The sequence below is a fragment of the Phalacrocorax carbo genome, chromosome 16 (genome assembly GCF_963921805.1).
Source record: "Phalacrocorax carbo chromosome 16, bPhaCar2.1, whole genome shotgun sequence".
NCBI classification, from domain to species: domain Eukaryota; kingdom Metazoa; phylum Chordata; class Aves; order Suliformes; family Phalacrocoracidae; genus Phalacrocorax; species Phalacrocorax carbo.
The window spans coordinates 11,544,666-11,826,489 of record NC_087528.1 but is presented as its reverse complement, the minus strand read 5'-3'; the positions used below and the strand labels follow the sequence as shown (position 1 = coordinate 11,826,489).

The window sequence follows — 281,824 nt, the reverse complement described above, 5'->3', positions numbered from 1 at the left end:
GCCCTGGCAAACTCCAAATGGATTTTCAGTTATTTTTAGAAGTCAAAATATTCTGTCTTTTTTTTGCTCACGTCACATGGGCCCTTCCACGTGGGTTTTTAGCTGCCCCGTCCCTACTGTTTTAGGTTTTTGGGGCAGAAAGGTCTCCCTGACTGCTCCTGGAGGGATCCCAAAGCCTTGCAGCAGCCTGCTTCTCTACAAAAGCCCTTGTAAGAAAATCAGCAGAAAGAGGGACAAGGTACCAATGGTTTTGGGTCCATATGAAGCAGTTTGGGCTCGCTGTAGGTCCCAGCCCCACAAAGTGCCAAAGCCCATCCGTGCTCTTCTCTCCTGAGCTGAGGCCGAGCGGCATTCAGCTGCTAAAGGTTTAGCCCACGACTTCTACCTTTCCCTTTTTTTTCTCCATGCTTGACAAGAGGTAGTACGCGGACACTACATTTTGGGTCTTTTGGTTTAATTTATTCTATAGAATATGAAAATAAACTTAAAGTTTTGTCAAGCAGTTCAAGAAGACAAATGCAAAGTTTCGTCATCCCTGGGAGTTATTTCTTGTTAAACTTCTTGTCTGCTGACCTGGACTCACAAATTCCAGGGTGATTTGTTTGTTTTCTCTATTTCGTTACTAAAATATGATATAATAATGCTTTTTTTGTTGTTGTTGCATTAGAGTCATCCACCTTTCAAAAAACCTGCTGTAGCAATGAGCGTTGCACTGAAATGCTATCGGTGATCAGGCAGGCGGCCTCAGGCTCAGCCTGAGCTCGCCTGCAGAGGAGGGAATTTTCCACCAGATTGAAACTTTGCAGCTCAAATTAGTCCCCACAGCTGTTTCTTTTCCTGTTGTTCGAGTGATTCCTTTGTATTGTTTAGCTGCCATGGAAAAAACGGTGTCAGTCACCAGGAGGCTGTTCACCCCTCTGCCAAAATCCCAGTCACTACATCACCTCACCGAGCAAAGTTCCCCACTTGCAGGCACCCAAGCCAAGATTTCAGAGCAATCCGTGGGAAGAGCGGGGACGGGATGGGATGGGACGGGGTAAACAAGTGAGTCACAGTAACCTCCTGACCTCAGCCCCAGTGGGTCTCAGCCATGGGGCTCCTGGTGCGGCCGTGGGGCTGCCCATCCAGCCACAACAACCCTCTCCCCCCAAAACCCTTTTTGCTGAGTGCGTTTGCGGTGCTGGTGGAGGCAGGAGCCCCCTCTGGCTCCCAGCTGCGTGGGGCAGGGGGGGGAAAAATCAAAATATTGAAACAGAGCAGTCCCAGGGCTGTGGGAGGTTCATTGCCAGACACTTTTTGGTGATTTGAGAGAGATTTGGTGTGTACATGTAAGCAAATGCGCTGCGCATCCCCCAGACCCGGCTGGGATGAGCCCCGCCGGCGGCGCTGAGCATCCCTGGCCCGACACCTGCGAACTGCCCCACTACGTGGCCAAGAAAAGGTGCAAGTGTGGCGTTCCTGGCTGTTTCCATCAGCCCTGCCCAAAAGCAATCCTGGCTCCCGGCCATTCATCCTGCACTGGGTGCTGGGGGATGCTGCCTTACCAGTGCTCTGGAGAGCGTCACAATTCCGGCTCCTCGCAGCGAATCCCATTTAATGCCCTCTGCTGAGGGTCTCCTTCCACTGCAGGGACTAGCATGAAATCAAACCTCCTCCCTCTTTTCCTCCAGCCCTCTCCTCCGGGAGAAATCGCACCCTTTGCTGGGAACTGGCTTGTGACCGGCTCGCTCGGCGAAGGGCTGCAAGCGCTCTCGACCAGAGGTGTGGTGGCTGAGCCAGTGCCAGATGTGCTTCTGTGCAGCCAGATGTGCTGGTGCTCAGAGCAAGATGCTCAAAAGCATCAGGGGAGCCCTGAGGGGGGGCAGAGAGCCCGGGGAAGTGTTAACACCACACCTGCAACAACCGTGACACCTTGGGTTGATGTTCCCCCAAAACCCAAGTAGAGCCCCAAAATATTGCAGAAAAAATGTTGTTTGTTTTTTTTTTTTCCCCAGGACCGGCCCATTTTCCATCAGAGAGGAGTTTGATGGAAAATTATCACCTAACCTAAACCCAACATGTACCTGACCAGCTGTGCGTGCCCCGAGCCTGGGCTCCCTCGGTTTCTGTTTACAAGAACATCCCCTCTTGGGTCACTGCACTGGTAAGCACGGCAGCGACAAGACGAGCAATGACCTGTCGGTGACACGCAAGGTTTTGCCGGGACGGTGACATCTCCTTCTGTCGCGTGCCACCAAAAGGGAGCACCAAGCAAAAAGTGACCCAGCAACGTGGGGAGAGCAGAGCCGCTCTCTCCCCCGGCACGCCTGCAGGGTTTTGCAATGTTTCCACCACCCCGTGTCAGGTCTTTGAGATCCGTGTTACAACACGCCGGGGCCAGGTACGCGCTTGGACGGGACAAACCTGCATTTACATGTCACTGACCTCCTGGGGAGCGGCGGGGGGACACGCAGGGCACGACCCCGGGGTGTGGGAAGGGCTGTGCCTATATAGAGGCGAGGATGGGCAGAGGCAGCCGGCGTTGGCTCCTCTCTGCTCACTGCTCGGTTGTGATTTTCTCCCCGGAGGGGGAATTTCTTGATTTTTTCGCTCCTCGGTGGCACAGGGCGAGGATGGATGCTGCATTGGCCGGGGTGCTCGTTACCCTCCTCCTCTCCATCTTGTGGTTCCTGGTCTGGAGAACAGACAGGAAGAGAAACCGGCTGCCTCCGGGACCGGCCCCGTGGCCCATTCTGGGCAACCTATGGCAAAAGGATGTCCTGCCCATCTACAGGACCTATGAGAAGGTAAGAGAGGAGCTGGTGGTGCCGGACCCACTCCCAGCCCCAGCACGGCAGCAGGAGCAAAAGCGGGAATGACCCGTGTCAAAATAAAAGGGGAGCTGTGCAGGTGGCTCTTTTCCCACCTTTCTTTTCTCTTGCTCCCTCCCTCTTCTCTTGCTCTGCCAGAATTGCCTAAATCCCTGCTGCTGGGAGCACCATGAATACTGCTATTGAAGTCTTCCTCCTCCTGTAAGGGACCCATGGTGCTGACGCTAATCCCTCTCCAGGCTGCGGCACTGCTGCCATCCAGAGATGCTTCCTGGAGATGATGCTTTGAACCCCCAAAATAGCAGGGGAACCAGAAACCCCCCAGGGACAGGGCTGGGGTGGGAGCGGGGCAAGGACACCGGTGTCGGGGGAGGCGCTTCCTGCTCGTGCATTTGCCAGCGCTGTGGCCACAAGACCTGCTTTAAAGTTAAACTAATGACTGGGGTGCGGGACCCTCATTCACGGCAGCTTTTCTGTCCTCCCACAGCTGAGCAGCACGTACGGCCCCATCTTCACCATCTGGCTGGGGCTGAAGCCGGTGGTGGTGCTCTGTGGGTACGAAGTGGTGAGGGATGCTCTGCTGGGCCACTCTGAGGAGTTTGGAGGGAGACCTGAAATACCCCTTCTGATGCAGCTATCGAAAGACTACGGTAGGCATCTGGATTTCTTCTAGGCACTTTATTGCTTCCTGGGTGAGCAGAAAGTCCCCAGCTGCAGCTGGCCATGCTCATGTCTGGTGAAGGACTCAACACCCAAGACCTCAAAAACCCATTTCCCACTCTCCAAGTCCCTCCAACTATTAAGCCTCTTGTCCAAGGACAATATTAATTCCAATTGGCCAGTTCCAGCTTTTTTCTGAGTTTCTGTAGAGATTCTCAGCCTTTCAAGGACACTGTGGACACAGCAAGGTCATTCCCTGGCTTATTGCCCTGTTGCTCCTCAGCCAGGCTCAGAGCAGGTCCCCTGTTCCCGGGGAGGAGCGGCAGGGTGGGCAGGTGAGCGGTCTCCACTGCCTCCCCCCAGGTTTCATCTCCAACAACGAGAAGAAGTGGCGGGAGCTGCGGAGGTTCACGCTCAGCACCCTGCGGGACTTCGGGATGGGGAAGAGCTCCATGTCGCAGCGGGTGCAGCAGGAGGCCCAGCACCTCGTGAAGATGCTGGCAAAACTCGAAGGTGACCTGAGGCCTGTCCACCCTGGCCCCCGGGGCAGGCGAAGGGCACACAACAGCCTCATGGGACACATGTGGTCCCCAGAGCTGTTTGCAATGGCTGGTGTGGATGATCCTTGTAGAGACAGGGCTTAGACCTAGCTCCATCGCACCCAGAGAGAGCTGCAGGGGTATGATATAGTCATGGCTTAAAGGCCAGGGTGGGAGATCCTGCTCCTGAACTGGTGCACGTGGTGGGGACCACAGAGGAACGTTTCATGCCCAAAGAACAGACATAGAAAAGTGCAAGGCATTGAGAACGCAAGAAAAACATCCTGCTCTGGTGACACAGGGGTTATCAGGGTGATGTTCTCCTCTCTGACAAAACCGAGCTGCTGCCGGTGCCACCGCCTCTTCTGGGGCTTCCTGAACATAAGTGGAGATGGAGGCTTGGTCGTACGGTGGCTCCTCTGCCTCTGATGTGCGGCACTGGCGAGGGGCCGGTCGCCGCAGGGAGGGGCTCTGCAGCCCCTCGGGTCACCGGGACGAGTCAGCAGGAGCCCAGCGCCCCTGGAGGTGCCTCAGCCCCAGCCAGCGCTCAGAGCTCAAGGGACAGGGGCTCCAAGTGGGAGGAAGGGCATTTTCTGTGTCAAAGCAGATAAATAACCGTTGACTTTTTGATGCCTTTCTTGCCTCTTCTGCGGCTGCAGGAAACGCCTTTGAGCCGCTGACAATGTTCAGACACGCAGCTGCCAACGTGATCTGCTCCGTTGTCTTTGGGAGCCGTTACAGCTACAACGACACGGCCTTTCTGGAGCTACTGAACGTGATCGGGAATTACACCAGCTTCTTCCTCTCCCCCATCGCCCTGGTAGGAGTCCTTGCTGTGCTCAGTGCCCACATGTCTGGCACACTCAGGCAGCCGAGGGATGCTCCTTGGCTTTGGGTCACTCCTTGGCTTTGATGGGACAGCATGGTTTCGAGGGAAGGTGCGGGAGGCTCCATCCAGGCACCTGAGCCCTCCTGTGCCTTCTCCATCTACAGGTGTACAACTCCTTCCCCAACATCATACACCACCTCCCGGGGCCACACAGGAAAGCCCTGGCCGAGTGCGAGAAGCTGAAGGACTACATCCAAGAAAAAGTTGACCTTCACAAGCTGACGCTGGATCCCAGCTGCCCCCGGGACTACATCGACTGTTTCCTTATGAAAGCGGAGAAGGTAGAGGTGGTGCAAAGCAGGGCGAGGGCTGCCCTCCAGACCCGGCTGCAGCCTGGAAAATCACCCAGATGATACTGAGTCCCCTCCCCACTGCACCCTTGCAGGACAAGAGCAGCCCGGAGAACATGTACAGCAGCGAAGACTTGGTCATGTCAGTATTCAACCTCTTTGGTGCCGGGACAGTGACCACTAGCAACACCATGGTCTTCTTCCTCTTGATCCTGGCAAAATACCCCCATATTCAAGGTAAGGGCAGCAAAATGTGACTGCTCTTTGTGCTGAGGAAGTCACGGTGCAGCAAAGGCGCAGAGTCCCAGCCCTGTAGGGTCCCTCTTTGGGGGAGACCACAATCATCCTGCATGGGTCACCCAAGGGTGAGAGCCTTTAGACCGAGATACACACAGGCCAGAGGGATTCGGGTACGTGCTCCCTTCTCCCCATCCCTGCCTGTGCCGATGGCCCCGGACTGGCCCATGAGAGATGCCTTAACCTGCCTGACCCGGGAAGGTATGCGGACAGAGGCCCTATTTCTGGTCTCTACGAGGGGTTACACTGGGTTGGTCCCTCTCTGCGAGGTCATCCTTAGGCTCTAGGACAGGTGCCCATGGAGGGCAGTGAGAAATCACGGGGGTGGCTCCGCACAGCAAGCACCACAGCTCCACGCCTGCCTTTTCCCCAGCCAAGATCCAAGAGGAGATTGACGCGGTGGTGGGCACCGGCCGCGCTCCCAGCACGGAGGACAAGCTGAGGATGCCATACAGCAACGCGGTGATCCATGAGCTGCAGCGCTTCCAGAAGACCCGTGTTGAGAACTTCCCGCGGATGACAACACAGGACGTCGTGTTCAGGGGCCACACCATTCCCAAGGTAGGCGTCGTGGCCCTGGACTCTCTGTGTCCCCAAGGGGAGGGGTGGCAGCAGGGCTTGAATGAGATTCACCTTTGCCCCTGGACTGTTTGTTCGCTCCTGAAGGTCCTGGGTCTTTCCCAATCCTCAGTGGGGGTAGATGTCGATAACCTTTTAGCAGAGCAGAGGGACATGAATGCTGCCGCCAGTTCTGCCCACACGCCTGTGTCCCTTGCCTGTCCTGGAAAACACCTCTTTCCACCAGGCTTGCTGGGGCTGGGAGCCTGAGCTCGCCCCGGCGCGGGGCCAAGCCAGCCCCCACCTCCTCGGCAGACCTGGGGATGGTCACCGGTCCAGGTTCTACCTCAAGCATTTTGTACAGCACCCACCTTGAAGGAACACCTCCTTCCTTGGGACTTTGCGCAGCAAGAGGGGTTTTAACATAAATCAATAGGAATAACTCCATAATTTCTGTCTCAGGAGCTGCACAGAGACTGGCAGGACCATGGGGACAGTGGAAACCTCGGTAGTTGTCCGTGCCTGGCCCAGAGCCATCGCTCCGGGCTGCCTCCCCACAGGCATCGGGGTGTGCACCCAGCCTCCCCCTGCGCCCCCCAGCTGCTCCTCACTTGCTCATTCAGCTCAGCAGAGCCCCGTGCCGTGACACCGATGTTGTCCCCCCCGCTCCCTCTCTCCTGCAGGACACAACTGTTATTCCGGTATTTGCTTCCGTGCATATGGATCCAACCCAGTGGGAGAACCCCAAAGAAATCCACCCGGGCCACTTCTTGGATGAGAAAAGCGAGTTCAGGAAGCGCGAAGCCTTCATGGCTTTCTCGGCAGGTCAGTGCTCAGCCCTGCACAGCGCCTTTGCCGGCACCTGCCTGCAGCGGCTGCGCCCCGGGGACCGCCGGCTCGAGTATCAGCTGGCGCCAACGTTATGCCCTGAAATGAGCCTTCTCGCTATCCTTTTATGCCCTTTTTTCCCCCCAAACACTGGCTGAAGCCATCCCCCCTTGCTCACCGTCCCCTTTCTGTGCCCCCAGGGAAGCGGGTGTGCCCAGGAGAGGCGCTGGCCCGCATCGAGCTCTTCCTTTTCCTCACCACGCTGCTGCAGAGCTTCACCTTCCATCTCGCCAGCAAGTACAAGGAGATGGATTTATTCTCCCTGTGGTTCGAGATAGAGAAGAGGGCGATACCGGGCAAATTCTTTGCTATTCCGCGTCCAGTGTCCTCTTAAGCCGAGACCAGCGGGGAGAAGGAAGGGCTCTTCCAGGCGCCTTCGCTTCTGAAATGACAGCAAGCCACGCGACCGTGAATGCTACGGCAGCAGCCACCAAGCAGGAGGGTCGCTTTGAGCTTCGAGCTTCTCCTCAGAGAACTGCCGGGCATCTCTGCCACCAGCTCCCCGGGCAACCTGCTCCCAACCCTTCCCCTCCACATCCCAGTAACATGAGGAAGACAGCACTGGTTTTCCTCCCCCCATATCTATATGCTCTGACTGAGCCTCCAGCTCCTTGTGGCAGGGCTGCCTGTGACTCTCCCCGGGCTGAGCTGGGCGCTCCCTCACTTTGGTGAGAGATTAATCGCGCTTCTGCAATAAAAATCCCCATTGTGACTGGATGCTGGTGTTTATAAGGACACTCACGGTGCCTCTTGTCGTAAGGGCGGTGATGCTCAGGCTTCCCTGCCCTCACAGGTGGTGTGTGAGCCAGCCACAGCCAGGTGACGAGCGCCTGATACTTCTGCTTCCCTGCTTTGACCCCCCTCTGTACCCTCCCGCATTACAAGGAGCCTGCGGCGCTGCAAACCGCACTCGCTCCCATCCCGCATCCCACTGCACGGGGAAGGAACCCTTGGGAACAACCTTTAGGCCACCAAAACGTGAAAAGACGATGCGCAGGGGGAACTGTGCTGTAGGAGAGGGGTGCTGTGCTTGGGAAGTGAGAAGGATTTTGCCACCAAAGTCACTGCTGCCTTCTCGGGGTGCTCAATATGCCTCTGTGCTTGCACTGCTTTAACCCCCCCGCATGAAGAGGGATTTCCTTGCTAGACCCCAGGCACACTCCAGCCTTTATTCCAAAACATTGGGACTTTAAAGGGTTTTTTCGTTAGCTACCTGTGCAAGGAAAAATGACACAGACACATGCCCACCCTGCCTGGCCTCAGCAACGGCCTGGGCTCCTCCTACGCCGGCGGGCAGGTGTGGGACACACTGCCTGCACAGCCAGTATGCTTCCCACTGCGTCCAGCTCTACCCAGTGCAAACCGCCCAGGCGCAGGACTTCAGCTCCACGTCTGTTCCCGGGGTATCTTCATCTTTCCCAGGTTTTTGTGCGTCCCAGGACAGCTTGAGCCAGGAAAACATTCCGTTTGGTTTAGCTGATTTGCCTCCGCGGCTTTAATCTTCTAATGAATCTTACACATCTCAGGAATTTATTGCTTGTTTCAAAACACGAACTGCCATGGCTCTGGCCGTGGGGAGGGCTCCCCGGGCAGGCAGCCCTGCCCCAGGGATGGGCAGAGCCACCCGAGCTCCAGCAGTGGCAAAATGGTTTGAGCTGGAGAAGCACAGGTTTCCAGTGAAAGGGCTGAGCCGCAGCACAGAAGAGCTGTAGCTCAGGAGGACTATGTGGGATGGTAAAGGAGATTAAAAAAAAGTAATACCCAGCTTGCTATCTCAGCTGCTGGACTGAGCTGCTCTGAGGCCCTTCACAGCAATATTTACCTCTAGCAAACAGCTCTGTGTACTCGTGTGCAGCTGGTAAAGTAACTCTGGGGGTTCCCTGAGAGGAGCTGGCAGCGTGGGACGTGCTCCCGGCCCGCCGGTCCCCCCTGCGCAGGGGCGTTAGGCTTGTCTCAGCGGGTGTTGTCTCAGCGGCGGGGCTTGGGGTCTCTGTGAAGGCCGGGGCCAGAGGCGGGGAGGCAATGGGGGTTATATGGGGATCTCAGGGATGGTTTTGGTGGGTGTTGCCTTGTTGGGGTGCTTGTACCTCCTTGCAAGCATGGAGAGGCGGGTGGCAGGGAGCCTGCCCTGCGGAGAGCCCTCCAGAGCCCTCCTGGAGGAGAAAGCGGAGGTGTTCAGAGTTTTTTTCACCCTGGGACAGCGGTTTCTCCGTGGTGGGTGCTGCCATCCCAAATGGACCACCTTGCAAGGAAAGATTATTTCCTCGATACCACCTGGTACCTAGGAAGGGAGGTGAGAGGAGCTTCTTTGGGCATAGGGAGTGAAGTGCATCTCTGTGAGGGGCTGCAACCTCTGCAGAGGGGAGCTCCAAGCTATGGCTTAATTTAATAAGCAAGCACACAGAGGCAGCCCATAGCAGGGTTTGGAACTGGTGAGCAGGGGTGAATTTGCTCTTTGTAGCAGGAAAACAACCCTGCAGCGGAGAAGAATGGCTGAGACTGGAGCCCTGCTTTTCTCTGCTTTTCTCTGCCAAAGGGTTGCATTAAAATCCCACATGGGGTTGTGCGTGGGACGGCGGCCTGGGTGCCCGAGCCTGCAGGGCTGCCGGCTTCGCACAGCGTGCTTGAAACCACTGCACCGGCAGCACCGAAGCCTCCGCAGGGCAGAGCGTCGTGTTCCCATCCAGCGCTTTTTCCACTCCTGCCTGCAAGTGAAAGACCCAAACGGGCACAGGGAGAGCCCCAAACCCGCCGTGCACAGAGCGAGACCCAGGGACGCGGCCCTGCTGCCCCAATGCCCTTGTGTCTCTGCACGGGATGAGGGGGGCACGGGTTTATTGTTCCCTGCCCGTTCTGCTGCTTTCCAACCCGGGCTTGTCTGCAACGCTCTCTCTTCTTGTCAGAAGGGTTTGGGGTTTTATGACCTAGTTAATCCTCCTACCTTCTCCTAAGTGATGGATGAACCAACATTTACTCTTATTCTACATGCATTTTTCACTCATTAGATGCTAAAGGAGGTCTTTTTTTCAACCTGGGGAAGCTTGGGACTCAGGAAACTGAGTAAAAATGTGCGTTTGACTGAAACAAGCTGATTGTGAAGCATCTTTGCAATTGCACAATCCCTTCCCAAACATCCCCTGGATCAGCACTGTCCGGCTTACATTTATTGCCTTTGGGCTTCCGAGTCTAACAACCGAGCCCTGCGGCATCCAAAGGGCAGCGCTGCTCCCGCTGCCCCCCCCTCCGCTTTGCTCCCCAGCCGGCCTGCGCCGCGGGGGCCCTGCGCCGGCGCCGCCCTGCGCGCGCGGCTATTAGCAGCAATACGGCAGGGCGGCCGGAGGTTTACGGTAGCCGGTGTCTCCTAGCAGCCCCGACGCGGCGGGGATGGGCGGGCGGCGCAGGGAGGGGGGAGGGCAGGTAAGCGGGGCCGGGGCTCGGGGGTCCCCGGGGCCGGGGCAGGGGCCGCCCCGGGCAGCGCCGGCTGTGCCAGGGACACGGGTGTCTGCGCCCGGGCGTGGGGATGCGGGGACACGGAGCAGGTCTTCGGGGGATGCGGGGACACGGAGCAGGTCTTCGGGGGATGCTTCATCTGCTCTTTATCAGGCGGGAAACAGGGGACCAAAAACTCCCCGCGTAGGGCAGTCAGGCCTGCGGGGTTTGATGCCCGGGGCGCCGAAGCCGCGGTGGATTTCCCTTCGGTGCCTTTTGAGGGTGTCGGCGTGGGGAAGGCGGATGCTCAGGCTCCCTTGAGCTCCAAAAATCCTCCCGGTTTCCCCCAGCTGAGACCTGCAAGGTGGCCGGGGTTACCACGAACTGGAGGTCACTGTGCACCAGGCAGGCGGGTGTCAGCCCCGAGCAGGGTGCGTGGCCTTTGACAGCACCCTTCGTGCAGGGCCGGTGGTGGAGAGGAACCGCACGCAGCCCTTGCCGGTGTTCTTGCTGGCCTGGGGAATGAGCTTTTGTTTGCAGAGCGGTAGGGCTGATATTATCAGCTGTTTGTGAGCATATCTCATGTCCCTGGGGAATGTGGAGTCACCCTCCGGCTGCCCCGGAGACCAAGATCTGCCTCTGAGCTTTGCTGGCCATGCTCTGGCCAGCCCGCAGGCAGGGGAAAGCCCAGGCTGCCAGAGCTGCCTCGGGTACAAGCGCTGCTGTGCAGGGGTGATGCTCAGGTCGAGGTAACATTACCCAGGTTCCTTTCGGCCACCTGCAGCAGCTCCTGATGCTCCTGCTCTGGCTGTTCCCCTCTCCGGCAGGTATTTTATTGCACATGGCAAAATTCCCCATGCAGGCGGTGCAAAGGGTAACTGCTGAAAGAAACCACCCAGCCAGCATAACCGTTAACTGTAGCTTTATTCGCCTTGTGCTATTAACCTTCTGGTTAATACTGCAAATCTGGTATCGTTTAGGCCTCTGATCCTTCCAGCTGTAGGAAACGAGTGGGCAAAGCTGGGGCGAGCACAGGCCGTGAGGGAATGGGGTGTTCTGGCAGCCAGAGACGGGGCCAGATAGGACTCGGACCCGGCAGCTTTGTCCAGACCCAGCATCAGCCTCCCAGGGCCAGCTCTGCCTCGGTGCCAGCCCGTGTGTGTGCACCAGCCTGCAGGAACCCCGCAAGAGAGGTGATCGTTAAAGGGAAGAGGAACAGAGCTTCTAATGGAGTATAGCTGACAACAGCGTAATGAAAAAACTTCCTCGTGAATTCTTCTGGGCAATGCATCTCAGGAGCGGTGGTTGTGAGTTGAATATTTTAAGTAATGAAAACGATACTAAAGAAAGTGCTGAAGGGATTAATTCTGCTAGCTAGAAGGGATAGAATATATAACATAGCATAATTTATTTATTAGATACTTAATATACTATTCTAACTACTGCAATCCCCTAATTCAGCCCTGAGATGCCCACTCTAAGGTTTGACCCTTTGCTAAATTCTTCCAGAGGAAGACGTGGATGGATCATCTGCTGAATTCCCAAGCAGCTTCAGAGGAGACAGCTGTCCTCAGCCCAGTGCCCGGACTCGACTTCCACTATGGTCTGCGAGCACTTCTGCAGCTCTTAAAAGTAAAACCTCACCTGTAAGAACTGGCCAGCTTAGTATGATGGGTACCACTACCCGAGTATTTAATCCTGGGGGGAAAAATGTCTATGGTGCTTCATAGCAGGGCGCTAACAGCTGGCACTGCCTAGGAGCAGTTCTCTTCTCGGTCGTTCTGAGGTAAAACCATGGCAGACCATGGCAATAGTTAGCTGGAAAGTTCAGAGTGCCGTGCGAGAGGAGGCGATGCCCTTCAACAGACGCTTGTCTTCGCTCCGAGTCGCTTCCCAGGGTTGCCGGGGTGCAGACAGCATGCTCTTAGCGAAGGGAGGAAAGACAGCGTCTTCCCTTCTGCCGATCGAGATGTTGTTCTGCCACTGTAAGGTCTTCCATCAGCACAACCTGAACTCCAAAGCATAGCACTGTGGCTGGTGGCGCACCTAAAAGGAAGGAAAGCCTTACACCGTGGGGGCGGCTGAAGTTTGGCAAAGATGCTAGAGGCGTACGCGGACACCAGCAGAACCCACTAACGCGAGAAGGGCATTAGCTGTGTTTGCCCTTCCGTGATCTCGGGGACAACAGAGAAATTTGTCCCCCTTTCTTTCCTTCTGTAACCTCATAACCCAAGTCATATTTTTACTGAAGAAAATCTAATGGCTAAAGGAAGAGAAGGTTTTCCGTTCTTTTCAGGAAAGAGGTGCTATATCCTTGGCATGGGGTGGTTTATGTATTCCCCCTCAGGGTCTGGGCCAGCCACCCGCCCATGCTGGTGATTGCTGTACACAGAGCTGGAGGAGGTCAAGTACCTTGTGTTTGTAAAGAGAAAACTGTCACACGGCGTCCCCACCAAGCTCACCCACGGTCGCCCGTGGCCCCTCGGATCACCTGAACTTCCCAGCTGTGAAAAGCCCTCGCCACCCTTCGGGGCAGCGGTGAGCGGGAAGAGTTGTCCTCCTCTTGCCCTCAGACCCCGCTGGTGTGAACTGTCCTGCAAGGCCCTGAGGGTCTTCAGCATTCTCCTTTGAATGGTGCAGTAGCGAAGGGATTAGCAGGGGAGTCAGCCTAAGACCACCCAACTCCTGCAGTGCGTTGCTAACAACAGTACCGCTAATAGCCACTGAAGCTCAAGCACGTGCAGGACCGTGGATTCCCCTGTCTTCTAGGTGGTCGTCCAGCAGCAATGTGCTCCTGGCCCCAGGACACCGAGTGCCTCCTCCAGGAGGGTCCCGCTGCAGAGGACAACTCGCCTGCCATGTCCTCAGCCGATCAGGATGTCACTGCGGTCCCTGCACCGCTCCAGTCACCCTCTAATGTCAACCAGTCCAAGGACTTCATTCGCTGCCTGCCACCTCACCTGTCCATGTACATCCTGGGTAAAGCTGCCCTGATCTCCCGAAGCGGCTTCCCGTAGGGGCAGGGAATGGTCTCTAGTGGGTCTAGGGGTTTGCCAATCTGTCCCTTTAATTCCCCAGGGCTTTTGAATCAGAAATCCCTCAACGCATGTGCTGCCGTGAGTACATGCTGGGCTTTTCTGGCCAAAGAAGTCAAGAGGGAACGTCTGTGTCAAAGCGTAGTACAGGAGAAGATCCTGTATTTGCAGGTATGATGTCCGGGCTTCTGTCACCATTATGCACTTTAAAAAGAGAGTGTTTTTCTGCTACCGCCCAAGCCATTAGACGGAGGTGCCTTTACTGGAGGCCACCTCCCAGCTTCGCTCCGTTCTTTCTTCCTCCATCCGCAGAGCTAAGCCAGGTTAGATGTTTATACGGGCACAGGTGAGCACAACAAAGTAGTCTTTACTGACCTTTACAGAGCCTGCAACTCTAAAAATGGATCAAAACATTCTTATAATCAAGAAGCTGGGGCAGGGTCTGGAGCACAAGTGTGCTGGGGGGCGGCTGAGGGGGCTGGGGGGGTTTAGCCTGGAGAAGAGGGGGCTGAGGGGAGCCCTTCTCGCTCTCTGCAGCTGCCTGAGAGGGGCTGGAGTGAGGGGGGGGCTGGTCTCTGCTCCCAAGTCACCAGTGACAGGACGAGAGGGAATGGCCTCAGGCTGCGTCAGGGGAGGTTTAGGTTGGGTATTAGGGAAAATGCCTTCCCTGCCAGAGGGGTCAGGCCCTGGCACAGGCTGCCCAGAGAGGTGGGGGAGTCACCGTCCCTGGAGGTGTCCAAAAACCCTGTAGATGTGTCACTTCAGGGCATGGTTTAGGAGGCCTGGGGGTGTTGGGTTGGCGGTTGGAGTTGATGATCCCAGAGGTCTTTTCCAACCTTAATGATTCTATGAAAACAGCATTTGGTCACAAATGCAAATACTGGACTTCCAGGAGCCAGAGGAAATTGGGCAGAGCTACAGTGGTTCCCTGAGGCAGCTGGAACAACGAGCTTTATTTGCTCCACACAGGGGGATGGGAATGCTGGGTTTCTTTGTGAGAAGTCAGAGCTGGGAGTTGGGACACAGTAAAGCAGAACGTCTAGGAAAGGCTTGTCCTGGTTAGTACAGACCTGCCATAGGCACAGATATAGACAAGCTAAGTATAAAGGTAAAACCCCAAAGAGATAGTTAGGAGTCTTGGCATGCTTTGATTTGTGAAGAGAGCATGGAAATCTCAGCTCTGTGCTGAGCATTCAAAGGAGGCTTAATGGAAGGTTTCACATAGGAAAAATGAATCTTAGATATTGATAAAGACGTTTGAAAGCCTCTTATCTCAGTGGGTCACCTGAGCGCTCACCAAAGATGAGATGCGCTTTGAAATTTTTTTCCTGTTGAAATGGAAAAGTTTTGCAGCTTATTAAAAGCTTAAGACTAGAGTTTGGAGGAAAAAAAAGCAATTATTTCTCACAAGAAGTTAAGTCTTATACCAACAAAGTGGCAAATGCAAGCCAGGTCTCTTAAACAACAACAGAAAGCCAGTGTGCGCAGCTCAGCTTCGCACGTAACTTCAGCACCCCATGGAGCTGCTGAAGCACCAACATGCGAGCAGCATCCTTTGTGCGCGTGCGCTCTGCAGTGACTGTGTTGCCTCTGCTGGTTTATTCCAGAGGTTGTGCCCTAGAGGAGCGGTTTCAAACTATGCTAAAACAGTCAATGTGACAATTCCGCAGTTAAATGAAGAGGGAGATGTCATTGAAGTGAAAGACCACAACCTGGGGGGTAAAACAAAGGTATGTTGGAAGCTGTTTGCCTTCCATGGATCCTGCATTTCAGCATTTCGGGAGGAAGGAGGGCACGGTGGTCTTGGAAGACAGGACTGAATTCAGGGTTGCTTTGCTCTTCTCCCACTCCTGCTTCTTGCTTGCACCCTTGTGAGCAATCCATTAGGACCAATGCTTGCTCAGCCCCTTCTTGCGTGGCAGGGAGCCTGCATCCCTGGGCTCCTGCCTGGGCCTACTGTGCCCCCCCAGTCGCATGAACAGCCGTGAGGCCAGAGGTGCTGGCAAGGCTGGGCAGCATCACGAGGACATGGCCCTTTTTCCAAAGAATAAAGGGTGCAGCTGTCAGGTCTTCCATTTTTGCCACAGACCATGGCACGGGAACAACCCTCATTTCTGCCCTAACTGGGAAGTTCCTGCACTCTGGGTGTTCCTTACCAGCACCTTCTGTCTCTGTTGATCTCATCGCTATAGTAGGGACCAAGCTGATACATTTAATGCTATGGAATAATGCTGCATTCCCCCCTCCCTGACTTGTATTTCCCTCTTTCTCTTTCCCCCCTCCCTGACTTATATTTCCCTCTTTCTCTTTCCATCGGGAGGAGGAAGACAACCTACAGGCAGCCTATCATGATCTTCAAACTGACATGATTCGGTTGGAAGAGAGAAATGTCTTCTGTGGCTCCTACAATATTCGTGTCCTCACAGACCAGTGAGTAGACTGCCCGGCTCTAGGGCCAAACAGGGGCTTCCAAAAACCTGTCCTGTTCCTTGCAATCCTTCCATGGGAACGTATGGCTGCAGAAGGGTCTCTCAGCATCAGTGTTAAGAAAACCTTAGTGTCAAATCCAGTTATTTATAAAGACACGAAGGTAGGCTATTGTTAAAGACGTAAGGGTTGGTGATCCACAGGGTATCGCAAGGGATATGGAGCCTGGAGGAGCCCTCTCCCCTCCTTAAGCTTACCCTCCAGACACAAAAGTGCTGTGCAGAGCTAGGGACCTTGGCTGTGGTGGCCTGCAAAGGATTCCGCTGCTTAGGCGTGTTGCCCATCAGATTGCTCAGTGAGGACCATTAAGTGTCAGAGAAATGCCTGTCGCAGTCTCACGACCTGTTGTACCTTGTCAGCGGGCTAAAGCTCATGTCAGTCACTGTTCCTTATCCAGATTAGACCGAAGCAGAATAATCCATTACAGTGGTGGAAACTTGGTAGCCATTGGCTCTGCAGACCGAAAAGTGAGGCTTCTTGGTGTGTCGGGAATGAAAGAAGTGGCACCTCTGCTTTCTGGCCATGCTGGGAGCATCAAAGCACTGTTCCTCAATGAGAAGAAAGGGTTCGTTCTCAGCGCAAGCTTTGATCTGAGCATCAGGTGAGCAGCACAGGGACTGGGCCCTGGGATACCAGCTCCTGGGCACATCCAGGAATAATGAAACTTTAATCCTTCCACCCCAATCTTTAGGAATCCTCCTTCCTGTAATTTTCATTAGAGTAATGAAGGAAAGTAGGTAAGGAAACACATTCCCTACTCACATAGGTCACCTGCTGTTTCTCAGTTTCACCCAGTACTGAATGATAAAATAGGAAGATAAGTGATACACAGGTTTTCCTACAGCATCTTAAAACACCAGATATGTTTCCCGTAGGCACTTGCAGTGAGATTCTGGCCTTGCTAAGGTTCAGGGAGGCTGGGTTTCTCCGTGACATTTTAGAAGGCCTGTTGTGCTAAGCAGGCTCAACACTCTGGTACCTGCTGTAGAGCTGCTCCCTTCCAGGTACGGCACCCTGAAACAAGGCGTGCAGATGGTCAGCTCTTGCATCTTATTTATCACTAAATCTCAAAAGTATCATGATGAGGGGTGGAAAGCTAAACAGCAGGTTGTCTGGCTCTGGTATGGCAATAGAGCCATTATGAAGGGCAGCTTTTAACAAAAAAAAGGAGTTTATACCGACTCAGGCTCTGTCCTCCCTGCTCTTCCCACTCCAAAAGGGCTGTTTGTTTAAGGGCAGGCTTGAGTTCTCTAGATAAAGTCAACAGAAATCGTCATCTTGGCACCGCTCAGTAAAGAAACAACCTTATCTGTAAAGTTCGACATTTTAAGGTTAATTGAAGGTACCTATGCCAAAGGTTAAATCCAGCCACATGTTTCCAGGCAGTTCGGCGGTAGAAGAACAAAGTGTATGGGTAAAACTTTAATACTAAGCCTGACTGGATAGTTCCAAATCCTCTGATGCCTTTGTGGAATGACCCCCGATTTTAACCTAGTGTGTATAGGAGAAGAGCTGGGCCTGTTAAGTAGGAAATGATGAATCAGGTGAATAAGCCACCAAGTTAATCACTCTATTCCCTTTTCTGTCCATCCTTTGTAGATGCTGGAATATATACAGCGGTGCTTGTATGAAAATCTTTAACGGTCACCGTGGGACAATCACCTGCTTGGATTTACATGAAGAACAGTTTGTGTCAGGAGCCAGAGATGGGATGGTGAAAGGTGAGAGCCAAGACGAGCAGCTTCCCCAGCAAAGGCAAACAGTAGGGAGCAATGGGCAGAGTACTTGGGAGCTGGGATGAACGTGACACGTGCAGAGTGTGAGCATGAAAGTAAGTCTAGAAATCAGAGGGTGAATTTTAGCGTCTCACATTTTTTGCTTCCAGAACAGCCTCAGCTATGGACACATGCACACACAAGGTCTCTGTGCCGTTGAATAAATTCTCATTATTTCTGTTTTTGTTCCATTTTAATGGCTTTGTCACTACAGGGCCTGACAAACTCTTGGGAAAGTGGTATCAACTTCCAGCTTTGCCAGAGGTTTCCCTATTAGCTTACAGACTAAGGATGAAAAAGATGGGCTATTGTCTGGACTTTGCGTTTAAAATTTTGCCATGCAATTGTACTTTTTAAGTCAACACTTGGCTCCATGCAGAGCTGCAGGTACAAGGTGCAACGTAATTCCAACAGTATTCTTTAATTTATGTTGTACTCAGCAAAATTTATCATTGCAGCACATGTATTTTTAATGTTTCTCCTTAATAGTGTGGAACCTGGCGAGCGGAAAATGTCTCAAGACCCTGAAACACAACAGCGTTGTTTGGGTAGTTAAAATGGATGGCAGCCGTGTTGTCAGTGGGTGTGACCGAGGGCTGGTGAAAGTCTGGTGTGCTGCTACAGGCACCCTGATCAAAGTAAGTTTCTTCTTAAGTGGATAATTTTGTGTTAAATGGTCAAAAGTCTTCTGTGCTAGTTCATCATAGCTTTTTGCTTTTGCCAAAGACTTTCTAAAAAAAAAAAAAGCCCCAAACCTGAAATAAGTCTAAACTAATACAAGAAATTGCAAAATTATTTGTAAGCAAATAATAAAAAAACTGATTTGCAAACGACTGTCAATTTTGACCCAGGGTTTGATTTGCCTTGCCTAATCCCCATCATCACTTGTTCCCTGTAGATACATTCATTTCTGCTCCTGTAGAAACATTCAGACCCTGGGAAGAGGGTGGAAGGGCCCGACTAACACCTCTTGGGTTGGAGGTATCATCTATTAGCCTAAAATATGGAACTCGCTCTCAGAACCACTAACAGTTTATAAAGCTGAAGCAGCTGGATAGCCGCTCTGCAATTTAAAGATTGAAGCCAGAGTCTGCTAATTACCTTGGCAGGTGTCCAGAATTAGTATTAGTCCACATCTGAGAGGAGTGAAGCTCTTTCCACCTGTGGGGAAGAGAGTTGCAAATTGAGGTGCATCTCAGATGCAAGATAGCCCAGCTCTGGCTGGGCAACGTTTGCGATTGCCCTTTCCGCTACAGTCTCTTCTTCTCTGCTCTCTTCTCTCCTGGCTGAACGTTCCACAGATGACAAAGGTCTCGGTGTGGTAACGTCTATTTAGCGCATGTAATTAAGGTGGAAAATGGATGTTAATTCCATGCCAGTAGCTTATCATCAGCAACAAGCCCAGAATATTTCTTGTAAGTGACTATAAAACTAACACAGTGATCTATAGGGTGCATTGGTATATTATAATAATACTTGATAAAACTACAACATAGTATATGAGGATGGTATGGTGAATGCCATAAGATATCTTGGCATATTTACATCCAGATTGCTGACAGCGTCACACCTCTCTTACCTTGCAGACATTAGAGGGGCACCAAGGCCCCGTTAAGTGCTTGTCCTTTGATCAGTGGCACCTCATCACAGGAAGCACTGATGGATACGCCCTGGGATGGAGCATGCTGGGAAACCTCAAGAGATGCCTGATAGCTTTCCGCCACCCAAAGTAGGAATCGGATGTGTTTCGAGTTGTATTCAACAGTCCACTAAACCTGTAAAGACAATGTCTCCCTTATAGAAACACAAAATGCCTTAATTATGTCTTAGGATCTGAAATATCCCCACCTTCAACAATCTTAATCTTTAAAACTATGTCAGGCACTACGTGGCCACAACCAGTTAAGGCCTGTAACAACCTAAAATGCAAATAGGCAGCCATGTGCTCCCCAACCAGGATGACTTCAGACTGACAGTGCATAGTCCAATATTTCAAGGATCCCAACCCATACGCAAGAGGGTTTCATGCCACCTGGTCAAGAAAAGATACTGTCTGTGTCAGATGTGGCTGAGTTACAGCCACATAAGTATTTATGTACGACCTTATTTTCTAATACTTTAATTGCTTATTAGAACTGTGCAAACTGTAGCATCATATGGTTTTCCTTTTTGTTTCCTAGACAATAACAATGAAATTTAAAATGCAGCAGATGGCCATAACCGCACTGGCTGCTCTGAGGGTGAACTGGGTTGGTTTGTTTGGACACGGAGTGATTATGAAGGCCCTTTCTGTATCTCAGTGAGCTGCTTTGTTTTGCCTGTTGTTGGAGGCAGACCTTTGCATCTCCTCCAAGACAGTGAGGTGGCTGATCAAGTCTCCCTGTGAAAGCATGATGAATGTACCAACACTGCCATGTCGTGTTTTCAGGGAAGTTCTGTCTTTGGAGTTCCTCTATCTGAGAGTCATCAGCGGCTGCGCCGATGGAAAGATTCGTATATTTAACTACCTGACTGGAAGCTGCCTAAAAGTGTTGATGGGCAACAGCAGAGGGGACCCTGTGTCATCTTTTTACGTAGCAGAAAACAGGTCCGTGACAACAGCTGCAATTAGCCACTGAAACAAATTAGGTAGCTTACATTGTAATGGAAATAACTGTGTATTTTTCCTTCTAGTGCCCTTCTCACAAGTAAGTTTTAAAGGTCTCTAGTGCTTATTGACTGCTTCAATAACTTGTTTCTGTTAACAATGGCTGAAAATAGATTTGCTTAGTTATTCAGCAGTCCAAAATTTCCTGTTTCTGTACAACTTAAGATACAGACCCAACTGTAAATCTGCATTCAGGACCCGAATTTCTTAAGAGGTTGGAGAATCAAGGTCTGACAAAGCCCTTACCTGTTCCCTGACCTGTCTTCTTACAAAAGCCAATCATAGAAAATCCTTCCCGGTTCCTTCACTTCTGCCTCCCTAAACAAAAGGTAGTTCCCAGCTTCTCCATAGCAGTAGCTAGAAGAGTGGTGTCTTATCAATTCTGTTTTGGTCACAACTCTAAAATACAGCAATATAAGGGCTGCTGTGAAGAAAACTAACTCCATCCCAACCAGACCCAGTACACCCCTCCAATTTAGGTTTACACGTCCCTAACGACATGGTATCTCCAGCTTCTTTTGGCATTGCACTGATCTAGCTCAGCCCACCATTGGCAATATTCAGCCTAATTATTTTAAAACTGATTTTGCCACAGAGCTGAATGAAAAGAGCCCCACACATACGGAGCATGAGTTAAAATGTACAGCATCTGGTTGATGGGACTAAGTGCTCCGGCTTCCTTAAACAAGTGATGGTTATCTTGGATCTGCTTAAACGCCTCGGGTTTTGTATTGCACGGAGGCAAATGGGCCCCTTAGGTACTAACCGGGGTGTTCATGGTATCTGTGCTTTCACCAGCTTTCCCTTCCCTTCTCCAGGATGGTGATCAACTCACCCACTAGTCTGTTGATGCTCCAGTTTGAGGATGTCAGGTGGGACTATACCTTAGACGCTGACCGAGAGATGGCGGGGAAGGAGAAACAGCGCAAGGAGACGGCAAGCAGAACATCGCTCCACCTTCAGCCGTCGGAACGCCGCGACCTCAGCCAGATGCATCGACCTGCTCTGGAGACACGAGGTGCTGACCAGCTCATGCTGTCCCGTTGGATCCAGTCACTGAAAGGCTGGGGAGCGTCCCAAGGTACACACGGCCCCTGCAATATGGCAGCATCATTTTCTGAAATGAGTTAGAAATAGTTTCAAGTACCTACTGCCTTCATCTGAATCGCTATACAGACTCTCTGCTTTTTTTTAAAGTGCACTCTGGTAGATGTGCTGTTGCATTTCAATAGCTTTCTCATTTCCAGGCTTTTGTAAAACCTTTGTACCTGTTTAGAAAGGTTTGTTATAAATTCAACGCATTTGTCAAGACAGGCACTGCCACTTTCTAACTGAGTAATAGAGAAATCAGTGGTATTATTCACATTCTTACAGCTGGTGTGCACAGAAACATGCCACTGATTCAGTGCTTGAATTATTTATTAGAAAATACTCTAGAAAGTCATAGGACACCTGCATTCAGGATCTGCCATCACTGGGAAATGCAATTGCACATAAGCAGGCACCTTTTAAATTGTAACATTGTGATGTTATTTTTTTTCTAAGTCAGCAGCTTGGGGTGGGCTTCTTTTTATTTTCTATTAAGGTTGGAAAAGACCTCTCGGATCATCAAGTGCAACCTCCAACCCAACACCCCCAGGCCTCCTAAACCATGCCCTGAAGTGACACGTCTACATGTGTTTTGATCACCCCCAGGGACGGTGACTCCCCCACCTCTCTGGGCAGCCTGTGCCAGGGCCCGACCGCTCTGGCAGGGAAGGCATTTTCCCTCATCTCCAACCTAAACCTGCCCTGACGCAGCTTGAGGCCGTTCCCTCTCATCCCATCACTGGTGACTTGGGAGCAGAGACCAGCCCCCCCCTCACTCCAGCCCCTCTCAGGCAGCTGCAGAGAGCGAGAAGGGCTCCCCTCAGCCCCCTCTTCTCCAGGCTAAACCCCCCCAGCCCCCTCAGCCGCCCCCCAGCACACTTGTGCTCCAGACCCTGCCCCAGCCCCGCTGCCCTTCTCTGGACACGCTCCAGCACCTCAATATCCATGTATCACAAATCTTCCAGCTCTACAACCAAACTGTGTATTGCAGATGAACGCATGGGCTAAGAAAGTTTTCATGCTTTTAAGGCCATCAGACGTTAACCTCCTTGATGCAGCTCTGTTTGGTGAAAGATCTACAGTTTGTAGAAGCAGGAGACAAATAGGGAGTGCAATATATTTTAATTTTATGGCAAAAAGTATGGGTTGTGTGTACGTACTTAAATTAAAAAAAATCAATATTTGCTGTCATCTTTGAATTCTGTGAGGTCTTCTGCTAATCAAGTTCCTTTGGATTATTTCTAATACCTAGCCCTTTAGAAGCTGTGATAAGAGGCAAAACAGTAACCAAAGACTTGAAATCCCACCAGTTATGAAGATTTTACTTAATAAAAAAAAAGTTTAACACCAGTGAAGTTTAGAGGTGACTTTTTCTTCTGTTTTCTAGCTCTCTGCTATGAAACGATGAAATCAGCAGCTTGCCAGGAACAGCAGCCTGTTCTCGAGATGGAAAAGGCTTTTCGTATTCAGGCAGAGCAGCAGAAAAAGCTTTTCATTCCTGGCATCAAACAACCCCATGCCTCTGCCTCGGGAAAGTCAGCAAGAGCGCATTCTGCAAGAATCCCAGCAGACACTGGTAAGGACTCTTCACAGCTAGGCAGGACAGTAAATCTTCAAACAAATGCACCTGAGATAACTGAGTGGACAAAACCAAAGGTAAGGATCTCTACAAGCCGGGCTCATTCTGGATGAAAGTGGTAAAAGAGGTCACTTGCAGAGCCTGTGATGGCTGGAGAAGCTGCTTTAGATCAACCAAATAAACAGGACAAGTGATCAGCTCTAGCTATAAAGCCTAGTTCTCTGGTATCTAGGGGTTTTTTACAGTATCCTTATTCTGGTTTTTGATTTCTTTAATAGGTGTAGGAGAACCGCGCACAAAATTTGTTCAAGTAGTTGCTATTTAACCAATAGCAGTAACTCAGAAAACTGTTTGAAAAAAATTACATGTAAATTGTCTCAGCCAGCAGCGCCGTGGTGACCTGAAATGTGAAAACGAGACGGTACTGAGATCACAGACATAGTCTGTGGCCATACGGCATTTTTCTCAAGTTAATTTTTTGCAGTTTATTGTTATTCAGAATGTGTTGGGATCTTAAACTTTAAGACATACTCTGAAACCTTACTTCAGAAGAGCTGTACCAATTGAAAGCCTCTAACCCCAAAATCCTGCTGTTTGTAACTAAGATGCAGGGTCACACGTATGTGCAGGTGAAGCGGTTCTGGGTTCTGAGAATGAGGAACAAGCAGTAATTTTAATTACTTTGTTTTGCTGCATTCTGCCTTTCTGCACTGTAACTTAATGTTCTCTGAAATACATTTCCAGAGGGCTGAAGTTTCAGTTAACCCGTCTGGAAAAACAGAACTGTATTGCAAAGCAACGACACGCGAACAGCATGATGTTGCAAAGCAAAGCGACAGATGAATCACTATGGCAAGACCATGGGACTGAGTGTCTTACACAGTCTGTGTCATAATCCCCACCTAGCTCTTAGTCACGGCATAATCGCGCAGCCCATCCTGATGTGTCTGTCATACAGCACAGGTCGCTGCCGACATCCCTCGAGGCAGCAAAGCCAGGCTATGAAGCACGTCTTATGATTTCCAGTTCAAAAGCAGCTCTGAGTAGAAATGGTTCCAAGTGCTTCTCAGGCGTGGGCCACTTCAAAGATTTCTACCAGGAACTGACTTATCTTGAAGCCTTTTCCCAAAGCACAAGCTGTAGGACAAGAACGGGGTGCATGGGAAGAGGTGGTGGGGAACCTCACTCCTTTTAGAAACCATACTTTCAAGCAAGGTGGATACCAAACCATCCACACACAAATACAATGGGTGTCACAGAATCTCACTTTAGTTTGACCCGTACAGGCTACGGCAAGGAAGGTTTCTCGGTTAACAGCAGAGGGAATCCTGTCTCGGTTGGCAGTGTCGCTGGTGAGGCCAAGAATGAGCAAACTGAAATGGCCGCCATTGGCTTGTGGCTTCCTACGCTGCCTGTTCTGTGGACAAACGTGGGCTGTCCGTATGGCTGTCGATCCAGCAGCCGTCCTTGGTCCTCCTCAGAGTACCACCCTGCCAACAACGATCGCAAAAACTATCCGTGACTTCAACTGTGTTTTATTTTTTGGAAACAGATGGCAAATCTGAACGCGGCCCTTCTCTCTGTGCGCCTGAACATCCTGATGGGGCAGAAGCCACTTTGCAGCATGAAAAGAGAAGAGGTCCAAGCTGTCCCATGTCCCCATACAAGTTCCTCCTAACGGTCAGCACACTGCAGAACACCTGCAAGGCAGTCCCAGTCAGCTCCAGTATTAAGCACACTGCGAGGGTCAGGGAAGCATGGGAACATCCATGTGAACATCATCAGCGCCGCCCTGGAAAGGTACCAACGCACAAACCCCCCTTTCTGCAACGCAGAAAGGATCAGACAGTCCAGCTCCAACATATAAGATCACACTGTGACTCTCTGACTGTGAAAAGGATTTCTATACCCTTTGAAACCAAAATGCTGCAGCTCAAGCTGAAAAACTCTTTGCATGGACCCACTGTGAATTCCTCCATTCCTGCTCCCTCTGTTGTACGTCCCAAGACTTGCTGTGGTTTGCTGCGAGAAAAGAAAGCTCACAGTGGTCATGATAAAGTCATTCTTCTCCCTGAAGATGGGGTTCAGCTTATCGATCCCTTTACAGCTTCTTCTGAACTGATCAAATCAACGTGTGTGATGATTGCACGAATGAAAAATGAAGCGGTTTCCAGGAGAAAAGAGCCTTTTTGTCCGTATGCTGCAGACCCTTCCCGGAGCAACAGCGGGTTTAGGCTTCTGACAGGAGGACAGAAGGAGGTTTATGAGGCGGCTACTGTAGCTCAGTATCAGGCACACCAGACAAAGCTCATGGAGGATCAGCAAAGAGCACGCAAGAGGGCCTGGTTAAGGAAAATTAAAGGCCTGCCTATAGACTCTTTTACTGGGGAGGGAAAAACAGCTGCTCCTGAACTTGGGCTTAATGCATTTATCTGAAATAATCCTTTAGTCCAACAACCAGCCAGCATCCGAGGATTCTGGTGTCCAGCTGAGTCTGCCATGTCAAGATCCCTGTGGTTTCTAACTATAAAAGACATCTCCACTGTGAGTTTTTCTAAGAGCTATTATTGGTATATTCAGCTATTTCTCAAGGCAATGAATGGACTGAGTCCTCTCCTGGATTTATCTTGCCAGACCTGCTGTTACTGCAGACGCAGCACTGTTTGACACTAATTTAGCTCAACATATGGCTCAACTGTGTATGAATAATAAAAAAATCTTATTAGAGTTGATGTGGATTGGTTGGAGTTTATAAGCTGAAGAAGTGTGGACTGAAAGCAGGTGGTGATCAGTTGCATGAAGTCTAGTTGGAGGCCATTAACTAGCCATGTAGCCCATGGGTCAATACTGGGTCTGATTTTAACATGTTCATTAATTAACGGCCTGGACGATGGGGCAAGGTGTGCCCTCAGCAAGCTGGCAGATGGCACCCAGCTGGGAGCAGTGGCTGATGCGCCCGAGGGTCGCGCTGCCACCCAGAGGGACCTGGAGAGGCTGGAGAATGGGCTGAGAGAGACCTGGCGAAGTCCAGCGAGGGGCAGTGCCAAGTCCTGCCCTGGGGAGGAGCAGCCCCGGGACATGCCGGGGCCACCCAGCTGGGGAGCAGCTAAAAATTTTTTTTGTATTAAATTAAAAATAAAGGCAATGGTTTCCATTTCTCTGGTTTTGCGGATAAAGTGCCTAAACGTGCTTGATTTCCACTAACGCTCAGGACTTCAATTGGCTTGAGTTGGGAAGACAAAAACCTCTCCGGTTGTCCAGCTTTGAGTACCAGGGTCAGCGTGCCAGGAATCTCTCACTCTCTAGCCTCAGAGGCTCGAGGCAGGACGCTCCTGCCCGCGGTCACGTCAGGGGTCCTCTCAGCGGCAGTTCTGGTTTGAGATGAAAGTCTGTGAAACTCCCCACACAGTAGAGTGGTGATCAGTTTTGGTTTGCTTATTTGAATGTCATCTTCAACTTCTGAACCCTGTGATTAAGCCAGACCTTGCTAACAGTGAAAAACAATAGTTGTTCCCCAAAGAATAATAATGCACAGGTAATAAAACCTAAGTGTCCATGTAAAAGTAGGAGGAAGCCAGAACCTAGTGAAGGTGTGGGAGCTGGACTGCTGTCATTCAGATTTGAGATTTGCTGCTGAAATGGCGCGTGGGCTGGGGATGGGCGAGGGTGGGAGGTCGGCAGTTGGCCTCACTGCAGCACGTCTGGGCTGTGATCACCAAAAAACAGGAATAAAACTCCTTAGCGCTGGGCGTATTAAAGAGCAGGCCTTGGTTTATTCGGCGCTGGGTGCACGGGGGATCTCTCCAGCCAGCGTGCACTCCTACTGGAGTTCATTTTTGACATTTATACATGACAGTTAACACATCATGCCTATCTAATACATAATCATTGACCTGACTGAGCATCCTGTTCTTCCATTGGTCTGCATCCTCTCCGCTTAAATTTAAAGCTACAGTGATTTTAATTCACTGCACATACTCAAACAGAGTGTTTGTGTGTGGGTCAGTCCTTTTGTCCCTCAATTGAGTCAGCAGTCGCTACCTCCCCCCACCAGGATTACCTTTCCCCAGCTCACTGGTTTCACTGTTTCATGGTTGTGGCATCCCTCGATCGTCCTGGCAGGAGAATGTTTCTTTCTGTTATTGGTCTTTGAAGTTTCTCAGCTCCTGAACCTTGAATTCCTTTCACAAGTTGCTCACTGAATCGTTTGTGTGTTTGGTTTGGATTAATAATGGCTCAAGCTGCAAGTTTAACCCTTGAGTTACAACGATGACACATGGATTAGAGTTGCCTGAGGTGGCTTTGCCCGATGTGAGTTTTGCGACACGAAGCTGCAAGGATTTCACACTTAGCCACGGGATGGCACTTTCTCACAAGAAATCTGGCCTAAGTGCAGCTGCAGCCAGAGGCCTTTCAGCCAGCCTGGGCGTGCTGCGGGCAGCACTGGCGCTGTCAGGATGTGAGGCACCCACAAGCAGAGATAAAGCCAGACAGAGCGGTGGCGAGATAGTTTCGATAGAGTTTTGTTTAACCAGGTGCCGTTAGGGTTGTACTTGTCATCCACAAAGCATAGCTCATATTAGCTGATGCGATGGTACCATACCGACGTCACAGCGTTCCGTCTGTATAGCTCAACAGGCGTTTCTGAACAAAACGTGCTTTGGTTATAGCCAGAAGTGTTGGTATTTTGGCAGAGGAATGGTGCCTGGTGCTTCACACGGCGACCAGAAAAGGAGTAAGAGAGTATTAGAAAGAGGCAAGAGCGAAGATATAAAAAGTAAATTTTTTTAATGTAGCATTGTATTTGTCATAGAATTTATCAGTAATAGCTTTGGGTTTCCTGTGAAACAGTATGCTGACTTAAGTGAGCATTGCAAGTTACTCGTTAACTAGGTAAACTAAATAGATTTGTTAATACTGTCTTTAAATGGATGTGAAAACAAAACCGTGTGCAGGCAGCATTGAAGTGAAAGGATGTTCTACTTGCTCATGGCTGGATGACGCACCATGAGATTAGATCGTGTATATCAGACCTAAGATAGCAGTGAGTCTAATAATTCTACATCTGCCCTTTCTAAATGAAAAAAAAATAATATTAAAGATATATGAGAAAGACCGCTAAACAGCCAGGTCCCTACATGATGAACATTAAGCCTTCTGACTTGCTGCATAATACGCTTATTTCTATGGTGCCTCCCTGCTGTGGTTTATCAGGTGTTACAGAGAAACGAAGTGTTAATTTGAATCCAGCACAGTTTTTGAGGAAGTCATGAGAGGGAGGGCTGGGTCACTCTCGGCACTCGCAGGTACCGGAGCTCTGCATTAGCGAGCGGGGATATTAACCCCAGAGCACGGGTGAATCTGAGCCCCGGGTTACAGTCTGCATGTCTGGGGACCTTCCCTGTAGCCGCAGCTCCACGCCTTGGTTTTCCTCCTGGATGGCTCCAGCTGTGGGTTCTAGGGCCCAGGCTGCATTTTGAGGACAGCATACCCAAAAGCCTGATGATTCGCTGCCCCCCACAGCAGGTACCAGTGGGTGGTGGGTGGAAATGCCCAGAGGGATGAAGGGGCTTCGTCCAACACCAATGTCTGAACAAGGTGAAAGCAGCAGAGACCTGCTCCCAGCTTGGAGAGCATCCTGTCCCCGGTACGGGGCAGCACCTCGGGGTCATCTGGGAGGAAGTGCTGCGTGTGAAAATGCTGTATTGATCACAAAATCATCAAGCATAAAGAACTATTATTGTTTTCTTTTTTGTTTTGTCCTCAAAGCAAATGTTTGGCCATATGCTTTAAAAAAAAAAAAAGGAAAAAAACCAAACAGGTGACTGTTCCCTGCAGAGGTATCTCAGTAGAATTTTTGGTTGACCTTTTTTTGGTTTGTTTTACTTTTTGATAATTTAACGCAAAGGTTATGCAGTGGCACTGCGTATCTTCAGAGTTCCCAAGAAATTTGTGTTTCTCCACCAATAACAACATATTAACAGCGCAGCAGCAACACTGATGGTAATATCTGTAACATCTCTTATGCCGCACCGTGAGCAGGTTTTGGATTTTTGCAGAGAAACCACAGGGAAGATCGTCCAACGAGAATGCATCGCTGGTACCAGCACTTCATATGTTCCACACTGTTGCTTTAGATGATATTTTTAACTAACAACCAGGGACTGTTGCCGTTAACATGTGCTAGTGCCGACAGCAAGCTTGCACGGGCTCCCCTTCCTTGCTCTCCCCTCTCCCACCGGTGTGTGGGAGACGTGAAGCAGATGAGGTCGCAAAACAGCTCCAAGTACTCCTGGGTCAGCCCAGTCAGAGGCTTTTTTGTCCTTAAAAAGCTCTGAATTTCTGCATCTTTGCTTTGATGTATGACTTGCTATAGAGATCATAGTCCTACAGGTCTGAAATATCTTTTAAGGTGTGTGATACACCAAAGGATGAGCCAGTCCCAAAAATAACTAAACTAAACACTTAGTCCTTCAAGAACACAGCAGCTGCTTGATCCACCCGGTAAGCGGTTACAGCTGGAACTGGCTATGGTGAGAGCGACCCAGAATGGGAGATACCTTTTTTGCTTCAAATAGGATCAAGATCCTTCAAAAGGTAGCAAGTAATAAAACACTGTTGTGGCGCACTGCAAGGCAATCTCTTTGTTGCGCTTGCCAAGAGAGGGGAGAACTGGACGGAATAACCCTATAGTTAACTTTGTCGTCTTCCTTTATAAACAAAGTGGGAGTTCACTCATTCCTTCCCTAACGCCCGTTTTCTGCCTCAATTGTTTGTGTACGCAGCCCGTTGGGCAGCGTGTTTCAGAGGAGCTGCGTGCAGACGGTTTCCCTGGAGCGTGAGCGAGCTTGCAGCTGCTGACAGCGCCTTGGGTTTCGCTCCTCGCGTCCGCGCCCGCCCGCCGCTGCGATGAGCGCGTTACGATCAGGGCGCCGCCAACTTGCGCTTTTTTCCCTGCACGCTTCGTGCCTTTCCGTAGACTCTGAGAATTGAAACGTAAAGCTTTCCCTTTGTTTTCAGTGTAGCTGCTCAGTCTTTTGTACGTTCTAAAGACACTGATCTGAGTGTTATTCCAGTTTGAGAATTTTCTATCACGTTTTCTAGACATCCAGGTGTTTGGTGGGGTTTTTTTTTTTTGACTTGTGACTGGAGCAGAGATGTTTTATTACTGAGCCGCTCAGGACAAGGCGCTGCGAAGGGCGACCACCTCACTGCGAGAGCCGTCAGGCCCTGGCACAGGCTGCCCAGGGAGGTGGGGGAGTCACCGTCCCTGGGGGTGTTAAAAAACCGTGTAACATGGCACTTCAGGGCATGGTTTCGGAGGCCGGGGGGGGGTTGGGTTGGGGGTTGGACTTGATCTCAGATGGATTTTCCAACTTCAGTGCTTCTATGAGCTCTTGCCGGTGCATACGGGCAGCTCTTGCCGGAGGTACCAGCTAGCGTCGGTCGACACAGACGCCCACCAGCCCCGCGTGAATGAAGAGGGTGGCTAAAACCCCCAAAGCTGGCTTTGTACCGCCGCGTGCCCCTCAGCGCGTGCTTTCCAGGTACGTTACAGACCAGCAGAAGCCACTTTTCCCCTTAAAGCTCTCCCTCCGACCGACTCCACCTGACACCGAGCCCGGCTCTCACGCGTTGGCGCCCCACGGCGCTGGCGCGGCTGACAGGGGAGCGCCCCGGGGACGAGCCCCCCTCCGGGGGTACCTGAGGGCCGAGGAAGGGACCGACCCCCGCCCCCGCTCCCCTCAGCCCGCCCCGCTCCCCTCGGCCGCCCCCCTCGGCCGCCCCCGCCGCCAACGGCTGCAACGGTCGCCGCGCCTCGCACCGCCCCCTGACATCATCGGGGTGGGGTCGGGGGGGGGGGAAGCGCGCGGCCACGTCTCTCGCCCTGCCCCGCCCGGCGCGCACGCGCAGTTGGGAGGGAGGCGGGGTGTAGGCGGGGCCGCGCGGCGCGCGCCGGGATTGGCTCCGCGGAGGTGACGTGTCGCGGCAGGCGGAAGTGAGGGACGCCGGCCATGTTACGGCAGGTGAGGGGGCTCCGGCGGGGCGGGCCTGGGGGCAGCGCGGGGGCCCGGCCCGGGGGAGAGGGGGGACCCAGGCGGACACGGACACGAGTCACCCGGCCGGGGCCGGGGCCGGGGCCGGGGCCGGGACGCGGGGTGTGCCGTACCGCGGCCCCCAGCCGTGCCGGCGCAGCGGCGCGGGGCTGCGCTGGGCTCGGGGCGCGGGGCCGCGGGGCTCGGGCAGGCCTGGCGCTGTTGGTGTGGCGGTTGGGCAGGGCCCGAGCAGGGGGTGCCCCGTCTGTGCAACGGCCTTCTCGCCCCGTCGCCAGTACGTTCACTACAATGCAGGAGGGTGCGAGCCTGCTGTCCAGCATAGGGATAGCTTCAGCACAAAGCAATAAGTTCTCTGAGAGGATCTCGGAGGACCCTGGGCTAGGCTGCGGAGCTGAGTTAGCTTGAGATAAGCTGACCGTATCGCTCTCTGCAGCTGCCTGAAAGGAGGCTGCAGGGAGGTGGGGGTTGGTCTCTTCTCCCAAGTAACAAGCGATAGAATGAGAAAAAAAGGCCTCAAGCTGCATCAGGGGAAGTTTAGGTTGGGTATTAGGGAAAATGTCTTCACTGACAGAGTGGTTGGGCCCTGGCACAGGCTGCCCAGGGAGGTGGAGGAGTCTCTGTCCCTTGGGGGGTTCAAAAACTTGTAGACATGGCACTTCAGGGCATGGTTTAGGAGGCCTGGGGGTGTTGGGTTGGCGGTTGGACTTGATCATCTTAGAGGACTTTTCCAACCTGATTTATTATATGATTCTAAGTGCCTGGGTGCAGAAATAAGCCTTGGGCTCATACTGTGGGTTTATGTAGGTTTCACAAAGCACAAATCAAAACATGTAATAGAACAGAATCCAATTACTGCATTGTTTTATTTTCAGTGTGACTAAATCTTGACATCCTTCCCAAATTTGTTTTGATCTTAGGGTGCTGTCATAGTATCCTGGGTAATCAAAACCATCCCTGCTCGAAGTTGAGAACAGATTCTTTTTTCTCAAACAACTCTGCATCTGTTCCCCACTTTAGGACAGCAATGATGACATTGAGGACGTGTCTCTCTTTGATGCAGATGATGATGTATCGAGGAGATCAAAAAAGTCAAAAATAAGGTCAGTGGCTGTAGAGACAGTTTCTAGATGGAAGCCTGAGGAAGGAAGGGCTGCTGTATTTCTTCAAAATATGTAACAGCAAATACCTTTTCTATTTGGTGGGACGTGAGGCAGGATAACTTCGGGATAACTGAGAGTGCCAGTTCCGGAAAGCTAGCTGAAACCGGCAGATCTGTGCCTTCATGCCTCTGGGTGCCCTCACATTTAACATTTGTTTGTCTTTCTATGTGTAAGGGATCTATGCTGACACAGTGACTCTGTAACGGGAGGTTCTCACCGTGTTGAGTGTTGGTTCCGAGCTAGTCCATTACCTCTTCCCCAGCCTTTGCTCTCGAGTGCGTTTGGTGCTGCCCTGCTGTCTGCCACGTCCTGGTGCAGGTGGTCCAGCTGCCTCCTTCTGCCCAAACTCCTGCCGCAGAGCAGCGTCCGCACACAGGTGCTGTGGTGGCCCTGGCTCTGTACTGCATGTTTCTGACCTGGAAACTGCAGAAATCAGAAAGAAGGGCAAGTCTGCGGTGTTGAGAAACATGATCTTCCCTTCAGAGGTATTTCCTCTGTCAGAACCTTTTTAAATTTACCCCATAAAAAGTGCCTTACACTGAACGCTAGGTAAAACTCCCTGTCCCCTTCCACTCTAAATTCTGTCTGCACAGGGGATATCACTGCACGCAGGACGTGTCTTCCTTATGATGGGCTTCTAGTCAGTTTATTTCCCGTACTTTCGGCAGTTGTTGCGCACTGGGTTTGTGTTACGATGCTGATCTTTATCCTGTGAGCTGGCGGGAGATCGCCTTGGCAATGTCATTTCTCTGCAATTGCTTCAGTCTTGTCTGAAAGAGCTGTGACTGTACTGTACTTCATTCCAGGCACCCAGTGGCATCATTTTTCCACTTATTCTTCCGAGTCAGTGCGATAGTTGTCTATCTGCTCTGTGAGCTCTTAACTAGCAGCTTTATTGCCTGCATGGTGACAATTATCCTCCTCTTGTCGTGTGACTTTTGGGCTGTAAAGGTAAGTTCCTCTTACGCTTTTTGTTATTTTTGTCTTACCATGTAAGAACAATTGAAGAGTGTGATATTCATGTCACAGAAAAAGTAACAACTTTATGCTTTTTCAACAAAATGATACCCAAGATACCCTCAAGTACTGTGATATATTGCAAGGTGCTAATGAAATAATAACTCTTAAGTCTCTGTGTACCTGGCTTCTTTTTGAAAATCGAATGGAGAACATACATTAGACTTTCTGTTAAGATATCAGAGGCTTTGTTATCAGATCACTTTCGAATCACCAGAAATATGCCTCACTTTACATTATTATGGTAATTTGTTATTTTATTGGTCATATCAGAAGATAGATTGTTGGGGACATAAGAGCCATGTAATCTTGTTTTCTTAAACGTGAGGCAAATGAGCACCACTGAAAACAACAACCCAAACAGCTGAACTTTGGCAAATGGTTTCTTTCATTGCTTTTCTTCTATTTCAGAATGTCACAGGGCGACTGATGGTTGGCCTTCGCTGGTGGAACCAGGTGGATGATGATGGCAGGAGTCACTGGGTATTTGAAGCCAGGAAGGTAAATTTCTTTTTTTTTTTTTTCCCCTTGCTTTTTTTCTTCTAATTGTTCCTGTTTTATGAAACCCCTCTTCATTGGCAGTTGTGCTTGTGATGGTAGATTGCAAAATGTAGACATTTACTTCCAGCCACAGATCTGTAACCATGGGCCTGTTTCATGCAGGCTGCAGAATGAGCTTTCACATTGTTGAATGATGTAAAAATTCTCATGATGTATTGGCCTGGCTTAATGTCGGTAACCTAAAAGTTCCACATAAAATGCAGTAAAGGTTCCCACGTCACGTCAGTAACCTACAAGTTTTCTGGTATGAACTTGGAGCAGCTGATGTAGCTTTTATCTCCTGTAGAAAACTATTGGAAGTAGGAAGAATCACATAGCATTCGCCATGGCTATTGCTTTGTGTTCCTGGTGGCTCCTGCTGCCTCTCCAGTACCCATCTGTCACCTCTCAACATGCCACGTATTTACCCTTTTGGTCCCTATCTCTTATCTCTGCTTGTGTGGAGCTAACGGTGTGCAGACCTGGAGTGAGGTGGAGATTGTTTCCTAGATCATGTGGGAGGCCTGCGGTGGTGTAAGGACTTGAACCTAAACCTTTCTCCAGCTGAGTTTGTGCACTCACTACAGGCCTATTCTTTCTCAAAACCGTGCTAGTTTAGAAAAGCTAGAACATGCTGGGGAAGGGGCAAGGGTAGCCGAACTGCTGGCGATACTGTAAATTTACCCATAAATTGTTCACCCAGTCTAGAATTTTTAACTGTTACAGGAAGAAGTGAGTGCTTGCCTGGGATCTTCTGCTCTGTAAAGACTTCATAAAATCAGCAGTGTGGTGTGAATCTGTGTGTGTACAGAAAAAAATTACCCTACTTTGATGCCTAAAAGTATCAATATTTAGTTCTGCCAGTGCTAGGATTAGTGAAATTCTGCTTGTCTGTGCAGTGATTTAGAGGCGGAAAACATTACCTCTTTGGTTTTACCTCTTTGGTTGTTTCTAAGCTTTGTAACTGAACCATGCAGTAAATGGCATGTTTCCCAAACTTAACCTTTTAGCCCCAAACGTTCCAATAGGATTTGATGCTGCTGCCTCCAGTGTTTCCGATAGAAGATTGACAAAAGGGTCCCTTAAATGGAAACATCTTCTGTGGCAGAAAGATCTTTGTTGTAGAAATTGATCTTGAAAGCACCTAGTACTTTTGTGTGGAGGCAAAAACCAGGGAGACTGTAGACTCTGGACTGTTTTTAATGACAAAGCGATCTATACAATGAGCAGCCTGTTAATCTCCATTTCCTTTCTGTTTCCAGGTATCAGCACAAGGAAGTAAAACCTCATCAGAAGCAGAGTCCCGAATTTTCTGGTTAGGTCTAATTACCTGTCCGATGATCTGGGTGATATTTGCTTTCAGCGCTCTCTTTTCTTTCAAAGTGAAATGGCTGGTGAGTCGACTCCCTCAGCTCAGGAACAGATCCTGCGTGCTACACGTGAGGTGGTGTAAATGAGTGACTTTATTTTCCTGTGTCTTAGGCAGTGGTTGTGATGGGAGTGGTGCTTCAGGGAGCCAACCTTTATGGTTATATCAGGTGTAAAGTTGGCAGCAGAAAGAACTTGACGAGCATGGCGACCAACTATCTTGGAAAGCAGTTCTTGCGGCAGGTAAGACCAGGGTTTTGGAAACCCTCTGGTTTTATTTCTTCTGTCCCTAAACTCCCTTCCTGCCTAGGCATGAAAGGAAAGGTTGAAACAGTTGTTACTTAGAGTTCCGCAGTGGGACCCTTCACACCTTACTTCCTTGTGAATTTGAGCCCCCTTAGTTAAGTCACAGAGTAACTTGCTAATTGTTGGCATCAAGTTCCATTTGCAGCATGTCATGAGCTCGTCTTATTTGCTGGTGCTGTGGACAAGTGCTGTAGAAGTTCCTGGAATATAGCTGGTATATTGGAAATAAGGAACGCAAAGTGGTCACAGAGCAAAATAACTTTTGATAAACTCTGCTGCTCTTGGATAACGCATTGCTAAATTACTCGTTTTGTTGCACTGCTTTGTCTTCAAGTTGCAGTAGCCATAAAACCACGCGTCTGGAGGGATGTTGCACTGGTCTTTGTGCTTCAGTGCACAGCTGCGGCCGAAAGGGCTGCCCGCTGCCTTCTATATTTTTTTCTTACTTCCAACCAGCTCTTCTCAACAGGCCCTTTTCTGCCCCAGCGCTGGGTTTTCTTCCTTCCGTAGGTGCCTGCAGCATAGAGGCACAACCACCCCCTGTTCCACTTCCAGGCTGTCGTCTAACTTCTGCTTTTACCAAAGGGTTTTCTGACTGTGGCTGGCTGTATTATGCAGGTGATGCTGGGGGCAGGTGGTTTGGCTGCCACAGGTTCACAAACGTTTGGCTGGAATTATTGTCATTGGTGTGATCAGAAGCTCAAACATTGGCAAACCTTTCCTGGCAATCTGTGCTGGGAGTGTCCTCTTCTGCAGCTCGATTTGCTTCTGAATGCTTTTACCACTGCAGTGGTTAAACCAAAGGCCCCAGACCAGTCTCAGTCTCTGGCAGAAATCAATGTCTTGCCCCAGAACCATGGCAGTGAGTCTCACAGTTCTCCTGTACTCCTTTTCTTCTGTTTTTCTTTCTTGCCTTCTGCAGACTGTGGCTAAAGAGGACCAAACTGCATCGTGAGGATGGGGGAAACCTCAAGCCAGACCGGATTCACAGTAGTGAACAACAGAGAATGTTGCCCTGACCATGAGATCTGGGAGCTGCGTACATGAGGTGTGAACTAAAAGAAGTAAATAAATTGTGCAAGACTTCAGGTTAACACTCCTAGCAACTTATATTTGATTTTCCACTGGCAGTTTGTATTTAAGTCCTTTCTTTAGTTTGATTAATTAGAATTAATTTGCCTAAACTTTAAATTAAAAAATATCCTAGGTGGCTCTCATACAGGTATAGAACTACTGGATGAATTAAGAGAAAATTGCTGGACGTACTTCTTCAGGAAACCCATGCACAAGCTGAGCCCTCTGTTACCCAGGAGCTCCCCCAGTTCCTCTGGCAGTGGGTGCCTCAGGTAGTTTCAGTTGTGGACGTTGCTGCGTTTTGTTCTTGGAGGTCGTTGCTGCTTGTTACGAAGTTTAGATAGCGCTGATTTGGCTCCGCATCTCTCATTCTGGGATTTGAATGGCACTGAGGTGGTTGCAGTGACAGACATCTAAAGGAAATGTTGCTGTTGGCTTAGTGGGAAGATGATTGAAGTCTCGTGGAAACTGCAGAAAGTGACTTCTGAGGAGCTCCGGTCTTTTATTTATCTGAAGTGTTCTTGGAGGTGTCAGGAACATCTTAAATGCCTGGATTTATGGGAAGTCTCTCCTCCATCTGTAGGCCTGCATCGGTCCGGAGAGCGTAGCTAGAGTAAAACCAGTTTTCGAGGAGGGTGGGAGGCACGGTTTCAGAGGCGGTGAATGGGAGAGCAGCTGGTGTCTGACTGATGCTGTTGAAGCGATGCCACCTGCCGTCGTGTCGGCGCTGCAGCGCGCGTTCGGTGCCGCGGGTCTGTCTCGCTGGCCGGGAGCGTGTAGGGTGATGTGGTCTGCAGTTTCCTCACCAGCCCCTGGGCATGGGGTCGCAGGGAACGGGACCGATGGGTCTACCTTTTTTGAATCCCTGCGGTGTGCTGTCCTTAAGCCGTGCTCCCCCGGGAGTCAGTGGGCTGGAAAAAGCCTTCCGTAGGATCGCGAAATGCTGGCTTGCAGGGTTCATTTAGATGGCAGAAAGTGGTGTGTTTTGTGTGAAAAGCTGTGTGAAAGGGGTCAGTTCCTTCTTGTCATGTAATTCTGTTCAAGGCAGATTGTGCTTTCCCAGCGGCGGATATTGTAAACTTCAGATGAGGTGCTTTAATTTAAAGAATGTGGTTTCTTTTTGAATAATGGGTATTGTAAATTGTGGGATTGCATTAACATGATTCCTCTCCCTGTACTGTAGCAATACTTGGGAGCTGTACATTTGTTTAACTCTTTGGATTGATACCTTCCTTTTGTAAATATGTATTTATAAAATCTTGAAATTAAAATAATGCTTTGTTTAACCAGACCAGATAGCCCTTCTGTGATTTGTGGCTGAGCTCTCTTTATATGCTGTGTTCTTGTAATGTAGTTTTAACAGGGGTTACTTGTCAAGTTAGACGGTGCTGTTGGGCGAGCTCTGGCACAGTTCCTTTCACCCAGGGGTCTCAGACAGCTTTCCGTGCACACACACTTTCTTTGTAGGTGTGCTGGAGTAGTTATCACACGGAGCTGAAGTAATTGTCACTCTGTAAGGCTCAGAAGGAGCGGCTGCTTCTGAGGGGGCTTGGGGGGCCCCTCTGCCCAGGTCACTGGCTCGCTCCTGGCTGGTGGCAGCCTGCTGCCGTAAATGCTTGTGCCACCACGTAGCGGGAGCTTCTAGTCCCTCCTTATGTGGAAGGAATGATATATTTCTAAAGAATGAATGTAAACAGGCAAAATGAAGTCAGTTGTTGAAGTAAAGGCGCTTCGGCAGCCACGCGGGGACACGCAGCCGCGGTGGCTGGCCCGTACGGCGCGATGGAAGGGAAATCCTTTCTGCTCCAGGCCAACAAGCCCCCAGTTCACAGGGACAGCACTGACCCCGGCACAGCTCCAGCCACGAGGTACTTGTTTGAAAATGTGTTGAAAGTTTTGGACCTAATGTTTATTCTCCTGCTGCCAAAGCTTCCCCCAAACTGCTGGAAAATAGAGAGTGCTTTTCTGGAAGTTGCAGTTTATTTAATCGACGACAGAGGCATTTATTACTACATGCCTTTAAATATAGCCCCCTTTGGCTTATTTTTAGCCTTTTGGCGAACGTTCAGTCTTCTGGCTTCTTGAAGCTGGCATTTTATTGCGTTTTTCCACAGCATGGATCGGAACCAAATTTCTTATCGCTGCTCCAGTTGTGTGTGAGTCTCGTTTGAGTTTTACTCGCTGGGGTTTCCTGTGAAGCAGGAAGTGGGAGGCGCCACAGAATGGGGAAATTCTCTGAATGTGCTTTTTTTCAACGAGCAATCCACACTAAGCCAGTTTCCTGAGCATTAGCTGTGTAACCGTGGCCCCACCTAAGACCTCCAGGCCTGGGCAGTGGCTGGACTTTCAGGGTTTACAGAAGCAGAAATACTCCAAGAGCAATAATAATATTAAAATACTGTTTGCTCTGAAATAGCAAAGTAAGCCTCGGATGTTGCAAGCACAGCTGAAAGGCGGGTTTGAAATCATCCTCATTTTACAGGCAGAGCCAGTTTGAGTCCTTGGGGCTTAGTGTCTTGGGCCAGTGGGGGGCTTGCTTGCAGACATGGGGACAGAACAGGCCGCGGGGGACATTTGCTGTCTGCTTTGGGTTGCGTGAGGCCCCATCCTTCCCACGTGTCCTAGGGCTGAGCTCCTCCCTTGCTCGTTGGCCGCAGCAGGGACCTGGCCGCTGCCGCAGACCAGCCTCGGTTTGTCGCCTGCCGCAGTGCGGGGCTGTGCAGCCAGCTGGGTGCTGGAGTTCCCAGGGAAGGTGCCTGGTTTCGGGGCCAGCAGCAATGTTTTTTTGAGCCCCGTGCTTTAACATGTTATTGTGATGCATCCAGATATTCTCAAAACACAAAAGCTTTAGATGCAGTTTTGCCCCGTGGGGCGCATCTCCCCTTCCCTCTGTGCTACGGCCCTGCCCCGGGAGAGATCCACAGGGAGGGAGGGATGCTGAGTGCGCACAGACAACATGGCCCCGGGCACTTGGAGCCTGCCTGTCTTCTCCTCCAGAGACTTCTTGGAAGTTTGCCGGGCCCGGAGGGCTGCAGGGAAAGGTCTATTGTAGTTGCTTGGCAGAGGCCACAGTCAGCCCTGCTCATACGGGACAGGACATCCCCGCTGGTATTTCCTAAACAAAAAGCTGCAGTGACTAATGGAGAGTGACCTTTGGGGAGACCAAAGGGAATGGGGATGTGGGTGAGGAGGGTGGATGTTGGCCAGGACCCAGCGCTGCTTCCAGGGCTCCTGGCAGGAAGGAATTTCTCGTTTGCCTCCTGCCTTTCCATGCAAACAGCCCCGCTTTGGGAGCAGGCAAACCACCCTGCGAACCCACAGCAAACCGAGAGCCTCCCCACCGCCCTGATAAGGCAGGCAAAGGGTAGAGAGAAAGGAAACGCTATTTCTGTTTTACTGATAGTGGCATTTTTATACCACGGAGGACACGTGGGCCCATCATTATCTGCCTGCATGTGCCGAAAGCAAACCGGGTGTGTTGTATGCGATTCTGGTTCCTTCCTATCCTCCCCGGTGCCAGCGTGTGGCTCGGGGCAGCTGACATCGGGGACACGCTGCGCTGGTTTCCGCCACTCAGCCACAGGCTGCAGCGCTCAGCTGCTTGAATTTCACTCCTGTTTCTCAGGGGGAGGCATCGTCTTCAGGTGCTGCTGTGGGGACAGCCTCTTCCTTGGCTCGCAGAGATATGTGTGCTCCCAGCTGCAAGAAAGGCTCTCTGGGTCAGACTGAACCCATCAAACCCAAGGTTTGGCTCAGGCAGTAGCTAATTCCACGTGCCTTGCAAAGACTGTATGGAAATGGCATGCTCGCAGCCGTGCTTCCAGGAGCACCTGTTGTCCCTCCGCAGGTTTGTGGCTCCCTCCACCACCTGACTGGTTTTGCTACCATTAATTTGACCGATTCCTTTCTGAGCCCATGCAGACTTCTGTTACTTGCAGTGTTCTGCGGCAGAGAGCTCCACAGACTTAACACTGGCTGTGGAAAGATGCTTCACATCTCATTTGTGTGGAACCTGCCTCCACCCTAATTTGGTGCCCGTCTGGTGAGGGAAGGTAAGGCCAGGGGTGTTCTGTGTTCGCCACCACACACGGCGGAGAGGCGCTGGGTTTTGCATTGAGCGTGGGGTTTGAAATCCCCGGACAGACTGAAACCACTGTTGGGGTCCTGCTGGATCAGCTTGCTGAAGATCCAGGGTCTCCCCTCTCAGAAGTCACCAGCTCATGCTGCAGTGCCCAGAGCAGTTACCGTCCTCCAGGACAGGGGCTACAGTCTGCCAGGATGCGTCCCAGCAAGGCCAGACTTTACTGGGGTAAAGATGTCCAGGAGGACATGGTGGCTTCGTGTCCAAGAGGACCCTTGTAACGAGATGGTTGACCTGTTGGACCTCAAGGGAAGATCCGGGATGTGGGGAGATGTGGAATTCCTAGCTCTTCCAAGTATCTTTGTTTCTTTTCTTATCCCAGCAGGGCTGAGGATGACTCAAATGCTCTGCAAGGACCAGAGGGTGCTTTGATGCCCAGCAAGGAAAGCGAGCCAGTGCGAGAAGGAGCAAGAAAGCGTGGGGTTGAGACACTAATTTTAATGCATTTACATGTTTGGGCTAACCCCAGCTCTGTGCCTGACACTTCACTGGGGCAAGCAGCGCAAGGATACACGTCGTTTTCTGAGGATACTCGGAAAGGCTGGCAGGGGTTGGCCCCATTTCTCAGGATGAGTAGTGAGGAGCAAAACCAATGCAAATGCACCGAGCCTCGCACAGTGGCCCGGCCACGCGGGGCTGAGCAGCTCCATCGCAGGGCAGCAGCCGGCCCTGGACAGGCAGCGGGGCAGCACGAGACAAGACAGGGTGTTTCTTACAGTGGATGGGCTGTGGCTTCCCGGGGGTGATGGCAAAGGACAGGAGCGTCCCTGGGGCGTGGAGCTCCCGGGGCCACCGCTGCCAGCCTCCCCATGTGCTGCCCAGCATTCGCAGGGTGAAATGAACCCTGGGGTGACTGCAGGCACCCGGTCCCTGCCGCACCCTCCTCCCCCACGTGCCGCATTTGCAGTCAGAATTGGGTACCTGTCTGAGCCCAGGCGCAGCTTCCACTAGTCTTTATAGCAGGAGGGTTTCCTTAGAGGGGCAGGTTCCTGCAAGCCCAGGGCTTTGCGTGTCTCTGTTGCAAAGTCCTGCACTCCTGGGGTTTCGATCTTTAATGATGCACCAGTGAGATGAAAGAGCAGGGTCTCTGCTGGGCACGTTTTATGCTGCCGACAAGCAGCAGGTCTGTGGGGACTGTGCACAGAGTTGGCCAAGTTCAAATCTGTGAAAAACGCGTTTGTTTTGACTCTCCTAAAGACATGATCCTACAGCGGTTAGCATTACAGCTGTCTCCTGGGCTTTCAGAGCATAGTGAAACATCCAATGAGCAGTTTTTGTATCCACAGGTAAAAGCAGAAGGGTTTTTCTGTGTTGTCCTGCTTCCTTTCTGTTTCCTTATGAATGAACTCCACACACTTCAAGGGCCAGCGGTCAGCACGCCAGCACAAGCCTGCAATACCCGGCTGGTGGGTACGGCTTAAATCCCAGCGGTTTCTGCAGCCCCAGAGATGGGGTGGATGGTTGGGCTCCCTGTAACTCAGCCTGGGAAGGGAAGGATCTGGCTTTCCTAGGAGATACTTAAAGAGGAGAAGGAGGAGACAGTATTTAAAGCACAGAAAGCAAACTGTAGTGCCGCGCAAGGTAGAAATGGGCAGCAGGGATGATTGTAGGCAGGGAAGCTTAGGGCCGTAGGGTATAGGCTGTGGAGCTATAGCCATATAGCTCGTGTCACGCTACTGAATTATCTGTTGCGTGGAGGAGCTGTATCTACTTCAGATAGCGGGGTTGGGTCATATTCAGATGGCCACCCTGCGTCATGCCAACGGTCACCGTAACGTGAAATCCAGTTTCTGACCCTGCCTGACGATGCAGATGCCAAGGAAACAGTGATATAAAATAACGATGCCACTCTTGCACCTGCTTAAAGTCTGGCAGTGGGTGGAGCAGGACCTCAAAGGCTGTATCTGCATCGTTGTTTCTAAGTGCTATGAACTTGTCTCAGGACTTAGTGGCATCCAAACCCTCCCGTGGCGATGAACATACAGAAATGATGTGTTCCCAGGGAACCCGTCTGGTGACCTTCCCCTGGTACGAAAACTCCTATTTTGTTCCTGTCATTTGTTACGGATTTTTTCACAAACTATTAATTTGTAAATTATCTATGTGGCTAGTAATGCCAGATCATCTCATCCCCCAGTTGCTTGCTACACATTTCAAAGAGCTTTAATCTTTGCCAGCAGGGACTCCCCTCGCCAAAAGCCACGCTGACGCTCTTCAGCTGTTTCTTATCTCTGTGAATCCCAGTCTGCAGAAGCCCAAATAGTTTGCTCAATGTAGGAGTTGGATTTTCTGGCCTGTTGTTCCTCATACTCCTCCCAGTATCCTTAAAAACCCCCCAAAACCCCACTATGAGACTTGCCACCTTCCACCCATCTGGCAGCAGGAGAAGCAGTTGGTTTGCCTGGGGAGTAGTGGCTCCGTGGGTTCATCCCTGAACCCTTTGGGCTCCTCCTGGAAACCTCCTTGGCCTGCTGGTTTATTCTTTGTGCTAAAAGCTTGCGCAAACCTCCTTCGATGTAGTTCATTTTGGGTGAGTTCTGTAGATTTTCTTTTTTCTCAATCACAAAGCGATGTGTAAACAGCTCCATGGTAACCACTGGAGTACATGAGTCATTTAGCTTTTCTGCCACAGGACATACTCACTTGCTCTTCCCTACTGTTATGTTTCCAGATTAAAGGAGGGTTTAGTTGTTGAGGCAGTTACTCACAGTTTCCTTCGGAGTGTACCAATGTTGGGTCCCGCCCTTTTTTGATGGTTTTTGACTTCTTCCCCGTTAGATAGATCCTCTACACCTGCGGGACCTTCCACGCTTGTCATCTGCCCCCTCCCGCTGTAAGGTTTAAAAGTCCATATTCCTTTTAACGAGTGACTGGATTATATTTTGCTTTTGTTGGAGCCCTCCCTCACATCTGGACCTTGTTTCAGAAGGAATTTGAATCGCCCACCGAAACTGCCTCTGGTCTCGGGAAGTTTCACGCCTGCTTCCCAGTATCCGAGAGCCCACCGGGCTGGAGGTGCCCAAACCCACCTGCGGGCAGAGGCCCCGACCCAAAACCTCACCTAAAATCTCTTTGGATGAGGAAAAAAGTCACGCCCTTTTGCACAACCCCTGCGTATGTGAGCCCTTGATCTCTCATGTTTTAAATTGCAGGGTCGTGCCCAGAAGTTTGGTTTAATTAGGGTCTGGACCGGAGAGAGGAGGGGATGGGGACTTTGCTTGGATCCTGCTCCGTCCCCAGCTCAGAGCAGACCAGTGCCGGTGGGGCCCGGCCGGTAGCCGGGGTGGGAGAGCGGCACGGATCCGGTTGCAGGTTGGGGGACCTGGCGCTGGCACCTGGTGCCGTGCCTTCATCCGGCACCACAAGCCACGCTCGGGTCGGTCCCCCAGAGCTCTTGCCGCCAGCGGGACACCCCGAATCCCGCTGCTCCCGGCTGCTGCCAGGGCAACAGCAGAACAGGAGGACGAGGCAGGATCTCTAACATCCCTGGGGGCTTTTTTCTCTCTGTTTGTGGCTGGGTGAGGAGCGCGGCGTCCCCCGGGGCGCTGCCACGCTGGGCAGCCTTCAGGGGATGTTAAACCAGCCTCTTTGTTAGCACCTGGCCAGTGATCCCCTGGGCAAAACCTCTTCATCCCCCACGGCCCTTGGGTTTAAGGGCAACATCAGCAAACATCTGGAGCAGCGCGGCTGGGCTGACCTTGCCATCGGGTCCCTCCAGCCCAGCCAGCCTCTGTGTGATGCAGACTTCAGTCCATCCCTCGCCGGTCTAAACCCGTACAGCGGCAGAGGGAGCTCTTAGGCCTTTTTTTTTTTTTTTTTTAATTAAATACATTTTTTTTAAAAATGGAGCAAAGAAAGTTTTCTGGAAGGGCGTGTTGGAAACGCCTCGGAGGATCAGTTCTGCGTTGGGAGAAGCGCCAGGAGCAACCTGCCAGCCCGGCGCATCCCGTGCGAGCAAGGGACTGCAGTGGGAAGGGTGTGTCCTCCCCGGGCGTCACCCCCGGCCGCCCATCCTCCCGAGCCTCACAGAGGGGTGACAAAGGGGAAAACAATAACCGAAACCACCTCTCCTTCCATCCCCGCTCCCTCTAGCTTGCTGGGGCTGAGCGGGGATATAACGGGAACATGATTTCACCACCCTGATGTTACGGGGCGGTGTGAGCAACCACTTGAGTTGGAAAAAGTAAGTAAAAAGCAAACTTATTCCCAGCTGGGTGTGTGTGTGGGACCGGCCGGCTGGGTTGTCTCCTCACATAGACCCGGTTCTGGGGAATAAACTGAAATTATTGCTCCCTAGGAAGCGGTTCAGCCCTGCGCCCAGCAGCAGGTGCCCGTGGGTCGGGGGGCACCTTGCACCCCGCCGCACCCCTCTGGGTCCGGCACCGCTCGCGGGGCCGCGGGCTGGGGGTTCCCTGGAGCAGCACCATGGCGTGTGCTGGCCTTGGGGTGAAGGGGTGGACATCCCCGCCAGCTGCCCCCCCCCCTCGTTACCTCGGAGCGTGGCCTCTTGCTCTGGATCCGGGGGATCATCCTATTTGCGAGCGCCTTGGAGAGGATTTGAACGGGGGCCCCTAAAGCCGAGCGGAGCTGCCCCACGTCCACCAGCGTCCAGTGCTCTGGCACCTGCTGAGCTTAGCAAAACTAAATGGTCGTGGCGTAGTTTTGCTCCCAGAAACCAGAAGGGAGTTTTAGCATCGGTTTTAGTGGGAGCTGCCAAGTTTAATTGTTGGACATCACAATAACAATCGTGTCTACTGCTCCCAGGCTCGACCACCTCTCTTCAGTGCTTTGAAGCAGCAGGTAAATGCCTTCCCTGCCGTTCGCGTGACGGCGCTTTGGGACCTCGGGGCCTCGGGGCACGGGGGAACCTGGCACCAGCAGCTGCCAGGTCACAGCCCCCAGACCAGGAAGGTGCAGCAGCACCGTGCGGGTGCACTTAACCCGGTCCAGTACAAAGCAAAACAGATCAACCCCCATTTTTTTGTGGTGGATTCAGCTTTTCTTTGCATGGGCGGGGATGGGGAAGGTGATGCCGTGATCCGTGCACAGATCCACGGTGATGAGGGGTAGCGAAGAGCCGGGTGAGCCCCTCTCACCCCTCACAGCGCGTGCCACGTGCCAGCCCCCCACTGCCACGCTGCTGTGGGGTGCAACGCTGCGCCCCAGCACGTCTGTCCCAGCGCAATGGCTTTCCTCATCTGACAGCCACAGGGCTGTGGTGTCTTTTCGCAGCACAGCCCCGAGCCCATGTCCCCGGAGCCCTTGGGAAGGCCCTTGGAGAGGAGCCGGCTCCCTCAGGTCCTTCCCGAGCCTCCCACTCGCAGCGCTGGGCCTGGCTGGTTTTGGTGGTGGGTGAGGAATAGCCTTTGCTGCTCAGTGACATTTCAGTGCAGAGCCACGCTTTCGAACCCGCCACCGCTCATCAGCCCTGCATGTCCCCCTGCCGTGGCCGGTTCCTACCATGAGCTCCCAGACCCATCGTGACCTGCTTTTGCTGTTGCTCCTCATCCCTCATGCTCGGGGCAAACGGTTCAGCCCCTCTCCTCGGGTGGTCTCGTCGAGAGACGTCAAGTACAAACATCCCCAGTGTAATTTTTGGCAACGTCAAGGTTTCTGGCTTCAGATATATCAACGGGACTTGTCATTACGTTTAGCTGCTCTCCCCTACCCTCGCTCCCACAAGACCTTGAAGAGCTCTGTCATGATTTTAGGATATCCACAAAACAACCGACCTGTTATCCAGGCCTTGGATTTCACTTTTCCAAGGCAGGACCGCAGTTTGAGCCCCGCAGCTTCGGCCGGCTGACATCCCCATCCATGCAGAGCCCCGCAGCACCCTCATCCTCACCTCCACCAGCTCCGTGACCCACGTGTGTCTCGTGGCTGCTGCTCGCTCAGGTCTCTCTCCAGGCGTGGGGCCACAGTGGGGGGTGTGTGTAACACAGGGGTTGGGCTCCGTAGGGTTTGGGGGTTTATATTTTTCCTAAAAGTAGCAAGAAATTATTTCCTTTCCCCGGTGACCTGTTGCCGTCACCGCACAGGAATGGCTGTGGACACCAGCGCTGGTGAAAACAGCGGTACCCTGCCTTTCTCCCACCACTGCAGCAACGGCGGTGAACCCTGAATTCTTGGTCTTCAGCCCTGAGTTTGAGGTCTCTTTTTTTAGCAAGCATGACTCTACATTAACTGCAGAGGACTTTGCAAGCTTCCCATCGGATTCACGTCAGCGCCACAGGCAGCTTGCTGCCCGTCCCACAGCTCGCTGGCCTTGCCGAGCATCGGCGCTATCGGGTGCTTGCACCGACGTTATGTGGAGCCTTGGGTACGGGTCTGGAGCCACCTGGGAGACCTGGCGGGCGAGCAGGGGAGGAGCTGCGAGCTCTGCGCTGGGTTGATGCGCTTGCTGGCACAGAGCTATGGCGGCTGGAGGGCAGCCTGCGACCTTCTCCGTCCCAAATCCCCGTGTGCTGGGATCCCCGCTGCCATGTCTTCACCAGCACCTTGACCACCAGGTGATGACCGTCAGGGACAGCCCCAACCTAGAGCTGCTTTAGCTGCTGCAGGCACCGAGGTGGAAGCTGCAGAAGGGGCTGAGACCTGGAGCTCAACGGACATGTCCGACAGGCCAACCTGCAGGGCCGTAGGACAACAGTGGCAAAAGAGGGAAAACTAATTCTCTTCTCAAAGCTCAAGGAAGGCCGTTCTGCACCCAGATTTTCAGTGCTTATTGGCACTGTGGTAGTGCCTACCAGCCCCAGCCCTGAGCAATGCATGGGGCACCCCGCAAACTCTGGCAGTAAAGATGGCTCGTGGCCAGAGCAGAAAGTGGTTCTTGATTACTTGGACAGGAGGAAGGAGCCCTGCAAGGGTTGCAGTTCACAGGACTTTCTTTTTGCGATATTGGTTTGTATCCACGTTAAAACTTCAGTCTCTCTTTCCCCAGGGTTGTTGTTCTTCCTGGAAATAGGTGGCTTCATGGCTTGACAAGGATCACGGCGGCTTTTTCTCTAGAAGAGATGATGACTAGGGAGCTCAGGCATGTCCCACCTGTCTGCCTCCCCCAAAACTCACAGCAGCATCAGCTATTCTCTGCTTGCAGCTTGATTCCCTTTGTGTGTATAGTTGCAGTGGCCAGGCACCCTGCTTTTTACCCTCAAATGAGTGAGATCCTTTCATAGAGAAAATCAGAGCCCCATACCAGAGCCAAACACACCATGTTATTGAACCCTTGAAATTAAAAGTGTCTCAAGCATTAAACTCACCCAGCTGAACTATAAATCAAGCCTCTGCTTTCAGGCAAACCAAGCTTGCATACTTACGAATCACCCCCTCCTTGCTTAATGTAGTAAGGACATCTTAAAATGAATGTACTCAAGTCAAAAAGTGCATTAAAAATGAGAGTCCAAATGACTAAGGAAGGATTTTACATCTGCATCCAAGTTTGCAAGCAAATATGGGCATTTGTAGGAAGAGCAGTCATCCTCCAAATATTTCTGCAAAAAAAAACATAAAAAGAAAGCCCAGGCGGGGAATGACTAATGTGAGCGGGCAGGAACAGGCTGATCCACGCAACCGCCCGGGCAGGGAGCCCGCGAGGAGTTTGGCTGTAGCTGCCTGGCTCCACCTTGACCTATGCAAATCTGGTTGGGTGAAGGCAGATTTCTTCGGAAACAAAAATTTCCCTGCTTTCTGATGGCCCTTCGCCAACCAAAGCCCTCGGAGAGGAAAGCACGCAGCAGCCCAGCGCCGCGGCCGTGCTTGGGCTCAAAGGGCTTGTGCTGTGCTGGGGACTCTGACAGTCGGTGGGATGGCAAACGGAGGGTGTCCTCTGCTTCGAAATCACCAAGTCTGCCTTTTTTTTTTTTCCTGCTGAGAAAGTCCTTATAAAATACTGGCTGCGCTCAGGACGCTCTGGCAGCGGTAAGCAGGAGAAATAAACTTCCTGCCCTTTCTCTGCAGCAAGGTGTCCAGGGGCTGGGATCTCGGGGGGGGGCTGGCACCCCAGGGCAGTCCCGAGCCGAGCGCACCCCTGTGTACTCCCCCGTGAGAGCAGGAGAGAGAGGTTTCATGTCAGAGCAGCACAGCACGCCTGTGCCTAACCTGGCGGGTTGCAAAGCCTTTGACGTATCGATGCACGGGGGGGACGTGAACCCAGTCCAGACGGAGATTTGCTAGCTCGGAAACTCTTCGTTGCAGGCAGCGCTTGGGTAACGCCGCCGGTGGCAGAGGGCAGGGCTGCCCAGCGATTTGCGTGTGTCTCGTGCGTGCACCGTGCCAAAGCGGGACGTGCCAAACGCTGGCCACGGTGACCGGCTGTCCCGCTCCGGCGGCGGCTCAGCCCCGTGCTCGCTCCCCTCCCTGCCCGCACACCGCCCGGCTGGGGCTCGCTCCCTGCATAACTGCTCCCAGGGAAAGACGGTTTGGGAAGAGGTCCACATCTCTGTCCTGGATGCTGAAGTTTGGAAGGTGGAGTACACAGTGTGTGCGTGCCCACGTGGGGCTTGCGCAGCCAGGCAGAGGGCACCCCGCAGAGTGCTGCTGTCCCCCCAAGGCAGGAGCTTCCCGGCGGCGTGCAGAGCCTTGCAGCACTTGCTAGAAGCCTCTTTATTCATCTCCTCCTGGCTTTTGTGGCAGCTGTGATACCTGGCGCCTATGGGTGGACACCCTCAGGCACGCAAGGACACAGCAACAGCCCCGAACACCCCGCGACGGGGAAGCCCAAGCAGATGGCACCGATGCCCGGTGCTGGACACGCACAGGTGCACCAAGGCACAGCGGGGCACTAAAAAGCGTGGATCCCCGCTGGGGCACAGGGCGTGCACCCCCCACCCCCCACATCCTCCCTGCCTCGGGGTGCATCACACGCGTGCACACACACACACGTGCACACACACACGCGTGCACACACACACACACACGTGCACACACACACACGCGCGTGTTCTCCACGGCCGCACAGTTATTTTTTTGCTCGGCCGGGGCTGCTGCAAATTCTTGAACCAAAGGCGAGGTGTGGGCTGTCAGCGGACCCTCGGGGAGGTGGAACAGCCTCCAGCTGCAGGGGATGAGCTCAGCACCAGCCGGGCTGAGTGAGCCTCCACCTTCTGCGAGCCCTGGAAGGCGGGATGGAGGTTGCTGTCATTCTCATCAGGCAGTTTTTCAACTTCAAATGACTTTCACTCCGTTCCTCGCCCGCTCAGCCCCTGGGTGCTGCCAAATGAGAGGGGTTTTGTGGCCATGCCCTGTGCAGCTCTCATGGATTTTGTAAGGATTTAATGGATTTTTGAACTTCAGCGACTGCTTAACTTTGGCTCAGTGATACCCAAAGGTGCGGAGACACTGGAATCTTACAAGCCCCCGCTAGGGTGGATAATTGCAGCCCACCTCTGCCTCCTGAGCACCCTCCTCCTGGCCTGGGAGCACCCTCAGACCAAGATGTGAACTCTGCAGCTCAGGTCTCTCCTAGTCTAAATATGTATTTGAAGGAAATTCCAGCTCAGACCCCTCCTGGCAAAGCTCTCCAGCTCTGCTCTTGTGGTTTGAGCACACAGGACCTCTGACTTACAGCTGCAAATATCTTGTAGTTATACAAGAGGAAGCAGCATAGCTAATGTGCATGGGAATTATCCCATGTCCTAAAACTTTGCCGGGTCTGGAAGCCATCTGTGTGACCCTTCCCGGGGTCAGAGGTGAGACATTCCGTTTTTCCTGTGTCATTCGAAATAAAAAGCAAAATATTGGCTGGTGCTCGCAGCCCTGCGAGACACTAAGTACGTGTGTCAGGACGCTGCGACCTCTTTTCTTTAAACTCGATTTAACAACGCAAAAGTATGTCCAGTGAGCAGCCGCCGAGTCCTGCGGACACACGGCTGGGGATGTGTCACGGTCCTTCAAGGAAAGGGCAAAAGAAAATGAGCACAACTGAAGGGCTGAAACCTTGCAAGTCTGTAGGACGCAACAGCTGCAAGGGGGGAAAGGAACGATCTCGGTGTCTGGAGAGAATTTAAGATGCAGGACACGGATGCAAAACCATTGACGTGCTGGCTGGACGCTTAACGGCAGTAGGATGTGCAAGTTATTGCAATTCATGACAATTCAACTGGTAGTTGAACAGTATCAGTCATTAGCCACCGGAGTGGCTGGTTTAAATTAACTGATCTAAAATTGAATCATTTAATTTAAAAGAACCCATTGCAGGTGAAGTCAAGCCCGCCTAATTCTGACCCTACGGGCTGCCCACGAGCATCTCTTAGGACGCCCACCCGCAGGGGAGACCTGAGGAGTCACAGCACCCCAGGAGCAGATGGGTTTGAGATGTCCAACTCAGGGCAAGACGAACCGCCTCCCAGAGAGCCTGTTTCTCCTCAGTGACAATAGAATAGAATAGGATATTACTTTTAATATTTAATTACTCGAGGCAGAGCTGCGCGTCTCTTCGCTGCGCCTCTCCTTCCCACCAACCCGCGCACGCACCCCGGGGACGTGCCGGTGAACCAGGGCACGTCCCGACTTCCCAAGAAAGGTCCTTGCTCTGCTCCCTGCAAGTGGGGTCTTTGGGGCAAGGCCTGGCTGGCTGCGGACTTCCACGATGAGGGGGGTCGTCGTGGGCTTGTTGTGTCGAAGGTCATTGTGGGCTTGCTGTGTTGGACCAGTGCCAAAGACTCTGAGCTGGAGCCTTTTGCCCTGGGAGCTGCCCGAACACGGAGCGAAAGGACAGACTTGGCCGCGATGTACAAGACAGAAGATGAGGAGCTGACATGACCGTGGGTGGAAGCAGTAAGGCCGTGCCAACCGTCATGGGTGGCAAAGCTCCTCGCCTGTGACGATGGGTGCTGGGGTCCTTGTTTAAGGCTCCCAAACTTTCTCCCAGCCCATCCTTCGGAGGAGTCACTGCCAAAGTGGGGTGGCGAGTCCCAAACTGGTGCTTTCCTCCCCCAGAGTAAAAAATCCAAGCCATGAATCAAGAGAGGGGAGGTGGGTCTGGGCCAGCCTCGTGCTAGGACTTTTCCTACGGGGAATAAATGAGGCAGTGCAAGGAGGAGAGGAGGAAATCACCTTGGAGAGGCGGCTTGTTTACCGCAGCTCATGCTGGTCCCAGACAGGAAAAATGGCCCTTGACTTCCCCCGTCCCCTGGCAAACCAGGAGGTTGTTTTGATGTGTCGGGAGAGGTGCTGGGGGCTGTCTGAAGCGCTCATTGAGAGACATGCGTTTCCATCATTCCCATTGCACCGAACGGCCAGGGGTGACTCAGATTTCCTGGAGATGCTCTTATCTCGTCCTGCCCAGCACTTGCTCGGCAGCGAGGGTGAAATAGCAGCCCCTGGAAAGGCTGCCCTCTGCCCTTTCACAGGCTGCTGGAGGTTTCCTGGCTCTGCGGCTCCCACACCCGCCAAGAGCTGGAAAACCCTGGCACCCGCCATCAGATCCCCGGCTTCCCAGGAGGGCTGGGGTCCGCTGCGGCGCACCCAGGGCTGCTCTGCCCGGTGGGTGCTGGGAGGCTCAGTGCAGGTCTGCATCCCCAGCTCAGCTTTGCCAAGCAAGGAAAGGCCATGTTGAGTTGGGCTTGGCTAAATAATCCCGCACAGTCCTTGGCAAACCCCTCCGAAAGCTACGGGACGCTTACGCGCGTGTGTCACGACACGGACAGCTCTGGGATCACTTTTAATCAAAGTTCAATGAAGGCAGAGCTGGGAGTGCAGGGCAGGCACCGGGCGGCTCTCGCGGCTCTGGCAGGGATGGGCCGTTTTGCTCTTTACCTTTGCGTTCATGTCATTCACCTGTTCTGAGCTCCCGATTCCAGGTTTCCACCCTTTGCTTTTTAATGGCCCAATTAACAAGATACCCCGCTTGGAGCCCGCAGCCACCAGCCTCACCCGGTGTCACTTCTCGCCGTGGCACGTGGCGGCCATGGCCACCCGGCGCCGCTCTTGCCTGGACACCGCGTTTGCTGCCTTCCAAGGCTGTCTTTTCCTTTGGGGAAAAAAAGCTGAAGGAAGAGAGAAAAAGTTTAACTTTTTGTCCCAAACACCCAAAATATGGTGTGCTTATTTTTCCCAGCAGTTTTGTTTGTTCTTCTGAATCTTGGTGGGGTTTGAAGAGACATGGGAGGGGAATAAGACAGTTCGGATGGTTGATGAGAGGGAACGGGATGTGCAAGAACAAATTCAGGTCTCCAGTACTACCTGGCAGCATTAGAAAGTTGTCTTACCTGGTTTCTTATTGGAAATGCACTGGGGATCTCGATGCAGTCTCGGCTCTCTGCATCACACAGTGATGGGCATCTTGGCCTCTGCAATACATCCAAATCCCTCATCTTCCTGTTCCAGCCTTTAAATGATGTGTTTTGTCCCATCTCTGTATTCTTATTTCAGTATTGCCCTGCCACCCACATCTCCGTGCTGCTCTGCAAAGTTCGTCTACAGGAAAATGTGGAAATCAATCCTTTGGCTGAGCCAAGTGGCATTTGCGTGCCTTTTAACCAGGCAGAGGAGGAGGAAGGTGGGTGATGGCTGGAGGGAAAGGGATTTTTTAGGACTATGGATATTATCAGCTGGATTCCTTTGACTTGCAGCTTTCTCTGATCGTGAGACAACATCTCCAGGCTTTAACCATGGCTTCAGTATTGACCCTTTCTAAGGGACTAGGCTGCCTCCGCTCCCTGCCTCAGTTTCCCCAAGCAGGCCTACAAGTGTATCTGTCTCGCCCGAGTATTCGCACAAGGACAGCGTCGTGCTGTACGCATTGCCGCTGTGCTTTCCCTCCGTGCGGTAAGTCTGGACCACACCAGCATCCCAGCACCTTTTCCTTGCCGGGTGAGACGGCTCTGACACGCTGCTGAGCCCGAGAAGCGAGCAGGGACCCAGCCTGCGTGATGAATGACTCGGAGGTGCCTCTACAGGCATTTCCCTGCCGGATCCCTCTCACTGTGCACAGAATTAGCACCTCTGACTATAAATAATAAATCCTGGAACTTGTTATGTCTCCCTCGCGCATTGCAAAGGCATCTGGAAAGGGCCACAGCCCAGGTGAGAAAGGGTCAGGCTGCGTGATGGATCAGGCTTGAGGGGACAGGGTTTAGCGTAAATGATGCGGCGGAGCTTGGCCAGGACGGGCCGGATCTGTGTCACACCAGCGGTGGCTTTGGCTTCCTGCCCTGCCGGAGGCCAGCCTGGTGCTGTAACGGGTCGGATTGTCTTCTTGTTGGTTTTTTCAGACCAAGGCTGAAGTGCCTTTTCCCAGGGCGGGGACGGGGGCTGCCAGGGGAAGTGATTATTCATTTCCAGGAACATTTGAACCCAAGAAAGCTCCTGGAAGCCTCCTTAGTGTTTGATGTCAATGTGTTTCCTCAGTTCCATGACTCCTGCATCCGAAGGGGCCGGCGGGCCCTTCTGCATCACTGCCTGGTGCCACTGGGCTGCTGGGGCAGCTCCAGGCTGGGCTGATCACCTGGAATAGCACGGGACAACGTCACTCTCCAAAAGCGGCCAGAGGCAGGTGGTGGCAGAGCTGCATGACGCCACCTCCGCAAGGACGGGCTCTCCCAGGGCAGGGACTGCTCGAGCTAGAGATGGTTTCAAGGAGTGGAGATAAATAACGTGGATGGACAGCTCTCCTCTGCGCGCCTCCGCTCCTCCTTACACCAGCACAAACTCAGCAGCCGCAATACCTGAGCCAAGGTGTGTCATAGTTTAACTGCACACTGAAAGAAACCTTCTTTTTGCTTATTCTGGACCTGCATCCTCCTACTTTCATTAATACAACCTTGCAGGACTGAGCCCTGGTTTTATCTGCCATCACATCTCCCCTCCACGGGCTCCCTTGGTTGCTCCTAACGAGAGCTGTTCCCTTCAGCCACCCCTCTGCTACCGCCTCTCTGGGATGGGGCACCAGTACCCACAGCGCAGCTGACTCATGGCTTTGCCAGATGCAATAACATCGTCTGATCCTCCAATTCCTCCTCTTTCCCTTTCTCCTCTGATTTGGGGGGATGTGGGTGCACCCACCAGCCCTCCTTCCCTCTGTCCCTGCTCCTCCCAGTACAGGGCTGGGACAGACTGGGGCTGGGACAGCAAAAGAAGTGACCTCAGCACTGAAACTCTTGGCTCAGCAGGGCTCTGCCTGTTGTGTGTTCCCCAAACGCCTCGTTATTTATAGTGCTTCGTGACAACAGTTACCGGCGGTACCAAAGAGGCTGGGATGCAGGAGTGCCCGGGTTCCCTGCTGCTGGCCGGGGACAGGGATGGAGGTGCCAGAACATGCCCGGGTGCAGCCGGAGGGGATGGGGATGACTTGCTTAGACCCAAAACACTGCCTGTCCCGCGAGAGGGGCTGCTCCGGGGCGGCAACCGGCCCCCTCCCAGCGTTGTTTCATGTGGAATTGCTGGGCTTGGGTGAATTGGCTGGTTTCTGCCTGCTGTCTTTCTCCCCATCTCGCCCCACCTCCTACCTCAGTTCCTTCCAGCTCCCACCCTCTGCCTCCGCCGCAGGCGTTCCCCTCCTGCTATCTGACTGCAGTCCTCAAGCTTATGATTATTAAAATCTGCTGCTAAATAAGATGAAGATGTGCCCTGCCTCCTCCCCAGCCGGCCAAAACTTCACCCTTCACTTGAGGACACAGAGGGGTGGCACCGCTTCCTCCGGGGGCCCAGGGGTGGCCCCCGCGGGAGGGGAGGCTGGCGGGGAGGAGGCAGCATCCCTGTGTCGGACGCAGGATGAGCCCCGGCACCGCCAGCTCCTGCCCCCTGGGAGAGCCCCGGGGCGGGTGGGGGGAGCCGGTGATGCCTGCACAGCTCTGCCTGCGCGGGTGGTCAGCCCACCCCTCCCTTTCGTGGACAGGCCGCCCTCTGAGGCTCTCGTGGCCCGGGATGCACCATTACACACTTAGCAAACTCCTCTCCTTCTTGCCAGAGGTATTACTTAACCCAGACATACCATGAGCATCCAAATCCCTTTCCCATGTGCAATCGGGTAAGGAATTACACCCAGCTTCCCGCAGGGAGTCCTCACCCACCTGCTGCAGGTGAAAATCAACTGCCTGCCATGTGAGCTCCGCGTTTCAGTTAGAAAACACCTGTTTTGTGCCTAAAGGCATTTGCGGCAGGGCCTGACCTGGCAGGACATCACAGGCAGTGTGTGGGGCTGCAGGGGGAAGCGGTCCCCTCCCGGTCCCCTCCCCACCAGGCAGGGCCCAGCAGAGGGGAAGCACAGCAGCTCTGGGCTGGGAGCACGCAGATTCAGGGCACTGCACTGGGGAAGGAGGATTAGGGGTGGGCTGAAGCCCCCGTAACTCCCTGGTGATCGGGCTCTTGCCCAGCCTCCTCCCACAGACTGTTTCTTCTTGTCCTGCAGTTTATCCTAAGAAGCAAACTGGAAGCTCTGGGAGGAATCACAAGCTCCCCAAAGCTTTGTGTAGAAAATATTGATGAGGTCAGCCCCTTCTTCCTCCTGCTATTGCAAAACTCTTCCCTCTGTGGCTCTTCAGTATAACGCGCAGATGCAGGATTTGTCATGAAATCCACCTCTTGCTTCAGCAGGCTGGAGCTCCTGGTGCCTGGCTGGGTATTTTTAAAACATACAGAGATAAAACAAAATATTTAGAAGTCCTGTAGGTCTATGCCAGCTGCTACGCAGACAGCACCAAGTCGCGTACACAGGTGATGCTCTGCGGCTGTGCCGGCACGTGGCACTGCTTTGTACCCTCGGTGCCCAGTTTGCCGGGGTTGCAAAGATATATTAAATGCAGCAGCTGAGCTGTAATTTAATGGTTAAGGCCAGCAGCCAGCTTTTAGAGGAGCTAGCATCAGCTCCTTGTGCTTATAGAACCGAAGTCTTATCCCAGCGTCGAAACACAGCAGGGAAGTGCATCAGCTTTGCTTCTCTGTGTTGTCCTGGTTATTGTGGTTTTATTGCACCACTGTCAGCAAATTCCCCGGTGTACCCGGCCCTTTCACCTTCTTCCCCTACATTTGCCTCTCAGTAAAATAAGAATAATATCCCCTTCTTTCACTTGCTGCTTGATATGTGTACCTGGAGTATAAATTCCCCGCACGGGAATCGCCTAGCTCCAGGTGGTTAATTTGATAACAACCACGCGTGGATACGAAAGCCGCAGGCAGTACCCCCCCCCACCCCCGTAACCCCCATCGCCGACCCCTCGGCCATCGCAGGGGCCGAGCGCGGGTGTCGTCGCCCTGCCCGCAGCTGCCCGGGGAGAGGCCAAGGGGAAGGGGCTGCCCCTGCAACCCCCTGCCATGTCGGTCTCCTGTAACCTGCTGGTGAGGTGTTGGAAGGGGGCACTGAAGATGCTTCCTCTGGCGGGGCAGAGGAGGGGGGGAGGCTCAGCTGGAGCCAGGTGAGCTCTCACTGGCGCTTCTGCCTGTTAAAGCGGCAGTGATGCCCAGCTGGGCACCCGGTGCTGCTTCCTAATGCATCTCTGCGCGGGACGCGGCTTCCCCCAATGCGGCTGAATCGTCCAAAAAAATAAAATAGCCCAAAAAAGCATAAGACCTTCCCTGGGGTCGGGCTCAGTGCAGGCCCTGGCTTTCACCTGCAGCAAGGGATGCTCAGCAGCAAGCTCGTCCCGGGGACAGTGGTGACGCCCGGCAGCACCGCAGCAAGCGACAGCACGTCGTCCAAGTCGAGCAGACACCAGCAGCTCCGTCGGCGGCTTGTGAAGGGGTTTTATGCTGGGAGTCACAGCTGCTCTTCCTGGCACAGACACGGCCCAAGACGAAGCAGGAGATCTTAGCAGCTGTGGTAGCATTTCCCAGCAGCAATCCTTCCCCAGCTAAAGGCAGGCTTTGACGCTGCCAGTAAGCAAGAGCCACTGGGAGGGCAAGAAGGTATTTAAAGGGTTTTTCTTCGTGTAAAATAAATTTCTCCCCTTTCTCTCTCTCTTTTTTTTTATTGAAGGTCATGACATCAACTGCCAGCCAAAGCACCTACGATTCATGAAATATCTGAGCCAAAATTTGCTTTTTATTCTGGTGTCTAATGAACAGGTTCTGGTTAATGCTGGGTTTAACGGGAATCCCGCGTTTCTGTGAGCCAAAGAAATGAGCTGGGTCAGCGCTGCATGGAGCAGCATCAGTCCCTGGGCACAGCCTCCAAAAATGAGAACGTTTTGGGTTTTTAGGGTTTCTTTTTATGTTTTTGAATCTCAGAAGCATTTCTGGCTGTACCATATCTGATGAACCAAGCCTGTTTGGTCCGAGTGGCTTAACATATGTTCCTGCTATTAATTAAACTTCCCAATCTGTCAGCAAAATAGCGTGTTTGCTGGATGGAGTGAGGGATTAATTCCAGCTCTTTGGACACCCAGGCGGGTGCGATAACCACTGGATAGACTAATCTGCATTCCCGTGGGGCAATGGGTGCCATAGGCTGGTGATCGGCTCTCATGTGTGCATGGGGCCAGCTGTTGTTTTAGGCATTTAATTGGTGTTTCTTTCAGAGAGCTGGATGGAGGTATTTTCTTCATGCTGTGGGAGGGATAGAATCATAGAATCACAGATTCATTAAGGTTGGAAAAGGCCTCTCGGATCATCAACTCCAACTGCCAACCCAACACCCCCAGGCCTCCTAAACCATGGCCCCAAGTGCCACGTCTACACGGTGTTTGAACCCCCCAGGGACGGTGACTCCCCCACCTCTCGGGGCAGCCTGTGCCAGGGCCTGACCGCTCTGGCACTGAAGAAATTTTTCCTTATATCCAACCTAAACCTCCCCTGACGCAGCTTGAGGCCGTTCCCTCTCTATCACTAGTAAACATCAATTGAACTGCATGTGCAACATAGGCTGCAGGGACAGAGCCCTGGAGGGAGCAGCACCAAAAAGTGACCAGGAGGAGTTTTTCTAGCCAAGATATGAAGTTATAGCATCACAGAATGCCCTGAGCTGGGAGGGACCCACAAGGACCATCGAGTCCAACCCCTGTCCCTCCATAGGACACCCCAAATTCACACCGTGGCTCTGAGGGCCTTGGCCAAGTGCTTCTGGAACATCGCCAGGCTGGTGCCGTGATGCCTCCCTGGGGGGCCTGTGCCAGGGCTCCACCACCCTCTGGGGGAAGGACCTTTCCCTAATGCCCAGCCTAACCCTCCCCTGGCACATCTCCCTGCCGTTCCCTCGGGCCCTGGCGTTGGGCACCAGAGAGCAGAGACCAGCCCTGCCCCTCCTCCTCCCCTCGGGAGGGAGCTGCAGAGGCCATGAGGCTGCCCTCGGCCTCCTCTGCTCCAGCTGAACAAACCCAGGGGCTTCAGCCGCTCCTCGCACGGTTTCCCCTCTAAACCCTTTCCCAACTCCAGCCTCCTCTGGACACTCTATAGCAGCTTCATACCCTCAATGTCCTGCAGCGCCCAACCCTGCCCGCAGCGCTCGGGGTGAGGCCGCCCCAGTTTCTGGAGAGTTGGCGCGGGAGGAGGATGGTGATATGGTACCACTGCCATCACAGCAGCGCCTGTAGGACTTGCATCAACTGCCCAGAAAAAGGCCTGCCCTTGTGGGTAGGTAGCCAGGGGACAAAGAAACATCTGGAGAGACAGATGAGCCCGTACAAGGGCCGTGCACGAGACAACAGGAATGACTGGACACACCCAGGCTGATTTTAGGCTTTTTCCCTAAGGCAACAAGCTCTGTGTAAGTGCACTGAGTGCCTGCCTCTCCCAGGTAGCTCTCAAACCAGCTGACTGATTCAGCTGAAACTCATCAGAGAAGGAGAAATTCCCCATGACATTTAAAAGCCCCCTCCCAGAGGGTGTGGTGGGGTGTCTGAGGCAGGGTTCAGGTAGTGGTACTGGTGGAGCAGGTGGCTTTGGGGTTAAAAACACCTCTAGCAGCTGGGCTGAATTTCTAGCTCTCATCTTATTGGGTGCTTGAGGTGCTTTATGCTGTAATAAGCACCTAGCGACAGCCAGATCTGTTCCTGAGGGTGTTCTGAGCTTGTGTGGCTGCCCCATCTCTGCTCCTCGCTTGGCTGCTGCATCCAAGTACGGGGGGCTGGGAAAGTGGTGCCAGGGCTGGGGAGGTGGGGCTGGGAGGAGTGAGAATGGGGATGGGTGAGGTTGGGACTGGGAGGGGAAAGCAGGGGACAGGGAAGGACCCCTCGAGAGGGGATGATGAGCTGAGGCTGGGGGAATTGGCAGCACAGGGAGAGAGTGGGTGTTGAAAAGGAAAAACAAGGGCTGTCTGCAAACCCTGCCTGTATCTGCTGCGCAGCTCCCGGCGTTTGCAAAGGAGTCCCATGCTTTATTCACCGGGGTTTATTGATGAAGCGAAACCAAGTGGCCTGGGTAAGGGAGAGGGTTGTGGGAAAGCGTGTGCAGCAGCGTAGCTGGAGCTGAGCTGCCCTGTGTACGGGCAGCGCCGGGAGGATGGGGCTGAAGCTTGTCTCATCAACTCTAATGCTAGTGTTCGCTTTAAAATGCATGACTTTGCAACCTGCCCAATGCCATTCAAAAGCAGTGAGCTCTGTGTGAAGTGCCCGATACCCAAAGCCAGATGCAAATCCTCTGTCAGGCTCGCCCTGGCTCCGGGGGCTTTCGGAGCAATCTGAAGCCGGGTGGTGCCTGGAGCGGCAGAGAAAGGCCCGACCTTGACATCTCTATAGTAACCCAGTGTTTGTTGGCAGCAGAGCAGCATCCTGCAGTCTGCTGCTGGCCTGGGTGTCCTTGAGAAAGAAAGAATACGGGAGGAAAAAAAGGTGTTTTGGCCACTTAGCATCATGTGATATTATTTTTTTGTTTTGTACCCAGACTATACTGTGAGAAAAATGGATGCCTTTTTAAAAGAAATCCTTGAGCCTTCAGAGCAGGATGCATTTGACCACTTGACGCGGATGGAAACACCTTCTATCAACACCTTCAGGAGCCTGGGCACAGGTAAGGGCTGCTGGGGTGCCCTGTGCCAGGGAGATGGGCAGGCTCCTGCTGGCCGCTGCCGAGGGCAGGGTTAAATTGGAGAAAGCTGGAGGATGCCCGCTGCGCGCATCTCCTGTGTGGGCACTTCCCTCGTGCTGCTTTCCTGCAAAAACTCCGGGGTTTCTTATTTATAAGCTTGTGGCCGCGTCGTGCTAAATTTGAACATTTAATATTATGTTTGAACTTGGTTAGTTCTGCTGGGCACTCTCGGGTCAGCGCTCGCTGTGCGTGTCCTCCAGGGCTGGGGGAAGCCTTCAATGCACGCTGGATCTTTGCAGCTCGTAGCGAAGTCAGGAGTGACCTCCTCAGGAAATGCGTGATGTATTCTCTGAAATATCTGAAAATACCAGGGTTTGGTTATGGGCAGCTCAGCAGAAAACAGGGAGACTCATCTGAGTGGCTTGTGGCAGGTTGTTTCCCCAGGTGTAAACCCCCTCCTCGCTGCTCCGCAGTAATTGGGTGTGATTAGTGGCTAATTACAGCCTTAATGGCTCGTTTCAGGCCGGCTGTTGCAGGCTTCATTGCCTGTGCGATGTCACGCTGGTGGTGGGGGCCAGGGGGGACGTATTTGCAGCAGGTAACATAACAATGATTTTCTGTGGGGCTTGGTGTGGTACATGTAACGTGAACCTTGCCTTCGTGTTTTAACCACAGCACCCCTGTGGGCGCGTAATGTGCGCGCTTGCAGGTAGGAAGCAAGCAACAAGTGATGCTTGAATGTGTAGAATAATTCCTGGTGTCTTGCGTTTCCCTGGATCTCGTCTACCTTTCTTGCAGGTACGTGTTTACATGTACCTGGGGCATCGCTACCTGCACTTGTGGTTTTACCTGGGTGTGAGAATGTGCCTGAGCACAGCAGCTTCTGGGGCTGCGCGTCTGGCTGTTGGTTTTGATGTGCGGGTAGGGGAGGGGTGTCCCTATAGTTAAGGGGGTGCCTGATGCTGCAGGTGACCCCTGCAGTGTGATCTCTGCTAGACCAGTGGCTCGCTCGCTCTCAGGACCTTCCTAGCCATCTCTCTGGGTAGCGAGTCCCTTGTGTATGCGTGACCCCCCACTGTGTGCGTGCAGCCCCCGCAAGCCAAGTCCAAAAGCAGGACCGCTGCCCTGCTTGTTTTCCAAGCAGGGGTTTGCAGCACAAGGGCATTTCCAGCTGGCGAGGTTGATATTTTGGATTAAAAAGCTAGGTGCTATTTTCTCTGCCTGCAGGCTAATGGGTGTGTAATAGCTCTGTATAGCTCTCATTAATTCATAAATAGCCAGGGAATATTTTTGTATGGGTCTTTCAAATAAAGTCTCAAAATTATACAGACAAAACCCCCTACGAAACAGCAGGATAAATGGTGCTTAGATAGATCATGATTGTCGCCTTGGCACAAGGAGCTGGCTTGATGCCCGTGTGTCGTGGTGAGAGCGAGCTCCTCTGTGTCACCTCTGTGGTATTTCTGCGTGTGCTCTGTGGGGATAGATACCCTGAGGAAGGCAAATCGCTCCGGGAGGTGTAGTCAGCTCTTGGGTACCTGTTGGTGGCTCATGTGGGCTGCAGGTGACGTGTGCCCAGGTGGTGTGCTGTGCTGAGATCCCTCCTGGCCAGCTGGCAAGGCTTGCCATCTCTGGGACGCTCCTGTGGTCCCTGCAGCGGCCCAGGCCACCAGCGATGGTGTGGGAAGCCCCAGGGATGCTGAGCCTGTGTGGCTGCTGCCAAGCCAAAGCCACTGCAACTGGCTGACTGCATGATCCTTGCCCGGTGGTTTGGGTGTCCCCACCTTGCTCCACTGGGCCCTGGGCGGTGAGAAACTTGCCATCCTGGTGGGCCTCAGTTATTCTTCATCAGCACTAGTGGGTGACTCGCAGCCCTGTGGGCTCCCCCAGGCTGGGGCTCAGGGAGGGTTCGGGCTGTCCTGAAGCCAGACAGCTTTCCGAGGTACAGCCCTGCTCCAGACCTCTGGAGGCGGGTGGGACTGGCTCCCTGTTGACCACTTACTATTTCCCCTGGTTCTTTCAGCCCTGTCCATGCATCAGCCTGCAGGTATTTCTGTTGCCACCCAGGTGGAAGGGTTATAACAACACTGTCTGCTGTGCTCAGGCTGTGGATTACAGAAATGCTGCTGTGGGGAAAGGATGCTCTTTATGGCTCTGCTAGTTTTCACTTGGTGAGGTTGAGCTGCTTTACAGCCCTGCTTTATGGGTGGGGATTGCTGCTGTTCCGCTTGTAGCTTTTATTTTGTAGATTTGCTTCTTCCCAAGGGATGAGGTGTGTTTCGTAGGGAGTTGCTTTTTACTCTGCTCCACCAAATTTTGCTGGGGTCACTGGTCAGCAGTGTTGGAGGAGACAAATGGCATGTGCTGTATGGAGGCAGACAGGCAGATGTATATGTTATGCACTTGGGGCCCTGCCCAGGGGAACATGGAAAGCAGATGTTGGATCGGTGACCTGCTGGATAAGACATGGACCCTCGCTTCCTCCTGTGCCTCTGTGGTCTGGCTTTGACAGAGCCAGAGTTAGTAACTCTGGAGGCTTGGGCGAGTGCAGCACAGCCCTGGCCGATGGGGCTGGAAGGAGTGCCTGCTCATTTAAAAGGGTGTATAGGAGAAAAACAGACACACAAGTCATATTAAATAGGAAATGGAGCATGATCAAGAAATTGCGATGCTCTGACTTCTTTTCCTCATTTTTAAGGTAGCCTGGAGGCTGCTTTAAGCTATCCTGGGGTAACTGTGGGCCAGCTGGAGGTAGCTGGGGTGTTGGGTGCTCCTCTGATAGTCTGTCCTACCCATCCCCACTCACTCATTACACACGACTTGAGGCCAACACTGGTTATCTGGATTTAAGAGGTAGGTTCTGGTCCTTCTCCATCTACCCTATAGGGCTGGATAAAAGCTTGAACTTTGAATAAAAGTTGAACTTCAGACCCAAATAAAGACCCAAATGGATGAGATCCTTGGCTGGGCTCCACAAACATGCTAAGTTCTGCTAACAAAGGAGCCGGAGACATCTGACTATTTTCCCTTTGTGATGCCCTCTGCTGTGTCACCCACCACCTGCTCCCTAGACCACGATAGCTGAGCGGTGAGGCTGGTGTCTTGCTCAGGACTATGAACGAGGGCCGTAACTGAACGCTCCAGGGCCATGGCACAGCCCGGGCTGCCGTGTCCCCGCGTGCCCTGGCAGTGTTTCTGCGGCTGTGTGCGGTGTGTAGCGGCTGCTTTGCACGCAGGACAGCCGCGCCTGCTGTTGCCGCTGCCCCGAGCGTCCTGGGTGTGCTTGTGCCAGGGCAAATAAGCAGTGCTGGCCCCGGGGTGTGCCAAAACGGGAGCGCAGCCCAAGCCCGCTCCGGAGTACAGGGAAATGGCGCTGGGCTCCTCGCGTCTGGACTGCCTTCGTTTGCTGACTTCAGGGTGTGAATATAACGGGAGGAGGAGCTGGTAAAACTGGGCAAAAGAATCTTTCCCTACCCAAAACATGAAATTTAGTGATTCTAAGCGTGCTGGGACCTCGGGCATGTTTACAGCCCGGCTGGGTTGGTGCTGGTGCCGGGCAGCGAGGGCTCCCGCGCTGGCTCCGAAGGCTGCTGCTGTCCCTGCCTCCGCAGGGTGTGACATTCCTCCCAGCTCTGGCTCCTGGCTGCGGCTGGGATGTGGCAAAGGAACCGTTTGCTGCAGGGTAGGGAGGTGTCTGTGTGAGCCTGCTGGTTTTCTGCAGCCTGAAGCTTCTTTGCTCCTAAAAATATATAATTAAGGAATTAATTGTATTCTCTCTTGCCCGTGGGCTCTGCTTGCTGTTAAAATTACAAAGGGGTTTGATAATGCGTGGTTGGAGACAGGAGACCAAAAAAATTGTTACAGGGGAGGCGTGACCGGTTTTTTTGAGAAGGAAAACTTCATAGTACTGGAGTGATTTTTCCTTTTGGAGTGAGGAACAGCACTATTGTGAAATACATGCTGGAGAGGATGTTTCGAGGGACTTGTGCCTTTCCTGCTCTAGGCCATGTGTGCAGCTGGAACAACTTCAGCCCTGGCTGACTTTCAGGACAAATTAGGAAAACTAATTGGATCCAAATGCCCTGATTTAGTCCCTTTAAATATGGAATATCTGAAGTCCAATGGGTGATTTGGGGAGTTAAATGCCTCTTGTATAAGGCTGAGTCCCACAGGTGAGGGACGGGACATGGCTGAGGGTTCAGAAGGGACTTAACTCTGGCAGCCCAGCATCTCCGAGGGGGCTTAACCTTTTGCTAAGGAAACTCCAACCCAGGGTGCGTCATGGTTGGCAACACAAACCTCTGGATGCTTTTGGTGACAGTGGTCTGTACTTTGATTTGAGGGTGCCTCCTTTTTGGTTTTTTTTTTTGCAATCAACCTGCTTTATAAAGTGTTTATGCAAAACATCCTTTTCCTACCAGCCCAGAGAAAAGGCAGCCTTGCGGGGCAGTAGCTATAGCAACTCCTTGGGTTTGTTTTTTGGCTTTTACCCTCTTACTTTGCACCTGCGGGGAGATTGTCTTCTGCTTCTCACTTTCATTTTCTGTGAAACGGAGATAATGGCAGAAGGGCTCCCTCGCAAGCGGAGGATGTTGTAGGGCTGAACAGAGCCCTGTGGAGGGCTGAGCTGTTCTCCAGGGGCAGCCACGCAGAAATTCAAAGTAAGAGCTTCTTGATCACAACTTAGGGAAAAAAATGCTGTAAGTGATTAATTCAGTGATGAGCGCTCACATTTCTGAAGAAACTTGTGTTACTGGTGTCCAGGCTTTCGGTGTTGGTTTCCCTTGGAAATCATATCAAACGCTTCCTTGCAGGGATGTGTGAGGAACACAGGAAACTTGCAGGCAAATACCTTGGGGATACTTGTAGAAAATCAGTGTGCATCTTTTTAACTGTGAATGAGGCCTCCACATCAGTCAATGTGAGAGCACGTGTGTCCTGCTGGGACATCTGTCCAGCTGAGCAGCTGCCTGGTGGCCCCGTCACACCAGATGGGTCCAGGGCTGAGTCCTGCCAAGGGAGCAGCCTGTCTGCAGCAACTCCTCTGCAGGAAAGGATTAACAGATTCCCTGGCAGTTGCTCGAGAAACAGCCACAAAGCTCTTCAGATCATTTCAGATGTGCTCCTTATTTGTTCTGTGCTGCTGGCTGGCTCTCGCAGTGCGTCCTCCAAGTCTATGTGTACGTCTGGGGAGTGTGTGAGCACGCTCGGCTCTATCCCTGATCTCCTTCTCGGCTAGATTAATCTCATGACCTTCATACTTAAATCTCTTTTTTTTTCTCCCCTTACCCATGTGTTTCCACAGCTTTCAGAAAGTTGCTGCCATCTAAAGGGCACAAAAACGTTGCTCTACAGGCTGTGAAACTGGAGGTGGTGTGCGCTACCGGAGTCGGTGTGTCCTGGTTCACAGAAGCCTGTGAAGGTTTCTTTGGGATTAGATACGATCTTTGTGCTCTTCTGATAAATCTCCAGCTTGTGGTTAAAACTAGTCCTGAGTGGCATTGAATTAGTAAGGAACTGCCTGAAAGCCCGACCGTGTGTCACTAAAGCGATTGGGCGTTTAGCCATTGGCTTTGCAGAACACCATGATCAAGTGTGCCTTGGGTTTGTTCATGGGATCAGAGCTGTGAAGGATGGTCCTCAGGGCTGGGCTTCAAGTGAGTCTTGGTCAAAGCCAGAACTGGTCTCTAGGAGAGCAGGGGATCCACCGATAACAGGAGACTCTGTATTTGTGGAGGATAATGTGATTTCTACAGCTTTGTGTGCATAGCTACCAAGATAAAGGCAAGAGAAAGGTAAGAGGCTCCAGCAGACCTTGTGTCCCAAGAAAGCGTTTGGTTTTTTCAAGGCTTGTTTGTAGGGCTCGGCGCGGGCTGTTTTCAGTTTTGATGAGATGTGATCTAAAAATGGGAAGAATTTCCTACGCTGAGTGAAACTGTTGGCTGACAGAGTTATCCCAGATGGCAGAAATGGAAAGAGTCCCACAAGTGATGACATTAGTCATCTGACTCTTTCCCTGACTGCTTCATTTGTTAAAACTGATTTCCCGGCTCGGGGTTGCAAAGACAAGGTTTGGTTAGAGAAGGGCTGCTCAAACACAGAAGCCGGTTTGCCTGGGGGAGGAAGGGGTCCTTCTGCTCTCTTCCCATGACGTTCTCGACAGATACATGTGCCTGTATTTTTGCCTTTTAAGATAAAGAAGTTCTATGGTGTGCAGCACCCGTCAGCTCTGGCAGGGGCTTGCGAACAAGTATGAAAATGAAGTCATCAAGAAAGTGCTTTAAGTGACCTCAGTCACTTGGGCCATTCCAGGAAGCTCCCTAAAGATGCAATACCCACCATACCTCAGCAACCACAACTACTTGAGGGATTTTCTTTCCTGGACTTGTAAAACACTTATCCTCATGTGCAGACTGCTGCTCCGACAGAAGCGTTGCAGACTCTGGCGGGGGGAAGCTGTGGTGGGGTGTATGGGGGAAGTAAAAACAGAAGCAAGAATCTGCTGCAGCCAAACCACTTCAGAAAGTCTTTTTGAGTAAATAAGACAATCCATGTGGATAAATTAATCAACCCATGTCTTGCTGCTTATATGCATCGGCCCCTTCCTGAGTTATATTTGGTGGCATGTCTGTGCAGGGTTTCCTTTTATGCCCTTGCTTTTGTTGTGCTCTTGTTTGTTGTTTAGGAGCGAGGGATCAGGGAGCTCTGTCTCTACCAGCCCTGGGTTCCCTAAGGGCGGGCTGGGGGGATGTTCTCTTCCCCTGGAAGATTAATTGTACGAACACGGTATTTCTGTTCTCAAGGCTAATTTAGCTGGATACTGAACATGCCCGCCTCGCATTTTTAGCATGGCAGGCGGGTGTCACAGCCTTGCAGCATCTTCCTGCTAAGAACAGATGCTATTTCAGCCCGTGGCTCACGTTGCACGCCGCATCCAGAACAACTCGTGGACAGAAAAGCGTGTGCACACGCCCTGCTCCTCCTGAACGGCATCTCCAGGGAATGCGGGGCGCGTCGTGGATGCGTGGCTGGGCTTTTAGAACATGCACGTTTAAGGAAGTTGGGTGGTGAGATGAGCTTGTCCATCCACTCCTGCTCAATTTCAAAGGGCCAGGTTGCTCGTGAAAGGCTGGGGTTTGCAACCCTGGGTCTAGCAAAGCCAAAAGCAGGTCTTGGACCTGGAGCAAGGATTTTTGCCTACAAAGCAGTTCTGCTGGCTTGGAGGTGTGGAGGTATTTAGGCAGTGACACCTCCTGTGGGTCTCCAGCTGGAGTGAAGTGCTGCTCAGTGGGAGGCAGTCTGGGGCCATGTGAAACCCCAGCCAGGGGCAAAGGCATGTCGGGACGAGCCTGGGCCCATGCGGCACCCTGTGGCAGGAACACTGTGCTCAAGGCATGGTGTCGCGTCTCAGGCTGGCAGGGCAGCCCGATTGCTAATCAGTGGAGCTGCTGGGAAACGTTTTCCTGTGCTAAGGAGAAATTAATGACAAAATGAAGAGTGCAAATTTTCCATTTTGAGAGATTGTTTTAAAAGAAAGGCAGATTCTTCTGTTCCCTTGCCTGATTTTTTTGAGGCAAAGTGGATGTCTTCCCCTTGGAGTTTTTTCATCTTGTCAAAAAGTTAACAACTCTGAAAAGCAGATTTATTCCAGCAAAATAGTTTCTAGCTGAAGCTTCCTTCCAACTAATTTTCAGCCAGCTCAACTCATTGCTGTTGAGATAGGATGCTGCCTGATCTGAGTGCCTTTGTGCAAAAGTCTTTTTTTTTTTTTTCTGTGATTAGAGTGGGATGTTAAAGCAGAAGAGCCTCCATCCTCAGAGTTATTTGAAACCTGACCAGACAACCCTGAGCAACCTGCTGCAGCTGACTCTGCTGTGAGGATGTGGGTTGGAGTAGATGATCTCCAGAGGTGCCTCCAGCCTCAGCAGTTCCCGGAGCCGCTAAAAATAAAGCAAAGTGATTTAAGACTTAGGGACTGCCCCATGAAAGGGAAGCATTGGAAACCACAGAGGCTTGACCTCTTGCTCAGTGAAATTCCTTCTGACCACCGCTGGAGATAGCGGCTTGCAAGCACAGCTCCTTTCCAAAGTGGTCTGGAAGAAGTGGACCATCCTGTGGCAAGGTCGGATGTGCAGGAGAGGTTGGGGTCTGTTGGCTGTATGTAGCTCTTTGGAGAAAGAGCTTCCAGGATGGTGAGGCAGGCAAGAGAGGAGAAGGGATGGATGAAAGCTTTGACTCCTGCTTCTAGCCATGGGAGGGGCAGAGAGGCTGATTTCTGTGGCTGTCTCAGTCTTCCAGGAGATCCATGGAAGAGTAGCTCCATCCCTATCCTCACCTGCTGGAAACTCCACGGCTATGTGAGGTTCCTTCCCTTTTGGGATGAATTCATCTGGCAAAGCCCTGACCAGCAGGGAGGTTGCTTGCAGCTGGTCCCCATGCTGCAGCTCAGAGCACCGTCTGGGGGTGCCAGACTGGCCCTGGTGGTGCAGGACCCCAGAGCACTTCATGCTGCCGCCTTCAGCGCCGTGCCCTGACGGTGTGCGAGCAGCAGCCAACGCTGCCAAAGGGCTGCTGCTGGCTGGCACGGCTGGAGGCGTTCCCGCAGCCCCTCTGGGAGCGGGCAGGTATCGCTCTGGCTCTCAGCCCAGGCTGCTAGGTGAGGAAGGAGGCGTCTTCGGTGTTAACTTTTGATCTGCTCTTCTCTGCTCAGCGTGCAGAGAGCTGGCTGAGGAACCGCTCGCAGTCAGAAATGGGGATGCCTATTTAAATGGGTGTTGAAGAGGGTTTCCCCAGCAGCCACTCGCAAGCTGTTAGTGGGGACTTGCCAGGGCAATATTGGAGTTGCTGCTGAACCGTTCAGTGTGAATGGCTTGAGCTCTCCCCATCAAGCTCTGGGAGCTCCGCTGGGCTTATCAAGCCAAACCTGGAGTCTGGGTCCAAGCCACCCTGGGAGTCTTGCACCGTCTTTTCTAGATTGTGCCACACACGTGCTGTGTTTTGTGAGTCACGTTATAGCATGCCTTAGTAAAGGGGAAAATATGTGGCTTCCCCGAGTCATCTGCTTCCTCTCAAACTCTGTTGGGACTACAGATCGCAAAATAGGGAGGGAGGAGAAAGCGGGAGCCCAGAGCATCCTCCTTGTTCCTGTGGGGTGCCTGAAAAATCGCAAGCCCAGCAACGCTCAGGTTAACATGATGGCTGTTTCGCATGACAAAAAGGCACCACTGAACAGCTGGGTGGACCCTTTGGCATTGCCAGATACTTCTGTGTGTGCTTCGCAGATGTGGAATACACGTGATCCCTCGCAGGAGTTTTTCACGGGAAAGGTGGTCTGGATTTAATTGGCCAGATAGAGCTGACCGTGGTTGTGGCATTAGATAACCGAGTGAGCATCAGTAGAAATTACACTTCAGCAGTTAATGTTGGCTGCTAGCAGGATCTTGCCTATCAAGTTAAGTTTACTGCAGAGGCTAATAGCATAGTAATTAAGGTAAAACAAATATTAGCTTGAAGCTGTGCCTGTAACTTGAATCACATAGCTCTGCTTTTGATGTGAGGCTTGATTGGAAAACCTTATGTTTAATTTGTGTTGCATTAGACTGATGGCAGCTGGTTGTGTGGGCTGAGCGTGAGCCAGATCTGCTGCTGCTGTAAAGCTCTGGCTCCACTAATGCAGTGCTGATTTATGCTGGGTGAGGATCTGGGCCAAGTCTCTTTGCTGTGTTGCTATAACTTGTATTGTTCAAGCATTTGCTGGCCCGGTGTTTGGGGGCAACCAAATAGTAAGAGGGTGTGAGAAGGGAGAAAATACTTCTTGTTTCTTCTCCTGTGGGGCAGTATGTTTGTTTTTTTTCCTGTGATAGACAGGCCTGACTGTAAACGAGGCCAGATCTGTGCCTGGATTTGAGATTTTGTTATACTTCAGCATCTTCCTGTACCTGAATCTGCGTTAAATGTGGGAGAAAATGCCTAGGGCAGAGAAAATGCCTGCCTTCACCATAGCCAAAATGTACTGGGTTGTCCCACGGGGCACAGAGGCAGAGATGCTCTGGGTGGGCAGCTGCCAGGGAAGGAGGTAGAAAGGACCTCTGGGAGCAGCAGTGTATACCCTGGGGCTTGCTGCCCTCCTACACAGCAGCAGTTTCATCTCTTCTATTTTCTACCTGGGAAACACAGACTATATCAGCTCTAATTATTCCTGAGACTCTCCTTATGCAGCCTGCCTGCTTGCGTGACAGCCTCTTCAGCCTCGGCAGAGCCAGGCTTTGCACAACCATGACTAAACCAGAGGTTTGCAAACATCCTTCTGAGCCTGAGCTTTTTCTCTGGATGAGGGTGGACTTCAGGACAACATCCTAGTCTTCAACCCCATCTTGGCTTTACGCTCAGCCTCCAGATTCAGAGCACGACCCCTGAGGTTGGCGCATCCCCGTGGCACATCCTGGACTTCAGCTCAGCTACGTGTTGTGCGCGTGGTGTGGCTCTTCTGGGGGCAGCGATGCGGGTTCGGTGCGTGACCCCGTTCGCCTGCTGTTGGATGATGACACCGAGTGGGCTGCTGCAGAGTATTTCGGCCGTGGTGATTGAGATGCCAGCCTGGAGAGCTGCCGGGGAGGTGCCCACCTCTACCTGAGTTTTGGCTTTTTGGCTTGTCTTGTGTCAGGTTTTGCCTGGGGCTTCATGCCTGTGGAAAGAGGGCAAGTGGTATGTTGAGGAGGGGAAGCCCTTGCTGAGAAAATCCTCTTTCCCTCATGTGTTAGGCCTTAACCTGAGCGCAGTGCCTTCACAGCACTTTTCTGCTGTGGGAATAATGTGAACTTTTGACCCTTTCTGACTAATATTGAAAGCTGCTATCCCTCCCTGCCCCTACTGCCAGCCTGCTTTCTCTCCCTTCACTCTTGTGATTTCTTCTGATCCCAAACCCAGTCCCCATGGTTACTCCGCACACAGCGAGGTGTTTTAACCACCAGCGCTGGGTTTTTACTGCTTGTACGAGTACCAGCGGTGGTGGAGCTGTGGCACGATGCCTGGTGCATGCACTGCATGTTTCAGCTTCCCTGAAGCAAACTAACGCCATACACTTGTGCCCCCTGTGCAAGGGGAGCCCTGCGACGTGGCTGTGACAGCAGGAAGCTCAGTGTTTGCCGCCGAAATATTGACCTGATTAATTGGGGAAGGTTTGCAGGAGTCTGCACTGCTAGGTCAGAGCTGCCGGCGTCTTGTACACAAGCTGTGCTCGGGGCAGGCAGCCTTGGTGGGACAGGACCCACGTCTCTGCTCTGGTTACCCTGAGGTGTGTGTAAGCCCTGCAAAAGACACTGGGTGTGTCTGCTGGAGAAATCTGGGTGGAAGATGTTGCATTGAACTGGTCATCTTGCGGTGAAAATTGACCATCCTTTCTGGGACGAACTGGCTGCTGTCTTAGGAAAATGAGTACTACAAAAAATACGGTCATTACCTGTGCCTTGGTAGCACTAAGACTATTTAGCTTTGATATTCCTCACTGTCAGACAGCTGAGGCAGAAACAACAGGGACCAAGAAAGCTTGCAATGACTTCTGTCAGCTTGTTGCTGATTAAAAAAAAAGAGTGAAATTTGGGGCTGGGGAGGTGGGAGGTGAGCAACTTTCTCTGGAAAGCTTTCCAAGGCATGGCCTTTGGAGGTCAGAAATAAGGCACCCCTCGAGAGTGGTCACAGGGTGGCCTTACTTTTCAGTGTGTCCCTTGTCACCACGTGTCCCGGTGCTCTCCCTGCTCTGGCACCTCTGGCTTACCAGCCAGAACACTTGGGAAGGTGCCATGGCATTCCTGGGGGATTAATCTGGAGGCAACATGAGAAAGCATAACTCTGTGACTTGAAAGCCACACACCCCTTGGATTTATGGTGGGGTTTCCAGCAAACCTACCACAGGTGCGTCCTGTGCAGGTGTCATAACATGTTGGCGGAGGAAAGCAATGCAGGAGAACTACGAAAGCTCCAGCTCTCATGTACGTTGTCCTGTACATAAGGAATAGCATCTCTGACTTCTCTGGGAAGGTTTATATGGGTGAAGTTACACGCGCGATTAAGGTTTTCGGAAGATCCGACTCACAAGGAGGTTTGCTGCGTTGCTTAGTCAGCGTGAGCTGTGGGAGGCTTGCAAGAGTCATTAAAACAGAAGCTGCACTAAAATAACTCCCCAGGCCGCTCGCTTCCAGGCAAAATCACGCTGAGTCACAAAGCGTAGCTCAAACTATATGGTCTCTACAAATGTAGCTTTTCATAAACGCGTGAGGTATCCTGGCTTTTCTTCATTCTCTAGGGTAGGGCATCCTGTAGAGCAACCCCTCGGAAGCCCTAGCTGTGACTCAAGGTGTACAGCTCTACTGCAGTGTGTTTATTTTTGTTTACAATTTTAGAGTAAAATTACAATTCTACAATGTTACAATTACAATTTGTTTACAATTCTGATGTTTACAAACATCAGAATTAGTGGGAGGTGTGAGACTGCAACATATCGGATAACACTGGGGTGCTTTTTGCACAATTTGGGTTAAGTGGAAACTTTGATAGCAAGCCCCCAGCCTGGGGGGGTTGGGGTCAGCTGTGCGAGATCTGAGGAGTGGCAGGTGGGGAAATGCAGCTGGGCAGGGTGCTGGGGCAGGTTTGTCACTGTGGCCTCGGGAAATGGCCTGGTTCAGGTGCCTGAGCTTGCTGCGGGGTGAGGATGGTGGTGGCTCTTCCCTGGGAGAGCCGGGAGGTGTGGGAGGGTGCGGATCCTCCCCTGAGGCAGCCCACCTCAGCGCTGAGTTGTCAGCTGGGGTCTCCTCCCAGGTCAAGCCCGCTGCGTTGGTCCAACCAGGGGCGGAAGGAGACTGGAGAGAAGCCTGGATGGAGAAGAAAACAATGATGGTCCTCTCTTTCTGTAGAGGTTTTGAAGACGCTTCTGGCCACCAGTGCTTTGAGAGCTCCGGAGCAGCACTCGCTGCTGTCTCAGCAGTAGCTGTCTCCGCTTTGCAGCGGTCAGAGCTAACTTTCTCTGGCCAACATCTGGTCCAGGCAGCTCCTCTGGAAGGTGCAGCGGGAGGTCAGATGTGGGGACGTGATGCTGGCTGCATCCCTTTCCCTGCCGCAAACAGCTGTGCCTGAATGTTGGGCACCGGGTGGGCTCCTGCTCTGCCTCTTAGTGAAAGTGTGTTACCACGGATTTGTCTTTGAAAGCAAATTTCATAGGTTTTCTTTAAAAGATGTGTTTGGGAAGCAAAAAATCAGACTTGATAGCACAAAGGTGCCGTGTGACAATTGTATTTGTAAACGTGCTCATGAATGCTTAGGTACGTACACACGAAGGGTCGATAACACTGCCAGCTGTTCTAAAAGTCCACTTCTGGTAAAGGTTTTGGTGGTGGAGAATATTGCCCGGCTTTCCTGTTTGGCCACTGAGGCTCAGCGTGCAGGAGCAGCGTTCCCAAACGGGCACTGTGCATATTCACGGACCTTTGTAGAGCTTGCTGTTCCAGCCGTTTGCATTACGATAATTAGGCAGGCTGTGTGCTGGCCTAGGCAGCTGTGGGCGCTGCTGCATGGTAGCCTGGTATTACAGCATGCAGAAGATGAATCCGAATTCCTCGCAGCCCTGAGCTTTGTACAGTTTGCACAAGCAAGCAATGAGTGGGTGCTGTATTGCAGGGGTGTTGCATTTTGGGTGGAGGTTAAATACTGCAGTCCTGCAGGCTTTGAGTATCTGGCACCCTTCCCTAGTGCACAGCTTGTCCTGAAAAAGGCGCTGAAGGCAAATAAACCTGGAAAAAGAGGTTATTCACTCTTTGTTTGGGGCTGCAAAGGGTTAACCGCTGTCTGAGCTCATAGACCAGTGTTATGGAAGTTGAGCAATCTGGGATTTATTAGGGGAAACTCAAACTGGGAATTAAGAGAGCTCCAACCAGTAAGAAAGCTTTCTCAGAGGTCTGAAGCGAGCTTTCTTTAAGCTAAGCACTGATTTGAAGTGGCAATGCCAGAATTTCTTTCAGGGGCCTCCGGGAAGCGAAGGACGAACAGGCTGATCTGTTTGAACCATCCCACCAGCTTTGCATGTAACTTCTTTATTGCTCTGTTGTGTCTCCCTTGCCAGGGCTGACAAAGTGCCCATTGTTCGCCCCGGCACCGCTTCCTCCTCCGCAGCTGGTGGAGGCTGCAGCCGCTGCCTCATCGTGATCTCGCTCCCGGTGGACAAGGAGGTTAAATCCTCCCCGAGGATGCACGGGTGTGAAACCGGCTGGGGAGATGGCTTATGGCCAGAGGTTGGGGACCAGAAAGGGCTCCTCTCGCTTCCCGGAGGAGGTGGCTTGTCTCTGCATCTGAGCTTATTTTCAGAGGTGATCAAGAGTTAAAAGTGAATGGGTGTCCACGGGGGGGGAAAAAAGCCTCTGAGCTGGGAGAAATAAAGCACATGGAGCTGTGGAACATGCAGCTGGGGAGGGCTGGGTGGGTTTTGCCCACCAAACTGGCAAGAGGGGCACAGTTGCTTGGTGCCAGCGTGGCGGGGACCGGCTGCCTCTAGAACGCCTCTATCAGACGTGGCTGCAGATGCGCTCTGTATTTTTTGCTTTCCTCCCCCGGAGTCTCACAGTTAACTGGGAAAATATTATTCTGCCAACTCCTCTGCTCCCCCCCCCCCCCGCCCCGACGGGAGGTCCGTGTGCCCTCCTGCCAGCGGGAGCAGGGCTGTTCCGCCGCCGGCACAAAGCTGTGCTGTTCCCGCGATCTGCCCTGCCCGTGCTCGGTCTGATTACGCACTCCCTGCTGGCACCGGGGTGGGGGGGTCACGCTCCGCACTTGCTGCGGGAGAATGGTGTTATTTTCCATGTGTCTTCAGCCTTTTGTACCAGGGCTGTCCTAAAATGACCTCACTGCCCTGGCCGTGTGCTATATATGTTCAGGAAGGGGAAAATGTGGCAGATCTCCAAATGAACTTGGAAGGTCTCTGTTTCTCCCCTTGCCGCTCAGTGGGCGAGGTGGGGAAATGCCTGTAAACAGCAGGAATTGCAACATGCACTGGTGTTAATGGGATTTTCATCCTAAGAACAGTGGCTGCTGGGTCAGGGTTGGGCTCACCGGGCGTTTTCCCCGCGCAGAGGCGTTGCCTTCTTGGTGGTGATGGATGTCGGCTCTCTTCCCTGTCCCAAGCGCTTTCCAGCAGCACCTACGGCAGTTTGGCTGCCTGCAGAGGACCAGCTCTTCCCATCTGTGGGCAGAAAGTGCCTTGGGGGGGGCGTGAAGAGCTTCAGGATGAGCAGTGTGGTGGGGTCTGTGCCAAACTCTTACAGTCTTTGAGTGGCAGTGGCTCACAGAGGGTCAGGTAGCACCAGGAACATCCATGCACCTTTATGAACTTGGAGAAATCTCTGTGCTTTTGCCCAGACGAGACGGAAAAGAGCTCTGCTGTGTTGTATAGGCACCCTGTCCGCATTTGCCTGTGTCTTTGGCTGCTTGTTCCTGGGCTGGCCCAAGCCCTGTGGGTGCTGGTGCAGCAAACATTTGGGGGCCAAACCGTGTTGTATAAAAATCCAACCAAGGGAGCGCTGGGAGGGGCCCTCAGCCCTGTTGGGAACAGCACCCACGAAGCAGCAGCGTGTGTATCCTGGTCCTTGCTGGGACAGTGGTGCATGGAGGGGGACCTGGGCTGGCCTGGAGGCTGCTGCGAGCTCGATGGCCCTCTCAGGGATGGCTGAAGCTGGAGACTTTTGTGGGATGATGAGCCAAGGCAGCCTGTCCTGGCTCCCAGGCTGCGGTCTGAAACGTGGTATATCAGCTGGGTGCAAGATGATGGACTGAAGACTCGCTACAAAGTGGGTCTGGGAGCTGCAGTCCCCTTTTCAAAGGGGGATGCATTCAGCAAATGGCTTCGTGCTGTACTGGAGGCACCACAAAGTGCGGGGGCAGCTGTGTGAGCCCTGGTGGGGCATCGCCGGGCTTTGCCCCTCCGGCTGCTGCAGTAAGAGCTGCTTGGGGGCAAAGGGGTTGGGGGGGTGGCAGCAGCAGGGCAGGAGGCAGATGCAGAGCCACACATGAACACCTTGTCCTTTGCATCCTATTTCATCTGTTGCTCTGGAGCGCGGGCCATCGCGTCTCCCAGGAGAAAAAAATGCCCAGAAATTCCACAGACCCTTCAATATCGTTTCTGTTTAACAGCGAGACAGAAAAGGTCCCTTTGTGTGAGGGCTGAAAGAAATAGCCCAGTCCCACAGCCTCCCCGAAATCTTAATGTCAACTATTTGCCTCCTCGTGTTTTCACATAAACAAGCACTTTCTCCTGAATATCTGTGCTCTGGCTGTTCCCCCGGCGCGGTGTTGCCCCTGCGCGGTGGTGCCCGCGGCACAGACCAGGCTTGCGCGGGCGGTGGGACGCAGGACCGGCTAGGGGGGACGTGGGCCAGAGAGCAGCAAGAAAGGGGGCGAAATCTGGGTTTGGAAAGAAATGAACAGTTTGAGCTGATTTTAATTCAAGCGGTTGCCGCTTACCCGGTAGCAAGGGGCAAGCTCTTGCTTACAGATCTGAGCACAACCACAGGGAAGCTGGTAAGCTATCCCTGTTCGCACCAGCCTGGCCCAGTATCGTGTTCTGCTCTTGCCAGGGCAGTACCCATCCTGCTTTAGGGTCAGATGTTCCCCTGGTTTAAGTGACTATCAAATGAATAGCACTACGCAAATCGCAGCAGCTGAGAAACTGCCCCTTCTATTTTAATTGCTGTTTGCATATACACCCTGGAACATCTCGGGTGTGACGCTGAAGACCTCTATCCTGCAGTCTACCTTTTTTTTCTATCATGTTCCCTTCCCCTTTATAAGAAGTAAAATTAGAAGTAAAAAAAAAAAGGCTATAATGTTGTGTCTCAAAGTAAAAATGACTTAGTCTCTCAAACACGAGCGCCAGCAGCGTTCCTGTGGTTATTGTTCGTTCAGCTGTGCTGCAGACGTGTGCGGCTCGGCGTTCCTGTTCTCGGCCGCTTAACCTGATATATCCCTGGGCGCTTTGTGAAACACGTCCCGTGGAAGTCAGGGGATGCAGTGCCTGCAAACTGCTGCTGCTGGGGAAGCCCTGATTTTTTTTTCTCTCGTGTCCCGCTGTCAGTTTTCAAAACTTGGGACTTCTGTGGGTGGAAGCTGGTCCTGGTAACTGAATGGGGACCCTGGGCTTAGGGCAGTGCTTGCTAAGGCAGCTCTGCAGAGAAGAGAGGTGAGGTGGCAAGGTGATGTGATCCATGTGGGTTCACGCCTTGCCTCTTCATCTCAGCACCTTTGGAAGAATTTGGGGTGATGTGGTAGTACCTGCTGGCCTGGGGCAGGATCTTGGCTAACTGCTCTTGGGCCATCATAGGTTACCCCATGGTTCAACTTCCAGTGGATCCAAAGCCCCTTGGAGGCCGTGGATGGGTGCCCATCAACTCCACCTGGTGTCAGATCAAGCCCACCCTGGAATAAGCAAAAAAAACCCACCACGTGCCAAGTTATTTGTTTCTTCTCTTGGCTTTTCACTGTGGCCCTAGCACCCAGGCAGGGGTTCTCCCCTTCCCTGGGATCTGTCATGGGGATCCTGAGTTCCCAAATCTGCCTTGCTGCCTCTTCTGTTGATCTCTTCCTCCTCCAGCCCTCTCAGGGCCAGTGATCATCTTTTTCCATCTTTATCTCACAGCTTCCCAATTCATATGTGCGGGGAGGAGTTTGGGTTGGAAGCAGTTCATGGAGCATTTCAAACAGTAAAATCAGATGAATGAATGAATAAAGGGTAGTTTTGTTGCTCTTATCCTTTCATCAGCTTTATTTGGTTCCCAGCAGTTCATTTTGCAATTGCTGTTCCATCTGGCTTCTTGCTGAGGGTCACATTAAAATCCTGCTGGAGACAAGAACAACCTGCTGTTCAGTTGTGTAGGACTAGTAACGTCTGAAGCTGACTTGCCTCAGAGTAGCACTCGTTTCTGTTCATGTTGCTTAAACTAAGAGGTTGAAAAACCTTGGGGAGAGGAGCCTTGGAGGTGGGAAATCCCTGTCCTAAGCATCCCCCAGGAATGCAGGCTAAGCTAAGTTTGTTAAATACAGCACTAAGATATGCCCAATGGTGTTTGCCAGCTTTCTTGGAGGGATAGATGTGGTTCTCCCAGGACATGGGGAAGAGGAAGGGACATCAGCTGCTGATGTCTTCCCAGCTTAGATGAGCAGGTTTTGGTGTTATATTTCTATTTGGCTGTAGAAAAAGAGAAGTTCCAGTTCAACCGAAAAACGCCGTTTCAGTGGAAGACGCCGTGATCTCCATCCCCAGCCCACAGCAAGCAAGACCCCTCGCACTGACCTGGGTGAGCTGGGGACTGGCCTTGTGCTGCAGGAACGCGTGTGCCTGCAAGCTGCTCGGCAGGGATGTGCTGCACGGCTTCCCGTGTCCAGAGGGAGGCAAGTGCTCTGTCTTCTCCCTTCCCCGCTCCAGCCTTCGGAGATGTCAGGTCCTGCAGGCCAGCGTACCCCGGCCAAGAATGTGGGAAGCACATGGCCAAAGCCGAATGAATGGAAAGCAGAGGTTGGGGGCCCAGAGCTGGCAGCAGGGGCTGCCTTAAAAACAAGTGAAAGAACAGAGAGAAAATAAAGTTCTGATTATTGTCAACTTTCAAAAACACAAAATAAAAGCTTATTATTTCAGAGTTCCCTTTGCAGCATGTAATTTCATTTCCCCCCATTTGCCTTTACTACTTGCTCTGGGCACTGTCAGAACAACTTGATTTATAAGCAACAGCTTTGGCTATTTTTCAGGCGAGTCTCTCTAAATATAAGAGTGTGAAAACTGTCCCGCTGCCAGCAGCTCTCTTAGAATTAAAGCTCACATGAGTTGTAGCATGAAGCAAAGTGCTGGGTGCTTTACGACTTAAATGTCTTTCATAAAAAGCAACCCTCCCTCCTTTCTCTTGGGATAATTCTTCCCTTTATTACACAGAATACTTAACCTGTAGTTGGAGAAAATAAAATAAACCAAGCAGTGGCTGTTACCTTACTGCTTCCCGGCTCCCGGCTCCCTCGCGTACTGTCAGTAGAGAGTTGTAGATCACGAGGGAGATGTTTATTGACCAAGGGTTTTAGCAACAGAGCTTTGTCTGAGGTTTTCTTCCCACCCTGAGAGGTCAAGAAAATGAGCAAAATGAAGCATAACGCAGCGGCGGGCAGACAGCATAGCCTGCTTCTTTGAAGTGAATGGATAATAATGTCTGAAAACTGGGGAAAGCCTTAATTGACAGCCTGAATAAAACTTAGCATGTGCTTTAATGTTCTGGTTAATAAGAAAAGCTGTGTTAGCTGCATGATGTTACTTTGGTGTGTCTGTCTGTGAGCACAGCCTCCCTTTTTTGCCTGTGGAAGCGCCTGGCTTTGGTGCTGCTTTTTTGGGTGCAGCTAGAAAGAAATTTGGACCTCTGACTGCCGATGTCTCGAAGCTCAGAAGCGTGATTTGGATTTAAAGTTGGCCACGTGTCCCCATTCTCACAGGCATCATAGTTCTTGTCGGTGACTTCTGTGCTACAGTTCTGGTATTGCCCACTTTCATTCAGTGTCTGAAAAGGATCATTGTTTGAGGGAGAGGTCTTTTTCAGCTCCAGCCTCTGCAGGGTGCTGCTCTGGTATGCAAATAACCCGAGTTTGGTTAAAGAGCCTGGTCAGACTGAGCAGGCTGGGGGCTCGTGCCGCAGAGCCAGCGGGACATGACTTGAGTGGGTCCGTGGCTCTGGTCTGGCTGCTGCAGATCCAGCAAAGCTGGACAGAGGTGGCCACTTCTTGTGTGCAAAGGAAGACTTTTCTTTTGATTTTTGGACTGAATGTATTTGCAGATGCCAGCATGCGCCTCAGAAATGCTGCTTCTCTGTGGTGCTTGTAGGTGAAGGTGGTGAGTCCTTGTATGGCCATGGGGAAGGTATGAGAAACTGCCCTCCTCTGCCATCCTGTGTTCTGGTGTTGAACTATGGCAGCTGCCACCCACGCCCAAGCCCAGAGAGGGCTCTTGGCTTTCACACTCGGCCACAGGTTGACCCAGAGGGTCTGGAGGACAGCGTGCAGTGAATTCCCTCCGCGGTAACTTGAAGGATATAGAAAATAGCTGCAGCGGTGGCCCTATGTATGTGGTATGTGGGCACTCAGGGGCAGGGTCTTTGTGCTGGGGAGAAGACTGGAAACAGACCTCTGGATCTTAAATTCCCAGATGCTGGTAAAGCTTAGGAGGATTTCCAAAGATTAGGACTGGAGTACCCCTGTGAAGTGGCCTGGCTGACTCTCCAGAGCAGGTTGGAGAGGTTTTAACGTTGAAGGGTTTGTAAAGGCGATAAATTTCTAGGAAGAATAGTCACAGACTCGCAGAATGGCGGGGGCTGGCAGGGCCCCCTGGAGCTCACCCCGTCCCACCCCTGCTGGAGCAGGCACCCCCAGAGCAGGGGCACAGGGCCGCGTCCAGGCGGGGGGTGAATGTCTCCAGGGAAGGGACCCCACAGCCTCTCTGGGCAGCCTGTGCCCCTGCTCTGGCACCCGCACAGGGAAGGGGTTATTTCTCATATTTAAGTGGAACTTCCCATGTTCCACCTTGTGCCCGTGGCCCCTTGGCCTGGCGTTGGGCACCACTGAAAAGTCTGAGTCACAGGTATAAAATCAGCATCTTTGTAAAGCACGTACTGTATATACATGTCTTGAACCTAAGGCTGTCCTCAGATAAACTCCACTTGACATTAAGATGAAAGTCTGGCCAGGTATGAAGTTGGGAAACTGCAATCTGATCTGAAGCTGCATTTGCCTTGCAAGCCCTAACAGGTTAACCCTACCTGTTGTAGGGGGCGGCAGGGCTTTACTCACCTGGAATAGATGGCGTGCTGCTTGGCCCCCATCCTAAAGGCGGCTGGCTGCTCGGCACGGAGACCCTCGTGCTGCATAGCTGGTCGCAGGCTGCTGCCGCCTGCCAGGCGGGTGGGCGCTGCTGGAGGGTTGCCCATTGCTCAGGAGAGTTAAGTCAGTCTCCTGAATTATTCTGTTCGGATACTGTTCCGTTGATGACAGATTACAAAAAAAAAAAATAATTTTGATCAATGCTGCTTTTGTGGATGGGGCTTTCAAAAATGCTCACTCCCACTGAAGTCAATGGGGGATTTCTGGGTTGGATGAGTTTTATTTCAGGAGGAAAAAGTTAAGCTAACACAGGGTATTTTTACAGTCCTGTTCTAGGTATTACATCCTTCAAGGCCCTCTTTTGAAAGCTGCCAGGTGGGAGATTTTTTCTTGATCTTATATTCCAGGGCTGGCACTTTCAGCAAAGGCGCATGAAGTTCAACAGTGCAAAACTGAGTTTTTCAGCAATGTCCGTGTGCTGCGCGGGCCTGGCTCTCATTCCGGAGCTCTCAGCTCTCCCGAAGGAAAGGCAATACTAAGCTGGCTTTATAGTTGCACCTGGGCAGGTGAGGTGCCCCGATGGCCTTGGTCTCATAATTGTTGTTTTTAGCCATTTTCTGATCTTGCTACTTCAGCCAGGTTCTGTCTTTGTATTTGGCTGCTTATCCTAGGGAAGGGAATAAGTGAGTTCAGGCACGTACCGAGTTTGAGACCCCACAACAGCACAGGATGGGATGTGGATGGAGACCGTCACACACCTTGGTCGCTGCTTCTCACAGTGCACGTTCTGCCAAGGATGGACAGCAGGAGCAGGTGGGGAGGAGCACGAGGCGGGAGCAGAGGTGGGAGTGTCTGGTTTTGGTGGGGGGCAGGCCTGGCACTCGTGGCTGCGGGGAGCAGCCGGGCTGGTGGCTGTACTTTCCATGAGGAACCGTGATTTCCAGTGGTTAGTCTGGAGGTGGCCATGCAGCTGGGCCGATGGCTTGTGACAGCGGAGCGGGAAGACGCGTGCTTTGTCTCGGCCGCATCGGGTGGTGCGTGGCAGGCCAGACCTGACGCTGAGCTGGTCTCTGCTCTCGGGGTATGCTGTGTTAGGGACAGATTTGTTACTGGAAACCACAGTCTGGAGGGCATGTGAAAATCCCACTCTGGTGCTCCTTGGTGCGTGCCGCTGAGATCCCGAGCTGGCGTCAGGGTGGGAGGGGAGTGGGTTGGAGGACTTGCTATTGGAGCCGTTCGTGAGCAGATATCGCTGTGTGGACGGCTTCAGATAAACCCTCGGCAGGGTTTGCAGAGGTAAGGGCAGGCAGTAATCCTGTCACTGCAGTGGGAGGGAAGTAGACCCCGTTCTGCTCTGGAAAGCCTTCACCAGGACGATCCTGGAGACAGGTTTCGCTAGCACGTGCGTATGAAGCAAGGGAGCCGATAAGGCTAGAGGATTCCCAGGGGGGTTGCAGAGCCTTTTCTCCCTGGGCTCTGAAATCACTCCCAGGCCAGTAGCCAAGCACAAGCTGTAAATAACAAATGGTGGCTGATGATGCCATCTCATTTTGCTCTGAGATGTTGTCAGCTCCAGGCTTTCCCTTGGCATCTTCTCTCCAGTGCTTTGCATTCCCATCTTCAGCTCCCGGTGCTGTCGTGGCGTCCGGCTGTCACGTTCCTGGTATGAACTTGGTGTGAAGGAATCACTTCTGTGGTGGCCTCCACAGGGTCGTAATGCAGGAAAAGCTGACGGATCCAGGCTCTGTGGTCAGGGTGGTGTTTGTGTCTTCTCTCCCTGGGGTTCCCTGGTCATTGCTGGTTTGGGAAGGGCTAGAGATAAGGTCAGAGGAGAAACGTCTGGGATTTGCATCAGCCTCTGTCTCAGCGCTCCAACATGGACAGCTTCAAAGGCAGCTCTTGTGGCCGTATCTGAGGTTTTTTGCACCCAAGCACCCAGAGCTACACAGGAAAATTCAGCTAGAGGGTATCCAAACTTTATCCTGTCAACAAACGTTCCCGCCTCATCAAATATCCAAACTGGGGTTGCTGTCCATCACATGGCTTTTTTTTTTTTTCCCCTCACCATTTAGGAAATTCTAACCCCTTTTATTACCCTGTGAGCTGATGCTGTAGCAATTAAGCAACACAGCTGAGCCCAAGGCCCTTCTGAAACCCCAGCCCTCGTGAATATCACATAAGCAGCAGTATTTATCCAGGATCAAAATAATACTGTGCAAACACTGAAATATTAGGCGACACTCCTAGCGCATGCCCGTGTCCTCCTGCCCTGAACCCACGAGCTTTAGCTAGCCTCTTCACACCAGAAATGCTTTGGGCTGGGACCATCTGGCTCGGTGCAGCAAAGGTAAATGTTCCAATGAAAACACCAGGCGTGCAAGGGAGAGGAGCGGGCTGGGGCCGTGTCTCAGCACAGTAACCTTCTCCTTCCCGATTCCACCGCCTTGTCGTACTCGTTCCTTGCCTTCTCACTGCGCGTTGCAAATCAATTTGCACAACCAGTTGCGCAATAGTTCGGGCGAGGGACTCGGCTGGATCTTTCCGTTTGCTCTGCAAAACACGCGGCACGTTTTCCACATACAGGCATGAAACGAACGGCTCACCATCTCCCGGCGGCATGGTCCTCGCTCATGTGAAGCTCGCGTATGCTTTGTTGGGAGCTGGTGCTGCCGCTTTGGCCGCGGCCCTCGCTGTCACCCTCCCCGACCCCCCTGGCACCCATCTCGCAGTTGTTTGGGTCCGGCCTGGGAACGGACGGCGAGGTTTCGCTGCGCCTCCGGGGCGCATGCCGTTCTTTCCACGGGCTTTGTTACTGCTGGATTAAATCCTCAGCTCAGCCCCGTGTGGTGGCTGGGTGCCCGGGTTTCACTCAGTGTGTTTATTCGTTTTACAAGGACCTGAGCTACAGCCTATGAAAGTGGGGAAAAGGGCTGCAGATCAGCTCTCTTTGTGCCTCATTAGTGTTTTTCGGTGCCTGATCTTGCTAGTTTTATCCCCTGGGCCGCAGCCCTTTAGCCTGCATGTTCACGTGCTGGCCGTCGTGCCGCTGAGCCCCCGCGGTCGCTGCTCAGAGCAACTCCCGCTTCCTCCTGCCGAGGCCGGGGGTGCCACGCTGCCCACCCCAGCTGCTGGGGGACGGGCTCAGCCAGAATTCCCTAGTCATCAGGAACACTTGGAAAACAGTTGAATTGTCCTTTAACAGTTTTTTTTTTTTTTTTTAACCCTCTCGGAGTGGTTTTTGCTGCGCATTAGCCTGGCGAGCTAAATTGTAAAACAGTTTGGTAACAGGGGTTAAAAACTCCAAATCGTGAGTCAGAACAGGCGTTCGAAGAGACATGGACTATCTCAGCTTGTCAAAATAAACACTGTGTTTAAGCACAGAGCGTGCCGCTGTCTGAAAGCTCGTGATTTAAAACAAGAAGCTTTTTCTTTTGGTTTGACTTTCCCGGGATCGTAAAGCCGAGCGGGTACGGCGTAGGTATGGAGCGGCCTGACTCTACAGCAACGCGATCGCAGTGAAGCTTTTTTGGTATGGAAACTTTTTTTTTTTTTTCCCCTCCTTTCTGAAAACATGTCGGGCTGTTTCTATTTATAAACTTCGGGAAGAGCCTGGGCTGGCTGTTGGCCGATCGTCCCCCTCCGCTGCTGCCCTGCCGCCAGGCCAGCGCTTCACGGGCTCGTCCTGGCTGCGCCTGCTGACGTCTCCCTCCCAGCGAGCACGGCCGGCTGTTTCTGGAGAGCACGGTTCACGCAGGGGAAGCGAGCAAAGCCCTGACGCCCGCCCTCGGGATGGGATGAAACCCAGTTATTGCGAGCGGGCGTCAGCCGGAGCGCCGAGGGGCCGGGCAGGGGGAGCGCGGGGAAGGCAGAGCTCCGCACCCGCCGCGCTCCTGCAGCGCGAGCGGCACCACGGCTTACGTAAAAGCAAATTCCTGATGCTTTGCACGCCCGGAGCCCGTCTGGCACCAGCCGCAGTGTGGACGGTGGCTGTGGGGCAGGTCCCTGGGCTTGAGAGCCTGTGGGATGCAGCTCGGTGCAGAAGCCACTGCAAATACACTTTTCCTCCCCCCTCCTGTCCCTGCAACTTTAGGAGAAGATAATCTGAAGCAGCATGTTTCTTTAAATGCTCTCATTTCTCTAACACTCAAAGTCGGAGCTCTAAGCTTTTTGTTTTTAATTTCCACCAGGAGCTCGTGGTGGGACGTCGGGAGAAATACATGCGGCTCTGTCCCTGCACGTCCCCATCTCTGAACTCGCAGAGTTGGCACGCTTCTCTGATGAGGGCCCTGGGTATCGCAGCTGAACGGGACAGCCCTAACAAACCCCGGCGTGTTTTTGTTCTGGGTGTTTCCCTGCTACGCATCAGAGCTTAGTCACAAAGAACTGACCCTCGGCAGGGCAGGGGAGGAGAAAAGAGGCAGAATTATTCCCAATCTGAAAAAGAAAATAGTGCACAATGAGAGCTAAGGACTAGGCTTTCCACCTACACCTGGCTGATTTAGGAACAGGGAGGTGTTTGTGATGCGGGCAGGCTTGTAAATCCCACCTGAAGCAGCTTGGCTGAGCCTGGGGAGGGGTGACCAAGGGCTGCTCTGCCCTCCAGGGACATCTGGTGAACAGGGCTATGGAGGTGACAAGTATTTATTGGCATCTACTTTGTCACGTGTGAAATGGTTCATAAAGTATCTCAGGAATAAGGTTTAGCATAATTTAATGGGACAGGCTTTCTACATCTGTAAACTAATTAGCCCTGCTCTTTAATAGGACCATGTTCCTCCTCTGCTGCCCTCCACAGCAGCCGCTTCTTGTCCTTGTTCTGAGGGCAGCTGCGTCACCCCACCTCCTCTCCTTAGGACTGCTGCGTCCACCATGCACAGGGGACTCTCAAACTCTAAATATGGATGCCTGGTTGCAGGATGGTTGCTCCGTCTCCGTTCTTCCTTCCCTTCTTGCCTGCAGGCTGCCATTCAGAGCCTGCTGCAGACCAGATTTAAATATGCTGCAGCATGAAAGTTTGTCCCTTTGACAGCGAAGGGCCTTTAGGGGGGAGCCTCCATCAGCAGGGCTGTCCTACCATCTTGTCCTAGCTGTTCGTGCTAAGCAAGATTGTGTTTTACTACTTCGACTACCTAGTCATAGTTACGTTAACTGTTGTACAAGGCAAAGGTAGTGAAAAGCAAAATGCCTGAGCCAGAAAACTCTGCTTTTATGCTATATAACTCTTAAAGGACTAATGACATCTAAGTGAAAACCAGCTGGTTTTATTGAAAAGCCTTGTATCTAAACCTAACACTAATTCTTCCCACGATCTGTTTGAATGCATCTTCCTTTTCTGCATGACTTTTTTCTTGAAATTTCTGCCTTGAAGTTTCCCTCGGACAGACATCTTCCCAAGTAGGTTCAGTCTAACCCCTCCAGCCATTTCTACCAACCTTGTGGCTTTGTTTGAGGTGCAAGACAGACTTGAGCGAGGAATGGGTTTTGAGTGGAATGATGAGACTGGAAAGATCTTCAGTGCGAACTTGTCCTGCCGTGTGCTATCTTGGCCATTGGTCAGTGCTGCAGAAATGAGAAATGCTGATTTCAGCCCCTGGCCCTGTTCCCCCTCCCCGTGTAATATGGACCTTCTGCAGCTCCTCCTTGGTCAGTGCAATCACACCCTGGGCTCAAGTATAGAAATAAAGGCACAAAGGCTAGAAATGATGGACGTAATCTGTATTTCTTGCATGGGTTATTTGAATCTTGATGTGGAGTAGCTTCCTGGTATGGCACTGCTGTCCCTTAGTGCTGCCTGGCCCTCCATGGCCATAGCAAAGCTGTCACTGGTCCCAGCCATGGCCTTTGGCTCCAAAGAGCATCCTTGGTGTCACCAACGGCATCCATCTTTCTTAACGCTTCCCAGAGAGGGAAGAAGCCGGGGGGTAACCGGCTGCCCTCTCATGGTGTCTGTTTCTTGGGTTCCAGAGCACGCCCTGCCCTCGGCCACCATTGGTCTGCCCGGGCACCTCATCGGGTGCCACCGCCCGCGGCCTGCCTACACCACTCACACGGCCCCCGTGGTCAAGATGCTCGTTGAGCAGGATGAGCGGAGAAAGGCTGCATCCAACCACCCAGCAGAGCCAGAGCCAGACAGCGAGCCTCAAGAAGCTGCTTTTGAGGAGGAAACCCAAGTGCTGTCAAAGCTGAGCAGAGGTAGCAGCACCTCCAGGACTGGGAAGGACTCTGAAGGAACGTCCGTGGCTGAGAGCAGCTCGCCATCGCCAAATGTTTGCAATAGGGTTATTTTCGCAAGAAAACCTCCCTTACGTGTCCTACCATGTAGTTCCCTGGCACGTTCCAGCAAGAAGAAATGATCTGTCTGCAGCTAGAAGCAAAGCAAAGCAAAAGATGCTCTCAAGTGTTTTCCAGAGTGCATTAAACTACAAATGCTACAGCATTTAACTTGTTGACTCTTTTCCTAAAAGCCCCCATTAGAATGAAAGCAGACAAGCACAAAAGGTGTTCTGTTTTGTCCTTATCTGCTCTCAGGTCTGGGGAAAACCATAACCTCTTCCCAGTGAACTTGCTTCACAGGCATCGCTAGCTGTTTGCTGCTTTGCTTCTTGCGAATGCCCCACCGAGGGAGCAGCGCGGAGGCTCGGTGTGGAGATGCGGGTGCCCGCGCGCCCACGCAGCCCGGCACACGCACCGGGCCCGGTCCTCGGCTCTCCTGCGTCTTGCGACCCCGCTGGCATCGGTGCTGAGCGCCAGCAGCCGTCGCGGGGATCTGGCTGAGGGCGATGGCCTCCGGGGACTCCCTGTGCCTCTGCGACTACTCGAGACGTTGGGTGACTGGAGGAAAAGTGCACCGAGAATCAGCGTCCCCTCTCCTTGAAGCCCCGTGTTGCTGAAGGAGCGTGGGCAGGCAGGGAAAGGAGTTCACAAGCAAATGCTCACTGTACTTTTATGCCTTTCCCCCCGGCCTGTCTGTCCTTAGGGTGTGAGGTCTGTTCAAGTGGCATTTACTGGACTCTGTGTACGGAGATATATATATAGAATCATAGAACCACAGAGTGGTTTGGGTTGGGAGGGACCTTTAGAGCCCATCCAGCCCAACCCCCTGCAGCGAGCAGGGACATCCCCAACCCGATCAGGTCGCTCAGAGCCCCGACCAGCCTGGCCTGGGATGTCTCTAGGGCTGGGGCATCGACCACCTCTCGGGGCAACCTGGGCCAGGGTTTCACCAACATCATCATAACAATTTTTTTCCTTATATCCAGTCTATACCCTTATATCCAGCATATATCTGTGCATGTGACACTTCCATGCGCGCAAGTCAACTGAACGCAGTGCAGCACCAAAGCTGAACAGTCAGCTGGTAGATGAGCTGCTACTCCTTTCTCACTTTTACAGATGCTAAGGTCACAATTGTTGAGGGAGACACAATTTTTTTTTCTTTTCTTCTTTGCAAGTCCTTATGTGACACTGGAAAGCATATACTTAGGGTCTCCAGCTGCTGGTGCATGCCAGCTCAGACCCTAGGTGCTGAGGAATATTGCCAGGTTTTATTAAAACCATTTGCAAAGGCATGACCTCGTTCTTTGGCTACAGAGGTAGAATCCAGCTTTCTAGGACCACCTTCCTTCATCCAGACCCTCCAACTGGTGCAGTGGAGCCTGCAGGCGCCTCTGACAGCGTGTCCGTCTGTACAGAAGGTCCATCCTGTGCATTGAGCAAGGCAGCGTGCCAACTGGGCAAAATGCTGAGCGACCGCTCATTTAAGGGCTCCCCCAGCCTGCCTGCCTGAGAGGTGGCTCCTCCATCACAGGCGCTGGCATGGAGAGCATCTGCAAGGGAGCAGGAGGCTCTGGAGAGGTGGGTCGGAGGGTGCCCAGTTTAGCCGGGTGTGCTGGTACCGGCAGCGTGCTCACCTGCCGGCAGGGCGCTGCTGGGGGCGACACGTTTCTCTGGGGTTTCTAACTCTGGCAAATACAGCTGGGAGGCTTTTTTTCTGTCATGAAGACGGGAGAAGATCACCTTCCTGTGGGGGTGATCTCTTCTAAGTTCAGATTCTACTTCTGCAGGGACTGAACTGGTGTCAGATCATTTCAACATTTAATTCATTTGTATTACCCTGTGTTTACCTCATGATGGTGAGAAAAAAATGTCAAATTTTTTTCCATCAAAATTAAATTTGCTTGAGGAAGCCATTTGCCCTGGGAGACTTTGCTGAAGTTATAAACAACTTATATCAGGAGTATTTGCTGCTGTGTCCAGTGCGCTGTTCCCAACTGCTGCTGTCAGCTCATGGGATTTTGGCCGAGACGGGGCCAGCGCCACTTGTCAGCTGAATGCTTTGGGAAACAGTATTGGGCCTCTGCAGGAAAAAAAAAATAAAAAATGGAAAGAATTAGAAAATGCAACAAAAAAGAGGAATTACCGCTTTCTATGGATGTATAAATAAGTTTGTTCCCTGCCCTATTTTGAGTCGCGGGTTACTCGTGTCCCTCGTGCCTGCGAACGCACGGCCGCGGCACGTCACGAGCCCCGTGTTTAGCAGCGTGTCTCGCCTGCCAACCCGCAGCTTTGGTCACGAGCCACGGAACTGGGAAGAAATAAATAAGCCTTGGTTTCCAGATCTTCCCTCGGACTTTTCTGTTTGTTGTTGAGGGATCCTGGAAAAGGGAGGCGGTGATGTCATGTCCTTGCTTCCCTCCCTTGCTGACGCAGTGACTACAGAAATAGTTGGGACCCCCACCGGGGCTGAGTGTTTCCTGACGGTGGCTGGGGGGGCACCGTCCTCCTGCACCCCCTTGGCATCCAGCCTCCTGTGCGGGGGGCTGCGGGGGCCACCATCCATAGGGGGAGTTGATATTTAATAGCCTCGATGTAGGTGGTTGACACTAGGATGGCGTCGCGTGGAAGCAAGTGGAAGAGGTGTCAGATGTGCTGCGAACCACTGTTCAAAGCTTCTCGGGGCTACTGGTTTGCTCTGCAATCGCGTTCCCAGCGAAGGGGCAGGGTAAGGCACTGATTTCTCTCTAGGTCCGCTGTAGGCTGGCTCTGCCTGTGCCAGAGGATGCTGAAGCAGGCGTGAATTGTATGTGCTTGCACAGCCTGGGGATGGTGAGAAGGAAAACACCCACCTACTTCTGGCTGCGCAGGCCTTTACCAGGGCTGGGATCTTGTTCATACCTCTGTGTTAAACCATTTTCGCTATTACACCTCCTCCCTCGGGGAATGGCCTTCTCTTTCTGCAAGTGAAAGACCAGAGTTATTTATAGGTGGTTCTGCGGTGAGAAATGCTATAGGAAAAGGTTGAAATCATCCCTAGAGGGCCAGAAACGGTAGCTGAGGTGACGGAGGGAACATTTTTGTTTTTCTTTTGTATGTGCAAGTATTTGCATGTGTGCTCAAATGTGTTAAAGCGTTCAGTGCGGGAAGGTGTCCCAGGGCATCCTTGCAACAGCGTCTTTCCGGGGGGGGAACCCTGTCCCACGGTCAGGTCGAGGACTGGCGGAGGCGTTGTGGGCTGCTCTTTGCTCTCCTGTTTTCCTCACTAGAGACATGAGCTGTTCTGGCTTTTTTTTTGGTCTCAGTTTCTCTGCAGCGGGGATGGTAATATGTACTTGGATTGGGTTGTGCATTGGAGTTCAGGTGAGTTAAAGGTGCCTTGAAAATGTTCTGGCAGTACAGCTTTCTGTGGCAAGATGGCCAGAGGTGTAAATATTTCAAGGAATTCAATGATTTTATTAAAAATGGTTGAAAGCACATCATGTGTTGAAGTGCTGCTTCTCCATAACGAATTAGCGTAAAATGGAAACAGGCAAAACCAAGTGCTGTAAAAAGCACTTATAGGAAAAAAAGGGGGGGGGGGATGACCCAAAAGAAAAGAAAACAAAAAAAAAAAAACCAGCCAAAAAACCCCCAAGCATGCTGGCATTTGTAATTCTTAAAATGTGTTTTTCAGTAACTCCATTTTATGGGAAATATTGACTTTTCTGTTGTTGTCCCTGAGGACAAAAGGGACATCTCCAGAGCTGCAAATTCACAGAACGGTAATTCTATGGTTCATCTTGTACTGCCCACTGGCATCAATAAAATACTTCAAGGGCTGTGTTGGGCTCCAGCTGCCATCCACCGCTACGACTGCGGAGCCCCAAGGCGCGGCGCCGGCGAGCCCAGGGCTGCCGTGGAGAGGGTGTAGGTGGCACTGGGGGTACCGCGAGGGCTCCTCGCGTTGGTGAGCCCTCTTCTCCAGACACGCATCTGGCGAGGCTGAAACCCAGAAAGCAGCGGTGTCCTGGGCCCTGCCCTTGGTCCGTGGCCTGGCGCCGGAGAGCCGGGTAGGAAGAAGCCTGCTGCGTGGCGCAGGCGCAGCGGCGGGGATCCCTGCCCACGTGCAGAGCGCTAGAGCAGGGCAGCGGCGTAACGTCGGATGTGGCACAGGGAACGTCGGCGGTCTGAGGATGGGAGGAGACGTAGGGTGTCTCTTGCTGCGGTGGGGTGGAATTGACCCCCCTGCTTTTGTCAGCAGATGTAGCAGCACCTACTTCGTTATTATAACGTACGACTGGGGGCCTAGAGCTAATTGCAGCTCTAAATGACTTTTATTATGCTGTGGTTGCTCGTTGCCTGCTGCATTGAAACCAGATGGTCAGGTCATTAAATAGATATAAGCCAGGTGCTGACTGCCTTATTTAAGCAAAATATGAACTGATTTCCTGCAGGAGTGAGTGTGCTCATATATATGCCAGCACCCAAGAGCGGGACGAGAAGGCTGGCGAGAATGGTGGCCATTGTGGCCTGGGGACCCGTGGTGAGGCTTTTAGTGTTGCTTTGGGACTCAGCTGATGGATTGACTGGATGCAAAGCTGCTGAGGGCCCGGGGGTAGCTGCTGTGCTCCAGAGCTGTTCCCCTGGCCGTGTGACAAGAGTGTTGCTATAGGTTTAGAAAAGCGTCTCTGGACGAGCCACCTGCCTTGCTGAAAGGCCAGCGTGGCACAAAGGTGACAAACCCTCAGCAGCATGTGATGCTGATTCTGGGAGGATACTGCGGTCTAGTCCCTAGATGAGGCCTGTGGGGTGTCTCTGTGCCTCTAGCCCAGTATTTTAACCTCAGAAGCAGAGCTTTTTGTTGGAGAATTTATCACCGAGAACCTTTCATCTGAGTGCTTTATCACTACCGGCTCTACCAGCAGGTAGAAATTAGAGTTGGCTGTGAACAGAGCTGGGAGCTGCCCAGCTAACACCAAGGTGTTCCCGAAACAGTGTTTCTCAACAATTTTGTGTCTGCATTCACCACTTGACTCATCTGTCATCCGGCAGCAGCCTGTGCCAGCACAGCTCCAGGCAGGGAAGTGCTCGCTGCTGTTACCCTCTGCAAGTGCTCGTGGTTGAGCCCTGGAGGGACTGAGCTGCTGCCAGCAACTGCACTTAGTAGTTCCTGGCTTGTGCCAAGCACTGCCAGCAGTGCTCGACCTGTCCTCGCCATCCTGCGCAGGTGGAGGGGGGATGCTGCAGCCACCAAGGTGATGAAGCTGCCGGTGCCCGCTCCTCTCCGATCTTTTTGCAGCTCTTCGTGAAGCCTGTGGCAAGCGCCACGGGTGTCACAGCCTGCTCCAAACTGCCTTATTCTCACAGAGATGTGGATTTTTTTTTTCCCTTAGAGGCAGCTTGGGGTGGCTTTTGTGGGGTTATATGAAACTGAGGGGGAGATTGGAGAGAACTACTTGCTATTTGGCTGGCAACGTTGCGCCTGGGTACCTGGAAGCCTCTTGCAGTAGTATCAGACCTCAGGTGAGCCTAGGGCAAAGCCGTGACAGCCTGGACTCGGGCTTTGCTCAGTCATGCTTATTGGAATAAAAGAGCAGTGGAAAACCTGCCATTTTCATGCAAGAATTCCCCCTCCCTAAGCGCTGCTCTGTCTGTTCTCCCAGGCTACAAAGATGCTTTTTTTTCTTTCCTTTCCCCAGCATTTATGCTGGGTGCAGTTGTGCTGCTCGGGGTCTCGGGAATGACTCTGTCTCAGTAGGAGCTTGGTATGATGTCAATGTTTCAAGTGGGTGAAGCAGAGGAGGCAAAAATAGACATTTAGACATTTTTCCAGTTATGCGTTTTTGAAAAGGAATATTTATAGCTCGGTGCATAAACACAAGCTCTCTTTGTGAATCCACTACCAACTGCAACGCAGTGCTCAGCCAGCACATTACCCCCCGGACCCTCACGCTCTCAGGCTCGGGACTGATCTAGGCAGCTTTGGCCCCCTCGCAGCAGGCAGCCTCCGTCTCCCCATTCCACAGCGCAGCGCTGGAAGCGTTTTCCAGTCTAGGCATGAAGCACCTGCGAGGACCTCGGGGTGCCAGGGGCCTGGCTCCCTTGCAGCAAGCTGTCCTGGCTCATCTCCAGAGTGTGGGTGCCGCACACGGGAGTCTGAGCCGCAGTTTGGTGATGAACTCTGAAAGCATAACGAGGCCTGCGATCGGGATCATTTCATCAGGTCACTCATGGGTGGGTGCCGAAGGTTCAAATCACTGCATTTCACTTTACCTCTGTTTCCCCTTCTATGGGGATTTGGATAATGGCCTTTAACACACAGTTTAAAGTGCTTTCAGGCTTTTTCACAGCAATGCTACCAGAACCACCTCTCAGGGTCTGATCTTCCTTGCAAGGAGTTTTGGGTCTCGGTTCACGTCACGTGGTGTTAAAGCTTGCTAAGTACTATTTTCTCCACTATTTCAGCAAGAATGGAAGGTCACATGTATGTGGCAGCTGGAGAGGTGTTCAGAGTCCAGTGCTGGCTCTTCAAAAACTGTATTTTTGAAGAAGGCTGTCCTGCTGCCACTCTGCAAGAAGTGCTGGCTATTTTTGGCAACGCTCCTCATTGCGCTCTGCAATCTGAACCGCAGAGAGATGGTGCCCTGAAGGGCTTCATCGTGTGTTCCTCGCCAGAGTGGCTGGGGTTTACATGTTGGCATCTATGGACCTGTTGTGGTACTTTGAGTAGCAGCTTGGTGGAAGATAACACTGACTTCTGTGGGAGTAAAACCCCCAGGTCTTTGTGATATGAAAAAGAGGCGTGGGCAGAAAGGTGGGGTTCGTAATACCTAGATGCTCTGGGAGTCTCTGCAGGTGGATGGTATTCAGTGCCTTGCAGGATCAGGCTCCTACGGTCCGGGGGGAGGTTTAACTTTTGCACCTTAGAGCCTTAAAGGCAGGAAAAATAACCCTGATGAGCAACAGGCTGAAAGCCTGGCACGCTCTGTCGCGCTCTCCATGGCACACAGCTCCGAGGGTGTGCCTCCGAAACATTGCCAGAGATCTTGATCTCACCTCAAACCTTTTCATCAGTCCTTGGTCCCATCTCTGGCCTGCTCGCCAAGCTGCTTGAGTGGAACAATAAACCCCATTCCTATGGCTTGTCTCACACTGCCTAGTTATGTGCCAGCTCATCAGGTTCCCCACGCGGCGCCCGCGGGCCTGTTGCAAGCTCCGCGGTGGGCGCTGCCTTCCTCGCTCGTGCATCCCTGCCCCAGCAGCGAGCGCCTCTGCTGCATCAGCAATGGCATTTTCATTCCTCCCCTGCAAGTCTGCAAAGGTTTAGTACGCCAGCCCTCTTTGGATCTCCCAAACTGCTCAGGCCTGAGCCCTCCATCAAGCTGTAAGCTCTGCGTGCAGGGAGACTGTCTGGGTGGGTCACAGATGTTTATTTGTAGTCCGTGGGTGCCAAGGGGTAGCTTGGAAATGCAGTTCCGCTCCCAAAACCCGTCTGCTCTGGTGAAACCATCACTTCTATGGGGATTTTGCTGCATTCCTGCTTGTATTCAGGTTCAAAGCTCATCTGGATATTGTAGCTTGGATGGGGATCATGCGAAGGAGAGCCCAGACGTTGTAATTCCAGTCTTTCCACGCTGATCATTCCTCCGTTTCTTCTCTCCCCCTGGTCTCCCTATCTCCGTCTTTCAGCCGAGCTGCTTGTTAATGCAGCGAGGGCAGAAGCAAAGCTTAAAGGCTGGAGGAGATTTCCCTGGCTCAGATGTAAGGGTGAATCTCTACACCTCGTTCTCCCAAAACTCTGAGGATAGCCACTTTAGTCCTTGTCTTCAGTGGGTGGCATCTGCTTCTTCAAGTCCAACCTTGCTCCTGCAGTGGGAACTCTGGGTGTGTAATTTGGGTTGAACATGGGATTTTTCCACTTTTCTTGTAACGGAAATTTCTTACTAGTGAAATGAAACTGTTAGATGCTTTTTTTGAAGTTTTCTTAATGCACAGTAGATGCTTTCTTAGAGGTGTTACAGTTTCTTGTTAGAAATCTGAAAACCACAAACTGATTTTGGTTTGGTTTTGACCACAGATTTTCAGTTTTTAAATAGATAAATATTTTTTATTGGGGAAGAACTCTCCCCAAGGAGCCTGGGGGAGGAGAGCTAGACTTTCCTCTAGATCTTTAGCTGTCTGGTGTGAGACCCTGCATTACCCATTTAGGAAGAAAAGCATTGAAAATAAGTAACGCTGCCTCTAGAAAATGCAGATCATCTGTTGAGCCGAAGGAGCACAGGCTGTGAGCCTGTTCCAGAACGGCAGTCCTTGCTCAGGGGAAAGCTCCCCCTCCAGTACTATTGCCTTTTTTTTTCTTTTTTAATTAAATAGCGATGATGAGGGTAATGTGTGAGCAGGTTCAGCTGAAGATTTGTGGCAAGCCTTGTTTGGAGGAGTGCACATATGGCTGTCCAGGGCAGAGCTGCAGAAGGGTCTGCCTGCCCCACAGCCCTCTCCTTTACAGCAGATGTAACACTTGCTCTGCTGGAGCAGGGGAGACGGGTTCTGCTCTCGTGGCAAAGCTAGGGATGAAGAGGCTGGTTTGGTACAATGCAGTAGCATCCTCCGAGATGGGGTGTGCTGGTGGGACCAGTCCCTTGCTCCCTGCAGTGTGCAGCAGTGGGGAGCTGCTGTAGCGGGGCCGGAGCTTAAACCACTGATGGGTTTTGGAGCTTAAAAACACCAGTGGGGAGAGGGAGGAGGCCATCAGGTCACTCAGTCCTTGTCTGCAGAGGTGGGACCAGCTGCCCTCATTGGGAACTGCAGCCCCTCCTCTCCCCATCCACCCCTATGCTCTCTGCTTGACTGCACTGACTGCATGGCTGGGGCTAGTGGGGGCTGCACGTGCATGAAGAAGAGTGGTGGCAGATATATTTCAGCCCATGGTCCTCTCCATATATGACAGATTACTCTTTACCGTCATCAGGAGCCAGAATCAGTCCTGTTGCTCTCCAGACACGTCTCCCTAAATGCCAGTGAGATACCAAAGCTCTGATAGAGGATGGCACAAAAGGCAGCAGCTGAGAAAAGTCTTTTGATTTGCAGTCAGGGTTGATAATTCTTGCAGGACTCCTACTCTGGGCGGGGGGAATGGTTGTGCCCAGACCTCACACGAGGACCCGCCAGCCTCTTGGTAGGGTGTATGGAAGGCCACTCTGCTGAAGCTCTTCTGTGGTCAAAAGATCCCCCCCTTGCCGCTGGCATCCTGGGCTCCCTTTGAGCAGCCTCAGTAAGTAGATGGCATTCCAGCCACGCACAGAAATTGTCGCTGAAGGCAGCCAGAAGACTAGGGACTTTGTCAAATAAGTCTGCCATTGCATCTTACGCTTGGTGCTGCGGAGTCGAAAAGAGCTCATCATACGTTACTTCTGTGCAAGATGCTTTGTCCCTTCGTGGCCTTCCCCTAAGGCTTCTCCTTGTTTGTTTGAATATGTCGAACATCCAAATGTTTATGAAATGCTTTTAAAAAGAGCAAATGGTGATCTTGCCTGCAAAATTCAACAGGGGTAGCAAGACATCCAGGTCCTTCTTAGAAGCTGCTGCCTGAAGGCATGCCAGGGGGTTTAAAGGCAACAAACCCTGCCACTCTCAATATACAGCCCTGCCCTGCGAGCTCAGTAAATTCATCAAAACATGGTATAAACTCCGCTGGGGAGCTGCCAGCCCCGTGTAGGTGGCTGCGGTAGCAGAGCTTCTGTGCACCGGGGTCTCTGCATCCGCACGCCAAGGCGAAGCGTGTGGGTCCGCGCTGCTGCCGGCACCCTCGGGCAGCAGCAACCGCTGCTAGCAATGACCCGGACTGAGACTTTCTTCTCTTAAAGGGGTCGTACTTGAATTTAGGGTGCTTTATAGCAGAGTGACAGCCAAGGCAAGCCCTGCTCTGATGCTCACCATGTCACTCTCTGTTTTCCTTCCAGCTATGCCCGGATCCATCAGCATATTTCCTGGAAGATGCTGTAGCAATTAAATTGCCATTGATCTCTCTGAGCTGGAAGCAGGCTCTGCTATTAGCTGAGGCTGTTAGCAGGGCCATGGGGAGCTCAGCATGTTAGAGCTGAAAAATATGCTCGGGGAACAGAAACTCTCTGTGGCTGCCCCAGCCGGTCTGGGCTGCTGGCCAGACTCCTTCGGGTGGATTAATGGCAAAGTACAATGATGATAACGAGAGCTATCCTTTCCAATGGAGAGCTAATCCGCAGTGAGCAGGGCTCTAGACTTGCTGATTCACTCTCTAATGGATAAACAGGGATGCTTTGCACACACTCCAGTGTCGAGATGGAGCAGGGTGTGCAGGGAAAGGTGCTGCTGTGAAAAGCCGGGCAGTGTGTGGTGGGGCCAGGTGGCCGTGTGTCAGCACTGCCGCTAGAAGCTCTCCTCCCTGAAGGACCTGACAGTGTAACGATGCAGAAATGATAGGGTGAGTGTCATATGCCTGGATGATGTAGGAGTTAGAGGAGGTTTGTTGTAATGCTGGCCTTGAAACCAGATAACAGCAGTTGTGGTGTTTTGCCTGCCTGCACAATGCTGTGATTGGAAATCATAGAATCACGGAATGCCCTGAGCTGGAGGGGACCCACAAGGACCATCGAGCCCAGCTCCTGTCCCCGCACAGGACACCCCAAATTCACACCGTGTCTCTGAGGGCCGTGTCCAAGCGCTTCTGGAATATCGCCAGGCTGGTGCCGCGATGCCTCCCTGGGGAGCCTGTGCCAGGGCCCCACCACCCTCTGGGGGAAGAACCTTTCCCTAATGCCCAGCCTAACCCTCCCCTGGCACATCTCCCTGCCATTCCCTCGGGGCCTGGCGTTGGTCACCAGAGAGCAGAGACCAGCCCTGCCCCTCCTCCTCCCCTCGGGAGGGAGCTGCAGAGCGCCATGAGGGCTGCCCTCGGCCTCCTCTGCTCCAGCTGAACAAACCAAGGGGCTTCAGCCGCTCCTCGCACGGTTTCCCCTCTAAACCCTTCCCCAGCTCCGGCCTCCTCGGGAGGGTGGCACTTCTCTCAAAGTGCCATCCCCTTGGGAAGCGGGAGCGAGCAGGGGTCTCGGCGCTCCCTGGGGAGCAGAGGTTATTGCTTGCTTTGACCATTATGGGAAAGGCTTGCTGAATCCAGTGTGTGATGCTCCGTTTTGCAGAGGGCTTTGGCTGTAGCTTGGCACGGAGCAGCGCACCCTGCTTGCACAGGCTGGTCCGAGTGGGCCCCTGAAGACCCTCTAGTCACCGGGACAGGGAGGTTTTGTAGCGAGTTTGGTGCTTGCAGCCATGCAAACTCTGTTTTCCCCATAATGATGCAGTAGGGCAGATGAAGATCCATGCTTTCCCCTGTCTTTTAAAACTGATTTCCACCTCTGAAAGAGCTTTTGTGGGGAAGGCAGGCAGCTGAGGAATCTGAGTCTGTTCCTGCCCCTGCAACAGAGCCAGCTCTTGGATCTGGTGTGAGCGTAGCTGGGCTGAGATGAACCCACCTTTGTGGAGGTGGGTGGCATTTTGGCCTGTCCCTGGTGCAAGAGTCTTCGCTGGGCCGTGAGCAGACGCAGCGGTTTGGTGCCTCCTGGGAAAATGGTCAGGCCCGAACTGAGGGAAGGACCATTGCTCTGGGGCTCGGTGTGAAACCACAAGGTACCCCAAAGCCTGAGACACATCCTGGGTGTCGCTCCTAACTCCTCGTCTCTATGGTATTTGGAGTGATATTGGCACAGGAGCGTAACATCTAACAAAATGCAATTTTTAACCTAAATATCTGTTTTATGGGGCAAAGCCAAACCAGTTGTAATTAAAGCTGAAGCTCAGTGGGACACTCCTCACCGCAGATGGCCATTACTCCTCTAGTGACGTTCCTGGTGTGGTCGCGCTCGGCTTGGCCGTGCAGAACAGCTCTAGGTCTCGCTTGCCTTTGTGCTGACTTTACCCTTAAACAGCCCCTTCCACCCCGCTCGGCCTGTGGGCGGGCGGGCAGGGCTGGCAGGCAGACAGGGCAGCATTTTCTCCAGCCGGGGACTGAGAGGTAGGTTTTGAAGTAGGTGGAGGGTGAGTTTTGATGCAGAAGTGAACTTCGCTCCAAAATTTGGCCAGAGTCTTTGCTTCCAGCACCGCAAACGAGGCAGATCAATTATTCTGAAACAGAAGGTAAAAATTATGGGTTTGATCCTTTCAGTATAGCTCCCCTGGCTTTGTTCCAGCCTCTCGGTTTGCACTGCAGCTGATGCACTCCATGCTGCGGACTCCCTCCGGGATTAAAAGCATCCTGCTGTAGAGCAAGGGGGTTGTGGCTGACGTGTTTGTTTTGGTGTCAGACCCCCTTGGGCCTGACCCTGCAGCCTGGCTCACGTTAAGGCTGAGCTCCCCCAGCCCCGTGGGTTGGGCTGGGGTCTGCTTGCTTGGCTCACATGGAGAACTAGGGATGTCCCAGGCTGGGGAAATCAAGGTTGCTGCATGTTAATGCTCTTAAGATGTTGGCTATAGAGTCAGTAAACCCTAGCTGTAGCCTTTTGAAACTGAGAAAAGAGCAGAGGTGGGTGGAGGAAGAACCAGAGCCTGTGGTTAAGGACAGGACAGAAGAGGAAAACCCGTGTTTAACCCTTCCTTGGCTGCATTTGTCTTGTGAAAGCAGCTCGGTTGCTCCCTGCTCTTACGCTGACATAAATGAACCTTGTTGAAGAAAACAAAGAGATACTGAGGGCTGAGAATTATTTAACAAAAGATGAAAGTGCAGAGACAAACCACATCTCCACAAGGGAAATGCCTCAATTTCTTGAGGCTGCCAGCACCTCTCGGGGCTCAGGGCAGCAGCAGGCGAGGGCTGGGGTGGAAGGTGAGCGAGGGCGTGGAACTTGCCGTTTCCGAGCCTGAGACCTGCAGACGCAGGGACGGAAGGAGGCACTTGCAGCATTGGTCTTTCGTGGCCTCGAGTACTGGCGTGATCTGGGTCGTGACCCACGCGGTGGAGGTTGGTGTGGGGCTGAGCCCCAGGCCAGCTCAGCAGTCAGCCTCTGCCTGTGTACCTGGGATCAACAGGGGGCCAGGCAACAGGTAGAATTTAAGATATCTATATTTAATTTTTAATTTTCTTTTATTACTTCCCCCCAGCCCAAAGAAACTCCTTTTACGTGGTGCGTCTTAGGCCAAGATGCGCAGACCGTGCTATCGAACAGACGCCTGGTGGGAGCTACGCAAAGTTTCCTTTCGATGCCCCAAGACACACCAAGTTAATGCATGTGGGAAATGCTCATTTCTGACGGTCACAGCAGCCCTTGGTGCCTCTCCTACCTGTTTTTCTGCCAGCATTTACACTGCATTTGTAGCTGTGGGGATTTCTTTTTTGAAGTTGTGGAAATAGGCCCATGTGCAGGGTGCAGCTCCCCAGCAGTGGGATGAGGCTCTGGGACTGCTGGATCTGGCCTTGCTGGGTGACCTTGATGGGTGGTGTGAAGCAGGAGCTGTCATGCCTCTCTCTTCCCACTCTTTCCTTTGGCCAACGCTGCTCAACAGCAGTGCCAGCACGAGAGTTGGGAAGCGAGGAGCACCTGGGAATCAAACCTTATATCCCTTCAGAGCAATACCTGTAGAGTTTGTGATTCATAAAGCTGATACTAAATTCATTGCAACAGCTCAGCTACTCCTAGAAGCCTCAGTTGCTCCCACGGGTGCCCCTATTGCCACAGGCAGGAGTCCTGGGCTCTCCAGGGCAGCCCCTAACACTGCTGTCCCTCTCCGGCCTGGACGCGTCCCTGAGTTCTTTTCTCTCCTGCAGTTCCCTGCTGCTCTCCCAGACGGTCTTTCGCTCTTCCTCTTTTGTTTTCATACCGATCCCTCCATCTCACCGCCCTCAGCCTTGCCCCCAAGCCTGTGCTCGTGCTCCCACAGCTCTGCAGGTGCTGGTGGTGCTCCTAGGAGCAACTCGGTCACAGATCTGAGTGCTAAGATGCCCAGTGCACTGTGGTCCCCAGGCTCTGCACCCCAGGACAGGGACTAGGGCTACGTAGGAAGAGATTTTTTCCCAACTACTGTATTTCCTGACAACTCAGTTTCTTTTCCTGCAGCAGGAAAGGCTGAGACTGGTCCAAGTTTTTCTGATGAAGAAGCAAAGCCAAGAAGTAGAGAGGGAGCCCTGGCTGGGAGGGACAGTCCTACAGTGAACTTCTGCCCCCGATTCCACTGCAGGGAGGAGAAACCTTTCTTCAAAGTTATGTCAGAAGAGGGACGTGCTGAGAAGTTTCACTTCTTCAAACAGCCAGGTTTTGGATAACTTCCAAATGAGTTCTGGTGATGAATAAGCGCTTTTGCCCTGGAAAACTCTTCCTCCCCCTCCCTGTAGCAGCACAGTCCTCCAAGACTAATGGCCGCATTGCCGGGATTCCAGGCGAGCCACCTCGCCTTCCCTCCCCATCCCTCCCGTGCACCGTTGCCCGGGGCTGACGCAGCTTTTCTTTGGGACAGAGGTTTACCGGGGGCTATGGGTACCTCACCCCGGGCAGGAGGATGCTCCGCAAGCTCCCAGCCAAAAGCCGCTGCATGTTTTCTAACATCTCTCTTGGTGGGGCTGCACCTCTGGTCTTGTGGCTGGTGACCAGCTGGGGTCATGCTGAGTGCAGCTTCTTTTATAATTTGACTGAGGTCATCTTAGACAGGGTTGTGTTGCCTGATCCTTTCCTTTGTGGCAAACCAGGGGTTTCCCGTTGATGTTGGCGAGGGTGTGGGTATCCCAACAGCATCAAGACCAGTAACGCCTGCCCAGGGCTTTTCCATGACCCTCCAGGATGACTGAATGTCTCTCCCATAAGCAAACTCTGGCCATTAAGGAGGCATTTCAAAGGAGGCTCTCAGCCTCCCGTTTGCAGCGTCCCACTCTGCTGTTGCCCAGGCATGACACCAATGTACTTGCAGAAACTTTGCTAGTACTGGCTGATTTTTAAGGCTGTTGGTGTTTCCTGGGCCTTTTGGGCTCCAGCTCTCTGCCTTTCCTCTCATCTCCTTCACTTTTGTCTCTTTATTTTTATATTTTTTTTGCATCTGAGGTCTAAAAGGGTGACTCCCAGCTGAAGGAAGTGTCCAAGGACATAATCCAGGCCTTTAGAAAAAGCAGTCTTTAAACATCTACGTGCAACTTCCCCTGTAATGGGCATTGCATTAAGAGGCAGGGTAAAGCAGAATATCCATAGAGCAATATAGCTCTAATCATACAGAGGCTAAAAATGGGCAGGAAAACACTCCCAGGGAGTCGGTCCCCGCCACAAGTCCCAGCAGATAATTGGTTTTTTGTGGCATGCCTTGAACATTAATGTTAAGGGATATTTTGGACTGAGAACTGGGAACCGATCCCAGCGTGCCGTAGCCTTCATGAGAACTCCTGGCAAGCGCTCGCTGCTCTTGAACACAAAATATTTGCAAGTCCTGCTGAGCTGCCTTCCTGCGGGGAGGATGCCGGGCTGCGTGCGTGGATGCGTCCCTCTCTGCCGGGCTGGACGGGGCTCGACGAGCACCCAGCCCACGCGGTTCATTCACTGTAGGGTCGTGGAGCCGAACGCCGGAGGTTTTGTCTCTGAAATGCAATCTCCTTATGAAACAGGGTTTCTGCGGTGGGGGATCGGTTTTCCTGCTGCGACCTGCTAAATGGCGGGGTTTGATCTATGTGGTGGGCTGGGGAGCGGGCTGTGAGTGGGAAAAGGGGCACATGGCATGGACTTAGCAAGTGCCTCCTCTGTCCTCGCCCTGGTTGAGGTTCTGCTTTGGTGAAGAGATTTCTGCACTAAACATACTGGACTCACGCTTTGTATGAATTTGAAAGAAAAATGTGTGTCTAAATCCTAAGAACAGGCTCCTTGGTGCCTAAACCCCTTCTGAAAGTGGGTCTGGGGTTCTTCTGTCGTTGCTGAGGTGACTTCTTTCCCTTTCCTTTGGCTGTCCGCAAGTCTTCGGTGGCTCCGCAGAGAGGGAGAGCAGGTGCCTCTTCTCTGAGACAGGAAAAAATGACTCATCTTCAGGAGGGGTTGGAGCTGGGGAGGAATGCCCCACTTGGATGTTGGGAATTTTTTAAACCTGATCTGACACAAGGAACCCAGTTTTGGCCAGCGGTTGGATCCAAACAGAGGCTCTGTCTGAGGAACTGTCCCCGAGAGCATCCCTGGTTTTGCTCAGTGGAAAATTCATTAGAAACATGGTTGATGAATGAGGCTCTGTTACAACACAAACGTTCCAGAAAGCCCCAAAGCCCCGTTGGCTTATATAGGTTATACAGGATTTCATGATGCTACATGAACACCCAAGAGGGGCAAGGCGAGTGAGCAAGCTGGTGGGTGGTGCTGCCGGCACGTAGCTGCCGAGTGCGGCTCTGCGCAGCCTTTGCTGTTTTTCCTGTTACCCTTTTAGACTTCCTGAAGCGCTCGTTGCGGTGGCAGCAAGGGCAGTTCGGGCTGCAGGGCTTGTGAATGGGCACTCGGGTAAGGAACGGGAGGGCGGGCGAGCCTGGGCGGGCTGCGCACACGTAGCGCAGGCAGGTGTTGTGCTGCCTCCACCGCGGCCTCCGCCCGCGGCCTCCCTGCTCTTCCCATCCCAGGCTGCTCCCAGCAGCTCCTCCGATGCGTGGGGCGGGGGATCCATCCACTTTGTTTCTCACTTTGGGCTTTGACCTTATGCCTCCACAGTTTTGCTTTCAGATTCCAACCAACTTGGATACATTTTTTTTTTCCAGGCTTTTTTTTTCCCCCAAAGTTCCCTCATGTTAAGGGGAACAGCGTCTGGAGTATGAATTCTTTGCTTTCCCAAACTATTAGCTTCATATTGACTTAAGTACAAATATGCTCTCTGCAATCCAATGTAAAGCTCTGCGGAGCCAACAGCTCCTTCAAAACACTTTGCGGTGTTAAAATGAAGGGCCGGACCCTCGATGCTCGTGAGCAGCCACTCAAGCGCACGATCCCGGAGCTGCTGAACACAAGCCCAGTGTCGGAATAGGTCATCAGGGCTGCTTGTGTAGTTGCACTCACCAGCTGAGCGAGGCTGACGCATCAACTGGAACAGAGCATGAGACGTGAAGCCCCTTTTCCTCGAGGCGGTGGGCTCTGCGTCGCGCCGGGGGCTGCCTGGGGCCGTGTCAGCCTGGTTTGCTGATGGCAGGTTTGGGTTTCTGCGCTTGGCTGCTCTCGGCAGCGTCTGCCTCTGGCCCCGGCCGCGCTGAGCACGCTGGTCACATTACCCCAACCTTCTCACGTTACAGGGCTTTTTTTCACTGGAAGCTATAAAAAGCCTGTAGTGAAATTAAAACCACAACGTAGCTCCTGACTTTGCCGGAGGGATGTTTCTTTTCCTTTATAAATGGAGCGGAGGATGAGGAGAAGGGGTGTGTGCGGCGGTGCACAGAGTCCGTGTGTGTGCATAGGAAGGCTGCTGGGGCTGTGTCTGTCCATGTCTGACTCCCGCTTTCTCACCACCAACTCCCCAGGGAACCACATCTCCTTGCTTAGCAAAGTGCCAAAAGTTAGGCGAGACAAATCTGGACCACTGAGTCATTTAGGACCAAACTTCAAGTGGCACATAAACGGAGACCCTCAGAGGGACTCCAGGGTGGATATTCCCCAGCCGTGATTCCCTGGGCATGAGGCACTGCTGGTCCAGATTTGCCTGCATCTGCAGGATATTTATGGGCAGAAGGGACCCCTGCCTTTGTGGCACGGTTTGTCACAACTTCTGTAGCTCCTGATGCCTCCCTCTTTCCCCTCCCCTCTGCTCATGTTTGTCCATCGCGGAGGTAAGCGCAGATGCACGTGTTCGTGTGGAAGGCGACGCAGAGCCCTCGGGACTCCCCAGCCCCTGACTGTGAGAGCCCCCTGCCATGGTGAGCTGGGCTGGGGGCGGCAGGCACGCTATTAATAAGGCAGAGCATGTAAGGAAGAGGGAGGATGTGGAGTGAGGTTCGTTATTGGAAATAGCAATGGAGAATATAGGAATATACGTCATGTCTGCCAAAGAGTGGTGCGATGCCTTGCTGAGTCCCATGAATTCCCGCGTCTTTCAATTAGTGGCATCTCTTGGAAATGAGCCAAGAAAACCTGTGAAGTTGAATTGTTGGAAAAGTTTACTAGGATTTTTTTTTTTTTACACCTTTGGAAAATGTCAATTTCTTTAAATCTCTGTGACGTGGAAACATTTTTGTCCAGGTTTCTGAGTTTGAGTAGACTGTCAGAGAGGGAGGGATGGACCCCCAGACTGGCCCTGGGACAGGAGCTGCGCCCAGGCGTAGACAGCTCTGTGTCCTTTGAGCTGAGGTCTGCCATCCTCGCGAGATGTCCACACTGCCGTTAGCTGTTCCTGGGAGAAGGTGTGAAAAGGATGAAAGATGTCCCAGATTTTACAAAAAAAAAAAGCCCTGGAACAAAACCAACCCTGGGAACCTCCATTTGTTCCCACAAATTACTGTTTCTTAAGCTGTAAGAGCTGCAACACCATGAGATGTCCAGGCTCTGGAGAGAAAGACTCCTGGTCTACACTGCTGGGGAAAGATGGGGATTGCCCAAGTAGGAGAGTCTCCTGGACCAGCCTGGCTGGCTCATGGGTAACGCCCTGCCCCAAGGGGTGCTGCAGCATCCTCTCATCTTCTCGTTGTCTTGGCCTCTGCGTCTCTGTGGGCTGGCAGGACATGGAGGGGCTATGGCGGCACGTTTTTCTCACTTCTCCTTTGCAGACCCTCTTCGGTACCTCCTTTGCCCAGCTGTGACCTGTCGGTGGTGGCATGTATCCCTCCGCTCACCCGCTGCCCGGAGCACGCTGTACTTTGCTTGCACCTGTTGTTCCAGCTGTGTCCTGCCAGCACCACCCAAGGCACAGCGTTGTGAATCACCACCCGGCCCGTTGCGTGAATGAATTTAACCGTCGCCATCCATCGCAGGGAGAGGTGACCTTTGAGGAGGCTTTGTGGGTGCCCTGCGGGGAATGGCATGCCCTGCTGACACGCCGGCACGCGCTGTGCCTTCTGGCTTCGAACCCCTGGACACCTCCGGGAGCTCTTGCTGGCCCCGGCCTCTCCGTTCCCGTTGCTGCAAGCGTGGCAGAGGGAAACCTTGTGTCTGGTAGCGCAGAATTTATCTGTGCATCCTGCATGGGGCCAGGGCCAGCTGGGGCGAGAGATTTTGGTGCAAGCTGTCTGCTGGGAAATGCAGAACGCTGTGCATCTTGTGCGTTTCTGCACAGGCTTTTCACTCAGAAACAATTCCCAGCCTTGCTAAGCCATGTGTCTCTTTTCCACAGAAAGCTAGAAGTCTGCAGCAGAGATCTTGTGACAGTAATTTGCCTCCAGCTTGGCCGTGGTTACATCTTCTGACCACCACCAGCTGTAGTGCCATTGCTTGCTCCTGCATGAACCTGCCTTCAGGCCTGTCTCCTCTGTTAGCAAACACCACCACAGGCTGGAGGCCATTGGTCTGAAACTGGTCCCTAAACCAGAGGGAATGTGGGAAATTCAGGTGACAATCAGATGGAAATGACAGCAACCAAATGTTGAAGAAATATGGGTATCACTTGGTACAGCTGGGTTGTGCAGCAACGTGCTGCGTAGGACTGGCTGGGCTTCCAGATGGAAAACCTGGGTAATGCATGGGATGCAATAATTTATTTAGACAAAAAAACTGGTTCTTCAAGATGGACACGGGGAATAGGGTAGGTGCTGCCCACCTTTTTCTCCTTTTGTCTTGAAGCCAAAGGCTTCAAAGGCTGCTTCCACACAAGCTGAGCCCCTGGTTAGCAATAATGGCAGTTACAGCTCTTATAAAATACGGTATACCTGCACTCACATTCATGTATTTGATTTTTCTACTTCTAAAGAGGGGGACGAGAAGTGAATAACACGCACTATGAAAGCTCTTGTTTCTTGGTGAGTTTGGAGAGACTGGAAGACGTAACATGAATGCAAATGTGTGGCTTTTGATCGTAAGGCCAATCGGTGTGGATGCAGCCCTCGGAAAAGTCTGGGGTGGAAGTGAAAGGTACTCTCTTAATTTAAATACCAATGCTTTTCAGTTGCAATTTAGAGTTTGGAAAGAGTCTCTATTTTCAGTAGTCTGAAGGTGAGGACATTGTTGTCTCCAGGGTTGTGGGACTTCCAGTGGGCAGGTTGTGCTTCTGGGGCCGTTCTTGGTGCTGGAGAGATCCAACCTTCTCTGAGTCGTGTTTTTTCTTTCCATCCCATCGCTTTCAGGCTCTGTTTTTTGCTTAGGACTTGGCTGATCTGGGGAAGGGGTGTAGAGATGGGCAGAGAGGAGCTGAAGGACAGGGTCAGAGCCTCAGAAGGTGAGACCCACCTTCTTATTAGTGTCTTTTCACTTGTGGCACCCAAGGGCTTGTTGTCCCACTACGTTCCACAAAACTTTTCCATCTGGTTTCTCTTTCTTTTTTCCTATAAAAAGTTTTGAGGAGGTTGGATGGAAATATCCCAGCATGGTATGGGGGGTCTGGAGAAGCCCCCAGATGATTCCAGGGAGCTCCAAGTCGCAGGTGTTTGGAGAGCCATTACTGAACCAGTTCCTCAGCATGGAGCTAGGGGGAGGTACCGGCTTTCAGATGAGATAATATCAAACTCCTTGTGACCCTTAAAAATTCTAAGATGCTTTTTGCAAGAATAGAGGTGTTAAGACCATTTTTATGGCTAAAGGCTTGTACACCTTCCTAGTAATTTTGGTCCCAGCTATCGGCGTCCTGTTGCATTATAACGTTTGCCACTTCTTCCCCAGAGATGTCTGTGCTTTCTTTAGCATTGTGTGGTTGTTGCAGGAGAGATACTATATTCAGTACCTTTCAAGCAATTCAGGAGCCTTTGGGATGAGAGGCATTAATTATGTAAATGGCAGCGGTGGGGGATTTTCATGGACAGGAGCAAGTGATTCACTGAGGAGTTCCCTTCTGTATCTCCCACACGTGCTGCTCTGGTTCCTGCTCTGTCTTCCTTATGTCAAGTGAAAGGGTTGGTCTGACAGCAAAGAGGTTTGGAAAAAGAGCCGTCTTGGCGGGAACTCCTGCACTGGTGCAGGATGGAGGAGCCGTACCTGGCTCTGTGCTCTCTGCCCGGCCCGACTGGCAGGCAGGGAAGGCACGTCGTGGCAGCCAGAGATGCCTGTAGGCAACTCCTCCCAATCCTGTTGTGGCCCTCTGAGCAGATAAGGGCAAGCAGATGCAGAAGTGAGATGATTTTCTTGCCCCAAAACATGCTGTAAGTCCAGGATTCCCTCTAGAAATGCAAAATCTTTTGCTTTTGCCCCAGTGCAGCTTTGTTTTCATCTCTGCAGGAGAACAAGTGTTTAAAACCATTAGCACAAAGCATTTAGAAGATATCGCCATGAACTATAGAACTGACACTTAATACGTTAGTTCCATCATCCCACTGTTGAAACGAAAGCATCTCCAAACTGGTGTTGTATTGCTGTTATAACATTTGAGCCCCAGCTGCTCTGACCACCTTGCTCCTGCAGACAGCTAGTTTTGATGAGTGAGTGTTTCTCTGCAAGCGCTGGGATGCGAGGAAGTCACTCGAGTGTGCTGGCAGCGCGAAATGGACCACGAGCTCCCACGGGGGCTGCGCGGGTGTGGGATGCGCCGGGCTGGAGCACCGATGCTGGGGGAGGAGCTGCTGGAAGCGGGTGCGATGGGAGAGGTGGCCACAGCACGCTTGGCTGAGCGGGGGGGGGCAGCCCTGAAGACCACGACTCAATGTGCAGTCACCCTGGGACTCCCCCACCCTGGTATATTTTTGCTGTTATTTCCTCTTTCCCCTGGTAAAACTCATTTTCCTCCAGAAACTGGCATTTCACCACGCATGTGTTTCTAATCACATGCATGCGATGAGGAAGAAAACCAGAGGTGTTATGTGTGACTGCCTAATTCATGGGCCCCTTTTTTTTTTTTTTCCTGTGGGGCTGCTGCTCCACACCTAAGGCTTCTTGGCTTTAATTTCTGTCTTTCATGAATCAGGTCTCAGGGGAGGAAACTGTTGGATAATACAACCATTTGTTTTGGCAGTAGCCTGCGGGTGCCGGCCCTCCAGCCTTCCTGAATATGTACTCAGATGTGCACTGCTCAGCCCAAAGGGTCGGCAGGGCCTTGATCTTTAACCTTAATAAAAAGCCGGTCAAAATAACAATAAGCAAAGGAACGAGCTCGCTGGTGTTCACTGCGCTCTGCCAGCTCTGAAAAGCAGACAGGGACCAGCACCGAACTGCCTCCCCCAAGGGAGACCTTGTCTCCAAAGTTGGGGTTCCTCATGCCTCGAGGTCTACCACTGCCTAACCCCACAGCCAGGACGTGGTGTTTGGCCTCTGCTCAGGAGGGACCCTGTGCCCACGGGCTGCCTGCACCGCCTTGCGATGCCCGGAGAGGTGGGGGAGTCACCATCCCTGGCGGGGTTCAAAGAACATGTAGACGTGGCACTTCAGGGCATGGTTTAGGAGGCCTGGGGGGGTTGGGTCGGTGGTTGGACTTGATGATCCCAGAGGGCCTTCCCAACCTTAATGATTGTGTGATTCTATGCTGATCATTTCTTGGTAGCAAACAGAAAACACTGTAATTTGTCATGACCCCCAGTTCATTACAAAGCCGGGTCCTGTCTGTGTGGATAGGATCAAATCCTTTTGTAAGCAGTTGTCGTTGTTATTGATCTAAGTGCTGTTATCACAGCATCTGACAGCAGAAGCCTGTAACAGGGTCCTTTCCCCAACCCCTGACATTGTACGAGGCTGCCCCGTGACTTTGGGATGCCCAAGGACAACGAGCTGTAAGAGGAAAGTATTTCACCTACCCAACAATCTGAGAACGGAAATCTCCTCCAGAGAAACCCCACCTCTCCTAGCTTCCTCTGCCCTGCACACTGCAAAAATAACACACCGGAGCTTTATTAAAGACATTCAGGGTCCCCATCCTTAATCTTCTTGTAGCCCTTTGTGGGGTGGATGCGGCATCTCCCGCGCTCCTACCCCGCAGCACCAGCGGTGGGGGTCACAGGGACAACTCGCACTTGTTTCAAGAAGCAGAGCTCTGTCAGTACGAGCTGGGAGTCTCCCCGAGATGCTGCATGACTAGGGGCTTTTATAACACTGCTCACACCTCAAGACAGTCTTTTAGGGCTAATGAACTAAAGGTAAAATATTTAGGCGCTTCCTTCCCAGGCAGGGTGCCTGCAGGGAGCGCCCAGGCCCTGCGCTGCCCTGGCGCACGGGCGGCTCTGCGTGGGCTCATCCTCGCCGGGAGCGGCGGGTTGTGGCACGGGTCATGGTGCGGGAGAGCTCCCCCGGGAGCGCCGGCACCTTTGGTGCACGCCGTGCCCTCCCCTCGGCGTGCGCCGGCAGCGTCGCCGCGCTGGCTGCGGGAGGGGATGGCGTTGGTGCTCGGGCTCTGCCTCACTGTCCCAGTAAATCAATTTACGAAGCTGATACCCATAGATAAGGTTGCAATTATTTCCCCTCCCAAACCATTCGATCTGGGAGGTTTCCGTCGGGTTTGGGGTACCAAACCCATGGACGGCACGCGTGCTATTATTGCGCTGCTTTTGTACGGAGATGAAAATCGTTTGATTCAGCCTTTCCAAATAACGTTATTAGCGACAGAAAAGTCAGAGCTAGTTAAATGTAAATATTATTCCATTAGAAAACATTTTAATCAAAAATTATTTGGCGTGGATGGAGGAAAGCTGAAGAGATGTAAGGTTTAAGCCAGAAGGAAGCTCACAGTTTCTTTCTTCTTCCTTTGTGTGTTTTTTTTCCTGGCTTATTTATCTGTGAAGTTTTTGTAAAGGTGTTTTCACTGTGTTGTTTAAGATGCCTCCAGAAAGCCCTGGTGCGGTGCAGTTAGCTGAAAAAGCCTAGTATTCACTCTGAAGGTGTAAGGTTAAGCCCAAGGCAACTCTTCCAATTCTTATTAGATCCTTTTCTCCTCCCTGAGACCCAGACTGATGCTCACTGACAACCTCGGAGCTGAACACAATTTTGACAGAAACCATTGGTGCAAAATATGCAGAGTTCAGCAAGCTGCTTCTGAATCTGCGGCAGCTTTGGGACTGGGTTCCTCTTACTTCTGGGCTTGTCTCTGCCCCCGTTTGCATTTTGGTCAGCTGGAAAGGGCTTGCACAAAAATCTGCTTGCTGGCAGCGCAACGCCCACGGGCAGCTTCGGATAACATTGATTCAGATACTAATTGCAGGCGGCCTGCTGCAATTGCAGCCCTGTGGTGGACGGCAAAGTAGGGTGTAAGTGAATTAGGGAAAGCAAGAACATAATTAAATAAAGTTGATGGCACGACGAGATCCGATCTGCGTGAGTGGAGTTCTGGATACCAGCCTGCAGCCTGAGGCTGTGCTTTGGGTGCTGATCCCCGCCTTGTGAGCACACAAGAACCTACCTGAAAAACAAGGGTGCAAAAAGAAGTGTGCGTGTGTGTGCTATGGCCGTCACAGGCCATTTTCCTATAAGGGTAGTTTAATTCTTCCCCTAAACTGGGAAATCCCATTGCTGCATGACTGACTAGCTCCAGGCATGGATCGCCAACCTTACCTTTAGATGCCACACACTGTGTCAACACCTGAGACATGCCTACGGGGACGGAGTCATTCTTCTGCTTCCCGTACATCAGCAGTAGACAAAATTCCCTCCTTGACAACCATTTTAAGGTCAATGAGCTGCTTATGCCACACATGGGATTCAGTCGTGAGCCATAGCCACGACCCCAGGCAGCAGTGGGTGCTCAGGACCTGTTAAGGTCCCAAAGCCTGGGAAGGTCCAAACCCCTTCAAAATAACCTTCAGGTTCCTGGTGGTGATGGTGGTTGTTAAGCTTTGGGGCAGTGAAGGCTTTAAAGGCAGGTTAGAGACCACGGTGCTAAAGTGATGGTCTTATGTAGCTGGTCGAAATGCGGGTGATGTCTCTACAACTCTCTGCAACTGCCTGAAAGGGGCTGGAGTGAGGGGGGCTTGGTCTCTTCTCCCAAGTAACAAGCGATAGGACAAGGGGAAAAGGTCTCAGGCTGCGTCAGGGGAGGTTTAGGTTGGAGATGAGGAAAAATGCCTTCCCTGCCAGAGCGGTCAGGGATTGGCACAGGCTGCCCAGGGAGGGGGGGGAGTCACCGTCCCTGGGGGTGTTCAAAAAATGCGTAGACATGGCACTTCAGGGCATGATTTAGGAGACATGGTAGTGTTGGGTTGATGGTTGGACTTGATCCTAGAGGTCTTTTCCAACCTTAATGATTCTATGATTCTGTTTCAGTGCTGCAGCTGTGCCAGCAGGAGAAGGCTTTCCCTGCGTCAGAGGTGTGCTGGGCAGCATGCAGGGACTGCTTTCATTCTTCCAACCAAAGACCAGTGTTGGGGACTGCTTGACACAGCCCAGGTGATGCCCTCAGACATCCAGGTTGACCTCAGTGTCACCTTGGGTTGGCAGAGACCTTTCAGCCTATCTTTGTGCCACGAAGGGGCACATGAGTCACACAGGGACAGCCAGGGTGCGTGTCTGTGAGCATTCCTGAGGGCCCTGCCCTTGCCAACACCCTCCAGCTTTGTCTTACTTTGCCTGTGACACACTACAGTCATCCCTGGAAGAGGTCGTGGCTGGAAGCCAGGGTGACATCGGGCATTGCATGGGACGGCTGGGGAGGAGCTGTGAGCCCTGCTCCCTGTGCTCTGGCCCTGCTGACATCGTACGTCTGAGCACCTTGAAGATGTGCCTTTCAATGCACAACATGTCTGTGTTTGCTCTGGAGACAGAGATCTCTCTCTGGATAAAGCGGGACTCGTGCTGCTGATCTGCTGGAGGGCTGCTGCTGAGAAGGATGGGTGAAGAGTGACACTGAGCTTACCAGCGTCTGCATTTTCGGCTGGGTCGAGGGGGTGGATGCGTACTTGTCTGTGTGTGCATCAGAGGGGAGAGCGGCACAGGGGTTGCACCTCATGGTGGAAAAAAACCCCTTTTTTAGTAATACTCCAGGTAACTAGAAGCCAAATATGTGTCTTTTTAACCAGAGCCTCTTCAGTTATATTAGGAGTTTGGGCTTTATAATATTTTCCACTCTGAAGTGCATTTCTATGTGCTTTCCACTGGGGATTCCTTAATGCGCTCCAGACGACCTCTCTCCAGCCTCCTGAGGCAGGGCACTGCATCAGCAGCTCAGAAACCCCCTGGTCCTTTGCCTCATCTCACCTCTGCGAGCAGCTCTGCTTACACCAGAGGCTGGTTCTGCTGGGCACAGTGGGAGTCCCGCTGCGTTTGTCATCAAGTAGTGCACGGCAGGACTGGGACGTGCTACACCCATCAGATACAGCAGCGCGCTCTGCCCGTGGGAAGATGCTGCCTTATATGATCGTAGGATCACAGAATCATTAAGGTTGGAAAAGGCTTCTCGGATCATCAACTCCAACCGCCAACCCAACACCCCCAGGCCTCCTAAACCATGTCCTGAAGTGCCATGTCTACATGATCTTTGAACACCCCCAGGGACGGTGACCTTAAATGCATAGATAGAAGAATTATTTCTCATTTAGCCACCACAGAGCTGGATGCCTCACCCACGTTACCCTTCTGGACTAACTTTATAGTCACTAGAAGGAGACTGGTACCTCTATCCATTTCTTAGACACCTACCAGGTGTCTCCTGGTGGACACTACCAGAGTGGGAGAGGCTGGGGACTGGGCCTCCAACTGACACATGAGGCTTCACTGCAGGTGGCCCAAGGTAGGAGAGAGGAGCCCTAGTCTCCCAGCAAGGGCTGGCTAGGCAGGGCCCCATCCCTGTGGAGCTCCGTGCTGTCCCTCCCTCCCCACACGGCTGTGGATGCTCCCCCGCGCCTTGCCGCCACGTCCTCCGTGCATTCCCAGAGTTGTTTCGCTGGCAGAGGCAGCATCCCGAGCCTCCTTTCGGGATGCCATCCGTCACCCCGCCACTGGCCCGGGTGTCTCAGCAGGAGCGTGGGGCTGGAGGCTGGGACAAGGGATGCCTCTTCTTCTCTCGGGCCATGGGGCTCTGCAGGAATGCGCTAATTGCCGCTGGAACAAAAGCCGCTTCTGTGCGGCGCTGTGCACGGCTCTGCCGATCCTTCCCAGGCCCCGCGCGAACGCTCCCAGCGGTTTCTGCCCTGTGCTCTGCACACACTCCTAGCATATTTGAAAAGGACTCAGATTTATCTTTTCTTGTGCTGTTCTACTTAAAAAGCATATTTGGGGCATGCCAAGAGCTCGCCTGGAAAAAACATTTCCTCCTCCTCCTCTTCTTTTCAAATACAGAGAACTCAAATCACTCAGATCTACCGTGAATAATGCTACCTGAAATTTTTATGAGGTTTTCTTAATAAGTACACGATACTCCCCAGCTATTTACTGCTGTCATGTTTGCTAGGCTCCCTGGTGTCTGATGATTCCTTTGTGGTTTTTTTTTTAACCTGCATTTTATTGCTGAGGCGCAGTTATTTCCCTTATCTCTGTGCCAGCACGTTTGGGCGCGTCGCTGTGCCTCTCCTCCCTGCTCGTGGCCTGGTGGAGATCAGACGCAGCAGGTATGGCTGGGGGTGCCCTGAGTAATGGCACAAGCCCCCCACAGCCCTGTGCTGTGATTTCCCCAGGACCGTGGAGCGCTTCAGCAGCCTCTTTTAATCCCCCAACACCACTGCTCAGGGATGCAGAGAGCACTTTAGTAGCAGCTTTCTGGAGATAAAGGATGCAAAAAGAGCGGTCAGGGCAATGCAAGGGCTTTTCCCAGGGAAAAAGAGCACAATCGTGTGTGGGCTGTGGCAAGGAGGACGGTTTAAGTCACCCTGGGAAGTTTGTGCCAAGCACGTTGGATGTGGGTCCCTTCGCAAACACTCGGATTTTTGCACTGTGGTTCAAAAAGTAGAAGGCTTTGGTTGTAGAAAGCCACATAAATGGAAATAAAGTGAGTGCGTGCAGGAACCGGAGAGCTGCCCGTGGGTACGTGGTCTGGGGGTTCGGCTGGTGCACCCAGGCCTGCAGGGCTGCTGAGAGGGGCCGTGGTGTGCAGGCAGGGGCGCCTCTGGGGAGGGGGCTGTGCTCGGGCAGCAGGGGTAATCTTCGTGATATGGGCGAGCCCTCTCTGTGCCCGACCCACCATCCTGGGGCTCGCAGAGTCCCTTAGGTGCTACTTCAGCTACTAAGAGCCGCCTGTGCGCAGAGATGGGCCGCTGGGGTTTGAACGCGGGAGTCTGGCGTAAATCTCTCACGGGGGTCCACGTCACCGGGATGTGTGTCCTCGTGGCGGGGAGGGGGGAGGGACGGACCGGGTGATGCATTCTTGTTTCTATGTTTAAAAATCCACCAAGGCGGGGGCCAGGCAGCTGCGCGTGGGGAGAGCTCTGCTGGAAATGTTCGTGTGCCGTTCCTGCGGAGCAGGTGGGGAGCTCAGCTGGGGCGAAACTCCTCTCTGCACAAGAGGCAAAAGTGACATTGGCTCTGGCATTGCTGCCAAGCCCTCACGGTGTGTTCTGTGCGGACGCCGGCACTTTATGAGCCCTCAGAATAAGCTGTCTCCAGTCCCAAGATTAGGCTTTATTGCAGGTGGGGCTCATAGCAACGCCTCTGGCTGTGTTTGCCTAACAATGCCCATCATGTTTTTATTTGATTATAATCTTGCCGAAGTGTGGCCATTAGCTTTTACATTTTTCATGCTCTGTGTCAGCTCCCTCTTCTCTTTATGGAAGCTTTCCAGGGAAGGGTTTCCCCGTTGGGAAGAGCAGGGCCGGGGCACTGCCCCTCGTACACCCGACCACATCGCCTCTCAGCAAGCTCCCTGGCACCACAGTGTGCGGCCCTGACTGTGTCCGGCTGAAGCTCTGTGCCAATGTTTCTGTTTTCATAGGTCGCTTACAAAACCCCCTGGGCATTGCTCCCCTCACCCAGTTAAGAGCCGTGCCTGAGTCTGCAGTGCCACCGCCTCGGCGTTGCAGCCCCGCTGGGGCTGCGCTCCTGGATGCTGTGGGGGACGCAGGCATCTTTCTGCGTGCGGAAAGGCAGAGGCTGCTTTTATCCTGCCTTTGCTGCAAAATGTGATTTTCCTAGAGGCAGTGCAGGATGGGGCCTTGCCTCGTACTCCGTCCTTGTCTCCATTTTCAGGCTGGCTGGTCAGCAAGCTAACCTATGCGGGCAACGTGTCCCTTTGAGCTGGCACAGTGCTGCCCCATTTGGGCTAAACCCAAATTAACCCAACCTTGGAGAGTGGCTCCCGGTTCTCTTTTCCCTAGGATTAACACAGGAATGTCTGGAATAAGCTACAGAAAACCAAACTCATGCTTAGTTACTGAAAAAGCTGAAGATTTAGCTGCAGACTGAGAAGGAAAATCTCCCACGGCTGGGGAAGGGGCAGCGCAGCCACGCCGGTGGGATGGATGACTGGGTTGTATGGCAGGGCTGTTCCTGGAAGGCACCAGCCTGGCCTGGCTTCACTCAACGTGACCCTGGCAAATGCAGCCTGATGTAATATATTTTTCTCTTTTTAAAGTGGAATGTTGGATTTCGCTATCAGGGAGCTTTACAAACAGCCGAGGCTGACAGAGGGACACCAGGAGAGCGTGTAGCCTGTGGGCTGGTGAGAGGGTCCCAATGCGGTGTTTCTGCTGAGCTCTGCACTGCTGCTGCCTGGCTGGTTCGGTGATGCTCGGCACGGGGCTCAGGGGCCTGGCATCCTCCGGCAAAATGCCCCCGGCATAGCTCAGGGGAGGGTGCGGAGCTGCCTGTGGCTTTCCCCATCCCGCGCACCGGCTGTCGTACGGGTGCTTTTGGAAACGTCATCCTTGGTTTTTATGGGAAGTTGGTCTTCTCCTTGCGGATCAGTCCCATGTTGTGGTCATGGGCGATGGGCTGCCAGGGGTGACATACCCTTGAAAGGCAGCTTGTTTTGGAGGTGGTGAAAAAAGGTAGCTCTCTGAGTGCCAAATATCAATAGTTGTGGGAGGAAAAGAGCATTTTTGTTGTTGCAAAATGGCCTGAAATGCGTAGGTTGCTGCGGGGTGTTAGGGCCCTCATGGGGAGAGGGCAGGGGCAGAAAGACCCGCACTGCCCTGCAGAAACGAGCCCCAAGGGCCCACCTGAGCCCTGGAGAAGACACCAAGATACTGGTACCCCCGAAAGATTTGCCTTTCCCTCTTGTCCATGGGGTGTTTCCACCAAAACAGGGGTTACTACTGAAAACACTTAGAAGATAGAGAGACCACTGAGCACCGGGTGCTGTAAAGCAAACAAAAATGGCATTTTCAGTCACTGCAACTAATTAGTCACAGCCCTGCTCCATTCGGAGGTGGCTTTCATCATCTTCTGTATCCTCAGGATCCCAACGTGCAGCACATCCCCTCACTGACCGCACGCTTTCTGCACTCCCTTGTTTTTTTCCCTTGTCTCCGTGTTAAATCAAAGTATTCAAAAGACCCTGTGGTGTGTATATCTGCCTGTATATCTACAGATCCATATTTCTCATCACATTCCAACACACTCAAGGCCTATTGCCTGTTTTGTGGAGATTTTGCCCGTCAAACCTAGCAGAAATTAGTTATTCAATCCAAAGTAGCCCATGGAGAAGTGAACAGGGATGAAATTGCTCTGAGCCTCTCAGCAGTCTTTTTGTGCCAACTTTCAGGATTGGAGTATTGGGTTGGAAAAATGTGGTCTCAGTTTCTGTCTTTGTTGCTTATCTGTTGGCACAGCGTGTTAGCATCAGCAAATAAAAGGTGGGTGCGAGTGTTTTGGGGATGAGTAGGATGGGAGTATCTCAGTTATTAAAGCCACTGAAAAATTATTCTCAGTATAACTTTCCATATGAAAAAAGCAGGTTAATTGAACTTGAACCATGTAGTAGAAATGTGCTGATTCCAACAACATTTTCCAGCAGCAAAAAAGAAGTTGAAATGTTTTGTTTGGACAGCATCAGAAGTCCAGCAGAAGCAGAACGTGTCTGTTCTGTCACTTAATCTCATGCAATATAGGCTGTGAATTTCAATATTATATTGTCTTCATAGATCGTGTAATTCTATGTGCATGTAGTGCATAATTTAAGAAATGCATAGGAATGCAAGGAATAATGAAAAGAGTCAGTGAAGTGAAACATTGTAATGGCCCTAAATTGATTGCTGGGAGGAAACGTTGTTTCTTGGCAAACACAAGAATTCTAGCTTTTTATGTGGAATCAGAATCAATCTCTCCCTTAATGTCAGGATTTCCCAGTAATGGAAATTGCAGCTCCCAGCCAGCTCTGCTCAGGATGTAGTCTGTGTTAATTCTTCACTGGAGTCAGATATAATAGGAGATAACTTAGAGGAAATCTGGGATAACACCACTCCTTTAAAGTCACGCCACATCCCCAGGCTGGCCGGGGCCACGGAGCGAAGGAGGATGCCCGGCTCGCAGTGCCTGGGGATGGACAGGCTCCTCCGCCGGCCGGCCGTGGTCTGCGGTGGAGGGGGCGGCGGGTGCCTCGGGTGCTGCGGGGCTGGAGGCCGCCGTAGCTCGGTGTGTGTCCGCAGAGACCCAGTCTGAACGCTACCAAACCCTGACGTGGGCCGAAGAGCCCAACTCTCGTCGTGGCTCTTGGCTCTGCCTTGCAAAGGTCCAGCCGGCGGCTGCTAAAGCAATAACGGGGCGGCTGCTGCCAGAAGCCAGAATCAGCTTTTGTTTGCTTTGTTTAGCAAAACACTGAAATCCTTAGAGAGCGCGCGCGTGTACGAGCGAGGTAGCAGCGGTCTGTGCTGGTGTGCAGGGGGAACCCCCAGGGAAGATGTGCGTGGTGGTTCCTCTCCTCAGCTGCACGCTGTCCAGTGATGGGGAGCACGCAGGGGGCACCCACAGCATCAGGGTCACTGGGTGTCTCCAGCACCCGATGAGAAAGGGGCAGTGGCAAGAATTTATTTTCAAGGTTTCCAGAAAAATTGCTGCATTGGCATTGCTGTTGGAAAGGGAAAACGTGGGAGAGGGTAGAAGTGCGAGCCCGGGGCCGCCCTGGTACTGCACAGTGCCAGGAAGCCCCCGCTGCCGCGTTACGGGGGATCGGAGGAGGCTTCCGCGGAGGAAACACGGCAGCTCGATACAGCCTCTGTGCAAACAGAGCTGCTTCCTTGGTCCAAAGCTTGCTGCCTTCGAGCTCCTACCATGTAATTTTATCTGGCTATTTGGAAGGAAGGTTTTGCTACCAGTTAATTTGACTTTATGGTGAGCGCTGAGATGTTTGGGTTTGTTCCTTTCAAGCCCCCAGATCCTGGAGTCTTGTGGCTACGTCAGCTTCTCAGCTGCTGTATAAAACCAGCAACCTTTCCAGGTCCTTGGGAAAACAGACTTGAAAGGCAAGGTGAATGCATATTATTGTATACAGTTTTCCAGAAATCTTATTGCATTGTTACCTGTGAAAAGCCACATCTATTTTGGCATTTAAGACACATTTGAACACCTACCATCCAGCCCTGGGGCAACCTGTAGCCCTGGGGGAAACCTGCATAAGGGAGGAAATGTGCATTTCGTCCTCGGTTTGAGCTTTGCGTGTTGTTATGTAGAAGGAACAGAATGGCCTTATTGCCCCAGGATGGGGCAGGAGAACCCGGAGGCGGCGGTGCCTGAGCCTGGGACAGCGTCGTCCGGCCTGGAGGCAAAAGCAGTCGGTGGGACTCTTTCCTCCAGCCTCCTGCCTGATCTCTGCAGGGGGCAGGGGACCCGTGCCGGAGCAGCAAACACTGCCCTAAAGCCAAGAGATGTCCCCAGGGTCTGCTCCCAGCTCCGCCTTGGAGCTGCGGCTGTCAGATTCACCCACTCACAAGGAATTCCTGGTCCAGGAGTGATAACTGCACAAGAACTTTTCTGATAATTCCATAACAAACTTGTATTCACCTTGAAAAAGATAGCATCTTTTGCATCAGCGGTACCTTCCCAAAGATATTTCAAGGAGGAAAACAACTTTGGGTTTCTAATAAAGGTCTTCAACATCAGCAGAGCAGGTTGTATTTTAATTTTTCTTCTCCACAAAAGTTTCCATTGTGTCCAAAAGCCTTCTTCTGTCAAAAAAGGGTTTTGTTGGAAAATATTTGACTAAATCTACTCGAAGCTGATACAAAGTGCTGCCAAGAAAGAGGGAATGAAAAAACCCCGTGGCAGCTACTCGGCACTTTAAAGGAAATATCGCCTGACTTCCCAGAACCTCAGGAGGTGGTTGGGTGGTGCCCGCGGCTCCTGGTACATCACAGCCCCCAGTAAATGTTAAGCTAACAAATCTGCCTCACTCAGCAGCCAGAATATAGCCTTCAAACTGGGGTGAAGCTTTCTAAATGTCTTTTGACGTGTTTTCTTTAAAGGAAGGAAGGATCTTAATTCCAGCATTCCAACCCAAAATAGATGTCTCTAAGAATAGTCCTTCTCCGTCGCAGGGCAGGATGCCGTCAGGAGGAAAAAGGGTTGGGGGAGACGAGAAGTGCTTTCCCTAAATAACCGAAGCGATGGGTTTCAACTCTGAGCGTGGGTGATCGCCCCCGGAGCATCGAAGCCCATTGAGGCGGCTCAGAGCTGCCGACGGCCCCTTGGACCGAGGGCCAGCGTGGCTCGCTGGCTCCCTGGGTCGATGGAGCCGGTTCCTTAGAGACCTGCTGGCCATCCTGCAGCGGGCGCGCGTTGGCGTCCTCCACGCCGCTGCCGTCGGAGCCCCCTGCGCGGCTGGGGAGGGTGCGCACCCGCAGGGCTGCAGCCTGGAGCAAGGCGAGGATGCCTCAGCTGAGCTCAGTGTGTCCCGGCAGAGAGGAGCAAAGGCGTCCCGTGGGAAAAATGAGGTCGGGTGGCTTGACCTACTGAAGTCTCTTCCACCGTGAGTTATCCTATGATGAAGCGTTACCAAGCTGGAAGGCTTCTGTGCGTGGCTGTGCATGGCTGGGGTAGGGAGGACTCTTGTTCCCATCTCTTTCGGTTTAAAAAGTGTAATGCTGGAGTACCCCAGGTCCCATGAAGTTCTACCAGAGATTGGATGGGTGGAGTCTGTAGTCCCACTCCCTTTCCTCTAGAAAGTATAGATTTGCACCATTCGAACAGTTTTAATATTCCCCTTTTGGGGTCACATTTTCTATGCAAATATGAGGTCTAGGGAGGAACCTCGGAGCAAGAGATGAGTTTCTCATATAGCCTTACGACCCCAGGAATTGTCGCTTTAAGAAAAGTACTAATTTTCATGGAACTCATGACGAAACAATAAAAACTGACAGCACAGGCAGGTCCTTCCACCCTCATTTCCTTCCTTCCTTCCAGTGCTGGCAGCAGAATTGAAATCTCACAAGTTATAAACACCCTCAGATGCTGAGAGCTTGACATCTCCTGGAGGTACAAGCTGCATCTTCCCAGTTCCTATATACGGTAGCTGTTCCTTGTACATCCCTCCCAGAGCCGTGCTTGAAGCTTTTCTCTGTGCGACATCGGTGTTGCGTTTGGATTGAGCTTTTCCCCAGAAGTCAATAACCAGACTCAGGTGACACTCAACACTAGCATCATCCCATGTTTTTCAGGAGTACGTATCAGACCTTAAATATCATGATATCGGCTTTACAGAATTGCATCTTTAGTTTAAAACCAACATTTCGGAGGCTGCCATGTGCCTGGCGGAGGGCGTTGTTTGCCCTAGTTCAGGTCTACAGGGCGAGTGTCTCCATGTGAGCTGGTTGTGCAGGCTGCCTTGGCGCTCAGTGGACAGAACCAGGTGATTTTGGGGCAGAATCCCTCCCTGCTGTGATGGTATTAAGTCTATAAGAAAGTGAATGAACTGCCTCTGCTTTTATAGCCCAGCTTTACAACTGAGATGATTTATGTATTCAGGTGGGTTGAAAAATGCTGGCCTAAACCCAGGCAAAACCCGCTGGGTTTGGCCAATTACTCACTTTGTATTTTGGGCCCTTCTGAAATAAAACTCAAGGTGGGTGTAACGAAACCACAAAAACCCAAATCTGAAAGATAGCTTGCCCAAAACCATGAAAAGTCCCCAGGAGCTGAACCTCATACTCCGGAAGGAGGGAAAAATAATAAGATGGAAAAATGGGAGCTCCACCAGGCTGCAAACCTGAAACCCTTCAGCACTTGGTTGCAAAAAGTCAAGCCAAGGAGCTGAGCTCCTGCCAAAATTTCTGCTGCGGGAAGGGCTGGTCCAGCCCGAGCTGCCTCCTTCCTGCTGCTCGCGCACACCGAGGAATAAACCCTCCGCAGAGATGAGGAGAGACCACTTCCACTGAGGTACGGCTTCAGACACACCTCCGCCAGGCCACGCTGCGTGCCGGCCAGCGGAGGAGGTCCCCCTTCACCCGAGGGTCCTGGTCCCCCCTCCACGAGGATGCAACGGTCTCATTTTAGTGACACCAATGGCCTTTTGGGGCATCTTTGTTCAGGGTGCCGGTGACGAGCTGACGCAAGCTGGGGTTTGCTGTGCCAAAGGAATATGGACTAGTCTTGAAGCAGCCAAAGGGTTTTGATCCATGTGATGCTCCTGCCCTTGTTTTCAGACCCAGCTGCTGAAGTGTGTTCGGGAAAACAAGGACGTGGTCCTTATTTCCTTTGATATCCACCCCCTTCTTTTCGGTTTTTGTTTTTCTTTTTTTTAATTATCTCCAGGAGATCCATCAGTTTTACCTCCTTACGTCTCCCTTGCAGATCACCCAGAAGATAAAAAACCCAAGGCCATCGCCTGTGGTCGGAGGGAGCAGAGCTGCGCGGCAGCAGGGTGGCCATGGCACATACGCCCAATTCTCACTGTCACCAAGCCATCCACCATTTATTTTGCCCCTGCTCTGAGCCCAGGTTTATTTCACCAAAGCCTCTGTTGTACTCAGGAATCTCTCTGCTTTCCTGAGCTCCTGAAAAGCATCCCTCCTTGCCCCCAGGTGGGATAATGCGGTGCTCATGGTCTGCAGCCTCGCACAAGCTCATCTGCAGGCAGAGCTGTAGCCTGCAGAGCAAGAGAGAAATTATTTATTTCCCAGTATTTTCACCTTTCCTCCTTATATTTTGTCCCTGAAAGCGGGCGTGAAGGGCTTCTCCACAGCAAAGCACGTGGCCCCGCACTCCTGCGCTGGGTTTTTATAGCTACTTGGCTCAGGATAAACATTTTTTTTTGCCCTAGCCTGGAAGTCTCTTTTTAAGGAGCTGCTGCCTGTAGCTCCAGCCCCGGCAGATATTGCTGCTAGGTCGGCATCGCTGAGAAACCCCCGCTGGTCTTGCTGCGCTCTGACGAGCAGTGGCCCCACTGAAAGCCCTGGGTTTTGTTGCTGGTTTCACAAGTGTGGCTGGTCTTCGTAGGTGCGTTGGCGTCTGTAGCTGCTAGTGGTTGCAGACGGTCAGGGCAAGCGCGTCACAAAGTCGTTTCTCAGCAAAGGGTGGGAAAACGCAAATTTCCTGGCATACTTTTCCAGCTTTCATGATTTATTGCAAATCTCTTCTGGTTATTATTTGCTTCTTTATCTGGTTTTATCAATTTTCATTGTTCTAAGGTGAAAAAAGGGTGTTGTGTGTTGATTTATATCGCTGACGGGCGAAGGTAGATCGTGTTCTGCCTCGGGCTTACCAGCACCAGGGCTCCTCCTGCCCACCCTCAGGTTCATTTGTGTGATGAGTTTCTGGGTGCAGGACATCTCTGTCCAACTCTTTCCTTCTGATGGCTGTTGGTGACACTGGGGAAGCCCAGCCTGGTGCTCCGGTCACAGGAAAAGCTGGTGTGGAGTGGGTGCGACACAGCAAGCAAGAGGCTGCAGGAGGCTCTTCTTAACGTCAGTTATCCATGTCTTGCTACTCGGAGAGACTTGTATCTCTGTTAGTGTTGCAGAAAGCACTAAGAAAGCATGAACTAAATGCTTTCAGGCAGAAAGCTTTTATGTGCCTTTTGTTTAAATACAGGTTAAGAAAAAACATATGGTTGAAGAGCAGAATGGGTGATGTTGACCACACAGCCAGTATGTGTTGGGTGGGGGATGAGTTCCCGCTTGCAAGTGCCTGTTTAGTTGAGCAGCGAGCGCTGAAGGACCTGTGCAGCAGGTACACTGCTGAGCCTCCAGAACCAGAATCGGGGCCTGTCCCCGTGAGGATACCCTCACGATTCTACCATGGAGTGAGATACCTGGGCACAGCTTCCCCCGTTGTCCTTGGGGAGGTACCTGGAGGAAGGGGCCTTGGGGTCGCTGTAGGTCTTTTCATGCACCAGCCAGTTGTCCGAAGGAATTTACCCGGGGGCAAACCCCTGGGGGGGGGTTGTGCAGAGCCCTCTGCAGCTGCAGCGGGACAAATCATACCGTGCACCCCCAGACCGACAGAGTGGTGGCTTTGGGGAATTTGTGGCGATAAGGAGTCCCGTCCTCGGGTTGGTGGTACCTGTGTGCAAAGCACGTGGGGAGGCTGCTCATTCCCCGACTGCTCTTCGCCCCCTCCGCGTCCCAGGACTAACGCAAAGCGTTTGTGCCTTGTATTAGAATTGTGTAAGGCAAGATGCAGGAAGAAGCCATGGGATTGGGAGAAAAACTGAGGGGCTGGTACATCCCTTTTGGGGATGCTGGTGAAAATCCCAGCTGTCAAATCAAACCCGAAACCAAAATGGCCTGTAGGTACCTTTTGGAGCAAACCCTTATGAGGGTTCAGCGTGCAGAGACCTCAGCGACTTTCATCCTCTTACCTGTTAGCCTGAGCAACATTCACCTCTCCAAAACGTGCCAGAATTAACCGTTTTCTGAAGGCTGCTCAGGGTACAAAGGAAAAACCTTTTGCTTAAACTCCTTGAAAATATTTGCCACTTGCAGGGGAAGAAACCCATCGATTCAACCCTGCTTTTCCATTTCCTTTAGCAGGCACCGCTACTCCATCTGGCAAAGTGGGCCACAGTGTTCCAAGGATAAAAATTACATGTAATATGAGATAAAGTACCAGGCAAAATATTTACGTAATGAAATCTTAATGATGGTTCTAAAGGTCTGCGGCAGGGCATGGCAGAAAAGAAATGCTCCTCTCGCAGGCTTGTCACAGCGGGGACAGATGCACAACGAACGACACTTGCAGGGGTAGGAAAAAGGGGGTTTTTATTAGGAAATTTGATCTGCCCTTTCTAGCAAAAAAAAACAACCTACCAAGGGATATCAAGTAATTGACAGGATCTAATCTGATCGCAGCTGTCTTAATTATTTGTCAGCTTTACATGGAAATGGTTTCCCTTTGTTTTGAAGTAGTAAACATCCTCCGTAATCCTCAAAGCCCAGCGGCTGCTGATGTATGGAAACCAGAGAGCGATGCTGACCTAAACCACGGCCGGCCCTGCGCGTCACAGGCTGCAGCTGGGAGTGCATCCAAATTCATCCCATACTTCGCTGGCGGATCCATCTCTGGCATCCTGGCTTGGGCTGGGACAGCTATAAGGGCCACTCACAAATCTGGTAAGAAAGCCAAATTTTCTGAAAGGAAAAGACGGTTCAGATTCAGGCTCCAATTCCAGCCTAACATTTAACCAAGTGAGGTTCGCTGCTTGGTTGTCCTTATCCAGCAACTAGACGTAGTTGGAGATTTTCATATCGCATATCGAAATGGCTCTTAAATACTTTATGCTTATCAGAGCTCTCAGCAGCCACAGCTGATAAAAGGAAGTTTAGTCTGGAGTTAGACAGTCCCTTGAGTGATCCTGAATAATAAGCGTCATTGAACTGTGGAATTATCACAGAATCCCACAGAATCCCAGCATCCCAGGCTGGAAGGGACCTCAGGGATCATCTAGCCCAACCTTTCTAGGCAGAGCACAGCCTAGACAAGACGGCCCAGCACCCTGTCCAGATGACTCTTGAAGGTGCCCAACGTGGCCGAGCCAACCCCTTCCCTGGGGAGATTATTCCAGTGGTGACTGTCCTCACTGTGAAAAATGTCCCTCTCGTGTCCAACGGGAATCTCCCCAAGAGCAACTTGTGTCCATCCCCCGCGTCCTCTCCATGGGACTCCGTGTAAAAAGGGAGTCTCCATCTTCTTTGTAGCTGCCCCGTAAGTACTGGTACCTGGGGATGAGATCCCCTCTGAGCCTCCTTTGCTCAAGGCTGAACAAACCCAGCTCTCCCAGCCCATCCTTGTACAGCAGCTTCCCAGTCCTTGGATCATCCTGGTGGCCCTTCTCTGGGCCCCTTCCAGCCTGGCCACATCCCTTTTGTACAGCGGGGACCAGAACTGCACACAGCGCTCCAGGGGTGGCCTGACCAGCGCTGAGTAGAGCGGGATGATGACCCCTTTCTCTCTGCTGGCGATGCCTCATTCTTAGCAGAAGTAACTGTAGATGATCTCTTTGCAGAAGTTTTAAACTTGGTCAGGCACAGTCTGGGTGGTGTTCCGAAATGAACTGCAGTCACACGCGCGCAGCGTGTTTTGTGTGTGCGTTAGGGTCAGACCAGCCGAGGCCGCCTGCATTTTGGAGAGTTCAAGCAAAAGCAACTGGTATGTAAACTGCCGTGTTTTGGCTGCAGCCTTCTGAGGTCCCCATGGCAGAGGTATGGGGCTGGAGCAGAGCAGGTGAAGAGCAATTCAGAGCCTGAACAGCCGGTTGTATCCTAAGCCCAATGAGGGAGAGGGCACGGGAGAAAGGATGGGGTGAGACTGGGCACCTTCTCCCCCTGGCCTGGGGGGAGTCAGCTCGCTGCACACCCATGTCTCACCTTGTTTAGTGGGAGTATTTTTCCCCTGAGCGGGCTGTATTTTTCCCGACCTGGCTGTACCGTGTGCATCACAGCGGAGCCTTGCCCACGGCTGCTGCTGCTGAAACAGAACAGATGCGCTCCGGGAGCTGGAAGGCTGCGTCAGGCGGTTCCCCGACACTGCCCAGCAGGTTTGCTGCAACCATTGCTGCAAGGAGCATTAATGCAAGGTGCGTTGAAAGGTGTGTGGCCAGCAGGGCGAGGGAGGTTCTCCTCCCCCTCTGCTCTGCCCCAGTGAGGCCACATCTGGGGGGCTGCAGCCAGGTCTGGGCCCCCCAGTTCAAGAAGGGCAGGGAACTGCTGGAGAGAGGCCAGCGCAGAGCTGCCAAGGGGATCAGGGGCTGGAGCATCTCCCTGGTGAGGAAAGGCTGAGAGACCTGGGTCTGTTCAGCCTGGAGAAGAGAAGGCTGAGGGGGGATCTTATCAGTGCTTATAAATATCTGAAGGGTGGGTGTCAGGGGGATGGGGCCGGGCTCTTTCCAGCGGTGCCCAACGCCAGGCCAAGGGGCCACGGGCACAAGCTGGGACACGGGAAGTTCCCCCTGAACATGAGGACAAACCCCTTCCCTGTGCGGGTGCCCGAGCAGGGGCACAGGCTGCCCAGAGAGGCTGTGGGGTCCCTTCCCTGGGGACATTCACCCCCCGCCTGGACGCGGCCCTGTGCCCCTGCTCTGGGGGTGCCTGCTCCAGCAGGGGATGGGATGGGGTGAGCTCCAGGGGTCCCTGCCAACCCCCACCAGTCTGGGATTCTGTGATTTGCTGAGTATTTACTGAGGTAGCTGCAGTGGGAGATGTTTCTCTTCCCCCGAGCTGGACAAGTGCGACAGCAGCGGGGAAGGGTACCCCAGAGCTCTCCAGCGCCTTGCCAGCACCGCCCAGCACTGATGCAAGTGCTGCATGGACATTTCTCTTCTGGAGCTGCAGCAGTCTCAGGGGTAGCTGGTCTGTTGGGATTAACTGGTATTATTTCCCAATGTAGGCAAGCCCTACAGCCCAGGAATTGGGGGCTTTTCTGCAGCAAAGGCTCCTCCCCAGTCATGTCCTTCTGAGCGGCAGCAAAAGATGAGCAAAGGCTTGTGCCACGGGACGGTGCAGAGGCACATCCCTCCTTCGTGAAAGTTTATTGCCACAGGGGAGAGTGTTTATATGACCATGGAAAGAGCACCCTGGCAGTGCTACGAGGAGAGCTGAAAAGTAAGGAGAGATATATTTTTTTTTCCTTTCTTTTTTAGAAGCAATTCCATGAAGGCTTTTTTTTTTTCCCCCCAGAGAAGCCTTCTGGACTCTTCCTCAGCAGGACTGCATTCAGCCCTCGTTATTTCCCGAGGAGGCAGAAGCTGAGGTCGTTCCTATCAGCTCTGCAGAATTTGTGATCTTTTTGCTGTCTGTGAAATAGTAGCCTGAATACGATGACAGAGGAAAAAAACTACAGTAACTCTCCCCTCCCCTCCCCTTCCCAACACAAGCCCTTGCCAAAGCAATAAAAACTTTAAACAATAGCCAGTCATGACATAAACCAGCCCTTGAGCAGCCTGCCAAAATTCACCTCAAGAAAGTAGGTCCAAAAATAAACACTAACCTATAAAAAGCCCCACAGACTTAAAGATAGTCTTCCCGTTGTGCTAATTGCTTTCACATCTGGCTCAAAAATGAGGAGTGTGTACGAGCACGGAGAGGCCACCAATAACTCACTTCAGCTAAGCACAAAAGCATGTGCGTGGCATCAGTCATGCGAGCATCTATTTCTCCTCAGCAGATCTCAGATGCTGGGGCTCAGTTTTAAGTTTGTGTTTAAATTGCACTGAAATAATGGGGCTGGTCATGATGTTAATAAACAGCACATGGTTAAATGCTTTCTCTGGTGGGACATTTCAAGGCGAATAGAGAGAAAATGGTTTCATTTCCTTTCTTCCCCCTCCATCAGTTATCGGACCGCAGCACTGTCAGCTCGGAAGAGTTTTTGCCTGGCCTCCTCCTTGGAAATAAGTCAGCCCCCAGGGTGGCTGGAAAATTGCACCTTTGATAAATCAAGGGCTACAGCAAGATGGGTCATATAAAGGAAAACTCGCTGGGAACGGTTTCGTAAGGTCTTTTCTGTGTGCCAAGGAAGCGACCCTAAAACGTGGCCTTGTGTGAACTTGGTTGGAAGAACAAAACTCGCATCAGGCTCCTGGCAGGTCCCAGGGAGCCAGAGATGCGGTGTGATGCTCTGCATCCTCTGCTCCGGGCATGCGTTCATCTTCTTTCATGCCGATGTCTAGACCTTTTCTATGACTGTGATTCAGTGGGTGTGCACAGGACTGTCTCCTTCTTGCCCATATGCCTATTTGTTTGTGTAGCTGGTTGGATTTTGTGGTGTGAGCAACCCCCTTGCTTGTTGGGTGCAATTTAAAGCACACCTTCCCCACAGCCTTGGACTTTGCAGTGAGGCCAATATAGGGAGCAAAATCCAGGATTCCCCACACAAGCCCACAGCCTGTTGAAGTGGCTACAGGGAGGTTCTTCCCCAATCACTGGTTTTTATTTCTGATAGTTCCCTGGGGGCAGCTGAGAACATGAGCAGTGAATTATTACATTTTCTGAGCTCACGATTGCTGTGTTTACATGAGTTATCTGTGTCTTAACCTTGCAGATGCACAGAGCAGCCTGCCCTGAGCATCTGTGGTTTGGTGTTTGTGACTCATCACGAGAGCTCAAGAAGGGATTTGTAATGATTTATTCATGCCACATTTATTGTTTGGAAAGCTCAATCAAATGCTACTATGGTTAGACTGAATAATTCATCTGCCAGTCTACTTTTTGATCTCTTTATTGGTTTTTCTCATCGTTAAGAGCCTTATGTTTGGAGGTGAAGATCACCTTAGTCTAGGGGCAATTTTCCATGCTTGATATCTTTGGAAGCCAAAGCTTCAAGGGTAGATTTTCAGTGGGTCTGGCTTTGCTGAAGGACTACAGGTGTTTTTGAGTCTAGGTTCATCTGCCCTGGGGACGTCCCGGGTTGGACATCCAAGTCCGGGTATCGCTCTGTGCATCTCCTATGGGACACAGAAGAAATGTACCTTCCCTTGCACCATTTGCCTAATCCTTAAAAAAACCATCTAAGATAGTTCATAATGGCTTCTGGAGAGGTCTTTCTTCCCACTGACTGTAAAGGAAAAGTTTTTAGGTTGCAATGTCTAAACTTAGGTGAGGTGTCTCCCATTCAGCATGTGTCCCATGGGCCAACTGGGGCGAGTGGGCTGCTATTACACGTCTCGTGTAGCTCCTGAGCATCCTGAGCTCCAGGGCAATTTCGTGCGAGGACAGAGGTGTGTCAACGTAAAATGGCATTTGCGTCTCCACACAGCGGATCTCGCTGGTTTAACTCCATCATTTTCCCAGTGCCTTTGAGAAATTTGGTGAAACGTTTTCCTGTAGACGAGAGCCGATCCCTGAGCTCTGAGGCAGGGCTGGAGGTGGGATGTGCTCACTCCACCAGGAGGAGGGTACGAGGTGGGTGGGAATGGCCTTTGCACCGGGGAAATGAGAGGGTGGTGGGCAGGGCAGAGCAGAGGCTTTGATTCCCCTCCCCTCGCTGCAGCCTGCCCTTGTCCGCTTGTGGTTGGCTCAAACACATCCCTTGAGTTTATTGATAAAAAATCAGGGTGGAAAAGGAGACGTGAGCTTTGGCAGAAAACGCAGGGCCTGGGAAAACAATCACTAACCCCCTCAAGAATGTTAAAAAGAAATGCACGTGAAACACATTCATAAGGAATGATTCACTCAGGTACCTGTCACTGATTTGTGCAAAGAATTTGGAATGTGGCTCGTGCCTCTTTTAGGGCAACAGGATACATACAGCACGTTTCCACCTCAGAGAAAGGAAAGGTTTCACAACACGAATTTTTAGCAGTTTTTCTATCAATAGCTCCTGTGTCAGACCTGGGCGCGGGACGGCACTGCACGTACCGGTGTGCTGACAGCGCGAGGCCGCTCCTCAAGCCTTCGCCGACACGTGCAGACAGTCCCGGCTGCGTTGCAGCATTAACTGTGGGCTCATTCTTCCCTACCTTATGCTCTATTCACTCCAGTACAGGCTCATGCACATTGCAGAGGTCACCTCACCTTAAACCAGGGCAAGGGGGGAGAGTCAGGTCCTGCTGGGGCAACCTGCAGAGGGACTGCATTTTTGTAGCCATTTAAGGATAGCAAGTAAGTGACCCAAATGAGTTGGAATTAACCACAGATTTGAATCTGGCACTTACGCGTGGGTATTTGCCCTGCTGGGGCTCAGCTGCCTCCCTGCAGAGCACGGAGAGGTGCCTGCCAGCAGGCTGGCAAGCTGGGTTCTCTAAGTGGTCCCACCAGCAGGATGGTGGCACTTGCAGGTGCTGCACAAACACTTGAGCTTCTCCAACCATGGAGAAAGGACACAAGCTCTGCGAGGGGCTGTTGGCAGAGGAAGGGAGAGCCCCAGATGATCTCCAGTGGCTGCACATGTCCAAAGCTGGCTTTTTCTCCTTGCCAACCCACTCAGCCTCCTCTCCTTCTCCTCCAGGTTTGGCGTCCAACCCGCCAGCCCTCCTCCTGCCAGTCCCAGCCTCTGGTGTGGCAGCGAGGGGCTCTGTGATGGCCATAACCATCTTTTTCCACTGGCCACATGCAGAGATCAGTGCAGCCCAGGCCTCACCTGGAGAGTCCTTGGCCCTCCATGTTTTATGGCCAACTCATAATTTTCACCAGAATGTGGGAAACCCAGTAAAAACCCTGGAAAGTCTCTCGTGTTTCCCGGGCAGCTGGAGCCTGCTGCAGGACCATGCCAGCAGCTGCAGCTGTGCCTGCAGCTCGTCCCTAAAAGCCAGCCTTGGTTTCATAAATAGAGAAAATCTTGAAGCCTGTCTGAATCCCTAAAGTAGCCCTGGGCCAGGCGGGAGCGTGTGCTGCCTGTGAGCATCCTTGCCCTTTGGTGTGACAGCACGGGATGTACCACGCTCAGTTTAAATTTTTTTAAAATTCTCCATTAATTAAGGTGACTTTTGAAAATTATTCTGCTATTGAATGGACAATAGGTCCCTTTCAGGCAGGTACAGTGTTTATAGGAGACAGAGGAATATTCAAAAGTGGTGTAAAGCTGTGAGACTGGGCAATGTTATGGGTACATGTAGACTCAGACGGATGCTATAAAAGATCTGGATCTGGGTATTTTCAGAAGGGTAGCTTATGATCCAGCGTAATGCTATATTAATAGACAGCGAGAATGTAGAGTTGCGACAGAAAGATTGACAGCTTTTGGCAGTAGATTTTGTACTTAGGTATCTAAATGTATCCCTCGAAATTCCAACAGGCGAACCTGGGCTGATGTGCAGAAAAGTGGCACCGCCGCTTAACATCAGCCTCACGTTTTCACCCTTGTTTTTCTTGTTTGATTCTGAGCTAAAATGGTCAAGGCTTTGGGACAAACTGTGTTCTTACATCACCATCAAAACTGGATAAGCTCTGCCAGAGCTGGGAGTGATAGTTTTGGGATTTTAGTGAATTTACTGCTGTTGGAGTTATACTTACGATTAAGGGACATGGTTTAATTACTTGAGTAAGTGATGCGAATAGTCCACTTAATTTGGTGTGGTACCCAGTGCACGAGGGATCTGGGGACCATTTACTGCATATAATTGATAACTTCTTGCTGAGGAGTAACATAGCTTGTTTTATCTGTGCCAGTTTTCCATTTCTTTGCAGCTCTTAGGTACACCGTTAGCCCTTCACTTGAGAAGCCACTCCAGACGCTACGGTGGGACCAAAGCTTCACTGACTTTGAAGCCCCTTGCTGTCCCTCTGCGTTGCGGTGCTCATGGGTGCTCCCCCAGAAAGTCCCTGGTCTGTGTGCTTTGCAGAGCATCCCTGGGCCATTTACAATATTATCTACTTACTATTGCTTAATTAAGCAAATACTTCAAAAACGGTGTTGTCGTCGCGCAGTGATTCATCTGGACAAAATGAGCTCCGGGCAGGGAGAGGGAGGCTGAGGGCGCAAGAACCAGAGAGCAGGGCAGGTGCGAGGGCGGGTGCGTGTCCAGCTGAGGGGCAGAGGTTGGCTTGCTTTAGTTGAAATTATTTTATCTGGTTTAGCTACAGAAAAGCAACTTGTGTGCTGAACTTTTTATTTCAGTTTGATTAAGTTGACTCTTCACAGGGCTAAAGTAAGACGTGTGTTTAAAGTGAAATCAAAGTGTGCTAGGCTTTGTATACATGAAACAGTTTGAGTTATCTTTTATGTCAGATCTTTGGCAGCAGAGGCATGGCTTTCTCATGGAGGCCAGCTCCGTGTCTGTGCGCAGAAAGCCGGAGTGGTGGGGCAGGGTGTCACTGTACTCATGAGAAGCTGTGAAACATTTTGGTACAGTCTCAGTTTACAGCTGCAATAGCTGGGAAAACAAGAAGAAACTGAAAAAGGCTGTGATAATGCAGATGTATTGGCCTGAATATTAGATGAACCATCCATTGCTCCATTGACTGGAGCATCTCCCTGGTGAGGAAAGGCTGAGAGACCTGGGCTTGTTCAGCCTGGAGAAGAGAAGGCTGAGGGGGGATCTCATCGGTGCCTATAAATATCTGAAGGGCGGGTGTCAGGGGGATGGGGCCGGGCTCTTTTCAGCGGTGCCCAACGCCAGGCCAAGGGGCCACGGGCACAAGCTGGAACACGGGAAGCTCCCCCTGAACATGAGGACAAACCCCTTCCCTGTGCGGGTGCCAGAGCAGGGGCACAGGCTGCCCAGAGAGGCTGTGGGGTCCCTTCCCTGGAGACATTCACCCCCCGCCTGGACGCGGCCCTGTGCCCCTGCTCTGGGGGTGCCTGCTCCAGCAGGGGTGGGATGGGGTGAGCCCCAGAGGGTCCTGCCAACCCCTGCCACTCTGTGAGTCTGTGAATCCACATTGCTCCACATTGCTGATGGTTAATCCAACGTGGTAAAATGAAGTGAATGAAAATGTTTCCTCTGGATAAAGTGGGACACAGAGGTCCTCACAGCAGACCTGATGGGCATTTTCAAAAGTTGGAGAAAAACCTCCTTGCGTTAGCCAGAGCGCTGTGCTAACCACCGGCACTACCGGGCTCCTCCTGCTTCGGTGCCTTTTCTCAGTTTAAAGCCTGAAATAACTGGGAAAGAGCCCTTTCCCAGGAAACATTCCCAATGTCACTGGGTGAATGGTGCACGATGCCATAGTGCTGCATGAGGCTGTGCCATGGTGGGACTCCTGGGAACACTGTGCATCACACCCAGTGAGCCATAGGCTGGCCCAGGGGCACCAGTTCTGGCACTGGGTTGTGCAGTAAAGACACTGGTTTGCCCATGGGTAGCACTTGGTTGCCCAGGGGTGGCACTAGGATGCCCAAGGGCCATACTGGGTTGCCCACTGAGGGCACCAGGGGTTGTTCAGGGACAGAATCAAGTTGCCCAGCAAAGGCATTAGGTTACGCAGAGTCTGCACTGAGTCACCCACCAAGGGCATTGGGTTGCCCATGGAAGACACTGGGTTCACAGGGTCACTGAAGATCTCAAGTTGGAAGGGACCTATAAGTCCATCAAGTCCGACTCCCTGCTCCCTGCAGGGCTACCAAACACTAAATCATATGACTGAGGGCGTTGTCCAGCCGCTCAACCGTTGCCCAACAGCTACACCTGGTTGCCCAGAGGTTGCCCAGAGTTGCCCAGCGAGGGCAGTAGGTTGTCCAGGGCAGGAAGTAGGATGCCATGCGCGGGTATTTTCTTGCCATGGGGTGGCCCCGCGCTGCCCATCGGCAGCACGGCGCTGCCCAAGGGCTGCATCAGGTTGCCATAGCGGCTGCAGGGAGTGGCCCGGGCAGAACCCTGCCCATGGCAACGCTCCCCTGGTCCTGTGTCACCGCCACACTGGCGATGCTGCAGCACCTCGCGGTGCTGCCACCGAGCCCGACAGCACCGTGGTGAGTAGGAGCCCCCCGGGCACCCCCAACCCCCAGAGCGCACCCCGTACCCTGGCACCTAAGGGGGAGTATGTGCTTTAACTGGGAGGGGAGGACTAAGAAAGCAGGTATTTCACCTAATCCCCCCAATACCTCTTGTATCATCCAAATGTACCCAAACTAGGTAGTCTGGGGCTTGTGTCATATATTCATGTCCAGAGGTGGCAGAAAGCATCACCCTTGGGTGGCTTATCCCAAGGAGGATTCAGGGGTATTTATTTCAGCTGGAAATGCAGGGAGCTGTAACCCCAGTCCATTCCCAAGGGTTTTTTTCTCTCTTTCCTAAACATGTGTCTGAAAGGTAATAATTTATTTGCAGGGGTGGGAGCCAGGAAAGCCATCTCCCGCTCTCTGAATGATGTTTCTCAGGTATAAATAAGTGGCACAGAGCTAGGGAAAGTGCAGTCATTTATCCCTAGCAGGGACAAAAGGGCTGAAGGGACTGCTTTGTGGGAACCGGCACACACAGTGGTTTTTGTTGGACCTGAGCACAGACATTTCGTCCTCGGTTCTGCCAAACTGGCTCAGAGGCTCATGTTTGTGAAAGTGTTTTTGCTAAATTTGAGGGTGTGATTTTCCCGCTGCCTATCCCACAGCCTCTTTGGCGAGGCTGGATCCTGGGACGAGACTTGGTGCCCGCAGCTCTGCTGCTCTCGAGTCAGGTACTGGGGCAGCCTTTGCCAGCATGGCCAAAATTGGGCAAGGCTTGAAAACACAGTCCTCAAAGTTCAGTGATTTCCCAGCTGCGGGCTGTGCACTTTTCCCCTCTGACTCATCCCTATTTTTCTCTGATTTGCCCTAGCTAAAGGACCTGTTATTCTCCTGCATCTGTCGTTCATTTATTTAATAGTTGCATTTTGAGACACTGTTCGTCTGAATGCATTGAACCGTTACAGGCACGGGTGACACAAAGTGTCTCTTAGGTCGCCTGTCCCCGTCTCTAGATGTTGGAAAACATGCAGTTTGATGAGTTGTGTTGTCTGCTCATCACCTGGTGTAAACGGGCATGGCTCCAAGAGCATCAACGGGCTGTGAGCATCTGGCATTGAAGAGGGATACCTCCAGAGTACAGTGAGAGCAGCTCACAGGCAGAGCCTGCCTGTCTCTGTCTGCCTCCCGTCTTACCGCCTTTTAAGCTTTTCAGTAGGAAACCATGACTCGTCGGTCCCTTCCTTGTGTGGAGAGAGGCATTTCTTGTTGCAGAGGTGACTAAAATGAAAGAAACTCTCTTTCCCAAGGGTTTTACGGTTTTAAAAATAAGTCAGCCTCTCTCAACTCGCCTACACATGCAAATTGATCAGGGTAGCCCAGGAGGAGCAATTAAACCTCGAGTCATGTGATTGCTTGTGTGGATGCTTTGTTCTAGAATAAAAGCAAGTTTATTTTCATACAAACATGCCATTTTTAAAGGAATAAAGTTGATTCCATGCTGTCATAAATGAGATTTAGCACATGCTTCGTGTCAAACCCCACTCCCATCCAGGGACCTTGCAGCGTGCTGGTGTCCTAACCTTTCACTGGGGCTCCAAGCCAGGCTGGGAGCAGCGGGGACAGGACGGCGTTAGGCGAAGGACACATCCTTGCAACACCGCAGCTGGCCACAGCAGCCATAGGGACTTATTCCTGCCAGCGAGTGACACTCGTAACCTTACAAGTGCTTCATACCGAGCACAACACACCCTCCTGAGTGTTTGTCCTCAGATTAGGTGTCTTAGGTACATTTGATGGCCCTCTGCATTGTATTTCTGATAACCACTGACTGACAACCTCGATCTGAAAAAAGCAATAGGATCCACAGTGCCGTATGCAGCGATTGGTAGCAAAATCTTCCTGTGTGGCCGTTCCTCCCAGGGTTACAGCAAGGCTGGCGTTTACGAGCCGCTGTGAAAAGACACTGTGGGATATCTCCTTTCCAAGCGCATTTATTTTACACCGCCTGAGTCACAGACATTCTTCTTCCTTTGCAAGTCAAGACATGGCTGTTCTTTTTAGGTTGAGATAGATGGGGGTTTTTTCACATTTGTGGGTAGCCCTGCAGAGCTCAGCTCACCTGCAGACTCCTCACTTGAGCATTTAACGCAAGTGAAGATAGAGATGATGAGAATGGAGTCCCTCGCCCACAAATTGCGCCGGGTTGGTAGCAGCTGTGTGTCCAAAGCTATCGGGGCTGGTAATGGAACTTCTAATGAGAAAATAACATCTGGAGTACTATAAGATTAGCAAATACACCGACCTAAAGAAACAAATGAACAGCAGAGAATCAGCAACTACAGTTTCACTGGATTGGGAGATTCAAGGAAAATGAAGGCATAATATCTGTCATTCCCCTTAGCAGCCGTGAATTGTTTCTCTCCACATTTCAAGACTTGACGCTAGATACTAACAACAAAGTCAAATCCGTATATACACAAATGCTTGGGATGCTGTCAGAAGGGATTTGCTTTCAAGAGTTTTAGGCCTGCGCAGGCGACGTGTGGGTGCTGTGTGCATCGCTGTTGGTATTATAAGTTGCATGTGTTGCTGCAAGAAGTAACGCGAGTGCAGGAGCTTACTGAGTGAGGTTGTCGTCTTCTGTCTCCTCTGTGCAGGACACGCACCTGAATAGCACTGTTCAAGAATGGAGCTGGTTGGCTCTCCCTTAACGACAACATGTGCCCACCCAAGATCAACACCTACCAAGTTTCTGCCTGCCATCAGCACCATGGCTTCAAGCTATAAGAACCGTTTTCCTTACTATCCTTTGCCTCAGAGCTTCAGCCTCCCCTGGATGCCCAGGGCCTACTACAAAACAGCTGCCATCAACCCAACTTTGGCTCCCCTTTCCAAAAGCTCCCAGGGGTTAGCCCCCAGCAAGATGCTTCCTTTGATTTCCAACAGAACAACCCTCTTCACCCGGTACACCCCTGACGACTGGTACAAGTCCAACCTGACCAACTACAAAGAGTCGGAGACTTCCCGGCACAATGCAGAGCGTTTGAGAGCTGATACATCCCGCATGATTCTGGATAAATATCAGCAGACAAAGAGAACACAAGTACAAAGCACCCAAACCCTGGGAGAACGTGTCAATGATATTGAATTTTGGAAATCGGAGCTCTGCCATGAGCTGGATGAGATGATCGGGGAGACCAACGCCCTCACAGACATGAAGAAACGGCTGGAGAGAGCCTTGGCCGAGACGGAGGCCCCTCTCCAGGTAAGCACCGTGTCCGGTGGGCTGCAAGCTGTAGCCTGTCGCTGAAACATCTGCAGCCATTCAAATGTCTAATTAAGTTTCATTGCAGCTCCGTAACGTCTCCAAAGTTTTTATTAAGAGACCATTAGTTAAGTCAGTAATAAACAAATCCCTTTGCCATCTGCTGCATCCCCTACAGCACATGCTGAGCACATCAGAACAGTATTTGCTTAACCAAATATTTTTATAAGCGGTATATCCAAAATCCTGGTTTGGGAGACAAAAGCCCATGTCTTACTACGAGGCTCTGGCAAGGTCAGCATCAAGCCTGACACAGGTCCCTGCATTCAGCTGTTGTTGCACCAGGGACACGTGTGCTCCCTCGTGTTGATTTAATGCTGACGTTGCAGCTCGGCTGCTCGTTGTCAGCTAAACCAGCTGCCTGGGCACATTTTTCCCCTGCTGCCATCTCTATGCCCACCTATATTTTCTTACATTACTTGAGATGGGGACCATCCCTATAGGGAACCCTGCCACGGAGCTGGCAGTGATGGCATGTCCCCAACAGGTCACTCAGGAGTGCTTGCTTCACCGGGAGAAGAGGATGGGCATCGACCTAGTCCATGACGACGTGGAGAAACAGCTCTTCACAGTAAGTTTGGCATCTCAGATCATGTGTTAAAGCTATTTTTACCTAAACTGCCCTAAAGAGGTTTTGCAGCCTTGTTCCCTAAACGGCTCCTTAGCGCTGGTGAGGTGCTAAACTCTTCCAACCCCCAAAACCTGCTGCCCAGGGGACGGCATTCCCTCACGGACCAGCATGCCCACGTGGGGTGGGTAAGGCTTACCCTTACAGCAGAAGGAAGAGCTGAAAGTCAGCTGTGCACTTGTGTAGCATATCGGGGTCCTCTGTCCCCCTTCAAGCAGCTTGCAAGACTGTCCTGCCTTTCAGAGCCCTGCTGGGACAGGACCTATGTGTGTCTATATCACATACATACGATGTAGCTATATATCCCTATCACATACATACATCTATCTATATATACATCACATGCAGATATGGAGAAGGCAGCATGTGCCCAACAGCTTGTCTGGTTTTCCCAACTATATCAGCTGGTCTAATAAAAGATGTTACATCTACCCCCAGCTTTGCTTTGCTCAGAGCAGCGTGGCCGCAGTAGGACTGCCGCTATGGGTGCTTAGGGAATGGATTTTATAGAAGTCATAAAACCGTGTACTCCTGCCTGCCTTTATATAGTCTGCTTTAAATTATGAATAAAAAGCAAACATGATGAGAGCTGGCACAGAAGATGGGATCCTGATGCAGGACGCAGTGACATACAATCACGGCAAAGGCATTATGAAACCGGGAAGGGAACTGCAGCCTCCGGGACTGTGATGCCACTGCTCCGTTAGAAGATTTTTTCATATGAGTCAGACCCTAAAAAATTAGAAGATTAATTTAAAGGTCATGAGATTTTAGGAAAATAATCAGAGCTGGTATCTCCGTAATGGTATTTTGGATTTTAAGTGTTTAGGACATGTTTAGGCTGTGGTTTTCAGTTGGTTCCTGCAGACAGGAGCCCTTAAAAATTACTGGATCTGGAGCACTAATCACCTGCCTCCAGCAGTCAGGGCTTCACAAATGCAATAGATTTGTGCTGAAGTCAAGTGAGCTGAGAGCAACACATGCCTTTCTCCAGTGGGGCTGAACGTTTCTTAGAAATGACTGGGGATTTACACCAAAGTAATGTTCATCTCCTCTTGTCCCGTATGGATGGGATTTCTCCTGGGGAGGAGAACATTTTGGGAGCAAAAAGGGAAGATGTTGGTTTGAGGATGGGGGTGTGCAGGGAACCACTATGCCTGTTCATACCAGGTCAGGATCTGTCCCTGTCCGTGCAGTGGAACGAATCAGCACTTGACACTGATGTCAGGATGAAAAAATACTTCTCAACCCACCCTGAAAGTGGATGCAAAGGCCATAGCTGCGGCCACAGCACCCTCAGGGCCCCTCCCAGTTGCTGCGTGCGGGCTCAGCTGCCCGAGCTGGGCTTGGGGGGCACTTTCTCTGCTCCCTGCCTGATTGCTTTGGGCAGAAAGCCAAGCGTGCAAGTTCTTGCTGTGTTCAGGGTTGGGGAGGTCTGAGGGGACGAGCGTGACCAGGACAATCGAGTGTGGACACTGATGGGGTCTTGTTCTTGCCTTTGCCCAGGAAGTCGACATCATCAGGTCGTGCCAGGAGAGGTTGCAGCAGGACCTGGATAAGGCGAAAGCCCAGCTCGCGTAAGGAGGAGCTCCTTATCTCATGCCGTAGGGCTGATGTGCATTTGCAGTTGTGATGTGATGCCCCAGCAGACCCCCACCTCTACCCACACCCCACAGGTGTAAAACCCATGCAGCTCCAGGGGAAGCGGGCAGTGATGCTCGTGGGAGGAGCTGCAGGGAAGCGGGATGGGGAGGAAGCTGTTCCACCCACACGTCCCCCCCCAGTGGCTGTTGCTTGTGTGTTAAAGGTCCAACAGGGCGGCCCAGCATGAGCTGGAGATAGACCTGGTCAACAAGCAGGCGGCCCACCGCATCGACGACAAGTGCCACCACCTGAGGAACACCTCTGACGGCATCAGCTACTACCGGGGGGTGGAGCGGATCGATGCCACGTGAGTGCACACCGGGCGGCAGTGAGCACCGAGCCGTCCCGGGGTGTGCGGTGCCTCTCCCTGGCAGGGGGCTGCTTGCCCCCAGCCCACTCTGAAGGCATGTGTCTCTGCATGGCACATCCATCCTGCCCAGAGTCACCCGCCTCAGAGGGGCCATTTCTCTCCGCTCGCCAAAAAGGGAGCGTCCAGAGGGTGAAAGCAAGTCCTACCTAATTAAACATTATATCGGAGTTCAGAGATCAGCCTGAAAATGAATTCAGTTCAGCACTTCTGCACAGCTCCTTAAGTTTATGCATATTTTCAAAGATGTGTCAGTGCTTGCCTGAGTGCTCTTCATTGATGTAAAGTCTGGGGAGCTCACCCCAGCATGGAGAGGGCCTGGCAGGGAGCCGAAATGACACAGAAGATAAAGAAATAGAGAGCATGGTCCTGGGATAGAGTTCAGCTGCTTTTGAGTGCCAGGAATTTGGCTTTGGCTCTGCGGTAAATGAATGGTGACCCACACCAGCACTCGCAGAGAAATACCCTAAGTGGCAAAGGGCTGAGGGGACAAACCTGCTGCTCACGCAGACACATGCAGTTTATGGGGGGACACGGATTGATTCAATTTTTCTAGTGTTTGAGTAATTATTCACAGTAGAGCTCAGACATATTTAGACAGGCAAATGAATTGCAAAGGATTGATGCTAAAAATTCAGAGGGAGGTAAAATGTGCCGAGGATCAGCATGTTTTAAATGGAGCTTATGTGGTATTTAAGTCTTTTGTTGACCTTGTTCTGGACTACTGCACAGGCGTGACCTTCATCCTGAATGCACACACAGGGAATCGAATGTTGTCTCATGCTCGTTCAGTTTGGTATGAAACTGAGATAAGTTATGAGCAAAACGAATTGCCTGCAACCTGTGCGTTGTTGTGAAGCTGTGAATCACTTGGCACTTAAATGCCTTGAACGTGTAAATATGGGGTCTGGTTAAAATATCTGGTTTTTTTCTGGGGAAATCTTTTGTTTGTCTGAGCTTTCATAAGTATCACAGTTGTCTTCATGAACATGTCATCATTTGATAAGCGTTACTGAACAAATGGTGTCCAGATGTTTCACTTCCATGTGGTCAAGTTAAAAGCGTAGATTCCCATTGAGGCTGTGCTTAATCCACGCTGTTACCTGGCAGGGTCTGTGCCTGCCCATGTCCAGCTCCAGCAGCACGGGCTTACCGGGGGCCTCTCCTTTCCCTCCCCCAGGATCTCTGTGCCGGAGTCATGGGCCAAGTTCACGGACAACAACATCCTCCGCTCCCAGAGCGAGCGGGTGGCCTCTGCCAAGGTGCGGGACAACATCGAAAACCTGCTGACGGTGACGGCCAACGAGATGTGGCGCCAATTCAACAGGGTGAACGTCGCCTTCGCCAGCCGCATCGCCGAGACAGCCGACGCCAAGAGCAAGATTCAGAGCCACCTGGCCAAGGTAGCCCGAACCCCTCCCTTTCGCTGTGACACTGTCACTCCCCAGCGACACCTCCAAGGCGGGACCCTCCACACGGACCCGGCCCAAGCAGAGGAACAGCCGCCCCAAGGAGCTGGCTATCGTATAATATTCTGTTTGAAACTCAAAGTTCTGGGGACTTCCTTCTTGCAGCAGGATGAGTTGGCACTGTAATTTCATCTCAAGGGATACTGTATTTTGCTGGTGCATCGTAGCTGACAGCCTGGCAGCACAGGGGTTTCCAGCGGAAAACGCCAATGCTGGTTGCACCTCCGGGTAGTTACTTCAGAAGCGCTGGCTGCCCTGCAGAAAGTCTTTGCCAGGCCTCCGTTGGGTGCCTGCCGGGGAGTCTGTGGGCTTGCTTCTCCTCCAAGGACGGTGTTTGCTGCACTCTGCCAAGCAGAGTAAGTGGAGATGAGCGATGGGCACCCGGCTCGGACCGGTGGGTCTTACGGAAAGCTTCCTGAAATGTGCTCAACGCAGTATTGATTAACTGAGCGGGGACTGGGCTCACAGCACTGCGGGCTGATGCCGTGTCCTTAAATGAGGATCCATTAAAAACCTTCCCTCTATTAGTTGCTATTGATGGATGATCAGTTCCTGCAAGCAGTAATTTTGGGAAGCTGGTAATTCAATAGATCCATCACTGCTCCAAAACCTCCTCTGATATGACAGCAACAGCAAAGAGAGGCTTTTCCCTGAAGAGATACCGCTGCTGAGTCTGTGTCTCAATATGTGGCAGCGTGACAGTGCTCTCAGCCCAGGGTCTGCTTATTGAACTGGTTTTCTTTCTGCAGACAGACAGGAGAAAAGGGAAATGATGGGGTCACTTGAGAATATGTTTTTTTCATTTGTGCATGTGTTTCTTTTTCACACCAGACATTGCAGGAAATCTTCCAGGTCGAGATGAACATAGAAACCATCCGAAAAGCCATTAGGGACAAAGGGCCTCCATTAAAAGTGGCTCAGACCCGGCTGGACGAGCGGACGCGAAGACCAAACATGGAGCTGTGCCGGGACCCTGCCCAGCTCCGGTAAGGCAGGAGCGCAGGGCTGGCGGGGTCCTTGAGGAGTCACTGGTGGGAGCACTCAGGAGCATCCCTGGATGGCAAAATTAATCAGGGGTTTTTTTAATTAAATAGTCCTTCCATAAGTGCACTGATAAAATCCAAAGCAACGAGCAGGTATTGCAGCCTTTGGGTGCCGGGAGAGCTCCGCACCACAGAGGGGGCTGTACCCCATGGCCGGGTGCAGCCTGAGGCCACCCCATGAGGGGCTGGATTTTTCCCTTTTGGGTAAACCTCATCTCCTCTGCCTGCTTCCCGGCGGTTGGACGCACTCAGTTTTGAAGGATAAGCCCTTTACTCTCCAACAGGCTCGCATTGCGAGCGCTTAGCTCCTTCCTTTTGGGTGAAACTGCAAGAAAGGGTACACCAGTCGGAGAAGCAGCGAGGGCTGTCCTCCCCTCCTCTGGGAACACTGGAAGTCCTCTCAAGGACATAGCGAGCTCTTTGGGATTGCACCCAAGGGGCTGCGGAGGAGCGGGCTGCCCTGAGCACCCAGCAGCACCCCCTGAGAGGCGCCCCGAACCTCGCACCTCCTCCTGGGAGCATGACTCGGTGTGAAGCCTTTTAAAAGCAATTTAAACCCACCCCCGAGCCTGTTAACATCTCGCACGCCATTGATTTTTTCCACCCTCCACTTGTTTCACATTCACTTTTAGCCACTCCCGGCCATCCTGTTTGGCTGCGTGTGCATCCGTGGGTGTGGGGAGGACCCCTGCACGGGGAGATCCAGGAGGGTGAACCAACAAACCCGCAAAACCAAACAGGAACAGGAAACCACAGCTGCCCATCCCTCTTCTCGGTGGCATGAGCTGCTCCGGGAGACGTGGCTGCGCATTGCCAAAGCCTTAGAGCAGGCTTAACCATGCCTCCCTGCTGAGGTCCGGGGAGCTCTGCCCTCAGCTTTCCCATGCATCTGCCAGAAACGGGGGATCCAAGTTACTCTGAGCACGTTGGAGGGGGAAATCCTGTGCCCAAGGGGCCCGTCAGCAATGCCATGCTACAAACCACCCCCGCGATGGGACTGCTAACGGGGGTTTCTTGCTGTTTTCCAGCCTTGTCAACGAGGTCCACGAAATCGATGAGACGATCCAGAGCCTTCAGCAGCGGCTGAGGGACGCCGAGGACACGCTGCAAATGCTGGTTCGTGCCAAGTCGGCCTTGGAGCATGACCTGGCTGTCAAAGCCAACTCACTCTTCATCGACCAGGAGAAGTGCATGGGGATGCGCAAGACCTTTCCCAGCACCGTGCGGCTGGTGGGTTATGTTTAGGCTGGGCTCAGCCGAACTCCTGATACCTCTTGCAGGATGTATTCCCAGTTTTGCTAAGATGCATTCCCAGTTTTGCTAAGATGCTTTGAAAATACAGAAGACTTTCACTTCCTGATGAAAGCCTTGAGTAGAAATTAAACGATCACTTTGTGTGTTACATGGTCTACCAGGATTTTTTTTTCCCCCTTGTTTTTACTCTTTCCACTGCTCTTTCACAGTGTGCCAGAGAGTAGCTGAAAATACCTCATATACGACCAAGAGTAAATCCAACCAAGGGGATTCATTCCTACCCTTTTAATCTGTGATTTTAGGAGAAAAACTCTTTGTGTCTTCCTCATTTTGAGTCTGTCTGATGTGGAAAAGCACATGGGGAAGTAAAGTTAGTTGTCAGAGTAATTAGCTGTTGACATCCAGAATGTATTTTTAATGGTGCAGCAGGAGGAAGACAAACTGTCCCGTAAAACGTTGCAGTATGTTCTGTTCCTAAATAGAAAAACTTGCATTTTAAGCTGATTTCTAATGATAACTTTCTTGCTTTTGAAAAAAAATTTAAATGTCATCTAAAATGTCAGTGCTGGGGTCTTAAAATAAGGAAGTACTTTCGACTAGCTAATTAAAGAAAGTGCTGTGGTTTCAATTTTTGTGAGTATGGATTGGTTCCTAATTTAACCTTTTGCATGTAGTTTGTTGGTGGAAGCACCAAAGTACTCTGAAGAGAAAGAAACGGATCCGTCCTCAGATCAGCCACCCTGACTGCCACGGTACCTGCTCTCTTGCTGTAAACCAGACCTATTTTACCAAATATTTAAGTTTTCAGAGGGATAGGTCTTCAATCAATCTGAGGTTCAGTGTGAAAGTCAGTTTGCAGATTGTCTCCTTAGACTCACGTGTCACTTAGACACTCCTGAATCTTTTAAGCTAAGCAGAGTTGAGCTCGGCCTGAAGCCTGTGGGCATCCCAAAGGAGCAGAAGCCCAAGCCCTTTCTCCTCCCTCGGAATCCAGGGCATGGACCTCCCGGCCCAGCGTGGGGGCTCTTGGGAGCCGAGAGCGTCTTTTCCCATCTCGCCTCCCCAGATGACTCCGTCCCACAGCACGGGTCCAGACAGACCTGCCTGCCCTCCCCGCGCTGCCAGGGGCTGCCCCGAGAGCTGTAACCTGCGCCGAGGTCCTGCCCCGGCCTCAGCGTCTTGGCAGGGTCTCTCTTCACATCAGCAGCCCTAAACAGGAAGAAATTCTTTTTAACATTTTTTTTTTTTACTAGCACTTTTGTCTCATGGAGACTAAAAATAGGTTTCCTTTACTTTGTGTGTATCTTGGAGCCAGAGTCCGTCGGAGACAGCAGCCACCCTTTCTAAAGAGATGATACAACTGTAAGCAGGAAAACCTGTCCAGCTCATCACACCTTCCCTTCCCCCACGTATCTCCCCCCCCAAACAAGCTGACGGCACGCTGAACTCACTGGGGCTTCCAGTGTTTGTTAGCATCCTCGCTGGCCTCCGTGCTGCTTTGTGCTGTTACTCTCCCATGCTCCTTCACTGAAGACTTTCACAAACCCTGGGGATTGTGGCTGCTCTGCTGTTGCGAAGCCCCGCTCCAGATGGCTGGTTTTCAGGCCGAGCCGCCTGTTTTCTTTTTTGAGAAATGTGCCCCATGGATTTGTCCCCAGCTGAGCACGGGGAAGTGGAGGCACCCAGAGTCCTTTCTGAAAGACTCGTGCTTCTAAGTAACTCAGTGAAGCCCTGGCATCAGCGGCAGCTTCACATTCGTTTCACTTCCACTTTCATTTTTGAGTCACATAAAAAAAATACCTGTGCTGTGTTTTACTCTGAGGGCACACCGATAACAGCCAGCACCCCAAGTCTCCTGTTTTCTCCGATTTTGCTTTCAGAGCACCCCTAACACTCATCTTTCCCACTAGCCCAACCCTTAGGCTTTCTCCTAATTGACAGCATTGATGTGGTGTCAAAAGTATCCAACTCTAAAATTTGTCTGGCCGTCCTGCCCTCTCGATGCTTCTTTACGCAATATTGGCAATGCATTTCTTTCCTCCATTTGAGCCACGACCAGAGGAATTTCAGTTGCAGCTTCTCTGATTCCTTTCACAAATACTTTCTGCTTTCCTGCAGCAGATTTCCCAGACATTAGAGAATTCCCAGGTCCCTCTGGGGTTTCATTCTCTCCACGCCAGTTTTCCACAAGCTGATAATATCGATGCTACTTTTTCTGGCAGCTGATACTCTAAAATCCTCCCCCACCCAAGCACTTTAATAATATAATCCTGTGTGTGCTTCAGTTCGAGTCTTTGTTTCCCCTCTCACAGCGTGCCCTATGCACATCCCATGACGGGAGCCAGCCCTGCCACAAAACTCCTGTAAAATGGCTCTCTAGGGAGAGGATTTGGGATGAAATTCCAAAAGACACGTGGCTTGTGGCAGGGTCTCCTCCGCAGGGGTGGATTTGCCTCCCATGACCGAGCTGCTGGTGAGCAAAGCTGCTCGGTTCAGTCCCCACGGGGCTGTTTCGGGGTTGCAGCCGAGCAGTCTCTCTCTTTGCTGTGCACCAGGTGCATTAAACAACCACCCTGCCCTCCCGCTGCTCATGTGCCAGATGCCTTTGCTTTCATACCATTAAACGATTTGCTTTCATAGATCACTTCTAAATAGTACCCCCGTCTGCCTCGTCTGCCTTTCTGCACTGATGTGATGTTTCCTTCCCTTAACTGCCTTCAGTCTGAAGGACGACGTGCCTGCCGTTATTGCTGTTTATTGCAGTTTATTGCTGCCTTTATCAGCCAAGTTGCTGAGAAATTCTGTGTAAATTCCTTTGCATCCCACAGCCGTATTCCCACCCTCCTGCATCATTCCAATAAACCCTGCAGAGCTGGGTTTGTAAACTAATTGTTTGCTGACTGGAGGAAAGAAAATAAATTAATAAAACCAGGACAGCGTTGCGTCATGCAAGGCAAACTTCGTGTCAGTCCAGGATCCAGCGGAACAGTCGAGGCCAGGCTTTCAAGAAGCTCCTCGGAAAGGAGGCTTGGGCGTTTTCGTTGTCTAAGAAACTAAAAATCATTGAATGTCCTGGAGGAGTCTGATATGAATTTGGGTGAAATGAAAGCTTGCCAAAAAACATGTTAATGGTATATTGTGTAACTAATGCAGCTTATTTTGCTTGAGGGAGAGAGAATTCCCAAAAGAGCATCAGGAGTCAGAAAAAAACCCCAAACTCATTCTATTATGAAAGAAAAAAAAAACAACCAAACAAACAAACAAAAAAACCCAAGCAAAATAAAAACCAAACAAGAAAAAGAAGAGAACTTTGGCAAAATGCTAAGGAAAATCTGGGCAGTGTAGGGTCACAGGAATGGCTGCGCTGGCTCAGACCGAAGTGCAGCGAGCCCCAGATTCAGCCTCTGGCAGAGCCAACAGGAGATGCTTAGATAAAAGCACCAGGAGAAGGCAAGCACCCTGTGATACTTCCCCACTCTACTTTCCCAGCTTCCAGCAATTAGTATCTCAAGGACTTCCTGAGCTGACGGGGTTGTCCTTGAATTTAATATCCCCCAATGGATTTGTTTCGCATGATCTTGTTCCAGTTGTTCTTCGAGCCCGTGCGGACTCGCAGCATCCGCTGCGTCCCTCAGCAGGGAGCGGCAGGGCACAGAGCATCGCCACGCTCAGAGCATTGGTGGCCCCTCTTGGAAACCCTGGAGGAGCCTGAAAAAGGGGCCAACCTGGGACTGCTGAACACGAAAGTCTAAAACTTGATAGCTTGGGCGAAAGGTAGCTCAAAGCTCGTTTAGACCTGCATCTTCTGCAGGTTCAACACAGGAGCTTGCAGAGGGTTGGCTCCTTTTACATGCTGTCAGCATGCGGGAGATGAGCAGGAATTGCAATTTCTGAAAGTATCTGAGTGTGTCCTGACCCAGAGTCATCCCCCAGCTGGGAACCTTGGTTGGGTTTTTTGGCTTTTGGAATCAGTGTGTAAATTTTGGTTTCATTGAAGCCAGTGGGATTTTCTCCAATGATTTCAGCCTGACTCTATCCGTGATGACAACTGGCTTGGAGTTGAAAGCAAAAAGTTGGATGAAGTTGGGTTTTGGGCATGAATGCACACAGGGCTAAAATATTTTATAAATTCTTCTTGGCTTGGTGGAAAACAAACATCAGGAAAAGTAAGTAAATGTCTCCAAGATGTATTAGACCTTTTGTTTTAGAAGTCTGCTGAATTTAAAGGTCTCCCCTTCCATTTTTTTTCTGCTTGGAATGGCTCTTCAGATAGCCGTTCCACCACTTTTATCAGAAAAAGTAAAACCCACTCTCTCAGTGCATTTTGATCCAAACAGCATTTTACACCGGCGAAAAGGCCCGTTCCCCCTGCAGCCCTGCCGTGGGGAAGCCGCGCGGCTCAGGGACCCCCAGCGGCACCCCTTCCCGGGGCAGGGCACCCGCCTCCCCCCAGCCGCCTGCCGGGCCCCAGCCGCGCTCGGCGCACGGCTCCGTCTGCTGGGGAAAGGGCAGGATCCTGGCAGCGCTCTGAGCCCCGCTCTCGCTGCCAGCTGGGGACGTGCTCCCAAGGTGCTGAGCCGCCCCCCGGCCCTTCAGCTGGGAATACTTACTTAGATAGTTATTTCTCTCCGGGTATGTGTAATTTTATATATATCTGCATGTGTGTTCATTGGGGGAGGGCTAAAGGTTCTTCGTAAAATGTGAGTCAAACCATATATTGCTCTCCTCTTTCCCTAGTTGCAGAGTTGTTTGAAGACAGGACTTTTTCCCCCGTTGTTCCGTTCCCAGCCCCATGACAGCCGCGGGCTCACTGATGGCACTGCGGATTTCCTCCCCTTCCCTTTTTACATTTCAAATCCCCCGTTGCCGATGGTCTTAATCACCAGGGTAGGGAACAGGAAGCGAGTCCCTAAAATTGTGATGACAGAGCAAAGTCTTGGGGTTAAACAAGTTCATCCACAAGAAGATGTGCAGAGAAAATCTTGTCTTTTTGTGTAGTTTGAAAATGTTTGTTTTAAGAGTGTTTTCATTCACCTGGCCTGGGGAAGGGGATGGCGTACGTGTGCGCTGGATGGATGGCAGCTGAGCCTGTGATGTGCTGGTCCAGGAGATGCTGCAGACACAGTCAAATGAGGCTTAGACCCAGCAAAGTCCTTCGTCTGTCACTGCCTTGTCAGATTAGCATCTGGGCCCCTTAAAGTGACATAAAACCCACTTTCCCTCCTAAATTCTCATTATTTTATTCTAGAAATTCAAGCTAAAGCATTGTAAGAATTTTAAGTGATCCCATGGAATAGATTCCGAGTGAGAAATCCACATTTTCTTACCCAGTGTTTATACAACCCATCAATCTTACGGGATTCCCAGCACAGCCTGTGGCGAATCTTGTTTGTACACAAAACATTTTTCAAATTTCTTGTGGCACCTGCTCATGTTTAGCTGGTGACCAATGTTAGCCACACTCACAGAATCCCAGAATCCCAGGCTGGAAGGGACCTCAGGGATCATCTAGCCCAACCTTTCTAGGCAGAGCCCAGCCTAGACAAGACGGCCCAGCACCCTGTCCAGGCGACTCTTGAAGGTGCCCAACGTGGCCGAGCCAACCCCTTCCCTGGGGAGATTATTCCAGTGGTGACTGTCCTCACTGTGAAAAATGTCCCTTGTGTCCAACCGGAATCTCCCCAAGAGCAACTTGTGTCCATCCCCCGTGTCCTCTCCATGGGACTCCGTGTAAAAAGGGAGTCTCCATCTTCTCTGTAGCTGCCCCTTAAGTACTGGTACGTGGGGATGAGATCCCCTCTGAGCCTCCTTTTCTCAAGGCTGAACAAACCCAGCTCTCCCAGCCTATCCTCGTATGGCAGCTTCCCAGTCCTTGGATCATCCTGGTGGCCCTTCTCTGGGCCCCTTCCAGCCTGGCCACATCCCTTTTGTACAGCGGGGACCAGAACTGCACACAGCACTCCAGGGGTGGCCTGACCAGCGCTGAGTAGAGCGGGATGATGACTTCTTTCTCTCTGCTGGCGATGCCCTTTTTGATGCAACCCAGCACCCTGTTGGCCACCTTGGCCACAGCAGCCACTGTTCGCTCCTGTTGAGCTTTCTGCCCACCAGGACCCCCAGGTCCCTTCCCACAGAGCTGCTCTCCAGCCAGGTGGATCCCAGTCTGGGCTGCACTCCTGGATCATGTTTTCCCAGGTGCAGGACCTTACACTTTTCCTTGTTGAAGTTCATAAGACTCTTGCTGGCCCACTCTTCCAGCCTATCCAGATCTCCCTGCAGAGCAGGGGAGTGTCTGCTTCCCCACTCCACTCGTACGGAGACTGAGCCGGGGAAGCCAGGCAGCTTTCGAGCCCCTTGATGGGAAGCACGGTGCAATTTTCCAGCCTGTGCCGGGTCAGGTGCTGATGCCACCTCTCCAGCAAAGCCCCAGGGGCTCTGCTGGGAACACCCTCACCTTCGTGCCTCCCCTCGTCCTGGCCCAGACAGCCACCTCCAGCACCTCCGGTGGGTGGAAGGTGCAAAGAGGAGCTTTGCCACTAGCGCTTCCATGTGAACTCGCCGTGCTCCCTGGGGCAGTGTGGGCCCCCAGCGCCAGAGCTGCCCTGAGAGCACATGCACCGCAGATGTTTTCCCAAAGCCCTGCTCCATTTGGCTGCTGCACCTTTCCAAGAAGCATCTGAGGAGCACAGGAGTGATGTGCTCGTCTCTCTGGGCTTCCTCCACAGCTTCTAATCCACAGTTCTCAGCCAAAACAGGCTTCATTACCCGCAGGCTACTCTTTTTTCCTGATTCAAGTTTCAGATATTTCGCTGGTGCTTAAAAAGCTGCTCTTGGCACCGGTTTCAGAACTGGAGCCGAGGTGGTCTTTCTCTCCCAGGATCACGGAGGAGCTCGGGTGCAGTACGTGACCCCCACCCCTCCCCACTGCCTTTCAACGCTGTGCATCTCCCTGCTCTGCTTTTGAGGAACGGGGCAGAGGATTTATCCGGAGGCACAGCAGCCGAGATCTCACACCTACAAACCCGGATCAGAAGATCATCTCTAACGGCAGCTTAGATCGCGGTCCCTGGGGACAAGACCCTTCTCCCTCTGCGTTTGCGCCGCCCTGAGCGCAGTGGTTCCCTCTGCTCCGAAAGCAGCGCAGACGTTCAAGCCACAGAGGCAAGACAGCCCGAAATAGGCTCATTAGTGAGGAATGTACTTATGGCGGCCCAGATGTTCTGGTCCTCCGGGGTTTGCAGTCGGGGATGGCACTGGCTCCGGAGGGTGCGTGCAGCAGCCTGCTACGGCAGGCAGCAGCGGCGCAGGGGGCAGGGGGGTGGCAGCGGCAGAGAAGTGGGTGGGTATTTTTCAGAGGGAAGGGTAAATTGCATCCTTTGAAACCAGGCTGGGCAAACCTGCCCAAGGCAGAGCCAGCGCTGCCGGGGCACGGTTTGGCTCAGCGGCATCGTGGCGGGGAGTACAGGCATGTACTGAAAAAGGGGCTTGAGCGCGGTGTGAGGCTGAGGGCCTTGCTTCAGCCGCTGGCCCATCTCCCCTCTCCCCCCTTCCCGAGTGCTCTGAACGCCCACTTGCGGGCTAACGCATGTGATGGGACCACTCGCACGAGTGCGGCGGAGCCAGAGCCCGTGCTGCAGGGAACACGCCTGTGCTTGCCAAGAGGAAGGAGCCAAGCACGCTTCTCTCTCTCTTCTCCCAAGATTTACAGTTTTGGTGGCTGGATGCCGAATTCCCTCGTCTCAGCAACAAAGCAGGACTAGTTTGGAGCTGGTGTGTGGAGAGGGGAGAGGTGATGGGGAGGTAGGTGCTAGCGCTCAGGACTCCCAGGGGTGCGCAGGTCTCTTGTGGGGGCTGTTGGGGGTGTGTGTGCATGAGGTTTAGTTCAACAGATTAGCTGCTGTTGAGGAATGAGTGACAGCTGCCGTACCGGAGTGCAGCCACCCCTTTCCTAAGCCCTCCAGTGTTTTGGAAAATCTCACCCTCCATTTAGTGAGAGGTTGCTCAGTCCCACAGGATTTGGTTTTCAAGTGCTAAAAACACTCCAGCCCGAGAGCCAGAATCACATTGCCATCGCAGGACCAAATTGCAAGGGTGTCACTCTCCCGGACACAAGCCGTGCTGTGGAAATCAGACATTCCCCTCGACTTCAGTACAGCCAGATGCTCGTTCCCCAAATCCTGTCCCACGGATCCCTGCCCGGGGCTCCACAAAGTGCCCCGCCGGGGCTCGGGAGCCACCCGAAGCAGCAGAGCTCTCCGTCCTCTCCGTGTGACATCGTCGCTGACGGTGGCCCCCTCCCCGTGCGGCCCTGGGAGAGGAAAGCTCCCTGCCAGCCCTCCCCACGAGTGACTCCTCTGCTCGGGACCCCCCCGCCCCCGGCTGCCAGCGCCGCGGCCACCGGCCGGCTCCTGCCCGGGGCGCGCCCCGGCTCCCTGCAGCCCCGCACGGCGCCGGCTCACAGCGGCTGCGGGACACGCAGGGACCCACGCACGGCCACGCCGGGAGGCTCCGGAAAGCGGAGCGGGACACCGCCGCCTCCCAGCACCCCCCGCACCCCCCTCCGCCCCTTCCTCCGGGAGGGGGGCGGCGCCGGCATCGGGGGCTGCCCACGCCCCGGCGGGCCTCGCTGGGGGTCCGCCGTGGGGAAGCAAGGGGCGGGATGGGGTGGGGGGAGGGCAGCCCGGTCGACGACACCCCCATCCCCCCCAAAATCTCCCCGCTGCCTGGCGGGAGCGGCCGCGCGCGTCCCGGGAATGGGGACGATGGGGATTGGGGATATGGGATGGGGGTGGGGGGGGATGATGGGGATGGGTGGGGATGAGGCAGCGAGCGGCTCCGGGCCGGGGGCGCGGGGGGAGGCGGGCCGGGGCGCTGCCGCGTTTATAGGCGGAGCGGCCGGGCGCGCCGAGGGCCCTCCCCGTCCCGCAGACGCAAGCGGGGCGGTGGCCCCGGTTAAAGGGGAAACTTGACAGCGCCGCCGCCCGCTCCCGCCGCCCGCTCCGCTCCGCGCCCAGCGCCCCTCGGCTCCGCCGCGACGTGAGTACGGCCCGGGCCGCTCCCGGCGCCGGAGAGACCCTGCGGGGTCCTCCGGGGAGAGGGACTTGGGGGGCGCACCCCCCCCTCCGGGGGCTCTCTAGGGAGAGGGGTGAGGGTAACCCCCCTTCCCTCTTCTCTGAGGGTGCCGAGTGGAGATGGGGTGGGGGAAGTTAGCCCCCCACACTCCCTGGGGGAGAGGGGGACCAAGAGAGCCCCTGCTGGGGGTGCCGAGGGGAAATGGGCCGAGGAGACCCCCCCTACACACACCCAGAGAAGAGGAGCCTAGGTGGGCGCCCCCCCGCTCCCCCCTCCCCGGGGATCCCCAGGGGAGATGGGCCGGGGAAAGCCTCCCCTGGGGAGAGGGGCCGACAGAGCCACCCCCGGTGGTCCCATGGGGAGGTGGGCAGAAGAACCCCCCCCTCCCGGCGGAGAGGGGCCGGGGTAGCCCCTGGGGTGAGACGCGCCGAGGTAGACCCTCCCCCCCCCGGGGGTGCCTCGGAGCGCACTCCCCTCGGGGAGGGGGATCGGAGCCCCCCCTCGGAGGAGGGGTGCTAGGGGGTACCTCGGGGAAGCCCCCCAGGGGAGGGGGGACGGGGAAGCTCCCTCGGTGAGAAGCCTTGGGGGAGCAGGCTCGGGGGGAAAGGCTCGGAGGACCCCCCGGGGCATCCGGGAGTGGGTCCGGGCAGAGGGCTCGGACCCCCCCCCCCGATCGGCGGGGCCCGAGGGAAGGAGCCGGGCGCTGCCCGAGCATCCCCCGGCGCCGGGCGGGCTCCTGCCGCCGGCGGAGCGCCTCCTGCCGCCCCCGGGGCCGGGCTCCACCGCTCGCACACCCAGCAGCATCCCTCTCCCCCTCCAGTTCTGCCCTCCACCACCGCCGAGATGCTGCTTTTGCTGCTGGGGATCATCGTGCTCCATGTCACCGTGCTGGTGCTCCTCTTCGTCTCCACCATCGTGAGCGTAAGTACGGGCTTTCCTCCGGCACCGGGGCACCGGCGAGGCAGGGAGCGGCCGGTGGAGGGGTTACGGCATGGCAAGACCAGAAGGTGCTATTTTTATTTGTGGTTTATTTTCCAGCCTGGCTTTTAGCAGGAAACCTTTACTTGCCGATTGCTGGTCTTAAGAACAGTGGGATTTTTGGAGCATTTTGCACAGAAAGCTCTTTCCGTATCAGGCGCGTCGCTCGGTTGGGTGCCGCAGTGGGTGCTCGGGGCACCCCTGCCAGTACAGAGGAGAGCGCTGTTGAAGCCCGTCTCCTCATCCTCCCCAAGCTGCTTTGCATCACGGAGCAGCCTCAGAGCCCCCAAACTACCCTCTGTGGGCCTGAAACCCCACTCCCCTTTCATAAAGGAGCTCCACCTGCTAACGGGCTTCAGGCCACAGGACCAGTACAGCCAGCCTGAGCAAAACCCCTTGAAATGGGACTGGTTTGGGCACTGGCTCCTCAGCACCAGCAGTTTTGCTCTCCAGCTCTGCTGCTTTGAGGTTGTGAATTAGGCACAGCCTCTCTCCTAACTCAAATGGGCACCGTCTGGCGATTTTCAAGGCTTAAGCTTTGTAAGCAGTGGGAAGATTGAGGGTTGGATGCTGCACAGAGCGTTCCTAGCACCGTTCTCGGTCCAGAGCCCAGTTAACACATCATCTACTTAGGAAGAAGTTTGACTTGGTTTTAAGGCAGTAGTTTTGTGGAGCTGGTGAGTTCCAGGCTTGCTTCACCACGTTTTCCTTTCCCTTACATTTTTTTCTTTTTTTTTTTTTTTTGGGGGGGGTGGTAGTAGTAGTAGAAGACTTTACAAAAATCTTCCGAGTCGTTAGAAATCACGTGGAAGCATTCAAATAGCCCGGCCAGGCACCAGGCGAGGACGGCAGAGGGGAGGGAAGTGCACATCTCCCACGGGACTTGGTCCATGTTTAAAAAGAATAAAGAGCTTCTGTTTTTCTGCCGTTGAGGTGAAAGCAGCTAAAAGCAAATATCAGTATTTACTTTCCAAGCCCCTTTCTAAAGAAAAGCATGTGCCTGGGAGCGCCTGGCCGGGCACACGCGTGCCGGTACACACTGGGGCCACTCGGTGCCGAAGCCTTGGCAGGGGCGCGCGGCTGCCCGCTGCCTCCCTCCTCACGGGGCTGCGTCTCTCTTGCAGCAATGGCTGGTGAATGGCGGGCACACGGCGGACCTCTGGCAGAACTGCACCTCCGGTAGCGTCTTCCACTGCCTGACGTCGTCCACGAACGGTGAGTGCTCCCAGCGATCGGGGCTGTTGCTGCCTGTTGCTTTTATTGTCCTCCCTGGACTTATGAAATCAAGGGGGATTTGCCGGTGCAGGTTATCCGTGATTCCCTCTTGCTTTTCCCTGCGCCCCCCCCGAAGTTGTTCCCTCCCACCTCTTCCCCTTGCCTCCTCTGCTCTGTCCCCAGATGGAGGGGCAGGGCTCCTCCGTGTTCCTGGTGCCCTGGTGAGGGGGACACAGGGCTGGCCCAGCAGCGGGGACATTGCTCAGGTTCCTTCAGGGACCTCATCAGTCCCAGAGGTTGCGGTGGGGCTTAGCACAGGCACCAGACCCAACGCCCATCGCTCTGCCCTGCTGCCCTCGAGCTGTGGGGGCTGCTCCTGGCAGCACCGTGGCAGAGTGTTTGGCGGAGGTGACCGGCGCGAGTGCTTTTTGGTGGTCTCCTGTTATCATTAGCCCGTTTCGATTACGCTTGGATGTGTAAACACAAGGCAGTCGCTGGAGCAGGGCTCGCTGGGTGCCCATCGCCCTGCTGGGAGTGGGGGGGCTGTTTTTGGCACACCTCGCTCTTGCTGTGGTTGTGAGGGTGTTTTAAAGATGCACGTGGTGCCCCGAGGACAGCCTGCCTCTGGAGGACAACCTCTCCCCTATCTAGAAAGCTGCCCTGCTTTCTGCTGCCGGGACAGGCTGAGCTTTTGGGCACGCGCCTCGCCCTGTGGTTCACTACCGAGCACCGCGCGTGGGATGTGCCCACCTGCACATCTCGGGGGGCTGAAGAGCCACCTCTGGACTAAGCTGGGTGAAGGCTGATGTCACGTTGGGTGACATCACGCAGTGAGCTGTTTGCTGAGATCAGCAGGGGAGGAGTGCTTGCTCTGACGCTGTGATGCAGTGTTTCCAGGGCACCTAGTGGTACCAATAGCATGAAATCTGTGCTCAGGGAGTCAGCCTGTGCCCCAGTTTCCCCAGAAGGCAGGGCTAATGCCAGTGGTGCTGTGCCCAGCATTTTTTTTTTTCCAGTTAGCCTGGTTTTTGCTTTTCTGTGGAAACAGATTCTCCCAGTGTAACCCCTCAGTGAAACCAGTTGTGAATCATCACCAATGTCACTGGGAGCACAGTCACGCCATGCCGGAAACATGGTCCTGGCACAGGAGCAAACCAATGCCACGTGGTCCTGGCAAGGAGGGGACCATTGCAGTGGAGATGCTTTCAGAGGATCTTGTGGCGATGGGATACAGTCAGAGGGTTCTGGAGATTCAGGTCACCCTAATCCCCAGCCTGCTGGGAGCAAGACCCTTGTGTGTACCGTGCGTGGGGTGGTGGATGCTGATGCTCACTCCCCCTCTTATCCTCCCTGCGCTGAAAGCAGCAGCGCGTTTCCCTGCTTGGGCCCAGGCTCCGCTTTCGGTGGGAGCGAAGCCACCGCTGCGGGTCTCTGCTGACGCCTGGTGGTGTCCGGGCCGGCCGGGAAGCGGCTGGACCCTGTCCCAGCCGAGGAGCCTTCTGGAGCCATGTCCTTCATCAGCAGTTGGCTGGTGCTGGCTATCTGCAGCGTAGGCAGGCTGCTTCACAGCCATCCATGCGTGCTCCAAAACTGCTGACCTTGCGCTTTGAAATAAAAGGCAGCGATTGCCCCCCAGAGTCCCAGAGCCGAGGGCAGTAAAGCCTCCCCAAATCTTTTGCTTTTCAAACCTGCACCGCTTTCTCTGTGTGTTTGCAAGATGCTGCGTGATGGGGAGTTGTCAGTGTTGAGAGGGGCTTGCCCAAAATGTGTTTGGGATGGTTTCCTCCACGCCTGCCTGTCCTGCTGGGTGTTGTGGGTCCGTATTGCCCTGTTGCCAGAAGCTGCTCAAAGAGAGGCTTCTCTCAGAATCCTTTCCGTGATGTATTTGTATCACTAAAGGGGTTATATTCAAGATGACCCCACTAAAAATGCGCTCAAGCAGCTGATTTGGTTGATAACCAAGCCTGATCTAGTTGAAGATGTCCCTGCTTGCTGCAGGCGGATGGACTAGATGGCCTCTAGAAGTCCCTTCCGACCCCAGCCATTCTACGATTCTATAAGGTGCCCCAGTGGGCTGCTGGTGTAGAGGTGCATTGTGCTCAGGTCCTAAAGAGCGTTCTGACAGCTCCTATTTATATGAAGGCTCCACTCTGACATCAGGAAAAGGGGGTTTTGCTTGGGCAAAACCTTCTGCCCGCTCCACCCTGAAGCAGGGGTGTGGGAGCAGTCATCATCTGGTACGACCCTGGATGCAGGATCCGGAGCTCACCAGTGCTGTAGGAACACAAAATCAGAAGACACTTCCTAGGCTTATGCAAGGCTTTTATAATCTGCTTGTGAAAACAGAACAAAACTACCACACAGCATCCTCTCCAGGGGATCCCTGCGCCCTAGCCCCCACCCCTTGGTCCCACCGCCCCTGTGCTGCGGTCGGCCACTTATCGGAGTGACAGCGGGGACGTGGGGCAAGGGTGCTGTGGCTGAGCCACTTCTGAGGCTCCTGATCATCCCATGCCTGGTCCTTGTTATGCTTCTCATACTCTTCTTGCTAGGAATATGCTTACTTTCAAAAATATGAAAGATCCTATACCAAATACCGCAAACCGTTCTCACTTAAATCTCTCTCAAAACACAGGCTGTGCATGCTACCCTGGGTTGTAAAAAGCCGTAAGAATTTGTTTCTCTGTGCTTCTGCCAAGGACGGTGCTTAACGGTTAATCGCAGAGTGCCAAGGTCTGCTATGGGCTAAGAGCAAGAAATCCTCGTTTGGGAGTTTTGGCAGAACTTGGTCTTTACGTAGAGGCAGTTTTTCCTCTGGCCGTCACAGTGGCCGCTGTAGTGCAGTTATTTCTGCCTCCCTATTTGAAAAGGGGTGGTACTCAGCACTTGGAATATGTGGAATTCGGTAGGGCTGGGTCTCGTGTTTTCAGCACCAATGGGGGCTTTGGGGGGGTTTGTTGTGCTGTGATGCTCCCCTTGGTCTCAGCACGGTGAGGACGGGCGAAGCCTCCTCTCGCCCGCTGCACTGCTGCACAGGGACCCTTTTGGTTAGGTGGCCGTTATTTGGATGCCCAACGAGAAGCCAAACTTGCTAAAATCGGGTGCCAGCAAGATTTGCCTGTGTTTAACACCAGGGCAGGTTCGGGACCGTGCTCCTCCCCTGCTAGATTATCCTGTGGGGACTGAATAAGCAGCAAAACAACCCAGGGGTTAACAGCAGGAGACTGACAGACCGTGGCTCCCCGGGACGTCAGCAGGCCTTGGGTGCAGGATGGAGTCGGTCTCAGTGGAGCCTGAGCTCCCACCTCCCACATTCCTCTCGTCAGGGCTTGAACCCCCTGCCTATGCGAGGGCTGAGCGGTCCCCATGGGAGCGAGCACAGGGAGGGAGGAGGAAACGCCGGGTCGGGGGCAGATGCCCATTTCTTCACCTTTTACAACCGCCTGCTTGTTGCTTTGATTTCTGCATTTGCTTGTTAGATAATGACTTTTTTTTTTTTCAAGAGGCCGAGAACTATGGAAAAAATGTTGCAATCTTTGCTTCGTTTGCGCTGTCAGACATTCCTGGAAAAGACTTATCTCAAGAATTCAGCTCTGAATCCCAGAATTGTGCGTCGGCACGGCTGCGCGCCAGCCCCCAGCTGTGCGATGCCGCTGCAGACACGGGGCACGCGGCTGGACCTGAGCCGCTCAAGTGCTCATAAGTAGATTCCACCCCAAATTTCCAGACAGTGATATATTTTTTTTTTTCTTCCAAAAATGGCCTTTTCTTTCAGAAACTGAATTTTTTATGCAGGCAAGAAGAATTTTTTCTGCTACTTTCTACTGCTCTTTCTCTGATTTTGGTGGGAATGCTGAATGTGGGGAGGCAATAGGAACCTCCATGGAGATCCCTGCACCCCCCTGTAGTGTCAGGAGACATTTTTCCTGTTGTCTTCTTACAGTTTCTCCTGTTGCCACTCTGTGGCTTCCACATTACTGGCTTGTTCACAGGCAGGCTGGTGTTTTTTGGCTTTTTTTAAAGGGAAAAGAAAACCCCAAACCTTGGGAAATACACAGGCTGCCAATCCACATGATTAATGAGTGCCGTGGGCCGTATGATGCACCTGCTAATTTGCTGATGGGATGGCCACAAGCAAAGCCCAGGCAGGTCGCCCAGAGCAGAGCTCTGCCCCGGACCGCCTGGGTGGGCAGGGATGGGCTTCCCATCGGTGGGGCAGGCACAGCCATGCACAGGGGTATTGCCCTGCTCTTCTGCATGCTGACCTTCCTTGTCCAGAGCCCCTTTTCCCTGGCAGGCGGGACCCCAAGCAGCTCTGCTGGTGCTTCAATTCCATGTTCTCCGTGTTGGAGCCGTCAGGAAAGATCTTTGTCCCGGGCATGAGGCAGGGGGGTCTGTGCCCTGACCCACCAGCTGTTTTCAGGAAGAATTGCGCTGCTTCTCTTCCACTTTAAAATGCATAACAGAACCATCTGACCACATTGCCTTTGCTCTTTCAGCCCCCGCCCAGAGTGGCTTTGCTGCCCTTATTCTTTCAAACTCTTTCTTCCAGCAATGCTGGACTCACATGACATAGAAAAGGTGTGGAGAGATGATGGATAACCTGCTGTAATCCTTTTTGTGGCTTCATTGGACCCTTGCGCCTAGGTAAATTATTTCTCAATGTCTAATTCTGTTATTGAGAGTAAGTATAAAATATCTCTACAAAAAGAGAGGGGGGAAATTCCCCTCCACCCACTGGGAGAGCCAAGACTGCACCAACTGGGTCAAGACTTGGAGAACTGGTCACTGATGAGGAGACAGTTCCTAGAGCAGGAGGGTGAGATGGAGGCGATAGTCCCGTCACCCCTGCAAATTAGAAGTTCAAACTCTCCTCACCCTCTGCTCTGCCCCAGTGAGGCCACATCTGGAGGGCTGCGTCCAGTTCTGGGCCCCCCAGTTCAAGGAGAGGGAACTGCTGGAGAGAGGCCAGCACAGAGCTACCAAGGGGATCAGGGGCTGGAGCATCTCCCTGGTGAGGAAAGGCTGAGAGACCTGGGCTTGTTCAGCCTGGAGAAGAGAAGGCTGAGGGGGGGTCTCATCAGTGCTTATAAATATCTGAAGAGCGGGTGTCAGGGGGATGGGGCCGGGCTCTTTCCAGCGGTGCCCAGCGCCAGGCCAAGGGGCCACGGGCACAAGTTGGAGCACGGGAAGCTCCCCCTGAACATGAGGACAAACCCCTTCCCTGTGCGGGTGCCAGAGCAGGGGCACAGGCTGCCCAGAGAGGCTGTGGGGTCCCTTCCCTGGAGACATTCACCCCCCGCCTGGACGCGGCCCTGTGCCCCTGCTCTGGGGGTGCCTGCTCCAGCAGGGGTGGGACGGGGTGAGCTCCAGGGGGCCCTGCCAGCCCCCACCACTCTGTGATTTAAAGATTCAAGTATTTTTAAATGGTTTCAGCTATTTACTGAATGCTAAAGTAACCTTCTGCCCTTATGCTAGGCTGTCTTGCTGAGTCTGTGGGCACAGCGCTGTCGCAGCCTTCTGCTTTATTTCTGCTGGGCAGCTGCAAGCTAGCAAAAAGTTACCCATATTTAGGGATGCTGAGTCTGTTATGAAGCCCTGCAGTAAGTACTGGATAGCCTGTATGTGTGTTAACACACAACCTTCATACTTTAAGTTCTAGCCATCAGCTGGCTCCGTTCAGCTTATGGACCACATGGGCAGATACCTTGATTTGGGGACATCTCTGGTCCTTCAGGGTCTCTGCAGTTTGCGGAAGAGTAGCAAAGAGCCAGCTTTTAATCTCAGCAGTTGGTGGACCTGGAGCATCTGCTTTGCCATTAATGATAGATAACATTGGCCTAACTCGGGCAGGGTTGAACCCCTCTCTGCCAGCTTGTGGGTGACTGTACCTTGCCCCTTAGTTGTTTAAAATAAACTGTGGGGTGTTCCAGGAGAATATGTTGTATTTTGGATCGGTTTCTGCCATAACCATGTTGCCCGCGCTATGAAAGGGTTTTCCTCTGCTTAAAACCTGGTTTTTATTGTTGCTTGTTCCTCTCACAAAGAGTGTTGGATAAGGAGAGATAAGGAATGAGTGCTGTCTTTTTTTTCTCAGCGGCTCCAGAGCTCTTTGGCTCCCCTATTTCTGTGTAAGGTGTGTGAGTGGGGGTCACCTGGCCTTCCCTGCTGGGTGGGAGGCTTTGGCCCATGAAAGAGGAGCAAAGGGGAGGAAGAAGGCAACATGTGGGGAAACGATGACTGCAGAACCAGAAGAATGTCTGGGGGAGTACACCGCAGAGTGCAGTGCTGTGAAAACCCTTAACCCGACATTTTTTTGGCTTTGATAAGACTCTTGGGTGTCCCTGTGGCCACTGGCTGAGCGTACCCAGCGTGCCTGTGGGTCAGGGCACCATGGCTTACCATCCCTGCTCCTGGTGCCTGGCCTTGAAATCAGTGGGAGTTGGTACCTAAGCCCGTTGGAGGACCTGAAATGATGTATCTACCACCTCAGCTCGCTCCCACACACAAACCAAGAGGAGGTCAGAGCCACCACACTGAGGGTCTTGGAGAGGAGCTGGCTCAGGCATCGTGGAGCTGTTGGAAGGTGTTCTTCACGGTGCCAGCAGCTTTCTGCTGCCTCAGCAGCATCAGACGTTGCCTCTGCGGGGTGTGAACTTCAGTGGTCAATGGGATGGCTGCTGTGGCCTCATGGCTGAACCACAGAGTTGCGGAGGACAGACCGTGCTCCATAAACCACTCACGTTTGAATGTGGCGGCTCTGGAGAGCTGTGGACCTCCTGGCCTCGGGGACTTCTTGGATGGAGCTTCAAGGAGAAGGCGAAAGGGAGGATAGCTGAGAAGAAAAGAGGGCAAGAGAAGAAAAGAGGGCTTTGAGGGTTTAATCGCCTTCTGAAGGGAACTACAGAATAGGACCAGGAAGTCTTGGGTAGGAATTGCAGCACTGTGTTCATTCACTGCCTCCCCACAGCCCCAGTGTTTCCTACCTGCTCATCCCCTAGCCCATACAAATACCTTGGGAGCTCTTTAAAAATCCCCCTTTGCTGGTGGGATTTCCAGGAATACCTCGATCCAGCACCCTGTGGTCCTCTCCAGGGAATGAACATAGAAGGATAGGAACTGTTGGGTGAAAAACCTGTTTTTCCCAGCTTGAGCATCCAGCAGCCCAGAGCGCACTGGGGAAGGTTTGACCTCGTGCTGGCGGGAGGTCTGGGACTGAAGCAGAAGAAAGTTGCAGTGTCATGGAGCTGTTTTTTCCCTAGGAGAGCTCAGCAGCTCTGCTGGATGTGGCTGATGAACCACGATGCTGTTCACCTCAGCAGGAGAGAAGTTCGCTTTGAGTGGTGGGGCTGTGGGTGGTGGCGGAGGGTCTGTGCTGCTCAGGAATAGCACTGCGGGTAACTGAGATTTTTTGCCTTTCTGGAGAGCTACAGTGAGATGCCAAGGGGCAACTCTGAAGTTCAGCCCCAGAAGAATGATGCAATTGAGCTCGTATTTCTGCATCTTCAGTTAAACCTTTTCCAACCCTCTTAAGGGGGTGTTTGAATATCAAGGTTTAAAACCATTGCAAGCCCCAGCACTTGTGATGTGACCTGTCCGCTTCATAGGTGAGGATGCAAGCTGGGTTCAGGTTCTCAAAGCCTGAGAGTCTGCTTTGGAAAAACTCTGCTCAGAAAACACGTCTTTTCCTGGCAGAGCTGGGCTGGTACCTTTGTGCCAGTAGATGCAGGTGCTGTTCCTGACCCTGCTGGTATTTAGTGTGCAGCATTGAGGGAGCAGGTTTTACCGTACAGATGTGGTCATGAATTTCCCCTCCCTCTAGTTTTGTGTATATTATGTGCTATGGTTACCTCCTTAATGGATGTTTTCTTCCTGAGAAGTGGTTGCTTTTTAAGTGTACAGTGCATAGGCAGCTTGCAGAGGGAAAGCTGTACGTGCAAAACGTTACCCTCAGCTGCAGGTCGCAGCACACAGGTATTTTTAATGCATAGCGCTGATTTGGTGATGTCTTGCAGCGAGTGCATCAGCTGATTGCTCAAGCAAGTTTCTTTTCAGTTTACACTTTATTCTTTCTCCTTGGCTGGGTCAAAAGAGGATAGGGTGTCTATGACAGAGCGGAGAATTAAACCCTGGGAAGCCAATGCCTGTCCTTTAAGGCCCTCTGCTCCTGGCCAAGGGCATGTTTCTGCCTGCCATGTCGATCCTGCTCAGCTGCACCCCTTGTCAGGGTATAAAACCTCCCTGCAAGTAGGGCTGGGGCTTTGCTGGAAGGGGCTGGGTTAACTACTTTCTGGGGGGGTTCAGCTGCAGTTCCCGCTCTAGGTTTCAATTTCTGCTCTAAGTTTCAATTTCTGCTCTGGGTTTCTGTCTTTCATGTAAGACTTTAGGGCAGTGAAATGTCTTCAGCATCCCAGGGGTGAAGTCTTTTCCCTGCTGTTATAAGTGGTGGCACGAACACATCAGGGCTTGCAGAGCGTAGGGAAATTTTCAAATTTGTTCTGTAAAAACTTCTTACTTCAATTCTGACTGCCTGAAAGGGCTCTTAAAAACGCTCCTGATGGGTCCTTTCCGGAAGCAGCATGCAGGGTGTTATCTGTCCTTTCCACTCTGTTTCCCTTTCTTCCTCCTGCTGAAGAACAAAGATATAAACATGGAGCTGAGGAGATGCAGGAGAAAAATGGAATAACCGACTTGTTGCCCAAGGGAAACCACAAATAACAGCCTGGGAGTAAACAGTGCTGACAGCCCTGGAGTACAACTCACACGGCCCAGGCCTCCCTGCAGGAAGCTTGCTTTATTTTTGAAAGCCTATAGGTAGGACACAGGGCTGATAGCAAAGAAATTAAAAGCATATGGAGTTGAGGAAGTGGCAATCCTGTCTGCAGCTATAGTGGTGTTTTCAAGTGAATTAAAGGCAATTAGCTAGCCTAATGCAGCTGAAGTCTTCGGGCAGCTGGGCTTGGATTTAATGGGAGCAGAGCAGCTTATACTCGTGGGTCCCTGAGCCATGAGCAAAGGGCTGGATGCGAGCACGCCCAGAGCTCTGGGATCATCTCTTGATTTCCCTGCTCACAAGCTAGTGACTGCTGCTCTCTGGCTGCAGCAGAGCAGCACGGCTGGCTGCCGAAACCCTTCTCCTAGTGCCTGCCTTTATATTCCTCTGACGTGGCTCTTTATTACAATGGGATTTTGAAAAGCCCATATAAATCATTCACATTCAGAACCAAAAAAGAGGCACAGGGAGGCGGATGCAATTAAAAGGGCAGCTCGGCTCAGCTTTCCGTCTAGACAGCCTTCTCCTAAAATAACTGGCACTTGGAGCATCCACCTCCGAGCAGAAAGGGCTCCTCTCCGGGCCGGATCCCATGGCCTTTGAAATCACAAAAGGCTTGGCTTGCTGGGTCCTGGACCAAAGTGCAGGGCTTGAGGCTGGGCAGTCTTTGGCTCCACTGGTGCACAGAGCTGGACCCAGCTTTAGGGCTCGGGAGAGGGTCAGTCAAGAGCTCAGCTTCCCAGGCCTGGGATAGGAGCCCTGCCTGTGCTGAAGCGCGGAAGGAGGTTGCAGGTCAGCAGTTGGGCACCCTCTAACCGTACTTCTCTGACTCCATCTGAGCAATGATTTATGATTTCATTTTTAGCCGTGCTTGATCTGCTTTGTCCCCTCTGTTGCCCACTGGTTTAGCATGGCCAGAGCTGACGGGTCAGGTGTGGTCGAGGCAGGGGGGTTTCCCAGCCTGGCCAGCTGAAATAGATGAAGTATATGGGATATTTTGTATGCCACGCTGGGATTTCCTGGAAGTGACAGCAACGATAACTGGTGGCATTGAAATAAGTGACGTGCAGCAGCTCTTTAGTAGGGCCCGTTAATGCTGCAGAGGAGCCTGGCGCGGGAAGCATGGAGAGGAGAGGAAGGAAAAAGCTGCCTGTAATGAGCAGAGGCCGCTCTGGGTGGTTTCAGTCTGCTTAGGTGAGCAGGGCCTGAATTTGCTCCGTTGCATGAGTGTCAGGAGGCAAGATGCAAAGACAAGGGGTGGAATTGATGATCCAAAGCCAAACACACCAGGCGTTACTAAATGGCGCGGGATGTTCCCTGCAGGCATGGATTTGCTGGAAGGGCTCAGGCGTGCATCATCATCCTCGTCCCCGTTGGAGGCTGTACCTTGTTCTCCTGCTCAAATTCCGCTCTCACCGTGAGTGCAGCTTGCGAGGATTTGGTGGGGAAGCGTGATGCTTCTCTGGGAGCAGACGCTGCTCTGGGCAGTCCCAAACAGCCTCGTTTGCTGCACCAAGTATTGAAGGTTGCTAAGCTGGAGCGTAGCTTTATTTGGAAGTTTTGCTCTGTTTCAGCTATTTGCTGCAGAAAGCTGTTTCTTGCATCCAGGGGAACGACGCTGGTGGACATAAAACTGTGGCAGGACCGTGGGACTGGAATTGAGACTTCAGTGCTGCCTAGTTCTCCTCTGCCTGAAGATCCAGCCCAAAGCATGATTTTTCTGCCTTTCACTGAGCGGTTTGTGCCTCAGTTTACCTGTACCGAGTCCTGCCTGGCTTTTGTGCCGAATTAAGCAATGTTGCATCCTTAAAGACCTCTCAAGGAAGTCTGCAAATGCTCATTTTGATCTCAAACTTATAAGGAAAGGGAAAGGCAGAGGTGTTTGTGAGCATGGCCCCAGCCCACTGCTGTGAGGCACTGCCTCTTTCTGTCGAGCTGCGGCAGCTCATGGGATGGAGCGGCGTTTTGCTTGTTTATTTATATTTTTTTTACACGGGGAGTTACACACCCACGGAGCCTGGAAATAGCTGGGCAGTGACTCACGCAGGGGCTGGTTTAACTGGTCTGCTTTGGGAGGCAGCTGCATTTGGCAGCTGGGGAAGGCTTTTTCTAAAAGGTTTGATTCCATAAGGGCAGAGGGTGTTTTCACTCGCTGTGTTTTTATTTTACCCCTGAGCTTGGCCAGCTCGGTGTCTCACTGCTTGTTGCACACAGGTTTTGTGTTTCTAGTACAGCTGACCTCCCAGGGCCTGACGTGAAGCTGGGGGAGAGGCTTCATCTTGATTTCTGCAGGACTAATATCTCTGCTCATATTTTATTACAAACACTCCCTGCGAAAGCGCGTGGCCCTGCAGTTCACTTTACCCCAGCGCGCTGGTCCGTGCCCACGCATCCTAAATCCCGGGCAGCATCGTGCCCGTGCTGAGCACCTCACCAGCGGGTGCGGCACTGGATGTGACCACGTCCTCCAGCTGTTAAGAAACTTAGTGGGAACCAGGGGTGGGATGTTGGCACGGGGGAGGATGCCGGGGGCATGGGGATGATGCCGGGGGCCCAGACTTGGGGGGGGGGGGCTGGCTATCTGTGGTGCCCACGCTGAGATTTCTGTCTGTCTTTCCCCAGAATGGCTGCAGTCTGTCCAAGCGATGATGATCCTCTCCATCATCTTCAGCGTCTTGTCCCTGTTCCTGTTCTTTTGCCAGCTGTTCACGCTCACCAAGGGTGGGCGGTTTTATGTTACTGGAATCTTCCAAATCCTTGCCGGTAAGTGGGGGCTGATCGATGCGGCTGTCACCAGTGGGGAAAGGGCTTTCAAGCAGAGGTGAGGGTAATGGCAGGAACGAGCATGCTGTTGGGTAGCGAAGCAGGAGGGCCACCAAACTGGGTCCCGCATGGCCCACTGAAGGGAAAGGGGGATGAACAATTTGGGTCTGTTGACGTCTTGCGTGCCGTGGGATGGGGTCTGGCTGTCAGAGCGCGTTATGCATCCAAGCTCTCCTGCCCTTGCATCATGGGAGGTGCAAGAGGGTTTCTGCCCCCTCCGGGGAGGTTTTGGAGGGGCAGGGTGCCAGACCCACCGAGCAGGAGGCAGAGCTGTGCCGGGCAGCGGGGCAGGCAGGGCGCGGGGGCTGCCGGACTGAGGGCTCTGCCTCTTCTGCCCGCAGCTCGGGGTGGGATGCTGACGGTCCAGGGTGGCTGCGCTGGCTCTGGGACCCACCTTCGCCGGGCTGGGCGAGGCTTCTGCAACTGCTGGTGGGGTGGGGGAGCAGTGACGATCCTCTTTTGGCAAAAGATAATCCGATGAGTATTTATAAACTTGCCATACGGGGGCCTGGTGCTTTCCACATCAGCAAAGAGCCGCTGGAGCGTGCAGGGTGAGCCAGCTGACTTTGAACTGTCAGCTACTATTTTTAACTCTTAAAGAACTCAGCGCTGGAAACGAGCCACGGTTCATGTCGTGTGTTGCAGTTCTCCAAATATAGATGCTGTAAAGCCACCGGCTCCGTTTATGTTTCCACGTATGAAACCGGTGGACAGGATTTTCAAGCGTTCAGACTAGAAAAATTAAATTGTGTAACGAGGTTCTGGCTAAATTATGACCGACTGTTTGGGAAGGAGACTAATCATCTGCTAGGGCTTTAGATGTTAAACTAAAAGCCACCCTAGGTCCTGCCGCTAAATCAGTGGAAAAACTTATCCACTGAGTTTAGACAAAGTTTCTGAGCACCCTCAAGTGACTGGGCTTCACAAACCATGGAAAAGTTTAGAGCTAACCTTTATTCACAAGTGTGGCATGAAATCTATTACAAATGCTTGGCCATGATGCAGGTGATGGGTTCAGATCAGTTCACCATCTCTGGAAAGATAGATGTAGAGAAACCCATTACAGCCATGGAGACAAGGAGGGGAAATGGGCATTAATAATGCAATTTTCTGCCTGAGAGCTTGTCTAACAGATCTGGGAGCAGAAGGTTTCTCTCTCCTGAGTGATTGCTGGTGAATCCTCATTCTCAGAGGAAGACAAAATGGGATTGCAGCCCTCCTGTCCAAGCTGTGCTGGGTGTCCCAAGGGGTGCAGGGTCAGGTCACAGAACTACCGTGTCTTTACTTGTTGGGCCTGAGGCATGGGTCAAATCCATCCCCAGCCACTATAAAGGACAGGAGAAGTGTGACCTGATCCCTGCAAAGGTTTCCCATGGCCTGGGGGACCCATAGGCAGAGGTCTGAGTCTGGATGGACCATGTAGAGGTGGGCACAGTTGGCCATCCTTGCTGTTCTCCCTGCCAGGACTGGAGGAGAGGGCTCGGGGCAGCTGTGGTCTTTGTGACCCTAAATTTCAGGGTTGTTGGTAGGAAACAGGACATGGCTGTGCCAGCGCTGCCAGGAGATCCCACCTGGAGGTACGGATGGCTCTGGTCAAAGGAGCTGAACTTGATGTGGTCTCCTTGCATCTTGCTGTGGAAGGTCACTGCTGTCTAAAGCCAACAGAAGAAATTCCTGTGGCCTTCAGGCTTTGCAGGTGTTCATCCATGCCTTGCAAAGCCCTAGCACCACAAAGTCCTGCTGCAGGTCTGCCAGGGGCAGGGTCTTACCTGCTTGAGTGCTTTGTTCTCAGCTCCAGCAGAGCTGGGGAGGACCTCCCTCCGTCTGGGAGGGGATGGGCGAGCTCTTCCCATCACCCTGCACCTCCTCCCGGGGTGATGCAGCTTGGGAAAGCTGAGGGTCTCCAGTTTTGGAGCCTGACCAACAGCAATGCTGGACCTGAACCAGCGGGTGCTGGGGGCAGGACCGCTGGGTGCTGTTGGGTGGCAGAGCCAGCAGGGGTGCCCCGAAAGCCAGAGAGGAGGGCAGAGTCTCCACTACGACTTTGGCTGTGGCTCAGGGGAACTGGGGAGTAGAGGACAGGGCAAGAAGAGATGCACAAGGTCAGCTGGGTCTGTTGTGCAGCGGCAGGGCAGGATGCATCCTCAGCACCTTCTCCACACTGCTTGGAAATGTGCCCCGAAGTCTGGCTGAATTTGCCCTGATGGGATTTCACCCATCACAAAGGCATTAAAAGGCCCTCGACAGCTCCCTGCCATCCTTGGTGGGTCCATCACACCTCATAGCTGTGTAAGCCCAGTATGGGAGAGACGTTTGTTTGGGCCTCTCAGGGTTTGACCCACCTTTTCCATCACTCTCTGCAGCCCCAGCATCACTTTTATCCCTTTTCTCTCCTCCCTCCCACCGTAGAACTGCTGTCCCCATGGCGTGGCGAGGGTAGGCTCAGCCTCGAGGGCTGTGCCTTCCACTCGTCCTGCAGCTTTTTGCAAAGCCCTGTGTTGAAGAGCTGACCACAAGCCTGCAGCAGCACCCATCCCAGCTTGTCTGCAGGGCTGGGGCAGAATGCACAGACCTGCAGGAACAGATTTTGGGTAGCATTTGCCTTCTTGGCCTGTCAAAGCAAGACTAAAGGCTCTGAAGTGGTGACGCATGATCGCTTGCATCGGCGCAAGCAGCTGAATGCAGCCGTCCTTCGCTTCCTGAGCGTGTTCTCCAGGCCAAAATCAGTGCAGATGCTGCAGAAATCATCGCCTCCATTTTGCCAAATTCCTCACGCGGACAATTGCCGCTGTATTTTCTGCTTCTGTAGGTGACTGGCATGGCCACACGCCTGTTCTCTGTCCCCCACCAGCATCCGCAGACAATTGTTGTGCTCTCTTTGCATGGGCCGGGGCAGTGGGAGTTGGCTCTCGTGCTTAGGGAATGGAAACTGCACCAGCGGCGCATTAATGAAACGTATTCCCACTTCTGCACTTTCCCAGAACAAAGAGGCAGTGTCAAGTGGAATTACAGCTCAAATATCACGGTGGTTAAATGTAGGTGGTCCTGAGGTCCATGCAGGGGATTTGGAACTCGGCTCCAACAACAGCCCCACGACTGTATAATAGAACTGCTGGGATTGACTGAAAGAGCTTGTTTTCGGGCAGAAATAGAGGTGGCTTTGTGTTAGCTCTGGGCAGTCCCCAATGCTGATGGGTTGTTTTTGTAACAAAGCTAAAATGCTGCCTACCGGAGCTGGGCCTGGCCGGACAGCCCTCGGGGAGCTGCGCTGGCCCGTGGCTGGCGAGGGTGGATGCCAGGAGCTGGGGAAGAGGGACGAGCCGTGGGCGCAGCGGGGTTTGCAGTTGAGCTCCTTGCACAGCCCTGGAGGAGGACGGGGGATCGCAGGGCACAGACCCTGCCCGGCCAGAGCGTCCTTGGCCCCCAGCTGTGCTTGTCTGAGCAGGTGATAAAGAAGATAAGGAGATCAGGTTTGTGTCTGACCTCTGGTAGGGTGGTTCAGGCTACAGTTTGGGTTTTAAATAAGATACCCAAGGGAGTGGGGATGGTCCAGGGCAGCAGCCCAGAGCTGGGGGCTGCCCGATATTTGCCTGAGGGATATGTGAGTCCCAGCGACGCTCCTGCTTTGCTCAGAGCCTGGCAGAGATATCCCCACTCACCTGCAGCCAGGGCAAAGCCTGCAGCATCACACCCTCCAGGTCATACCGTAATTTTCCAGACGACAGGATACAAGGGGGCAATAACAAAAACAGTTTCCCATGCTGGTGTTGGGTGTGTCCTCCCCAGCTCTGGGTTTCCAGCAGGGAGGTGCTCCAAGTGTGGCATCGCTAACTCCGTCCCATGTGCGCTTCCCCACAGGGCTCTGTGTGATGAGCGGCGCGGCCATCTTCACAGTGAGGCACACAGACTGGCACCAAGCCTCGGAAAACACCTCCTACGGCTTCGCCTATATCCTGGCATGGCTGGCCTTCCCCCTGGCCCTCGCCAGCGGCATCGTCTACGTCATCCTACGGAAGCGCGAGTGATGCCGCGGGAGGCGGCGTGGCGTGACAAGGGCACTCATGATGTCCACGGAGGAGACGGAGGCTGGGGAAAATAGACGAGAAAACGGAAAAGAAAATTAACCAAAAAAAAAAAAAAAAAAAGAATAAACCCTCCCACCAAAACCAAACCCAACCGACCCCAAAAGGAAACACTCAAAGGGTTACTTGTTAATTGAAGATGTATATAGTATCTATGGTTTAAAAAACCTATTTATAACACTTTTTACATATATGTACATAGTATTGTTTGCTTTTGTTGACCATACGCTATGTTTTAAAGCCTAAAGCAAGTGCCTAAGGAACTATTACTCCTAACAGTGTAACAAGAGCGCGGTGACTTTTCTCTCATGCAAAATCCTCTTTGACCTGAACTCTCCTTCCCCGTCCCAGCCCTTGTTGAACCATCAGAAAACCCCAGCTCTGACTGGTTTTAGGCTGGCGTAAATCGGAGTTCCGCCTGTTTACGCCAGCCAGAGGGCTGGTCCCCGCTCCTGCCACATGCTGTGATCCTGGTAACTGAAGTGCACGTCCAGATCTGACGGGAGACGCTTCCGAAAGGTTTGAAGGATTTCGGAGCAAAGGCTTTGATTGCCCCAAGTGCCTAAATGACTTATGTGCCTAAGTCCCATTGCCTTGCCACCACACCCGCTGGGAATTTGGGCTTTTAAATCACTTAGGTTGAATTGCAGTCCAGCGCCGGCTCTGGGGGTGCCGCCGGTGCTTGTGCTGGCGGGGCTGGGGTGTGTGCTGTGCCGTGCCGAGCCGAGCCGCCGGGGCACTGATGCTCCCAACCGTGAAATGTGCTTTATCCTTGCCGTGGAGCTAAACTACCGATGAGAAAGAAGCAAACCCAGTATATCTATGAAATCGAATACCAGATATATGAAATGGTGCTATCTATTTACCATTCCTTATATTGCTAGCCATTTAACCTTATTCACTGGAAATTCAGTTAACAATCTTGAGGTAAACAACAAAGCTAGAGATGAGAAATAATTCTGTGTAATATAAATGAGCTATAACTGCTTTTGTACTTAGAGTTGCTCTTACTATTATTTTTAATAAAGCATTTATAACCGAGGTTCCTTTTTTCCCTGCCGTGGTCAAGAGGAACAGAAACAGCTCTGGGTGGAGCCCTGTCGGACCTCGCTGCCCGAGCGAGATGTCTGTCCTCTGTCTGTGCGTCAGCGATGTGTCTGGCCATGAATTGAACGGGCACCTGCGCAGACCCCAGGCTGCCTTCTGAGGACTCCAGGCACTGTGTTGCTGTTGTTTTTGTTTCATTTTGGGGTGTCCTTTGTTTGTTTTTTTTTTCTTTTTGCTTTGCTTTTCTGATTTTATACCGACTGTGTGGACTAAGAAGCAAGGAAATAAAAGTCAGAATAACTCAGGTGCTTCTGCTTTTTGGCATTTTTGCAGGTTAGAGCCGGGCTGCGCTCTACCAGTCTGCTTGCATGGCCATCCCACGGAACGGCTCCATGATGCAGTGTAGCAGATTTGTGGGTTAATTCATGCTGCTGAGAGAGGCTCTGAGCTTGCTGGGCTGTCTGCGTGGCAGACGTACTTGTGCTGGAGGGGTAAGACTGCACCAGAGTTAGTGCTGGGGCTGGCAACGGAGCTCGTGGCCCTGTGCCGTGGTGCTGGTGTGTGCCCATCTTTCTGCCTCCGTCCTAAGATGCTCCTGTGATGCGTCCACCACCTCCCCAAAGAGAGCAGCCAGGCAGCAGCCGGCAGGGCCGCACTTATCCCCTCCCAGCCTCCCAAGCAGGGATGGTTCAGGTCAGCCCCAGCTGCCCGGAGGGATCCGGCCAGCTCTGCCACCCAGCAGAAGCCATTCAGTCCTGTGCACCAAAACACCCGGGGCCTGGAGGTGCAAGTACGGCAAGTACGGGGGGATTAGCACGTTGCGCACAGCCGTGGTGGCTGGCGTGGGACTATTCACGCTTCCGTTTGCCCATTCATTTGGCTGTTAAATACCCGAGCTGATGTAGCAACTGGTGCTGGCAGAACCACACCGGCTTTTGCAACTCTGTGTGTTGAGGCCAGTTATTAACATCAGGCCAGACCCCAAAGCCCTCAGCCCAGCCACATCCCGAAGGAAAGGAGCAGGAGCTGCCTCGCATCTCCTCGGCTGCTCCGTGCAGCGCCTGGGCGGCGCAGCGTGGCCACCCTGGCATCGCGCTTGTCGGCCGGGGCTCCTGGTCTTCCAGCTGGGAGTATTTCCCTGTGTGCTCATTTTGCTGAGCTCATTTTGCGAGCCTGGGGGGGTATCAGGGTATCTTGCTTGCTGAAGCAGCATTCAAGGCCCAACGAGCTGCAGAACTGGGCTGCTTGGTCATCCTGTGTCCTGCTGGGCTTGGCACCGGCAAAGGAGGCACTCATGTCCCTTCTGAGGAGGAGGTAGGAACACAGGTGGGTTTTTCCCCCTCCTGTGGGGAAAATCAAAGATGCTTTTTCTCACTCTGGATCAATATCTTAGAAGGCACAAAACCCCCCTTCATTTTTGCCTCTCAGCGCGGTGCCCTCTGCCCGTTCAAGGCAGAAGCAAGTGAGCGGCATCAGTTCGTAGCAACATCTCAGTGTCGCAGAGTTGCTTCATCTTGGGGCTGCATTTTTGAAAGGATGCAGAGCAAGACGACTTTTGAAGTGGGATCGACGTGAAGGTTTGAACCCCTTTTGGAAAGGGCCCAAAGGGGAACAGCCACCGATTTGCACCAGGGTCGATGTCCCCACCTCCCTCCCCACCAGCCGCAAACCGTCCCGCACGGCTCGGCCCCGTGGGACGCCGTTACCCTGGCTCTCAGCCACGGTCCCAAGGGTGCCCCACGCCTCGGCGGCCCGCGGGGGCGGGAGGTGCTGGGCAGGGGCCGGCGGCTGGGTCCGGTCCCTCCGCCGGGGGCCCTCCCGCAGCACCGCGCGGGCCTCGGACGGACCCTTTTGACCTTTTTCTTTTTTGGCCTTAAGTCAGACAAGCCGGGCCTCTGCGGTGCCGCGCCGCGGGGGGAAGCGGGGGGACACCGGGGCGGGGGCTCCGGCCCCGATCGCGGTCCGCGCCCGCCGCCCGGTGGCTGCAAGGGGCACGGCGGGACCCGGCGGCACCCACGGAGGGGGGTCGGGGCAGGGACGGGGGGCACTGGGGAGACACAGGGGGACACGGGGGGCACGGGGCTGGGACGGCAGAACACGGGGAGGGACAGGGGAGGCCATGGTGGGGGGGGGGAAACACGACACACACGGGTACCCCCCTGCAGGGAAGCACCCCATCCTCCTCCTCCACACCCGGACTGCTGGGCCACCACCTGCTCCCTTCCTGGTGGGGGCTGGGATTTTTAAGGTGCACGGTCAGGGTGTCCCACTGGGTACCGGTGGGGACACGGCTGAAGTGATGTCCCCTGAGGCAGGAGCATCGCCCGTCCCCGTGGCCAGCCGGCCCGACACGGCTCCCGGCCCTTCTCTGAGCAGTACGGCGGGCTGTTCCCTCCCCCTGGCATCTCTTACTACCTGCTGGAAATAGCTGGGCTGAAGTGCAAATAATTAATACTAAAACTCCTGGGAGCTCCAGAGCTCTCTAGTCCTCACTCTTGCTTGAGGTGGGACCACCAGCAATGTAAGACTGGGCTGGGCTTTATTTAGCCAAGCCTCAAAAACCTCCAGGTGTGGGTAATCCCCAACACACCCGTCCTAGTGAAAAAGCCCTTCCTAATGACCAGCCTGACCATCCCAGGCCTCAGTCTGCTCCTCGTTACATCAAATGGCCCCAGTGCTCGTTCTCTAAACCCCAGCCCAGGAGCCCAGCTCCACAAGGGGTGTGGGGACCACCGGCACCTGGGCTGGAGGTACATCACCCACTCTGGGTGCTCTGTTCCCCACACACGGCTCTTCCAGCTCACGAGGCGACAGAAGACGTTAAGGCAGGACCCAGCAGTTCTGCCCGATCAGCTGTAAGCACACTTTGAGCTAAATGAAACTCCAGAGTTTCACTGCACCCTGGGGTTACAGCCCAATTAAAATCAAGGCAGCCCATAAACCAGCTAGCTGAGCAAAACAGCAGCAGCATGGTATGAAGTGGCAGAGGGGTGAAAAAAATATTAGGGAAGTTTCTTTAATGTGTGTTGTGTCATAAAAGCAATTGTTTAAATGGCTTTTCTAGTGCTCTCAGCGGTAAATACTTCTGAAAAATGCGCTGAGCAAATCTCATCTTCCTCTTTCATTTACTGCCTTGTAAATTGAAAAATTATGGTAGGAATAAAACCCCTCGGTGCCTGGGAGCAGCTGTTTGGTTCGCAGCCCCCTTTCCCCATGTGGCTCCCGGCTGCAGCCGGGCGGTGGCAGCTCGGAGCCGCGCTCCCGCAGCCCCCCCGGGCCTGGGGAGGGGACAGCGGGGACCCCAGCCACTTGCCCCTCGGAGGCACAGGGGCAGGTGGTCCCTGTGCAGTTCCTGGCGCTAAAACCCGTGCAGGCAGGAGCAGCAAAGCCTGGGAGAGAGTGGTTTGCGACGCAGCGGGGTTTGCCGGCAGCCCCGAGCAGACCGAGTGTGCTCGGGCTGGCCTTGGCCACACCGCAGATCCAGGTAAGAACGGCCGGGGTGTCAACCAGCTGTCCTTGACCAGGCTGTCAACCAGCTCTCCTTGACCGGGGGTGTCAGCCAGGTCTCCTGCCAAAGCTTGTGGCTCCCCTCCTGGGCTCCCCTCCTGGGCTCCCCTCCTGGGCTCCCCTCCTGGGCATGTTTGGCTGTTGCTGCTCTTTGGCTGCAGTCTGTAAGGCCTCTTTCTTCTGGCACCAACGTGGCCTTTGCACTCACAGCTAAGGCAGGTGCTAGCATGCTCACCACACTTGGGAAATCCAGCTGCTACAGCCATCGCTAAGGGCCAGCTAATTAGTTAATTCTGGCTTGACTTCTTTGGTCAATGTTGCATTAATTCATGCAGGGAAGGTTTTCTTCAGACTATAGTGGCTGAGAAGTGGCAAGAGGCTTTAGTGTGACAGAATGAACAAGTCAGCTCATTTAAGAGTGACTCAGCCGGGGAGTGCTCCGACGTAGGCACAAGAAGATGACCTGAGCAGGAGCGAGCACAGGTCTTTGCAGAGCCCCAGGCTCTTGGGGTCATCTCAAAGTCAGCTAAAGATGCTCCAGTCCCCTCTCATCCTCGTGGCTGGAATCTGTTAATGAACAAGGAAGACACCTGAAGCATTTGTGACTGTAAGTCCATGTCAGGGGCCAATACCTTGCCGTGAGCGTCAGGCGTCCTCATGACAAACTCAAGTCAATCAGCAAAGTGGCAAAGTTTGTTAGCAACGTGCAATTAATTACCCTGCGCAGTCTGTGTGGAGGAAGCAGTACGGGGAGGCCACCCTGGCGCTGTAAATTGAACAGCCGTGATACAAATAATTTTCATTTTGTTTTCTACCTTGGCTGCTTAGCCTGTTTTTATGAACTAAATAAGGTGAACCACATCCACGTTTATTTTATTGCTTCCATTCAGCAACTGAGGTGGGAGGCAATTTTTTTCCACCTTTTTTATGTGACATAAATAATGCCAGATAACCTGTCCTGGATGGGAGGGCTCCGAAGCTGCCCAATTCAGCCCCGCTCAAGACTAGCAGACACCTGATCTGAGTGGGTTTTATTGCTACTTTGTAGTCAGGTTAATTAAAACAACTGTTATACCACCACCACCACCACTACAAATGGGCTTCGAATAAAACCATCCACTACAGATCTCCCCTGCTAAACCCTCCTGAGCACTGGGGTGCTGAGGGCTGGATTTTCCCCACATGGGTTGGAGCTGGGATATGCCTGGTGAATGTATATTTAGATCCATTCAGGACTTGGCTGGAGCAGTCTCAGCCTGCTTTCAGAGTCTAACAACACTCTTTCTTTTGCATCCATTACCCATCCCCTGAGCCCTCCCATCCCTCCGCCGCCCTCATCCTCCAGCCTGCCCTCAAACCTTTCCCTCCCATCTCTGCCCTCCGGCTCTGACCCCGCAAGCCCTCCTATCTCACTTGGTCAACTTTTTCCCCGTAATTATTTAACACGATTATTGATGCTTCCCTGAACGCAGCCTCTTTGTGCGGTGATTTATGGAGCGCTTCCTCTGCCACAGCTCCCCTCTCCCCTCGTGGGGACGGGCCGATGCGTGGCTGCGTTCAGGAGATGCTGCTTTACCCCAGGTGCTGAGCACTGAGTCAGTGTGTGCAGGCGCTGAAGTCTCCTGCCTTGAAGTTGGGAGGTGCCTGAGATGCTGCAGGGACACCCAGGAGTGTTTAGTGGGTCTAACCCTGATTTCAGCCAAGGCTGATCTATGCTGGGGCTGAAAGCGTACGGCTCTGGGGGTACTCCCGCAGGGGCTGTCCCTGCTGTGGTTTCGCAGCCCTTAGCCCTCACTGTGTCTGGCATTGCCCCCACCCAAGGAGGTGCTGCCCCTTCTCTGGAGTGGGATGGAAAAAGGGCGGCTGAGATTGCTGAAAGCTGCAGAGAGATGCTCAGAGCTGGGCTGAAAGTCAGTGGAGCCGCTGGGCTCTGGCCTCTGCCCCTTCTGCAGTGCAGGAGGGGGCACTCTGGGCCCCCCTTGTCTCGCTTTCCTCCCTCCCTGCCTGCCAAGGGGCCATCCTGCCCCGTGCCCCGTGTCTGTTCGCTCGGGTTTACATTCTCCCTAAGCCTCCCAGCATTAACAAGCCACTTCTCCCCAGACTGATGAAAGGATAAAAGCACCTAGCTGTCCTTGGTTTATTTGCTTCCTGGGGGATAATTCAACATCTTTAACTTTCCCCAAAGGGCACGCTTTCCTGCGGGAATCTTCGATTAGGGCTTTGCAGGATGGTTTTATTGCCTCTCTGCAGGCACTGGGTGGGGAGAGGCTTTATTTTAAAGTGCTTTAACTGCTTCATTTTGGTCTTTGCCGGTTGTGTTTCCTTTCATATATACTTTTTTGGCTTTCATTTACCAAGGCTTCCTCTTATCTGCCTTTGGAGACAGCCCTTGTTTAAAAAACCAAAATCAAACTCCAAAGCACTCTCCCTGGGATGCTTTAAAGAGAAAGGCCCCTGCCCCCTTTCAAACCTCTTTTGAGAAAAATAGCTCCTAACCCTGTGTACACCACAGCCTACAGGAAAGCCTTTGAAGTAAATTAAACCAAATTAGTGTCGATGATATAGATGGGCAGAGGAGCTCCCCGCTGTGTCGCTGGCCTGGCCCTTTGCGTAATCTTTAACCCCTCTCCCTTGCTCCACGCTCGCCTCTAATTGACTGTGAAGCACCTGGGGGTGGTTTGGAGGCGATCCCATCTGCCCTCGTGCAGGGCAGGGTTTCCTACCACCACACCAAGGGGATGGGGAGTATTTAATAGGCCTGGGAGTAAGCTGGGATAATGAATTAACTTTCCACCTCCCCTTCCCTGTGTTCAGTGTCTATTTTTTTTTTTTCCTCTCTCTTATTCCCCCTTAATGAGAGACCTCCTGAGCCCGGGGGCACCCTAGCATTGCCCCGGTGCCCCTGGCTGTGCTGGTGGAGGTGGAGCTGCACCTGACTCCTTTGGAGGCGAGGAGCAGGTGGAGCAGGAGGATCCCGGGCCCTGATGGTCGTTAAAGCTCTGCAGGGTGTGCTTTCCCAATGCCCTGCACAGCCCTTTGTGTGCCTGATCTGGGACTTGAGGAACCAGCTGAATTTAGCCACGGACTGGGGTAAGGTATGCTGGTCTTTAACTCAAAAAAAGGTAGTGGGTTTTTTTTCCCCCTCTGTGTGTGAAGGGGGAAATGAATGTTGGGGGAATCTGAACCTCCTTTGCCCCTGTGTCATGCCTGGAAAGCAGCACGTGGCCTCGCGGGCTGCAAGTTGGGCAGGCTCACAGCAAGGATGTTGAGAGATACCTGTGTCAAGAGATAATTGTGCAAATTATATGCATGCATATGCAAGAAAGCATTGCATATGCAGATGACCCACGTGTGGCAGGAGGTAACTGTATCTCTGATTATCCATCAGCAGCTGAAAAGGCCCCTGCTTTGGTGCTTGACCTGGGAGAGTTGTGGTGTGGGCTGGCTCCAGTCGCCATGGGGAGCCCTACCTGGCCTCTGGGTGCTGCTCCAGAAGTGCCCTGTCCTTCTGGGGGTCCTAAGTCCCATCCCCTAGCCCTGGCTGGATGTCTCAGGCACCAGCATGGGCCAATCAAGTCTGGACCAAGCCTTGGGTGTCTGCTGGGCACGGTCTGCTAGCTGCTTCTCCAGGTACATTCAGTGACCTTTGAAAGATGGCTGCGGGACTGGTCCCTCCCAGGAGAGAGCAGGGAGCAAATCTGGGGCCGAGCTCTGCCCGGGTGCTCCTGGCAGGTTTAGCTTGTGGTCCTTCAGGCAAACCTGTGCTGGGGGGAGCTTGCATTAGGTGCTTCCCACACCTGCCCCTACGGCTGGTTTGGATGCCCCTGACCCACCGGGGGGGTCACTAGAGTGCTCCTTTAGAAACCTGCAGCAGGGCACCCACCCCTTTTCCTGAGAGGTCTCGGAGCAAACCCTGGGGACCCCTTTGGGACAGCTGTCATTGCGCTGAGACATCTTGCAGTGGCAATAGTCTCGGAAGAGCTTTGAGCTCAGATGGTGGCACCAGCTGCATTTCTTCTGGCAGGGAGTGACCAGAAGTGTCTGGATGTGGCCAGTGAAGGGAACACAAGCATGGAGTTTTTTGTTAATACCAATGGGCTTCGTGGCTGAATGTCCTGCTCTAGGAGAGGATGCTCCACAGTCCTGCAGCAGCCTGTAAGCATTACCTCTGGGGCTGTTCTTGCCCAGCAGCGTAGGCAGCAATTATTTCAGTCCCTGAAAGCATTCATATGGACGGAGGTTTCAGAAGGGGCTGCATATTTCGTAAGTGTGTCTATAAATAAATCACAGCCAAATTAAATCATGAAGCAAAAATAAAACCCCATGAAGCTGACAGGCAAACAAACAAAATCCCTGATCCCTGGAAATGTGCAGGAGAGGGCGGTAGGTTCCTACAGCACTTGCAGGCACGGCTGCTGGGTTCAGGGTCCTAGGGAGCTCCTGTGTTGACGCAACTCATTTTGGAGCGGAGCTGAGCATCCACGTGCTCTTGTGAATTGGTTTGACAAAGTCAACCTGAAAAACGTGCTGTGCAATGCATTTCCGTGGGCAAGCCGGTGCTGCCTCGGTTTCCCCGCCTGCAAAGCACAGGTAGGAGCAGGGTGTACCTGTCAGCCTTTGTTGCACAGTGGGAGGCTGGGCTAGACCCCTGGGATCCCTTCATGGGGGAGGCAAAAGGCGTCATGAGGCTGGCCCAGGCTCCTGCGCAATGCAGAGGCACTGTTGTGGCAGCTTTGAGCCATCACTGCACCAAACAAGCACCCATAGCATCCTCCTCCTCCTCCTCTGGGCTGGCTGAATAAAGCCAAACCCAAGCATTTGGTTTTACTTATTATGTACAAAGAGTCACAGGCAGGAGCAATTTTACTTTAAAACATCAATTTTCCGGCTCTAGGCTGTGGATTCACTTCGACGCAGACCAGCTCAGACTGACGCTTAGCGGTCAGCATGGTGTGTGGGATCGTTTTTGTGGATGTGGAATTAGTCCAGCTGCAGAGTGGATTTGTGCCCTCCAGAAGCCTGGTGCTCAGCCCTTGCTGGGGCTCTGTGGGGGACTTGCACAGATGATTTCCTCCAGTCCTGAGCTTTTCTGACTAATGCCTGGAAAAATCGTCCCACAACAGGGCTTAATTCAAGGCAAAAGGAAGAGCCAATAAATCTCTATGAATGTTAACGATGTCATCTTTAAATAAAGCTGTGCAGTAGGTGAAGCTGTTATGGGGAGGGCAGGCGGCTTCATGCTATAAGGTCAGGCTGGGTTATCTGATGCCCTCTGGGGCTGGGGAGCAGCCTGAGAAAGTTAATATCCCTTGCCCTTTCCCACCAGCCTTGTAACGTCAGGCATGGCACGAGACCTCCCCTGCATGGAAAACGTGAGTTGGTACCTAGGAAAATGCGAGGAGAGGCTTTTTAGCTGTGAATCAGAGCAACAAAAAGGAAATTCTTGTTGCTGGGGGCGGTGGGAGGAATTATTCACTGTTATGTTTTAAGTGGTCTTACTGAATGCTTCAAGTGCTCAGAGGAAAAAAAGAGATGCAGGGAGAAAGCAAAGGACAGGAATAAGAAAGACTGGCATTTTCATGTGGCTTTGAAGGGTTTCCTGATGCGCCAGGGTGACCAGTTATTCATGCTATGTTCTCAAGCTTCATGCGAGGATGGGCACTGCTGTGGGTGGCTGAGCATCCTGCTTGCATTTCCAAAGCACTCCCTGTGCTTTCTGCACCTCCTCAGCCTGTCTCTTCCAACCCAAACCAGTCTCAAACCTACCTCTTACCACCGAGACAAGTCGATTCAACTCTTTCAGTCGATCAGTAACTGTGATGAGCAACCAGAGCCCACCTAGCACAGGTCCAGGAGTTCAGCTAGAGCTTCATCCCACCAGGATATCAGGATTCCTCTGTCATGGTTTTGGCTGGGATAGAGTTAATTATGCATCTCAAATGGGAGGTATCATATATGCATTTACCTGATTCATATAGCCATGATTGTTCTCTGAAAAGAGTAGCACAGACTCAGTATTTCCCACCCCGCCTCCTGAGAAGCCAAACTCTGGCATTACTCGATGGCTGGAGGCTGTGCCAGCAGCACAAGGGAGCTGGACTGGCCCGAGGGCAGCGCCGCCTCAACCTCTGCCCTCCTTTCCCGTGCAGCGCACGTGTGCTGGGATTTGGAGACTCTGGGGCTGTGGCTGGGTTGTCAGAGCGCGCCCTGCCCCTGGGCCAGCAAAAGCGTCAGGTATGGCTCTCACTGCAAAAAGCAGAGCGACAGCAATTGCTGCAGAGCTGGTCTTCCCCAGGGCAGCCTGTGCATTTGGATCCTGATGCTGCCCTCTCCTAAGAGCCCCCAGGTGCTTTGCCTTTGGCCCTGGGGCTGTGGTACCACCCAGGTGAGCAGGGTAGTTGGGCACCACAATTGCAGGTGGGCATTTAGGAGGTCCAGGCTGGGGTCTCAGCCTTGTGTCTGCTCTACCTTGTGGTACCACCAGTGCTGCCTGGGCAGGCAGGGCTGTCTCTGGCTCTGCATGGTCCCACCGAAACGCTGTGGCTCTGGCCGGGGACCTGGTGGCAGGACAGAGCATCTGGCAAGCAGATACCATGGAGTGGAAATCAGGTGAGGAAACATGTTGGTGATGATGGAAAACTACAGCAGAGCGGGGAATTCAGCGGGATCGACCCTTTCCCTTGTTCTTTGTTTTATGGGCTGGTCTTATTATAAATAATAGATGGGGTGGGCAGGGGGTGAGGCGAGAGGACAAATGAGTTGTTCAGGGTGGCACTGGTTCCCAGTTAAACAGCTGTTTGGAGCACCCTGGTGCCCTCAGTCAGCATCCCAGGGACCCGGGCGGTGCATCCCCCGCTGCCTCCTGGGGGTGGCCGGATCCCAGCAGCGCCCTCCCAAACCTGAAAAGGGATGCTGAGCAGTGGGGAGAAAGGCCGAGGAAGGGTGAGGAACCCCGAGTGCTTAAATATTCTAATCACTCTATCTTCTGGGAGATAATACTTTTAATTTTCGTCACACAAAGAACATGTCCTGAACCAGAAGGGGTTTGCCTAATTCATCATGCTTGCTTTCTGCACAATACCAGGGCTGACAAGCATAACATTTTAAAGTGAGAGAAGTGGACATAATTAATGCTCATGAATTGCAAACACTTCTTTATTAAAGGGCTTTCGCTTGCCCCTGGACCATCTGCTTCATATCACTGTGCTGGGGTCCTGAGGCTATAATAACTTGCAGCTTTAATAATTTTACCTCTTAATTAAAGCTCTTCTCAAAGTGCAGGAGCACAGACATGTTCCCAGCCCAGATTTGATTTTAACAGAGGAAACCTTGAGGGATGGGTAATAGAATTTGCATCCTTTCCTTTGAAGCATCTCTCTGACAAGTCCGAGTGAACCTACTGCCTGGGGAGGCCCACGGGGCTGGCGTCCACCAAGATGTGGCTTTCTAGGGGCCGGAGGCCTGAGCTCTGGCCCTTTGCTCCTCCTGTGATGGCCACGGACCCAGCGCATGGGGAGCGGAGCAAAGGGCTGGCTGCTGTTCCACTGCCCCTCAGAGCTGGGAAGCCCTGGCTGGTGGGGCTGGTGTGGGGTGGGAGACCTCCGAGGAGCAGCCCTGGGTGCTGCAGGGCTTCAGAGAGGCCAGGCCAAGGCATCAGGCAAGCTCCTGCCTAAGGGGTAGGAGGGATGATGGCATTTTTGCCCTCCAAGGGGATCCCAAACCCATATGCTCTAGTGTTGGGTTAAATGAAGCCCAGGACTGTGCAGGGGGAGATGGTCACGGGCTCCGCCTGGTGCCACTGGAGCCTCGGGGTGCCCCATGCAGTGGACCCCGAACCCTTCCAAGGGCTGCAGTAAAGCTGCCACCACCCGCATCTGCTCTCCCCACAGATCTGGGTGACCTTTTGGGGACCTGCGCTCCGTTTAGATGGGATGAGTTGACAGCGCATGAAATACGGTGGATTAATTCCCACTTCATTGTTGCTAGGCATGAGGCCGCAGGTCGAGGTCCATTAAGAAAACTAGGTATGAATTAATGCCCTGTAATTCACACATCACAGGCCTTCTTACGGACAGAACATTTCATTCTAAAATGTGGTTTTAATTATTTATGTGTTAATTGATTGCTATAGAACTGGCTTCACCAGAGGTGCGTTAATGAGGAAAAGTTTGGGTTTTGAATGACACTTTGTTTGTCCAAACTGAAAAATCAATAAATAACCTAAGATCCAGAGAGATGTCTTGATTTTTTTTTTAATTGTTTTTCCCTTTTCCTAGCGGCTGAAATGCTCCGAGTGAGCCGGAGCCAAGTCTATCAGAGTGATCTGCTTAACTCCCTCAGCCTTGGAAAGACAGAGCCATGTTGGAGGTGGGGGAGGTGGAAACACTGGTCCAGGTAACTGAGAAAATGCGAAGCGACTGCCAGCATCTCCTGCGTAGCCTCTTCCCCAGCGTGTCTCCACCAGCTGTGCCCGACCACTGCCAGGCTTGGGGCTCCAGAGGTCCCTCCTCACCCAGCAGCAACACACATGCTCCCCGTACACGTAGCCTGGAAGGGCTTCAGGTCTAATACCTGCACGAGGCAATTATTGTCCCGACGTGGGTTTGATCCCTGAGAGCCTGGGCACGGGGTTTTCTTTTTCCTAACGGAGAGCTGTTACCCCATCCTGCTGAAAGCACAGCGCTCCCGGCGCAGGAACGGGCTGCGGAGGTCCGTGGCGCTGCAGGCAGCAAATACTCATGGTCTGCAGCAGTGTCGAGCGACTTGAATGCCAACTGCAATCGAGTCATGCCTTTTCTTTATAATCTTGGAAGTTCAGAGAAAAACATTTATTTTAGTTGTTGCAACAGTTTCCTTTTGTTTTTGCTTTACTGACCAAAGCAGCTGGTTTTCAAAAACTTTTCCAGGACCAGTCTTCTGGTTTTGGTTACAGAAAACAAAACAAACAGCTGCTTTTCTGTACCCAGCGTTTACTTTAAGGAAAATTCTTGCTTTTAATGAAAACTCAGGAGGAATGATTAATCACGGGGTTTTTTTTCCTTTATTTTCCTGCAAAAATGTTTTCTAGTTTCTAGCCAGCAATCGGGCGGTGTCTGGGCTCAGTCTGCGACGCTGCAGGTTGCCGCGCTCAGCGGGGCGCAGGCCATCACGCAAGGGAGAGCCCGTGCCTGCTTGCTCCGGTGAAGAACGCCTGCCCGGGAGCGCGGCTCGCTGGGGAAAGCACAGGCGGCGCAGCGCTGAACCAGGCTGCGGTTCACAAATCCATCTATTTATTCTAATTATTATTTTTTTTGCCCCTCAAAGGGAATCCCCCTTGAAAGGGGACGGACAAAAGACCCGTTTCCTTCCCCTGCTTGGATCACTTGCTTCCTTCGCCGGCGGCACGGGAGCAGGGATTCACAGCAGCTGACTTCTGGGCGCCTCGTGGGCTTTTGAAGCCTCATGCATTTTGGATGGGGCTGGGTGGGAAGGGCTGTCCCCCACAAGCTGTAAATAAGCTCTGATGTGGCCCTGTGTCTGTGTGTATTCCTGAAACCTTAAATCAAGTTTCAGGAGAAACTTTCCCATTGCATCTATTTATGCTTTTTATCGCCTGTGATTGTTTGAGACCTTTTGATTGCTGTTGGGCAGAAACCCTCAGGAAACAGCGGGGTGACAGTCCTTCCTCCTGCCCTGGCAGGGGCAAAAGGGGAACGTATCAGTGGGGAAGGGCAGTGGGACAGAGGAGCAATCGCCCTGTGGGGATTTATTTATATATATTTATTTACTAACCCTGGAGGCCTTCAGGGCTGACATTTTGCGTCCTCCCTTTTCTCTCCCCCTGTGACCTTGGGCATGTCCTGCCGTCCCCAGGACGGGGACAATGCAGCAAGCCCAGGAGCCGCGGCGGGGCTGGCTCCGTCACCTCTGCGCAGGCAAGCGACAGTTATCCAAGCCGTGTTTGGGAGCCACCTTTTGGGTTGTGTTTTCCAATAACTGGGAGAGCTAAAAATGAGTTGTGTGCATTTCTGGAGGTTCTCGAGGAGTTACCTGTTTCTGGAAGCTGAAGAAAACACTTATTTTAAGACCTGTGATAAGCCCACAGGGTCGGATCTAGGAGAAGCGGGAGAAGGCTGGGAATGGGCTAAAGGCTCTGTAGGGAGGAACAGCTGCACTGGAATTAGGAGGAAGGGGGTAGATGCAAATACATACTGTACGGTTTATTACCCAAATGATTCTGCAGGCTGATCCAGAATCAAATCCTGAACTCTACAGAAATAAGGCACCCCCAGCCCTTCAGGTAACATACCTCCAGTTCAGCAGCTCCCCCAAAGGACCGTGCAGCCCCGACGAGCTCTTCCCAGCAGCTGCAGGAAGCCTTTCCTATTGCTGCAAAGGGTCTGGGGGCTGTGGGGCCAGGGGGAGGGCGGGTGGGAGAGATGCAGCAGGTCTGTCCCACGCTGTGCTGCCTTTGTGCACGTGGAGCATCAAGGAGAGACCTAAGCCTGTGCCAAAGCAGAGCCCGGACTCTTCCAAGGTTAAACTGCTGCCACGAGAGGGTGCGTGTGTCCTTATAGTTGAGCTCACAGGGCGCTTAAAAAGCCTTCAAAGGAATTAGTGCCAGGTCCTGGGGAACAGTGCGCAGCCAGGGTCTGTGTGCCCTGAGGAGCTGGGGGGAAATCAAAGCCCCCAACCAGCTCGGTTGTCTCCTAGCGCTCTGCGGAGTTGGTCAGTTAATGTGCAAAAAAAAAAAAAACAAACCACCCCAAAATTGGTGCCAAGCATCGTTTTCAGCCTGGTTTAACCCACCAAGCTGTAGTGAAACCAAAGGAAAATTCCTTTCACCCCAGTGCCCGACCTGAGTGGTTTGTACAGAGCAGCTCGGGGAGGGGTGTCTCAGTGCGGATATTTTATTCCACAAAAAAAGCGTGTGTTAATGGGGTGACTGGCACCCGCTGCTAAATGATGCAAACACTGAATAAACGAGAATGCTGGAGCAGAAAGTCCTGCCACGTTCTGGAGGGGCAGTTTTGTCCATCCTGCATAACACTGCCGTCCGTGCCCGCCCAGTGCCGTGGGACACCGCCTGAGCACGGCAAACTCGCGGCATGTGCCGGTGCTCGGAGGGGCTCGGCTTCTCTGTGCACACCTTGGGCATCGCTAAAGGACTTTGCAAACGCTCCTGTGCCCACTTCTGCTACAGCCCAGCTCAACATCATGGCCCTAAAAATAGCCTTTGCTGGTTCTAGCAGCCCCACGCTGCAGAGGAGGCAGCGGTTTGTGTGATTCCTGCTCACTCTGACAGCTCTGGCATCAAGTGTGTGCTGCAGTGGTCCCAGCATGTGCTGACCCTCAGTTCTGGAGGCTGCTAAAACCTGGAAGCTAGTCTACAGTTCAGGTGTAATCTTAGTAATTCAGGGGACAAGGAGGACTAATTGGCTTTATGTAACGGCTCTGCTTAAATGTAGAGAGAAGGGACATTTTTAGCAATAGGCGGGCTGCTGCAGGCCTCGAAGATGCCCTGCCCTGTAGTCATTCGTGGCTACAAGCTGCAAGGGCTCTTCTAAGCAGCAAGCAGCACTTTCCCTGATTGTTCAACTTTTCTTTTAAAATGTAGCCTGGAAAGCAAGGGAAATTTAGGAAGAAGAAAGGAGAAAAAAAAAAAAGAAAAAGAAAAGAAGCATTTGGCTTTTAAAACAATCTCCACAGTGTTTCCCCTGAAAAGTGGTTTGCGTTTTTTCCATCACACAGACTCCAAGGGCCTCCTCCTGCACAGCCGCACCGGCCTGAAGATGTCTGGGAACAGACATGACCGTGCTGCGTTCCCGATCGCAAGCTGACGAGAGATGCCTCCTGCAGACCTGGTGGCCTGATTTCCGTGCCAGGCTGCCTTGTTTGTTCTCGTAGTAGCAGGCAAATGGACTCTCACGCCTCTGTGAAAGAAAAGGTAAAGAAGTGATGCTGGGAGGATGTGGGAGACCCTCTGTGAATGGATACCAGCCCAAGGAGCCTCACACATGAGATGAAAATGTGTAGGAGAAGGGTCCTCCCAAGCAAGACACCCCTTTGTGCTTTCAGCTGCCCAACAAATGCAGCCCGGTGCTGCAGGGAAGCAATCCTCACGCCAGGGGCTCAGACAGAGCCCCAGCTGTCAGAAATGAGTGATTCCAGGGCGAAGGCTGAGGGTTTTGGTGGGGCCCGTATTGTGGTTGCAGTGCCAGGGAGTGTGGAACAAGGCTAAAAACGGTCCGTGCAGGACAGGCAGCATGGACAGGAGGTACTTTGTACAAAATTAGGGAGGGAGGGAGCGAAAAGTTTCACCATCAGATATTTTCTAAAGAAAAACTTGCAGATTAAAACCAAAACCCCATAATATCATCAAAGAAGGCGTATCGCCCATGGAGACACCTCTCATAAAGGATGGAAAACAGCACCTATCAAAGGAGCTTTTCAGTGAAGCGCCTTCACCCAACCCATGCTGATGCCCCGTGGTTCCCCCATGGGGGCACGCCTTGGCAAGGGGGGTTATTTATCCAGGTAGGGGACAGATCCTAAACCTTTATGTCTGGGCCTGGTTGTTCACCCCAAGTGTTTTTGGGTGACTGAAGAATTACACTGTGCAGGGGGTGGATGCCCTCAGAGAGTTGAAAAGCAGATGCTTTGAGCATGGTCTTGAGTTTAAGATGGGTGATATGGGTTCTACTGTTTTGTTGTGTCAAAGGGACCTGGCTCAGACATTAAGAGACGGAGCTGGAAGGACATCGAACAGAGGATGGGAAGCACAGAGGAATTACAGAAGGTAAATGAATCTTTCCATTTCTCTCCAAATGAGTTATTAATCATCTCTCATTTACATATTCATTAGCCATAATACACACCATATTTTTATTAATGTGGCAAAGAAACAATTATAGGTGAAAAATGGGTTGTCTGTTTATTTTATACATGGATCTTGTTTCTCATTTGCATGATTTAAAAAATGATGTTGTTTCTTGCCACACAAAAAAGAAACTGGCTGCTCGGGACACGTTCCAGCCTGAGACTATGGAAAGGGTTGTTTGAATGAACAGCTGGGAAACGAGAAGTTGCACGCACCCACCAGCAACTGGCATCGGGGGATATTTTTTTTTGCCAGGAACAGGTTATACTAAGCCAATCTTGGGCTGGGACAAGGGAGAAAAGACTGGTTCAGTCTGGTGGTCCTTGGCTACCTCCTGGTCGTAGGGTTTCAGGAGGTGCTTTGTGAAGGGATTGCAAATCAACACAGAAGTCCTCTCTATGCATCTCCATTCAAGCAAGAGAAATGTGGTGAGCAGAAATAACAAATGAATATTCAAAGCCTAATTCTGAATTTATTATAAAGGGGAGCCATCAAATGGCCAATAGTTTCTGTTATTCTCATGGAAGTAACATGAACCTTAGGTTTAAAATGCTTGAGGAACGATATCCCCAAGTTCCTTCCCACTTCCTTCCCTGCAGTTTTATGATGAATATTATGGGATTTCAGCACATTTTTTGGTAGGCCAGACATGAGCCACTAGTTTAAAGGGGAAGATTTGCTTTTGCCACTGCCGTTTCTTTGGTCAAGACGATTAAGCTAGGGTTATGCAAAACGATGTTGCGGAGAAAAAAAATACATTGTCAATTGAAATCTCATACCGTGAGTTACTGTGGGTGAGCAGTGCGGTTGGGAACGTTGTCTGGATGCTTGCTGAAACCAGACATCAAATCTGGCTTTGGGAAGGGTCTTTCCCATCCCCGTCCCCCTCTCCCTGCACACATTGGCAAGCAAAGTAAGAGCCCTTTGCCTCTCTGTCGCAAGGGGAACAATCCACTTTCTTGGGTTCTTCCTATGCAGGGGCTGAGGCTCAGAAACAGCCTCCAGCTCAGCAAATTCCCATCCTCGTAACAACTGGGAGCCCAGGGCTGCCCAGGAGAGGCAGGGCTGTACTCTTGGCTTGCTTCCTATAAACCTTCCCTAGGTGTTGGCACTGCTGGACACCACATACAGGGCAGGACGGGCCCCGGCTGCACGTGAGGTGACTTGTCTGCCCTGCATGCTTTATTCTCATCAGCTGGAAAAAAATAAGGTCTTTGAAACTGTCTCTGCTCTGGGAAATGCTGTTTACAGATAAAGAGCATTTTACCATGACACTCGAAGATGTGGCTGACATTGGGAATGAAGTGGTGTTAATGTGTCCCCTTGCAGCTCCGGGAGGGATGCTTACAACTGTCAGTGTTGTTTGTGAGAGCAGAGACCTTCCTGCAAAAATTCCTCCCTATATCAGGAGAAAAATCATGTTCTGAGTCTGCCCGGGCAAAGGGCATCCAGGCAGTCGGCTGGTCGAGGGACATGCAGTTCTGTCTGTCCTCGGGCCCCTTCTCGCGCTCGATCGCACTGCCTGATTTCAGCTGCTTTTGACAGGAAGGTAAACATCTAAATAACAAATTTGTGTACCTATATGGGAAATTGGCTGCTGGGGGCAGGGGGGAACCCAAACCCCATTGAGGTTTGGACAGCCTCAAGTTTGCTCTAATCGCTTTGGCCTGCTTCCCACAGCCGAGCACGGCAGCTGACCTGTCGCAGCCAACTTCTCCTGCAAGGGGAGTTGTAAAAGGAACAAGAGAGGAATTTTATAGGCATGGGCAGAGATGACAGAAATCTTAGCCTAATTCAGTTATAAAATCAGTTGAGGGAGAGACAAGCATCCGCAGGAAAACAGAGTACGGTCACTCGCTGCTCGCAGGACTGCCGGTCTCCTGTCTATGGGTGGGAGCTGAAAACACCTTTTTGTTCTCAGCAAGAACGTTGTATTTATTTCTTATTTGTATATTTTTTTTTTAAAAGCGCCTGTTTGGGAAGGGGAAGTTTCTTTCAGAGCCCATCTGTGAAGTGGGTGAAGTTTGGTCCATTCCCATAGAAGTCCAAGTCTGCCAGCACAGGGAGAACTGGCAAAGTTTAATGATGAATGAGGAATTATAAACATTTGTCAAAAGCACCTGGCTCTGGGCATAAGCCTTCTTTCAGTGCGCTCCGGTGGTTTCACGCTGTCCTGCTCCCCTTGATGGCATGTAGAAATTCGTAATGCCTTCCATTTATTGTGAGCAGGCAAAGTGCCCTGCAGTGTCTGTGGTTTTCCATGAATTTGAAAGAGGCTGTTCAGTGTATTTGTTCTCCTTTATTAATGATATTTTTGATAGAATTCTCTTTCTCCATTTTCTGGCTTGTATTTCTCTCCTTTTTATTTAATGATTATTACTACTTAGGAATGCTTTCCCGCCTTTGGTGTTAATGTGTCCTGGAACTGCACTAGAAGTAGGCTGCACAGTCCCAATTTCTCTTCCCCAGTGTCACGCAACGTACAAAAACCAAACGATCAAAGGTTTTGAAAAAGACTTCTATAATAACTAAATCAAAAGAAATCATGCCAAGGGTGCTTGGTTTAAAATTTGGGGAGTGCTGGAGATGGAAAGCATCACATGGCTTGCTCTAAGGTCCCCTGCACAGTTGAGAGCTCCTGGAAGATCAGCAAAGCTATATCCCATGAACATCAGTTCCACTTTCAAAAGAGAGTGCCTATATCTTATATAGCTATATCAAAGCTATACTTGATCACAAGGTTTTGCTTTCATTCATTATAACATAGCTATTTTCCTGGAGTTTGAACCAGCACCTGCCAATATTGCACTGCCGATAAAACCACATTAATATGACACAGTGCTTTTCGGTATCTGCTAAAAATTGGTGGGTATTGCTAGCCTCATTTTCTAAACGGGAAACTGAGGCATGGGGAAGACTTTGCCTCACCTGGGAGGGTAAGCGTGCCCCTCTCCCACCTCGGTTCTGTCTTGATGGCACAAACTGGCTGGGGCAGCATGGGTCTTGGTGTGTCTGCAAAGGACCCAGCATGGCTGCGCCTTACCTTAGCTGAACCAAACTGGTCTCCTCATAAACAAGGTGGTTAGCGTGACTGTAACCCCGAGGGTTTTGCAGGACTTGTTTACTCTGCTTTTATTCCAGTCGATCCATTAATACTGGGAGGGGGAACCATTTTATCTTCTTTTTAATATTTCAGCAGCTGCTGCCATCGGTCTTTGCACCACGGGGCTACCTGAGCTCCAAACCTGCCCCCAAGCCTCCCACCAAGCCTCTCATTTTCACTTTAATATTCTGCATCTGGATCTGTACCAGAAAACCCCGACCCGCATCCCCCGTGGAGCGGTCACAGGCTCACAGCTCGGCACAGGGATCTCTTTGGGCAGGATCAGGCCCCACCATCTCAGAGCCTTCAGAGCGCACTTTGTAGAACCAATGCCTTTAAAATAAAGCTATAAGGAACCTGCCTCTGTCAGATTTGCTGCCTGAGTCGTTCATTGCGAAGCACAGAGGTTTATCAGCAGTGAAGTCGGGGGAGCTGGTTTTCAGCAGCTCCATTTCTGCATCACGGTCAGCCCTGTGCTTTTCTTCTTGCCCAAGTCCTTAAACAACCTTGACTGCAATGAGTTGGTCAGCAGAAAACCCCATCCATTCAAAGTGAAAATATTGATGCTTCTGTGTCATTTCATAACACATCTGGGGTCCCATGGGTGCACATACCATCGCTGCCCAGCACGCCAGGCCAAGGCATGAGGAAGAAAAATAAATGGCATGACAGTTGGGCTCTGCAAATGAGTCTTGGTCTGAAACAAGCCAGGAAAGAATAAGCATCTTGCACAGACTCACAGAGCGGAGCTAGCCACGGGGAAGGAGGGAACATGCAATGTTCACACTGTCGGGGCAAAGGTCTGCAACATGAGCTTGCACCACTAATATAGGCAGATTTCCTGACTAATAATGCTAAAGGAAATATCTGGGCACTGGCTGATCAGCCAAGTTACAATGCCTGTGTGTGAACCGAGAGAGACTGGGCTGCTGGGGGTGGCAGGGGGCTGCTTCAGCAGAAGCTCCTCCAGCCCCGGCTTTCCGGGCATGGCTCTTGCCCGTGCATGTGTTCAAGCTTTGGCAACTCGACAGGCGTACCTTAGGTCTCCCTTGTTTTTTAGCCAACGTGCTTCAGCTTGAGCTGCCTTGGCATAAAATCCATCCTGGCCAGGTGCACAGATATGTGCCTTGAGTCTGTGCTTGCGTTCAGTGAGCTGCTTCTAGGGTGACTAAAATTTGCTGTTCACAGAGGCTTAAATTCACTGTTCAGGGGCTCAGGGTTAAAGGACAGGCTCCTCCTGAGGGCAGGAGAAGTCTGAGTCCATCTCTTTTGCAATGAATTGTTAACTTGAGTCTGAACAACACATTCTGGGTTTTATTGTCCCTCGATACCCCCATGCAATTCCTTGGGCTGCTTTTTCCGGCCTTTTTAGTTATTCACGTTCCTCTCCCTTCCTGCACACCACGAGTCTCTGGGTGGTTTATCCACACTTGGCTGCAGCTCAGTTCCCTGTGGTCCTCCCCATTCCTCAGCCTTGGGGCTCCAGCATATGCACTGGGTTCTGTTTAACTTGAGTTCCACCAGCAACGTGGAAACCGTCTCCAGCAATGTCAGAAATCTCCAGCAGTTGATATTTATTAAGGCTTTTGCTGCCTGCATGAAATGTGAAAGCCAATCCAAGTGATTGATAGGCCCGATCTGCATCGCTCCGTGTTTTCTCAGCCAGGTTGAGAATTGGCCTGAATGTATGAAATCTGGAATTCTCTTTGAGCAGCAGCACTGCTGGCTGCAGCTTCTGGCTGGGTTGTAAGCAGAGACAAAATAAAGGCATAGCAGGACCAGGCACGTGAGAGGCAGGTAGACATCTGCCATCTGAGTCCGTGCCTGTCTCGCTTGCACAGCAGTGGCCTGCAGGGACTGCTGGCCCTTCCCTTCCCAACGTGGATCAGCTAAAGCCATGGTCAGCAACAGCAATGAGTTATTTAGGGTTGAGTTCTGGCACCATCTGCATCTAGAGATACATCTGCCCCGGCTTGTTTGGGAACAAGCCATAACTCATGCCTTCAAAGCAAACCCAAACTGCCAAGTTTCGGTGCAGTTCCTTGTGTCCACTAAATCTGGAGAAGGTTCTATGAGTCCTGCTATACCCCCTCCAAATCCTTTTGATCGCAGCTGCTCTTCCCACAAATCTGCCACAGCAAACAAACGACCTCAGCCAACACGTAACTCGTGCCCCACGTCAATCCATAAAAGGGATTTTGTGAGATGTGTCAGAAAGCTCCCTGCAGCTCCGGACTTGCAGGGATGCATTGCCAAGGAGGTATCTTTCAAGCAAAAAAATTTGACACGTTTCTACTGCATGCAAACAGCCTGGGGTGGGGTGAAATGTGGGAGCAGAAGGCAACCTTGCATGACGGCAAACAGAGATGCTGAATCACAGGGCATCCCCTTTCAGCGCTGGGGCGGGGTGGGGAATTGCAGAGGCTTTGCTGGGTAGATGGCAGGCTATTGGCACACTGCAAAGCCTCGACGTGCTGGATTGTGTCTGGGCAGAAACCCTAGGTGGAAAACAAAGCTGCAGAACCTCTGGTTTTGAGGAGAGTTGGAGTCATGTAATTGAGAAGAAAAACTGTCTAACCATGTTTGCAAGGCTAATACTCTATAGCGCAGTAATTTGTAAGTGTTCATTTACTCAGTCATGGTTTGGACTGTTGTTCCTGTGCTCGCTCCTTAGGTAAATATATTTTCTTGCCTTTTTCTGCCTCAGATCAGATCTTCTCAGATGTGATTCTCCTGCTTATATGCGAGAGTTTATAAAAAGGATGCAAGGATTGACCCTGAGGTGACTCATTGTTATTTCTCTGCTGCTCCAAGGCTGCAAGCTGGTGTTTTTCGGACAGCAAGTCCCAGATTTTATAGAGTGTAACTCAAGGGTGAGTTTCAGGTGACATCTCCATGTGTCTGCAGAAACAGCCTTGGAACAGACAATGACAACGAGTCGCATCTGTAAATAACAGTATTGAGGCATTATGCAGGGCAAGGCTGCAAAGTCTTTGTGGAGAAGCTTCTATTGCAATCAGGTGGGAAAATCAGGGCTTGGGTTAGGAAGCTCCTGGCTATAAATCACAGCAAACCCAGGTGAAAGTCTTTGCCTCTCTGTTCACCAGACCATGCTACTTCCTTGGTAGCCATCAGGGGCGGGTTTGGCTCCTGGGGAAGACTGAGAACTGTGATTTTAGAAGTCAGGAGCAGAGGGAAATGCTCACATTTTCCCACATGCTGGAGCCAAGGAGCTGTTAAGCCGTGAGGTCATGCTCGCAAGGGGATGGTTGTCCCATGAGCTCACTCTCGGCTGGGTTGGCGAGGCTTGCGGCGGGTTTGTGATGGGCAGGTGGCTCTGTTGGACAGCGGTGGCGTGGATGGGCTGCAGGCTGTGCTCCTCCCCAGCCCAGGCTGAATCCTTCCCAGAGACCCAAGGAGGAGAACATCCCAGGTAGAAGGTAGTTGGAAAATTTTCACTAAAATCATACTTTTTTTTTTTCAGATAGAAAATTAATTACCAGCTAAATGGGAAGCTTATGGTTGATATGGTTTGGGTATTTAAAAAAAAAATAAAATTCAAAATAGAAAATGGGAGTGTTTAAACAAAAACCTAAAAGCAAGACATAACTTGGAAGCCATGTTTAGATGAAATTAAACAAGCCTAATCATACCGCTCCATTACTTTTCGACAGGAAAGATAAATAGTTTCTCATCATCTCAGTTGCAATGAGCCTGTTGAGTGGAGGCCGAACTGTATAACAACAATAATATAATAACAGTTGCTCAGAACAATGAGATCACCTATCTGTCAGCACGGCCTCCGCATCCCGCTCCCGCACGCGCGCGTGTGTGCTGACAGCCCCGGCCCCTACTTGGAGCCGCCTGCAGGCGCCTCTCCTGAAAGGCCACGCAGAATTGCCCATTGCAGGTAGATTTTGCTCTCAGACTACACAGTCATTGCTCACGCGGCTGGAACCTGTACGTACAGATCTGGGAAACCGGGTTTGGACTGTTTTCAAGGTTTTCTACAGCTTAGTCCTAAATTTCAGGTTTTTATGCTTGCCTTGCGAGATATGCTCAGGAGTACTGTCACCCAACCCGCACTCATTTTCATTTGCACCAAAACCAAGGCAACTGGCAGCATCTGTTGCACGCTGTGACTTACATGTTCAGGGGAAATTGCAGGTCGTGCTGCCCCGTGGCATGCACCTGAATATCGGTGGTAGAAACAAAAGAAAGGCCAACGCATCCCAATAATACACAAATTTCTAGAGGGGCTTGGTACCGCAAAGTGTGATTTCAGCAAAAGGACCTTCCTTTCTTGCCTCAGCAGCTGAGCAGAACATGACAGTCAGATGTTTTCCTGTAGCGCCATGAGCACATAATAACAGCAAAATGCAAGGGGCCACTGGGTTGGCTATTTCTTTATTTGACGCGTGCTGTGATGCCTTGGGATTATTTCTCAGGCTGCAGATGATCAAGTGGCGACGTGTCAGGTTGCTCTTTGCAGCCTGCCCTGAGGACGTGGCTCAGGCCAGCTTCAGGCTTCCATCAAAATTTGGGTTAAATAGCTTTTTCTCTGGGCTGGAGTATGACTGGGAGTGGGGCTGCGATGCAGGTGTGGGCTCGGCTCCCCGCGGCCAGCTGCTGGTCATCCCTGGGGACAGCAGTGCGGTGCAATGGCTTCTGGTGGGCAAGCGTAACGTCTTGGGATCTGTTAAACAGAAGAATTTTAATTTGCATTGTTAAAATGTTTTGTACGACATCTAGTGCTGGGGATGTAATTTGGTAAACAGCCTTGTAATTTATGCCCAAATATTTCTTGGCACGTTGGTTTCTCCGTGACAAAAGGAACCGATGGGGATACAATGACATACCTTCTTCTTGCTCCTCCCACCATCTGCTTGCAATATTCATGCACGAGCACATAAAAAACATTAATGTCCATAAGAACTGGCCCATCTCATCGAGCTAAATATGAACAATGTCAGAATGATTACAAGAGAACTGGGCAAAAATTGCTTAAACATATAGCACTCATCATTAATAGCTTGTTATTGGCACAACCTATGTGTATGACTATCACATACTGCGCTGATCCAGTACATAAATGTTTTCTTTAGCATATTTTTAATGTTGCTAATTTATCTGTTACTGTCACACTGGGGCTGTTAGCTTTGAACAAATGGCTGTTATTAATCACTGGAGAGCTATTAGACACCACAGCCATGGTGTTAAATCAACTCAGGAGTGGCACTTGTAGGAATATTCAAGCAGAAATTTAAAATTGCCTGGGTACTAGTCGTGTGGTTAACGCCTCTGGGATCAGAGCCATCCAGTGCCTGCAGATACGGCTCCTATGTGTCGAACTCTCCCAGTGGAAATTCCTTTCTCTGAAGAGCAATTTAGGTTTAAGACCTGATTTATTATGAAGCTGCTTGGGGGGGTTGGGTGGGTAAAAAAAGGCTGTTGGAGCTCGGCAGTGTGGTGTTTACACCCTGGGCATGCTTTCCCCTCGGCAGGTTTGGGGCCCTCTGAGCATCAAAATGTTTGCTTTCCCTGAGCTGCCCTGCTAATCTGCTGATGCTAAGGGGGAGGGCAAGATCCACAAGACTGCCTGTCTCAGGGATGAGGAGAGGGTTAATTCTTCATGCTAAGCACCGCTTTCTTGCCAGTCTCCACAGCCCTCCTGGGCACAGATGCCTCAGGGGTTTGTGGGACCTGAAAAGCAAAGGTCTTCAGGGCAGTGTAGGCTGCAGGAGAATTTGGCTGAAGTTTTTGCCGTTCTCAACTTTATTCCCATCAGGGGTAACTGAGCTAGAGGGACATCAACATTATTTAGTGGCGCTGAACCAGTATCAAACCCGGGTTGTCCCTTTCAGTCCCCTGCTCTCACCAGCGTGCCGGGTGAGCAGGACACCGCTGTTTGGCCAGCCCCTCACGCGACAGGCTCTCCTTGGGATGATGGCAGCAAATAATAATGACCTAGGTTAGACCTACCCACTCAATAGCCTGGGAAGCATCACTCTGGTTCAGGCACTTCCCAGGGCTGGATGGAGATGAAAGAAAGATGGAGCTGAATGGAAGGAAAGAAACCTCAATGAGGGCTCTTTCCAAGGGGATATTTTTTAGACAAAACATTTATGGGCTTAATGAACTTATATTTTCCAGCAAGACTCCGATTCATGAGAAACCTTTGATTCATGAGACCTGCTGCACTCATAGATCCGTTAAATGTAAAGACTTGCTGGCTGCTGTAACGGAGCTGCCAAAAAGCAGCTGTGAGTGGGAGAGCTCTGGTGGTCACCTACGATGCTCCACAAATATTTCTTCAAAAGAAAACAAATGTAATTTGGAACAATTTTATTGCTATTCTAGAAGGGCTGCTGTAATTTGTATTTTCCTCTCTCATTTATGTAAGCTAAGTCACCACACATTTGAAAGTACAAATCTCAGTAGCAGAGCGGTCTCTTCATTAGCCTTGTGGCAGCCTTCAAAAAGAAAACTTCGGATGGATTGTTGGATCCCATGAAAACGTATTATCTCAGGTCTTGTGGATCGTCAGAACAAATCCACTGTAACTTTACAGCTTTCTGTGGCTCTCTCTAATGATGGCCATTTCCATGTACCTTCTCAGAGCACTGCAAGGGAGTTGCCCAGAGAAATACCACAAAGGACCCTTAATTCGTGGCAGTTGCATGTTTATAACTGCACCACAGTGCACCAGTCACGAGGGGCTGGTGCTGAACTGACTGTGAAAAAGGGACTTTTCTGTTCTTTTTGCGCTTCCTACATACTTTCCATGGCCTGGGCAAACTGAGTTTGAGAAGGTGTGCAGCCAGCTGAACGGCGCTTGCTTTCAGAATGGTCAGACATTCTTACTGGCTTATCATTAATGCTGAGTAGTTAATTGAACAGCGATATAGGCCACGGATTTATATTGCCACTAGCTCCTACACATCTGCCTTGTGTTTTTGTCACTGATTGGAAACCCTACAACTGGGTTCTCACGTTTAGAATAAACCTAATCGGGTGCCTTTTGCAATAACCCACCCTGCGAGGCCTGGGTGGACCCCGGGGACGGTCCAGCCTGACCTTCTGCATAATTCAGGTCTGAGATTCCCACAAATTATTTCTGTGTTAAGGTGCTCATGTGGGACTGAACACGTGTGTAGAGACAGCCAAGGTTTCTGAATTTGCACTTATTCCCAGGCGGTTTTGTTTAACTTTTTGTGGAAGGCCACTAAACCTTGCTGCATCTTTGTCTCTTGGTTTTAGAGCCTTCCCTGGAGGGTTTCAATCAAGTAGCTTTTCCAGCCTTTTCTTGAATAAGCTTAGTAAACAGAACATCCTAAACCTCTCACTGTTGGTCTTTGCTGTCATCTCTGTTTCACATCACAAAGCTTCCCACACTGGACAGCTGCCTACCAGATCCTCATCCGGCCACGCAATTAGTGGAAGGTGGCAGAGGGTGTCATATTTTTTTTTCCTTAACATATAGTACCAATTTCTCCCCTTGAGAAATTAATTCTGTGTTGGTTCCAAATGGGTGGCCCCAAAGACTGCAACCCTCCACTAAACAAGGTCCCCTGGGGTTCCCCAGCCATCAAACCCTTTTCCAGGCTGCTAGACTGGCGTGCCGCAGTCTTGGCCTTACAGCAGGAAAGGCACAGGGACAGTCTCCCTCTGTGATCAGGCACTCCCTGCCAGTACTAACCTTGACTGGGCATCAGGAGAGGAGAGTGATGTACCTGTTCTTTAAAAAAAAAAAACCTCACAGAATTGGGTATCCGCTGAATTCACACTGAGATGCTCCCCCCAAAAAAGGGGAAAAACAAACCAAAAAGACATCAGCTGAGCTCACAGTCTCCGTGTGCTCCCCTGGGACCAGCCGCTCCCCAGCGCCCCCGTATTTGGGACCAGCATCAATGTAAGTGAGCTTTGCTAGTGACGGCTTCAGTTCTTTCTCTCTTTGGGGCCACATTTCTGGCAACTTGCACTGAAGATCCCAAATTGGTCTTTTCTAGCTGATGAGATGTGAAGTTGCAGGCAGGTAAAATATAGACAAAACAGATTAACTGCCTCGTTCCTTTAGGCTCAAGCTCTTTTCTGGCGTGTAATGGAAACCTAGAGCCTGACTTTCTCTTAACTCAGATCTAAACAGTAGCTGTATAAAGTATTAGGTTGGAATATGAACTCTGTATGAAAGATGAAGGGGGATGATGTATTTTAAAAAGGATCTTAGTGGGTCCTAACTTAAAAGCATCAGTATAAATTCATTGCAAGTAATACGCTCCTAATTATTAATTTTCCTTGGCACTGGTTAAAGAGCCAAGTAACGGCTTCTGTCTCTTTATATTTAGTCTATTATTGTTTGAAAAAGGCCAGAGGGAGGCCAGCACTGTGCAGAAATGATATTCCCCCTTATATATACACATACATATTACCAGCAGCCATAGTAAAGGGGAATATAATCACCAGCAGCTGAGAGACAATGACATTTTTATAGACCTCCTGGCAAACCTGCAGTGGGAGAGAGCCTGACAACTCTTTGGCTTTCGACCACATTCCTCTGCAAGCTCTGCGCAGGGAGCTCGGGCGCGCTCCGAGGCGCTCCCCTCCCCGGGAGCCAGCTCGCGTCCGCCACACAGCAGCTGCCTCGTCAGGCTGAACCGGCCCCTCTCCTGCCGGAGGGAAAGACGGGAGCGAAAAAGGGTAGCTTCAGATGGAGGAGAGGGTCTTGCTGCCACGACAAGATGCTCACACGGCCAAATTTTAGAAAGCTGGTTCAGGCAAAGCAAAAGCAGCGGGGCTGGCTGGCCATTGCAGAGCTTGTTTGGAGGAGGCACGAAGTCATCGTCTGCATTTTTACAGCAGACCACCCCAAGAGCCTCCACGGCGAGCAATCTGGCCTCGATGGTCTCCATCAGGCCAGCGTGGTCCTGCCCTTAGGCAGGTGAAGGCTCCTGCTGACTGCAAAGGACCTGGGGGCAAGAGCACGGGCGTGCTTTGCTGAAGAGGCCCAGGATGGAGATTGCAAGCTTGCTTTTTCACTGAGGTGGAAACAGTAATGGGAATTTGGTTGGTCTTGAAAAACTTGAAAAGATTTTTCAAGCTCTTTTGCTCAGGTAGCAGAAGAGACCTCCCTGGGGCTGAACACGTGGGGCACCTTCTGGGGTCTGAGTGGGTAAACTCAGCTCTTGCCTTTGCTTGGTTTGGTCCGTGGGCTCGATCCTGGGTCTCTCAACACTGAATCAGTGCTGCAAAGGCTTGTCCCTATTTCTTACGCTCTGGTGGCGTTTCATGTGAGGTTGATAATTTGATCTCATTTGGGCCAGACAGCAGCAGGGTCAGTAATTTCATCTTTGCACTGAAAATCAGCGAACCCTCCTGATCTGTTCAGCCACCCTACCCAGGCTTCCAAGCACTGGCAGTGAGGGGGTCCTTGCTCCCAGTTTCCTGGACACAACCCCCCAAGCACATGCCCGTGGCTGGTGACCTGTCAGTGCAATTCACCTGAAAAAAAAGCTGCTTTTATCCTGCTTTTTGCTATGAACAGGGTCACGCTGCACATACGCTTCTCTCTACTCGGGTGTCCCGGGGTGTGTGGGAAGGATCTGCTCCCTGCTAGCTGCTGTCCTCTGCAAATAATAAATATTAAAGCCTTTGCGGTCTCAGGCAGATGCAGCCATTCCCACTCAATTCAGAACAGATGAGATGAAGACAATTTCTGGGGGGAAAAAAGTTGATCAATTCTAAATAAAATTAGTTCAGTTTTGTCTAAACGCTAGAGACCAAATATTCCTGGGTTTTGGCAGCTGAGAAGTTACACATTTCAAGCAGTTCTTTGGCAATTCAAATAGGAGAGAATTAGCTGCGTGGTCTAAATAAATGGGTTTTACTGAGTTTTTCCTTTGATTGGTAGGCATATTTCTTTTTTCAACTATCAAAGTCCTGAAAGATTTGTGCTTTGATAGAAAGCCCTCAGAACATCACCAGGATGAGCATTTCCATTGGGTCAAATAAGATTGGTTTAAAAATGTCTTGAATTGAAAGTTTTGACTAGCTCCAGCTGATGGACAGGGCACTGAGTTTCACATGATTGTTGCTTGAAATCCTGACTTCTCTCAGGTTTACTCAATCCCATGCCTTTTCCCTGAGAACAGCGCGTGTACCTCAGGCAGCTGAGGTTGTGTTTCAATCTGTCCTGAAAACGAGCAAGTTTTGCCAGTTTCAAGGGTGGTTTTTTCTGCTGGAGCCTCAAATGCAGCCCTCAGAGGCAGTGCCAAACAATTTAACACTGGCACTATTTTTCCCAGCCGGCATGTGGGAAGTCTGGGGCACTTAATATTCATACTTAATATTTAGTGTGAATAGAGACCTGGCGTCTGACAGCTCTGTTTACCCACTGCAAAATTCAAGGGGAGGTGTGAGAGCAACAGCTTTGGGCCACTGCACTGTGGTGCTTTGCAGAAAGACACCCAGGTATGGACAAGAGCGAGGTGCCCCTGGCCTTGCAGAGATGCCAACAGCAAAGGGCTGGTCTCAGTTTCCTGCTAAATACACTAATTAATGAAATGAGTTTTCCCAGAAGGCTGAGCCCAAAGACTTGCTCACACATCATGCTCCCTGCACCTACCTCCATGCACGCCAGCCCCTGACCCCTCCGCATCCCTACACCCCTTCCTCCATGGTCGTGCCTTATCTTCCTTATGTCCTCAGACTTTTGTCCTCTCCACACTGGAGGCTCTTGGCATCCTCCCTTTTTCTACCACACCATTATTTCCTGCTTCACCCCGTCATGCTTAGGGTCATGCTTCACCCTAGGGCTCCCACACACACCTGTCCGTGACATGGCAGCGAGTCTGATTAGCTGACGAAGGCGGAGGAGGTATCTGTATGGGCCTCTTTCCCCTTCCCTAGGTGTAGGGTCCCCCAGTTAACTCCCACCTTGGGTGACTTCTTATCCTGAACTACCCTTTTTTTCCCTACTCTTTCGAATTTTCTTCAGTGTCCTTTCTTTCCTATTTGTATTTGCCCTGAAGTGGTCAGGCAGTTGGACTAGACGATCATTGTAGGTCCCTTCCAACCGAAATTATTCCATTCTATTCTATTCTATTCTATTCTATTCTATTCTATTCTATTCTATTCTATTCTATTCTATTCTATTCTATTCTATTCTATTCTATTCTATTCTATTCTATTCATATGCAGGCTGCCTGCAGGGAGACCTGCCCATGGCACAGGAACAGAGTTTCCTCAGCACACGATTGTTATAGCTTTACTGAGCAGAGGTCCAGGGACCCCTCTGACCCCTGTTTGGTTAAATTTTCCCCCAGTGTTCATAAAAATTAGTGAGCGCCTGTCCAAGGATGCCTAGATTCTTTGAAACATTGTAATTTTAGAAATATTTCTGCTCCATCTTTGGATAGAAATATTTGATGAATGCAAGAACAGTTTTTAGTTAATCAAAGACAGTTTTCTGCTGGAATTAGCCCTTTTTCAAAGTAGTAACAATAATTATTATTACAATTTCTCCCATATTATTTCCAGCTTTGATAATTACGAACTAGTTGGAATGAGATTCCTTTAGCACGGTGAAATTAAAAGCAAAATTAACTGTGCCCTCCCCTCTGGGAACTGCTTTTCCTCTGCTGTGCCCGCCAGTGCTTTAAGCATCAGAAGTCTGAGGAGCTGTAGCTTCACTGAAATGAGTAAGAGGACTTCTTCTTCTTCAGAGTTTTGCTTATGAACTAAGTTGTATTTATAATTTGTTTTATTCCTGCTCCAAACACGGGCCAAAACGGAGGAATCACTTGTTAATTCTGCAATTTGCGCAGAATTAGTTTAGGGCGGTGACTCTTGCTGTCACATTTTGATTTGCTGCTAGGAAACTCAAACATAAGTATTTCAGTTCAATCTCATTTCAGACGTTAAATCTTACCCAGCTGGCGCAGTAATTGCTGTAGCGCCGCGCGGGGAGCTCGTGCAGCTCCGGGCACCGGGAGCGCGCGGAGCCGCCCTGGCTGGCACGCGAGCCCCACGCTCACCTGCTCTTGCTCTGACAAAGCCCAGCTGCGCTCACGTGGTGCAAGAGGGGAACACGATGTGGGAAATGGCTTTGTGAAGACATTTCTCCCTAGGAATGGCTGTTCAGACTGCTGAGTTTCCCACCGCGCTTAGTTAAGTTTTGATCTGGCTGTTAGGAAACCGCTGTAACAGATATCTGGAAAGATAGACCAAAAAAGCTGGAATCCTTTTCATCTCCTTACTTGCCATGTCATTCCCAAAGTCCTCCTAAGTTTTCCCCCTGGAAAAGGTGGGTGAGAGTCACCTTGAGGAGAAAACTGGTGATGATGGCTCTGAAATGTGAGGTCGGACAGAATCAAGGAAATTATCCTGGTGCAACACAGCTGTCACTGAGCCAGTCTTCAGCTGCGTGTGTCGGCGTAGCTGGAGGCAGAGGGAGCCTGAGCAAAAAGGGGTGATAGCAGCATAACGGGAAAACCACTCAGATCCAGGGTAACGACGGGCTGTCTGGGCAGGGAAGCCGCGGTGCTTCCAGAGACGTGTTTTATTTTGCAAAAGTGGGATGGATTCCCATAGGTAACAGTGCAATAAAACCGGACCGGGATGAAAGGAACAGAGGCCAGCTGAAATGAGTGTAATACGGATCTGTAGAAACGAGCCTACGTATATATAATTTATAGGGAATAAATTCCTTTCTGTATCTGCGTGGATTCTGAATACTATTTTATAGAATTCTCTAGCAAGGATGTAATTCTCTTTTTTCCCCCCGTTCTTTAGGATGTTCTGATTCTTGGGCTGGTGATTATTCCCTACAAGTTCTTTTTCAAAGAAGTCAGAAAATTTCTTTGGGCTTTTTTAATAAAGTGCCACTGGCATTTCATAACTCACAGTGTTTCATAAGGTATGAAATGAAAGCATTTAAGAAATTCACCATTAGTAAGGCCAGTATAAAAGTGAATTTTTATTTTAAGTACATTTGTAAATCCTCCCTATTTATCATTTATTCCTGGCTTTGGCATGCGGTATGGTCAGTGTCCTGCTTTTTCCCGTTCACAGTGCGGCTTTTATGCAGGAGTGGCAGGGCTCTGCTCTGCCTGGCGGGGTGGATAATGGCCATATTCACCGGTGCATTTTTCCAGCAGATCTGACAGCTAATCTAAAGAATGACGTTGCAGTAAGACACCTCAGAGAAATGGAAAGAAAGAAAAAGAGAACGGGAAATCTCATCAAGCCCAAGGGAGCCTCCACTGCCTGGTTTTCTTCAGGAGGCACAGGGCCGATCGTGGCGTTAGTCATGAACCCCGGCACGCTGGGAAGGAGCAAACAAAGCCTTGAGTTTATATGGTATGTGATGCCTGGTTACACCAGGTTATTTTCTTTTTAATCATTATAGCTGCAAGGGTTGGAGGTGTCTGTCTCAGTCATAGAGAGTTCAGTGGTTTGGAGCAACCTATCTAAGAGATGCTGGTGCACACAGGGTTGGGAGGGAGCGTGGCCAAGGCGTAGCCGCGTCCCCAGGAGACCCCTCTGCAGTCACGGAGGAGCTGCTTGGTGGGAGAGCTGTAGTCCCCACCTTTCACCCCGTTGCTCTGTGCAAGACTGCCTGCCCAGATATGACCCGTGCGGACATCTAATAAGACAAAACAAAGCCTTCCCCAACACGGGAGGGTGAGTGAGGAAGCTGCACGGAGCAGATGTGATTCACTCCACTGAACTGATGGCTGGGAGGTGCTCAGCATCCTTAGTGGCGTGGGTGATAACCGATCTAACGTGCAGGCATGATTCAACACTGGAGAGGAGTAAGACCTTACCATGGGCTCTCCACAACGGAAGGCAGTGCCTGCAGGTTTGTGTCTATGTGCAGGCCTGATCTGCGAGATGCCAAATGCTCCGTGTGAGTTACTGAGTCCACTCAGCCCCGGGATGCCTCACTAACTCCTTCCTCACTGCCTCCTCTGCTGCTCGCACAGCAAGGAACGGAGCTTCTGGAAAGGTGAGCCAGAGAAATCAGTTATATGAAGAGTGTCTCAGTGTGGCAGCTCCCGGTGCTTCCCAGGGCGAGAATGAGAGCACCTTCAGAGGGAGCAGAGGGAATTCATGATGTCAGCCCATAAATCTCCTATCTCTTTTCCATCTTCAGTTGAACACAGAGAATCAGTTTCCGATAACATCTCCAAATTGCTGGGAGCAATTTTGCAGCTTGTGTTAATTGCAATCTTCTGTTGAATGCCTCTGAGCTCTTAATAACTTTGTAATTAAAGTGCAATTAGCAAATTAACTTGTATATATCAAATGGAATGCTAATGTTGTTGTTAATGAGGAGATAATTGTCTGGTGTCATGGAGAGACTCATGGGGCATCTTCAAGATTCCGAACCCTTTTGGCTCACGTAGGAGGTTAATGGAGGTTGCTGTGAATGAATGAATTGTCCTTCGATGACATGCAGTGGAGCAGTCGAAGATAGCCAGGTAACCGATGACTCTGCAGCCAGAAAACACAGGTTTCTCATTCAGTCATTTTCTAGGCAGTTGGCCAGTGCTTTACAAAGGTTTTCTATAGCACAACTGGCATGCTCATTAAAATACACGGCCGGGCTTTGAGAAGGGCTTAACAGGTGATGAAACCACTCAGCACTGTCCAGGCCTGGAGGCCACATTCCCTCTCCAAAAAAGCCCCGTGCAGCTTGTGCGTGTTTCACTCCAGCGTCACCAGACGAGGCGCAAGCCCCAGGACACCTCTGCCTGTCCCACCTCTGCAGGACACAGGTCCCCTCTCCAGCTGCCGGCACGCTTTGTGGCTGTACCGTGGCAGTCTGGCAAAAGTGTCCGTATTAGTTATACGTGACTCCAGGAGTCTGTCTCAAATGGAAATTAGGTGTGGGCTGTTCCCTCATACACCTGGGAAAGCACAAAGAAGCTTTGGCAGAAAAGGGTGTGGAGTCAGAGGAAGGACAGAAATGTTCTGTCGGGGTCCCTGACTCACAAGTAAGAAATTTTGCCTGCTGTGGCGGTGGGTATCGGGGGAGGGGGAGCTCCAGGGGAACTGAGGGGCTATAACTGACAGGGGCACATGAGAATCCCAGAATCCCAGGCTGGAAGGGACCTCAGGGATCGTCTAGCCCAACCTTTCTGGGAAGAGCCCAGCCTAGACAAGACGGCCCAGCACCCTGTCCAGACGACTCTTGAAGGTGCCCAACGTGGCCGAGCCAACCCCTTCCCTGGGGAGATTATTCCAACGGTGACTGTCCTCACTGTGAGAAATGTCCCTCTTGTGTCCAATCGGAATCTCCCCAAGAGCAACTTGTGTCCATCCCCCGTGTCCTCTCCATGGGACTCCGTGTAAAAAGGGAGTCTCCGTCTTCTTTGAAGTCAGTGGATGAAGTGATAGGAGCCGAAGTTGCCCATGTAGTCCTTACGCCTGCCTGGGTGTAGCATGCTGCTTTTGCAGCTTTTGATTTGTGTTCTTAAATTTGCTATTAGATACTGAATCCCGAGAGTCAGACCCATCAGGTCTAAACGCCTTCTCCATGGCTCCGGGTGAGGATGGAGGTCCAGACTGCAGGATATGATGTGGGTGGCTCCTCCCAGTCAGATGGTCCTGGAAGTACTGGCAAAGAGAAGCAGGGCCCTGTAACTGGTTTTCTGGCATTTCTGCACCTGCACTCCGACAGACCGCTGATCGGTGCTCCCCAGCCCTCGCACAGCACCACCATTAGCTGCCAAATGCGCTATTGAAGGGCTTTCCTGAAGGCAAAGCACCGAGTTCTCCTGGCAGGCAGGAGCTGGGGCTCGAGGGAGTTGCCAGCGACGCAGCATCCCCGGGGGTGCTGCACGCAGCGCTGTGCACAGCCCCCTCCCCGCTCGTGCAGGGGCCCTGTTGACTTTCCGCATTAGGACCCCGCAGTGCGTGTGGGGCTGGGGATGCTGTGCTGGGCTGCACTGAAACGCCCTCCCTGCACGCCAGCTGTCCCAGTCCAGCTCTGCAGCCTGGATGTGGTCCGGGAGTGGGAGATCTCATTCTCAAGGAATTTGCTCCTGTTATTTGGCCTTAATTTTCCTTTGCTCAATTTCATCTCATTACCCACAGTTACACCCTGCCGGGCCATGTGGCAGCACTCTAACAGGTATTTAAAATGTTACAGAGTGAGCCAATTGGTGCGTTTAAAATCCATTCCAGACCATGACATAATATATTTTCAATATGCTTAAATTTGTCAAGATACTTTGGGACTGAAAAGAGACCGGCCAGTTGCGTGGGAATTTGCTTTTCACTGGCGGTCAGACGGATGCCGTACCCTGCACTACCCGCGTGTGTCCTGGGGCTGCAGGTCTGGTGGCTGGCCTCCTGCACGCTCTGCCAGTGCCCATCGCCCAGAGCCACAGCTCCGGAGCTCGTCCGGCCGTCACCCATCTCTGCCAAAACACGTGAACCTGGGTCTGCGCCTGCTGCAACCGTTTGATTTCGGGGTCTTGTTTGCACAATTGCTGACACTGGGATGCACTGGGATAAACGCTTTTGATTTCATCCCAGGGTTAAAATTAAACCTACTTTCCATTTGATAGTACTGCAAGCGCTGTCTTTTTCTATTTCCCATTTTCTTTTCCTATTTATTTATATGACAACAACTCTGTGTTAGGAACTATCAGGAGGAAAACCACAGCTGACAAACGTAAGGAGAATTAGCAGGAGGCGGAGAGCAGCCCAAACTAGACCTTTTCCCCACAAAAGCAGCCCAAACTAGACCTTTTCCCCACAAAGCTGGACAAGGACCTGCTCTGCCACATGAAGAGAGGGGTGGAGGGTGTAAGGTGGAGGTAAGGCCGGAGGACGGTGACTGCTGTTCCTACTGAAGCACAGGCTGCAATTTCTGCCCTTGGGGCAGGCTCCTGCCCAGCAGAAGCATCACCCAGCCCTTGACTGGCTCAGCAGCAGCCTGGCACCCCGGGGACCCAGGGACATCACCAGCAGCGTGGCTGGGCACATCTCCCTTCATCTACCTCCCCAGGCTCTTCTTACTTGTGATGAAATCTGCCCTGTAGGCAGTCAAACCACTTTCCAGTTTCACTGCAAATCAGAACTCCCTTCCCCGTGCCTCAAATGATGTGACCTGACTGAGAAAACCCCGCTGTTGCTGCAGGCAGAAGGTCCAGGAGGGAAGTTGTGTCAGTGCAGTGATGCTGCCCCTATAGTCACGCTTGCAGCAGGGTGACTTTTAGGCATCTTTACATCACTTTTGTGCAAAAAACTAGGCCTGAATTCACATATCACACAGGCAAATAAGCAATTGCTGGAGAAGAAAGAAACTGCTTGTGATCTGAAGCCTCAGTTCAATCTCAATGACTTTAAATTAATTATGTGCCCCGTGCTTTCCTGAATAGCGATGCTTTCCTGAAACAGAGTCTTAGGTCAGCCATAATATCCTGCAGGTAAACATTTTCCCCACTCCTTGGATCTACAAAGAGAGGTAGCTTTGGACTATGTACTTACAGACAGACTTTGAGCTATAAATTGGACATTTCTGCCACACGCATTCCCTTAAGGGCCAGTAAGACTACACACATCAGCTGAGTAATATTTTACTGGGATTTTCTTTAATGACTTCAAGAGTGCTTATTCTTTCCCTCAACCAGCATTGCATGAATAACGTAATTCTGCAATTAATCCTGAATTACTCATACAGTGGACTCCATTTTCCTTTGCGTTCAGGACAAGTTTTAAAAAGTTATTGCTTTCCCCCTCCTTTCTCTTTTTTTTTAAGACTTCTTTAATCAGACCAAATGGGGCTTAAAAGTACTGGAAATGTCTGGTTTTCTTTCGTTCTCAGCCTGTTCAAAATCAAGCTAACGACAAAGGACAAGAAAAGTGCCTTGCATTCACAAGCTGAGAAAAGGGACACGAGGGAGAGGGACTCCTTCACACGTTGCTGATGCTTGCTTGTGGACAGGAGTTTTTGAGCATCTGAGTTGGATCGCTGTGGTGACAGAGGGGGATTTCTTTCTATGTTAGGCCTATGTTTTGCGATTGCCCTCCCCAAGAGTGAACGTTTTAGGGCAAGTTTGAAATGCATTGAAGGCTGAGCGGATGCTTGAGGCCAGTCCTGAAAGGAGAATGAGACGGACTTGAGAAAATACAGCAACCCCAGACATGGTTAATGGTAAGGGCTCAAAACCAGCCTGGTGCTAACAAGTGCCAGCTCCCCCAAGACACCCAGCGTATGCAAAGCCAGGCAGGGGTAGCCCAAAGCTGGAGTTCCACCGTTCCAGACATTTCTGTTTTTTTTTTTTTCATTCTGCAGTCTGGGTATTAAATGTTTGAGCTGTTAATTGCCAGGAAAGATGTGGAATAGCTGAAATCTCCAAATATTGTCAGCTGCCAACATTTCTTATAGACAACTTTGCACTCTCTTCATCACTATACTAAGTGAAAACACCCGGATGGGGGTAGGCTGCTGGGGAGCAGCTGCAGGCTATCTACCACCACGTGTGGTCACCTGTGGACCATGGAAACCTCACTGAGGAGATCCTACTTTAGGCAGTCCTAGGGAAGGGTGTGGTTTGGCTGACAAGGATGGGATAAGAGTTGGTTAAACCTGTTAGAAAATGAGAGAACTGAGCCTTGTTTCCTGCTGAGTAAGGTAATTTCTTTGCTTTCATCTTTTTTTTACAAGAATTTGAAGGATTCGCCTCTAGCTTGGCCCCTGAATCTACCTGGCTAGGGGGCTGGCTATGAAATAAAGAGGTAGCTTTGTATGCTACTGTTGAATTTGCTAAATACCTTTTTAAAGGCAAGAAAGTAGATGTGGCAACAAAAAGCTGATGGACTAAAAAAATCAAAACATTTTATTTTGAAAGTGCTGAAAAAAGATTCTTATTTTATTTATGGGATGCTGGGGAGGGGTGGGGGTGGTATTGAAACAATTTGGTGCAAAAAGTGCTGTCCAGGTTTATCCACAGCTGCCCCATGAGCTGTGCGATGGTGACTGCCTTTCCTTGCCTGGGTGGTGACGGGACGAGGGTGCGCACCCATGCACAGGGATGTTCCCAGCAGCCACGAAAGTACGCCTGTGATCTCAGGAATATGTTCAAACGCCATCCCATGGGGAGTGTCTGGGCTGGGAAGCTGGCAGTCCTCTCTCCCCACATCGACGCTTTGCTGGCCGACGCCAGTTGTTCGCACTACACTCCATATATCTGCATTAGCTCAAACCTACCCGCGGTAGACTCAGTTAATCCTCTGGGAAGCGCGTAGGGCTAAACTCCTCCGTGTTTTTTTTCTGTTTAGTCTAGACTATTAGACTTAGTGGCGCAGCGACTTCATGGATTGGTGATAGATTTACTGGAGTTGGGATATGGCAAACAGTGGGTATTTATGCACATGTGCTGACGCACCCGCAGCCCCCAGTGAGCGTATTTCAGGCATGGCTGCTGAGCCCTGTGCAAACTGCTGCCTTGCCTTTATTGCCTCTCTCCCTGCAAAGACGTGAAACGGCTTTTTGTGGGGAGACTGAGGCATAGGACTTTTCTGGAGCAAATCTATTCTCCGCCATTTGGGAGCTGGTGAGAATTGGGAGCAGCTTTCTGGGTGTCCTTTCCGTGGCCCCTGCACTGTGCAGTGGTGGACTTGGAGAGGCCAAGGTCACCAGCTAGTCCCTTCCACTGCTAAAGTGCCTGTCTTTCTGCCTTCTCTAAGGAATATTTGCTGCTCCTTAAAGACCTGAGTTGTGGGGTCTGAGTGGGGCAAGGCTCAATTTCTCAGCTGATGCACTGCAATGCCAAAGAAATGGTACTTGAACTCTTGGGTTTTGTTTCCATCCCTGTCACCTGCTAAGGCGCTTAAGAGCCCAATCGCATTGCCACGGACAAATGGGACGTATCCAGCTGTGTCGTCTTTCCTCAGCAGAAAGTTGCAGGGAAGGTAACATTATGTGACTTTCAGCTGACTGAAAAAGCGGCATCAGGCTCCAATTGGAGGCATCTCAAGGAGGTCCCTAAATATCAAGGTGATATGGGAATTCTAACTTGAACATCACTCTTGTAGCTCTTCTGAGCTACCCAGATCTTCTCTCCCTGTTGGTTTTTGTTGCTCCTCACTTGGCACCTTGCTCCCAAGCTGGCCTTGACCATAGCTGGGCTTTCCTACATGAGACGGATCTTCCCTTTCTCACGTGCCAGCGCGCAAGTCCCACGCGTCGGTCGTGCGCTGTGCTGCATCCCCCGGGATCCAGGACGCCTTGCTCAGGGCGGTACATCAACCCCAGCCCTCAGAGCCAGTCACGGTGCCATGGGGGTGGCACTGCGCTCCCTCTACAGCAGAGGGATGGGTGCTCACCACCCTATTTCGCGTGGGCCTAGAAGCTATCTGATCTGTGTGCCAGAATCACGTTGAATAACATGGAGGTAAGAGATGATGTCTTTTATTACCGGGGTCCAAAAACTTCCAGTGACCTGGGGGATAAAGTTTATAATATGCAGTACTTACCTGAGTGTTCACCGCTCTGTGGAAAGGCCAGTGTGGCCCCCCACAGCCGCCACCAATCCATTAGTTTAGTCACAGCATTGTTTGTTGAAATGCACATGAAGGGAATAAATTTATATCTTGACAAGAATAACACACAGCATCCGCTGTTCTTCCTGAGCTGCATCCAGATTGCACAGTGAGCATTTAGATGGACCAGTAATTATTCCTGCCTTGACTTAAAATAAATTTTTCTGTTCCCATAAATGACTTAGCAATACAAACATCTTCCCTCCCTAAGGCATTAGTGTTTCTTTGTCTTTTTTCTTTTTTTTCACATCCAGTCTTTTCTCTGCCGAATTTCACATTTAGCACGTTATGTTCTGCAGCCACTTTGTTCTGCAGCGCCTTTGTTGTTCCCTGTTCTTCCTCCAGGCAATCTCCTGCTTTATTTACAGGGCATCTCCTGTACATTACACACCCACGCTGCTTCCTGCTTGCAGACACGTTCTGCAGAGGGACCTTATGAAGCACTGCAATTATTCTGTCATGCATAGCTCCCCTTTTGCCACCCTGGAGTTGTTATAGCCCCACCCCACCCCCCCCCAAAAAAAAAAAACAACCCACAACCAAAAAACCACCCCCCAACAAAATCAACAGTAACTAGAAAGGAAAAGTCTGGAGTGTATATATAAAAAGAAAAAAATCACCATGGGAGATAAATGTGGAAACACATAATCCTTTCCCCCTGCCTCTGTTAATGGGAGCAGGAGAGGAAAGGACTAATCCAGAAACATCCGGGCAAGAAAGGGTAGGCACAATCTATTTTCTAAGTCCCCTTCATTGGCTTGAAGATGAAGATGCTCCTGGTTTTCCCCCTGTGTAAGTAAGCGGAGGATCAGGCCTTTTAGCTATTATTTTCAGCCAGGTGGGAGGCCCTTGGGAAGGGCAGAACCTTGTTGTACCCATTGGCTCTAGAGTCATCTCACCCCAGGCCGCCCTTTGCTGTTCCACATCAGCACCTGTGTCTAGCCAGGATCCTTTTACATCTCTGCACCAATGCAGATTCCAATGGGACTTACCTGATTCATGGTGGTGCAAGAGGTTGGCTTGAATTTTTAAGTAAAGCTGTTTAATATGGTGCAACCATGGCCTTAATCCTGCCTCCTGTGTTCCCCAATGAATCCACTGATCTTTCAGAACGTATTTTAATTCAGATAATGCAGAAGCCTCTAGGGGCTCGGGCTGTTGCAGACACGAGCTGCCCCTTGCTTCATGGCTTTCTACCCATCCCAGGAATTTGGAGACCTTATTCTCACCCATCAGTTATGAGCCCACAGCACGCAGCCCCTACGACCCATGGAAAACCCCAGCCTGGGCTCCCACCTGGGAGCAAGCAGGTAGAGCAGTAGCGTGGTGCTGCTCCAGTGCTGCACCCAGACCTGCTCCCTGAGTTTCTACCTGTGGTGCTCTTTGCCAAGCCTGCTGCAGGTGCCCCGAAAGCACCAAGAGCAGCCACCCAACGTGCTTCCCACCCAGCGCCACGGGGGTGGTGGGGTGGGAATGGTCCAGAAGTGGGGCTTGCTGGTGCAGATGGGACTGGATGCCCCACAACTTCTGAAAAGCAACTGGCAGCCCTGAAGCAAGAATGCAGCCAGGTACCCGCAGGAGCCATCTATCAGCAGCCTGGAAAAGACACGGTTCATCCTCTTGTCGAATTGCTGGGGTTTTTTCAGCTTGCCTGGAAAGCCGCTAGCTCCCAGTTGAATTCGGTCATTCTAGCACTTCCCTCCGTGTGGGCAAACTTTGGCACAGGAGTGGCAACAGTGAGTAGAAATAAGTAGCAAAAATTAGTCTCTTTATAGCGGATGCACACTTTGTTTTTAAAGGAGCCTCAAAATTAGGTCTTTACAAACTTGTTCAGCTGAGTCTTAATTTAAGAACAACTGAGTAAGGTCCTATCAAACCCCCTGATTTTAGGAAAGACCTTAGGGAGAGCTGTGACCTGCCCTGGTAGGTGCTAGGCTCCTTGAGCGGTAGCTCTCTTAGTTCACCCATCTCACACACATCAGTGTATTGAGTCCTGTGTCACTATTAAATGATAATCATACTTTAGATGAGGAACTCTTTAGGTGTCACCTGGTCAGCTGGAATTAGTTAAACACCATCCTTTTGTGCCTATTCAAGTTCATGAGGGCAGATAGCCTTTGCAGGCTGTCTCCTATATACCATATTTTAGCTCTGTGCAGGTTTTCAGGACCAGCCCTTTGTCCTCCAGCAAAAGCAGCACCCAGGCCCACCGGTTCCCTCCCAGCACCTTAGCAGCAGGTTCATACTACATCTCTCCTGAAGTTGCTGACTCCCCATCCCCCTTTTCCCTCCCCTCCCCCAGCTCCAGTTCTCACATCCTGAGTTCATCAGTTTAAATCTCATCTTGGTGTAAATTGATTTCATTCCAGCCTCTGCTTCCACCTCTGCCTTGCCTTTAAATTGTATCTAGTCTTAAATCAATCTTATTCCAGCCCTCAGCTGCTGTGCTCTTAATTCTTCCACTTCAATTGCAACTGTTCTTAAAGGGCCTGGCTCAGGGATGTTTTTCTCTCTCAGTCTCTGCTGTTTTCTTGTTTCATTTAAATCACTCCCAATATTAAGCAGGGACATTTTCCCCCTTCTCCCAGCCCTCACATACTCCCTGTTTAACCAGTTAATATTTCCCCTTTGCTGCTCATCTGATTTTAAAACAATTGGATTTTTTTTTCATCTCCCCAATATTCTACATTATTCTTTACATTCTGGCCTCTTCTGAATTTCGTCCTTCTTCCTCTACGTTTTGGTCCGTGGTGGCAGCAGTAAGCAATGATTTCAGATATATGATGTGACAGTTGCCGGTTCTCAGCTTGCAGAGCAGGAGGACAAACCCTGTCTGCCCCAGCAGAGCCGATGGGGGCAAAGAAATGCTCTGGGACTGTAAGAGAGGAGAAAGGAAGAACCTCTTCCGATGTTCTCAGTCTCGTTATAAAGTAGCTGCGAGCAGATTTGGGAGGCCAATGACACCTTTTGGGATTTGCAAGAGTCTGACTTGAAAATGGCCTTAGGGTTTTCAACAGCTGTTTCACCCAAGCTGACCATGAAGGGACTGAGCATTGCTGATGTCCAGAGAGCTGGAAGCAAAAAGGTACCAAACTCCTGTTGGTTTTTCAGCGAGGCCTGAGATGACAGAAAAGCCATGTGTTTTAAAGCAGGTCCCTGCAGGCTGCTAAGCAGGAAGCATTCACGGATGCTAGAGATGGCAATGTGCCCAAATCCTATAGTCTTTCAGCAGTAATCAGGTGTCTGCATGACACAGTTGCCTCTGGAAACCTCCTTCCAGTCATCTTTGTTTTGAAATTGCATTCAGGAACCTAAAGTTGCCCAAGCAGCTTCCTTAAAACTGCCAAGGACCTAAATCAAGCGGGATCAGTATTTGTCAACAGCCCTGACAGACCCTGACTTTGCTCGTGCGTGGGTGTATACAGGCAAATTTTTAGGAAAGAAGGAAGTGAAAAACCCCTTTGTTCTTTTCTGTTCAACTTTCATGAAGGTAACGTCTGGCCACAGCCATTCTCCAGGTCCCCAGGGGCAGGGCCTGTTCGCTAAGATTGCAGCACTGGGTGTGAATGCGCTGGTCTCCACCACCAGAGTCATCCTTGAACACGGTCACCAGTGCAGCGATGGGCTAGAGAGGGGTCCCCATTCACCCCGTGCGTGGACACGGCTCCTGGTAATGGCATTCAGCAGCTCCTGGCCCAAGGCTTTGAAAGGTGACCTGGAAGGTCAGAGGTTTGGTGTTCTGTGTCCTGGAGGAGACGTTGACTCGTCCCCATGACGTAATTTATTCTTTCCCTTAGAAGAACCCATTGTGTTTTGAGGCTGTTCCTTCCACTGGCTGTGGTAACCGAGTGGTGCCCTGAGCCATTACTGTCCTCTGACCCCTCCATCACCGCACGGGAGACACAAGCAAGGCCATGCCCTCATTTGCTGCCCACAGAAGAAACCTGCCAGTCTCAGAGTAATGGATGGAGTTTAGAAGTGGAAGCATCACGTATCAGATGTGTTTAGGGAAGCTGTTTGGGTGATCTGAGAGGTTATGCCTTGATTCACCTGTTGGTTGGTTGTAAAGTGCCTGAAACTTTCTTTTATGATGGAAAGTTGTGATTAAGAAACTAGGATTTTTTCTTGGAAATTGATTGCAGCTTAGGCTTTTGGCTTTTATTTTTTTCCTTTTATTTTCCCCCTTGTAAAAGATGACTGGAAGCAGAACAGCTAATAAGCAAAAGAAGCGTTGGCCTGAAATGTTTGGAAGACCTACTTTTTGGTAAAAGTCGGCCAATGTTTTTTGTCTTGTTTTTGACTGTCAAAAATGAAAACACATCTTTTGCGATAGGTTATATCTTTTAATTCTGAAGGATGTCTCTGTTCCTGCCAGCTCTAAGTAGCAGTGCTGTCCAGTGGGACATGTGCTGAGAGCGCTGCAGATGGATGGCACAGTGACGCTAACACAGGGCACTTGTGGAAAAGCGACTCAGCTTCTTCGTTATCATTAGATTGCAATTAATTTTGACTTTTCTTGGTAGATCCCATTTGTTAGTTGCTTTTTTAGCAGGAATAATATTGCTGGTTTAGCTTTGATGCTACCAGGCACTTCTGAAGAATATGGACTGTATTCCAGGTCCTCTGGGGTCTGTGTAGGTGTCCTGGGCTTTATGGCTGTCAGGAAAATTCATAGAGCTCCTGGATAGTTCAGTCAATGTAAGCTCGCTTTGGAAAGGAAAAAGTCCAAAGATGGAGGAAAAGGAAGGGCCGAACTTAGTCTTTCCAGCTTTAAGCCTCAGATAGTTAATGTAAAACCAGGTTAATGTGGACTATTGCCTTGGGACCTTGTGTCAACCCCTTGAAATCTCCAGAAAAATTCTCATTTCCTTCAGTGTGCTTTGGATCAGGTGCTCGCCGACCCACCCAGAGGAGCGGCGTAACTCAAATGCTCCAGGGTGAATGCAATTGGTTAGGATGTCCCTGTTCCCCGTGCTTTCTCCCTTAGGAAGGGAAAAGGTGCAGTTGCTGTGTTAACGAGCAGGACTGGTGAATTTTTTGGCATGAACAAGACAATTACAGTAGTCTGGCAGATCAGCAGTAAGTATTCCGAGACCCACAGAGGTGCTCTAATTGAATCTTCACTGAGTCCCTGCATCCCAAAGGATCTGGACACGGTGATGCTGCACAGTGGGTCCATCCCTAAAGCACATCATTATTTAATAGAAAAATAATTCCCATCAGACATCTGGTGGAGAAGTTTTGGCCTCTTTATGCCTAAAATCAATGTATATATGATGATGCTGATGGCTTCTGAAGCCACAAAGACCTAATGGTAAATGTCTTTCATTTCTGCTGATGAAATCCCACCCTGGTAATTAAGGTTACCGGGGCGATCTCATCAATACTTATAAATATCTAAAGGATAGGTGTCAAGAGGATGGGGCCGGACTCTTTTCAGTGGTGTCCAACAGCAGGCCAAGGGGCCACGGGCACAAGTTGTTGCCAGAGCGGTGGCACGGGCTGCCCAGAGAGGCTGTGGAGTCCCTTCCCTGGAGACATTCAAACCCTGCCTGGATGCTAGAAGTGCTGCTGTGGGTCATGCAGAAAGGTGATGTCTCTGTCCATGTAGGATGAGGTTAGATAATAAGTGTTGTATCCATCGAACTGTCATGTTACTGGGGACGTTTGACCGTTCCCAGAAATGTGTAACACCACGTGCAAACCTCACAAGGCTGTGCTCTTTGGAAGGGCAGCATTCCTCCTGTTGTATCCTCAGTATCGCTGTGATTGTTGGGCCCTGTCGAGTGGCATCGTGCACCTTAGAGCTAAAAGCAGACATTAAAGAGGTTGGGAAGATGTGCTGTTACCACTCCCATCTTCCGTGGCTTGGTACCAGGAAGGCTGGTAACGCGCATTCAGCAGTGAGGTATCCCCAGTCCTCCATGTGCAAGTTGGGTTGTGCTGGGAGGTAGTTTCTATTGTTTGTAGTTTATGGCTAGAATGTCATTCTTGTCTTAAACTCAAGCCACAGAAGGCTGGGGAGACCTTCAGGGAGAGTGTTCCTGCCTGCTGCCCCGCCTCGGGCTGCTCACAGCAGACAGGGACATCACCATCTCTGGCAGGGAGCGTGTGGCTACCTTGGGGACTCTCCGGGGTGCAAGCTCTGACCGAGACGTGCTGGACAGGGACTCATCCTGCTTTCCCTCTTTCAGGTAACTTGGTCCATGGGGAAAACCAAAAGCCAAGTATAAAAAGTTGTAGCGAACGTGGCCAAGGTTTAGGATCAAATTAACATGATATGAGAACTGCAATTCTCATAATTCTTGATTTGCATTTTGAACAAGCATGTGCCAGTGAATCCCTTAATCCACAAAGAATCAACACTTCTAAAGAGGGGCAAATAGGGGGGAAGGAACATGTGAGACAAGGTAGGTGGGATTTTAGTGAAAGAAAACGCAGCCCAAAGGCAGGCTTTGAGCCAGTCACCCAAGCTGTCAGGCCAAGCTGCAAAACCAAAACAAAGCAACAAAGGAGAATCCAAAGTTCAGAGAAGCAAGTTATAGCAAATAGGTTATTGTCATAGGCATTTTTTCTGGGATTTACACACGTGGTTAGCATCAGCTGGCTAGACACCACACAGTGCTCTCTCACTCAGGCTTTGATCTTGCAGTCAACTGCATGCACAACCCCCACCTCCCCAGGGGCCCCCCTGCAGCAGCGAGGGACGAGCCCTGGGCTGGCACAGGGGATGCCGGGTCCAGCAAAGACCTGGCAATGTCCAGGGCTGAAGCTCTGGGCATACATTTTCAGAAATCAGTGATACATAAGACAGTCACTGAGGCCCTTCTATTGTCCAAACGTTCATCAGCTTTCTACGAGGTATTTTTCTTCTCTGGAAATTTCAGGAAACCTCCTCCATTAGAGGTTGTCTGCACTCAATTTTCTTCTCTGTTGGGGTAGGACACTGTGGTATATCAGCTGCCATGGTGGTCATGGAGGTGTGAACCAGGATTCCAACGTACTGGATGCTTTTTCCCTCCAGTACCCATACAGAGTTAGCTGGGAATGGGAGAAGCTGCAAAGGGAGCTCATATCCATCGCAGTGGTTTTTGGTACCTCTGGCTCTGCCATACCAGGCTGGAGGTGGTTTCCCTTTCCTCTCTCTGTTGATGGCCCGTTAGGAGAAGGCATCTCCTATAACCCTCTTCCCCAAATCCTCCACTTCAGGCTCAGAGAAGTGATCTCTCCACCCTCTGTCCTGCCCTGCAGGGGATGGGAGTAGAAAAAATCATGGGAAGGAATGAGAGGGAACGTTGTGCGAGCATGGGAGGTGGTGCCAATAGGGCGTTCAGTGTCCATATGTTCAATAAATATCATTAGCTGCAGCTGGACAAGGCTGCAAAATTTGTCCTGTGCTGATAGGTATTTTGCTGCTTTGCTGAAAATCTAAGGGGATCTTTGCCCAAGGAGTTGGACAGCCCTGACCTAGAGTCTGCCCTGTTGGATAGAAGCCCTTTCTGTTTGGTTTACAAGTTTTCCTGTGTCCCACCCAAATCCTGGGTCTTAGATTGAAAAAGACAGTAAAATACAAGTCTTTTGCATCCCCTGTGTCTTTGGTCCAGGCAGACTGATCTGCCACACTACCCTTCATGTATTTCTTGATTTTTAATTTCTTTCTGGGGGGGCAGGGGGTTGGAGGGGAGCATGGCAGCACCCCAGGGATTTCAGACAGAAAGAACCAGCCTTTCCCCCAGGATTTTTGGAAGCCTTTGGCAAAGGTAATGTGCCTTGTAATATATGTCAGAGGTGGGACACCGGGAGATGGGGAATTTTTCTGTTGTGTGAGAATAAGCAGGTAGGCAGAAGAGAGCCACCAGCGATGGTCCTGCTAGAGGAAAGCCAGCAGAGGCTCACTCTTTATTCGACACCAGAAACTCCACAGGGAAACTCATCCATGGGGACACTGATTTCTCCACTTGGGGAGCTGTTCCTTCGTATCACATACGTAACTACATTTACTCTGACAGGGAAAAATATCTCTGAGATTAATTATTCCGTTGCAGCAATGCTCGGGCTGTCGTTACCCTGAACCCAGGCCATTTTCCAGTCAATCTCCCGCTCAGTGGGAACTGTCTCACAGGCACAGAGCAAGCTCTGCATGTCAAGGACGGCGCCGGGCCTCAGAGAAAGGACTTGCCCAGAAATATGAAGAAGTGCTGAGCCCTTGCAGGATGGAGAGGGATCATCTGGGTTGTGCATAGTGAGGTGCTTCGGAAGCCTGTCTTGTAGCTGCGCCTTGGTTTCTCTGTCCTAGTGATGTGTGGAAAGCAGATTAGCTCCGCAGAATGTTGTGACAGCCAGTGGCGCGAACGCTTTCAAAATCCTTCAGTGAAACAGAGGGTATAAGTTTAAGGATGAATTGTGTTCCTGCGTTAGACACATCAGCGTTCAGGCAGCCCACAGAAAGCACGTGGAAGCCCTGGCTCAGATTGGGGCCCGAGGGCCAGGTCCCTGCTGACAGTGGAAAGGGCAGGTTGCTGCGTCCCTGGGGGTTCGGTGGGTGCCACAGCTGCGCAGGCAGCCACCGCTCCTCTGCAGAGCCACCCCAGCGCTCCCAGCGGCCTCCTGCCTGCCGCCCCTGGGACGTGGAGCGTCGGAGCCGTTCCTCTCTCCGTGGTGGACGGGCGCGGTGTTTGCTGTCCAGATGACCCCCCCCAGTCACCGTTCCCTTGTCCTCCTCAAAGTTGCTTTATTTTTTCCAGCACGAAAGGTGATCAGATAGAGAGCGTGAATGTTGTGCCGGGCAAGGAGAGCTGATGAATGGGACGTGGAGCTGAAGGGTAGTCAGAGCTTGACCTTCTTATGGAGCAGCAACCGCTTTTTCCCTTTTTCTTTAGTTTCTGCTGGGACACATAGGAATCCCTTGGTCTTGCGGTGTGGTGAGATTTGACCACTGGAGCAAATGATGGATCAAAAAGTGATGGTGGAGGGGTGGCACAGTCTCATCTAGCTTGCTTCTTGCGTCTCTGAGACTGAGCTGGGTTTTCCTTCAGCCTTGCAGATGCAGCTATGAAAGCAATGCGACTACTTTTGTATTGCGGTGAAATAAGGATAACGATAAATACTACCCCCTTTGAAATTCTTAAAAAATTTACCAGTGAATCCATAGGAGCCGAGATGTTAAATGAAATGCCTCCCCGAATAGCTACGCCTGCCTCTGTGCGCTACGTTCTGTCGATGCAGTAATTCAGTGAGACTAAAAATTGCAGAAAGGGGTAATGTAATCTTGTGCTGTTAATTTTTTTTTTTAGCATTTAACATCCACTTATTTCTATGGCTGTTTGGTTATCCATAGGGATAGGGCAGAGGGTGGATTAGCACTGATATAAGGGGTTGTTTTCTGCATTCTGAGTAATGCGTTTATGTAGATTTTTTTTTTGCTATGAAATGCCTGTTCTCTGTATAATTCTTCTAAGGCAAGACCCTTTTAGAGGTACAGTATGGAGAAAAGGATTGTGCACAGCAAATGATATCATGGTTACCAGCCACACTGATAAAGTACTGAGTGTTGTCCTGAGTTTGCAGGCAGGCTGTCTGAAAATGTGTTTGAAGGCAACCTGGTTCTGATTTATAATCGGGCTTCCTAGAGAACAAATAAAAGCTAAATGGGAACCATGGAAATTACTCAAGGGAGAATCCAAGCTGGATAATCGGCTTTCACACTCCCCCTCCACCACCCTCGAAGCCAAACTCACTAACATCTTTCAATGACTTCAGGGCTGAACAACATTGTCCCACTGGTTCTTTTTATACAAATAATTACCCATGACCCATCTAGAGCTGCATGAATCCAGGGATACCAGAGCTTTTTGCAAATATTGATGAATGAAGTGCAATTGTTCCCCGATCCCTGATCAGTGGGTAGCCATTCCACCAATTCCATGGTCATTTTGAAATCCCCCCCCTGTTTCTGTTAGGGTTGGGAGGGAGATGGCTTTCCCTTCCTTCCCCCCCCCCCCCAAAAAAAAAATATTAATCTTTCCAGGAGCTTGAAAAAGACTCTAATTCCAAATGGGCACATAAAATTCAAATCCTGAAACATGAAAAATAACTCATCAAAAGAAACTTTTTTAAACCTATTTTTTTTCATAGCCGTTTGCTGTAGAAATGCCTGAGATGTCTGAGACTAAGTTGTGCTGAGTGAAGCACCCTGCGATTTGAAAATGTCAAAACGCTCCTTTTCTTAAATGTTGCCTGGCTCGTTGCAACTGGCCCAGTTTGGCAAAATGTTCGCTTTTGATGAATGAGCATTTTGGGGATGGGGAAAAAGGTGCAACTCAGGTCAGTAGGAAGTGTTTGGCTCTGATTTGCTGTATTGGAGCTGTTGGCTTTGCAGAACAGCAAAGTGACAGAGAGACATCCCAGCTCCTCCGGCTCTGAAAACAAGCAGAGCAACAATCCTGGGCTGTATTCTCTGCCTGCTCAAGTAAAATGCCTCTTTGCTGTTGAAGGTGCGATTGGCCAAAGTACACAGCAGCGACCTGACTGTTTACCTGCCACGGGAGAAGCGTCAGGCCAATACCGACATCTGGAAAACCCTGTGCGCTGACAGGCGGCTGGGCCGCTGGGGTTATACCTGGACAAAGAAAATGGTAAATGCATGCCAGTGTAGGGGTGCCTTGTCCTCACCTGGCACAGTCCCTGTGCCATGTGGGACCGTGTTGTTAGTTATACGTTGCTTCTTGACAGAAGAGTAAAACTGGTTGCTTTTCTTTGTAGCTTTGTAACTGTACGTAATTGGGAGGGTGCTGAGAGCATGCACATGGGTGCTTTAACTGTATTCTGAATCTTTGCCAGATTAACTACCAGCTCAGCCTCCTAGGACAAATCCAGCCCCATTTGTCCCCATCTGCACCTACCCCCCAGATCAGAGGCAGCCTACAGCCCGTGCTGAAGAAGCTCTTGCATAGGACCAAATCTGTTTCAAAGGGAAGAACAGTGGCTGTAGCTTTTTCTGGAGGAAAGAGGGCTGTTTTCTGCCCCTAAGATAAATCCACACCCTTTCATGCTGGGCATCCAGAGCAGAAGCTCTTCAGTAGGGACTGGTCAGCCTCAGGAAGAGGAAGACGGAGGCCCACAACCGCCTCCCCTCCAATGGCCACCCTTTACTACCCCATCTCTCATTCCACATCCCTTTGACCCCAGTGTGGTTACAGGACAAAAGACCTTTCTTCAACATCTGGGAGCAATTAGAGAAATATCCGTACTTTTCCCCATGTCAATAAATGCAGTGGGGAAAAGAGAGAGTAAGAAACAGAGCAAGGGAAGGTAGACCGCAGCTAAGGACTCCACCTTCCAGCAAACGCAGAAGAGATAACACTAAATAAAATTATTTTATAATAGGGCATAACATATTTGATCACAGTACTCCTGCTTTTTGGGCAGCTGTTTCTCTTGCAATTATTTTTCTATGTCAATGTCTTTTTGGTCCACGGGGTTGAACCACCTCTCCCATGCACATGCCAAACCCACATTAACTCTCCGGGCAGTTGTGCATGTGCATCGAGAGGAGAACAGATCCCCTTTTTATTTTCAGGAAGGGTCCGTGTGTGATTTATGAGCCTGGAGAAGGAACATGGAATACCACAGTGCCAAATCAAGGCTTGCCCAGCAAAAGAAAGGACAAGGTGAAATCCAGGAGTCTTCAGAATTAATTACTGGAACAACAGAGCTGACGTGAAGTGATGTGAGCTCATGGTAGCTGCTCCAGCCAGCTTCAGGTGCAAAGGTATATTTGTTCGTGGCTCAGGGTTTTCATCTCAGTGCTGACAGGGTGATAATTCAGTCCTATAAAGCAGCAAATTATCACTGCCGCCTTAGCATTAATTTCCCTCCCCAACAGACACCGTAAAAAAATGAATGCTTTCTCCTCAAGGCCTCGGTGCAGAGAATTACCGATGGCAGGCCATGAGTTACAACTTTATCTCCAAAGGCATCCTGTAAATAACACGTCAGGATCTTAATTCATTAAATAAATCTAACAGCTTACCCAATCCATAATACACAGTATCTTCAATGCTGCTTCTAAAGAGGGTGTCAGTGCCTTCCTCTCTTTTGAGGCATATGCTGAGTGCATCGCATAGGCACAGATATAATTATCCATACCTTCCCCATCTATATAAAGCAAAGCGCGTGTGTGCAAATGTCTGAAGCGCACACAGGGCTGTGGAGAGGGTGCCGGAGTATATCTGGGCCAGACCTGATATTTTCTGTCACTCCAGGAGAGCGGCTGTCCCCACAGCCCCATTAATAGGCACAATTTCTCACGCCGACTGGTTGCCTGAGGGGCTGCCGCTAAACGCACGGATCAAACCGGAGACGATCTTGTGCCGACGCGGGCCCTCTGATGCCTTGTGAACTCCAGATGACTCACTTCAAGCTTGTTCCTTTTGTGGGGGGGAGAGAGAGGGCATTACCAAGTATCGCTGTATCTGCCCCCTTTCTTTCTGTTTGGGAACCTTCATACTTCAGGCTGTGTGTGCTGTACATGGGTATTTTTGTATGATGAGGTTTTCCCCCTCTGGCACCACGCAATAATTCATGCTTGCCCAAAGCCATGATGAAACCCATCCACCAGCATGCTAGAGAGAGGGGGATGCTCGGGCTGGCTGGCGTTTCATCCAGGCCTTGGAGGGAGCTTGCTCCTGCCTCGGAGCTGAGGTTGGGGCAAGGGCAGATTCGAGGCTGCTGCCATGGTCCTTGGGGCTGGCAGAGCCTCCTCAGCCACTTCCTCGGGGAGGGTGTCTCCATGGGGTTTCTGCCGTGTCCGGTTTGATGGAGGGGCCTTCAGCTGGCAGTGGTGGTGTTTGGGAAGCTCATCCCTTTGCTCTGAGGCTGCCTGAGGCTTTTTGTGTGCCCTTGAAAGAGAAACACCCCGCAGCCACGTGAAGTCTCATCCTCCAGGCATCTGGGGACACTGTAAGGTGGCAACAGGCTTGTGTGCATGCAGGAGAGGGTTCTGAAAAATTTGCTTTTACAATAAAATGCTGAACTGCTAGTGAATATAATAATTAATCCTGAGAGATCTGCTGGAGCCCTGCGGTGGGTCTGCTTCTGCCCTAATTCATGCTGAAAGAGAGAAATTTTGCAAGGGTTGTTTTCATTTCTAGCAAGATAATGTCCCCACTTCGTCTTTTCCTTTTTGATTAATGTAAAAAAAGCAAAAGAAAATGAACTTGCTACTGAACTAATTTAGTGGATGTTTCGCCATGGAGCACATTTTGATTGCTGAGTATTACCCTGCTGTGTGAGAGACCGACAAGGGACACTGTAGGGTTTCCCGATTTACTGCTGCTTTGGGCATTGCCAGTTTGATAGAACCTCCAGGTTTGGGTTTGGGGTTGTTATTTTTGAGGTTTTGGGTTGGGTTTTTTAATTTTATTTTTTAAATGTTGGGGGGAAGGGATGGGAAGGAAAGAAAAGACCTCAGTCAGAAAGAGGCTTTGTATTCCTGGTTTTCCTGGTCTGGATTCAAGTGACGTTTTCTGCTGAATCCATTACCATTAGTCCATACAAGCAACACGCCGGATCCCTTTGTCCTTCAAAAGCTGGAGCAGCTTTCCCCTTTCGCATGGGGAGGGCTGCCGCAGTGCTGAGCCAAACCACATCCCATCTCTGATAAACTTCATAATTAGCTTCCCTAATAAAGCACTTAACCCGAATACATGTTTTTACTAATTGCAACAGGAAGTTTTGTCGGAGCAGTTTGCCTACTGCTGTGCCGGGCGTTCTCCGCGGGCCCTGGGAACCGATACCCACATCCCGACCAGAGCCCCAGGCTTCAATTAGCCCCAGCAATTCAGAACGAAAACAATTCTCCATTTTCTCATTAAAAGATGAAAGAGGAAAGCCTTCTTCCCCCCCCCCCAATTTTTTTTTTTAAACACCGAGTGATAATTTTGCACTGCGAAGAAGCTGCTCCTCTTTCACGGCCCTTGATTAGGAAAGACAATGGGATTAGTTCAAACCGAGTTGAGAGGCCTTGGTGACTCCTTTGCTGGCTAAATTGTGGATGAGGGTGGATAATGGGAGATTGATTAGGGTTAATAGACTTATTTTTACAGGTCACGCCGCACAGCACTCTGGGTTGTGGTGCTCCAACACATATTATTGCAAGCCATAAATCAAGTGGCTTGGAGGGACTTCAGGGCTCCCTCCCTCCGAATTGTTGGTGAACAATTGACTTTTGTCTCCCTGTTGCTAGTGCTACCGCTTCTGCCCCCCCGGCTTTTGGCAGGGCCTGATCCTGGGGGGGGGGGCTCAGCACCACCTCCCCAGCGGCCATGCACCTTGTAGAGCTGTGGAGAGGAGCCTGGTGCTTGGCCATGATAAACACCCTGCAGGATCTGGCCCCAAAAGGGCTCGATTTGGATAGATAGGGGAGTGGGGCGTAGGGAAGAGGGGCTGAGCTTTTTAAAGTTGTTTTGTGAGTTTTATGCTTGGGTTGAATGGGAACCTTAAAACCAGCTCTGTGGGACTCCCAGGTTTGTTTTCTCTCATTTCTAAGGTTACTGAGCGTGTTCCAGCAGCTGGAACAACTGCGCGGGGCTGCCAGTCCCGCTTGTGCTCCATCAAAACGCCTCCAGCCGGGAGGTTTCCAAAGCAGCCGAGGGGGAAGGAGCGGTGAGGGGGGCAACGAATTCCCACAAGGTTTTCAGGATCTTTTTGCTCCAGTGTCTAAACGTGACCAGAGACAGCACACACAGAGTCAACACTGCTTGTAACCCAATGGGAGCTGCGCTTAAATTTCAGTGCCAGGTCAATGTTAAGCAGGGTTATTTGTATAGATTGGATATTGCACGTGTATAGTTTTCATTTAGAGAAGCCCAAAAGGAATGTTTTCTAACAGGTGGAGAAGAGAGGAAAAGCTTATTCTGTGAAATGCATAGCAGGGTTTCTTTCAAGCAGGGTAAGACTCGAGTCTGTCTTACACCAGGAGAAATCTCTGCTGCCTTGCTGGAGCTTTATGCTTTTGCAAAATGTGAGCTATTCTGGTTTTATATTGTTGTACCTTGATCCCAAATGGGAGATCTCATTTTCTGCAATGGGCACTAGCTCAAAGTACATTATATTATTCCACTGCAATTCATGCTACAACAAACTGCAATAAAAATCCTCTCCGACAGCATGCCGCGGTGTTACAAGTGATTGCTGCCATAAGCCATATCATTAAGTGCCAGGACTGTGGTAAGTACTAGAGCTAGCTGGAGATTTTTCCACTGGAATAATTTTCTAAAGGAAAATGTCCTGTTTGCAAAATCAAAATTTTCCACGGGGAAATGCACAGTTTCGCTGTTTTCTTCCCTCTCTGCCTTTCACTGCTTCCCACACAGGCGCTGCCATGTCAGAAATTTTCAGTTATTGTTTTCCTGAGAAAAGGGTTTTTCTGGACTTCAGAAGACTCTGCGCCTACGCGTGGAAGTGCCACACAGCGCGGCCCTGCGCAGCCTCTCGCAGCGCCTAATGCCGTGCCGTGCGGGATGCGGCGGGCAATGCCCCTTTTCTTCAGACAGGCACCGCTGCTCCCGCGGCACTGTCAGCACAGGACCCGCCAGTGCAGCTACTGGTAACGGTCACAGCTCTGGGGCCCCTGGAGCACGTGCCGTCAGAAAATCACCTGTTGGTCCAGCCCGCTCTGACGGCAAGGTGCCCTGGTTCAGGGTGGCAGACAGCAAAAGCAGTGTTTTCCAGAGAAAATGCTGACATGACCTCTAGGTATTTCTGGCTGGAGATTAGAGCAAAGAGTTTTAACTCCTTAGCATTTCTAAAAGGCTGACTGCTGCACTGTGAGTGTGCGGTGGGAGAATTGCCTTGGGATGATCTGATCTTGTCTGTCCTGCTTTTCCAGGCTTTCTCCGCTTTCTGCACCTCGCAATGCGCACGCTAATTGAAGCTTCACGGAGATATTGGCCTTGCAAGGATATGTGAAGGCTTTGTGAAAATTATTTTCTCTGGAGAGATTAATTTTAGCGTGGATCAGGTGTCGGGCACTTGCACGGATTCAAAACAAACGCGGGCAGAAGTAAATGGAAGTGCGGTAACCAGCTGGCGTACGGGGATGCGCTAACCTGTAATCGCGGGGTCCTTGCTGTCGCTGTAATCATAACAAACACGTTACTAGCTTGTAGCAACATTTTGTCCAAAGATGATAAATCACTTCACCAAAAAAATGCCTTGGAGTACTCCAGAGAGTCGTGTCTCTATATAACTGATGTCTGCATTTGTTAATCTGAGTCAGCAAGCCGTTAAATGATGTGCCTGGGATCATCTAGTTGATCAGTGGCAAAGGTCTTAGAGTTCAAAGCTCCTTCGCTCCCTGGATGGGTCTGGCAACATCAAGGGCTTCAGTGCAAATGGATGAGTATAAAGGTTTTCAAACTCCTTTTCCTGAACTAAGGCACGGTTTGCATCACAAAACTTTTTGGTCACCTTGCCAAAGGTATTTATTTGCCATGTCACACTTTGCAACATTGAGTGTGTCCGTCCTGAGAACACGCAGACGTCTGTCCAGCAGAAACTGCTCAGGAACATGTAAATACAACTCACAGAACAAAATGAGACCTTAACCAAGATGATCCAAGGACTGGGAAGATGCCGTACGAGGTTGTGCTGGGAGGGCTGGGTTTGTTCAGCCTTGAGAAAAGGAGGCTCAGAGGGGATCTCATCCCCACGTACCAGCACTTAAGGGGCAGCTACAGAGAAGATGGAGACTCCCTTTTTACACGGAGTCCCGTGGAGAGGACACGGGGGATGGACACAAGTTGCTCTTGGGGAGATTCCCGTTGGACACGAGAGGGACATTTTTCACAGTGAGGACAGTCACCACTGGAATAATCTCCCCAGGGAAGGGGTTGGCTCGGCCACGTTGGGCACCTTCAAGAGTCGTCTGGACAGGGTGCTGGGCCGTCTTGTCTAGGCTGGGCTCTTCCCAGAAAGGTTGGGCTAGATGATCCCTGAGGTCCCTTCCCACCTGGGATTCTGGGATCCTGTGGTTCTGTAATGCGGGATTGCACCGTGCGCTGGGAAGTGCCAGGGAGATCCGTGGGAGGAGCAAGTTCAGTTCTGAGCGCAGAGTTACGGCAGCCTGCCCCAGCCTGGGTAAGCTGCAGGGTTTTCTGCAGCTGGGATTGCGGTGTGGAAGGCACATCCCAAGCTTGACTAAACAAGGTGCTTACTTATGGATGGGGTAATTGGGAGCAGCCTTTTTGTTGTGGGTTTCCCTCCCCTCTCTTGGACAGAGGCTTTAACTGCTCTGCCGCCGTGCTACCCCCAGCACCCATTCAAATACGGAGCCACCTACAAATACACCTGTTCACGAGCGCTTCTGGTGAGTCTCTCGTTTCCAAAAACGTCCTTGCAAACAACGTTTCCTTCCTGTGAATGTTTGTGAGAATGAACCAACAATTCCCAATACTGCTAGAATATGTTTGCATTTCTTTATGTAAATGGAGAACTGCAAATAATTCTTGGCAGTCTTGGCCTGGCTCAGGCAGCAAAGTAACAACAGGATGTAGGTGAAGTCGATGACAACTTTATAACAACAACCAAATCCAGGCAGATCAAGCATGCGTATCACATGTTATGCCTTCGCTACAGAGGGAGATGTGTTTTTATACAGAGATAATTAACTGGAGATACCTACCTTGGTGTACAGTGCGAACAGCGATAAGATAGTGTTACCTAGATGTGACTGGCTGGCTTTATCTTGACTAGGTATATCTAGGCAAAATCTGTAATTCTTTGTCTAGACAATGATCTCACAACAAGAGAATGAACTTAATTAGCTGTTTTGATGGAAAAAAAAACCTTTTGTGTCATGGAGACAAAGCCAGAGCGCTTATGAGCAACCCTACAATAACAAACCTGTATGTGCATAAACGTAGCAGAGAGGGAAGGGGGTGGCGATAGCAAGAGGATTTCATTTCAAAGTGTCAAGCAGTTATTTCAGATGCTGGCAAGCACCTGCCTTCATAACAGGGTCAAAGGCAAAATTTGCCCCTCCCTACCCGCAGCTTGTGTCCAGAGGAAGGAAGGACAGGCAGCAGTTCTCTGTGTGAGCCCTGCTCATTGCACCTTTGGGAAGTGCTAAGCAGGGCAATAGGAAGAGGTGAATGAAAAAGCCACACGGCCGAGTGTCTAAAGAGCTGTCAGGGGCTGCAGCAGTTAAGTGTTGTTGGGGAAAGGGAAAACTTTAGGTCATCCCTGGCATCCTTGCAAGACCATGAAGGGCCCAAACCTCTGCCCTTCCTGCGATTGTGGGGCCTGAAATACTACAGTCAAGTATGCTTTATTGTCATTTAAAAAAAAAAATCTTGATTTTAGGCTGTTTCTGCACAGGGTACAGACTCGCTGATGTAGCTGCCTTCCCCAGCTGCCTACTACAGACCCTTTAGAGGTTATCCACGGACCCCCCGGCACTGAAGCGCTGAGTATGTTATGTGATGCTCAATAACTGCTGTCATACAAAGGCAGGCTACATAATCCAACAGGTTGGACTCCTCTGCTTTCACAGCCCAGTTGTGGTGGAAACATGACTTCTGCTGAGTGCAAACAGCACCTAGCAAAGAAAACCGATGCTCCAGAAACATCTTTGCTTTCCTTTGTGCAAGAAAGAGGAGGGAAACAGCACAAGGCACAGGCTGTTCAGTATAACTCCAGCTCTTGATTTTGTACCATAATGAGGGCCAAGCTGATACAAATCAGTTTTGCTTGGATGAAATATAAGAAGTCCTTGAAATATGTCAAGCCCTGGTGCTAGATATATCAGTCACATAGAGATCTTTATCTGTTGTTTATGTTCCAGTGCTGGCCAGAGCCCTCCCTGGATGCAGGCTCTCAGCTTTATACAGAGATAGAGCAAGAGGCATCTTTTGGACTGAACGTCTCACAGCCCCGGTGCTGCAACTCTCTCTGCAGCATTGGTGTTTTCTCACAGCTGCTTCTCCCATTGCCCTGCTGCTGCCTGTGAATGCCCACGCGCAACATGCCCACCACGCCGGGGAGGTCGGAGCAGCCGGAGGGGGCACAGGAGGGAGAGCACGGCAAGCAGCGTGTTCTCTGCTGACAACTGCTAAGAAAGCACGAAAATAAGCAAATCTGAAAAGCGAGTGTCCTGTGTGATTAGCAGTGCTTTGCATATGGATGAGAAGTTAAGCTGAAGCAGTTCTGCTCTGGAAATGGCTTTACATGCTGCTGGTGCCAGCCAGAGGCACAGAAATGCTGCATTTCTTCCCAGTGCCATCACTGTAGTTCCCCTCTGAGCCAGCAAACAGGGGCTCTGGCTCAGGTTCTGCCACCACACCCTAAACTGAAAAGTGCTGGGAAAGAGTCTGAGCTGGGGCTGAGGTTGTGCCCGTGGTTTTAGGAGGTTTAGGTGCCCAAGTGGGGTCCCTAATCGCTTTGGGCTCCTCTGTAGATATGCCCCTCCTATAGGTGATACAGACCCTAAATGGGCTTTCCTGCCCGTGGAGTTAAGGCTCCACTGACCACGGTGGGAGCCAAGACCCTTGTTACGGGTGTCTCACTCAAAAGGCTGAAGTTAGGTGGTGAGAGAGGGGCAGAAGGTCTGTCGTACAGAGGAAGGGCAGGGAATTGCTGCAAAATGTGAAGGCACCCAATCTGGAAAAGGGTACTTCAAGGAACCTTGTCAAGGTTCTTTGAGGTACTTCAAGCCACCCTGTCTGGGTGGCTTTTCTTTCTGAGGACTTCGGTCAGGATGGAAGGGTTGGTGCTAGGGATGATCCTGGGGTCATCGACGTGTGAAGACGCAGCGGTAGGTGCCGAAGGGAAGAGCTAAGGCGAGGTCGATGTGTTTGTACGTGGCTACCACGCTTGCAGCATCTTGTTCAGACCTCATTTAGTTCTAGAAATGTGGAGTTGTCACAGGCTATTACGCAGCCCGTGTCCGGTGAAAGAGGACTAACAGGCTCTGCTGCCAGGCTGCTCCGGAGCCTGTCCATGGGTATCCGCCTCACAGCACCGAAAGCCTGAGCTTCTCTGGCCTGTGTCAGAGGTGTCACATTATCTCATTCAGGGCCATTGAGTTTATTCTCTGTGCAGGAGCTTGTTTTCATGAATAGTTGTAATGAGGCTTCTCTGCTCCATCCGATCCCCTGGTATTGTCCCCGCATCCCAGGTTAGGTTTCTCTCCAGAGGGGAGACCCAGAGCCACCCCGATGCTGCCCGTGCTCCCAAGGGATAGCGCTGGGAAATGAATGGAGGAGCTCAAGGTTTTCCATTTTGTTCTGAATGAGCTCTCACGCCAGCTGCAGCACATGGGATATCTGTTGGGGGGGACCTTCTGCTCCTCTTCAAAGGAGATCATTAAATACATTTCAGCTTTCGTGTTGACTTTTGTGCGGACTCAGATCATTCATCAAAGATGACTTTTGATCAAATTCCCTTTGGGAGGGACCTCTCAGTAGTAGACTCGAACTGGGGAGGGACAAAAGAAAGACAAGATCTGGAAATAATAATACACTTTAAGCGTTGCCCTTCATTAATATCTTCAATAAACAAACATGTACATCTGAATATTACTTTCTCTTACACGCCCACTGTTATCACTTAACTATATTCCACATGAAAGCACACTTGTCATAAGCCATTTCAACTCCCATCCCAAGTTAATATATTAGCACTCATCTCATTTGCATTTTAATGGTGAGACTACACTTTTCAAATAAATGACTCCACTTTATCAAAGGATTACTTCATTTTGACTGTAATGCCGCTCTGCCATGCGGGAATCAGGGAGTGCGGAGGCTGAAAAAGGCCCCGCAAAGCAGACCCGCTGGGTTCAAGAGCACCAGCCCTGCTCTTTACGACTCCATCTTCGTAATGAGGGAGAAAATAGCAACGTTGAAATGGACTGGCTGCTTCTCTTTGTACTGAAGGGAGATGCTGATTGTGTCATTCCCTTCCCACATTTTGTTACATGCACAGTCCCCTCTTCTCCAGGGAACGTCGTCAGGGGTTATAGATGGCCTGAAATGAACCTGTGGATAGAAATCCCTGGGGTTTCTCTCTGTCTGGGCTTTGAACCTCTACTGTGTAGCTGAAGCCTGTTCTAGTGTTAGGCCTGTTTCCCCAGCAGATCAGAGCAGTCTCCTACGGAGATGGGATAAGATCCAGCATCCCTGACTCAGAGGAGGGGGTTACATGGGGGCCACACTGTGGGCTCAGCTGGAAGCCTCTAGGGCTAAAAAGACAGAATATACACATAAAAATAAAATTATCCTTTACTTCAAGAGGTAGGAAGACATGCAAAGCTGCATGTGGGGTGCTAAATCTTTAGGCAGCAAATAAAAGAAGAGAAACCAGGAATGCAAAACACAGTCTGCATGGCAAAAAGCTCTGTAACACTGCCTGTCCTGCCTGAAGTGGCACTGAACCCCACCTTTCCTGGGGAACCAAGCAGCATGTGTTTAGATGCTTCTGATATTGATACCCAGCTTGTCCTAGCATAAAACCTGCCTTGGCCAAGCCAGGTCCCAGCAGAGGGGCTGCAGACCCTTTAAGGGAGCCAGCTGGGCTGCTTGACTCCACCTGGTGTGGGGGCTGGAGGGAGATAAAGGTGGAAGCAGCCACAGCTGGGGGCTTTTGGGGGCAAAGGGAGGTGGGTTATGGCACCTCTGCAAGAAAGCTGCTGAGAAGGTCTGTGGGTGGCTCGTGCAGAAGGCTGAGCATCAGGAGGTGTGTATGTGGTGAGGGTTTTACTGGGAAGGGGGAGGAAATCCATGAGCTTAGAGAGGCAGTCTGTTCCGAAGGGCTTCTCTGGCTGGTTGTTTTATTCTGAAGTCTTCCCCTTGCATGAGTGCTGGGGGAGTTTGGGGATGGTGGTAGTGTCCCCAGGTACTACTTTCCCATAAAGTTGAACACCTGGCTGGGTAAGTGCTGCTTACAGGGAAATGTGGTATAAAGTTGCACAGTTTTGGTGCATGCTGTTTAATATTAGGCTGTGTAAGGTTTCTGTAGCTGAAAGAAAAATCCCTACCACCAAATTTTACATTCCCTCCTTTCCTATGATCGTAAGTCCATTTATTAGCTTCTGTTGCTGACGAAAGCTGTGGTTCATAATGCCTCAGTGACTGGGTAGGCAATCAAAATGTCCTTAAACATCAGTAAGTTTTATTTTAAAACTTAAGTCAATCTTTAGCTTGAAATAGAATAAAAGTGAGTGTCAGCTTCCATTTGTTGATGGGAATGCTGTGGTGGCAAATACTGTGGGGGAAAAGAAAACAAACACAAAACAACTCCCCCCAAAAAAAACCAAACTAAAAAACTGTGCATAGATTAAACCCTGCGTTAAATGGAGGCAGGGTCATGATTTAGAGCCATTACTTGCAACCCAGGCTGTGATAATGAAGGATGCTGGGGAGCTCTAACGTGTGAAATATTGCTGGAGATAATAGACGGCTCTAGCAGTTGTTGGGGTTTTTTTGGTTTTGTTTTGTGGGTTTTTCGTGTGTGTGTGTTGGGGTTTTTTGTTTATTTGTTTGTTGTATTTTTTTTGTCCTCCACTAAAAATTAGCATGTTGTACTGACAAAGTGAACCATGAGCTGCTAAGGAAGCTGCCTGAGTCCAGCTGGGCTTCGTCCTGGGGAAAATCCAAGTGTTTCCCATACTGGTTATTGATTAGAAAGGCTTTATTTCATCAGGAGTTTACAAGCTGGCAAAGTTTATCCAGCCTTAGAAATGAAAGATTGCGGATGGCAGCAGCAGACTCTTCTGGAGAGACTCCAGGCTGAGGCACTTGGTCCCAGGCTGGCAGATGCTCCTGCAGAAGTCAGCAGACTTCTCCTTCCTTCTGTCCTGTCGTTGCATCTTGTGCGCCAAAGGCTCTCCATGCCAGTAAGCAGGGTGGCGCAATAGGAGCGACCTGTGGGGATAAACTCCTGGTGCTGAGGAGCTGAATTTCATATTATGCACCCTTTAGGGCTTTTTATGTTGGGATGTTTCTCGTCTGATCTTATGGATTGGTCCCCGCTAGAAGTAGGGGCATATTAGGTACATCTTCTGTTCAGGTTTTTGTCGCCATGGGGTGCCCCCATTTCTAGGATGTGTCCTCCCTCGTGGTCTAGACACCTGCCCCTCCAGCCCTCCTGCGCTGAGGAAGGAGGTACAGGACAGCCCTGACCTTGCACAGCAGGCTGGCTGTGTTATGGCTGGGAGGAGTTGTGACCGAGGGCTCTGCGCAGAGCTATAGGATTTGCTGGCAGTTCTGCTGGAAATTGGGGTTCTCTCGGGGGTGGGAGGAGGTGAGATGGAGCCCACAGGATGGCGGGGAGAGAGCAAGGGGGTACCAGCAGCGGGTTGCTCTCCTACTGCCCATTTGAAGTAGGTAGGGGACATCTTGATGGAAATAATTAGCTTCCTGCTAATTCTGCTGGTGAAGTCCCCTGACTTAGGCCTGGGGTGTGTATGCACCCTGAAGCAGCCCAAAAACACCTGGGGTCTAGCTTTTCTAGAAGGGCACAGAAGAGAGGGCCTTGCTAGAAGCTCACCTAATGCTGATGCAGGTGGCTGGAGAATAACTGCAGTGGCGAGGCTGAGCCCCGGGACCTCGTGGCATCCGCTCCTTGCTCGCAGCTCTCCCTGCTGCGGGTTGCACCGAGGTGACCATTCTGCACCTTTACTGGCCTGGTGCTGGCAACCCTCCAGCAAATATTGTGGACCTAACCTGTTGTTCATCAACGTTTTAATTATTACACTTCTTACCATATGCCTCAACTATTTCGTAAACGCTGGCTCTAAATCTCCTGAACATGTTTAAAATAATTCCTTAGGCATGCATGGACAGAGCTGCCTGCATTCCTCCTTGGTTATATATAATGCTGTTGAAGCCTGGGATGACTATGGCTGTCTGTATTTATACCACAAAATCTCTTTCTCATTGCCCAGAATTTGAGTTGTGTAATTCATGTGGGCTGCCCAAAAAGCTGAAGCAGCCAGCAAGGCTTAGCGATCGCTCCTAGGAGCCTGTAACATAAGGCTCTTTGCAATATGCTGCGCATCCACGCGCATCCCTACGTAGCGGTAGGTAGCACACCTCCAAGAGCAAATCCCTTTGCTGTGCTTTGCATGTATCAGGGACCTGCTGCTCTTGCTGGAGGCTGACGGATGCTGCCGTGGCCCCTCTTCTGCCCTGTTTGGTGGATGGAGGTTACAGCTCCACAGGGGTTTCCAGTGTGGTCCTGGTGCTCGCTCCCTCCTTGTTCAGCTGATGTCCTCGGATGGCCTTTGTGCTCTGACCTTCTTCCTCCTTTGTCCAGTGACTTTTAAGTGCTGTCCATCTTCCCCTGGGTTTGACAGAGTGTGGAGCAAACCGGCTCACCCCAGACGGGAGATTTTTCCTCATCCTGCGCTGGGATGCTTTGGAAGAAGTGAGCATACAGTGTTATCATACCACTGAGTCTTGGCACTAACCTCAGTGAGCATCATGGTGGCAATAGACATGTCTTTTGCTCTCTTCCACTTCCATTGTCCTTCATATCTGTTGCTTTTGGTAGATGAGGCTGCACCTCTGAGGTGGTTTGTCATTTCCCTTGAGAAAAGAGGCGTGGGGTCAGGGCATGCCCCATCAATATGGGAGAAGCTCCAGCCGAGCCTGCCTGCGTGCATTATGCAGAACCCTGGTGGTAAATGATGGTATTTGGGTCCTGAGACAAGCCTCTTTCTCTTTACAGGTGCTTTTTCCTCTGCGCGTGATCTAAGGGAGAACTCCAGAGACCAGCAGCGGGACAGCAGAACGTGCCACGCACCGAAGTACAAAATAAGGTAAACCATAACGCCCTGCTGTGCTGTAATGTGCCATCAGCTGGTCTGAGGAAGATGATGGTGTCCCCTGTTCATAGATATGGAACTGTGCTGTAGGCAGAAAGCTGGTTAAAGTAATCCAGGAACTGTCTGACGGGTTAAAGAGTTAAATTTATGGTGCACTAAAGAGATACCTGGGCAAGGTGACCTCAGCTAGGGCCCAAACTGTAGTGTCTCCTGTCAGCTGTAGATAAAGTCAGATGCCTGTATGTGTGGTAATGCTTAATACCTACCAGTCCCACCACATCCTTAAATTGGGACATTGAATGCCTGCGGAGTAGCATTTGTATAAGTAACCGTTTGCACTTCTATTTGCTGTGCGCGTGTGAAAACTAAGAGCTAGGGCTTTTGAAAACCAGACCTAAAATTTGCATGTCAAAGGAATTGTAGCAAGTGGAGTTTAAAGGGCTTTCAAGAGGTTATCTAGTCCAGCCCCTAATCCATGTGGGATCAGCTCCACCTTTGTCATCCTGAGAGATTTGTGTGTAACTTATTCTTACAAGGATTTCAGTAATGGGACTTTCAAACCTCCATTGGTAACTGGTTTAACTGAACACCCTGACTTACTCTCTTGGGTAAATGGGAGCGGGATCCCAACTGGGTGGGAAATTACGTGTGCCATGACTGGGGAGATCTGTGTGGTTGAGGGCTGCCTTGTGCCTGTAGCCGTGTGTGTGCGCCACTACTGGGTGTTGCTTGGGAGATGTCCCTGCCCTCCCAGGAAAACTTGTGCCTGCAATGGAAAAAGCAGCTGTGACTAATATGTTGATCGGGTGTGCTAATGAGGAAGAAGGGATTTATCTTTGTAAATAACTCTTACTTTCCATGTCTGCATCTCCAAATGGGGGGGTGATGTGCTCCTATAAGAGCAGGTCCCTGAGGGAAGCCCATTAGTTATAATGTTCCCTTGACCCCAAATATCTTCCTGTAACAGTTAAATTTAAAATGTGCCAGGCAGCTTGCAATGTAACGTGTTCTCTACTTGCTTCCTATGATGCATATTTTTAAATAAAGCCATCACATGTAGCTAAACTGAATGCCTTTGAGAAATCCAATTGCACACTCTCAGCAGAGTTGGCTTATCCAGCGAGCCTATAATCTTGTCAAAAAAAAGATAGCTTGATTTGACAACTCCACCAAAAGCAGGGTTTACGGTGACTTGCACTCTTTGTGTGCTAGCCTGTAATTCCCTGGTCGTCTTAAATGTACTATTCTTCTGCGCTGGCATCAGGGCTAATTGTGCTATAGTTCTGCAGGTTGCTCATTTTGCTCTTTTAAATATTGGAATTATGTTCCTGCAGTCTAATCCCTTGGGGCTCCTTGAAGTCTTGAAAAGCTAGAAATAAAAATCACAGGTCCAGGTTTCCCCAGTCAGGTTTTTTTTTTGAGACTGTTGAGAGTAACTACATAATGCTGGTGGATTTGATGTGGCTTCATGGTGTTATCTCTCATTCGCCTCTGTTGTACAACAACTAAAACTAGATCATCCCAGTTGTACTCCTGTCTGGCCTTGAAGTATATGACTCCATGAATGACTGTGCCGAGGGAAAGAAAATGCAAAAGAATGAGTGAATGTGCCTGAATTGTCAATAAAACAAAACTATTACAGTACTTTTCCAGCCTCCAAAATTAAGGCTACGGATGATAAAACAGCTTTGGTGCCATGAACCTTTTTCAAGCAGGCTTTTATTCCTAACCCAGGCTGGATTTGAGCAATTGTACTGTACAATCCTTCCATTTCCATAGCAAGAGACCTCACATTTAATGGGTTGCCTTATGCATCCTTAATGCCTTGCCATTCAATAGCTCTGTGCTTTGCAGGACCCTGGAGATAAAAGAACCAATATTGCTTCGAAGGTTATTTCTAACACAGGAGTAGTTAAGAAACTGTCTGCACACAAATGACAAATTATTGTAATCTGAACAAAGAATGGGGCAGTAAAGATCACACCAGCTGAAAACTTAAAAGAAACCATAAAGATGAAAAGAAGGATTAAACAAAGATCTCTAATGCTCCCAAATGCAGCAATGTGGCTAATTGGTACAAATGAAAGATGCTTCAGAAGCAGACTTGAAGATGAATTGCCAAGTTCTTGTCTTGCTCCCACTGGCTGCAGTGGCCCCTCGTGCAGTGTTGCCAGAGCCCTGCCAGCCCCTGCCCACGGAAGCCTTTAATTCACACGTCCTCACAGCACCAGGGGAGAAATGTGGGCTCCTGGGAGCTGGTCTGGCTTGTTTTAACAAGCAGGAGAAGGCTGGGCTTGCGTTGCAGCAGTGGCTGATCCTGCTTCTGCTGCAAAATCAGAAGGAAAATATTCCTGCACAGTGCATTTCTTTCCTAATCTCATTTTATCAGCCTGGCTTGCAGCTTGGTACCATTTGCGTGGTGGGAATAGGGCTGGTGCAGGAATTACTAAGTGTTGCTCTCAGGCTTGGGGATGTGGGGTGACAGGCTACGGGAGCACTGTGCTCCTTTCTGTCCTTAAAATCAGCAAGTGTCCTTCTGTGTGAGCAAAGGAAAAATCCCCTGAGGCCTGGGGAAGCTGGGGTTTCACCCAGTGAACCTTCTCTCTGAGTTGGGGGTACAGCAGCTTCTTCTGGGTGGATGGGTCACGTAGCGGCTACTGGGTTTTGTTTTCTGGGATTCCTGTGTGAAAAGCAGGTCTTTGTATGGAAGGTTGTATTTGAGCAAATGGCAGAGAGGATGTGTCTCGGTGCCTGTCATGTACGTGCTCCTTCTGGCAAGGGAGCGAGAAGGTGATGTTAGAGGATGTATCTTTCGGCATTTCCCCTCCAGCCTCTGGGAGTCCCAGCAGCAGCGGCTGTGGGATCCCACAGTGGAAATGCTTCAGCTGATGAAAAGGGACTTGTCTGCTGCTCTTCCTATAGTGGCTTCCTTCTGTTGGACAGATCAGAAATGTGTGCCCTGTGAACGTGCTGGGGAAAGGCTCTGCAGGGGCAGAAGAGCCTGGAGGGGAGAGGGGATGAAGGAAAGCAAGAAGCAGCTGAGGCAGGAGCAGATATCCCTGTTAGCACAGCCACAGGGCCACAGAAGCTCATGGTAGCATTCAAAGCATTCCTGATAGAGAGGTTTTAGCCATGGAAATTCAAACCAAACCTCCAAGGTCTGCTTAGCTTGAGTGAGAAACCTTGATTTGCATTATAGTTTGCACTAGGCTTGCTTGGCACTTTGCCTGATATTAATCAAACCTTTGCAGAGCCTGGCCTTGGTTTTAGTTTGGCAGCAGGATCTGTGCCTGGGCAGGTTTACCTTGGCTTTGCATTTCATTGCAGACCTCTGCTTGTGGACGGTAAATCAAATGTGTGCTAAGTTTACAGAAGATCTGGACTGCATCTAACAGATGCCATGACATTGCTTGTTCAGAGTTGCGTTGTGACAAGGTCATCCCATCTCATAAAGATAGTATAAATTTCCTATTTTCTTGACTCCCACAGAGGATTGTCGGAGGTAGAGGTGTAGGGATTTCTGGAGTGCATGGAGCATAAAGATCTCCTATGCAGTTTATCTATAACCCATCAGTATCGGTTGTCATCTCAAAGTTACTGTTTTTCAAGCTACAAGCTTAGCATGCATCTCTGTCCTGGCAGTGCTGAACACCTCCTTCTGATGGGAGTTTTAGGCCCCGGTGTTGTGCAGTGGGTCAAAACCGTTGCTGGGCTGAGGGGCAGCACTTTTTGCTTTAGGCAGTTCATGGCTTAGGGCTGGTGCTAATTTGGGGGCTGCATGGTGGGGGCACTGGCCTTTGGCTTTTTCAATCCAAACTTGCCCTTGGTATCCAGCTTGAAGAGCTACTCTCACCTGATGAGGTCCCAGTGGTTTGGGACCTTGTCATGGCCTGGGCATTCCCCCAGACCAGCTCACCCTTGGTCCCCACATCTGTTTATTCATTCCCTTCAGAAAGGTCTGAGCCCTTTGGAGGCTTACACCATTGGATTCCAGCTCAGGTCCCTGTTAAACCAAGAGCAAACTTCTTGGTGGCTTCTGCAGCAACTGGCTCAGCCTTGAGTTCTTCGGTGGACCTCATCCTCGAGTACCTGCTGCTTTGCTGCAATACCTTCCCCGACAGTAACAAGCCAAGTGCTGGAGATGCTTCTGAAGCCTGAAAGCTGTCTTGCACACATTGCGCTTGTCATGCTTGCCTCTTTGTCGAGTTGGCAGCTGCCTTCTCTCCTCTGGAAATCTCTGCAGTTGGCCAGTTGCATGCCCGTGGTCTGCCCTGCCTAGGCACCTCCCCATGACAAAGGAGGAGCAGTTCAGCAGCTCGAGGCACAGATACTTGCTGCAGTCACGATTTCTCCACTCTGCTTTGATCACAAGGCTATTCCTCCTGTATTTCCCCTATGGCCACCACCACATGTGCAGGGTTTGTTTTTTTTTTGCAGCAGCAAGTCTGACTTTCTGCTGACAATTCAAAAAGCAGGGAAACCCAATGATGTCAGCTCCTAGAGGCAGATTTCCATGTTGTGCAGACCTGTAGCAACATGACAAACACATTTCTGGTGATGCAAGGGTCATTGATACAGTTGTTGAGCTGTGGTTGCGATGGGCCAAGAGGTGATGGTGTAACAGGCTGCCTTTTATAACATCTGACATACTCTAGCACTGCTCAGGTGTGGCTGCAGAAATCCCCATCTCTCTTTCATGCCCTGTTAATAACTGGGTCTGAAAATTGTTGGTGTCTGAACAACTGAGCAAAAATTGTGTGGGTTGTTTCCCCGCCCCAAGTTTTGGCTTAAGAGGAGGATGTGGAGGTGCGGTGAATTTCTGAGCTAGCTGGGAAATTACATCTGTACGCATTGCAAAATTCTCCTGACCTGCAGTATAACAGCCTGGATTCTGCCATGGTTTCCACTTACCAGCATCTGGTGTAAGCCAGGGCAGACCTGAATATCTGGAGTTTGGTGTAAGAAACACGGAAAATGGCTGTGCTTTTACTATTCCAGTCCCGATGAAAAATCAGCAGACCTTCATGATGAAGTGTTGGAACAGTTGAGAGTAAACAGAAACAGAAGTTCACCTAGCTACATGGGACAGCATAGCTTCTGAGGTCCCATGGCATCTATTGCATGGTTGACCATCCATTTCCTATATGCTCTAGGGGAGATCCAGGCTCGTAAGTAGATCAGAAACATTCTTCATTATCCATTACAGTAGTAAGGGAGCCAATAGATACTTCGTCTTGACACTGTAACATGTAAGAGGGAGGAAACTGTCTGCCAAGTGCTAAGTTGTCTTCTCTGTTTTAAATAAGTATAATAAATAGTAGATGACTAAACTTTTTGATCTTTACTGTCTCATGATAATTTACTTTGGTCAGATTTTATTTTGGCATTTGACTCGGACTGTGGTTTGGAAAGACCTTGTTATTCAAAATGTAAAATTAAAAAAAAATACAAGAAGCCCCTTAAAGCGGGGCATGAAGGCTACTTGTTAAATAGGCATAAAGTACTTGGAGAGTGATCAGTGTCTTTCTGGTTTGACGTTAAAATGGTACTTCAGTGATAAATCAAGACCCTGCTCAGATTGCCAATAACCATTTGAGGCCATTTATGGACTACTTATAAGGATGTGATGGTTCCCTGCTGCTGGGGCATCCTTCTTGGGCAAGGGGAACTCATGGAGTATTACCCTGTCACCTGGGTAGATTGCTGCCAGGCTGCCCTGGTTTCCCCCTGTATTTATGTGCTGCCTTGCGTTCAGGCCAGCTACCGACCGCCTGGATCGTTTGGTGAAATATTTTGTGGAGTGCTGTTTGAGATGAGGTTACCTGCTTCCAGGCACTCTCACTATGTACACATTAAAGGCTTAAAATACAAGGTAGAAGGCTCTTTACAAAGCTGAGGGACTTCTAATAAATCTGCTATCTCTTTGTGACCACGAATCCCTGGCAGAGGATTTGGTGCTGACTGCTGGCAACAGAAGTCCCCTGTTCATCTGTGGGACGTCAAGCTATCTTCTCCCCCCAGCACTCAGAAATGGTTGTCCATTAGGGGCCCTAGCTGGGATACAGATAGTTACGGCAAAATACACCATAGTGAGAGCTAGTCCCCCTCTTAACAATGTTCCACGGTTGCCGTTGCACTGAAGAAACACTACTATATCCAAATAATAAGGATGATTCTTATAAAGGAAGAAACAGGGGAAGAGCTGTCAATCACATTTTAACGTGCGGCTGCTGTCTGGGTTGACAGAAGGAATACCTCCGTAGCTTCTGGGAGCAAGGGAAAACAGATATCCATTGCAGTAACTGTTCATTCCAGCTCTGCTTTAGCACCCTTGAGAAATGCTTGCGTACACACCTTAAATACTTCCAGGCACGTTGAGCAAATGTGTTCACAGAACTCCCCTGATTAAACATGTCATTAGGTTAACGCTGCATATGTATACTCTGCTAGGGTTAAAGGAGGAGTGGATTGCTCGTATTTAAACCTGCCCTAACTAAGTGTAGTACGCTCTATAATCGGCCCTCCCAAATACTTGAGCAATTCATGTTCTACTTTCTAAAGGCAGAAAAGGCCTCCTAGGTAATGGAAATAGTGGTGATTAGTGAAGGTCGTGCATGAAAAGAGGATATGAAAGTAGCATAGAAATCCCTTGATATATCACTTGCTGTTCCTGAGGCATTTTTTTCTCCTGTCTTGACTTTAAATTTCCCCTGTAGTATGTAAGTGAATTTACCTCTTAAATTTACACTCTTAAAAAATATTTTACCATGCCTTTCTATGTGAAAATATACTTTCCTTCCGAGTTGTGCTTGGCAGAAATGGGGAAAATGCTATATATTAAAAAAAAATAAAATCAGTGTAAGTAATGGTTTGAATCTTTATGGAAACCATTTGGACTAGTTTGGGCCCCTGCTGTGTTTGATGTGAACAATGCACAGGCAAAGCAATTCATTTAATCTAAATTTCGCTACTAAAAATTAAGCATCTAGTAGTGGGCCAGTTGTTGAGGCTTCTCTGGTCAGTGATGCCAAAGGAACGCCTCTGAGGGCAATTTGTGCTGTAGGAATGAATCAACCTCTGAAGGTGTCTGACTCTTTCCATTGACCAGGGGTCTAAATGATTAATGAGATTAGATACCTAAGGACCGATTGAGGTGTCTAAAGATAGGTGTACAGTGCCATTTTAGACACTATATCATATGCAAGGTGTATGCAATGAGCTGGGAGATGCAGTTAACCCCGGGAGGTCCATGCCTTTACAGAAGAGATGCACACCTCCCTTCTGGCCACTAGGAGAGAGGTACTTTGGGAAATTAAAAATGTAGCTAGGTGTTTGTTTAGGCACGTAAATCCCATCTCTAGTGCTTCAAAGCCTCAAATTTGGTGAGGCGTATCACTGCCTCTGTTCTACTGGCTTTCATAACCTTAGGAGCTGGAGTGACATGGGTGAAATCCAGCCCTTTCCTATTGCTGTTTAAAAAGAGCTTATGGAGTTTCTTGGGTTTTGGGGAGGCACCTTCCATGGACATGATCTTCTGCGGTTAACTGGATTTGCTGACAGGGCTCTCTGTTTAGCTATTTTCATTGTTCATTTTCATCATGCCTTATATCACTCCTGATGTCCTGATGCTCCCCAGTGTAACTGTGGATGAGGTAGGGCTGGCCGCTTCAGTCCCAGGGTGCTGGTATATGTATACTCACAAGGCACTTCCAGAATGAATCGTATCCTGTGCTCGTGTTGATGTTGGCTGAGAACAACATAAACCCACTGGCAGGTTGTTTTTCCTTAGAGTTATATTGCTGTGGTCACAGGGACATGCACAGGGAGATGCTCCTGAGCAGGGACAGGAGGGTACCGCTGTACACTAGTCACCCCGGATTACTCCATGGAGAAATATGGTGAGACTTGAGGCTAGAAGGTACATCAGGATTGAGCCTATAGGCATTAGTTGCAATAAAATACTGAGAGATTTGGCTGGAAGTTAAATGGTCCAGATCAGCTGCAGTGGCTCACCAGAGGTTTCCCTACTTCCCTGGTCATGTTGCTTTACAGCAGTTGAGGGTTTAGCTCATGGTCTTTGAAGCAACCAGCAGCAAAGAAACAGGTAGAAAATAGACCCCTCAGCAACACCTGTAGCAAGCAACAAGTACGTTCTCAAAGTTACATAGCAGCTTAATTAAAGGAGGAGAGGCCTGCCAGACTTAATTTATTTTTAAAAGCCCCATCAAATTTAATTTGTGAGTGCAGTTCCTCCATCTGCTTTCAGGCATTATCTCTGAAGTTCAGGAGAAAAACATATGTCTTGTGGTTAATAAGAATTTGTTTTAATGGATCATATGACTGGGTGATTAATAACTGCTCCACTCTGATTGTTCTTGTTATAACGATAATATGCAGCCCTGCTGCCCAGCCCCAACCTATTGTCGCGAAAAGAGATCATGAAATGGGAGATGAAAAATTCCTCTGGTTGAGATGAAAGCAAATGGATCAGAGGCTGGCTGCTTGGAGCTGCGCGGAGAAATCAGCTTCCTATGGTTCTGATTATTTCTCTTTTGGGATTATATATCAGATCATCAAATATGCACAAAGCAGGGCACTTAAGTCTGTATTTAGGCACGTAACTTGATCTGACGTCTGGCTGCCAAAGGCACTGTGTTGGCATTCAGGAGGTCCCGAGTAAAACCCTGCTTTCCGTAGACTCCTCCTGTAACCCTGAGCAAGTCCCTTAAACCTCTCCAGAAATAGCATCCACGCGGAAATATTCCCAGTGCAGTCCAGACTCTGACCTCACCAGATTTTCCTCTTTCACTAGCTTGCTCCTAGTTTAAAACTCCGTGTCCCTTCCGAGCAAAACCCCAGCATCTCCGTAGAGTTGCACCATATTTCCATGAGTGCAAATGAGATGAGAACGTGACCTTCTGTTTAATGACCAACTGGTGCTTTTATTTCATGCGAGAACCAAATCCAGAGCGATTCATCACATTTGCTTTCATGATACGCTGGCTGGGTATTAGAAATGTTGGGAGCTTTGTTGTTTGGCAGATATTCAAGCCAGTTACTTCAGAGGAAATTCCGCTTATTAAGAGAGTCCAGTGATTAGGTTATCATCATCTCTACTTCTCATTTTCTCTGTTCACAATGAAGGCTTGAAAGAGAGAAATTTATTTGGTTGTTTTTAAAGGCATGAGCTGAAATGTGCTCCCAGGCAGGAAATAAAGAGACATTATTACTTCATAACCCCCTGGGGGAGATGGCAGGCGGTCAGGCATGTGGTCCCAGGAGTCATAAAGCAACACAAACCGGAACAGGTAACTGGTGTCATTTTGGCTTTGATTTGCTTTTCCAGTGTTAACCTCATGTTAACCTTCAGAGCAAGAGGTCAGGGAAAGGTTGTAGCTTCAGATGCTGGAAAAAGGAATCCTGCCTGCCTGAAATGCGCCGTCCTCACAAAGCCTATGAAGTTAGCCACAAATAATAATGAAAAAAAGAAATTACTCCTGAATAACGTTTCCATTTCAGCTGAAAAGTCTCAGCCAATTTATGTTCAGAAGGAAAAAGCAAGAGGTACATCAAAGCAGGGAATAAAATCAATGTCCCCCAAAAAGAGGGGAAAATGATGGCGTTTTTTTCTTGTTTCTTCAGAGCATTCACCGTGCCCTTCCTCTCTCCATATGCATGTGCTTGTGCAGTGCCCAGGCACTGGTGTTAGCGAGGAAGAGCTGATCTTCTGCCCAGGCTGGAGGTCTGTTCATCGAACACCCTGTTGTTTTACTGTGCTGCAGCATTGACTGCAGTCAGAATCTGAGACTTTACACTCTGTGCTGAGACCTGGAAGCAGCAGGCATGCTTCCTTGGGATGCAGGGGAGCTAACCAGGGCTTTGCTTCCTTGGTGCAGCCTTTCTGGGTACTGGGTGAACTGGCCTCTAATAAGTCCCTTTCAGCTCCTGCTGCATCCGCCCCGAAAGCTTCCTTTCTTACTGAGCTACGGGAGAATGTGGGCAGCGGGAATGAAGTGTAAAAGCTCTGATGTGGGCATGAAGCCTTTGTACAGCAACATAAAAATAGCATTGATTGCACAATTGCACCCATAAAAATGGAAAGAGAGGGAAAATCATAGAGTGCACGCAGAATTTTTTATTGGCGGCTTCGTTATTTCCATAAGGGACAGACAGATGGGGCCAATTTGATCAAACTAGGAAGTTCTCTGCCAAGCTGCATTCATTCGTCTGCTCTGAAATATTAGGTGGCATATGGCAACCGGTATTTTCTGATGTGTTCCTGCAATGGCATGGTGATGACAGCGTCTCTGCGGTGAGATACACGCAACAAAATGGGCAAGGTGGTGGAGAGGGGAGAGGCGTTGCTGAAGGTGGCTCCTGGCTCGGGAGGGGGGATGCAGGCTGTGTGTTCTCTGCTCTCTGGATGTGTGATGTGTGACCTTAGGTGCGGTGCCCGAGCGGCTGTTTCAGGCTGGGGAAAGTCTGCAAGGATTAAGCTAATACTGAGTTATAAGATTTATTATTTATTATTATCCTACAGCTTCTTTGGAACCCTTAAACATGAATGTGAGCAACTAAAATGTTTGTCCTCAGGGGGACACTTTTACGGATGGTGGGAAAGGGGGAAGATTTTGATTTTTTTTTGTAGAATAAGTTTTTATGTTAAAAAAATAATCCTCTAGGCATATAGCAAGAAGTCCTGCTAGACAAAGGTCTCTGGAGCATGGAGATGGTGTGGAGGCTGCTTTGGGCTTTCCTTCCATTTGGGCTGTCTGTTGTAATGATATCTGTTGCCCCAAACTCTTACTGGAGTTGGAGATCATATGTGTTATTTAATAACCCTGCCTAGTCACTGAGTTCTTAACAGCAAAGATGGGAGTCGTATGCTGGGATGGAAGTGTTTCTATCCAAGTCTATCACCAGGAGCCTTGTTTTTAGTAGTCATCTCTATAGTGCACCTCTTTTCACCTGAATGTAGGTGAATCCCCCCACTCAGCAATGATTTCACAGCCTTGTACCTTGATTATCCCCCTTTTCAAGGTGGATACAGTCATGCGCATCCTCTCAATTCCCTTTGAGATCCAGTGTCACACACCGCAGTAAGCACAGAAAGCGGGTCTGTTTGGGAAATGTCATTTATTTTAAGTGAAATACTTATAAAAGGAGACAATGAGTTTAATTATATCCCATGAAGGACAGGTTTCACTTTTATTTGAAGTTTTGTTTAGACTTTTTCCTTTTAATTCTTGGCTAGTTTTAATTTTATTTTCCGCTTGCGAAAATGAGAGAAGTTCTGAAGGGAAAAATATAAGGGAAACAGTTCTGTGGATTTTTTTCCCCAAACTTTGAAAAAGAAGACAAGAAAACTTTAGAGAGGAAGAAAAAGAAGGGAGAAAGAAAAGCACGGAAAGCCAGAGTCCCTCCAGATTTGGAGAACAAAACCAAATGACGCCTTTCAAAAGGAACATTTATCATTTTGTTTCATTTTGAAAGTTTTCATTAAAAAAAGAATTCAACCAAATCAACTATGTTTGTGGAAAATCCTGGGTTCCCTTGGAAACCCATTTTATTTTTCATGGCTAGAACTTTATGAAGAAAACTGTAACCACGTCGTAGCTGTTCCACTGCCTGAGATTTAGGAAGCAGGTTAATCAATCACCTCGTCCTGCAGGTGCAGAATTTTATAAATAACAATTACGAGGAGATGGCGTGATGCCAATCTTAATCCCTCTCTCTCCCCCACATCCTGAAGTCAGCATCTTCAGAAAGCCCTCTGTGCTTACTAAGGCTCCACAAATCATTACATCTGGATTCTTTTGATCCACTTCCCAGGCAGCATCCCTTCTGCCTTCACACTATCATCTCTTTCATGTGGTCCTCTAAGTGCTCCTCTTGGGTCTCTTTGAGATTTTTGCCTGCCATGGCACCGGGAGAACTCAACGGTTGGCCATGGCTGGGCTACAGAGCTTCCCTGGGCACTGCTGTCACTTTAAACTGGTCAGTAAATCACTCTTCTCACCTTCACAAAAGGTTATGACACTGGAAAAAGGAAAATGACATTTTTTTTAATGAAGAACCCTTAGCCTGATTATTTTTTTCTAAATTAATGACGCTTCTGAATGTGAGCAGGTTCTTCCTCCAAGGTGTTGCTCTGCAGGGTGGTCTTTTCAGACTGAAGTTTTGAAGAGAAGTTTTGGTCAGAGCCTCTGCTTCTGTCCTCGCCCCTTGAGCAACCATTGTGTTTCCTCACCCCTCCCTTGGCTTTTGCCTTGTTCGCACACTGTAACTTGCTGCAAACCACCCTGGAACAAAAGCCCGTCTTTGCCCCTACGCTGCGCTTCGTACAGCATGGACAAAGCGTCTCTGGAGCATGGCTGTTGGTGTGTTCGTTAATGTTTTCTACCAATAGTAAGAAATACCCTGTGAAACCTGGGATGCTCTGTGTGCCAAGTATGCCTCGGTCCATCCTCCCCTTTGCAGTCCAAGGGTCACTTGAGCAGCCACATAGGCTTCTGGTTCAGGGTTTCTTGTGCCTTCTCCAAAGGGGCATCAGCTTCACTGGGGGAAGAGAAAGGATCAGAACTGTCAAGGTCATGGACTCGTCACTTGTTGTTAATGTAGCAACTTCTCTGAGTTTTTAATAAAAAGGAGTATATATGCCTCCTCTGGGGAACCCCAGTTCTGCTGATCTCTTTGCTCTGCAGAATTGCCCAAATAAGGTAAAAAAAAAAGCCCGATTCTGAGTGATATTATCCCCTGGAAGATTGGTATGCCAGAAAATAATTAGCTGTCAAGAGAAGTTGCTGATGCCACCTGCCCCCTGTCGCCAAATGAAGTTCTGTGGGCTCAGATCTGATGCAGAATCACCAGGGGAAGGGAGAAGCCGTCCCCAGATTAGATATGGCAAGCTTATATGACACAAGAATTTATTACTTAGGCCAGCTTACAGGAGGTCAGAAAGAAAATAACCCTCTGCTTTGTGAAACAGATAGAGTTTGAGTGTAACCCAGGGGTGTTAAGTCTTAATAAATTCTGTTGGTGACTTGTGTGATGGACAGATTTATCTCCATCGTGCTATTTTGTTGCTTCCAGATGAATCCTAACCAGCACCGACCTGAAACTTTCCTCCCTTTATACACATCAATAACTTAACGCAACCTCTTCCTCATAACATTGGGCAGCAGCAGGAGTCGAGGCCATGGTTTTACTGGGGAAATATTTTCTTCAAGGTGGAATATTATGGGCAGACTGGATAAATATCTTGTGTTTCTTTGCATTGTCTGGCAACACGTGTCAAGCTGTTTCCAGCCCACTCAAAGCTTTTACAACATTGAGAGGCCTCCATAAACTTAAAGCAGCCGGGAAGATATTAGAGGAATGTCTTAAAAAGGAGAAGGAAAAAAGAGGGAGAGGGGAGCAAAAGCAAACTCACAAGAAAGAATCAGAGGGTATATGAGGAATAATGGGAAAGTGATTCTGTTGGGATGTGGGAGACTCAACTTCTCCCCATTATGCAGGAGACTCCTTGATTAGCTAAAAGTGCCTTATGCCTTGGTTTCTCCTTTCTAAAGCAAAATTAATAGCCCTTTGCAGGGAAATAATAGGCATGTAGCTAGTGGTATCTTTGAGCAGGGGAGATGGAAGGGGGAGAGAGCATCCAGACGAAGAAGATTCAATGGCCTCAGTGACCAGCCTCATCTCTCGGGTTTTCCTGTGGCAGGGAACCTGCTGGCTTCTGCTCTGAACTGAGCTGGCGAACGTGATTTTACTCGGGATGGAGAAACCTGATCTGTCACTGGAATCTCAGTGGGGTGAATGGTGCAGGAAGGAGGAAGATGTGTTGGGCAGAAGGATGTTGGGAATTTTACCCCTGGCTGACCCATTCCTCGGGAAGGGACTGAGACCCTTCACGTACTTTGTTTTGGCTTCTTCCTACAGGAAGAGCGTAATTCTGGCTAAAATGCCTTGCCCTGGAAGGGTGAGCAGGGAACAGGCCAAAAGCAGGGATGCAGGGTTGGTGCATCACACCTTGGCTGGATAAGGCCTCTAGCTCCTGAAACGGGAGGAATGGCCAAAGCCAGAAGGCTCATCTCCCTTAGCAAGTCTTTAATGTGTATGCCCACCTCTGTACGCGGCCTGAGTGCCAGTGCAGGGGCCAGGGTAACCTGGGGGGGTTCCTGTGGACAGGGAGCATGATTGGGGGGGTGGTTTGTGCCTTTTGCACCACAGTCTCATTCCTGATGCTCTTGGGATGCTGTTTCTACCCTCTGCACCCATCCAGCAATCCGTGGCTGAAGGACATGCTCTTCGTGTTTGGAAATGGAGTGGAGGGAGGGTGCCAGTGCGGCTGGAATGCCCCGCCGTGAGCGGGCGCTGCTGCGGACAGGGCTGCCTGGCCGGTGAGCGCGCACCGTGCGAGCGCCCTGCTCTCGTGGGCAAACTTCGCTAGAAACGTAGGGCGTGTGGGCTCTCGCCTGGTGGCTTCTGTTTCGGCATATGGGATTTCTTAATAACAGCAAATATCCCCCAGTGGTTTCTGCCTCTCTTATTCCTTCTAATTAAATAAATACCAACACATTTGGAAGAAACTGTGTAGTCATATCGCATTAGCCACAAGCAGACAGATTTTTCTTTTTTTGCCTTTCAAGGATCTCAGAATATCCTACAACTATTAATTAATCCGGCCTCCTGACAGTTCTGCCAGGATATACGATAACGATCAGTTATGGACGGGGAAATTGAGTCATATAGATCTGAAAGGACTGGTTCAGCACACTGTGTGGCAGGGCTGGAAATAGAAAGCAGAATGCTTGCCTCGCTGTTTCCTGCTCTAACCACGGTCTGGCCGCCTTCTCTTCACAAAGTAGCGTGCAAGTTGGTGGGAAAGTTTTTGCTAAGGAAAGCTATCTCAGCTGCTAGCCCTGAAAGGCTTGTTGCAAACACAGATTGATGGGGCGGGGAACGTACTTTAAACATTATGGTGAACACCTTGGTTGTGTCCCTTTCAAGTGAAAGCTTGAAGTAAGGGAATTTGACTGATGTGTGCTTTTATCAAAGCTATTCCCTATTATGTTAGGCACAGTAGCCTACGGAAGTTAAGAAGTTAGTGGGGGAAGCGAGCATTAAACAGAAAGATCAAATGCATCAGATAATAGCCAAAGGGATAAAAACGATACAGCACCTGAGAGCGGCAATAAATGTGAAATGCTTATCTCATTTCAGATGTACGATTAACTGCTTCTAAATATACTGGGGACTGTACAATAAAGGGGAAGATGTGGATGAGCTATAATGTGGTCAAAATGTTTCAGGAACTCTGACCAAAAGACCTGTAAAAGCCTCCTGGGCTCCTAGTGCCAAGGATATGTTCTGCTTCTACGAGGGCAAACATAAAGGTTCAGGGATTTATAAATAATTTTTTACTGGGGGGGAAAAATCAGATAAACAGCTGAGGTACAGAAAAGCACTGTAGGAAAAGTTATTGGATTGATGAGGATGGAATACAGGGAGTAGTGCAACAGTAAAATTCTGTTTGATGTTCCAGAAGGGAAATGGGTTTTGTTTCCTTTCTCTCCATTACTGAAAATGGCTTTTGTAGAGTTAAGATCAGGGTGATTTTTCCAATCTTGTGTCTCCAAAGAACTCTTACCTATTTTGCTAGCACATTTGCAAATGTTACTTTGCACAGGAATGCTCTCCCACTCGTTGCTAGAATATTGGGTTTCTCTAGATGCAAAACATGTTTTTCAAATCAGCACTTCAGCCCCATTGCAGAGAAAGACTTTGATGTTTGAGTTTCTACTAGCAGCAACCCTTTGCCCCACTGGAATACTTTGCATCCCAGGACACCAGAGATTCTTGCAAAAACAATTCATTCAGCCTTTTGACGTAGTTTGAAAGCCTTATTTCATGCAAAAGAGCAAGAGCCCAGAGGGTTTGGTCGTCTGCCTCCCTGTGTGCATTGTCCCTGACACAAGGCTAGCTGTCAGGGCCAAGACTGAGCAGCTAAAACCCTGTGCTCGCCGGCAGGGCACGCACAACGTATTCACACCAACCGGGCAGCTCACTGCAAGCTTGTCTGTGTTACTGCGTTGGTTTTGTCCAAGCACTGGGTCTATGACCAGAGCGGGCTGTCCATCCATTCCTGAAGGTCCTGGGGGAGAGCTGGAGGAGCCGGAGGAGCACGGAGCCATCTCGGCTACAGAGCTGAGCCCTGCTGCGTGTTCGGGGGTCCGAGCTTGCGCTGTGGGCTGGACCGATGGTTGCAAGCAGTGGAGAACCAGCCTGGGAGAGGTTGGGAGGGAGTGGTCAGAAATCAGAGAGTTTTCATTATTGTCCACTGTGGATTTCCAAGGGCAGTTCTTCAAGTTGCTGGGGGTGGCATCCTACTTCAACCTTCAAGATCAAAGTCTTTTGAGTGCTCTGGGCTTCAGCCTTAGATCGATTTGCATCTCTCGTATAGCGCAAGATAGCTTCAGGGAAGTACAGCATAATCCTCTTTAAAGGCCATTTTGTGGTGCCACAGTTGTGCAAAGATGACTTGGGACCACTAGTAATTTGGAAAGCAGCTGTCGGCAAACCCTGCAACCTGCCCAGCAGTGCTCGGTGCAGCCCGGAGCTCCATGCCACAAGCAGGTGGGCATGCAAGTCCCTGGTGCAAAGGCAAACCCACATTTGGAAATGGTTGAGATGCTGAGACCGACAGTGCAGCAGAGGGGCTGGGATACTGGGAGAATTCCCCCGCTACACGGCTGCTCCTGCCAATCCCTGGGCTGTCTTTGCAAAGAAGCAATATGCACCTATGAGGGAGGTGATGGGGCATCATTTGCCCCAAGGAGCTTAAACCACTGTAGATAATTTATGTTATACTTTGGGTTTCTGTCAGTGGGATAGATTGGGGGGGGTGGTGGTGGTGGGCAGAAGAGTCTGCCCAGCTGGAGCTTTTTAGGAGATCAGGTCATCCTTTTTGAGTGGTTTGGGCTGATTTGATCCTGTTTTGGGACCCTCTTTTTTTCGCTCTGTTTTCTGCAATGTCCTAATAAAAAAACCTAAATGACTGTAATCGAGGCATTGATTAGGTGTGTTAGGAAGAGGTTTGCATCAGAGCTGGGCCAGCCAGGCTTGAATACTCCTAGAGACACTGTGGCTGCTCCTGTTTGCAGCAGGGTAATATCAGTGGTTTTACTGTGGATGTGTTGCTCCAGGGGAGGCCTGAATAGGTGTTAATGAACGCTAAAGAAATGAAAAGATACATGATAGCTGTAATGGCTGGAAGAGTGGGAAGCTATTAGGGGCTGCTGAGATAGTTATGCTATGGTGTGATGAATTAGATAAAGATGTAAAAATAGGGTAAACTGGAAATTCAGGCTCACTACAGGAATCCCAGCTTACAGCTCTGGTCTTTACTCCCATGGCTCACTTGATATTGTCAGCACTGTGAATTAGGGTGAGAAAGGTGAGTCATTATTTTTTTACACCTGATTTTTTTTCTGTCGCTTACAGTCTTAAGTCTGGGTTTTAATCCAATCCTCATTTATCTTGTGAACGCTTAATATATAAAACTCTTCCTGGCCGTCATCAGCAAGCTTTCACATCTGACATCTACTTCAGACAGGTTTACCATTCGTCTGTACCATGGTGTGATAACAGACCTGTTAGCTTTGAAACAAGATCCCATGAAGGCGCAGACATCACAAATACCTGCATTTGACCCCGCAGACATGCATGAGCTTTGGTGCGGAAGCTGCACTGGCGGTCTGCTCCTGCCAGACCCCGGGACTGCTCCTCTCCAGCTCTGGGATGTGTTCTTGCATGGCGGCGGTGGGGGAGGTCAGAGAAAGGAGCAGGAGCAGCAGCAGAGGTCTGGAAATGTGATCATTCTGTCTAATGCCCTTGAGAGTATCTCCACTGCAGTGGCTGCAGCTCGTGGGGACGTACCCATGTGTCTTGAATGCACCTCTCTGCTACGGGCGGTGTCTCCAGGGCTGGTACCAAAACTTGGTTGAGAGGGTCATCGCTGCCTTCACAAGCTGCAATGCAAAGCTCCTCAGCACCAGAGCTCCTGGTTCTTCTCAGGGCTGCTTCAGAGCAATGGTTGTTTGCCCAAGAGGCTCATCGATGGGGTCCAGACAAGTCACTGCAGCTCAGATTAACAGCAGAATAAAGCTGTGTTTTAGGCTAGACCATTCCCTGGTGCTTTCCTCTCTGTGATAGCACTCAGGATCAAGAGTCCTTTTCACCAGGAAAAAGCCTCACCCAAAGCTTAAGAATTGTCCTTTCTCGTTTTGTTTTTTTTTTCCTTCCTACTCCTTTCTTCCCTGAAACAAGACTTCATGTTAGGGAGTTGTTTGTCTAACCTGAGAGCAAGGAAGCTTGTCTCTGCCTAAGCCTCAGGAAACAATGATTTGTGATAGCTGGGATGGCCAGGGTTTGCTGTACCTGCACCGAGGGCTGCTGGCCAGGCAGTAGCTATTTCTTGTGTGGTCCTCAAGCCCTCCCAGACGTGTGGCAGGCAGGTCAGTCCCCTGACGTCCAAGGACAGGGACTGGTGCTAAATGGTCGTGTCCTTCCCCAGGAGGCCGTGTGGGCTGTGCTGCTGGTGCGGGGATGTTCATAACCTGCCTGGGAGGAGCAGGGATGGAGGGCTGGTGCCGGGGCAATGGACAGGGAGCTCTGAAGAGAACATGGCTCTGCTCAGCAGGAATTTCCTAGGACAGGAGATACCTTTGGGATGACCATGTCTTTCCAGACACCCAAGGGTATGGTGCAGCAGCTGCTGCCAGGGAATGCAGGAGAGTCATAGGGGCACTGCTGTGGCTTAGAGCCAGTCTGCCACCCTGGCCATGCCCTCACTCACCAGGTGGTCTGGGCCGTCTCATCTCCTCTTCAATTTCTGGAAGTCCAGGAGTGACTAGTTGATATCAGGGAGCTCTGGGGCTTGAGCTGTCTATTCAAATCTGCTCTGACACAGCCTACGTACCTCAGCAGTAGGGCACAGGGTGCTCCCGAGCTCTGGGGCGTGTGTACCTGCTCCTGCCTACGTGCCCAAGGCTGGGCAACTTGCTGTGGGACCGGAGGGACATGCCTTCACTGTCCTGACGGCGAGACCAGGAGCAGAGTGAGAAGTGTCTGGACACAGCTTATGGGAGTTTCAGGGTAGAAAATGGGCAGTTCTCAGATAAAATGGACAAAGAGGTTTCTAAGGTAGGAATTGGACCTAAGATGAAGGGAAGGCCAGCGAGAGGGGGTCAGGGAGTACAAAACCTCAAGATGCCCAGGGCTGGCAGACTATAAACCTCCCAAAGCTGTGTCAGGCACTGGAGAGAAAGCTGAAAGGTCCTAAGTCTGTGGTTATTCACAACAGAGATGGCAGCTGGTATGATTAATCTCCCGCTCTTTGTGAACCTTTAGAAGAAGCTTCTGAGTATATGAGGAAAGGTAAGGAAAGGTCTTTGTGGCCCTTTCTTTCATTCATCCCAATGGGCTCCTCATCCTGGAGTAAAATAGTCCCAGCCACAGTCAGCTCTGCCTCGGATCCAAATTTGCTTCTTCCCCAGCGTAAAGAAGTGCAACATAACTTATAACACTGCATTGCCCTGAACTTGTCCTTTCAGCTTGGTTTATTCAAAGCTGGCTGCCTCACAGCCTCACTCAACATAATCTTGTCTTGAATACTTCAAATGCTAAAGGATAATGTTAATGTTATTAATATTTAAAATATTATAAATAATATAAAGAGATGTGGACTTCTTCCACTTATCCAGGATAAGAGGTAAATAGATTTTCCCTGATTCCCTATGTTTTGAAGACTTTAAGTTCTAGTTCCAGCTTTGAAAAGCATATGAGAGGAGGAGGGGTACTGTTGTAGTTTGGGAGTATCTAAGGAGGTCTAGAGGTAAGGCTTGTATCTGTCATGAGACTGATGGATATAGATGGTAAAAACAGTCAAAACTGTTTTCAGGCAGGAGGAGACACGGAGCTGCCAGAATCTGCTGTACTGTGACTATTTGATTTCTACTGTGATCATAACTGGGGGACCTGAGTATGGACCTCTGTTCTGCTAGATTTTGTGCAAGCAGATCAGAAAGATACTTCTGCCCCAAGAATACCTACAGTGTAAACCAGGGGACAAGGGTAGGTTGGATCAACCAGAGGAGCACACAGATGCAGTGACACAGATCCATGGGGACACCAGATAGGTGTGGGGCACTGCACTGCGAGCCACCTCCTGAGTCCAATACCTCCAGGGTGCTGGGATTTTTCCATTCATCATATTCCAGCGGCACCTCATCCCTCTGTTAGGAGCTGTATGCTAGCTGAGAGGTTTGATGGATCTGAGCTTGATCTGCAGACACTGGCTTTGCCGAGGGTCTCCGGTCCCTGTACGCTGTCCTGGCTTTTGTCAAACAAGCTTTTGCTGCCTGATCTGCTGGTGATTCAGGTGCTTTAGCTCCACCTCAGTCACCATCTCAGCATGTCCCTCACCAAGTCTGGTGACATCTTTTGCAAACCATCTCTTCTTCATCACCACCGTTCCTCCTTGTGGAGGTGCTGCCGAGGACCATGGAGGCAGGGACCTGTGGGGCCAGAAGGGACTGGCAGCTCTGTCCCCGTGCTCCAGGATGGGGCCAGGCCTCATGTCTGGCTGGTGATCACCCTACCTTTTTCTTGAACACCTCTTTTGAAGGGGTTTTCACGGTGTCCTTGTACATCTGCTCAGTCCAGGATCCAGCGAGTCTCCCTTCTTTGCTGAAAACAGTGCTAGCACCAGCCTGGCGTTTTCTCAGTCCCCTCTCCTGATGGCTCTCCAGGCCTCCATGAAAAACCATATTTTGCCAGAACCCATTTTGGCCATGGCACCTTCATATCCCTGCAGAGTCTGAGTGCCTTTAAATGTTAGAAGGATTTATCCTTACTTGGGTCTATTTTCCAGAAGGGAAAAGAAGGCAGGAGGTGGTTAATTGGGACATTCTCAAAAGTATCAAAAAACCCCATGTAGGCACTCAAATCATATAAAAGTTTTGGACAAAATCATGGCTCTTCAATGGCTGAAGGAAGGAAAAATGTAACCCCACATGACTCAAACTATCTGAGCTGGTCAAGTGCCCCAGCATTAACCCGTCTCTTCTGCCTGCTCCTGTCTCAGCGGGTGGTGGTAAATCAGCCGTGTTGTTGTGCAGGCTGCAGGACCCCCCGTACCTCAGCAGTCACCCCAAAGGATGTTTTCAGTGGGCTCAGTTTTCCTCCTATCCCTCCTTTCCACTCAGAGTGGTCATCTGCTCTTCCCTCGCTTTCTGCTGCTGCTTAAACCACCCAGTGCTGCCTGTGAATAAAACTAGATAGTCCAAGCGAGGCAGAAAAAGTAGCAATCAATTAAAACCCCAACAAAGTGCCTTTGTGCCTCGCTTTGCACTCGTAATGAATGGCTGTCTTGTCAGAAAGGTTTCTACTGTATTAAGAAAGCATTCTACCTTAGCCCGTTGTGATCCTGCTTGCAAAAGTCTCATTACTGTGCCAGCAATAATAGTGTCTAATTAAGCAGAATAAAGAGAGATGAAGCGTAATGGTTACAGGATAGAGAAGTTATTCGTCAGATGGAGGTAATAAATTACTGAGTCCTGTGTCCTGGTATGCTGGAAAAGATGGAGTCAGAGAGCGCCAACACTGGAAACTTGTTTTTCTTTTTGATAAATTGACCGGCCTGGGTTGGTATTTATTTGTGTGTTGCCTCAATGGATTTTTCTTTTTTTTTTAAACTCTTCTTAATGAATAGAGCAAAACCGTGGCCGTTAGGGTGGTGGCAGAGTAATGATGAGATCAGCTGGTCCTTATAAGGGGCAGAAGTGCGTATTGCTGCACGGGGCTGGTCCGGAGGGAGCTCTTCTACTTGGCACCGTGCCCCGGGAGGCTTGGTTTCATGCTTTAGCTCCCACATTATTGCGGCTGCAGAAAACGAACAATTCCTGACAAAATGAGGTGGTTGGAACCGTTCTGAGATAAAAACCTGCCTGTCATTCTGTTGCATGAACCTATATTCCAATTTTATCTGCTGAGCACGATTCTCTTTTATCCGGTTTCCTGTTTGAAGGGATTTGAGCAGAATAGATAATCCTAACTTTGAACATAAATCACTGGGCTGCGCGGCTGATAGATGCTTTGCACTTTCTTATGATAATGGCTGATTGGAGGCTGGGAGGGAAAATGCCAGGGGCTTATCTCTGTGGAGCAGCATTCGGAGGGTGTGCGGATGGCTGAGGGAAGGGGAGGCAGGGGCACGAGGTGGGGCTGGTTTGTGTTTGTTTATGTTTGTTTATTTTGAACATCTGAACTCGAGCAGAGATGCTCCGGGATGTTGCTGGGAACTCTGGGAGTCGGGTTCTGCAAAGGAACCGCGTTACAAGATGAGGGCGGGCGTCCCCTGTGGACGTCGGAGATAACGGAGTCCATCGGGTGCTCACCGTGCATGGGGCTGAGCTCCAGATGATTCAGTCAGAGCCTGATATTCCCCCCTAAAGGGGCTTGGGGATGCCAAAGAGACATCAAATAGAGTATATGGATTATTAGTATTTTATGAAGAATAGTTAAAAAAAACCAAAACATAACAAAACACAAACCCCCCAAAAAAGCCCAGCTCTTTTTTTTTTTGTTGTTTTTTTGTTTTACCCACGGTATAGATGACAGCTCAGAAAGTGCTCTCTTCATTTTGCAGATGCAAATCCCCAGAAGGCTCATGTTTCATTTTGGTTTTGAATGTTTCTTATTTTTAAAAGATTTATTTTACTCCAATTAGCTTAAATTTCAAAGTAATTTAAAACCAGAAAACTGGATTCTTTTTTTGCTTATAACTTCCGTCCCTTTTTAAATGAAAAAAAAACAACCAACACAAAGCAACCAAAAAAAAAAAACCCAACCCAACAAAAAACTCAACATCAAAACAGATGCTTTCCCAGGAAAACTTGTTTTTGATGAAACAGATTAATTGGCATTTTCTAATCAAATCTTAAAAAAACCCTACCAGGCAGCTTTACTGAAGCATTGAAATACACTTTTGAAAAGTCAGCTCTCTTAATATCACCCGGTGAAAGTCTTCTTTCTCTAGTGACTATGAATGGTGCCTTGGCAACTGCTTTGGATTAAACGTCTAGTTTTTCGCCTGTGAATAGGTATTTTGGTTCAGAGGAGGAGTGCAATTTTGAAGCACATCCCCAGTTTGTCTCCAGGTGTGCTCCAGATGCTCTCCGTCCCTTGATGGAGATGTAATGGTCTAAATCAAAGACTGATTTTTCCAGAAGCTCTGAGCCACAAGCATGGTCAGGATGTTTATTCTGGGGGACGAGACTAAACTGCATGTAAAATCAATCCCCCCAACATGTATATAGGGTAGATGGTCCAGTGTCGGTACCATGTGTGCGGATGCTCCGCTCTGCCAAATTACATTATTGCAAATTAATGCCAACGCACTTGTCAGTATATGCAGTTTTTGATAACTAAAGTTGTGTTGGTTGAAAATCATCTTATGTGCTTCAGCCCTGTTTGAGAACAGGTTACAGACTCTGAATTGCTGAGGTGGTCTGAAGACACTTCTTTATGTGATTTATCCTTGCCACGGCTTTCGTTCCAGCACCGGCAGCTTCTGGAGGGCCCTGTGCCTGCCCTCGGGCAGATGGGGTCTCTGCCTGAAGCAGGTGGCTATTGTAAGGGGTCTGCGGGAGCTGGCAGACGGTGTGATGTGGACAGTGGGACTCTGGGTACCAGGGACCAGATTGTGAGGGTCCTCGATGAGGAGGGTGACTGCCGTTGTGCGATAGCCTTGGCAGCAGCCAATGAAAAGGGTATACAGCTGCCCCAGCGCTCAGGGGAGTCAAAGTTTTCTCTAAATTATTTCTGCCTTGGAAGCTGATCATAAAGGCCACGCAGAGGCCTAACGTGGGAGTCAGCAGTGTTTCCTCTGAGGGTGTGAGGACTGTGTCCATACCACAAAACGGAACTGTGAAGGAGGAGATGCTTTGGGCGCAGCAGGGAGTTGGGGCTCCAGACCATTAGGAATTGGTACAAGTCAACCAGTGTGAGGGAAGGGAAGGAGGAGGGATCCAGGGATATGTCTCGCATGAAGGGGGTGAAGGTGTAAGTTTTAGCCTTGGTGCCTCTCTTCCAGCTTGCCAAGGGGTCTGCAGGAGGGATTGTGCCTCTGACAGAGATCAAGATTAATTCAGAGCTTTGACCCTTGTAGCTGGTCTGTTACAAGCCATTTCTCATTAAGGTATTTCATAGTCAAAATTTACAGCATTACTCTCTACTTCTTCTAATTTCATGTCTATGGGCTGCACCTCAAGGGCAATAGACCCCAGGGATGTGCCCCTGAACCTAGCAGGCAGCCTGAAGAATTGGTGTCTAAGAGTCGAGGCAGACGAAAGTTAGGAAAAAGCAATACGGCTAATCTAATGTTACAGATGGGGAAATGAGCCAGGCTGAACCTGACTGATATTTAATCAGATGCCTCTGGCTTCCTTGGTGCTTGCTAATTATTCTGGTTATTAGCAGTAGGTAGGTCTGGTAAGAAAATCCATCACCTCTGCTACCCGTGTTAACACTTTGGGCTCTCATGGTACTTTATGGGAAGTGCATTCCAGCTGCTTCATACTCTTCTTTATAGACCAGGTATTGTTTGAACTCCGTCTCCCATATGGCATCACAGTCTTTCAGTAAGGGAAGGCATCACCGCCAGAATGCATTTTAAGGCATGACATATGACCACAGAATTAGCCACGTAGGAGATGCCTCAATGTTTCCTTTTGTGAACCAGTGTAATTGAATTTCAAAAGAGAAATCTTTGGGCTTTAGGATGAAAAATGAGCCTTATTTTCAGTACAGAGCATTCCAATTTTTAAAGAAGGTACTTCAAAAAAACCCCTGCGTTTTCTTACTAAATATTTGTTATTGTCCAGAAGCCCAGTTTTCTGGGAAACAGAACTTTTTTTTGGATGGTCTTAATGATTCTATTACAGTTTCAAAGTGGGTGACATAAGCATGTACTGGAATAGGAACAGCTCTCATAAAAGACAATAAGTGATCAGGTCTCCCACGGGAGATAATTTGGGTAATGTAATCTGCTCAAACAAGAAGTTCTTTAAACTTGTGAGAAAATTTCTTTTGAGCTTGAACAGGTCAATAACATTTTCCCCCATTTGGAGAGGAATAGAAAAATTAACTTCTTTTTTTTTTTTGCCAGCATTTCTGTTATTTAACAGCCTTTTAGAAACCCATTTCCTATGCTATTTTAAGCTGCAGGCACAGTTAGGAGACCACATCTAAAAGTGACGATTTAAATCTCTAGACAGCTCAGGAGATAAGTCAAAACAAATTTCAGGATGTTCCTCTAAAGAGCTGTTTCTACTTAAGTAAGTCCCATTGGGAGCTTGGTTAAAGAATCACCTAATCCGCTACACATTTTATACATTTAAACAGGTCCATTTGAAAGAAAGTTTGTAAAAATTTCTGTGCGGTGAATACATAATGAACACCATCAGAGGAGGCTGGAAATTGCTGCTGTTTTTAAGCTCTTCACTTTGTTGATGTTGATAACTTTATGGTATCCTGATTTTTTTTTTTACTGCCATCTTTCAGCCTACCGCACCGTGCGGCACAACTCCTCCCTTGCTCCCCAAAAATGTAATAAATGCATCAAGGCTGCTTGATGTGAGAAAGATGCTATGCAAACTATGACTAATTTGTGATATGGGAAGAAAGCAAAGGGAGGGAAGACTGGCATGTGAAAAGGAAGGCATAGATGGATCAGGTCACTAGGAAAATCATGTGGAGAAGGAGAGGGAAATATGGTCAGCCCCTGTGGGTTGTTGTAGTGGCTTCTATTGCAGAGATAGTAGGTGTAGAGACCTCATCTCCCCTGACTCAGGAAGATGAAAAGCTTCAGCCCACCAGAGCTGGCGTGGGGTGCAGGCTGTTGTAGCCCCTGGCCCAAGGTTATGTTACCTGGGATCCCAGGCCAGCTTTGGTGTCGAGCAGATGTGACTGCTCTAGTGCCTAAAGCAGGGCAATAATTTCAGAGGCTCATAAAGCATAAGCGGCTTCTTGCACATTGGGACCCGAACCCATTCATATCCTGCTTGCAGTAGTGACGTGCAGATCATTACTGTAGTTCTTTCACCAAGAAAACCCGTTCTCGTACACCAGAGGGAAACACTGGTGCTCACTGGCTTGTAGGCATTGCGAACAACTGGAGAACCATGGCCCTGATGCGAGTCAGGACACAACACCGGTGTGTATTCATACGCCTGTGATCTACCAGCGACTACTGAAGGGCAATCTAATAGCAGTCTACAACTACTGCAAGGGCAGTTTTAAGGATGTCTAAGCCAAGCTCTGATTCAGTAATGGGAGATGGTGTGACACGGGAGATGGTGTGACAAGGGGTAATGCCAAAAAATGATGCTTCCCAATGTCAGAATGGATATTTGGGGGGGGAGAATGACTGCGTAGTGCAGGCTGGGACAGGTACTTAGAGGAGTAGTAGACTATCCACCCTTGAAGATTTGACTCCGTTTGACCCCTAAGTTTGGGAACGTGAGGCTATGGCTGACCTGCTCTGCTGTTGGCAGTAGTTTTGCTTTGAGTGGGAGACTGGTCTAGAAACCTTCCAACCAACTTTTCTTTAGTTCTGCAATGACAGACTTTGACTGTCTTTGGGGTCAAAGTTTAGAGCTGCAGAAGGAATGCTGCCTGCCTTCTATTTTCTTGATCGAGCATTCTCAGAACATTGCCATCTCACCAGAGAAACTTTCAGGGACAGCACTCAGCTCCGTGATTGCACTCCTCCTCTCTAGCCATCAAATAAGTTAGCAGCCACAAAAGCTTCTTATGTGGAAAGCAGCACTGGCTTTTTGGTGTTTCTTATTTTCAAAAATAAGAAAGTAGCTGTTCTCCTGTTGCTCAGAAGGGATCTGCAGAGTAGGGAGTAAAAACTGTTGAGTGGAGTCTGCCAAGCCAATGTAATGTCTGGAGTATAAGGCCCTGTCTGTGTGCTGAAAACTTTCTTTGTGATACTACTTTGTCCTGGATTTCACAAATGGGACATAGAACTTGGGTTTTCCCCGCCTTAACTCCTTAACCTGCACTCTTTCCCAAGCCCATCACAGGAGATCAGCTGTAAGAGCCTTGATGGATTCAGATCTTGACACTACACTTGTTTTTGACCTTAGATGAATTATGTAGCTTTTCCACCATAGCTGGTTTGTCCCCTAAAGGGAATGATATTTACATGGCTAGTACTTAATGTTGGGGTACTGGTGCACTAGCTGATTTTTTTTTTAATTTTTAAATTTACCCCAATTTTGCAGAGGCAAAAATGGGATGAACGCTCTCTTGCTCTCTGTAATGGCTACTTAAGTTCTCCCTTTCACATCCTCTAATAGAATTTGAAGCTGAAGAGACCACTGTGGTCCTCTAATTTGACCTTCTTTATAACACACCAGGATCTTTGCTATCGATTCCTGTGTCAGTCCTTGACTTGTGGTTAGACTAAAGGAGGTATTTTACACATAATCTATTAAAAGCGTTGTAACGCTTGAATGTTAACTCCATCCCATGGCTCTAGTGCAGCAGTGAGATAAGTTGCTCTTAAAAAAGGGTTGTGTGTTTACAAACGACTTCCGATGTCTAATAGACCAAATGGCTTTCTATCAGCTTCCAACGGTTTCAAGGGAGGTTAAATTTTGGCTTTAGGCTTTAGGTCTGTTTGTTTTCTCTTGTCCCCTCTCAACAGCTGCAAAATTCCCAATAGCATCCACAGAGGTGGTAAGGCTAGAAACCAGCCTCATGCGAGTGAACTGAGAAACGTGCTCTAAAAGGTTGAGTATCTTCTCTCATGTCAATGTTTCTGCTCAGGAGATGGCACTTGCATGCACAAGTGTCCACACCAGGTGCCCAGATGATTTCAAGCTTCTTAAATGAGGTGCTGGGAAAACGGAACAGACTGGAATGTTTCATGGACTTTTGTCATCTTGTTTTCTTATCAGCCTGGTGGCTAAGAAGAAGAAAACATACCCCACCCCATCATGATTTAACAAAGAAAGGAAGAAAAGTAGCCTTCCCCACCTGGGTTCACCCAGGATTTTGACGCCAGGGTTACACAAGCCTGATCATGTTTCTAAGAGGGAATTATCCCAGATTAGAGTGAAGGCAATGGTGGCGTTTGCCCTTCCTGGTGACATGTGGCCTCACACTCAAATGTCCAGGCCCTCCCATCAGACCGGACAGCTGCTCCGAGCTGTCCTCAGACTGGCTGGCGGCCAGGCAAGAGCCTGTGGGAATGCGGTATGAGGCACCTGCTCCAAACCCCACTGAAACAGCGGGGAAGGGAACAGCTAATATGGGCCTCCTTAATCCTAGGTGCTGCCCTGCCTGTTCCCGGTCAGATACCATTACTGGAAAGTAAAACAAAGCGGCGTGGAGACGGGCTGCGCCGAAGAGTCTGATTGCAAATTGATATGGCTGTAGATCCCCACCCCTTCACCTGCGGCATTGACGGCAAACGCTGGGGGTCAAGGGGGATGCTGGCTACTGAGCACTGCTTCACAAGTGGCTCTGGGGAGGGGTGCTGGCCTCAGCCCATCTCTGGGGGGAGGGTGGGAAATGACTGGTCCCTACAAACCAAGGTTTTGCTTTGCCCTGGTGAGAATCCTCTTGCACAGCTCTCGGGGTAGGATGTTGGGGTTTCTTTGGTGCGAGTAGGAGAGAACCAATCTCAGAGAAGGCATGTGTTCAGTGGAAGATCTCAGAAGACAATCCCCCTGTGCATGAGAGCTGCTTGAAAGCAGGTTTCAAAAAAAATTCACCTCCATTCAGCTCCTGCCTTGGAGAAGTGCATTAGCATGGTTGCTTCTAGGTCTCAGCCCATAAATGCCTAATGGTTAGAGCCCTCGCAGAGCCCTCCTTCAGCAAGTGGGGAGTTGTGGTTTGATGCCTTCCCAGGTCCATGGTACTCAGACTCCTCTCAGAGTGCCTTAGCACATAGGCCAAGCAGCTTGCTGGGGGACAGCAGGATTTTATTTTGGCCTCAAGTAGGGTGAAAAACTGGAATTTTGTTTGATCAGGCTTTTTTTTTTTTAAAATCAGCATACTCCTGAGCTACTGGGTTTTGACAGTATTGTGATATTTCATTTCAATGTAGTCAAAACATTTAGATTTTATATAGTTTTTTAAAAAATAAATTTGATTTAATTCTTCCTGTGTACTTGTCTTGCTGTGATATCAAAGTCCAGATAAGGCATTCTGAGTTTAGCAGAACAAAATGCTTTGGTGATTTTGCATCAAAAAGTGAAGTGAATTTACAGTCTCGCAAAGTGGCTTAATTCCATTAAATTAGCCCTTTATTAGAAAAAAAAATATATCTCTAGGAAAATCCTTCAAGCAGCCCCAGTGAAAGTGGCTGGTACAAAGCCCTGTCGCATATTGAAAGCAGACGAACACGGAGAGCGCTCCACGTGTCGGCAATCTCTTGCTTCACTGCGGACATTGTAGGTGTCAGTTGTTGCAACAGCAAAGAAAACCGTTTCAGACGGGTCAGGTTGTGCAGCCTGACTGCGCTGCTTGAAATGGAAAGGGAACCGTTGCGATACGAGTGCGACTGACCGGTCTGCACAACCTCTGAAGTCTTTTTTGCTAAAGAACCACGTTGGTGGGGTTCGATGCACGAAGAAAGGGTGACCCGAAGGTTTTGATCACATCATCTTGGGTGATTTGGCATGACGTTCTTCCTTGTTGTTTTGTATCATTGGGTACCAAACCTGGACAGAGGATGTATAAATGGTGTCTTTTTTCCCCCTGTATGATTAAGAGAGCATTTGCTCTTAGAGGTAGAAGCTATAATTGACTTCATTTAAAGATTAACTGAATATAATACCTTCTGAAAAGAAAAAAGTTATTAAGAAAGTTGTCAATCAAAGAGTTGATGCCTTTTTTAATGCAGTCTGAAAGTGTTATAATTTTAATACCCCAAAGGCCAAAGCAAATTATCAGGCTCAAATTAAAGATTAGTAATTTTCAATTTCTCTCCCATCTCTTACGTTTCATCTTCCACCTTCTGTCACAGGAATCAAAAAATTTAAAAAGTAGCATTTGGTATGAGAGGGGAACGCAGCACTCTGGATGCATTGATATCCTGTGCTTGGAGCTAGATACTGACCTCATGACTGCCCAGGGCAACACAGTCTGACTAGAGCTTTGATACAGCAGCGCATTTTCCAGGGGGAAGAAGCTGAGAGGCTGCCAGCGTGAAGGATTGTATGCAGCCAAGTATTTCAGCATCCTTAGATTTAGCTTGTTTAGAAAATTACCTGCCCAACTGCAACTTTAAGCACCTACTTAGGTGCCACTGAGTCAAAAGGGTGGGTGGAGTGTGTGCTTTATAGTGTACATGTGCTTCAGTGTAAAAATTTTTTCCAGTCTTGGGTAAATTGGATTTTTATTGCTAAGGGCTGGGTTTGCAGAGGTGTTGAGGATCTGGACCCAATTAAAAAATCATATTGTAGGTGGATTTCAGGCTCCTAAATCTAAAGTTGCCATCCTGAAAGCCCCTTTTAGTTGGAGTCTAACCTTAAGGGCTTCTAAACCTTAGTTTGTGAGTATACTGTTCCCACAGAGCCTGAAAGTGGTCCTCCTGCCTGTGCAGTGAAACCCCCACTGTGGAAGGGCCAGGCAGCTGAAAGGCTGCCATGCACGTAAGCTGGGACAGGACCCACAAATTCCAAGTTCCTGTGCCGGGGCACTTAATCCGTGAGGCATTTGTGCAGTATTCCTAACTCATGAGAAAGGAGTGGGCTCTGTACAACAGACCACAGTATCTGGGTGTTTCTTCGAAAGGCAGTTGTGCACAGAAGAGCTCTGCCCGTGGACACATGATTCCTGAATTCCGGCCCATTAGTTCAGGGCATTTCCAGTTGGAGCTTCTTCTCCGGAGAAGATTAAACCATCATAATCCTTTCAGAGGACACAGGAGTGTCTTAGCCCTCAGACTGTAGTCTTCTGGTGGAAAGAGGTCTCCTCTCCTCCAGCTGAAAATATGTCTCTTACAGAAAATAAGGAGAGAGACAGACAGCAAGGAAAGCTCCTCTAACACACCTGGAAGGAGAAAGACCTGGTCCTGGCCCCATCTAGCAGAACTAGTCTTTGGGAAGGAGACTGGCCCATGCCCCTTACAAGTAAATGCCCCGGCTCCTTCACTGGAGAACCCTGCTAACAGGATCACTCAAGATCAGAGTTTGAGTCTTTTCTGCATGGTAGAACCGCTGCAGCAGGAGAGGGGAAGAGGGCTAGCCCAGGTAGAATCACAGAATGCCCTGATCTGGAAGGGACCCACGAGGACCATCGAGTCCAACCCCTGTCCCTGCACAGGACACCCCACATTCACACCGTGTCTCTGAAGGCCTTGGCCAAGCACTTCTGGAATATTGCCAGGCTGGTGCTGTGATGCCTCCCTGGGGAGCCTGTTCCAGGGTTCTACCACCTTCTGGGGGAAGAACCTTCTCCTAATGTCCAACCTGAGCTCTGGCAGCAGGCAGTTACAGGGAAGACCAGGGAAGCTCTCTGTCTGGCGTAAATTGAATTGTGCCAAAGTGGTAAGCAGCTGTGTGTCTTCAGACACTGTAGTACACTTTTTAAATCACATTTTTCTAGACCCTTAGGGCCTTTGGCAAGCAGGACTCCAGCACTACCTGCATTTGAAATCTTCTCCCGTGAGAGATGAAGCCGATGCTGTAAAAGGACGCTCTGAGTGGTTATTGCCTTTGTGTTCTGGTCTTTCCTCCACGTGCAAAAGGCATGCATTTTCTGGGGGAAGGAGAAGCGTTCAGAGTAATTGAAATAACTAGCGCATTCCTCATGAACTTTGGGCTGGAGAGGGGTATGAGATTCTCTGTAGTGAAAACATTATGCTCCCGCCATAATCCACTAAAGCAGTCTTCATTTCCCTGGTGTAGGAAGGTTGTTTTCTCTTATTGCATTTAGCTTGAAATCGGAGCTCTCGAGCTGTTTTATGCTGGGCAGTGTTTATGCCTTGTGTTGTCAAAATAAATGCCCCAGATCCATCATAAAAGCAGTTCCTTTGACACAGAGGCCGATTGGAAACTGCAGGAGAGGTGCGGGGCAGTAATGGAGATTTATTTCTTTTGCAAAGGAATTGGATTATAATCTTCTGGAGAGTTATTTTACCTTTCCCCCGCTCAGTAGAGTCAAACCAGTTACTGCCATTCATTGTATTGTATATATTGAGGCAGAGAGGAGCACAGCCCTGCCATCTCTTTAGGAGGGTTGGCTCCTGTTGGTAGAAGTGGGCATTTCAGATAATTTACAGTGCCTGTCCAGCAGCTCATCCTCAGGATGGCAGTTATCCAAACTACACACTGTTCATGCGTTTTTGACCTCCATCCCAATGTTATGTTTTAATGGGCCTTGTTTTACTGTAGTAGTTCTTGCTCTTTTCTAATCCAGCTCCATCATTTCTGGGCCTTTTTATGTCCTACGGTGAAGCATGTTATAAAATTCTTTCAAGGATATTTTTAATTGTGTTTTGTTTAAGAGAAGTAGGCTGCCTTTTTCATTGTTTCAGACAACTACAAAAATAAATAGGTCTTAATAGCTAGCAACTTCTCTCTTGGTACTCAGCAATTTGTTAGTGGAAAGAACTTGGATCCTTCTGCTGTTGGGCTCTACATGGTGAGATCGCTCTGTTTTGCAGCATCAGTAAATGATTTATTGATGCACTGCTGCCTTTCAACTGGCCATTCCTTACTGTACACCCACACTTTAATGGTCAAGGCCAGGCTTTGCTGGAGATCGTTTAGTCTGGTTCAGCTGAACCATCTCGTAACCTGCTGGTGAAACCCACCTCCACCAAAAATCCTTTTTTCCAGCTGTTGTGACCCCTGTCTCATCTGTGTGCCCAAATACCTGCCACAGCTTGGCCCTAGCTCCAAGGCTGTTTGGCGCACTTCTGCCAGGGTACCCCTGTTCACTGGATTTAGTGGTGGTGGTTCGTTTCAGCATTTTTGCGATAAGTGCTGTGCATCTTATTGACGTGGTGGTGCATAAACCACCGCCTCCTGGCTTTCGTTCATCCAGCGTTGGGCAGCATTGCTGGGCTCCATCAGAAAAGCCATTAGGGGGCTGAGATGTCTGGTGGGGGCAGGCAGGAGCGGGTGGGGGGCAGGCAGCGGGCAGGGGGCAGGCAGGAGCAGGCGGGACGGGAGGGGGGTGGGCAAGGGGCTGGAACGGGCGGGGGGGCGGGAGGGGAGCAGGAGCAGGCAGGGGGCGGGAGAGGGCAGAAGGGGGCAGCAGGGGGATGCAGGGAGCAGGCAGGGGGCTGGCGGGGGCGGGCAGGAGCCGGCGGGGAGCAGGAGCAGGGCGGGGGCGGGCAGGGGGCGGGAGGGGAGCAGGAGCGGGCAGGGGACGGGCAGGAGCGGGCTGGAGGAAGCAGGGGGCAGGAGAGGGCAGGGGGCTGGAGGAGGCGGGGGGCAGGAGCGGGCAGGGGGCTGGAGGAGGCGGGGGCAGGAGCGGGCAGGGGGCTGGAGGAGGCGGGGGCTGGAGGAGGCGGGGGCAGGAGGAGGCGGGGGGCAGGAGCGGGCAGGGGGCTGGAGGAGGCGGGGGCAGGAGGAGGCGGGGGGCAGGAGCGGGCAGGGGGCTGGAGGAGGCGGGGGGCAGGAGCGGGCAGGGGGCTGGAGGAGGCGGGGGGCAGGGGGCTGGAGGAGGCGGGGGGCAGGAGCGGGCAGGGGGCTGGAGGAGGCGGGGGCAGGAGGAGGCGGGGGGCGGGGGCGGGCAGGGGGCTGGAGGAGGCGGGGGGCAGGAGCGGGCAGGGGGCTGGAGGAGGCGGGGGCAGGAGGAGGCGGGGGGCGGGGGCGGGCAGGGGGCTGGAGGAGGCGGGGGGCAGGAGGAGGCGGGGGGCGGGGGCGGGCAGGGGGCTGGAGGAGGCGGGGGGCAGGAGGAGGCGGGGGGCAGGAGCGGGCAGGGGGCTGGAGGAGGCGGGGGCTGGAGGAGGCGGGGGGCGGGGGCGGGCAGCCCCGCGCTCTGTCCGTGGTGCTGAAGCCGCCGCCCGGCGCTGCTCCCCGGAGCCCTGCCGCCTCCAGGGGCTCCGCTGTGTCTCCAGGGGATCTGCAGGCAGGCCAGGTGTCAAAGGGCTATTTGTGGCAGTCTGGGGGGAAAACCGATCCTCTCGGTTGGCGGTGCATTGTGGTACGGGGTACACAGTTGTGGGCAGCGCTGGCAGAGGATCTGCGATATGGAGGGGGGGGTCTCCTTGGTCCTCAGAGGTGACTCCTTCGAGTCAGGAGGGAAAAGAAACCCGAAGTTGCAAATACTGGTGTTGCTCAGGGCTATGTCTATGCAACAGGTTTTTTCTGTTTAAGAAAACACAGAGCTTTTTAAGGTTTCAGGCTGGAACCTTTCACTAGCTCTCAAGCATTGAGAAAAGGGGGGGGGGGGGGGGGGGGAAGGGAGGAAATACGGTTAGGCAAGCATGGGAGCCTCTCCCCAACAGCTTAGAGTGTGAATTTGTGATCTAAATATTTCCACTGAATGACTACTGAGTGCCTGCATAAGGGAAGGCACATGCAGGAGACAGGAGGTGCCTGCTCAAACGTGGGACTGCGCTCCAATGAATGGAACTGTTTGTTAAATTGGTTTGCCATGCTGATTGCTTGCATTAACGTTTTGGCAAGTTGGGTGAGTAGTTTGAGGCATATTTGGAACCTTTGTGTTGGGTTGTGTTGTAGGGCAGAGACGATCCTGAACAGAAAAACATATTGAAGAGTTTCTACAGCTGCAAACTTGTCTTTATTACATAATCATGTTTTTATTACATACCAAGTGTTTTCTCTGTATTAGGAATGTGTGCAAAAGCTGATAACAGCAGGAGTGTTGTGTAATCCAGAGGGAGCTGCCATGTACACTGGTGAGGTCTTTATTCAAGGGGCTCGTTTTTGCCAGCAGCCCTGAGTAAACAGCAGCTGGTTACTGCAGGAATATGATGAAGGTGGGTAGAGGCAAGAGGACTCTCATTTTGAAGTTCAGAGACCCCTTCAATGGAGCAATGGATAAGCTTGGTGAGAGAGGCTAAGAAGTTCGTGCCTTATGACATTCACATCCTTTAATTTCATAGTTCCTGAACCCATGCACAAGTAATCAAGAGGTAAAAAATGTCCTTTCCCACTGCTCAGTAGTAGAAGGAGCTCAGCATTGGCAGTGCCAGTCTGAAACCTCCTCTGGAGATAAATATAAACTGGCACGTGTTCATGAAATATTTGCAACAAGTTTCAGTTTGTTTTAATTAAATATTAAAGGATCATTTTAAAGATGTTTCAAAGCATCTAGAATCTCACATGTTACTTGTACATATGGCCTCAGCATGATTCCCCTCAGTCCTGCAGACCTTGTGCTGATTTGTACTCATGGTTGGTGTGACTCCAGCACTCAGGTTTATTCCTTGGTATGTAAATAGAAATAGTCGTCTCCTAATTAGGAACACAGCTGCCTTCCCATCTCTCTACAGGGGATGGAGATTGGTCCTTCTAAGTTCCTATCTGTCAGTGGATCTGAGTTACTGCCCGAAGGTGCTTTTATCCATATATTGAGTTTGTGTGACAAGGTGTTGGTAGTGGGGAGGCTGCAGGGGTGGCTTCTGTGAGAAGCTGCTAGAAGCTTCCCCCCTGTCCGATAGAGCCAAAGCCAAAAAGCTCCAAGACAGACCTGCTGCTGGCCAAGGTCATCAGCAACTGTGGTAGTGCCTCTGTGGTAACATATTTAAGAAGGGGGGAAATGGTAGCAATTGTAGCTGGAGAGGGGAGTGAGAATATGTGAGAGAAACAGCCCTGCAGACACCAAGGTCAGTGAATGAGGAGGAGGAGGTGTTCCAGGCACCAGAGCAGAGATTCCCCTGCAGCCTGTAGTGAAGACCATGGTGAGGCAGGCTGTGCCCTGCAGGCCAGGGAGGTTAGCGGTGGAGAAGATACCCACCTGCAGCCCAGGGAGGACCCCGCGCTGGAGCAGGTGGACGCCCACAGAGGCTGTGAGCCTGTGGGAAGCTCGTGCTGGGGCAGGTTTGCTGGCAGGATTTGTGACCCCATGGGGGACCCACGCTGCAGCAGTTTGTTCCTGAAGGACAGCACCCCAAGGAAGGGACCCACGCTGGAGCAGCTCATAAAGAACTGCAGCCCGTGGGAAGGACTCACATTGGAGAAGTTAACAGAGGACTGTTTCCCATGGGAGGGAGCCCACGCTGGAGCAGGGGAGGAGCGTGAGGAGTCCTCCCCCTGAGGAGGAAGGAGCAGCAGAGGCAATGTGATGAAGTGACCACAACCCCCATTCCCTGTCCCCCTGCCCCACTGGCAGGGTGAAGGGAGAGAAAATCAGTAGTGAAGTTAAGCAAGTGAAGAAGGGAGGGGTGAGGGGAAGGTGTGTTAAGATTTTTTTTTTATTTCTTATTACTCTACTCTGATTTGATTGGTAATAAATTAATTTTCCCCAAGTAGAGTCTATTTTGCCCATGACGGTAATTGGTGAGTGAGTTCTCCCTGTCCTTATCTCTACCCACAAGCCTTTTGTCCTATTTTCTCTCCCTTGTCTGGCTGAAGATGGGGAGCGATAGAGCAGATTTGCTGGACACCAGATGTCTAGCCAGGGTCAACCCACCACACTCCATTGACAAGAAAAAGATCACAGGGTGAATTGGCTGCTAGTCTATGCACCTTGAGGAAGACCTTCCAGTTGGGTAGGATGAATGTGAACCCCCCCATGTCATCATTCAGGAGCTGATGTGAATAGATTGTTCTAGAATATTGTTGAGCATCTGCATTTCCAAAAGATGGTGATGGAAACTGAGGGAAAATCCTCAAAACTGTCATCATACACTTGTGAGAACCATTGGCTTGGCAAAAAACCAAAATCAGCCTGATGGTGACCAGAATAAAGAATCAGTTTACAGCAAGTCCAGAACTGGAGCTTTTAAGCTCCTTTTAAGTAATTCCTCTTCAGACCTAATATAGTCTCAGTGTCCCTAGAATAGATATAACGCTAGTTTCCATACCAGGGTTGGCTAATACCCTTGGCTCTCAAGTACCTCTGTAAATTGTGCCTGCACTGGATCCATTCTCTTCTTGAGAAATAGCTGCTGCCACCTTCTTTATAATCCCTTTCCTGTGTTTCGCCTGACCTTGAACCAGTCAAACCAACATCCCTTCATTTAAGAGCATAAGGAGTCCCATCCACAACACTTACCAGCATCCACAAGGGATTTTTAATGCTTTTGGGGATCATTCAGACTCTAGTAATGTTACAAGGGTAATGGGCACTCATTCTTGCCCTGCATTTCAGCATTTATAACAGGTACTCACATAGTTATTAAGCTGTCTAGCAGTCCTCAATTTTTACACATCAACAGCTGAAAGGTCTGTCTGAGATCAACTAACCTTGCATAACAGGACAGTATACACAAATCAAAATCTTGGCAAACAACGATGGAGGTTGTTATATTTTAGTGAGTTTATTCTCCATGGTAAATACTATTCACGGGGTCAAATGTGGAAAGAGAAAGATTTTGCATAAAATTTGAACAGCTGCCAGGAGATGTCTCTGTGTGGGAAATCCCCCTCTGCCCACCAAATATTGTGAAACAGTTTTAGCTACTTAAAAAGCAAAATTAGCAATATGGACTGAAACTACTTCAGTTAGAAGTGCTAAAACCTCAACCACCTATACTCATTAGAGAGTTAATTGGGAAGCAGAGAATAATCCTGTGCTCTGTATTAAGTTACATCTTAATCCACAAGAAGTCTCTTCTGGATCTCTGCAATTGGGGGATGAAAAGCTGCACATGACCTGGCAGTGTGCGCTCGCAGCCCAGAAAGCCAACCGTGCCCTGGGCTGCATCCCCAGCAGCGCGGGCAGCAGGGCGAGGGAGGGGGTGCTGCCCCCCTGCCCCGCTCTGTGAGACCCCCCTGCAGCGCCGCCTCCAGCTCGGGGCTCCTCAGCACGGGACAGACACGGGGCTGTTGGAGCGGGGCCAGAGGGGGCACAGAAATGCTCCGGGGGCTGGAGCCCCTCTGCTGCAAGGCCGGGCTGGGAGAGCTGGGGTTGTGCAGCCTGGGGAGGAGAAGGCTGCGGGGAGACCTTATTGTGGCCTCCCAGGGCTTAAAAGGGGCTGATAAGAAAGATGGGAACAAACTTTTTAGCAGGGCCTGTTGCGATAGGCCAAGGGGTGATGGTTTTAAACTAAAAGAGGGCAGATTCAGAGATTTTTTATGATGAGGTTGGTGAAACCCTGGCCCAGGTTGCCCCGAGAGGTGGTCGATGCCCCAGCCCTAGAGACATCCAAGGCCAGGCTGGACGGGGCTCTGAGCGACCTGATCTAGTTGGGGATGTCCCTGCTCGCTGCAGGGGGTTGGGCTGGATGGGCTCTAAAGGTCCCTCCCAACCCAAAGTATTCTGTGATACGACAACTTGTGGAGTTCAGTGTCATGCTGAAGGTGCAGATATTCATTCACAGTTTATTATTCCACCAGCTCTGAATTTCAGAACGACCACAATGCAGGAAGTACTTAAGTGATGCACTTTCCCATTCACATGCACGTGAACAGCATCACTGAATGTTGTTCTACATTTAGGTTATGCAAATTCATAGTCACTGATGAATTTGTAGAAGCTAAAGCCATAAGAAACAATTACATCACTTAACGACATCCCACTTCTCATGTCACAGCCATTATATTTTACCCAGGTACCCTGGTGTAACAGACCAGAGAGAAGTGACTCATGCTCCCACAAGAATGTTTGGTACTAAATGAAAAATACTCTGAAACTAATTGGGAAGGTCAAAATCACAGTCTCAAACATCTGAAAAAAAAGTATTTTAATTTTAATCAATAAACAAACATTTTCAAACTGGATTCTTTGAACGGTAGCAACTGAAAATGTAAGTTGTATGAAACAGTGGGTTTCTGCTTTAAAAAGTCAGAGCATCATTTTAGCACTTTTGAAAATTCATTTTTAGCAAGAAAGGGATTGAAACTCATCATTTCCTATTAAAAGTTGAGTTTTGATGATCACACTTTCCAAATAAAAAAGGAGCTGATGGCAAAAGAAGTCAACAGTTAGATATGCCAGAGACACAAGGCCAAACTGGAAGCCTCTAGAGAAACGCAGGTTATAACAAATGTGGAAGAATTTCAGATTTCATGAAGTGCCTTTCCCAGTGGATTCCTGGTATTTTCGTCTCCTCCTGTCAATGTATCTGGTGATGTTATGACAAAACTCCTTTATGTGCTGTGCTTGGAGCAGTAGAAATGCCATGCTCTAGGGCAGGTTTTGCTCTTTCCCAGGGCGGGTCGTGCCGTCCAGGCAGCAGAGCTGATGTCTGTCCGTCGTCTTGTGCCAACACAGCAGAAACTGGCTCTGCTCCCCCTTGCTCACCAGCAGGCACTGCGATGTGGCGGTGTCACGTCCCACCTGAAAAGCAGGGGGGAGGGACTAAGATTCGCAGATCCCCTTGGTTTGGATTAAGGTGAAATATCACTCGATCCGTACACAAATATCAATTTTAATGGGAGATTTTTATAGAACGAGTATTCTGTACACGTTGGCCTTCCCTAAGCTATGCAGCTTTATGGGAAATTGAGGTAGGACTTCTGTTACTTGCCAACTTTGAGAGGAGACAGAGATGGAAAGATCACGGGTCCTGGATCCTGATTGGACCTGCTAATGGGGGTGTTCGGTGTAAAGAAAGCCCACCGAGAGCGAGGCCTCTATTTATGGCCACCCTCTGGGTGCTTAGAATCATATCACGGAATGCCCTGAGCTGGAAGGGACCCACAAGGACCATCGAGCCCAGCTCCTGTCCCTGCACAGGACACCCCAAATTCACACCGTGTCTCTGAGGGCCTTGGCCAAGTGCTTCTGGAATATCGCCAGGCTGGTGCCGTGATGCCTCCCTGGGGAGCCTGTTCCAGGGCTCCACCACCCTCTGGGGGAAGGACCTTCTCCTAATGCCCAGTCTAACCCTCCCCTGGCACATCTCCCTGCCATTCCCTCAGGTTCTAGAACTTTCCACTGCTTCAGTTTCTTGGAGTGTTTGAGACATCTGTCAATCAAAAGGAGTGACACTAGGCCCCTCCTGGTGACATGCACCGTGTCTCTGACACCGTTCGCAGTGCAGCCACCTGGGGCTCGTCCCTTACAGGTGGCACCAGGGACTCAGAGGATGTCAGGAGGACGTAGAGAGTCCCCATTGTACCAGTAGGACCATACGCATTCCAGCACAATTTTAACTCTGCTGGCTTTGTGAAACCAGTACAAGTTTCTACAAAACTGACATCGTTGCCTAATAGGGAAATTAGAGCATTTTTGAGAGGAAAGGCAAGGGGTGAGTGTACCTAAAGATGCCCAGCACAGAGGTGTGTGCAGGGGCTGCTGAACTGAGTTTCATTCACTGAGCCCATTTGATAATTAGTTTTCATTAGACTTTTACTAAATGAGCCTTACCCCGGTTGGAGCTGGTCTGCGGGTGCTGTGAGGGGTGCGTGCTTGCCAGGGGTGCTTAGAGTGGTTCGTGACAGTACCCTTGTGGGACATAAATGTAAAATGAGGGAAAATGTTTGTATTATACAGGCCTTCTAATAGTGCTGTGAATTGTGTCCCCTCGCAGTCCTGCACCGAACGCTCAGAGACTGCCGCTGAAGGAGAGGTCTCTACAAAGAAAAATGTGATTAAGCAGCCAATTTACCAAAAAGCCATACATAAAATACTGCCTCTCCGAAGCTAATAGTCCTGTTTGTTATGTCAGAAGCAGCTAATAATGGCCATATTTGTTTGAGTCGTAAAACCTCTTTTGCTGGTGCATGATAATAGAGTGTGTTACATGTTCAATTAACCAAACTAATCAAATGCGCTGAGAAGAAATACGATGGAAACAAAGACTTGATCTATGCTATTCTTTGTTGGGCACAGCAGTTGTTTTTCATGTGCTTTCCTAGTAGGCCTTTGAGCAGATTTACCAGCAATATGCTAACAAATCCTTGACCAATTAAAAAGGCAGGTTTGTTGCTTGAATAAGTAAAAAGGGCTCCCCCAGGACAACTTACGTCCACATTTGCCCTACCCTGTCACTGGGAGGTACAATGCAGAGGGACTGACTCATCTTCTTGGCAGGGTATTGACCTTGTGTACAGAGAAATTAAGCAAGTCAAATCAAGCAAGAGCTAAGCCCAAAGCCTGGGTTGGGAGTAGGGGAGAGGTAATGTCCGAGCACCATGACATGAGAAAAACTCACCAAGAGACGAGGATGGTGCCTAGATCCTCTGCCTCCAAATGCAGATTCTTGTACCCTTCTTCCCTTTATCGAGCTGTATCCCTTGCTCGGACTGCTTCTGGCTGAAAGAGGTCCCTCAGTGGTGCCGAGGGCCTTCGGACAAGGCAAAGAGACTCCCCAGGACTTGCCCAGGGTGTTTCCACTGAGGCAGCCTCAGCCTCAGAGAGTGGAGTATAGTGGCTGCAAAGCTGGGCTTTGCAGGCTCTGGGAAGCAGGAGAGATCCGATGATACAGCCTGAATCAGCTCTTTGGTGTGTAGCAGCTCTGAGGGAGACTTTAAAGGCAGAAATGCACTGATTTTCTGTGGGCAGAGCTGAGGACCTTTATCAGGGTGACACAGGCCTGGTGAGTTCCAGTTCCACAGATGATAACAGTGTCAGCCTTAGAAAAAAAGGTGACGCCGTGTCGAGGGAGGCGAGATCACATTTCTGCAAATTATCTTGTAATGAAGCGACTGGCTCCCTGCGCTGGGAGGTGAAGCAGTCCAGGGGACAGGCTTGTGCAGGACAATGAAAGCACAGCATTGCCCGCCCTGCATTTGGACATCTAAGGGATCTCCAGAGTTGACTGAGGTGGGAAAGCTGATTGTCAGTAGGCTCGTATTTGTTATGCAGAGAAGAATTCTGTGGGTCTGCAAATAGAAAAAGGTTTAAAACCACTGGTCTAGTTCAAAAGTGATTCTCAAGAAGTTGCTTTTTCCTGCCACTAAGTGGCTCCAGATGTTGAAATATCCAACAAAATTGCTTTTCTCTATTTTTTTCTTTTCTTGACACACTGAGTTTCACATAGTCAATCTGTAGCAAAGAAATCCCAGTGCTTTCCCCCCACTGAAACCCACCCAACTGCAGCATTAAATATTAACTGAGAAAACAGCTCGATTTGTAGCTTCAGTCTATTTTGATTTTTTTTAATTGCTTTCTTTTTCCTAATACATGAGTTTCCTCTACACACGAGGGACAAGGAAGTTTCTCTGTGTTATGGGCATGGTGAGAGGGGGTGCTGTACTTTGGGAAGTGGAGCTCCAGTTCTTTATTTACTTGCAATGAGGGACGTGGCTTATTGAAATGTTGGTGGCCTACATGAAAGCTCCTGCCTTTACTTCGTCCCACTGCATCCTCTTTCTGGTGCTGTACTTCCTCCCTATTCCTCTGGTCCAGGGAGAGATGGAGGGTGCTGGTACCCAGCTGGGAGTCTAAGATGGCTGTTGGGGGACAGACACGGGACAAAGGCTGGTTGAGACCCGACCCCCTGCAAATTTGAGCACAGTGGGAAGAACAGATGGTCACCATGCAGAAATGCTGCTTCCTCTCTAGGGTGCTGGGAAGTGCATTCAACACAGCTGTAATGGGGATTATTTGTGCCTGGATGGCTGCATCCCTCTCTTCTGCTTGGAAGTAGGTCAAAACTATGAAAACCCCTGAAATAACGTTCATACATGTACATAAATATGTAGTAGGTATGGATATGTTCCTCTGGGTCCACTGAAAAGTCCTACTTGGTCAGTGCTTGGAAACCTTTTTACTAGAAAAAGTCCCACCAGAAGTCAGATGTTCCATTCCTGCTCCACTGAAGCACAACTCTCCCAGCTGCCACCGAGTGTGGGTTATTTCATTTTTTCCTCCCCCCAGAATAAAGCTGCCCTGAAAGCACCACTCCCATGAAACATTTCTGTTGTCAACAACCAGCATTTCTCTCCTTATTTAGGAAATTTGCCCCCAGGTCTGTTCCAAATAGTTCCAGCTTCTTGATTTTGGAGAAGCATTTTGGGGGGCTTGTCTGTGGGGTCCTGCCATTCGCCTCCCACTTCTGCACAGGCAGGTTTTACTCTGTTGCCTGTGTAGCACCCTGCAGTGATTTGGGGGGAATAGGCTCCGATACACTGCTACAGTCCGCAGGCAAAGCCCCGACGGAAAGCACGCCGATCCAGAAGACGGAGATGCACAGCTGTCCTAAACCCTTTCTGCAAATGTTCTTGCTCCGCTAGTACCCCACGTGGCTTTTGAATCCAAACAGCCTGTTTCCAGTCGCACTGGGTTTGGTTCGTTGTGGTGGGCGTCAGAGCTGGAAAGTGCTCTTTTGCGCACCAGAACTCTTGCCCTTTGCAACCGTAGTGAGCTCAACACGTACAGAGAGGAGGAGGCAGAAAGGAAGGGAAGTTCCCGGTACTAAATATTTAGCAGCCAAGCCCTTGTGTTTTTCCATAGAGCAGAAGATCTTCTCATTTGTTCTGTTTGACTGTTTGTGCCTTTAGTATATCTGCCAGGCTCTCTGGAGAGCAGCATCAAATGTGTTGCCAGGGGCAAGCTTTGATGGACAAATCTTTTTTTCTCTCTTTCTCTGTGCCGTTAGAAGGGCCCAAATCTGTGTATCTTCATGTAAGGCAAGCCTGCCCAAAGCTTCGAGTGACGAATCAGACCATCACGGTGCGAGTGTGCGCATTTGTTAGACCTGGTAACCTCAGTCAGAGTCACTCAAAGCTGGTGAGTCACAGCCGAAGGACACCGGAGAGCTGTCAGGTTGGGGGAGCTGGGATGGATGGGCTTGGAGCATCCTGGCCACGGGAACAGCTTGTGGGTTCCCCCACCCTGCTTCGTCATCCTGCAGACACAGAGG

The 281,824-nt window shown here is 51.0% G+C and overlaps 5 protein-coding genes across 6 annotated transcripts; all 5 read left to right on the top strand.

Annotated features, from left to right (window-relative positions):
• The first annotated feature begins 2,520 nt into the window (after positions 1-2,520).
• CYP2AF1 (cytochrome P450 2C5-like) lies at positions 2,521-7,648 on the top strand. The gene is given in 9 exon segments (NM_001302364.1): positions 2,521-2,786; positions 3,298-3,460; positions 3,834-3,983; positions 4,669-4,829; positions 5,003-5,179; positions 5,284-5,425; positions 5,859-6,046; positions 6,727-6,868; positions 7,072-7,648. Coding segments are annotated over 9 exon segments (1,491 nt in total). The 5' UTR covers positions 2,521-2,612; the 3' UTR covers positions 7,266-7,648.
• A 523-nt stretch (positions 7,649-8,171) lies between these two features.
• FBXW10B (F-box and WD repeat domain containing 10B) lies at positions 8,172-25,657 on the top strand. Its single transcript, XM_064467430.1, has 14 exons — positions 8,172-8,228; positions 11,870-11,963; positions 13,130-13,339; positions 13,439-13,566; positions 15,003-15,125; positions 15,716-15,825; positions 16,280-16,483; positions 17,482-17,603; positions 18,147-18,295; positions 19,244-19,386; positions 20,086-20,244; positions 21,123-21,322; positions 22,781-22,969; positions 24,525-25,657. Exons 1-14 carry the CDS (start codon positions 8,172-8,174, stop codon positions 25,406-25,408), a joined length of 2,772 nt encoding a protein of 923 aa, XP_064323500.1. The 3' UTR covers positions 25,409-25,657.
• Positions 25,658-30,881: 5,224 nt separating this feature from the next.
• On the top strand, positions 30,882-37,785 carry TVP23C (trans-golgi network vesicle protein 23 homolog C). The gene is made up of 7 exons (XM_064467270.1): positions 30,882-30,999; positions 32,047-32,129; positions 32,996-33,140; positions 33,618-33,707; positions 35,009-35,140; positions 35,229-35,357; positions 36,343-37,785. Exons 1-7 carry the CDS (start codon positions 30,988-30,990, stop codon positions 36,373-36,375), a joined length of 624 nt encoding a protein of 207 aa, XP_064323340.1. The 5' UTR covers positions 30,882-30,987; the 3' UTR covers positions 36,376-37,785.
• A 22,513-nt stretch (positions 37,786-60,298) lies between these two features.
• TEKT3 (tektin 3) lies at positions 60,299-145,586 on the top strand. Of its 2 annotated transcripts, none has more exons than XM_064467268.1 (8): positions 60,299-60,513; positions 137,936-138,543; positions 139,091-139,174; positions 140,738-140,808; positions 141,039-141,182; positions 142,423-142,645; positions 143,543-143,697; positions 144,783-145,586. In XM_064467268.1, the coding sequence occupies exons 2-8, from the start codon at positions 137,965-137,967 to the stop codon at positions 144,997-144,999; spliced, it is 1,473 nt and encodes a 490-aa protein (XP_064323338.1). In that variant the 5' UTR covers positions 60,299-60,513; positions 137,936-137,964; the 3' UTR covers positions 145,000-145,586. The 2 variants fall into 2 exon arrangements, with proteins under 2 accessions (XP_064323338.1, XP_064323336.1); XM_064467266.1 differs by lacking the exon at positions 60,299-60,513 and adding an exon at positions 121,077-121,564.
• An 8,304-nt stretch (positions 145,587-153,890) lies between these two features.
• PMP22 (peripheral myelin protein 22) lies at positions 153,891-173,302 on the top strand. The gene is made up of 5 exons (XM_064467271.1): positions 153,891-154,044; positions 154,901-155,001; positions 156,183-156,273; positions 167,669-167,809; positions 171,728-173,302. The coding sequence occupies exons 2-5, from the start codon at positions 154,924-154,926 to the stop codon at positions 171,892-171,894; spliced, it is 477 nt and encodes a 158-aa protein (XP_064323341.1). The 5' UTR covers positions 153,891-154,044; positions 154,901-154,923; the 3' UTR covers positions 171,895-173,302.
• Positions 173,303-281,824: the final 108,522 nt, after the last annotated feature.

Excerpts from the sequence above, each read along its gene's own strand:
- FBXW10B (XM_064467430.1), top strand. The coding sequence starts at position 8,172 with ATGCCCACCCTGCCTGGCCTCAGCAACGGCCTGGGCTCCTCCTACGCC. Across the intron at positions 11,964-13,129 it reads CGGACTCGACTTCCACTATG|GTGGTCGTCCAGCAGCAATG; the intron begins GTCTGCGAGCAC and ends CCTGTCTTCTAG. Across the intron at positions 13,340-13,438 it reads CCTGTCCATGTACATCCTGG|GGCTTTTGAATCAGAAATCC; the intron begins GTAAAGCTGCCC and ends TTAATTCCCCAG.
- TVP23C (XM_064467270.1), top strand. Across the intron at positions 35,141-35,228 it reads CTTTCAAAGTGAAATGGCTG|GCAGTGGTTGTGATGGGAGT; the intron begins GTGAGTCGACTC and ends CCTGTGTCTTAG. Across the intron at positions 35,358-36,342 it reads GAAAGCAGTTCTTGCGGCAG|ACTGTGGCTAAAGAGGACCA; the intron begins GTAAGACCAGGG and ends TGCCTTCTGCAG.
- TEKT3 (XM_064467268.1), top strand. The coding sequence starts at position 137,965 with ATGGAGCTGGTTGGCTCTCCCTTAACGACAACATGTGCCCACCCAAGA. Across the intron at positions 140,809-141,038 it reads AAGGCGAAAGCCCAGCTCGC|GTCCAACAGGGCGGCCCAGC; the intron begins GTAAGGAGGAGC and ends TGTGTGTTAAAG. Across the intron at positions 141,183-142,422 it reads GTGGAGCGGATCGATGCCAC|GATCTCTGTGCCGGAGTCAT; the intron begins GTGAGTGCACAC and ends TCCCTCCCCCAG.
- PMP22 (XM_064467271.1), top strand. The coding sequence starts at position 154,924 with ATGCTGCTTTTGCTGCTGGGGATCATCGTGCTCCATGTCACCGTGCTG. Across the intron at positions 156,274-167,668 it reads CCTGACGTCGTCCACGAACG|AATGGCTGCAGTCTGTCCAA; the intron begins GTGAGTGCTCCC and ends GTCTTTCCCCAG. Across the intron at positions 167,810-171,727 it reads AATCTTCCAAATCCTTGCCG|GGCTCTGTGTGATGAGCGGC; the intron begins GTAAGTGGGGGC and ends GCTTCCCCACAG.